General features: G+C 38.6%; 3 protein-coding genes and 1 long non-coding RNA gene across 20 annotated transcripts in view; 1 reads left to right on the forward strand and 3 right to left on the reverse strand.

Annotated features, from left to right (window-relative positions):
* Positions 1-8,261, reverse strand: part of SOX6 (SRY-box transcription factor 6) — a 374,241-nt gene extending 365,980 nt beyond the window's left edge. For 2 of the 3 annotated variants that reach the window (XM_054827505.1, XM_054827506.1), the window contains exon 1: positions 7,705-8,261. The gene's annotated coding sequence lies outside the window, so the exon portion shown is untranslated. The remainder of the gene's footprint in view (positions 1-7,704) is intronic. The other variant, XM_054827508.1, reaches the window with a different exon arrangement.
* A 37,801-nt stretch (positions 8,262-46,062) lies between these two features.
* Positions 46,063-52,725, forward strand: C5H11orf58 (chromosome 5 C11orf58 homolog). The gene is made up of 5 exons (XM_054827510.1): positions 46,063-46,237; positions 46,534-46,614; positions 48,018-48,078; positions 49,853-49,962; positions 51,164-52,725. Exons 1-5 carry the CDS (start codon positions 46,178-46,180, stop codon positions 51,371-51,373), a joined length of 522 nt encoding a protein of 173 aa, XP_054683485.1. The 5' UTR covers positions 46,063-46,177; the 3' UTR covers positions 51,374-52,725.
* An 8,181-nt stretch (positions 52,726-60,906) lies between these two features.
* Positions 60,907-225,458, reverse strand: PLEKHA7 (pleckstrin homology domain containing A7). 14 transcript variants are annotated; one of them, XM_054827153.1, is made up of 28 exons: positions 225,205-225,458; positions 224,964-225,040; positions 224,723-224,780; positions 131,816-131,899; positions 123,227-123,338; positions 118,170-118,274; positions 116,316-116,388; positions 115,022-115,122; positions 107,748-107,926; positions 105,263-105,748; positions 99,423-99,942; positions 95,327-95,413; positions 92,977-93,030; positions 86,831-86,899; positions 86,588-86,668; positions 85,099-85,248; positions 83,164-83,265; positions 79,563-79,671; positions 78,099-78,334; positions 77,476-77,664; positions 77,085-77,202; positions 76,164-76,243; positions 75,571-75,771; positions 72,318-72,470; positions 69,582-69,715; positions 68,606-68,748; positions 64,236-64,344; positions 60,907-62,468 (listed from the first exon to the last, which is right to left on the reverse strand). In XM_054827153.1, exons 1-27 carry the CDS (start codon positions 225,285-225,287, stop codon positions 64,247-64,249), a joined length of 3,882 nt encoding a protein of 1,293 aa, XP_054683128.1. In that variant the 5' UTR covers positions 225,288-225,458; the 3' UTR covers positions 60,907-62,468; positions 64,236-64,246. The 14 variants fall into 14 exon arrangements, with proteins under 14 accessions (XP_054683128.1, XP_054683129.1, XP_054683127.1 ...); XM_054827154.1 differs by having other exon boundaries at positions 78,096-78,334; positions 107,748-107,866; positions 225,205-225,456; XM_054827152.1 differs by having other exon boundaries at positions 78,096-78,334; positions 225,205-225,456.
* Positions 225,459-230,113: 4,655 nt separating this feature from the next.
* LOC129207512 (uncharacterized) lies at positions 230,114-241,991 on the reverse strand. 2 transcript variants are annotated; one of them, XR_008577465.1, is made up of 5 exons: positions 241,673-241,991; positions 240,260-240,429; positions 236,358-238,770; positions 233,264-233,468; positions 230,114-231,614 (listed from the first exon to the last, which is right to left on the reverse strand). It is a non-coding gene; the product is annotated as an uncharacterized LOC129207512 (long non-coding RNA). The 2 variants fall into 2 exon arrangements; XR_008577466.1 differs by having other exon boundaries at positions 234,865-238,770.
* Positions 241,992-262,269: the final 20,278 nt, after the last annotated feature.

Consider the following 262,269-nt stretch of genomic DNA (forward strand, 5'->3'; position numbering starts at 1 on the left):
AAAATATTATGTTCCAGCATATGCATTTAATTTGCCATAAATTATGGTATGTAAGAAATCACACCATCTTCAATAAATCTTAAAAGATATTAGCATTCTTGTTTCTAATACAAGATGTTTCAAGCAAGTAGTAAAATTTCAGTGGTATATGAAAGGGGTCTTAGAGAAACACACAAAAAAATACAACTATAAACAAGCCATCATTCTGGTAAGAGGAAATACAAACAACCAGAATAAAAATAGTTGATGCACAAAAGCCATAATGAGGGGGTTGCTCAAAAAATAACTTCTACTTTGAATGGTTTGGATGAAATACAAATTATCCACAGAAAAGTGTGGACTGGCATAAATGTTTGTACAAAATTATAAGTATATTTCTAGAAGTCTGCAAGAGACAACCGCCTGCATGCTGCACAAGGTCCCAACAACGCTCTGCATAAGTGCTAGTGCACAGAGTCCAAACCACTGCATTTTAATTACTATGCAGCCTCAGATATATTGCCTTTGATATGGAAATGTTCTTGTTCTCTCATCTTCACATACGGTCTCATGCACAGAAATCTTTATCTGATTCATAAAAAATAAACTAGAATCCAATCTCAACACCTGACCTCAGTGCTTAGAAGTTTTTTACTAAGCATGGTGTCACTATAAAAAGAATGGGTAATATTGGTGTAAAGTTAGATATTTGGAGCAATGATATGAAGGATTTGCAGTTAGGAATCAAATCAATACTGCACCTCTGAGGTTTTAGAGTTTCCTGTTGCCTTATGTCAGTCTACCAGTGACTGGAGAAACAACTGGCTGTACACCCTTCTGTCTAGCTCAAGAAGACAGAAAAAATATTTAAATGACGTGCTGTCTTACCACCGATAAAAGATGCAACTTAGCCACTTGCTGTATGAAATCAGTTATGAAATCTAATAAATCACTTCAAACTTTTTTTTTTAATTTGTATGTAACGTTTTTGTGCATATTTCAGAGGTATGCACTAGAAAGTTCACAAAGGAAGAAACAAAATGTTTCCCAAGCCTTACTTTATCAAACAGGTAAAATAAACATAAAGAATACTTAAAATACAAACCCAGTACTTTTCTATATCTTACATTAATATGCTGCCTGTAACAAGGCTAAAAAAATTTTGCTTTGACAAATTCTACCACTTGGAAAAAACATTAAATATTCAGACCTAGATAATTCTCCTAGCTCTATAGAATTACATTCTCTTTTTATAAAGAATATGATCTGTGTAACCTCTCTATAGAAGATAATGACCCATCTGTAAATCATTTTGTTGCAGGTTATCTGTTTTTTATCACTTCTAGTACCTGTCTGTGCCTGATATGATACCCTTAAACACATTAACTTGATGGAATGTTTCGCCTGACTTCAAAAAAACATCAACTGATAGATATTTATTCTCCACTATAAATGAATTACTCTGATTAACCTAGTTTACCAATATATCTAATTTTATATTACTCTTTCCAATTCAGAAGGCTCAAGAAATATTTGATTAAACTAATTTCCAAGCAATGATTTTAAAACTTGGAATACTGTTTTCTTTCTTCTTACGGAGACAAAACAGTAAATATAAAACTGATATGACTATTTTAAAATATACAAGAGGAGGAAAGAAATGTCTATGTACTGATTCTTGTTTCTTTAAGAGAAAATCCATTTTTCAGGTTCCTGTTGTACTAATTGAAAGAGAATTATTTAAAACTTCAGTGAATACTTGAATATACGATGGGTATGTGTAGCAGTTTCACCAGTGCCAAAGAACTCTAGACTTTCTGAAAGACAGCAAACTAAAAATTGGCAGGAAATTTCTTGCAATGATGTCACAAATATTTGTTGTTGCCACAGAATAATGTTTTAAAAGAACACCTACTTCTGTGCTGAAAAGGCTTTGGGAACATGTAATTATCCAGTTTTATCACTGTAGAAATCGGCTGCTTTCCAACAAATACGTCTATCAGATCTCTCTCTTCTGTGCAGAACTACATCTAAATAAATACACACATATTTCATATAGACATCACACCAGCCCAGTACACCACCTTGCTAATGACAACATTTTACCATATTTTGTTGTTTTCACAATATGATGTCATGGCCTGTAATGACACATGAATAAATACTGTGGGAGAATCCTGTGCCTAAAAAATTCTGCATAGCTCATATAAAATAAAAGGAAATTCAGTTTCTGTGTTTTGGTAACAAGTCCCCCAAAGTTCCCATTCTTGCTGTTCTACCTAAGGAAAAAATAGAAAATGGTGTAAATAAAAATTACACAAAGAGACACTGAAAGAGATTACTAGAAATCAGCTTACTAATGCACAAACTTGAAACGTGCACCTTTGTTTTGCTGCTACTTGACGAATAAGTTATATATGAACTACCGAATACATCATAAAGCAGTAGTTCTCTTGCAGCTTCTGACATCATGCAGAAATGTTGCAAAGCTCTGTCTCTGTAATTTACTGTATTAACCGAAATGTTTTAAAAATATGCCGTTGTATCACTTCAGCTGACATAGCTTGTATATACACAAACACCCCTATTTACATAACTTTTAAAACCTTAGTCGTTGCACACAACCTTTGCCAAACCAGCCTGCTGATCTTTAAAGTCACACTATGGAAAAAGAAATATACATCACCCCATTGTATGGGGTATAAAGAAAAGTGCATCACGGCTTCTCTTTCCTAAGTAATTTTTGTCCAGTGAAATAAATAAATAATAAATAAATAGTCATAAGCCTTTTAAGTGTGATCTATACACTTTTAAGGGGGAAATTCAACCAAGTGTAAAAGATTAATGGATATGCTTCCTGAAGTGATATCTCCCAAGGTGATTACAGTGTTTAGCAGATATAAGGTCATGACTAAAGAAACTTTCTAATGCCCACTGAGAAAAAATGCATTTGTTTTTGCTATCATCATGCAAAGCTCTGGCCTTTATTACAAGATATTCCAAGGCCTCTAAGAACTGTGGACATACATGGATACTTTTGACTAAAAATACAATCAAAGATGCAAAAAACATGTCCAAAGGGATTATTTTTTTTTCCCCATTGAGCAAAAGAAGTTCAGCTGGAAGTGACCACTAACAATTGTTGGCCACATGTTAAAAACCACTGGCTAGGGAACAAGTACTGTCAGTTCCCACTTGTGAACAAAATCAAATTGACAAGTGAAAGCGACTAACTCTGGACATCCGTTATTATTTTCTACCAGTCAGGCACTAGTGGCCTTACAAAGGAAACTGATGGGCTCCACTTTGTTTCTCTTCTCACTTTCACCAGCATGTAAACGTTAAGAAGGCAAAAATGAAGCTGAGTTACATAAGTTCAGCAAAGAATCAGTAATGTGCAGGGAGAGACAGCCATCTGTCTCACTCCCCTTATGCTATGTTATACACATAGCACTAGTTTGCACCCTACGATCTATCAGAAAAGGCAACTAAGTGAGCTTTGAAGCAGCCCAGCTAAGTCTCCCAGCAGTACTGAAACAGAGTCCTGAACTGCAAGGAAGAGAGAGGAAATAATGCATTTAGCAGAGGATGCGAGATTGCAGACCAAAGGGCCTCTTACATTCTCATCGCTGAATGAATTAAAGTTGTAGGGGAAGAGGCCGGAGAAATCAGAGTGAGCGAAACAAAAAGTACGACAGGAGAAAAACAGTCAGGAACCGTAAGTCCGGGGACAACGCGGGGAAGACGCCAGCAGCCGGAGCCCGCGGCCCGGCGTCCCTGGGAGGTGCGGAGTCCCCCGGCAGCGGCCGCTCCTTCGCCGCGGGGCTCCGGCTGCCCCCGCCCGCCACGGGGGCGGGAGCCCTTCCAAGAGCCGCCACAGCTCCGCGGGGCGCGCAGGGCCAGCCCCCCCACACCTCCCGGGGAGGGAGCTGCTGCCGGCGGCGCGGCGCGGCTCGAGTCGCTCCGGGGGCCGGGGCGCTGCAGCGGAGCAGCCCGGGGGCCCCCGACCGCTGCGCAGCCCCAGTCGGCGGCAGCAGAGCACTCGCTCCGGCCCGTAGCGCAGTCGGGGTAGGGCTGTGCCCCGCCGGGCCCGCCGCCGCCGGGCCCCGGCCCCCGCGCCTCCCCGGCCGCGGGAGTCCGGCGGCGGCGGCCAGGGAGGCGGCCTGGAGAGCGGCGCTCGGAGCGATGCCCAGGGCTCACCTTCCCCTCCCCCCGGAGAAGTGCGCTTCAAAATGGTTTTGCAGGCGAGGCTGGCCAGGCTGGGCTTGGTGCATTGATTCCAACTGCAGTGCCTGGTTTGGTTTCCGTATATTCTTTGGCTTTTAATAGCTAGCTGAGGAAAAAAGAAAGCATTATTGTTTTCTTTCTTTCCTTCTCTCATTGCCTATTCTAAATTTGACTCCAAAGTTTAAGCAGTTGAATTGGCTAATTCTGAATACAGTCTATTGAGAGACCAGACACAGCAGTATATCCCTGTATAGCAATAGATACAATGTGCTGAATTGGCAGTCTAATTATAAATGTGGCATTTGGACCTCCTTTCAGACCCAGTGCCACCTTACCTTATGAGGGAACTTCAACTACAGCAACTGTTCAAAACAAAATGCCATTACAGGATCAGCTTCACCCAACACTGGAACCAGCCAGGGGATTGTTTTACAAACAGCCTTTCTCACTTAACACAAGAATGTATTATAAGGAAAAGTTATGGATAGTGCAGAGTCTGAAGAAAACGCGTATGTAGTTTCTGCCAGGTGTCGAGCTACTTCAAACTGCAGCATACTCCAAATGACCTCATTATTTTCTTTTAAATGTACTCACTATAAATAGATTATTTCTTAGTTTTACTAGAATGAGCTGCTAGGTACGCTTGCTGTTTATATTCTGAGTGTAGTGTGCAAATAGCGTTGTGAGCACAGAAACACACGAAATATCCTGGCTGAAAACAAAACGCAGCAATAAGACCTTGCCAAAGAATCATGGTGTGCTGAAAAAAAGTTTTTTTAAGCGTCTTTTCCAGGGAAATATTTGTATATAATGGCAGACTACATGTACATATCTCACATTCATTCTCATTATTTACTTTATGGTATAATGGCTTAATTAAATGAGTGGGCACAAGCACGTCAATAAAACAAGTCAAGTCAAGTCAAAGTCTCAAAACAGGTTTCAAAATTACTCCATTACACGAATACAGAAATGGAAATTCGTTGATTTTTGGACTTGAAACCCTGTTTGGGGACTGGATAAAACTGTTCTTCTGCCTTCATGATCATCACTGAAGATGGAAATACCAAAAATGTTAAAATGAGGGTAAAAGAAAACAGTAGGAACAAAGTGCCGCTCGTATGCCGAAGGCTATTTAAATTAGCTTAATAAACATATACCTTATCTACAAACAGCAGGCGAAGATATATTACTTTATCACAGAAAGTTTCACCGTCTACGTTTTTGGGAAACACCCCTAGGACAGAACTAATCTGTCGTCCCCAGGCTCCCACAGGCTGACTTTCCCTGCAGCCCCCCCGCCACTCAGACACAACAGTAATTGTCTTTTCACGTCGCCACTTCCACTCCTTCCCGTCCTTTAAAAAAAAAAAAAAGGCAAACAAAAAACAAAACAAACCCAAACAAAACAAAAAACACCACCACCAAACACCACCGTGAAACGGTCCGCAGAAAGCAAAGACAGCAATCAAATCGATATGATCAGTGCCTCTGATTGACCTCAAGGCCCTGCTCTGCTAAAGCACACAGCCCCTGCTGCAAAGCGGGTTAACTGCTCAGCGCTGTTCAACACGACTCGGAAAGGCAGCTGGGAAGCTCTCTCGGCAGAGGAGCAACTCTCTGGCAGCTCAATTATTAATGCACGCGTGGAAGTACCTGCTCACATCACGCCTATATGTTCTCTCTCACGTATCTACACACAGCCGCGCTCACGCAGGGGCGACCCCGCCGCCGGTACACGCGTGCATGCATTACACGAGCGGGCTCGGCGGCAGCGCCGGTGCCCGCTCCTCCCCGGAGCAGGGCAAGCCGCAGAGGCACACTCATTAGCTCCCACTGATGATTCCTTTCAGGATCATGAATGGAACAATTGTCAAAAACTGCGGGAAAAAAAAACCAAGCCCCAAGACTATTATATACAGACACAGCTTGTGTGCGCGCATGTGACATTTGCAGGCAACCCAGATTTGCTCATAAACTCTTCAGCATTATCCAAGATAAAACATTAAATTGCTTATACGGTTACAGAGGCTTCTTATCCCCAACCAAAAAAACAAACAGCTTCGAAGGTAGTGAAAGCCAGGAAAAGAACAAGCTCTCCACCAGACACACCTTGCCTTACTCGTATCCTACAGCACCGTCTGTAAACAGCTACGCTAGCTTGTTGCAGCTGCCACTATTTTATTTTAAAAGAATAATTAATAATAATAATAGTAGTAGTAGTAGTAGTAGTAAGTGAAATACTTCCTGAAAACTTACTTTGCATTTAGTTTAGGCACTATTCTTTTTTTCAGCTCGCAAAGGAAGCCGTTTTGTCCAGGTTAGGTATTGTCTACTTATGGATCAGCCCCTGGCTAAGGGTTTATTTTAATTTATGGCTTATGCATTCTTTTAAGGTCGATTTGCATGACCTCCGGCAAAGAGCTAAGGCAGCAAGAAATCCCAAGTCGAATGTTGCCACAAAGCGGCACACATCTCCCCTTCCCCGGGTGTAAACAGAGCTCTCTGATGATGGACTGCTTTCTTCCCCCCTCCTTGTGTATCACAAATTAGGGTGCGATATCAATTTTAAAGTTTTCAGTATAACTTTATCCAAACCCTCTGCTTGGAGAGATAAGGCGCCGCCACAGAACTGCAAATCCTCGGGACAGTGCCCCGGTGTGGCCAAACCCAACATTACCACCTCCACTCCAGTAGCTTTGTATTATTCCATGCTCCGTGGATAGCACTCATTTGTGGCGAACTTCAAAGCAGTTACCCACCTCAAACTTAACGGAGTATTTAAAAGCACCACTAAACTCCCTTCACCTTTCTCCATCCCGTGTCTTTTGGGGTTATCCGTGAAGAGAAACCCACGCTAGCACTTCGGAGTAATGACAGCAGCGCTCTGCTCTCAAAGATTTATTTCGGATTTTATTTTTCCTCCCTCTCTCTTTCTCCCTCTCGTGTTAGTTCCTTACGTACAATATCTTCCCAGCACCATGTGTTCGCCTGCCGTGGGTGATCTTAAAATACAACGCTGATCTGTCACTACATTTTAAAATAAACTCTACTCGGGAAGGATGAGAAAGTGTTGTAATTTCAAGGTATTGGGGGTCCCTTAACGTCTCGGAAACCTCGGGATTCAAACAGCCCCGGAAACTCGCAGGGGGACGAGACTATAACTACTTTTCCCTAAAGAAAAAAAAAAGAAAACAAAAACAACACCCTCGTGGTATAAAAGTAAATAATCGTGCAAGGGGAGGCGGGGGGAAGGGGTGAATTCAGCAATGTTAAAAGCTAAACAACAGATCTACCTCCGGACGCTGCTGCTTCACTCAATTGCAACTAACAACCCATTAAAGACAGCGCAGGGGGAACCGGATTCTCTCCTGCAAAGCGACATAAATCCAGCGAAAACCCATTACACCACCACCACCACCACCAAGCCACGCAGCACTACACACCACAGCAAACAACAGGTATACAACACAATAGGGCTTTTTTTTTCCTGGTTACCTCCTCGGGATCCAGTGTGGCACAAAGCACTGGGAGAGCCTCCTTTTTTTTTTTTTTTGCAACGCGCTTCGGTAATTTTCATTAAAAAAAAAAAAAAAGAAAAAAGAGAGGAAAGGAGGTGAAAGGGGAGAGAGAAAGAGGAATAAATGGATGGTAATTCGGTAAAATAAAATAAATGAACTAGAGTCTGCTGGTGTTTCTCCGGGCCATGGATGTGCAGGATCCCGATCGTTAGAAGTTTGCGGATGGGTTGCCTGGAGATTTGGTTACAATCAGGTTCATTATTATTATTTTTTTTTTCCTCCTGAAACAAGTGAAGGCGATGGTTACTGCTGTCAATCTTGGCAATCAATGTGAGCGGCCATGTCGTAAGTATTCAAAGCATTTCCCGTCGTGCAACATCAGAAAGTGAGTGGCCAGGGCATTGATCTGAGGAAGGCAAAAGGAGGCAGGGCTCCCCCGCCCAGACAGCACAGGCAAGATGAGACAACACAGAGAGAGAGAGGGAGAGGGGAAGAGAGAGAGAGGGAGACAGCGAGCGAGCGGGGAAAGCAACAACTGCAGAGAAAGTGAGCACAAAACAGAAAGTGAAATCACCCTAGGCTGCCAGCCGCATCCCCGAGAAGCTATCACCACTCACATTGCTATTAGACAAATGAAACCTTAAACCTCTCTCCTCTAATGACCACTGATTGCCCGGAGTGGTGAGGAAAGGTACTAGAAAGTTACCGGGGAGGGGTGCGAGGGCGGGGAGGGGGTGCGAGGGCGGGCGGGGGCCGGAAAAGGAGGAGGGGGAGCGGGGGGGTCCCGGGAGAGCCGGCTCGCGGGGCCGGGGCTGCGCGGGGGGAGCGGCGTGTTGCACGCCGGCCCTCCCCCGCCCGGCACGGCACTTCTCGGGGAGTGCGTGGGGAGGCACACACCAAAAAAGTCCTACCGGGCTCCTGCTCGCAAATTTAAAAAAAAAAAAAAAAAAAGCGGGAGAGACGATCTGCAGGACATGGGAAGGACTGGTGGGGAAGCGGCGACGAGAAGGAAAGCACTCAGCAAGCGAGCGCCTACTGACAGTTGATAAATGGGGCTCTGAGGAGCCCGATCGGGGTAAAAAACAGATGAAATATAAAGTATAAATTACACTAGAGATGGGAGTCCAGCTACAGGGACCCAGGGGAGAGGAAGGGGCAGGAGGAAGGAGAAGGCGCTCCGAGTCAACAGACTATTTAGTGATGCGTTCAACAGAAAGGTAAAACGTGAGCACAGTTAAAAGGGAAAGACAGGTATGACCCGAGAAGAAAAACTGATTTAGGATGGACTCGAGCTGAATTTGGGATTCTCGTGGCGACGACGACAGATTTTAGCAGCGGCAATATATAAATATCTCTTTCTCTGCCTACCAAAAGGCAACAGATAGGGACTTGAATATCAGCTTGAATACCAATTTAGGAACTCACGCTCCCTTGGAAGTGCTAATTTGGCGGGGGGGGGGGGGGGATGATATCTGGGAGAAAGAAGGGAAAACTATAAGGAGCTGACGAGAAAATCAACCAGTGGCACAGAGTACTGCAAAACCAAGAAAGTATCTCTGCTGTATTTTTACATGCCAAAGGTAAACATAAAAGAGTCTTTCAAACTGTCAGGGGCCCGCAGATCAGGTGAGCAAACAGCGCTGCAAAGCTAACGTCTCCCTCTTGATATTATTCGCACCTAGGCTAAACTGTTGTTAAGATGGGAGTGCGGAAAGCAACCTCAAGCCCACAAAATGAGAGAGAGAGAGAGAAGTTGTTGATTCATCTCTGTATTTTTGGCACTTTCTCCCCATTTTCCAGAAGGCGCCTGGAACAGTTAGTAACAGAGAAACTTTTTAATTTTAAAATAGCTTCATAACTTATAGAGGCCAAAAAGACGAGGAGAAAGCCTGATTTCGCTTTCCTCCTCTCTCAAGTAGAAATTTGCAGAATAGGTTAGATCCAGAAGCACACTCAGCCCCGCTGCGAATGAACCTTGCTTCATAAGGACATGATGAAAATTGAGCATTAACGTGATGGCACAGGACTGATCTGATCTGGCTCTATTTCATTTTGTTAACAAGCTGTAAAACTCAACACGCTACTGGAATCGCGCACATTGCATCCTCTACCTTGCTATCCGAGGTGCTATCATCCCTCTCGAGTCGAGTCCAGGGAAAATGAGTTTTAAGTCAGAACCTCTTGGAAGAGCGGAACTATTTTATACAGTATTTTTGGCAATTCCAGTACAATAAAAGGTGCGATCAAGTCCTATTCGGCAAGCAACAAACACCTTGAAACAGAACTTAAAAATTATCTAGTAAAGCTTTATCATCAAATTAGCTGGCTGAGGGCATAGTAGCTAATTCCCATGCATTCTTTCATTTTTAAGAAAGGATACTAAAAAACTGAAATTCGGAGACAGGGGGTAAATCGTGAGATTGTAAATACTGAGTTTGTATTCACCTGCGTTCAGCTAATTCAAAGTATTCACCTTGCTGCAGTTATCAGGGCTATAGATTTAACAACAGAAAAGAGCTGCCTTTGCAGATATTGCTATGTCCTTTTTAATCTTTAATTATAAGAATTCCCGTGATTGGTCACTAACACTTTCCTTGTAACACACTTAAACCTGCTGCAAGCAAAGGAAACACCTTGACTTTTTGCATAACTAGTAGCTTTGGCGCGCGAAAAAATGAGCTCTATAAAAGAGATGTAATCAGAATACAAAGATGAACTATCCTGCCCGAGTTTGCAACCCCATCAATTTGTTACTGGAAGTTTTTTTTCTTTCAAGAAATAAACAGAAGGGGAAAAAAACAAACCCTACTCCTCAAATGTAGCGTCCTCCTTATTAAGTACGAGGCGGTAATGGGACAAGAGATAATTAAGGCATCAGATAAATCTAACCGCCCACCTAGCTTCAAATCGGGGGAGCATCTCGCTGCACTCCCGAAAATCCTATGCAGAGAATGACACTCGGCTGGGGCAGGACACCGCAGAGATGCGTCCACATTCCCAGGCGGAGCGCAAGTAGTACTCTCTAGCTTGTTGCTTCCCCTGTGTGATCAATTAAGTTACAGATGTAACACACGGTGCCAGAGAGCTACAACTTCTCCGCGGTTGAAAAAGAGAACTCCTTGGGCATTGTATGCAAATATGCGTGTATGTGCAATGCACAGGAATAATTGTGGTTCCCTCTTTGTTTGCATAAGTGAACACCCGCCGTGTAGATACGTATACACGTGCCGAGAAACAAGAAAACGCTTTTACTTTTAGCGTTACCATACGTTTAGAGACCGCGTTTTAAATTACTTCCCTTGCTTTTGCTTCATTAAGGCTAAAACCAGCCAGAGCAGCCAGCGCAGGCAGATGTTGAGGAGGGATGCTGAACTGCTGTGGGTCCTTGCACAGGGAAGGGATCGGAGGCGCTCAGTTCACGTCGGGGCACTTACCTGTTCACAGCTGTCATTGCATTTTGCGCCGTCTCTCTCATTGAATACGTTAAAGTAAAACAATATTCAACAAGCGAAGCAACCTGTATGTTAAGTTTCACGTACCGTATCTTTAATATGATGAGCAAACATACAACTCCTACAGAGTTGGTGGAACAGTCTCAGAAGTTTTGATTCAAAGGGCAGGAAATTCCACCTTAAAAGTCATTCACCCAATTCTAAACTCCCCTCTCTCTCCAATTAATGCCGGACAATTAGCAGGCATATTTATAAAGTCCCTCTGCTGACACTCTCCGACAATGAAGACTTTTTATAGGCTTGTTAAAGATGTTCAGGGAAACTTTTGCAAAATAATCAACAGCATCTGACAGAAAGCTAAAGGAAAAGAAGTTAAAGCCTGATCATCCGATTGGGAGAAAGTTTTGTTAGACTAGATAGAAACATATTACTCCACGTTTCTTCATAAGCAAACCCATCAGCTGATACGACTTCCCCTAGAACAAGAACCTCTGGCGATCTCCTCAAAATTTAGGGGACGTTTGCATTTTATAATGCCCAAAGCTAAAGATATGACTGAAAACAAAACCTCTGAATTCCTTACAGTGTCATCTGCCAACACAATGTACTGTCCTGGCGGAAAGAGGATCAAGCAGATTTTAATTTCATTTGAAACTGTGCATCATCTTGATAGTGAAGCAAAAAGCCGCAGCAACAATCTCCCCACTCCACCCCCCTGTTCAAAAAAAAAAAAAAAAGGGGGGGGGTAGACACGGGACGGGACTGGAAAAACCACATAAACTTTTACAAAGAAAATAAAAGCAAGTTTGACATGAAAACCCCTTCCTGTCTCGGAAAGTTCATTCTAAAGGTCCCCTCTGTAAATCTAAAGTGCAAACACCAGGCTAAGGTAGTGAGTGGCTGGAATTTGCATGCTGATAAGAGAAGGCTGTTGTACTTACAGTGACAGAGGGCAGGCTGCGGAAGAAAAGCTGTTTGTGTTAGCCTGAGAGTCACCCAGGGCTGCAATGAGAGGAGAAGAGAGGAGTGGGAGTGCCAAGCTGGATACACCTTCACCGCATCTCATCACATCTGCCAGCCTCTCTCTCCCTCTCTCTTTCATTTCCACATTCCCTTTGTTCCTGAAAAAAAAAATCTACACGTCACATCAGTCCCCAGATGCAGTCTACACCAAAGAAAAAAAATGAATAATTCAATCAAACTGTGCGTAGTCTCTAAGGCAATAAATCTATTGCACTTAAAGAAACGAAGGGTAATTACCGCTATAGAATTAGAATAAGGCCAGAGCGCGCAGGGATCCCAGGGTCTGTAAACTCCACGGTCAAATAAAGTTTCATTTATTTAATCCTTTGACAACCCCAATGTAAACTAAAGGGGAGGATCGGAACTTATTCCGGTTGGGCTTGAGAATGCTTGAAGTGAATGTTATAAAAGGAGAACGCCCGTGATCTCTAACAAACACAATGCAAGGAAGTAGAAGTGTTTCACTGCATCACCTCCAGGGTCCGTTCCCCCCTCCCTAATGAAGAGCAGACCACACTCCCACTTCCACCGGCTTCTGCTGCTCTCTGCAAGTGCAACGGGAATCGCTGGCAGCCGGCAGCCGCCTTACCTGCTCCTAGATTGCCAATAAAGCCTGACAAAAACTCAGGGTAACCGGCAATTTTGTTCCACGCTCTGGCGGAGAGAAGCCATGGGGGATTTGCGCCGGCACGGATTGACTCGAAACGCTGCCCTTGACTCCTGGATTTGTTCTGGGCTGAGTTTGGGGACTGCCTGCCGGGGGGCGGGGGGAGTACGCTGGGGAGCGGATCCCAGCTGGGCAGGCGGCAGCAGCGCTGCCGGAGCCCTGCGACAGACCGGCCGAGGTAGGATGGAGGAGAGCCACACTTTGCCCTCTCCTACCTCTAACGTTGCTCTCTCGGCTCGGAGGTAAGATGACTCTATATTGTGTTTATTCTCTCCGGGTAACTCAGGTCCCAGGGGCATGCTTCTGTATTAATGAGGGCGGCGGCTCAGGGCTGGGTCTCAGATCGTTCCACTCAAATCGAGCTGGAGTTTAATGTCGGCATCTGCTGCTTTACACTTTCAATCACATTCTTTGTAAACTTCTCCTGGGGGGGGGGGGGGAGCTGGAGGAGGAGAAAGACAAGGAGGGGAAAAAAAAACAACCCCAGGTGAGACCGTGCTGTTCAGATGACACAGACTCTCGCTCTAATTCATCCGGGCTTTGTGCCGGCCGGGAAGATTAAAACACCTTCCACTGACGTAGAGCGTCGCGCATCTCCTGTACTTGAACGGCTTTAATAGACAGTCTTGATTTATCCAAAACATTAACGGAACTGTTATTCTAATAAGGATAAACTAGAAAACACACTTGCCTCTCCGCTAACTTGGGCTTTGTTTATGTGCTTAAAACGCCACCGTGAGGCGAGTGCAAAGAAAGCAGCGAGAGCAACTGCCTGCCAAGGAGCTCTCGGATTAGCACTTCGCAAAGCAAAACAAACAGCGTTAGCGGCAGCGCGAAAGTCATCGAAGAATCCGCTGCCGGCGGGCGCGGGGTCGGTGGCTCCGCCGCGGGGGCGCCGCCCGGCAGTGTTCTCCGCCCCGGGGGCTCCGGGCCGAGCACACGCACACTCTCTTTCACTCGTTGTCATGGGCGAAAGAAGGGTAGAATTTAAGGCGAATTTAGGGAGATGAAAATACACAAAGAAAAAATACAACAGTGTTTTCCTTAACCATCTGCCCCGAGTCCCTCTTATCCCTTTGCCTTTCTCACCAGCGCTGAGCGCACCCTGCTCGTTCCCGCAGAGGGACCTGGCGAGGTGAGCAAAGCGCACCTCGGCCCCTCTCCTCCCGCCGGCACCGCGCTCTGCAAAACGCCTCCGACCTCCCTGCTCAAAGGCAGTTTCCTCCCGGAGGGTGTGCCAGGGAGTACTTCTAACTCCTCTGCCCATCTTCTTCCTACTTCCTTCCCCGGTCAAAATCAGACCAGTTGCACTGCCCAGGCTTTCCTGGGGGATTTTGCTTCTCAAGTCTTTTAGGTGACTTCAAGTCAGAGGCTGGGTTTATAGTTTATAATTTACACTTTTTTTTTTTTTTAATGGAAGGGGAATGGGAATGGAAAAGAAAAAAAAAAAATAAGACTAGGCTGTTACGACCCATGAACAGGACCTGGGGTGACACTGCTAAAAGTTGTGGGCAAGACTTAGCACAGTGAGTTTCTTAGGCATGCTCCAGGCACAACAAAGCTCTAGGAATGGATCAGCTTTAGATCCTGTTATATAGGGGCACAATACACCACAATACATTGCAGTTCTTAGCCCTACTCCTATGAAAAGCCTTAAACCAGGAAGGGGTCCTGTCGTGGGACTTTTAGCAGCGGATGGGATTGATGCTCTCCCCCCAGCACCGGAAAGCATTCATCACAGCAGGGCATCCTGGCACCCAGAAAAGCACTAACTGCACCGGCAAAGTCGAAGTATCCAAACTCTTGGCTACAAGTTGCACTGGCAGAGTAAGCTCTACAAATGAATCATGAGAACACTAATAACAAGTTCCCAAAAAAAGGCAATTACTTTCAGCTGTGATTAGAAATTACATTGAGATTGAATACCTGATACTCTGCAGATACAGAGTAAAAAAAGAAAAACAGTAGCGTGACTGTGGAAGGTCCAAATATTTCCACTGTTCCGCTCCTCCTATTCTGGGTATTTCACCTAACAGCTGGATTTGCCTACTTGTCATCCTTATAATTTTTCTACTCCCATCTCTGTATAATAGGAACACCATAAAACACAGTTAACATAAAAAAGCAGTTCAAGATTAACAATTATTTTAAATGTACTTTTTCAGAAGCAACCCAAAGCCATGCAAGAGTCACTTACAGCAATCATCACCATCATACTAAGGCATCTCTTCCTTGAGCATACACCTGTGTGGCCTCACATACTACACTGATATTCCCAGCTTCAGCTGGGAATAGCTGAGCATGTCTTGTGAATGAGGAAGGACGGAAAGACACACTGGCATATCTATACCCGTACGCACATTTGAGAAGCTGGGAGGAGACACATGCTAGAAGACCCCCTTACAGTCCGTCGTAGTCCTATTTCGTATTATAATCCAGAGTAAATCGTAGGTCAGCGATATAGACAGGAAAGTTGCTGAATATTTTTCCCTAGAAACTCAATCACAGAAAAACCTTTGCTAAACATGATTACTACAAACCCCTATGAACCATTGTAAGGGTTTATCAGCACATCACAGTGCTTTTCTTCTTTCACTGGCAATGTCCCATTTTGACAGCACATGCTGGAATTCAACAGAATATGTATAGACTTTATATTATAACACTGTATTTATTCCATCAGTTTATTTTTGTTTCATACCTCCCCCCCCTCAAAAAAACCCCGACAACACAAACCAGCAACCAACAACCCAAACATAATCCCATCAACAAAGCACAATTTTTAAAGTTCCTGACCGAACTACCATGCTACAAACAAGATACTATGTACAAAACCAAAAACCCCGAGGGCTAGAATAAATATACAAAGCTGTCTTTGACCTGAGGACTGGCCCACATTGCAAATAAATGCATTGCCACTAAGCCACATATATATGCCACATGAGCAGAAATAAAAGGAATCCTCGAGATAGGTCAAAGTTTTTGTATTTTATATTATTACCACTGCGCACTTATAAACTGCATTGGTTTTAAGATGTTCCTGTGGATTTGTGATAATACGGCCTAATCTTGTAGGCTCGTGTCCTTGTCAATTGTTTCACCCAGAAGCTCAAGTCCTGTGCACATAAAGTGCATGCTTCTTATTAAGAGGATCAAAATGATGATGCTGGTAAGGATAAGCTATTTAGAAAATATAAAGAAAAAGGTGAAAATGTCTACAAAGAAATTTAGGGGTACAAAGTTGTTTCAGATTGTCCCATTTTGCCTGGAGCACAGCATATTGAATGGGTAGGTATGGCTCTCTCCTGTCTTTGATCGCCTCTTAGAACACTTTATATTTTCTAACCAAAATACGCAGTAGTAACTTCTTGCAACAAAGTTGACTAAGAAGCAAATCACTGTATAAATCTTACAAAACATGTTTAAATATAGCTTACTAAACCAAGGACATTGGGTAGAAACTGCTGAAAGTATTCAGACTGTTAAAAACTAAAATGCGACATGATCTCAACGTATTTGAACACTCAATTCTATGAAATGTTTTTCCAACATAATATCCAATTTAAGCCTGAAGTAAAGTACATGTGATTTGACTGCTTTGGAATCTTCCTAAGACAAATGACTGAAAGATGAAGGTGTTTTATTTCCTATTTGAATCAATGATCAATAAGTCTTATACACAAGGATCATGCATTTTGAATATAAAACACACTTTTTTAATAAGTGCAAGTTAGACCAAATAAAATATCTATGTTTTGAGAGCAAAACTCACTATTTTTTAAGCCATTGCAATCTATGTAATTATGAAGTAACTTGAATAAGGCATCTTACATTGGTCCTAAATTTTTTACTCAAGTAAAACACTCATTGATTCCAATGTGAGTGTTGCCTGAGTAATAGAGTTCCCTGTCAAACTGTTAAAATCAGCTAACTTCTAAAAGCCCGCAGATTGATGGAATAACATGATTATACTAAAGGTATGTATTTAATATGGAAAAAAAAATTAAAGTTACCAGGCAAAGCTTTTTAATGTTTACAATAAAAAAAAGGCAGTAATGTAAGTAGATATTTTTAGGCGGTTTATAATTCTGTGGCTGGTCATGCAGACACTTATGTTTGTGACTTTATTTATGTAAATCATGCCAGTGAATCAGTACTGTCATGTCATAAGCATTTGAGGTTTAGCATCTAGGACAATAGATATAGGAATAAATTGGCTTTAAACATTCCACCAGCAAAACAAGACTATTTGTAAGTCAATTGCAGTAGGTTACACTGTAAGAGTTGTTTTGGAACGTCGTATTTAAAAGTTTGTGACCGATGATACACATTTTCTTTGTTTTGAGTGAATAAGCTCTTCATCAACATTACATAGCAGAGTTAGATTTTAAAAATGTTCTCATGAAAATTAGAACTCCTTTACAAAAATGCCAACATCAAACTAATGAAAAACACTGAACTGACATGCACCTTTTTCTGATTTTTTTTTAAATGAAGTTTGAAAGCTTAATTCTAATAAGAATATTAAGTAAATAAATATTAACTCTACTCAGTGGTATTAGCATAGTTGAAATTGTAGTTTATAAATTTTTGAGAGCATCGGCATCATGATATGGTTGTCATAGAAACTGCAACAATATGTCATTTCAATTAATTTTACATGCCAGTGATGCTGAGGTCCGTGTAACAATTCTTTTTAATAAGTTCTAGAAGTAAATATTGAAAAGCAGGAATAAAAATATGAATAGGCAACAGTACCCTTCAATTATTATCTAGTTAACAAAACAGGGAGAATTCTAAATTATTTTAAAACTATAACCGAGCTGGAGAAACTAGTTAAGCAGACTTTGACTTCAAGAACACTGAAATTAAAAGACGAAAGCTACGGAAATGTTCAGACAGTAACTGAAAAAAATTATCTTTTCCCAATAAAGTAGATTTGGAAAAATATATAAAAAAATATTTATTCCTGTTCAAGGAATATAAAACATGAAATAGTTTTAAATCTTGATTGTTCCTTTTTTGTGTGCAAGAAGCAAAAAGTCAAATGTTACAAATCCAGGACCATAATACAAGATTTTTTAAAAAAAAAAAAAAAAGCTTTAAAGGTAGGAAATGTAACATGAATAGATTTATTTTTCCTGTATAATGCAGCTACTGTGTGTTATGAATGCTACCTTAAGTAAATCATTGCCAGACACACTCAACTGACATTAATGACTTGATTATTAGAACAGAAAAGCTAACCAAAATAAAGGCAGTGTTTTTTAAAAAAATAATAATTGTATTGTAGCAGTATAAAATTTATTTCTTTATTATTTTTGCTGGTTTAGGACAGTATGAACATATACTCTTGCTTTCTTATTGCATCTGTATGATACAACACCTGATCCAATAGTTCATACATGAAAGAAAATACAGAGCAGAACCTAATGAGAAAAAAATGTAGATTTTCAACACATTTTACACAGTAATCAATAATTACATAGTATATTTTGCTTAAATTTACTGAGTTGCCACACAGACTAGAATATGCAAGACCTTTCAAACTGAGACATGAAACAAGCTGTTCGTAAGTAAATAAAAACTATCAATATTAATAACAAAACAAAAAAGAAAAGGAAAAAAAAGAAAAAAACACAGCCTAGAGAAGCTATCTGCAGTGAGAAAGGAGAAGCATCTAGAGCTATCCTTTCTGATAGGATTAAGGAAAGCTACAAAAGAAGCATTTAAATCTCTAGTTTTCCCTGACAATTAACAATGAAAAGCAGATGTTTACAAAGCTATTTTACATGCTCGTTTATAAGATGCTAAAAGATGGTTTGTGGATGGTAAGAAGGAAGAGCTGGATAACTGCTTGTCTGGTGTATATTTAAAAGCATTTTCATTGGCTCAGTTATTGTTAATAATGAAAGAAACACTTTGTGCTGTATGGCTGTGACTACAGAAAACTGCCGTCATAAAGTCCTCAACAAACTCTTAAGATGCAATTTACAAAGATAATAATAACACAGAATTATTTCACTTCTCTGAATGCTACACATTTGCATACCAGGACTGTGTACAATATACTCATAATGTACATTCATAACAACAAGGACTTCTTAACATTGCAACAGCACAAGATCTGTGCATTAAAAATCTACGGTTCCAAGTTTTCCTTTTTGGTGGGAAACCATTTGTATAAACCAGATGCTCTGCATCTACACAGGGTAAGCCCACATTCAGTTCTACACCTTTATTGAATGGGATCACATCAAGAAAATTATGAAACTCTGTAAGGTAGCTACAATATTAATAAATTCCCTCTCAAATAGAAACACAGCAAATTAACTTCTCACACAAATTTAAGAAGAAGTCTGGTCTATAACTGTGAGTCAGGAGATGTGGGTTCTATTCCTGGCTGTGCTACAAACCTACAGAGTGTTTTTGAACAAGTCACTTACACCAAGTCACTTGAGTAGAAAAAATTCAAAGAATGCATGCCTCGAGCTTAATTTAGACAGATCCGTATCTGCTTATATTGGATGCATGCGAATGTAGGCATATGTCTCTGTAAAGCTGGGGCCTACCCTTTTTGGACTTTTCATCTTCTTATCCTATTTCTCTACATGGAGAGAAAGTGTTGGGAGACTTAATTCATAAAAGACTCCTCACATATCGATTATATTTATGCATAACAAGATTACCATTAAAAGTCCCAGCCCTGCAAAGACTCATATGCACGTTTCACTTCACACATTTGTAGTAGTCCAATTTACTCTAATAGAATTATTCACTCTGTATAATTCTAGGCATATAAACTTCTGCAGTATCAGGAACTAAGTTAATGGAATAGATAATGTGTAAAAATACCCATACAAGTTAGTAATGAGGTTCAGGCTTCACATTCTTAAAGTCCTATGTCATATTCAATAGAAGGATTTTTTAAAATATTGCTGTTATACTGCTCTGGTACAAGTAAGAGGATGCATAGCTGACTTGACATTAAAAAATTTTGCTATCTTATCATATCTACGTTGTCAAAACAAACAAAAACCTCTTTGTGACGTGTAAAATAATTCCAAAAACTTCAGTTGTAATCATAAAAGATACTCATAAATCACCTGTGTGTTGCCACCATCCAAGCTGGTTTTGGTTTTTACCTCAAACACTGAATAAATTCTAATTTCTGTTAATGCTTATGCTATTCCTACTACTTATTCAGTTGTGAATGAATATATTACACTAAAGTACAAAAAATATTTAATTCATATTAGTTGGCTAGATTTCATTTCTTCGATGGACTCTTCCGCAACTCAGACTTCCCATCTACAGGCTACTCTCTTGGACTAAAATTATGCTACATACTAATGACATGCAAAGTAGGTCAAGTTTCCAACTTGCAGTTACAGCCATACTTAACTTCACCTAAATGGATACTGCTCACATGGTGAAAACTAAACATGCATATAAATGTTTATAGAATTGGGGCTGAAAGTAGCAAACAGTCTTCCTGATTTGGATGGATTTTTACCATAACACAAATTATTTACACAGAAATCTAACAGCAAGGCATAATTGAAAATATTTTGTATACCTTTCAAAAAACACCATGGGGAAAATACCGTCCCAGCAGCTGTTATTGGTAGAGCAGATAGGGACAAAAGAAGGAAACAACTTCTCCCTCAGTCTGTACTAATCTGCACTGGTATTGCACTAATGCCAAATATCAAACCAGCTAATACAATGCAGCTCCTACTTTTTCTGGGACCACGTTCCCCAGCCGAGAGACACAAAAGGTATCACCCCTTCTCCCTCTCCTTCTTCCCACAGAAATTATGCTCCTGGCTGGGTCCTTGAATGCTGGCCTGCCACAACCACAGAGGAGGGGACACAATTTGCCTCTGTCTCAGTATTTTGCCGTTATTTTAATTTGACGGCATTTTAATAATATGGAATGGTTAGCTTTCTCAGACTACCATCTGAAATGTCTGTGACTAAGATTTCTGTTCCGTGGCTTTTTCTTTTTTTCAATTTTTCTTGTTTTCTGTTTTGAACATGTCTTTCAATTAGCTTTCTAATTTATGCAATAGAAAGGCACGCCCAAGGTAAGCATTATAGTTTGGGGTTTTTCTAATTAACTTAGGAAATATTCACAGTGTTCAGCAAAGGAGCCCATGCTCGTGGAAGTTGGAATTAAAAAGAAAAATACACTAAGCAAAAGGAGAGCACTTTAGAATCAATATGGTCACACATACCCCAAATACCCAACTCTTATGATCAGCAAGTAATAATTTCTTTAGTGTGGTAATTTTCCACTTAAGGACTGAAACCTAAACCTAGAATGTAGAGCAATATTCAAGGAGTCATAGCTTCTGCCTTTAAGAAAATTTGTCATGTTATCGTTTTTAATGTACAAAAGTAGGGAGAGGTGATTGTGGAATTAGCAATGTATTAGATTTGAATGCATGCATCCATTGTAGCTGCACATGACAAACGTTTTATAAAATATCCTCCATAATCATTGTGTTCAGCACAGGTAGCAATTGCTAAAAAACAACACGAAATACTCTGACATACTTTCTAAGGTTCTGGGTCAAAGGAGGTGAAACAAGGATTTGTTAAGGCCTGTTTAATGCAAGACTGAGATAGGAAAAGACTAAACTCTGTGCTTTAAATGTAATACACCATACCGAATCCTTTTTCAACTCTAAAAACCCCAACCCTCTCCTATACAGTATTTGGCACACTTGTTTTCTAAGAGTGAGATTCAAACTTTTCAAAGCCCTTACATGAGGAACTTGTTTCTTTTTTCTCCAAAAAATTAATGAAAGATACAAATCCTTTGATTTAGAGAGAAGCTTTATTTTGTGGAGAATATTAAGGGATTTTACTGTTGATATTTTCACATTAATATACATTATTTATCTCCACAGGGTGGCAAAAAAGAGAAAATTGCAAAGACTTACTGGGTGGCAGGAAGTGGGATTCACTATAATCAACAGCAGCAGGGGACTCTTTGAGGTTGTGTTGCAAGATATATTCAAGATTTTAGCAGAAAGAAAATAATTGCATTTAATATTGTGCGGGTGGGAAATAACACATGTTCAATCTTTTCCAGCTTTTATACTTACATTCAGATATAGACTCTCATCCTTTAGATGCAGAGATACTACTCTTTAAGATCTGGATTTTTTTTTTGTTTTGTTTTGTTTTTAGTACACTTATGCAGAGGATGTCCTATTATTAGCCAGCTAGAAATTTACGCTACTTGCAAATTTTACTTCAAAAATTTACTAAGGTTTCATGAACACACTCACTGGACAAAATAAACAGCTCTATGTTCAATAAGCAAGCTATTATTAAAACATAATTAAATTTCCAGCATTATTTTATTTTTTTAGATTTTTCTCTGAAAAACCTCAAAAATTATATGCTTTCTCAGATGTTTGCTTAAAATTTCTTTCTGGGTCAAATCACTATACTTCTTACAAGTTCAGAACTTCTTTAAAATGGATGTAGTTCTGTCTGTGCAAAGAGTAACTGATAAGTTGATGAAATAATTGAAGTTTGTTAATACAAAAAAGCTGCCAGTCATATAAAGGTTTTCCACACTTAAAGGGGATAAAAATTTGTGGATATGATAAACTAAGATTGAGGCTCAATTATATCTCTTATAAGTTCAGGAAATTAAAAGTAGCTGTCTAGTTAAGCTAATTGTGTAGAATTCCTTTATAATCAAATACATACACACAGAGAGGTATCTCCATAGCATATTTCAATATTGCCCTGTTCTGCCCATGAATAACTGAAGTACAAGAGACAAACTGGCCACTGGAGGAGTCTGTCCCTTCCTCCTGACTTAAAAAGGACCTAGAAACAATTAATTTAGGCTAGATACCTATCCTTTAGTGACTAAAGCAAGTGAGATTAATTCTATCTTGCATGACTATTGCAACCCTATTATTATTTTTCTTAAACCTATTGTTTTTTAAATTTCTATGTAAGTACAAATGGGAGTATATGTATATATGTATAAAAACACATCATAAACTTCTGGAATATGAAAGATAGCAGATCTGGGCTTTATACTGACATAGACTTACAGGAATCTGCAAAAAGACTTATATTGGGAGTCGTGTGTTGGATGAGGTGGGGGGAAACAATCTTCCATTCAAGAACAGTCTTCTTAAAAGTCATATTAAGGCTAAACAGATTGGTTTCATTTGTAAAATGTAATATATATACTTCAGAAGCTGCAATTCCATGGGTACTTTACATGGCTTAATGGCTGGCATCGCAGAATTTACTTTTCTTGCTTGCTCCATTCTCACTGCCAGCAGTTACGTTAAGCGGCTACATATTCAGTCAGTTGAAGAAACTGCTCTGCATTTGGGGGGGCAGGAGAGGGGGTCTGTGGTGGAATAGTGCAGCTACACAAAACCTAGTGCTGGCACAAGAGGGGATAGCAGTGGGTGCTGGTACGGAGATCATACCAGCTTAAAGAAAGAACGGAAGGGCAGCCTGCGGGTGGGATCCTACGGCACCTTAAACCAACACACGTTCAGGTTGACAGAGCCTTGCCTCTCATCCTTTCTCCACCAACTAAGCATTTCTATTCTTTCCCTTGCATCAGCACTAACACCCACGTAAGTGTGCAGGAGCCAACTCAGGGAGGTGACTTGTCTGGAAGTTAACCCCACAAAAGCAAAAAAAAAAAAAAAAAAAAAAGAACAACCAAACAAAAAAACTTTTCAGTCAGATCTGCTCCAAGGAGCAATTCACAGAATGATCAGACAAGAGCTAGTGCCAACACAGCGCAGAAGGTGGAAACACAGAGCCAGAGGCAATAGAGGAGAGGACAAGGCAGCCCAAACTTAGATCAACTCCAGCTGTGATGGACCCAGAGCTGGAGCCAGCCTGACCGCTTACAAGCTTCCTCTAAAACCTCTGCACTTTCTTTGAAAACACTACGATAGAATGAGTAAGTATACAGAATTGAAACTACCAAGATGCCAAAGAAATAAAATCAGGACGCTTACTTATACACTGAACGAGACAAGAAGCAAGAAAAACCCCCATGGTCTTAAAGCTATCTAGCAGAGTTTCTGTAGAATGTAACAGGCTAGTACAAATCATTCATGACTGGAGTACTGGAGCTATACAGACCACACTTTTGAGTAAATTTCTACTTTCTGAGCCTTCATTGTATAGTTTTGGGCTGACAGGAAGACATTAACAGTGGCTTCAGAAAGCATTACTCATAGTAATAGTTTACAGGACTGCATATCATCATCATTATAAAACACATTATTCTACATATTATTTTTTGCAATGCAATCATCATGGAGATGAGAAGATAAGGTAGAGACAGCTTGAGAAGGGTTGGAAAAGACTGAAATCGAGAAAACTAGGAGCTTGCATTTGGAAAATTAATAGTGTGGCAGACTGGACTTCTTTTCTCTATGCAAATATCTAAATTCTGCCATCCCACATCCACGAAAACATGAATCTTTTGTTACCTGAGGATATATAAGTTTTTAGAACAAATAGATTTACCCTAGCTCAAGTTTCTAAGGGCAACTATGCAGACATGTTCGACTCAGTGTTGGAAAACTGAATTTAAAAGAAAGGAGAAAAATCTTTATTCAAGGAGAAATAAAATCAAGAACAAAAAGATCTCTAATATTGCAGTCACGCTATAAATAAAAGAAACAAAGTCTAATATGGTGACTACAGTAACAATATTAAGAAAAAAAATCTCTGCAAAAGATAGATTTTCTTAAAGCTTTGGGAATTGCAGACAAAAGCTGAAGGGAAGCTATAAAGGATTGGCATGTTAATTCCTGAAAGAGAATAGGCTACTTGCAAGTAACTTTGATTACATCAGTAAGCCAGCTACATGGAGACTGACTCAGACCACTGAGATATTTGATTAGTTTACATATGCAAAGTACATAAATAAATAAATAGATTTTAGTTAGTAGGTTTAGATTTCCCATCCGCAGCCTGTACTAGTTGGAAGGAAGATAAAAACTGATTTAGGGGAAAACATCTAAGAAAAGATCAGCAAGTTTGATATTGACCACCTGATTTGCCAAGAAGGCCCAGAATGAAGGACTCTAACAGGAAGCAAAGTGACATGTGGACTGTGAAACCTCTGTTCCCATGAATATACACTGACTAGCAGACAGGTCTTTGAATCTAACTAGGATAAACCAGTATTTACAGATACATTTGTGCTCCCACTGTTGTAGTATCTTCCTGCACTGAATTACAAATGTTCTAGGGTCCTCTGCTGATAACTTAGGAAATTAGTATACATTATACGAAGACATAAAAAGATTTCCAAAAGTTAAGTAGCATTAATGGTCAAGGTATGTTAAAGGTTAACACAAACATTTGAAAACATGACGGGATAAAAATGCCTGCTTCCGGAGGATAGCAGTGGAGAGCAGCAAGGAAAGAGCGTAAAAGATACTTCTAGTGGAAAATGCTAGAAAACAGCTGTCAAAGGAATTCAAAGAAGAGAAAAGCGAGCAGAAGTAATTCACATGCCATCAATCCATTTTCAGATTTGGAGAATTATTGGATGACAGTTTTCTAGAAATAAAGGTTTCTCAGAAGTAAAAGTTTCCTATATGACTGTCCCCTGGCCCTATGTACAGACATGGAGGAGAGGGAAGGTAAGGAATTAGATTTCTGAAGCTTTGATTACTAACCTGCCCTGGTTGAGATAATAAAAGCAAGTATAGTTGTGTTAATCCAATTTGGATGTATATTGATTGTTGTTGTTGTTAGCAGTATCACTATGGTGTACTTTCTGTCTTCTTGGGCAAGAAGAAAGCATTCTGGGAAGGGAAAGATATATGGCAAGGGGAAGAATACGATGGCATCTCTGAGGCTGGGAAAAGGAAACATGGATGATACAACTGTAAAAACACCTGTTAACCCCATGTCTTTCTGGTCTGCTTTGATTTGGTAGCAGTCCTCAAACCTGACTTCTCATTAGTCCAGATCAAGTCAGTTGAACTCAAACTGCCTGTAGGAGCACAGCTCAAGGATTCAAGCACACCTAGTGGCTAGACTTATCAGATTCAACATCTGAACGTATTTCCCTACGGAATTTGTCACAGAGACAAGACAGTCTTTCTATTTATATTAAAACAAAACAATAAACACCCAAAAAACCAAGCACAGTTTCATGTTAACAGCAGAAACATAGTAAAACATATGAATAAGAACATAAGGACCACAGAATGTCTTTCCCATCTACAGTATTTTAACCTAGGAACTACAACTTTTGTCTAAGTCATCACAGAGCAGAGTGTCCAGATTTTAACTGATAGTATTTCTAATCAGTATGTTTTGGTATACAACTGTGTACCTTTGAGTGAAGCCTGGAACTACTGTCTTCAGAGCAGATGATTCAGGCAATGTTTTGCAATTACTCCGTACTGTGTACCACGGGATTGTTCAATCCAGCATGCTTCTTATAGTCCTATCATCACAATAAATCATGATATGCATACAAAAACATTACAATAATACAATTATGAAGTAACCACCCTAATTTACCAGATCATATATAGTACTAGATCACATATAGTATTCCAAAACAATGACACATTTCTTACCTAAAATGTAAAAGATTGCTACTAGTGGGGGGAGATCATTGGTTTCCTTTTGTAATGAGTTAATGATATCAAATGTCCTCTTTATTGGATGTTGGTCATTGGTAGAATTCATGGGTAATTAGTGATCTTTTAAAATCTGCTGGACTGTCACTTCCTGTAATACTCTAAGAAATACATCCTTTCCTGATTAGATGTTTTGGTACCAAAAAAAAGGCAATTCATAAAAAAAACCAAACCACACTGAATGTAAGGTTCACAAATGCATATCAGTGCAGCAAGTATAAATTGCCTTATAAAAACTGTGAAGTAGATAATCAGCATGCCAGGACACTAGAAACTAAGGTTGCTTTTTTTTTTTTTTTTTTTTTAAAAACAGACTGAAGTCATGTCCACCTCAAAATCTTAGCTCTCCTGTGGAAAGACATATAAAAGGTTAAATCCCTAGACGACAAAGAGAAATCCAAACAAATTCCTCCATCCTAAGTTGTCACCAGGATTACAAATCAACTAATTACAATGCAAGAATATGAATTAGGTAGCTTATAGGCAGTGTGTAAACTTAAATCTGTTCTATGCTGAAGGTTCACTTTTCATGCATGCTGCCTGTACTAGGCATAAATGTCTTTTCCTGCCCAAATTTCAAGTACTTTCAAGCACTTTCAAGCATACATACACTCTGCATGTTTCTCAGGAATTATAAGTTTGAACATTTGAAGTTGAGAATTCTTAATTAAATTACACATAGTTACACACTGTCTTCTGGTGTCTTACAATTTTAAAGTAAATTTTAAAATACAGTTGTTGCCTATTTACATGTTGAAAAGTTGTACTTTAAAATGGAAACAGTTATGGTTCTAATCTGCTACTCAAAACAAAAAAATAACAGATATAAATAATTCCAGTAGTCACTGTACTTTATTATACTAGCCTTTACCAAGAAAAACATTTTCATGTAATTTTTGTGACCAGAGGTTTATGAACTAAAGTTGGAAAGGTAGTCTATAAATCAAGTAAACAATTTCACTATCAATGACTTTCTCCCTTGCTTCCAAGTATCTATTGCACAGAGAGACTTCATTAAAGTGGATTGCAAAAAAATTATACAAAAATTTGCCTTTCATGTTGCAGCTTTAATTTACTTCAATATATTATCACACATTTTCAAATCAGTAACCTTAAATTCCTTACCCTTTTCACCAACAATAAATACAAAGTACTTAAAAATAATTGTTCTTTTAATAATACTGTGAATATTGGTTTCACTGAAAACAAAATGAAATTAGATTGCTATCCAAGAACAACAAAGTTACAAACAACAAAACCACCATTGAAAATAAAAAGCCTTTGCCTCTATGTTAATTTCATTATGTATTTAAAAAGTTATGTTATCTCTGTTGAATTGTCAACAATTAAATATTCAGAATCCATTTTTATGGCCCAAACATAATAAATGTAGTCATTTTTAGCTGTGTTACAAAATGACCAAAGATTAGAAACCCCAACCCACAACTGCATTCCATTACCAGGTACTACTCATACAGACAGAAGATCACAGTAAAAGGCAGGTTCTGTCCTGAATAATCTGAAGCTTAACAGACAAGAGAAACAGAAGGTGCGAGGAAAGAATGTAACACCTAAATAAAAGTATGGAATGTGGGGCAAAGAGAAAGTAACCAAATGGCTCATGTTCACAGAGGAAGACCACGGCAGAGCCAGAAATTATGCCAGATCTCACATTGTCCTCTAACACAAAAAAAATTCCTGTCTGCATACAAATGGCTTTTCTTGCCTTTCTGCAGGCCTTAGGCCTTGTTAAAACTCAGAGTGAGACAAACAAGATCTTTAGGACCTTCACCCCCTTCTTCAAACTAAAATCTGATCATTAATAGCCTAAGCAGGAAGTCCCAAGCATCATCTTTCAAGACAACAATGTGAGCTTGTCTTTTACTTGTTACTAATAGCTTTCTTTCACTCAGTGTGTATGAAAGTAAACTTCAAGTAACAGATTTTCATCCAGTGAGTAAAGGAAGAAAATATAATCTGAAAGTTTCCTTTGACGTCTTAAAATGGGAATCACATATTCTGACAAGGAAAATTAACTGCTAGCATTAATCCCATGTCCTCATTGCATTCCTAATTCTTAGTTCACATATTCCCCTAACAAGAAATACATAGCAAACAATATATATAATCCCACTGCATTATAATAATTGTATTAGAGTACACACACATTTGCATTCTTGACTGGTGTTATATATATGTATATATGTATATTTATATGCATGGAGACACAGGAAGACAAATTTCATATATAGCATATAGACACATTGATATGTACACTTCCTGAAGAAATAAAAACATTTTGAAAAAAGAAAAAAAATACCTTGCTTGATCACACTCATTACCTGTTAGTGAGCTGTTAATTCAGACTTTTTTCTAGAAAATGCAGTCATCAGTTTTACTATAGTTTTTTTTTAAAAGAAAAACCTTTGTTCAGCAGATTTCCAATAATATAAACTAAACATTTTCCTTCTAACTGAATAATAGATATATCTTTTTGTTTAAGTGTCTTAACATTTATAATCTCAACAATAATAACTGCATAAACAAAAACAATTCACAGCATTCTAACACTTATGAGTGAAATTAGCACCTGTTATAAAATGAGCTAACAGGGGCCAGCACAGCCAAAAAAAAAAAAAAAAAAAAAAAAGTCGGGTTCTTTATGTTCTTTCCGACACACCTCTTCCTATGTCAGACTGTGCAATGCTCTCTTTCATTTGCCGTTTCTCTAATCCTAATCCTTGCCTCCATAACAGAAACTACTAGTTTTGTGGCAGTCAAAGCAAAACCAATCAGTAGTACAGATGTATTCTCAGAGAAGGTCAAAACACTCATGGAAATAAGGAAATCAAAGCCCACTCCAAGATCCAGCACTGTGCTTTAACACGACTTCAGACAAAGCTTCCCTTCTCGGCTCTGTGTTGTAATATTTGACCAACATTGTTCTGCTTCAAATATGTACAGGTATCACCATTACAGTCATCAAACTTCTGTTAAGGCCAGGTATTCACAAACTGATAGTTTAAAATAATGGCAATACTGTTTAACAGACATGCTAAACAAGATAAACTATTTATTCTGTTAAGCTCCACATAGTACTACAGCCACTGAAGCCCTGAAAAAATTCTGCAGCACTGTACCTACTTTCCCTGACAGGTAAGTTCAGAACAACCTTTCAACCAAAGGTAAGATTTTATTTTAGATATAACCTATCCTTATTCTTCTGCTGCATTTCTGCAGGCATACTTACCCGCTGTTGTAATTTATCTATCACTAAATTGTATGTTTTCTTCTTTGCTTTGTCCGGCAGAGATTTTGGTGTTGCTTTTGTTGTTGCCTAAGGGTAGAACAATAAACAATTCCAAACAAGTTCCCCTTATACAGCCTTGAACATGCTAAAAATTTACCTGCTAAAGCCTAAAATATTTCACTAAATACAAGTGAAATGTATTTGAACGTTACCAGTCCTTAAACCAGAAAGATTTCATTTATCTTGACATAAACATGATGAAATCTAGATCTAAAACTTTAAAAAAAAAAAAAAAGAAGTCCCATCACTGTAAAACAGAACTAAATGTCCTGTTTCTCAGTGATGCTCAAGGACAATCCTCTGAATGTTCATTTAAAAACAGAAAGTACGTATATGAAATAAAATACACAGGCTTGTCAAATAGAAGCAATATTATAACAGCAGATCCAGTGCTGTTCCTTCTTACTTTCACTAGTTTACAGTTCTCCTGATTTGTATTAACTGGATGGCTGCCACTGATAAATCTCTTTGCTACTGCATTTGACAGGAAAATTAACAGAAGACTAACTTTAGGAATATTATAAGCATGCTTCCAGAAGTATATCACACAGGTTTTTTTCTAATAGACAAAGCATTTTTCTCCTAAATATCAAGGAGATAATAGACATTTATTATCTAAATTCCCTTTTACAAGTCCAGGTCCCCCACATTTCTCCATGTTTAAGGACAGCTGGCCATCAGTAGGGAACAGAGGGTTGAAACTGTTAAAATAATTGTGAGGACTCTGTGCAGACTCCAAAAGGCTTTCTTGAAAGGGTGTCTCCTAAATCAAACATTATAGCCTTTCCCTGAGTTTATAACATGTGAGATATAGTCCAATGGTTTGTTCATTACAGTAATTTTCCTTCCCTTCCGTGTACATCGTTTTTGGTGGTTTTTTGGATTTGTTTGTTTTTTTGGGGTGGTTTTTTTTTTTCTTTAGTACATATTTGGATCTATTCCCTTTCTTAAATCTCAGAATATATGATAAGAGCTTATACAATAAACACTTTTCCAAATGTCCTAAAATATGCTACATAACTCACAAAAGACCCAAATAAATGGCTATTGCATTGAAGTGTTCAGCATCTTTAACACTCTTCACAGCAAACCAAATTTGTTTAAACAGTTTAAAATGCAGATACCAGCCTATACTGGTACATCTAAAATACAACTACTTAGGCAGCATGACATCAGTGTGGTTTTCAGACTCACTCAGCATAGATTACTGAAAGATACCTCCTTTTTGGAAGAGTGGCATTGTCGATTATGAAACATTTTTCAAATCCCAACACCTAAAGCAGCCATATTGTATCTTTTAAAGTAATTGCATGCACCTTTCAAAAAAAAATAAAACAAATCTTGTAATATCCCATCAAGTGCTGCCAGTATACCATCTCCGCTGTACCTACAGAGAAAAAGAAATGTAGAACGAGGACTTGATTTACCCCATTCACAAAGAATGTCTGTAGCAAAACTGCAAGGAAAACTGACCTCTTGAGTCCTTATGCCTTAACCACTTGACCAACACAAACATGCCACTGCTCCTTAATAATTATTTCCTAAGAAATAAACGTAGCATACTTGCAAAACTGTAGCATAGATAGACCGAAACAACTCTTCAGCTGCTTATACTTACAGATATAAACAGTACACAGTTCATAATCCACCTGGAGTTTTCAGAAGGTTTTGATGTCAATGCTGTTCAAACACATCCTCTAAAATGTTGAGTCTATAATCCCTCAATATGTGTCAGATAAAGGATTTCTTATTGATTTGAGGTCAGGATTTCAGCATAGTGTAACTCATGCAAACTTAGGGCTTTTTATGTTGTTTCTTTTCCTTTGTCTGGCTACTCCCTTTTCACTTTTAAACACGCAATCTGTGATCCATGAGACTTAGGAAAAAATCCAAAACTGTTTTCCTTGTAATTCAGTACATCCAGATAAAACCATGCTAGAAGGTTATTATTGATGCCTTGTTTGCTCATGCTATATGCACAATCTATTATATGTAATCCCTGGATGTTCTGAAGAATCATTGCTAAAATTAAAGAACCTTTGTTTGAACTTAAAGTTTCATTGAGTGAAAGGCACCTGCTAATAGAAGAAAAGCTTAGAAAAAACTGCAGAAAACTGCACTTCCTTACTGTTACTACTTTTGCAAACTAGCCACAAAAAAATCATGCTAGGTAACCTCAACAAATTGGTTCAGGTGCCTAAGATTAACATTCACAGTGCTTTCCTGGGACACATCTTGCCCTCCTTAACACATACAGAGTTGCATCATTAACTCATTAAGTTTATTTTAAAATTGTTCTCCCTGTTCACATGATAGGCTGTAACTAACAGTCTGTTTTGTAAACTAAGCAAGTTTATTCTTGGTCTGTGTTCATGCAATGCTTAAGATTTGTCTACAAACAAAAGTTATGCTTAATTACACTGATTTAATTTAATCAGCTCAAGCCCTATACTGTGATGAGATCACAAGGTTGCCTTCCATGTGTGAAGTTCCTCTTGTTAGGGAAGACAGACATGGCCCTTTTATACTATTACAGTTGCAGCCACATCCAGGTTACACCTGCACAGTTATTTCATTAAAACATAATGCATAGCCAAAGTCCTTACACTGCTCTAGAACCCATGTTTAGAATAGAATACACATCTGAAAGAGTAGATGGTCCTTAGAAATGCTGGGAAGTGATTTCATTAAGAATTACAATACTCCTATTTTTTATGTGTACTGTTTTGGAGTTGATGGAAAGTTCCAGATATAATAGTCAGTCTCTACCAGAAGAGAAAATGTCATGAGTATTGGCAGAACCAGCTTCCTGAGGTTCTGTGGCATCCCAATAGCTGACAGGGTGTTTCAATTTTTACAGCAAACAATCCCTGACTTTGGATGCTTTTAAATAGCATTCAGGATATATTTATATTTGTTGTTAAGAAAATTGAAAGACTGAAGATGCAAGGTCACCTGAGCCAACAAATCCTAGTAAATATCTGAAATTTCAGCAAGTGTTGAAAATGTCCCAGAATTTCTTTCAACTTAGGATGACGTTTTTTAGTATTTTGCAAAATATAATGGCTCTTTGCCACATGGTAGTACTGGCACTGAACTATAAAAACAATGTGAAACATTAATAATTTGAAATTTTCTTAATGGAAATATCTAATAAGAAACTTTAATCATTGTTGACATTGCTATTTTTATAATTGAGCAAGGATCTCCATTCTAGGGCACTAAGACCAGAGGAAAAATAAAATTAAGGTATTACAAAGCCCTAGAATATGTAGTCTCATTAATGGAATTTCAACAGATATAAATAATTTTAATGAACAAATTGCTCTGTAAGCAATGGCAATGTTCATAGTGTGGCTACCACTTGATTTGTGCTACGTCACACGTGGATCCAACCGCAATACTTGCCATTTGCTGCATGTACGTCCTGTAGCCTCTCCCTCCACTTTCCCCTGACCACGGATAACAGCACGAGCTCTGGTTCCCTTTAGCGCTTCACCAGGGAACGCAGCTGGGTGCTCAGCTAGGAGCTGGGCAAGATGCAACACATGATTCATACAGAAATGAAGGCAAGCTGCCTGGTTGGCTATAGATACCGCTGCATTCCCTCTGCAGTATTAGCTGCACAGAGGAACACTTTGGATCACTCTCCTTCCCTATCTAGTTACCAGTTTTTCCAAAGCTCATAAAAACTTGAAACATTACAGACACTGCCCCACTGTCAAATGCTATTGAAATCAGCCAATATTTTCTGAGATACAGACATTGCAGATGTGTTTCTGTCAGAAATTGAAATACATTTGATAATGAACATAAATATATCTATTTCTTCTGGAGGTAAGTGTCTGGCTTTTCTGCTACCAGATTCCTAAACTTTGTCCCTCTACGTCTGGATAAGCAGTCTCACATTGCACAATCACAATAGGTGATAGTAGAATGCTATATCCACAGATTTGTTAAATTCCACCACCATCAATATTTCTAAGCAAACCTCTACTTCAGTAGCATAAAAACATTATTAACTACATGGATATAATGACAGAAACATTTTAAATGCTATCAGACAGTAAAAGCAGTATGTTATGGACTCCTGGAATACTGGGCAACAGGTTATGGAATATCCTATATGACTTTTCAATTTTGGATAAATAACTTTGCATATGGAAATTTTTAGGTATATTATTTCCTCACCAAATGCCTGTAGATTCAGCAAAAAAAAAACCCTCAAAACACAAAACCCAAAGTGTAAGGGTGAGGTATACATGCCAATGACAGAGTGTGTGCAAAAGATCGTGTGCTGTTACTCATGTATTATAGAGAGAGTATATATGCATACTCATGTATGAATTGAATATCTTATGAAATTCAATGTAAATTAATGAAAATACAGATAGACTTACAGATGAGCATTTAGGCTTCTCACTCTGTTATCCACTGTAAAGCAAAAATAGTCTGAAATGGCCAAACCTGTCTTCAACAGACACATCTTTTTTAACTAGATATATGAATGTTACATACGGTCCAAAAACTTTCATGCTATAAATCACTTCGGAAATAACAATGGATTTATAACTCCCTCTCAACAGTGCAGACGAGTGCTACTTTAATCCACACCACTGGGATCAGGCAGGTTGCAGGACATACCCTCACTCAGGACTGTTTAGATCCACCTAAACGGCAGCACTGAAAGTTATTAGCAAGGCATAAAGCATTTGGAACTGTAGTATATTTACTATTGTTCATATTTAAAATCTCCTTTTAAATATTTTGTAACCTTCTGAAGTTTTATTAAGGGACATTTATTGGTTATTAAATCACTCCCCACCCTGTTGCTCTGCAGGACAACACTGCATGCTCTTAAAGGCCTGGGTGGCCTAACAGAGTCTGTGGCTGCTCTCAGACTTCACTTGCTAGATATATTTACCTTACTTCTACCATTTCATATGGAATTATTTGTCGGTTTCAGTGCCATTCCTTCCTCTGAGCCAGCACTTTCATTTTATTTAATTTTTATCTTTTAGATTCATTTTGCCTCTTCAAGGGATAAAGAAATTGAGGAACTAACTCAATGTAATTTCACATGGCTTCCATCTCTTTATGATAACCCTATAGATTAGCAGGCATTTTCTGAAAAGCACAATGACAGATTCCTTTGTATAGTGGTCTCTCTTCAGATCCCACAAATAAGCACCAAAAAAATTCTTAACTAATATGGAATTTCAGCTTAGATGGTCACAAATTAACCAGAGAAGGGTATATGTTAGTTTAAACAAATTACTCACGTTTTCCATTTTTGGTCCATAGCATAAGAAATTAGATAGTTAATTTTAAATGCAAAACTTTGTGCGGCGTGCAAATCATGTCTGTATGTCAAAGTAAAATAACAAACCTAATGAGGAATGCTAAAAAAGCAAGACCCATTAGTTTAAAGATACATGGAAGCAGCCAAAGATGACAAACATGCATAAAATTCAAAACATGATGGAAAAGGGAACAGGCACTGAACCACATAAATCAGTGTTTTGAATTCTATTTCTCTGTGGGTATAATTGTACCTTAGTTTCTTATAATGATTTATTGAGGTAAATAGTCTGTATGGTTTAACAGCTACAGCTTCAAAGTGTCAGGCACAGACTCTCCTTTATTCATGAGGCAGCTGAGTATTGGGATGTGAATTAGCTTCTGTATTCTGGGACTTGGCAAAGTTTGTTTTTAAGGTCCTTATAAAGGATTCATGTTGATGCAGCTATTCAAATGTGAAAAACACTGTGCTGTAATGGATGAAATAGAAAAGCTTTACAGTAATTCTGGAGGAAAAAAAAGTAAAAACACTGAAATAAACCATTCAGAATTACCTTCAGCAAAAGAAAGGAATGCCCCAGAGTTAATTTTAATACGTTGTATCATTTTGGGGAACACAGAAAAAACTTAATTTCTTGATGAAGTACAAAAGTGCGATGGGATTCCAGAATTTACTTTTAAGTTAAAATAATATAAAGTACGAAAAAGAAATGGTAGAAGTTTAAGCTGTGATATTCACATTTTGGGTTGATTGCCAAACCACACGTTCTATTGCTCTCAGACCAGGATAAACCAGCCATTAACTAATCAAAAGAATCATCATCCATGAAAGCTATGATGGCATTTTAACACTTCTTAATCTATTAATAAGAAAGAATAATTTGCAAAATATATTCCCTCTTCTGTTTATATTCATAGGGCCATTCTTAGCAGAAATTATATGTAGGCTCCCATGGTGTAGAAGCCCTATGAAAGCCATGAAAATTCACTAAGCTTCCTTACGTACTGTGCCAAGATATTCAGCAGGAACTTTGGTCGTTGCCAAGAAACACGTGTGCCTCAGATACAGAAGCTCTGCATGTACCGGTATTTCAACATTCCTGGAGAGAAATGTGACCCCTTGATGCATACACTGGTTTGCTGGCATGCTTGCATTCCTCCCCATCTGTCAGAGTGGCATTCTGCCTTCTCACAAGGTGGGATGCCAGTTTTGGAGCACAGGTGCCAACCAAATATAGGTTCAGACTAATACTCTGCAAAATGTGGCAAACGACATTTCACCTGCAAGAAAATCATCCTACCTCTGACCCATGCCAAATTAGGATTGCATGCTTCATTAGCAAAGGGGGTCATCAGCTGAAAATCATAGGCAGCACCAGAAATTCTGGTTTTCTGTATAACGTCTCCTAGCTGAGAGTCTTCAGCACTGAGGCTTAATTTACAATACGCCGAATTTTCCTAACATTGCAGACATACAGCCCTTTTGAGAAAGCTGCAACAGACCATGGACAGAGATCTGTTGAATTCATCCTCCCAGACTCATTTCTGACAAATTCCAAGATTCTTAAAAAGGGCAAATGAATTAACAGTGAGGGAAAGACATAAGTAAAGATTTGTGTTACCTCTAAGGGGGTTTGCTAACAACGCAAAGAAAACTACCTTCATTATGACTGTCAAAAAACCCAAACTAAACCCACTTGTTATCAATCACCAAAGTGTTCAAATAATTCTAAAATTCTTAAGTTATAATAAAAGATTTTATTATAAAAATTGACACATGATAGAAAAAGTTAAGTTAGCTTTTAGTTTGAGAATTTATGTACACATGAAAGCACACTATTCACGAACAACCATTATACAAAACCCATTCAACATACAATGGCAACACTGGATATTAAATGGTGCTTCAATATCCTTAGAATAAAGTATAATTTGAACTCTTTCTTTAATGAAAATATTCCACACTAAATTAATCTAACAAGAAGAGTTAAATATTCAGTTGATCAATAAACAAAATAACCACAAAGTAGTGTTGGTTTTGCTTTCAAATTAGCATAGCCTACTTTATTTATAAATGTACAAACCAAAAATGAAGCACAGCTAGTCTAAAAAATTATCTGCTTTCAGGAAACAATTCACTATCCCTTCTTTGGCAATTTACTATGATTTCTGTAATTTATTTATCCCAGGATGCACCTCATATATCATCAGCTTTAGGTGATTTTGTTAAACTGACTATCCAAAAATGAGAGTCACATTATGCATAATTCTGCATTATTTAGGCTATTCAGAAGGCATGCCACTGCTATTCCCAAATGACAAACTCAAAGCTATTAATTCTTACTAGCACAAAATTATAACTCAATACATTGAATTCTATAATTATAATTCAATACATTAAGATGCAGAGTCCTGCATCTGAGATGGAATAACCCCATGCCACAGTACAGGCTGGGGGCCAACTGGCTAGAAAGCCTATTTGCAAGAAAAAAAATGGAGGTCCCTGTGGACAGCAAGCTGATCATGAGCCAGCAGTGTGCCCTGGCAGCAAAGGCGGCCAACAGCATCCTGGGCTGTTTTAACAGGAGCGTTGCCGGCAGATTGAGGGACCTGATAATTTCCCTCTTTCTGGCACTTGTGAGGCTGCATCAGAAGCAATGTTTCCAGCCCTGGTCTTCCCAGTACAAGACAGATATTGAAACAGTAGAGCAAGTCCGGCAGAGACACCAAGACAACTAGGAGGCTGCAGCATGATACACAAGAAGTTGAGAGAACTGGATTTGCGCATCCTGGGAAACAGCAGGTGAAGGTGAGAGCTTATTGCTGCCTGCAGCTGCCCAGTGAGAGGGTGTAGGGAACATGGAATAAGGCTCCTCACAGAGGTGTGCAGTGACATAAGAGGCAATGGACACAAGCTGAAATATGGGAAATTCCAATTCAATATAAAGAAAAAAAAATACCTTGAGGGTGGTCAAACACTGGGCCAGGTTGCCAAGAAACACTGTGGCATCAGCATCCTTGGAGATATTCCAACTTGACTGGAGATGGCCCTGTGCAACCTGCTCTAATTGGACCTGCATCGAGCAAGAAGTAGGACTAGATGACCCCTGGCGGTCCTTTCCAATCCACATAATTCTATGTTTCTATGATACGCATTATATGATTTTGTGTGATACACATACCACTTTTAACACATACAGGAGCATTTATGTGTAGTGCACTCTAGGCACTCGCTGAACTATTTAGACACAGCATACAGCCTTACATTTGCTTTTCTCAGCTTTTCGTTCAAAGGTTTCACTCTTTTGTATAGAACTTACTTCTAGTAAATTAACAGCATTATACATGGCATTTATACTAAGCCTTCCCACTTTGGATCCCAAATGCTTTAGAAATAATCCATTACTTAAAACAGAAAAAGGCACCTGTTATGCCCCCAGAAAAACTAGGAAGGTGGCATAAAGTCAGTAGAACAACATATTTTTCTTCCTGACACACTGTGCCTGTATGTCACAACCACTGTCCTAATGTAAAGGACACTGTACTGCCTCTAGGCAGGATACCACAAATCCATGACAGTCTCAGACCTATCATAAATACGATACTAAGGGGACATGATCTTTCATGCCTAGATTAAATTATTTAAAATTCATCATTTCAGACTATTAAAAATATCCTGATGCTTGGGCTACAAATTTCTGTGCTCAAAGTCAAAATGTACATAAATCGCTGTAGTACTGCACCTGCAAATTAATGTCATTTATTGTAAGAGAATGAATATCAAAATGGTAAAGTCAACTTCAGTATAGGCAGAGTGCACAGTAGGTTCTTAGCAAAGTTGCCAGATAGTTTACAGTTTATTAATACAGTGTATAGCTTGAAAAGATCACTACATTAATTTTAAAGACCTGATGCAAGAAATAAGTTGTTGGTGTTAAACAGGTAAAAGAGGGTAATGAATTTCCCTTTTATTTTTGTGTTTATTGCAGTCACTCAAAGCCAATAGGCTGTGACTGATACACAATTAATAATCCATGAGCCCAGTACACGGACAAAGCAAATATGTAGTTGTATGTCCTTTTCTACAGTAAAGACCTTCCAGTAGCTAAAATGAGCAAAAATCAGCATTGCCAAGGAGACATGCTGCTTACGTTTTAAGTAAAACAAGTCACCAGAACACACACAAACTGGCTACAATGGGCCTGATTCATCTTCTTATAGGCTCCTGTAAATAGGAGGGGTAATGAATGATCACATATTTGAAACATATACTGTCAGGACACAAACTAATGAAAATGTTTTTGCAGGAGGAAAAATCTTTCTTACACAGTGGCAGCAGACAGTATTGTGATATAGCTCTATCACGGACATGCAGATGTTGTCAGAAAAGAAAAATCTTCAGAGTTTATTTGGACATCGGGTGCATATGAAAAGTCTATGTGCTCCACTGATGATGAAAGTTAAGCAGAAACATTTCTTTTCAAAAAGGACTCTGACTTGGGAGCTATGCACATATATCAGCATTTTAACACACCCATTTTTATCACACCTTTAAAATCTTTCCCAATTCATTTTAGATCAAGGGAAAACCAGCAGTATAAAGATACCTGGTGTTATTTCTTATTTGTTTCCACTGACCACTTCCACAAATGTTACTGAAGTCCCTAGGGAGGAGCAACTACTACAATTGTACAAGGTTAGGAAAGAGAACATACAGAGCCACTGTTTTTCCTATTCCAATCACATTTCCTTCTAATTTCTCTTTGCCCATACAGTAAAAGATTCAAAGGTGTTAGGAACAGGAATAATTATATGAAGAGACAAATTCTATGTACAGACAACTTTCAACTGACTTCAGAGACTTTGGCTTTCACAGCACCACATGACTCAAAAAAGGACAATGTTAATTTTGTTCAATCTTTTTCAGCAAAGTGTTAGTCACTGAAATAGATTAAGGAGTGGCTTTTCCATGCCATTTTCAAATTACCTGATAACTTACTTAAATTCCCTAAGAGAAACAGATGGAAATGTTAGATTCCCTTTCCTTAAAGTATTCTGCTTTACTACAGATGGATGAAACAGAAGATATACCAAAGAAAGGAACTAGTGAGTTTTCACTCTACACAAACCCAATTCATTTTGATAATACTGAAGATTTTGCCTCATCATTCAGACTCACAGTAGAATTGAATTTGGCAGATACTTTCTGTGAAATGTCTTGTCTTTATTGGTGCTTTTATGCGTTAGCAAGCACAAAAGAAAAAGAAGGAAAAGAAGTGAGACATATAAAGCTGTATCTTCATTGCAATAAAAATAATTTTTACTCAGGTACAACATTCTAGCACTGTACATGAAGAGGCCTAGTCAGCCTAATATGATCTAAAATCTTAGAGGAAGCAAAAAACTATATTTCCTTATTTTGATGTAGCTGGTTCACATCAACTCCAAGTAAGAGATATACGGTTGGCCTTGACTGGCTATACTGATACAAAAACTACCTGGTTCCTGTCTCCACTAGAACTGTACCTAGAGAAAGGTGTCCTAACGTACCTTTTATGATATTAAAAAAATTGGCATTTTTTTTTTAAATCTTTGTATTGAGGACAAAGCCTAATACATGCAATGGTACTGGAAGCCTGCACAGTGCTAGGTTCAAGGACATCACTTCTCCATTCTTTGTTTTCTTCATTTGTTAAACCAGGGTAACAATTCTTTTTTCTGTGATATTGAATAATGGCCTGTTCTGCTAGCCCAGAAATAAAAGTGAAGATAGTCTTTCTATTGATGTGCTGCCTGTCTTGTTTATGATAGAAACTATTTTGGTTTTAGAAGGGAAGTGTTCTAAGAAAAGCTTTTATAACAGGTTCAGAAATATAAAAGCCATTTCAGGATGAGGACATCTCTATCCTTTATTTTGTTAGTCCTTGAAAGGGCTTTTTAAATGTTAACAGCTATGACTACCTTCCCTCAACTGATGCTCCCTTCTCAGCAATCCTTCTGTTGACATCTCTTTGTTTGCTCTTAGCTTGTGTCTCCTTCTTCCAACGCCTGAAAACAAAACTTAGCAAGAGCTTAGAATTGAACTTTTGGGAGATATCAGGCCACTAAAACACACTGCGTAAGTATGTTGCATAAGTCAGATTTCAATAAAAAAATTTCTTTCCCCACCTCCAGTGATATACAGAATATTTTCCACTCTTCTCAGTAGCAACCTCTATGTATTGCAGTGACAACTACTAAGCAAAGCTGGTCAGAAAACAGGAAGCATTTTCAGCTTCAAATATGCTGAAAGAGATAAAACAGTTTTGAAATGCTAGGGTAATGTCCTGTTTCCATTTAAAAAGAAATAAAGCTTTCTGCCTAAACCAAATTTAATTTAAACTGTGCACTTTAAGTAAGCGTATGTGTACACACATACTGTTTTTTTCATTTCAAGCTAAAAAAATCAGTAGTTTCCTTGTTAAGCTTTCCAGATACTGGCAGCATTCCGTCTCACAGCGATAGTTACTTTGAGTATCAGAAGTTCATTAGTAACAATTAAAAATTATACAGCACTTGAGAAGAGGTTGATCCTATTTTATACGCCAATGTCAGTTAGCATATTATAAATTACAGTAGTCCAATTACATTACAACTAATATTTAGCACTTATACATTGCTATGAACACACACTGTGCAACCCTTAATTAATTCTTAACACTGGCATGTAGATATATTACCCTAATTTCACAGATAAAGCAGAAAGGTGAGATAATTTGCAAAAGGCCACTTAGTCTTGGGTGGAGCCAGAACTGTAACAGGGGAAGATTCAATTCTGAATCCATGGCTTCCAAGCCAGGGCTGTCCAATATCTTGGTCACCGTGTGATAGTTTTATTACTGCAGCTTAGTCAGTCATTGCGTGGCAAAGACATCCTTATCACATTCCACAATGAAAAAATTCATTTGGCTGTCAGACCTAGTTCTACTTTAATCTACCCTACCTCTACACAGAGAGCTACCTACTGTTCCATTTATATTCTAAAACAGTCTCAGAGATTGGAGAAGACAGGTTTCTTCTTACAAACCCAATGTCTTGTTCTCCTGAGAATCATTATATTTCTCAGTTGTTCAAAAGAATACAGCAAATATAACATTGAATCCTAGCATGACCAGACTTTCAGAACTCCTGTCTTATCATTTACTAGTGTTACTGGAATTATGTAAAACTCACGAGTCGCACATCTTCAGAATTATCTGTAGTATCTCCATAAAGATAAGTGAAACCTTTACATAACCAGTCTGCTACTGAGAGAAGCCACATTTTTGTTAGCAGTCAGATCACTACATTTTTAAATTACCCCATAAGTAGATGGATGCCATTTAATGCTAGGGATGTATTTGTTTATTAAGGTACTTCTTTTCTGCAAAAAAACCCAGAGCATTTTTATCCCAAGTGAGCAATAAACTAAGGGAAAAAAAAGTGTAAAAGCCTCTCACTAAAATATCATCAGCACATCATTATTCAAAATGTAAACACCACCAAAATTATCAAACCATTAGTCAGCCATATAAATATTAGTACATTTCAGTTGTCTTAAAAAAGACTTTAATTTAACAGTAAGCCACAACTAAGACCCAATTATCATAGCTGATTTAGAGCCTAACAGTCTCATTTTCCTGCACTTTTTTTTTCTCTAAAGGCAAACCTTCTCAATTTGTCCCATAAGGGAACCATAGCCATGAAACTAAAATTTCACACTTGTTTTTATTAAGGAACAGGTCTTTAGGCATAACAGTACAGAAACTGTAATAAAAGCTTAACTTAGAAAAACAGAAAAGGTACAATTTCGCTGGTATTAGATTACCACAATTCCTATTAAGTTAACAGACCAAAAATGCGGCTAGATACTCCTCGAAAAATTGAGTTTTTTAATTTAAAAAAAAAAGTGATGTTATTTTTACATTTTTTGCATTTTTATTCTCCTTCTGTTAGAAATAAATTTTTTAATACTGAAATTTAATTTAATCCACTATTACAGTCATTATATAATATTCTATACATTTAAATACATTAAGATGAGGTTAAATTTGTAAGTACAACATGCTTTCATATTAATGCTCCCTTCTGCTCTTCATCATTGTCAAACAATAACTACAGGAGTTGCAGATAGCAGGTGTAACATCTGTGCCTTTCTGTTTGATTTTGCACACTCGAGCAGTGCAATATATGTGAACATGAATTTAAACTTCACTATCTTAGTGCTGTTCTGTATAAATAATAATTTAAAATAATTATATTCTACATATGTCTTTAACTCTGAATCTACCTACCCAGGAGTGAAAGGGCTATACCAGCACATCTCTACATCATTAGATTTGCTGAATTTTTGTGCTCCATCTTCCAGAATATTGTTTTATCAACTCTTCTTTCACTGTATTTCAGTCCTACAAAAGAACGATGGGTGACATCTGAATAACAAGGCTCAGGGAAAATGTTTAGAAGTATCAAAGTGCCTGAAGAGCTTAATTGCCATACTCACAAAAAACATTGTAATGACACATTTTTAGATCTGTAAGGAGGAAATTCATAAAGACAAACTTAGCTAGGAGCACTTCAGTCCCCAAGCACAAAGATTCCTCTCAAATATAGTTCAGAGAAGCCCTATAGGTACTTTTCATTCACTACAGGGAAAGCACAGGAAAACTACATGCAGAAACCAAAGGTAGCCACTGCAGGATCTTCCCCAAACTGTTTGAAAGCCAGACCCAGCTGTGACCAACAGGCTGATCACCTCAGCTAAAAGTGAGTTAATGGACCAGGACTCACCAGCACCACCACCACCACCAAGCTGCTTCAGCATAAAGAGAAGTTACTTGCAAGGAACTGAACACGCTTCCTTTATGTGTTGTCCATCAGCATCTTTACACTGTGTGTAGACCTATGTACTGTTTTCAATATTATGTTTGCCCCTAATCACTCTTTGAAGAGTGTAGTCTTCTTGCCTTGCAGATGACTACTGGCATTAGCAGGCATAGCCTACCTTGTCCTTCCTTCCCTCTAACCTTCAAAATCCAAAAATTTCCTTGATGGAACACACAGCTAGACAGGTGGGTGGATAGACTTACTGGCTCAAATCCAAAATGTTTAATAGTTGTAGTGACAAAAAAACCCTCCCCAAAACTAGTGATTAGAAGAAAGCCAAACCACTAAAGATAAGTAGATGCAAAGAAATGCAGCTTAGATCACTGCAAGTGCAAAGAAAGTTCAGGTTCAAGCCAGCTATTGAGAACTAAAGATTTGGGGCATATTCTGACCACCTATGCTGTACATGCAAAGCACACCAGAAGATTGAGAGAACAAGCACACGTAACTTATGGGTACTGCTGGAGATGAAAAGTCCATGGCTGAGGTGACTGCCTTTATGCACATGGACATCATGAATGTACAGACTGACAACCACTCCAAAAAGATATCATTAAGTCACTAACTTTAACTCTTTGACTAAAAGAAAAAAATTGCAATAATTTGTTTTAAAGTAGTTGTTAAGGAAGTTTCAATATGACTATATACACTTATGCGTGCTCATACCTGTTTTCATCTCAAGTAGTTCACCTCATTTTAATTTCAAAAATGCTTAAGAAACCAACTTTAACCTTAAGCTAGTCAGGTTTAAGCTGCAATATGAATTGGCCAACACCATTTGCACATTTCAGCTTGCACATCTTAACCTCCTGGCATTAATTGGACTGCTACAACTTTATCATGGGGACAAAGTCACTATGTAATTGAGGAATTAAAACAGAAGGGATTTTTCTTAACATTAAGGTGAGAAGACCTAACGATGTGATTGTGCATCTTGCCATCCAATAAATCAAAGCAAAAACTCCAGAATATTAACATTCAATGGCAACCCATTCCGATTAAGCTAACTCTGAGGCAGACGTGTGAGAAAACACAACTTGGGGGTAGTAAGTGAAATTCTGTTTTGTACACAGCATACATGCGGAGGAGATGGGACTGCAGGAAGGACAGTGATAGCAAACGGCCAGAGCAACTGTAGGGTTAACTGGGAACATGCGGAGCTCCAAACATTGCATTCGGCACAGGTCACAAACTGCCGTTCTCCACACGAGAAGTGCCAGTACCGGCGGGCGGGAGGGGAGCCCCCCGCGTTACTTGGGTGCGGCGGTGAGAGGGATTTGGGGTCAGGCTAGAGCTGACGGGACACGGCCGGTGACCAAGAGGACAAGCGGGAGAGACGCCTCATCTCCCTCCCGATTCCCCAGCGCCGGGAGATGAGGAAAGTGGCGGGAACCTCGCGGTGCCCTCGCGACTACGGCCGCTACCTGAGGGGCGAGGAGCAGGGGGCGGGGGGCGCTACCGCCGCCCTCAGGCGACCGTCACCCGACCTGAGGCGCCGGCAGCAGCACACCCCGGAGGGGACTGTCGCCGCCTCCACGCCGGCGGCTCGCACGCTCGACTGCGCCCAGAGCTCGCCTTCCCTCAGCGGGCATTACCTCACGCTCCGAGCAAGCCGCCGCCCGGCCGCGCTCACACGACGGCAGAAGCGCAGCCCCGGGGCCGCGAGCCCCTCACCCCCCACGCTACCCCAGCGGCAATTCACGCCTGCCCGGTAGCTGCGCCGCGCCTGACGCCACACCGAGGCGAAGCCTCGATCACCGGCTGCGACGCCGCCTCAGCCACGGACACGCAGCAACAAGCCCCGCCCACCTCCCCCGCTGCTGCGCGCGAGCGAGCGAGAACACCCAGCCGCCCGCCTCTCCCGCCCCTTCCGGAGGCGGAGCCCGGCACCGCCCCCGCCCCTGCCAATCAGCGGGCAGAGACGCCCCTCGCCGCCGCGGAGGCCTGTGGGACGGGTAGTCCTTGCCTGCCGCGCCGCGCCGCCACGGGCCGGGCGAGAACTACCGGTTCCGGCGCGCCTCGCGGCCGACCCGGGGCTGTGACCCGCCGCTGGCCGAGGGAGAGGCTTCGGCAGGAAGGCGGCAGAGGGGCCCGGTCACTCAGCCGCAGCGATGAGCTCGGCCAGGGAGTCTCAGGGCCACCACGGCCTCAAGCGAGCGGCCTCCCCCGATGTAAATGGGCGCGGGGTCTGAGGGTGGCCGCGCGGCGGGGGGGGGGGGGGGAGGAGGAGGCCGGGAGGGAGGCGGCGGTGAGGCCCCGGTACGCCCCCGGTACGCCGCCCGAGCCCCGCGGCGAAACGCAGAGAAGGCCGCGGCCTTCCCGGCCGCCCCGTTCCTCGCTCTGACGGCCGTCAGGGGGGCAACGGCCGGCGGAGGCGGCACGGGGGAGGCTGTGGCGGGCGGTGGGGGGCGGCGGGCCTGCCCCGGCGGAGGGGACGGGCCGGCGCAGTGAGCGTGTGCTCCCGCAGGGCTCCAGTAGCTGGGAAGCGGCGGACCTCGGCAACGAGGAGCGGAAGCAGAAGTTCCTGCGGCTGATGGGCGCTGGGAAGGTGAGGCCGCCCCCCTCCCTCCACCCCCGGCGGGCACACGGGGACCCGAGCGAGAGGAATCTCCTCTCCCCCCCCCCCCCCCCCCCCGCCCCGGGGAGCGGCTGCGTGGGGTTTTCTATTTACGATGCAACGAAACGGTCCCCCAGGGGGTTTGCCGCAGGCCGCGGTGCTCCCTGAGGAACAAGACAATTTCGCTTTGGGACTGTCCTTTAAGGAAGATTTGGGTTTCACATACACAGCTGTTATGTCAGCGGCAGTGTAACGCAAAGCATCGGTCTGAAATTGTCAAGTCTCTGCTCTGCAACTTCCTCCCCACCCCACAGCTTTATACTTTCAGACCAGCTAATAAAATTATTTGTGGACACTTCAGAGAGAGGCCTTGTTACAAAGTAACAAACCTGTGCACCAGGTCTACAACAGTCCCTCTCATTAGAACAAAAAAAATTTAAAAAATTAGCTGACAGACTAAAACAGCAAAATACTACACCTAATTAAATAATCCAGGAAATATTTTTAAAGAGAAAAATGCTCTAAAGCAATATTTCTACTGTGCTTTTTTGCAAAAAATGCTGCAAAACTTGTAAAATATAATCGTGCTTTTTCTATGTACAAACTGTTTTAGTATTGCAATTCTACTTAACTTCAAGAAAAAGAATTTCACTTGTACTAGCTTATTTTGCTTAAATACAGTATTTTTGTAAGATAAAATATTTTACTGTAGTAGAGAGGTGAAATTTTGTATTTCCTAGTGGATAGGAATACAACAGCCTATTAAAACATCCCACTACCACTAATCTTATTGTCTACTTGGATGTTTAATGCTGCTTTCTATGTAATGCCAGTTCTTGCCTATAGGGATACATATGTTAATGAGCAACTACTGAGCCAAGAAATTAATGAGCACTGTGAAGGCCTTACCTGATACTGTGGCCAGTTTAGAAGTGGGATCATCATAAGATGCACAGACTGAACTATTGTATAGTGCCAGAGAAAGAGACCCAAAGAGTAAATTGTCAGAACCTAAATTCACGCTTGTCCAGCATTGTAGTTTATTGTATAGTGTAGTTTTCTTACCAGATGATCACCATTCCTCCTTGTTTAGCTGACATACTAGCATGGTTTGTCTTCATCTTTGGAGTGGCAAAAACTGGAATGAAATAGAACCAGCTTTGGGGTGTGGGAAGAGCAAAGAGTAGTTGTTGGGGTATCTTTTTCAGAAAATTCAATGAAACAAAGATGAAACAAGTTTGTCAATAGGCAGTACTTGTTAGCTAGTGAAATTTACAGTTTTACAGTTGGTTGTCAAGGTTTGACAGCAAACCTTTTCCATTTGAGATTTCCAGAATGTTGGCAGAGCTGTCAGTGCACCCTAAAGCTCCAAAACAAACTGCCTTTTCTTTTAGAAAGAACATACTGGCCGCCTTGTTATCGGAGACCACAGATCAACCTCTCACTTCAGGACAGGTCAGTTTATCCAACAGCTGATACAAAGTTGGAAATCGAAAACTTATTTAGGAACATCCCAGTATTTTGAGCTTCCTAGATGTTGCAGGGAGGGATTTCAGATTTCGTGGCTGAAATTGGAGACAGGTCAGGCTGTGGAGTTGTAGAAGTTGCTAATTTCTCTAGTTAGATTATTGACAAACAGTTTCTCTGACTGCATGTACTTGCCTTCAGAAGTCCAAGTTCAGCAAAGTACTTGACGGTCAGTTACACTTGTGTACAAATGCCCTGGAAATCAGGGCATATAGGTTCTCAGTCTTATTTTGCTATCAAAATAAGAAAGTAAAGTTTTAGTGCTATTGGTACCTAGCAGTATTATACTTCTTCCTTGCTGCCAGGTATGGATATCCAAACCTCTAAATCATTGTGCATGGAAAGGAACAGAGTTGATTTCTCCCCCCCCCCCCAATTACCTGTTGAAAGATCTCTGCCTTAAAGCAATGGGGCAGAAGCTGAAAAGATCTGCAAGGTCACGTTGGCAATTGGTAGTAATTTGATGTCATGTAACGTATGACCACGGTAACTTCTTATCAGGCTTGCTCAGGTAGTAAGTCAAAGTACATTGAAACCGAGCTGGGCTTGACTGTCTGAGAGAAGCTTTGACAAAGCTGTCTAGAACAGCAACTGTCAGAGTTCCAGGAAACTTCTTTCCCCGATAGGCTCCAGTAGTAATTTTTCAGTTGATGAAAAATTATCTATGGACCAAAACACCAAAAGAAGCCTGAGTATTGGTTCCAGGTTCTGCTGGTATCTTGCAGAGTGACTGAGAATCACTTCCTTAAATCTGAATTTCCTAGAAAGGAGAGGATGCTTCCCCAAAGGAGTCATTAAGAATCAGTAACACTTTGTTACTAGCAAAATGTTAGGATGCTGTTTTTTCACAAAAAAAATCAGAAGAGCTATTTTCTTAACACTTCAATTCATTGTGCAACATACAGTTATTGTCCTTTTATAATAACTTACAGCTCTAACTTCCAGATAAGGAAACTTTTTTTTGCAATTTGCAATACAAGCTTTTAATTCTACAGAGATGCAAATTAAAAACTAGAGTGTTGTAGGCCTGTCAGGGCAGAATTAGAGATTCCTACCTTTTACAAGAACAGAGGAGTCTTAAGTATTTTAGACCATATTTTCTCTCAGTAAAACTGATTATTTACTTAGTCAAACAAGTAAGTAAAGGGCATGTAGAAGTAGCTCATGACAATTAGCTTTTCTGCTAATTCCTCAAGATGGAAAAATGTAGAGCTGTAGTAACTGCTCCTGATCATTCATCAGGATGCATGTAATAGTTTCAGATACAGCTCTACAAACAAGAGCGGTAGTATTGTCCTGACTTCTGCTGCTATATATTAATCCTGGTTTAATCATAGGAATCACGTTATGAAGGTCAGAAACTTTCTCCTTGCTGTGACATGTTGCAGTATTGGCAGGAAGCACAGAGAAGTTGTACTCGTTACGTTTCCCGTGTTTAGCAGAACATGCACCGCGTATAGTACAACTCTCTGAATGCATCAGGTCTTAAGAACTTACCAACCCATCTTTGTATCAAAGCAATTTTGCTTGCACACTTGATAAGATTGCTTTGTATGCAGTAATACTCAATCTGGTAGTTTAAGATGGCTAAATTTAAATTTTTTCGCATATATATTGATAAACTTTGAAAATGTGACTTCATGTAATTTGATGTCTTTGTTAATTTGAATGAACCATAACCAAAGTACACTGGACAATGCAGGGGAAGAAGACAAGAAAATGAACGAAGAATTGGAGTCTCAGTACCAACAAAGCATGGACAGCACGATGTCTGGACGAAACCGGCGCCATTGCGGACTTGGTTTCAGTGAGGTAGTAAGTTGTTTATTTCTATAATGATTTGGCTTTCACTTCGCTAAGCCAAGGCGATACACAGTTTAAAAATCCAATTACTACAACTAGTGGCAAGCTTCGGCAGTTTGGGTTAAAGAACAGACTTACTGCAGGTGCTTGACGTCTGTTTGTGTACACTGTCGGGGCTGTTTAGATGCCTGGAAGTGATTGATGCTTCTCATTGTTCTGAAAAGTGATATGACATACTTAATGCTCCATAGCAGTCAAGACTGATTAGGACAGAAAGTAACAATTACATTAAATCAGGATGTTGCCAAGGAATACATAAGAAGGCAAGATAATCGTCTGCATTGCTGCTGAGAGCTAATTAATCATAACTTCTTGTTGCAGTGAGGCACATACCTCTCTGTGGTCCTGAAAAGTAAGTGGCTGTAGAGGGCTCAGAAAAGGGAAATTTGCTGCACGGGGTCCTCCAGTGAGCTGGCACCTGACTCGTCTTGTACTCGCAAGGAATTCCATAGGGATGAGCAGGGAGAGAAGCATGACAAAACCCCAGAGAATTAGGTTATTAGGAACATGTCTTCATCTGCCAATTGAAAGGTGCAATAATTAGTTTTGTGCTACCTTTAGCACCAATTACTAACCAGAGCAAGTAAAACCACTTGTGCGGAGCTGGGAATTCTTAATATTACAGCCATGGAGGCTTTGCTCTTTAGGACCATGAGCAAAGTGCTATTTTGGGGTGGTGGTTAGTGGTATCTTTGGATTACTTAAGCATTCCTCACGCTGCACTGCGCTAAACTTATTTTCAAAGATCAGTCATGAATGTGCATTCTTGGTGTTCTAGCTGTTAGTTTCATTATGTTTCACTCCATGGCAAATACTCAGGTGTCTTTATGTGCGCTGTACACCAAAGTAAGAAATTACTAAACCGATGTGATCTGAAAGTTTTCAAACTCATTTAATGGTGTCTTTAGGATTTCTGCTGTAACTAAATAAGAACCACGTACGTCACGGTTGGTACGGTTAACCACTTCAGTGGAGTGGCTTCCTGTCTAATAATTTGTATATTAAAGACCTGTATTTAGCAACATTGCCCAGTTTAGTACTAAAATGAAAGGAGCTGTTAAGCGAAACATTCTCACTTAGAAATTGTAAAAGCTGCAATGGAGTTACCAGGAAATAATGGTTTAATCTGTCTCATAATCTGAACTTGTAGTTTCAGGAAAGTGAAGACCAAGACGACGTTGCTGGACACTCCTCTGAAGAGAGTTCAGAGGACTCTGAAAGTGGCTCTGAGTCAGAGCAAGAGGAGTCTGCAGAGGAGCTACAAGCTGCTGAAAAACATGATGAAGCTGAGGTTCCAGAAAACAAAAAAGAGGCAAAAAGCAACTATAAAATGATGTTTGTTAAAGCCAGTGGTTCATAACTGCAGATGTAACAGCTTTGTATTTAAAGTACAGTAAGCCTTATTGTTACCGTGCAAAGTGGAGGACTGCTACAGCACAAATCTTTGTATTATGATTTTAAAAAGACCCCGTTAGATGACAAAAAGTAGTATTTGCTTTCCGTTGCCATGGATAACATTTTTATGGGCACAGTGGTATTACTGGTTTTTGTAAAGTGTATAAAATTCTGGATGGAAAAATAAATTCTTTTTGTTCTTGCCCAATCTCTAGAATGTTATCTAAACTATCCCTCCCCTTGTTCCATGCCAGATAAGGAAACTTCATGTTAGTTGGTTTCTTTAGTTAGTACCCCAGTCTTGAATTTTTAACTATTAAGATTACATGTGAATTACTGGATGTTGCATTAGTTGTGAAATACCAATAGCAGCACTATTCTGTGATGTACTAGAGCTTTAAACAATGATTTTTGTCTATAGATGCTAGTGTTGACAGGGCTAAGAGGAGAAATCACTCATTTTTGTGACAGTATTAATCACTGTAGCCAGCTGAAGTCCTACAGCAGTTGCACAGGAGAAGATGGTTTAGAAACATGTAACACAGCAGAAGGCTCCACTTCCTTCTTTGGCTTTATGAGGGAGATAAGCTGTAGTTCTTTGTACCTTTCAGCAGAAAAGAGTGATTTTTTGAATTACTGGCTCCTGGTTATAGCACTGAGCTGTTATTAAAAATAACTCCTCCCGAAGAAACCAGTTTACTTTGAAAGAGAAAATATACTTTGATAATGAAAAGGATATACAAATCATTTAGCTTTTTTAAATATAGAATACAGAGTTAAGTATGCAAGCCCTTCTTCCTTTTCTCCCCATACATGCATCACTTGGAGGTCTAAGTCAATTATCACAAAAAGGTTGTACCTCTCAAGTAAAGTCAATACGCTTAAAGTGTCAGGAGTTCCAGTAACTCCTTCCAGCAAGAATTCAGCACATCCATGCCTCTGCAAATTTATTGTATTCAAGTAATTACCAAAATATCAGAACTTTTTAGACTTTGTTTCCTCTTACTACGTCAGACAGATCAACTGCCTCTCCTTGCTGGGAGAACAGAACCTCTGACCTGTATCTCTAGTACAGCCTCATTCTGCCACAACGGTGTTTCAAGAAACACTCCAGATGCTTGTGGAGAATCTTCCCTTTCTGCGTACAATTTATGACAGGCAGATGTTTGCAAGCCAGTTGGCTTAGGTGAAAGCAGCAGTATGTACTATCATTGTATAGGGTTATTGAATGTAAACATTGCAGCAGCAGTTATTGGGGGAGGACTTGGAATAAGTTACCTTATGGAAAAAATAAAAGTAATATGATTGTAAATAAAAGCTGAGTGTAGATTTTGATTAATCTGGTTTACTGTATTTGCATTTAACACAAAATTTTTCAAAAAGTCATTCAGTTTCAAGAACAACATTATAGCAGCCACTAACGGTCAGTGATTTGCACTGGATTTGTAGGGATTTTTATGTTTTCCCAATACCACAAGCTTCTAATACATAGACAAAAATTAAAGTTCCTTGCACATTGTGAAGAAAGAAAACCTCACCATGACTTAGGAAAGCTGTTCTATCTCTTGGGAGAGACAGAGGTTTTCCTGAAAAATAAACTGGTTAACTTTGCTCATACACTAATACCAGGGGTTTTTTCCTATTTAGACACTCAAGCTTCACTTAAGCCAGCACATCACTGTTAAATTCTTTTAGCCTGCTTATTGCCTTCAGTGCAATTACAAAATTAAGATGCAGGCTGCAAAATGCTGCATAGACACCAACCGCTCTGCTTTCCTGTCCTGGTGCCGAAGCTAGTGCTGCTCTCACAACCTTCCCTTCCGTGGCTGCTCACCATCCCTGCAGCTGTCTGGACGTGCTCGTCAGTGTTGTGGCTCCACAGACTCGCTGTCAGAAGGGGACAGAATCCGTTGCCAAGACCCACCCTGCCAGGCAGAGCGCCCTGCTGCTGTCCCGGTAGCCTCGAAGGGCGCACGTGGTAAAAGCTCACCTGAGGGCTTTTCTCTGCAGTGCAACCAGCCTGGAAAGACCCAGGAGAAGCAGATCCAGCTGGCAGGCTCTGCGTGGGTCGCTGCCAACGGAACAGGCTGCCACAGCGAGCACCATCAGGGGCCTCGACCGCTCAGCTCTGCCCCGAATTGATTACAGCCTCCTGCCTTGTAAAACAGATTTGGCCATCAGTTCCAAATATAAATAAAATAGACCACACAAAGGTAAAAAAATAAACTAAAAATATGCTGTTCTAGTAACAGCTCTGACCTGAAAAAAAAACCAAACACAAAAACAAAAACCCCAAACCCAAAAACCAAGCCCACATTCCCCAAAAGCATGACACGTAATATTGCGAACATCTGATAAGGTTTGGTGCAACTTACTCATGATGCTGCCCTAAGATTCATCTGCTCAAAATAGGAAGAGTACTACACAATCCTGTCTCTTTTCTGTGTAACATTTGTAAACATTAAGAACTTGCAGATTCATCTATGAAGCGGCCTGAGAAGCTCCTCCATTTGTACTGAGTAAGGCTGATTTAGTTCAGGGTAGACTGTGCAGTAAATGGTTTAATTCAGGAGTCTGTTTTAGCCACATTTGATATAAAAGCATCAGCAGCAGTGGCATGGATAGTAGAATGGTTTCAGCGCTCACACTTACTGGAGACAGAGAGCACATGAAAAATAAAGGTTGGTCTCTTGACTCTAGGCAGAGCTTTGCTTTTTCAGATTGGCATGGAAGGAGCTCCCAGAGATGATAGCAGACACTGAATCATAAAGAAGGCAACTGCATTTATCTTTTCAAACAAGATTTGGGCACTGAAATTCCTCAATTCAAAGACCAGCTTATTTCCATCTCAACAGAAAGGCCTGTACAGTCTGCCCGTACTCCTACGTGTCTCAGGAAACAGCTGCTGAAAGTTAGATCTGTCACGGAACAACCATCGTGTCTGGTAACACTTTTCGTCCGTTTCTAAACCCCACTGAATATTTACCTACGTGAAGGTCAATGCAGGTGCATGATCAGCATTTGGCTTTGGGAGACTGAAGACATTTGAACAGGTGGAAAGCCCCAGTGTGCCTGTTCCCCTTCCATTTACCCTGGAATAGGGAACCCCTCAAGATGAGTTCCATCACAGCCCCACTGCCCACAAGGTCCTGCAGTCCAAAAAGACTATCTAGGCCAGGTAAAAAGGGATCGGTCTCTTGCTCAACATTGTACAGGAATTCTTTGAGGCCAAGAAAACCGGATCTATAAGTTACCCTGTAGCTTTATGCAACTGCTTTACAGTTTACTCTCCCTTTCTTCCTGAAGAAGAGGCTGACAACTTGATTCCTGAAAGCACAATTTATAGGCCAGCTTCAAAGCTACAGGTCCTTCTAAGGCTCTGGTTGGGGAATTCACATCAAAGAAGATGTGCACATGTTGTTCTGATGCCAGAGAGGACGGTTGGTAGAAATCTCTGTGGATTTGCTACAGTCCCCAGAACAGGGATTAAATTATGCACTGAAGCTGCCTCTGTAAACTGCAGGAGACAAAGAGAATAAGCGGCAGTGCAATATCTCATAATCAAAGCCTGGCACAGTTATTTGCATCAGTCTCTTGGAAGCCATCAGGGGATTCGGAGAAGGGACATGTGTCAAGGTACCCTCACCAAAGGGACAAAGCAGAAGTTGGTTTTGTTTGCTTTTAAGACTGCCACTTCAACCGCACTTTTCCTCAGAAAAATATCTGAGTAGTACACAGGTGTGCAGCCTCACGATGGGTAGATAAAAGTTTCCTTAGTTTTTACACAGCATTAGGGAAACAAAATGCTTAGTGGTTTAATCTCATTTGATTTGATTTTGATGTGCAGGTGCAGAATGAGAGCACACTGACAGTTTGTGCTATTATCTATCCAAATCCAGTGCCATTTATGGTGTCCATAGCTCAGGAAGATCTGAAAAGTAACATATGTTAGAAGAGGGGTTTTGTATCATCACTCAAGCAATGTGGGGGCTCAGCTAAAAACAAGTTCCTTGCTTTGAACTTTTCCACAACTGCCCACCTTGACCTGCAGGGAAATTCTCTCAAACCATTGCCATAAGCCAATGTTCCTAACACAAAGTGTATCAAGCTACGTTAAAGACTGCAGAAGGTTTGACAATCTGTACTGGCTCCTTTTCACCCTCATATTTATTGCTAAAGCTTTAAAACAAATGCAGGTGAAGCGTTTGATCCTTAACTGATTGAGGCCAAGTCTTCTCCTTTCCATTACAGCCACTAAATTCTACTAATTGTCACCCGTTTGTAAGGATGCAGTAACAGAACATCTCTTTCCAAATTTTTTTTCTTTTTTTTGTCAAAAAGAGTTCTTAACATAAGAAATCGATACTGGACATAAAAAAAAAAAAAAAAAGGATAACAAATTTGCTCAGCAGACAACTGATGGATCCACTACCCAGATCCTGAATATAATCCGTGTATAAAATCATTTGCCAAGTCACTTTTAAGCTGGATTCAGTGAAGACAACTGAAGAGTCCTCAGGCATACAGAAGGCTTTGAGGGAGCCAGGGGACACAGGTACACTCCCGAGATGCTGCTCCCTTCCCTCTCAGCCTCTCATCCAGGTTAGGACATGGAAAAAGAGCAGAGCAGCCAGTTCTAGTACTCGTCTTGGCAGCGGTCCCTCAGATTCTGTGGCTTAGCACCAAATGAAAGGAGAATGGGATCAACAAGTGTGCGTGTGTACGTGTTCACACCCCCCCGCCGCACGCATGCGGACGCACTACAACCCTGCCGGGCAGAAGCCAAAATCCTGTTCCGTACTAGGAGAAGAAGATGCTCAAAGGCACAAAACGGAAGCAGCAGAGCAGAGACGCAGCAGAACTCTTTAGGCTGAACTAAGCGGTAAGCAGTCAGAAAAGCCAACAATACAGACAATACAAGCGACAAACAGAATTAGCAGTGATTTCTCTGATGTCAACTTTTTCCCCCCGAGTGGTTCAACTCACTGTAACCAAACGTCACCAGCTACTTCCTTTCATTAGAGTTACATCTTGCATAAGCCATCAGCCAGGGTTTCAAAAGCCTCCCAAACACCTCCTGTGTGTCAAGAGATGAACCCAAAGATGACATTAAAGCTTTTCTCAATCCTGGCTCTAGAGACAAAATCAAGCCAGCCCCGACCCCCGTCAATGCAAGAGAACAGAGACTACAGCAGGCCCCGCAACACTCCGTCTTGCGACAGCACGTCACAACCCCTGCGAGAGAGGCGCTCGCTCAGGACCGGCTCTGCAAGCAGCGAGGACCAACCTTTTCCACCCCTGGCTCTGGGGCGAGCTGCTTCTATGGGGAAAAGGAGAGTTTCACTCATAGCAGCCATTCTTAACTGCAATTTGGCATGAAAGAACAGAGCACAGCAGCTGCCAGTAGAAAAGACAATTGTCCTGTTACCAACACGCTATTTTAAAGTCATCAGCGATTCTCTCCTTCATCCATTGCCACCATCAACACTCCCTCGTTTATCCTGTTCACAAGGGATTTTTTTGTCCTAGGACACTGGACTTACCTTCTCATTCGCCAGCTATTCCTTCTTCTCACCTCCCCCTCTACAATTTAGGCTGAGTCCCATTTCTTAAGGCATTTTGCTTCTGAGTCCATGTATTCCAGTTCCTTCAATCTTTTTGCTACCGCTCACTTCAAACCGCTCTCACCTTCAGCCTTTCTTAGTCTTGTTTGCAGATGCATCTCTGCCATTATTTCCTACAAACTCACTACTTACCTTTCAGTTCTTAATCTCTTCCTTCCTTTAGTGCTTTCTTACGCTCCTGCTAAAAGGCTTCTTCTAGTGGGCAACAAGAAAACTTCATTGTGCTTCAAGTGTACATCTTGTAACACTATTTCATCAACAACTGCTCCAAAAATGCTAATTCTGTTAGCGTTTTCTTTGGAAGCTGTGCTGGTTTTGGCTGGGATAGAGTTCATTTTCTTCATAGCAGCTGGTATGGGGCTGTTATTTGGATTTGTGCTGGAAACAGTGTTGATAACACAGGGATGTTTTCGTTCCTGCTGAGCAGTGCTGACACAGAGCCGAGGCCTTTGCTGCTCCTCACACCACCCCACCAGCGAGTGGGCTGGGGGTGCACAAGGAGCTGGGAGGGGACACAGCCGGGACAGCTGACCACAGGGATATTCCATACCATATGACGTCATGCTCAGCATATGAAGCTGCAGGAAGAAGGAAGGGGGGGGATGTTCGGTGTGATGGCATTTGTTTTCCCAGGTCACAGTTACGCGTGATGGAGCCCTGCTTTTCTGGAAATGGCTGAACACCTGCCTGCCCATGGGAAGTGGTGAAGGTGTTCCTTGTTTTGCTTTGCTTGCGCGCAAGGCTCTTGCTTTATCTATTAAACTGTCTTTATCTCAACCCATGGGTTTTCTCACTTTTACCCTTCCGCTTCTCTCCCCCATCCCCTCGAGGGGGGCAGTGAGCAAGCAGCTGTGTGGGACTCGGTTGCCGGCTGGGGTAAAACCACGACAGAGGCCGTTTTACGCTCTCCGTAAGGCAACCAGGAGCACTGACGAGTAAATAACAAGTAAACAGTGCACAAATGTGCACATACGCAATACCTTCTGGTTTTATTTACTTTTATAATTAGCACTCAAAGTTATTCTGCCATCTCCCAGTAATTTCATGGTAGGCTTTATAATTTTACCTTCCTCTTCGGTTTACCTGTAGTTTAACATTCAAAGTATGGTTGTTGCACAGAATACCTCAACAGACTTGTATTAGAAATGCTCTTTAAAATTACAAAGCTTTGAACTAAAGAAATATCTCGGGAAGTTTTCATGGAAAGTTCATCTCTGTTGGTTCAATTCAGCTACAGTTAGATGCACCTTTTCAAATAATGGGGGGAAAAAAAACCTGTAAAGAGGTCAGGCTCAATCAATACAGATGTTCAAACAGAATTTCAGGCACTGTGATGTGTGTATTTTTTGTGCTCTTTCTTTGTAGTCTGCACTCTGAAGAAAGGTTGCTTTTGCTGGTAGAGCACTAAGTCTTAGCCTTTTGAATACAGCTAAATAACCACCGGGAATGTTTACTAGGTGTGGAAAGTATAGCGGGTTTTCATGTTCTTCTCATGCATGGCTTTGTTCTTTTTATAACTACGCAATACATAGACACACGTGCGGCACAACCAACACTTTAAAACACCCAAAGACAGACATAAATCAGAGGGGTAACATCAGATCACATCTTCTGTATCTTCCAAGTTTTGACACTAAGTAAATCTGGTCTTTCCTCCGTAAAACACCCAAAAGTTGATTGCTAAGACACGTGGGAAATGTGTGGGTTTACAGAGGGGAACAGACGCCGGTATAAAATACGTACGCATATATTTGAAGATCTGGAAATCAGATGGGTAAATGGCGCAGGTGGAAAAACAATGGTGTAAACAATACCAGAACACGTCGGGAGTGCTCTGCTTTCTCCCCCTCCCTCCAAAGGCTACGGGGCACCTGACACCACCTCACTTGACCTTTCATAATTTTGTTGAAATAGCCAGTTTAGCGGTCTCTTTCAGCAGCTTTGAGTTCCACACATAAGCAACTGTCCAGAATAGAATCCCTTAACACAGTTGCTTCCTGAAAAACCTTTCTATCTAGGGTTTTTTTCCAACTGTTCCAAAACAGTCCGGATGGCTCAAACTGCTGCTACTTCTCCAGTCCTTCAAAATAAATAGCTTTATATAGATGCACAAAGTGTTCCCCAAACAAAATAACAAACTCAAAATAACAGTAATGAAAAAAAAAAGGGGGGTGGGGGCTGTTACGCAAGTTCAAAGAGGTGAAACCAGTGCTACTTACGGCTCTCAGGCTGCAGTTTTAGAAATTCAGCTGTGTAATAAAACGTTAATAACTTTAGTTGAAGAAACAGAAAACCGATGCGTAAGGGAAGGCAGTCTGCATAGTTTTTGCTTGCTGTAACATTACAAAACACTAATTAGAAAACAGCCCCTTTGCAAGAAGAACTAATACTGCTTTCTAATGAGTTTCTGTTTCTTTAATTATAATTAATCCCAAACACTTAAGCAAGCTGCTTAATAGGCGGGGGGGGGGGGGGGGGAAGCCACTTTCTGACCAAAATGATATTGATATCCTTGTTTTTCTAGTCTCAGTATTAGAGATTAGTAGGTAACACCTACAAAACAGCATTTTGATTAAAAGAAACAGAACTGAAAAAGGAAGTCGACCCAAACCAAACACTACATGCATATGAAAATTAGCCCTAATTATTTAAAAACTACACCCATCCCTGCAAAAAAGATGGTCACCGGAGAACAGCATTTCACATATTCAGCAACATGTTTTGGAAGAAAAATTATCTGGATAATTTTTTCACAAATAGGGGATTAACTATGGACACAGACCAAAATCTTTAGATAGACTAGTTTTGTTAAAACCGTTAATGGTATAACAATTTAGGGCAAAATCCTTCTCTCTCATGCAAGCTTGAATGAGCAGATTTTGTGTGTGTGATGAAAGGAAAGAAAATTAACATCTCCCACAACCTGCTGAGCCAAAGTGCCTGCACCCCTTTCCCCGGAATGCGGAGCCGATGGCGCTGCAGCCCAGGATCCCATGCGTTGTGCTCTTCACCCGCCAATTAAGGCCACATTCTCTTCCCTCCTGCATCACAAAGCTTCTGGAGAAAGAATGCAGTTTCACTGAACCACGAAACGTGTGGTCAAAGGCTCCTTTGTGTGCCTGAGAAACAGGACGAGCATGTCATAAGCAGCTCAGCTCTGAATTTCTGCTGCACGCATCTGAAGGTCAAGTGCTCACATTCCCAAATATTCGCTCTCAAGTTCACAGAGTCAACGCTAAGCCACGGAAATACTTCTAACTGCTGCCTTACATTTTGTTCTAGAGATTAAGTTTCAGAAGAATTAAACATTTCCACTGGTCTCCACCAAACTGACGTCACTGGAGGGCACAGCTGTAGTGTAAATCACTGCTGGTTACCCGCTACTGAAATCTGCTCATGCCAGTTGCCCACCAGCCCTCTCTCTGGGCAACACTCGATTCACACACGGCACGGACGGTACTATGTGACGCCTCCTGGTTCCAGGTGGTTGGGTTTGTATTGAAGCAACTTTTGATACTTTATTCCACCAGAAACTAAAGGGCTAAGACTGGATCAGACAAACATACTGTCCTTTCTCGCTCGTAGATACGTAGCGTAGGTCATTGTGTTTAGGGGACAATGCTGAAAAATCTTTCTAGTCAAGAACAAAGATTTAATCAAATGCTAAGAAACATTTCTTAAAAAAAAAAAAGAGAAAAGAAAAATAAAGCTTTGGTGTTGAGGGAACCGGATCCAAATCCCAGCAAAATAAGCACAAGACTGAGGGACTTCAGTGGGATTTGAACCAAAGAAGAGCAAAATGTGATAACGGCACAAACGGCTCTGGATTTTCAACCGTATGGACGCTGATAAGAGAGCAGGCAAGACAGAGGCAATAGGAGGCAGTTATGTTAATATTTTAATCTGTACATACACCATTTTCCAAACCGTTACATTTTATTTAAATTAATGTTTTCTTGCAAAATATTCATTTATGCTTTCAAAACTTTTTATAAAGGCAAAAATAAATCATTATTTTGGCAAAAGGTTTTGAAGTTGATACTGGCAGTATTGAGGTAAAATAGATTGTATTAGCTAAATATATACTTTTAAGAATGTCTGAGTATAGTGTTAATATAATATAATTTGTCTTAAAGTCTGAAACTTGAAGGTCAATAAATTTCAAGAGTTTTGTAGCTATTACGTGAATACAGCAAATGAAGAAGTTAGTGGTTTCATAAAATACTGCAGAAGTATTTCTCATCCAGAGCTGAACTCAACTAATAATTACAGAATATTGGAAAATTTTTATGCGTCTTGCATTCAATGTGTACACAGGTTTTTTCAAGTAAAGCAGTTGCAACAATTCATTTAATCTTAGTTTCTCCTTATGTAACTACCTCACCCTTTGCCCTATACATAAGTAAAACACTGAGTTTCAAAGTTTGGCAAAGTTAAGCACCAGGTGAACATAGATACGAAATTAGCAGGTGCCACATTACATTAGCTTTGCTGTTTCCAGGATAAATACTAGTCAATACATCATATTGTAATGTTTATTGAAAAAATCAAAAGAAAAATACGTATTTACTAGTAAAACTACACATCCTATTATATTTTTTTATTGCTTACTTCACATATTTTAATTAAAAGTTTTCTTCTTTCACATTTCAACTTTCAAAAAAATAAAATTTGTTAGCTTTTGGTTACTGAGGGGCAGCACTACCATCAAGAGCAACCTAGCATACCGTGTACTGATACCAGCAAGTTAATCATAGGGGATCAAAAAAGGAAATGGGAGTTAAAACTGGCTTTCATTATGGCTTTCGTGGGAAATTTCAGCTATGCTGTGGTTACTGGTATTTAGAAATTTAAGCTAAAAGTTCCTTGCAGTGTATTATTTAATGGGCAAAAGGGTGGGTGATTAACTCTACAAAAAAATTTAATCCAAAACACCCTTTTGGCAAACCTCTCACTTGCATTAGATCTACCCATACCCTGTGAATGTGCTTCTAGATTTGTTCAAATTCACTTTTTTTTCCATGAAACTTTACATTGTGCATCTCAGCCTGAGGGGGAAGTAACAGCATTTTTTAACATCTATGCAAGTAGTTTCTCTTAAAATGAATTCAGCCCTTGATTTAAAAAAAAAAAATCTAAAATACATTGTTCTAAAAATACATTGTCAGTATTTTACAGTCAGTATTTTAATAAAAGTGCCGTTTATTCATATAAAAAGTCTGAACTAAACTGAAGTTAAAATAAAATGATTTGCAATTCTCTTCATTTTCATAGAAAATCCCCCTGTTATTCTCTGAATGTATTTCCAGAAGAACATGTCATCAGCTGATGAATACCTTCACAGAAAGCTGGTAATGAATCTCCTTTTTCTTCCACGCGGCGTCACTAGGTGGGATTTGCTTTGAGTCTTACGTCAGTGTTCACTTACTGCTTTGGCTAGCATGAAGTAAAATAAAACATGGTTAAATATTAAAGTGAGTACACTACTGCCAAGCAGTAAGCACTTCCAGGAAACTTTTTTTTTTTTATTAAAGCCTTCTGCAGTTTGACGGAATGAACAATTCATATAGACACAAGCAGCGAACAATTATCTCATGATGCCACTCATGCTCAACCTCCTGTGTCCCCTGCATGTTGATGCTCAACCTCCTGTGTCCCCTGCATGTTGCTGGTTGTTGCAATTATTTTCTTGATAGTTTTCCTAAATAAGATGTAGGGGGTGTGTGTATTTTTATATATATGTATGTATGTAAATATATATCTATACATACACATGTATGCGTATTTATATAGACATGTGATACACGTCTTTACGTCAGTCTGGAATCACAGAATAATTGGGGTAGGAAGGGACCTCTGAAGGTTGTCTAGTCCAAGGCCCCTGCTCAAGTCTAATACTCGGGGACCGTATGATTATTTTTCTGGATTCTTGAGGCCACACATGCGTACCCCATTCACAGGCAAAGATCGCAAGTGGCAGTGATCATCAACTAGCATATCCCTGAATATCACAGTAGAATTAAGGGCTATTCAGACACAGCAAAGATGGTAGAATCCAGTTCTCAGGAAAATAACGTGAACCAGAAAAGCAAATACCTATTTCCAACAAGCTCTGTAGAGGCTCCTAATGTCTATATACCTCTCAATGTAAATTTGTCATTTTTCACAGGCCTTGTTGAAGGCGAGTCACTGCCTGTTTGGGCCTTTCTGGTATATGCTCATTTTTATTTAATTTTTTATTTTTTGCACAGATATTTGACTCAGATTAGTACAATGAAAACAAAAGTATCTAAAAATCAACGCTATTTGAGGTATTCATTCTATCAACGCTCTTTACTACTTCCTCTGTGTTTTATCTTTTTGTCCTACATCTAGCAACAAAATTAGGCCAAAGGAAATCAGAAAGGTGAGAATAATTTTAAAAGAAACTATGGAAACATAGGGAGTGTCTTAACTAGTGGCACACTTAACAGTTAAGTATCATCATATTTACAGGTTTTCCTATTTCAAATAGAGAAAACTCTGAAAATACTACTGGGAAAAGATACACATTTCTTTATAAGGACAATGAAATTATTGTAATTTTAATACTTGAAATGGCAAAATAACCTAATCAGAGACAAAAATCAAGTCTTCTGTTAACACGATTCAATGAAAAACACAACAAGGGCAGGAAAAAGTCAAACACAATATTGTAGAATTAGTTATAAAGGGCCAAATTTTCAGGTCACCTCAATTAAGACTCCGATGTTAGTTCACGTATAAGATACCAGCCCATAAACAACCCCTCTGCTTATACGACTTTGATTGCACTTTGGATTCTCTTGTGCGGCAACTGCACGTGCCATGCGCAGGCAAAAATACCTGTGCATCCCTATGGTAGCCACAGGAGAACACAATACTAGCCACCGGAGTACAAGCCGTTGCTGAAAATCTGGCCCCATACTACCGAGAGTACAGATGTCTGTTTTCCTTCACCACAGTGAGATTATGGAAGTCTCTTTTCTGCAGAGCGACAGCAGTTGTTATTAGCCCACATGTTAGCTCATTAGAAGCAATATTTACAAGAATAAAAGGTTTCTGAAAAATAGATGCATGCGTTCATTTGGATCCAATTTAGCTTTAGTAAAAATGTTAAAAATCAGCAAGCCGCAGCAAAGGTACAATGGCAAATCAGACGTGCCAAGAGCAGTTAGTTCTTACTTTTAAGGTGTTTAAACAAATGTGTAGTGAAATCCATTGCCTAAGGGGGAGTGAGGTGGCTGTGGTACAGAAGGTGAGGGTGCTTTAGATGGGTAGGTCACCTGCTGAGCTAGAAGGGATCACATACAGGAATTAGGCTGCATAATCAAACATTCATATTATAAACGGAGCGACCTTAACTTTCTACCACATGAATAGGAAACCTGATTAGTAATGCAATGAGGTGTTACACTATTTTAGTGACACGGAACACAATTTAAACAACAACATTTCTACCTGCTGTTTTTTTCTATTAGTTGCATAAGTTATGCAAATAAACATTCCTGTTGCGATGAGAATATGGACAATCTATCTGAAGATGAAATTTCACTGGAACATACTAAGGCACACAATGCCGATATACCCTAATCCAGCCCTGCTTTTAAAACTGCAGTTCTGGAATAGCACCTATATTTGCTAATGTGATTTCAAGATTTCAGTGAGGTTGTACAGGTTTTCAACATCCCTTTGGTATATGCCAATGAGCAAAACCAAAAATATTACATAGTAAAATCACCAAAAAAATTACATATGCATATAACATTTTGCTTAGTACAGTGCATGATACGGTAAATACATTTTCAGATCTCAGGTTGAAACTTCAGGATAAAGAACACAATGATTAAAACTATGCTTGTTTATAAAATGGAGTAATTGTATAACATTAGAAGACAATAATCATAAAACTAAAAGAGATCTAAACTCAGTCTTAAATTCTACTTTTACATTTTGGAAGGCCAAAGGTAGACCTATTTCCAAAACACAGGATTTAGAAAATGACTTCTTGATACTCCTACATTTGATTTTAATCTTTCACGTTCTTGGCATGATTTCAATTTAGAAGCCTGGTTTCTTACTAGAAACAGAGGAACTCTGAAATGCTACTTTACAAGGATTAAAATAAATTGCACATTTATCTAAAAAGAGATTTATATTATCATAGCATCTTAACATAACTGCTTCCCCCCACAAAAAATGGGAAAAGTTAAGCTTCAGTCTTTTTCATAAGCAAATCTGTGTAAAAAAAATCCAGACATTTAAGTTTTGGATTTTCAGACATGGTCTGCTTGGTCAACAAGAACCTAGTGACAACCCATACTTTAAAAATCAAACTACAAAAATAAGAATGTTAAAGAATCTGTAAAATTAGACTAAATGCAAATGTACAATCAGCTGTGCAAGCCATCAAATGATTTTCTTTTTAATCACTTTAGATCAACAGAAAATAGGCCATAAGTAAAAAACCTGAACTCCTTTTACGGTTTGTATATTTTCTATCAGAACCATACTACTCTGGCTTTTTTTAGAATTCCTCGAAAGGTGTTTGTTTTGAAAGAAGTAACAATTGAAATCAAAGCAAGACATGTTACAAGAAATGAGTACCTGAGATACAAATGCGGCAAGAAAACTGTGCATGGACATAAAGGTTTGGGCTTCCTTAAAGAATCAAGGACTTGGCTACTATGTTAGGGTTTTTTAAGTGGCTGAAAGACAAAAGAGCTAGCTGCTATACTTCACAAAGAAAATTAAATTAAAACTCATCTCGCAACTGACTGCAATTTTTTTCAAGCAGCACTTAAACATTTCAGTGCTGATACACATTTTAATTGTCTCTTTGGGGAGAACTAAAGAATTAAGAAGATTTCTGTGGTTACATATACCGAAGAATACGTGGTGATCACAGATTTGAAATAATTACAATAAAAAAAATATAAACAAAAAAGTAGTAATGAAAACATAGCTACTACCTTCACTATATAACCTAAAAAGATCAAACATCTTTCAGTACTGTACAGTTACTGCAACTTGACGCACACCCAGAAGTTAGTTAACTGGCCACATGAAGACTGTTTAGTATGGCAGGCACTCTGCTCTTGTACTAACAGAGGAATAATTTCAAGTACAGGCTGAGTTCATCTTGGTTGAGCTTAGCTTCGGTGCTAAATTTTCCCAGAAGGATCTAGAAATCACGTGGTGAAATGCTGTGTTGGTTCATACCTCCTGAAAGACAAAGTCCCTCTCCATAACTAAAGCACATGAGTCCCTGTTACAAGGACCTGGTCACCAGAACTGGGACCAGACTGCCTGCGGAGAAGCCATTTTGACCCACAGGTGCCTGAAGTTCCAGAAAGTTATTCCTGAAACACTCCCAAGATTTTACAGTTCTGGGGTTTTTTTTGTTTGCTTTGTTTTTCATAATGTCTAGCTTCCTCAGTGAATCATTTTACCCCTTCCAGTCAGTTAAATTACCCACAGAACCTCTCCAAAGTCTCAAGATTTGTATCTTGAAAATGTATTCCATCCCCTCAAAATCCCATTCCCCTCAGGTTTAGCTGCCACTGCATTTGTGAGCATACAGCCACATTCACTCAACAGTCTGTTACTATAGATGCATGTTACGCATCTGGATATTGGAATAATCTGTCTTTAATGGGAAGGTCTTAAGGGCTTCTGTGGCAAGTGCCATAACTTTAATCTGACAACTTCAGATGAGAAATGCGCATATTTTTTCTCCATCATAGTTGAGGTTTCCATTATTTCCATTCTCCACTGGAACAGTGAACTGTGGCAGTTATAAATGGCCAGTCAGATACTTGCTAGAATAGCTACTGCATGTATTACTGTGCGATACAAATCTCTTGACGTTTCTTACTTATTTCAACTATAAAGCAATCAAGAGTGAAATTATCACTTTTAGCAATGTCTTGCAAAGGATCTATTAATTTCCAGGCATCAAGCAGAATTCATGCATGGCTGTCTTGCTCTGACCTCTAATCTTGGTCACCGGACAGAAACGTGCCAATACTCATTTTACGTCTTTTTCAGCCTGTTGTCGTACAGCTCAAGCTGCAAATGATTGTACTCTAATTTCAATCACCGGACCAGGGAATTTTTCTGTTAAAAAAAAATTTTAAAATCCCTTTGTCTTGATTTTTTTAAGTCTCAGATCAATTCACTTTTTAAAAATGAATATAGAAATACCTCATTTAATATAATTATAGGGAATTCAATGAATATGTTAAATTTTTAGTACTTTTCGTAAGAGCAAGTTTCCAAGCTGTGAACTTACTATTTTGTCCCCTTCACCCTGTCCATTGAACGCCAAATACTCAACGTAAACCTTTAGTCTCTCTAAATTTGTTATCACAGAATCATAGAATGGTTTGGGTTGGAAGGGACCTCAAAGATCATCTAGTTCCAAACCCCCTGCCATGGGCAGGGACACCCTCCACTAGACCACCTTGCCCAAAGCCTCATCCAACCTCATCTTAAACACTTCCAGGGATGGGGCATCCACAACCTCTCTGGGCAAACTGTTCCAGGGCCTCTTAACAGTAAAGAATTTCCTTCTAACATCTCGTCTAAATCGACCCTCCTTCAGCTTAAACCCATTACCCCTTGTCCTGTCACTACACTCCCTCATAAACAGTCCCTCACCAGCTCTCCTGTAGGCCCCCTTCAGGTACTGGTAAGCCCCAATTAGATCTCCCCAGAGCTGCCTTTTCTCCAGGCTGAACAATCCCAACTCCCTCAACCTGTCCTTGTAGGAGAGGTGCTCCAGCCCTCTGATCAGCTTCGTGGCCCTCCTCTGGACTCCCTCCAACAGCTCCATGTCTCTCCTGTACTGGGGCCCCCAGAGCTGGACGCAGTACTCCAGGTGGGGTCTCACAAGAATAGAGTAGAGGGGCAGGATCACCTCCCTCGACCTGCTGGTCACACCTCTTTTGATGCAGCCCAGGACACGGTTGGCTTTCTGGGCTGCAAGCGCACACTGCCGGCTCATGTTGAGCTTCTCATCAATCAATACCCCCAAGTCCTTCTCCTCGGGGCTGCTTTCAATCCATTCCTCGCCCAGCCTATAGTTCTGCTTGGGATTGCCCCAACCCACGTGCAGGACCTTGTGCTTGGCCTTGTTGAACTTCATGCAGTTTGCACAGGCCCACCTCTCCAGCCTGTCAAGGTCCCTCTGGATGGCATCCCTTCCCTCCAGCGTGTTGACCACACCACACAGCTTGGTGTCGTTGGCAAACTTGCTGAGGGTGCACTCGATCCCACTGTCCATGTCGCTGACAAAGATGTTGAACAGCGCCGGTCCCAGTACCGACCCCTGAGGAATGCCACGCGTCACCATTCTCCACTTAGACATGGAGCCGTTGACCACAACTCTTTGAGTGGGATCATCCAGCCAATTTCTTATCTATACACACTTTTCACTATTTTGAATCTGAACGTCTAAAACTCTCTCTTATGCCAGGAGTTCAGCAACAACCCCACACAACTTTAGAAGCTGGTAAGAAATAGCTGTTATTTTGTAAATAACTAAGTATTACCTGCTACCTCCTTGCTCCTCTGAGAGGCTTCAGAAGCCAAAGCGTATGATATGGTAATGATGCGCTCCTGCTCTTGTAGCTGTGAATCTAAATCAACCGAGTTGTGTTTGTCCTGGGCAACAGTAGGCTGTAGATTGTGCATACTAGCAGGAAAGTGCAAAACAACATTAACATTTACAAACATGAAGAAGAATCCACCATGCAGATGAGAACAAGCTTGAATTCATACAGCAGTTTTCAGACCTCATCTACCAAGCTCCGTATTTTATCGAAGTTCTTTAAAGTAACGTTAGATATAGTATGTAAATGACTACAGCATACAAAGGCAAATGATGCAGCCGTCACATATTCAATCACAAATTCTGTATAGCCTTAAGTATATCTGAAAGTCCTTTGTTGTAAATATGCTGTTTACATGAAAGCACTACCAAAAAATGTTATTTATTTGAAGTTGTTAATAAATTTTCTTGTTATGGCCTGGAGGAAAAGGAATAACATATTAGTCCTCAGGCACAGCCTCTTTAATTGTCTTCCAAGAGACAGCAGATACTTGAGGCAATCAAATTCTTGAAACAGAATGTTTCAGCTGACTCTGCATGAGGTTCAAGTAGCCAAAAGTGTTCTTTTGGAACTCCAGCTCTTTGGAGACAACGGAAACTTCCTCTCACACTGACTTTTCTTCTGCTTCTGGCTAGATTTGTGCCTTTCCTTCCTCCTCACTCTCATCTACAAGTTGCTTGGTAAGGACTCGCTACTATCTTAGGATGCTCTGAACAAGAGAAGACATACACAAAATTTGTCATTATCTCTTCTACTCTGTTTTAAGAAGGAGCTTCAAGTATACTACATAAATTGTGTGCATTTTCTAAAAGCCAGAAGTTACACCTAGATAATTTAACAGGAATAAGACTGTTGTATGAAGTTAGTTCCCAACATTTAACACCAGCCCCTATGTAAGATCTGAAAAAACCCCGACCTTGATTTTGTAAGGATATTCTTTATCTTTTCTGCTTTACGCTGCCTTGCTGCCAGTTCTTCTGTAGAAAGAGGCTCTTCTGGCTCCAGTTCAACATAGCGTTCTGGAATTGCAACTTTCTCAGGTTTTGACAACTGTGGAAAGATAGCAAGCATCCAGTTTTTAATAACAAAGACTTAAAAAAAAATTGAGATAAATTCTCCTCAATGGGAGAGCACAATGAAAAGAATAAAGCATGGGTTTTCACAGTCAATACATGTACCTGATGCTAAACACTCCCTCTGGATATGAGCTGATGCCCTTTTAACAGTGTCTTTTCCCTCTGATTCATTTTGCTTTAGAAGACAGATCGAACAAACATTAAAGGGGATTACAAAAGAAATCAAAATCAACAGGGAACTTTTCTTCAGCTCAGGCTTAGAGCCCAAAGTAGGACACTGCCTAAAGCTGGTACAGAAGAAAGAAGCAACCACTACAAGACTGCCTAGACAACCTGAGATTTCCATGTCATGATATTTATGTCATGCCAATGAGGACTTCCTACAACTGAAAGGAAATATAAAGTTTTAATCTAGGGTGGCACCTAGGGACATTGTTTAGTGGTGGACTTGCAGTGTTAGGTTTACAGTTAGTCTCAATGATACTGAAAGTCTTTTCCAAACTAAATGATTCTGTGATTCTGCATAATCTTCTGTGAGCAGCAGAGGGGGGAAAGAAAAAGAAAAAAAAGAAAAGAAAAAGAAAGCCAGCAGTTTGTAATCATCTTAGGAAATTCTTGGACTATAAAATCTGAAATCCTGGGTGTTCAAAAGTTGTCTAGGGAAGTGACCTAGAAATACACTAACATTATGCAATTGTAACAACATGTCGCATATGCATAATTCTGTAGACTGAAAATTTTATTATGATTGCACAAAAGCTAACAACGTTTTTTTTTGAGATCGGTTTCTTTGTGGGAAATTTTTGCTCCTCATTAGAGACCTAAATCACCCAATGAACATTCAGTTTACAAATGGACTTTGCAAACCAATGCTTATTATACAGAACTGACTGCTTTTGAAAAGCACAAATAGAGGATGTGTGAATAAATAAGTAAAGGGTTCTATTTTTTCTTCTCCTCTTTGGATTTTTTTTCTAACACACTCATGAGTTTTCAAAATTCAAAGTTTTAAACAAACAGAATCCTAAATGTTTCACCACTGAACTTAATCCACGCTAATTCAATGGCATACGTAAAGCGGCCTAACCTAACCCCCAGCAATTAGGCTCAGTAATTCGCAGGCAATCATAGGCCCAAAGCATACAATACAGTCATTGGCACTCAAAACCACATTAAAATCACAGCCTCAAATTTTTGTACTTCCTTCTCAGTAAACTCAAGGCCAACGCTTCCTGAAAAATCCTCATTTTCCACTATACTTCCTTACCTTCAAATCCAACTCCTCTCTGGAGCTCTGTATCCACATTTTTTTTTCATTTTTATATATACCTCCATACTGTAACTAATCTAGACCAGCTCATCCTGCCACTTCCACAATAACAAACTCAGTTACCACGTGAACAGCAGATTTATTTGCCTTAGAGACACAACTGAGTATATTTCCTTATGAGGTACAGAAATGCCTGCCAGGTGAAGAGGATGGGTACATGAAATGGAAAAGGACAACCTGGGTAACCTGAGAAAGAAGCTTTACATTCAGAGCTTCAGACCTGCTTCAGTTACTCTGAAGTAGAAGAGAAATGCCTATAAGCAAAAATGTTTCCTATCCTAGGCTGAAGGTGCTAATTTGGAGGTCTGAAGTGATTTATGTAGCCCTGGAGACCTTCTGGAAAAGATTTTCATAGTAGAGTGCAATAAGGAAAGGCAATATAATGAAAGTACGTTTTTCTGTTTCTGAAGTTTACAGGAGCACTGCATTTTCTGTAGACATATACAAAGATTATGAATGAATGTACCTTTCAATTAGAGATCAAGAGATAATGGCTCACAGATTCAATCTCTTACAACTATCTGTCTATATAAAATGATACATTGCCAACAGCTTTCAGAAGAGGTGCTTACTAGTCTAATTATCATTAATAATTTTACCGATTTTCCATCTCCATGGCATTTTACACAATGCAGAATACCTACTGAAATCTTTCCACTTGCTATATTCTTTCTTTTCCACCAGATGGCTCAATCGCATTTCAAACAAATACTTCACTGAGTTACTAGAGCTGAAAAAAAGATCTAGCACCCAGAACACCAATCAAGTCACTTGAAAAGGCAGTAGAAAGATGTTTTCTGTTCCGATCAGGATAAAGCAGTGCTCCCTCTTCTATACCATGTTGTGCCAGTCAAAATGAAGAGCAAGGTAGCTCTGGGGAACTAACTTTTACTTCATTGCTGTTTCTTATTTCCAAATACTCTTGATGTTGTCTTCTCATCTTTTTTTCCCCTATGTATACAACATTGCCTAACTTCATCACTTTTTCCTCTATAAGGCCTGAGATGTACATTTCAAACAGTAGAGCCAACCTTTCAATTTCTTCTCTCCTTTAAAACACAATACGAACATGAACCTTACAGAGATTCTAAGTGCCAGACCATAAATTTTCAATACTCGGAGGACTCCTTTTAGTTCAAACTTCCAGCTAACTTTTGAAAGAAAAGATGAAAATTCACTACCTAAAATGTAGAAATGTTAGTATTTCGGGGCACACAATAGGAGGCAAAAAAATTATGAGTGTTACCTCTCTGCTGATATCTAAATCATAGTCTTGAGGCTCCAGGTCTGTCTCTGTCACTGCTACCGGCTGAACTTTCCACCATTCATTTTCATCCTTGTCTTCTCCACGAATTGCCCTCTCAAGTAACTGCAAATCAAATTCTTGCTCTCGTTTCCACTGGTAATAGATACAAAACAATTAACAGCATTCAGCCATACTGCCAAATTCATCGTTTAGCAATGTATATTTCAACTGCTGCAAATGCTATATTGCTGAAAGAATCCACAGAGCAAACCCCTTAACTGACAAGAAGAAGGAAATGCAACTGCATTTCTTGGAACATATGGTTGGGAGATTTGACGTCTAGCTGTGCTGCACGGATTTTGGAGCATTGTTTAATGTTACAGGAAACGTTCAGCAGTATTAAATTCTAACAAAGATATTAATCACAATTTCACATATAACATGGAACTAGCTACAGACAAACATCTTTGGAAGCACAGATGTCAATACAAGAGAGTCTACGGACTGACGCACTAGTCCTAGGCATTCTAACCAGGCAGTCCTGTGTGATTTTGAATCACTACGCAGAAAGGGTATTTATATTGCAGGCTGAGAATTGCAACTCGAAAATTTTCTGTTATCTTTCTAGAATAATACCTAGCGATTAAAGCTGATAATATTTTATGTACTAGCACTAACTTGTCTTGAATTAAAAAATAATAATTTAGTTACTTCTAAGCTCTTCTGACTTTACTGAAAGCAGTATCTAGCTACCTGCAAAGATAAAAATCTTTGACATTCTGTCTTTAGAAGGTAAATATTTAGCAATAGCAAATTCAGAACGTATTTAAATTAAGCAGCATGATTTTAGAGTTCCCAAATCATTGCCTAATAGCTCCTTCACAACTACACAGAATACAGCTGCACAAAGTCACGTTTAAGAACACTACCAATGCTTTTTTGTTCAAAAAATTAAGTTCAGTTGCAGCCTCATTCCATCCAGCGGATCTCAGCAACTTTACCATACAGTGTTGAAACATGATATTAAAAGCAGTGGGAAAGAGAAGGAACAAAAAGAACAACAACAACAAAAAATCTCCTAAGGCATTTCAGGGTATCAATAGGAGAACGTGCCATTCTATCTTTCTTAAAAATATCTCTAGTATTTCTGTTACAAATCTTTGGCTTGTTTTGGTTGAAGTCTGAGCTCCATATGAAGTCCTTAGACTACATTATGCTACTTGCATTAATAAATCTAATTGAAACCTATTCATGCACAAGCTCTCAATATTCACTCAGAAGATACGTATCTTCCATGTATATCAAAAAAGTTAAATAGCTAAAAGGGAATTATATCTCAAAAATTAAGATGTTTCTTTACAGAATTCAAAAGAGAAAAAAAATGTTTTCTCATACGACTACTCCAAACACATTCTTCTACTCATATTCGAACCAGGCCTGATTGACATAGTATATTTTAAATACACAGTATCATTTTCAAGTTATTATATAGGTAAGAAAAACATCAAACCATTATTACGAAGCAGTACTTTTATTGGCTTTGATGTTGCGACTTTTACATTAAAAAGGCATTGTATATAACAAATGAATTCATGTACTGTGATCAATACTTAAAATGTCATACTACACTGGAGAGTTGACCGATTAAAAATTAGAGTTACACATACAAGGTATGTTTAAAGCAAATGTTACATACTAAGCAGCACTTCAATTACACGTTTAACTGTTCACCATTTTGGCTGCTAAATAATTGTAATGCTGTAAGTAATTGTGCTATCAAACATGCTTTTTGCGTATCAAAGCCCTATAGGTACAAGAGATGACTTCTACAAAACATTGCTAGGGCTGAAAGATTCTATTTTAATTCTTTACAGCAAGAAAAAGACCAAGATGGCATCCAAATTTATAGATAAAGCATTTGCCACAAATGTTAATAAGGAGTGTTACGAAAATGTTTAAATTCAACTTGTGTATGTTATGAGAGTCAGGAAACATGAAGCTCAGATTTAGTTCTTCTAATTAAAATATGAAATTAACAGTGATACTATACTTCTACAGTTCCCAAAATATTATGCACTATCTTTAATAAATTTGTGATTGCAAAACAGAAGACAAAAACAGATGAATGTCTCCAAGTAGTGCACTCGTATTTACTGGGAAAGTAAATACAAATAACTTGCTGTAAATTAGTGCTACTGAACAGTGGGAATGAAAGGCTGAATATTATAGGGGTTTTTTAATGCTAGCAATTGACACACACGTACTAAATGCAATTAAGCCTGGTAAAAATTGAGTAGTCCAGTTAGAAGTTTTAAAATAACTACAAAATTCAGCAAATTAAAAACAAGCAAACAAAAAAAGAGGCATTAGGTATGATGAGTGACGAATCTAAAAGCGAGAGATCTTGTGCAATGAATTAGGTAAAACAAGGTGATCATTCTAAAGCTCTAGTGGACCAAATAAAAAATAAATTAAAAGACCACAGCAGAAGTGCAATTACAGTACAATCTTGGTTTAGCACCAAGTGAGTGACTGAGTAACTTCACCAATTAGAATTGCTTCGGTTAGTATCCAAAATGTATCATTACAAACTTATTGTCTGTACAGCATTTAATCTCAGAATGCAACAAAAATCCTTTTCTTCAGCAGCTTAAACTTGAGCCTTATTAGAATATTCTACATTTTGAGCTTTAAAGAAGAATTTGTATCAATTAAAACACATTAGCTCTTACATAAATTTCTCATCAGCATGATTAGATTTTAAAACTGATTATCCATTTATCATTTCTAAAAAAACCCAAACACCACCTTGGTCTGATATTACCACGACTATCTTGCAGCCTAATTTATGAATTAAAAAAAAAAATACCTATGGTAAATAAGAACATTCTAAAAGGCCCATTCCATTATGGAGCAGTTTTAAAACTGTACAAGCTTCTTACACTTTCTAAATACAATTCTAATCAAAACCAATCACGTCTCTGAAATCACTCCAATATACTCACATCTCCACTCAGCACACCAGCCTCTGACCAACTTACCTGCAGAACCTGCTACATTCTATATACCGTAACTACTAGTAAAAAAAAGATCATCTGTTACTCACACTCTCTGAACTCATTTTATACTGTATAACACTAATTTAATTAGACTAGAAGCTTCACACACACTCAAGTGAAAGTGCTTGCTAGGAAAAAAAAAAATATCCAAAGATTTTTTTTACTTTAGTCCTTTTAAGGCATATCTAACATACTGAGCCTATGTCTGCAGAAATGGGCCTGATGAAAGACCGAGATGAAACAGACTGCCTTTCTCCTTGGCTAAGAGTTCTCTTGCGTTCACGAACTAATGCCTTCTGATGTCGCTTCATTCTTTCTAGTTGTTCCTCTGCACTCATCCTGCCTCTTTGGTGGTCTCCAGAGTATAAACGTTCCAAGGCACTCTTTGGTCTCTCCTGTAGAAGTCACAAGGCACACAAAACACATGTTGTAATTAATACTTTATAAGAAGTATACAAAAAAGTTAACTCTTTCTCCTATCTTATTACTAAATTAACATGATTTTGTTCTACTATTTTTTGCATTATTTTGCATATTTCAAATCTATATTTTCTATCAGTACTGATTTTTGGTTCTAAACCTTGTTTTATAAATCTCTTTCAAATGCAGTAAGCTGCCTGCCTGATTCATTTAAGAAAGTGAAAAATTGGAGATTTTATTAGATCAGAGGTGTTGGGTCCTCTCCCATACTACTACAATCCCACCTCCTGCTATGTGAAATATATTCTGGGCTTAACTATTTTGAATGGTTCAGACATTTGCTTTCAGATGTTCATTCGAAACTTACCTTGGACCTATCCCTTCGAAGTGTTGCATATGTTGAAATGGTAGATGATTGGTGCAATCTGGAAGTTGATCCAGATAAACCTTTATAAGGAAAAGACAATGCGTTAAAACCAAACGACAGACAAAATGAAGACAAGCGTTAGATATTTTTTAAATTATCATGCTTTTTCTATGATATTCTGGCTACTATTTTAGCTCACGTTTCATATTTTGAGGTTCAGAAGATCATGAGAGGCAAGAAATTTTATTTCAGCCAAAAGTAATGCATTTGAGGTCGCTATTAATCAAAATACAAAAAGATCTACAATAATTTACAAGCTTATATTAAATGAGGTATGGGTTGAAGTCAGCTGTACAACAGTAGATAAGCTGTACAAATCTACGAAGAAAATCAAACCTTAACATTCCCAGTTAGAAAGGAAAGAAAAAAAAGAAAAAAAGAGAATGACTAAGAAATTAATTGCTCTTCCCAAAATACCTTCTCTACCCTCATTTGTGAAACAGGACTGTAGCACAGTGGGGATGGATTGTCAAGTCACATGTACTGTCTGGGGACATTATATTCTTATTCTTTATTGCTTTCATTTCAATGGCAATATAAGTGTTTAAAAAATAGTTGAGTTTGTAAAAGATCACAGAAAAATTACGAGGAAAAATAATTCAGAATATAGGAGACATTCTAACAGCTAATTCCACGTTTTTCTATGCCTTTTTTTTAAGCATTATATACTAAGTTGCTTTGCAAAAGGCCGGTTGTCTGTAACAGCAACATTAAAATGCACAAAATTTCTAGACTTTCACAGCATTGTATAGTTAATCTAAAAATCATGATCTGATGATAAAGACCATCTCCAAAAAATCCTAGAAAAGCACCTATACAGACAGTACTGTTACAAATCAATGACATAAATTCCTGGCTTACCACGGGTAGGTAATGTCTGGTATCCACTGTCAGAGCTTATTAAACCACTGGAAGGTTGGCTGAGGTCACCACCTATCATTGCTAGTTCTGGTTCACTCATGTATGAACGCAGTTCCACCTATATAGAAAACTACTCATCAGCTCAAATGAAGTCACAGACAGCAAGTCTTAATAATCTTAAAACAAGTCCTAAAGCTTTGTTTCTGGATTACGAAATCTCTCTCTGCCATTATTATACGGCATAGATCTCTCCCTGCCATTACTATCTCTCTGCCATTAGCTTGCTCTCCTTATTACAAGACCTAGAGGTCCACGTGTTTTACAGACAGTATCTTTTATTATAGATTCACATATCTTTAAAGTGCAGGTGTATAGGTGTACAAATGCTCACCCTGTAATCTCCATTTACATATTGTCCGAGTTCTCTGTCTCTCTTTCTTTCATCTGACTGACGTTTCAGGCCACGCACTGATGTGTGTCTGATGACAGTGGCTTCTCTTGGGAGAGGTGGAACAGCTGGTGGCTGATCATCAGGACTGTACAACTGAGGGAGAGGAGGTCTGGGCGGTGCTTCATCTTCCTGGTAACAGGAAAGTACAGGTATTTGGCAAACAGTCTGAAAACAGTCTGGCATAAACTGCCTGAAAGTTCATTACATTATATGAGGTATTTGTGACTTCTTTAGCATGCTCTCCTCTGTCCACATCAGGAGCTTGAGGCTTTAAAAATCAAACAAGACCCAAGAAAACAACTAATCAACCACAAAGCATTACCAAGGAAGGCTTTGCATCAGTATGTTCTAAACCAGTATATGGCTACTGTACATAGAGCTCCGGGTTACACACATATATTCTCCTGTAAGTGCTATTGCTCAGCTTCGATACAACCACCTGAAGTGTCTCCCTGTTGTGCCTCCACACTGTGTGCGCTTTGTAACCATGAAACTTTCACTGTTTCTGCCAGAAGTAAATGGAAACATTGGTGGATGAATCTCACAAGAGCACTACTTACAACCTTTGGCTTTAGCTTAATTGGTGACTGAAGAGGCGGCTCGATTTTTTTCAGCTGCTGTGCTTGGGGCTGCATCCTGGCCTGGAAATAAGGCTGTGGATACAGCCTAACCTCCAGAGAGGATTTAACTGGACTGGGTGGAGGGCTTTGCGGAACTGAAAGTTTGCTCTCTGCAGTTGCGAGGGAAGCTGGTAAGGAAGGCACTGAAGACTGAGAAAATGAAGGCACTATTTTTCTCTCTAGGGGAGAAATATACAAATGTGTTAGGTAGTGTTTCTTATCAATAACATTCATAAGAATAGCAATTAGCATCCTTAGACTTCATAAAACAGCCCTAACACTCTGCATGTTGCTTTGAACACAAATGGGGTTTTTTTGGACATAAGAATGTTTGACTGTTCCATTAGGTGGAAAACATTTTCTTGATGAGGATCAAGCAAGCCTTTCAGGCCAAAAATAAAAAACCACACACTTTAATATCATCCAGTAAAATTCCTTGGAGGGGGCAGTGGGAGGGAAGGAGGGAAGGAGGGAAGGAGGGAAGGAGGGAAGGAGGGAAGGAGGGAAGGAGGGAAGGAGGGAAGGAGGGAAGGAGGGAAGGAGGGAAGGAGGGAAGGAGGGAAGGAGGGAAGGAGGGAAGGAGGGAAGGAGGGAAGGAGGGAAAAAAAGCCATAGTCGCACAAAATCAGTTCATAGGCTGTATCTGGCCCCATGCCACAGATTGCTTAAGATGCCTACAGATCTAGACAAAGCTAAGCACTCACAGACATACCTTAAATAAAATAAGATTTCACCACCTCAGAACTACTTTATCTCTGTATGTAAAAGGTAAGAAAGATACTTTAACATAAAGTGAAATTACAGGAGGTGTTAAGAGTCTCTTGCTATCCCAATGCCTTAGGTCTTTTCTTTGAAACATAATAAAGCAATTGAAATGCAGACCACACACACTTTCCCTTCCTCTTTTCCATAGCTGATAATGTTGCTCTGCACCCCAAACGCCTGGCTGAGAGAGAGGGGGAAGGCAACTGCAGCAAGGGCAGCTGGGCAGCATCCACAGGGGAAAAAAACCAAAACAAAACAAAAAAGCAGAGAAGAACACAGAGAGGAGTTCCTGGACAGAATGCAGAATAGATACTATGCTGGTATGAGCCTGGCATGTGACAAACTCTATCTGCAACTTGCAGAATTTACATCATCATCATCATTATTATTGTTCCCTTTATTATGGCTTGTTACATTTTAGCGCCATCAGTATGTGAAAACAAACAACAACAAAAAACTTTCTGCCACCTCAACCAAAGAAATGCCAAGTTGATGTGCTCAATCAACAGAGATTTCTGATGCAACCAATAGCCAAATAAACTAGATTTCCTGCAGTAGAACAAGCTTCTAGACTATTTGCACAAACCCAAAGATTCAGCTGCATTTGTATATTTTTTAATGTTTTAATTATGTTCTCCTTACCTGGATTCTTTATAGAGTCTACTATGGTTTTGTAGTTTGTTTTATTTGCACTCAAGCCAGCTATAACGTCTTCAATTCTCCACAAGTCTTTTTGTATTTGTGTTTTCTCCTGATGTTTGTAGCAGAAGAAAAAGAGAAAAAAAATTATATCTTTTTTTAATTTATTATGGGCTTATCCTTGTTTTGATACCAAAACCAAACTAATGTTTCAGAACTTACATGAAACCTTAGGAGTCTAGAAATGAGTTAAATAATTATTTTAAAATTTTAGAAAAAACCCCTACCAACACAAACCAACATATCTTGTCCATTAAATTTATTACAGTGTTTCCTGAGTCTTGCAAGACTTCCTACAGAAGACCGGGGGAAAGAGACACATCTACATTTTTCTCTACAATATTATTCAGGCTACAAAAACCTAGTTTAATGTTCTACATAAAATGAGCTTACAGAACGTTTTCATTTAAACTTTGTTCTTAAATCCTATACTAACACACTTAAGACTGCTAAGGCAGCCTTAAGAAATTCATCTTGTATATTTAGGGGAAATGTACAATATTAAAAAAAGTAAAAAATTAGTATAGTCTCCCTGAATACTGCTGTGAACTTCCTCATGGCTTTTAATGGATGAAATACAAAACCAAAACTAACTCAGAAGGGCTGACAAACTTAATTTCTGCTTATATTTGGGTTGTTAGGCCTAATGGACATGATGTGTTATAGCCTGAAACAATATATTGCTGCTGTTCAGGATTTGGTCTCATCTTGCATCCTATTTGCTTTACTGAGTCTTTCCAGGAAGAAAGAAAGGGAAGCTTCGTCTGCAGTCTGGTCTCTGCCTTTGAAGGCATCCTGCAGCCAGAGGCCTCGTCTGCTGAAGCCACCACTTCAGTCAGATGTTCATTGCAATCACCCTAAATAGCTATTCTCATCTACTTAATCAAAGCCTGGTAATTCTGCCTTGAAAAATTTGCATTAAGAATAAACTTAGTAAAACCAAGGAAAAACCCAATATTATTAAAGAAAGCAGAAGGCAGTGAAACACTTTAGTTAAGAATCGCTTACAAACTGTTCAAGAACTCTAGAAATTCATCACTTGCCATGAGCTGCAAAATAACCGCTAATTAATCCTATAAGCCTGAAAGAGAAAAACTTTAGTGAAAGCTCTTACACTTCATAGAGCTAAGGCAGGCATATAAATTGCTTACCACTTTCTGTCTTAGATCAGAAAATATGTTCAGTCAGGTTATAGATCAGCAAACAGGGTGCCAAGAACACAAACATTTAAATGATGGAGAATGTTGTTTGCCTGTAGTAAACTCACTCAATTGATGTGACATATCTTGAAAGATTGTCAGGATATAAACTATAAATTTGCACGTTTCATTTCATTTTCCTAAGATTAATCATACCACAAGGAACCAAATGATGGATTTACAATAATCAAGCCTCAGAACTAGTTAAAAACCCCTCACATGTACCAAAAAATCCTGCTTCTGAAACCACTCAGAAAATGTTCGATCAGTAATGTACAAAACCCAGAAGATCTTTTAATATTATTTCTTCCCATTACTTAAATATTGATGTGAAGAGAGTATTTTAGATCAAAAATGGACTAGATCTAAAAGATAAACAGATGAATTTATTTTTAAATTATGAAAGCCGAGATAGCTGTTCACGAAAGGGCATAAATATACTTTATGAGCAAGCATGAAAAGGTAACTTGGAGAGATAAATCAATTTCTCTAACTTCCTTCGCACAGAAACATCATTTAGAATGATTTATAAAACCAGAGGAGAAATGTTTACCAACTAAAAAGTTATCACTGACAAAATACCACATCTCAGTTAATTTCAGCATGCCCAGATCTCCCCAAACCTTAAGCAAAAGACAATGAAGCTACACTCTTAAAAGCAAGATTTACTCTGACCGAGTTGCTTGAACCATTTAGTTTTTTAGCCTCTTAATTAATGCTATATAGAAACATCATTAGCTGTTTCCTACAGCAACTTGAGCCTGCAAATTTATTGAATTTTTAATAATATTCCATGAAAAACTGCATTTTTTAAAATACAGTGTGTCTTAATTTAGTGCTATTGGAAAATACTAGATAAGCAACCTTGAATGTTCATACCCTTGGCAGAGATCAAAACCTCTGTATTATGGGTACTTCAAGTGAGACTTCTTTGAAGGAATATGGTTTTAAGAACATTCAGTACTTTCTGAAAAAAATCAGCTCCCCTTAGTATCTCCAAAATAGGTATACAGAAACATTTTTAAAAATCTTAGCCAAAGACAAACCTATCTATGCATACATATGTAAGTAAGTATACATACACAAAACACATAACATGCATATGTTTGTGTGTGCGCATGTGTATTTTTTTATAATTATGCACATATGTGATATAAGATGATAATAAAACTGAATTAACATTTTTTCTGTGCAAACCACATTGCCTTCTATATGTTTTGCTAAATCACATGTCACACATCCAGTATTTTAAGCATGCTCAATGCACAACTGGAAATTTTTTGTTAAAGTATTTTAACAAAGTATATTTTGTTTAAACCTGTAATTAACCTTTGTTAAAAAAATAACTTCATACAGGGACGATTTTATTCTAAAATCTCCCTGGGATTTTTTGGAGGGATGTATTCTACAGCTGAGAAATTGAATCACTCCCCCAGCCCTCAAAACTAAAAGTAAATGAAAATGAACTTTGAAGATTGATGCAATCTAAAAAAGTTTTACCACTCTAGTGAAAATAAAGAGACTTCAATTCATATCTGATCAGATATTCGTTGCAAATAAATACATTTAAAAATTTAACTAGTGAGCTCTTTTGGTCCAGGATATTTGGAAAAGTAGGCTAAGATTTACGCAAAATGTATACATTAGCTTCATTCCTTGTATTTTGTCTTTTAAATAAAACTATTCTGCTTAAACACGGGAAAAACAATCCGGACTGTATTCCTTGCTCTAAGAATAAAATCACCAGTTGTAAGGAGCTATGTAGAAATAATCTGGTATGCCACATCCAGTTCAGCAAACAGAATAACTTAGCTTCAAACAAAGCTTTCAAAACTGAATAATTGACTTAAAATCAAGATGTCTTTCAATTACCGATGGCTGTTAAACACTTATTCCACTTCACAAAACAATCTGCAGAGATAAATCTTCCATAAATAGAAGAATATGATAAAGAACAAGTAATGACAATAACAAGCTATTGACTGATGTTCTTAAAAATGGATAAAGAAGCCAACAATGTCAGATCAAATAAATGGAAGACTAAGAAGTCCTGCATAGTCTTATAAATTAAATACGTTATCAGTGTCAAGATGTCAGCATGTAATAAAAACATAATAAAATAATGACAAATTTGCATAGACAACTTAGGAGAAACTACTACGCATGCTGCAAGATAGCTAGTTACTGCACAGCTATGCTGTTACAATGTCTGAACTTTGCAAACTAAGCTGCGTGACAGCTGAATGCAGTGCAAAAATTGTGGAGAATTTCTCTTAGGAGATGATAGCTTTCAAGTTCAGACAAAATCATCTCATAAGTAAACGAGTGTCTGGAAATGGACTCACCTGAGATACCAATGAACTATTCATCTGTTCCTGTAAGGCTTTTTTCAGCTGGCTCACATCCTTTTCTAATTTCAGATATTCATTCCAAGCATTTTCCATTTCCTATTAACAGAAGGAATACTCTAATAAAATGTTACAATAAACTTTGAAATCACTCTATCCATTCCCTAACTGAGCACCAAAGTGTTTTTAAGATGGTGGTGTTCTATTATAAAAAGAAGCAAAAAATCCATTTTAGTGTCTGTATTTTTGCTTAGAGTTGACGATAAACTTCAAAATGCTTTATAGCTTGCAAGATCAAATCAAGAATCCCTAGTTAAAAAATTCTGGCCAGCTTCCTCACACAAAATAATTTCTTAAGCATAAAACTGGCATTTAATAGAATCTGAACGATGACTAATATGCTATGAAGGAATCAAGTCTATTCCAGTACCATTTCCTTTTACTTTACTCCACTATTTAAAACAAGTTTGCAACTAAAATCCAAATAGTTACCTAAACCAGAACTCATGTTTTGAAACACAAAGCAGATTATTCTTTAAAAGTTCTACAACCTGTGTTGTAATGACATTAGAAGTGAATAAAGCAGACACCTGAAAAATAAGGCTATCCAATCACCCTTACTTTACTTAGATTATTTCCAGCATCCATGGTACTGTAGCCTGCCTTGTGACCCAGAAAAATCAAGTGTCTGGAGCAATTTTTATGTAAGGAATGATGACGTAGGCTTTTTCTCTGAAGTCCGGAAAAGAGATCACTTGGGAGTTGAGGGAAAGAAATTGTGGAGGTCTATGAAACCATGAGTGGCATGGAGAGATTGGATAATGACTGACCATTCCCCATCTTTCATCATACAAGAACAAGGGTCTATCACATGAAACATGTACAAGTCAGGCTCAAAACAAATAAGAGAGAGTGGCTGTCCACGCAGTGGGGAAAAGATCTGTGCAATACCTTGCCAAATGATGTTTTGGATGCAAAAGGTTGACAGAATTTAATGGGTGACTGTACAGATTCTTGGAAATGAGATCTACTGAGGATTACTAAACAGACAAAAAACCCACCAGCCTCAGGAATTCTTTGAGCAGAAAATAGTTAGAAGCTGGACTGGTTATGACAGGAAATACTACCCACCTCTGCTATCCTTACTCTTCCCTAAGCACCTGCTTATGCCCACTGCTGAAGCCAGAACCCTGGCCTAGGAGCCTTGGACTAGACCAGTACAGCCATTCTTACAATTACTTGCTATTTATGCCCCCAATTAAATTTTAAATGCTGTCTGTGAAAGTTATACATTTTCTACAGGCGCAAACCACTGCATATACGCATTTAAACAATACCAGCATTTTAATGATCAGATCTTAATACAGGAAAGGTGTTCATGCAATTCTAGAAACAATCCTATGAAGAGCTGGTCCCATATTTATTAAGAGGTAGCATTAATATAGTGAGTACGTAACACCCAGGTTTAATATACCCTCTTTCGTGGTCAATTCTTAGAAATATTTTTATTAATAAAAATGCAACATTAAATTGCATTTGAATTTCATTAAATCATAATACAAACAGTAAATTTTGACCAAAATATCAAACTTTCCCAATTCCTTTTCCCCTGGAAAAATATCACGAAATCACATTTGTATTTTCAAAGGACTAGCTGAAATATTTGCAATTTAAGCCCCATACATGAATGAAAAAGGTATAAAAAAATTTTTTTTTAGCTTTGGGGGGGGGTTTGGGGGGGTGGATAGAAAGGAGGCATTGAAAAGGAAAACTAGAGAGATTGTTTAAATTTTTTTTATTCTGGTTTAGTATCCTGTACCTTAACCACATCAGTTCAGAATAGGACTTAACTCCCCTATCCAATGAACAATACAGTTTTACTCTAACTAGTATTCTAATTATCATTTTCTTGAAACAACCAAAACCACATACCGTTGAAACTTTGGATATTTCAGCCCGAATATGTATAAGATCCTCTTGCAACAGTCTCTGCTGGTAAGAAATTTTTTCTATGTGTTGTGGTTGGTCTTTGTACTGTTCCATCTGCCTGTGTAAAACCTCCAAAACAGACTCCAGCTGATCCTAACAAGGAAGATGATGGCAGTAAGCTTACAATATTTACATGGAATTTTATGAATGTACCTGCAGGAAAATAAAAGTTGTTTTCCAGAGCCTCAGCCTTTCCTATAAGCCACTAGAGGTTAGGAGTGGCATCCTGTTGAAGAGACTAAGATGTAAACGAAAAAGTGCAAGAGCCTTAATTAACTATTATAACCAACATTATCTGATATTTGCCATTAAATCTTTCCATTAAGTAGCCAAAACTGTGGAAAACACAAAGCAGCGAGAGGTGAATTTTTCTATTTACAGTCTGTAAAAACCCATAATTTACAGTTTCAGAAAAATTCCTTTAAGCACTATAGAATCATGACAGCCTTACCACAGCACAGCATTAGCTATTTAAGAATAGGTTCTCATTCCCTGCTGTAGTTAAATTAGCCATGTGAGGGATTAAAATATTGTGTAAAACACTAAGTAGGTCTGATTCATTCCGTCAGGACTAAATAACACAATCATTTTTGCACAGTAGCTCTTCTGAAGGATCCATCTGGACAGTACTTTCATAGATTTTTTTTCTGAACCGCTTCAATTTATTGACAGCTATAGTTCATAGGCAGTGGAGCAGATAAAGATACATAGAGGCAAGGAAAGACAAGGAAAGGCAAACCATTTTGGTTTTGTTTACTATTTGAACTCTGACTTGAATATGCACAGAAGAAAGGAGGTGGGTTCCAACTACGAACTTGTCACAGAAGATATTCCAGCATTTCAGTCATAACCCTCAGAACTAAATCCACAGTACTATATATATATACTCGCATAGGTTGCTGAAATGACTACAAATTTGAATCTCTCTCCCTTCTCTCACTCCCCTTTTAAAAAAAAAAAAAAAAAAGAAAACACTCAACCCCCCCAAAAAAACCTAACACAAAATCAACAAACCACAGCACGAGTTAAAGTGAGAGCTCAATATGGTAGCACTCTGCTATTTATGCAAACAATGATTATGCAGGTGAGAAGAACTGCAAATGAAATGTGACTCTGCCTCACACCATATACATATAAAGACATAAAGCAAAACTACACAGAAAAGTGTATGTATCCAAATTTGTAATAAATGCCAGAAAATTAAATGTATGTGGGTTTAAAACATTCATTTTCAAAAACATATTTTCTAAAAGTGGATACTCAATCCTAAAATAAAAACCAATTCTTATTTCTTAAGTTTATATGCATGTCCAAAGAGAACTACTACAATGCAAACAGCATCCAGTAATTTGATTTGCTGTTTGGAATTTTATATTTTATGATTAAGGAAAGTCATTATTTTATTTTATAAAAAACTTTACAATCTACTTACTTTATTCTCTTTAAGGGCTCTTATTTTGTCCTCCAAGTCCTGCAGAATTCTGTCCTGCTCGCAGAAAACGCTTAGCTTGACCTGAAAATAAAATCATATATGATGTTAGATTTTAAAAACCAAGCAGAAAAGTCTCCATGAGCAGTATTTTACCCCAAAGAGCACAATAAAGTGAACACAAAACAGGACAAGATAAATAGCCAAAACAATGGAAGAGGTTCTGAAGTGGTGTTTGATACTTACATCAATATCACTTTCTGCAATCTTGACAGGTTTTGTACTTCGTTCTTTTAACGTGTCACGCCCTGTCACCTAAGAGGAATAGGTTTTAAAGATCTGAGAAAATTGTTGCAAACCAAAACCTAATTATGGTTCAACAATGAAAAGTTAAATTTTGTTAAAAATTCTTAGTTATTAACAAAGATGAATAAAATTTTGGATACAAGTTTTTTCAAATATGGCTTTAGTTTTTAAAAAATGTTATCAGGAAGGATTACTAGTTATATTAGGCTATTTAATAACTCTTACAGTAGCTTAAGATTCTGCACAGAAAAGCATAATCCCACTTGTCTATGGTTACAAAGGTCCTGTTCCTGCAAAACCTAGTCTCAACAGTTCGCCTTTAATAGCTTTCTTGAAGCCAAAGGATTTGAATAATTCCTTTATATGCACAGTTGCAAGAACAGCAGCATTAATTAATGACTAAATATACAACTTTTTGGCAACTATTTCATTCTACGAAGGACAGTCTCTTCCACAGTACAGAGTGAATTTCACAGTACAGCGTGAATTTTATTAAAAACAGACCACTATAAAACTGCTATAGTGGAATTAAATGTAATTAATCTACTTTGACATATTTATAATATTACAAATCTCTCATTCCATAAATCACTTGTTTCATATTCAATTTCTGGTGAGAAGATTATCTTCTCACATAACTCAGTTTTTAAATCAGTACAGAAACTATATTATACTTCCTTCATGGGAATCTTAAAATGAAGGCATGTCTATCTCTGTAGAAAAGTTTATTATTTCCCCTGTCTATATGGGACCCTTTTTGTGAATAAATGGAGTTAAGAGAATAGCAATACAATACAGCTCGTTAATCATACAGGTTTTAAAAGCCTTAAAATCTAATGACTTAATATTACTAGATTAGAACATTTTTAAAGATTCATTAAAGCAAATACTATCTTACCAAAGAAACACCTAATGTTTAGAATTATAGTACTCACATATAGTATATTTCTATTCAAATACAGGCAAGAGTTTATGAAGAAAAATTCACCTAAATATTGTCTTTAATAATATAAGAGCAGAAGTTGTTAGTTTTTTTGGTGGGGTTGAAACAGTAGTTTGCTTTTTTATTGACTCTGGCAATCTCCAGACTTGAAGCTACATAGTTTACTTATTAACCTAACAGCACCTACAGGATCATGCTAGCTTTCTTAAAGTCATTAAATTTTACTGTAAGTGGAGATAAATCTTGTATACAACCTCAGTTTCTCATTTAACACGTTATATGAAGTTAGTCATCTACATATAGTATTTTCAAATAACAAAAGTAGGTTTAAGACAGATGAGCATGGTCATCATTTATGTTTACTGTCTTCTCTCATCCAAGGGCAAACTCCATTCAAAGACTTACCATGTGTTTTCATGCGGTGAAATGTTACTTCCCCACCACCAAAATCAAAAGCATTTACTGCCTCTTAAAACTTCCAGTTTTCACATATGTTCATTTTCAACAATGATGTGTTTTGTAGAAGAAAAATTCTTTATTTCAAAAGTATTAATGGAATTATTTAAATGTTAAATCCTATGTATGATAGTAATGAATAATTAAATATAGGCATAAATACTAGCATGTCAAAGTAATTCTTTTGCATATTTAATTACCTGCAAGCTAAAAGAATACAAAAGCCTTTTTCAAAGCAATGGAATGAACATAAAACCCAGAGTCTACAGATTTTGGGGGTGTTTTAAATTACATACTCAGAACTGTAAAGTGAACATGAGAACATAATGAAGATTTAGCATGCTTTCACATTTTCAAAATTATACATAGGAGTCACTACTTGCCACAATCATTTTCAAAACATGATAAAATGAAACCAAACACTGAGGTCAGCCATAATTTTGCATACAGACTCCAAAAGGGGAAAAAAAAAAGGGGGGGGGGGGGAAGAAAAAATCTTACAGAAAGCTTTACTGTTTACTATAAGACACCTGTAAAAGCCAGAATATGTAAACATTGACTGCTATTTTAAAAAAGCAATGGGATGAGCACATTTCAGATGCAAGCAGTCTTACATGTATACTGGATAGTAACCCTTGTGCTGAGTTCTTTAGCACTTTGTATATCATGTTGATCAGAGGTCCATTATTTTCTATCTGTTTCAAACAAAAGTTTAGCAATAGCTTGTTATAGATGTAAAAATTAAAACCCCCAAACATTACAACTCAAAACTCCATCAGCAGCAGTTATCACATGCTCTTATGTCACACCAATCCTTGAGGTTTATAGTCTATATAATTCCACATTACAGAAGATACAGCTGGATATCTACCTATCTTTTTATTTTGTGGGTAGATTGTTCATCCAACCGTAAGACTTTTTTACCTTTGCAAAACACACTTACAAACACACAACACAAAATAGGATTTGCACAGGCTTGCCCAACTGCAGTTTCAAAAGCGTTGGGAATTACAGCAAGATATTTTCTGTCATGTAATACATAGTAACACTTGCACCAAGAGTTCTATATTGATAATTTGAGCAACCTAGTTAAAACCTCAGCGAAAAAAGTTATGTCGATCACACTTACCCTTCCTCCCATAACAAATACCTGCCATGCCCTATTTCCTTCATTATCTATGTGGCACAAGCTTGCACTAGCAAACTCTTTCAACTGCAGTAGAAACTGAACAGCTTCAGATATTACAGTATGACTGCAGAAGAATGAAGCAGGACTACTGCTAAACCACTGAGAGGGCCTCAGATTTGCTTCAACTCGTTGCACAATTTATACTTAGTGACACAAACTCTCCTAGACTTCCTCATCTGTATTCTGTATAACCAGCTTGGGAATGTTTGTAAACTATTCTGAAGTGAGGCTGCCCATCCATCCCTCCTGTAGCTTGCTCAAACTCGATTTCATAGTCAAGAAAAGGGAAGCTTCCTTCACCACTTGTGTTTCACCTTATTCACAAAGTCATCTTAGAAGCTTGTGGGGAAAATCAAGTTTTTCTTTCCTTGCTCTTCCTTTCTGCCTTTCTAATACAGGGTCTATCCACTTTAGAGATAAAAAAACCCAACTCTGGAAGTCTGTTTGCAGAAGAGGCATGGTTATGCTACAGCGTACAGATACACCATTTCTTTCATGCTCCACGTACCTCTAGTTCATGATTGAAAAAACAATGCAGAGTCATTGAAACAATTTGTTTTTTGGGGGGTGGGGGGGAGTGGGGAGGAAGAGTTTATAATCTAAGGGCAATATTGCTAAAGGAAACCACAACACATGGTATTTGACAAGCTCAAAATTATCAATAATCATTTCTCATAGTGTGAATAAACAGCCTTTAGACTATTTTTATGTCAGAACTAGCTTGCATTCAGGAGAAAACTACTGAAATGGATGCTCTCTAGAGCTTTTTTATTTAATTTACTTATGTTACAAAAATACACTATAATGTTTAACAATATCATCATCATCTTGGTATTAACATCAAGAATTATTTCTTAGAGAATATTTTTAAACTCCCTAATAATAAAAAATAAGCTAGTATAAAAGGATAAGAGCAAGGGGGGGACAAAACATGTCATGACAAATTACTAAATGCTGTGTAACCAGTTACTGTAATCAGTTTCAGTACTATGGCATACATTATGCAGTTAATTGCTTAATCACTATTCCATATTGAAAAGTTACACTTCAAAGCCTCTAGGAAGAGAGATCTTCAGAAATAATGGATTTAGTGAAAAGAAAAAAAGTTTAACTCCAGTTCCAAAATCTTCAGTCCTATCTGAAATTGTTCAGAGTGGGTCTGACTGAAAGCCCAGTGAAGTCAAAAGAGAGATATGGATTAAATGGCTTGCTATCTAAGACTTCAGTGTCTTAAATGAAAGGTACTACGTATATTAACTGTGAATTTGCCATTTTCCACCATTATCAAATCAATACATAATTTGCTTAGTTTCATCCAGCACTCTACTCTTTTCTCCTCTCACTGCAAAACTAAGCATCTCTTCAGTTAATTTATATTTAGTGGCAAAGACAAATTAAATTAATACAAAGACACCTTCTCAAGTTTCACATGAGGAAGTTGATCCTGCCCTCTACTCTGCTCTGGTGAGACCCCACCTGGAGTACTGTGATCAGCTCTGGGGCCCCAGTACAAGACAGACATGGACCTGTTGGAGCAGGTCCAGAGGAGGGCCACAAACATGATCAGGGGGATGGAGCACCTCTCCTGTGAGGATGGACTGAGGGAGTTGGGCTTGTTCAGCCTGGAGAAGAGAAGGCTCTGGGGAGACCTTATTGTGGCCTCTCAATACGACAGACGGGGAGAGACTTTTTAGCAGGGCCTGTTGTGATAGGACAAACAGTAACAGTTCTAAACTGAAAGAGGGTAGATTCAGACTAGATATAAGGAAGAAATGTTTTACGATGATGGTGGTGAGACACTGGAACAGGTTTCCCTGAGAAGTTGTGGATGCCTCCCCCTTGTAAGTGTTCAAGGCCAGGCTGGATAGAGTTTTGGGCAATCTGGTGTAGTAGAGAGTGTGCCCGTCCATGGCAGGGGGGTTGGAACTAGATGATCTTTGGGGTTCCTTCCAACCCAAACCATTCTATGATTAACTTTCTTTTCATAGAAAGATCAGGAGCCCCCATACATTCCTCTTTCTGGCTCCTTCTGTCAGGTGCTATATAGGCTGCAGGAAGGCACAAGGGGAGCTCCTGGGAGACCAAACAGCTCTTCATGTCCCGGACTGCAACAAATCAATCCAGATGGAATCCACTAACAAGTTAAAAACCCATCCTAAACCCATAACACGTTCAGAGGCTTAAAATGTGGCCATTTTTAAAATTATTGTGGTTTATAATGGACAAAGCACTGTGTTTATCAAAAACTTCTCAAGTTGTAGGACTTTTTACATTGAAATTTGCACAAAATTCAGCCAATGGCTTGGGATGCAGTTACGTTTGGCAAAGTCATGAACAAACCAAGAAAACAGCCTAAAACGAAATGCGTCCAACCAATTTTAAGGTCATAGATTAATGATTACATCGGTTTACATATTTGATCATTTAGACTATATATACCACATATATTATGTGATAAATATTATATATATATGACACTATACATATGTGTAATATGTATTACTAGTATTTTCCATTGATATATTTGATTATATATTCAGCCATTAAAACATCAGATAAAATGGAAATACACATACTAATAGGTCCAGTCAGTTCATTAGGTGCACATACACAATGCCCCATGGCATCAGTCAGAACTACGTACACACAAACAACGAGATTAACAAGGTGTGAAACTTCATTGTACTTTGATTTTCAGAAACACCACATGATTTATATATGGTGAGACATCCTACACATCATAGAAAGTGGTAGACTGCTTTGCTAAGCAAAATAATTATACATTTTTGGGTTTTTTTTTTTTCCTTCTAAACCTGCTATTAATAAGTCTAGATTTGCTTTCAAATTGCAAACTATCAGGTGCACCAGAAGTAATTTAGTTTAGACAGATGCTTTGACGCCCAAGATCATTTTTTTTTTTTTCCAAAGGAAATATCAGGTAACATTATTTGGGCAGATTGTATCTACGGATGGATGAATGGGTGCCTTTGAAATCTCTTAGCTGTAATAATATGAAAACAATGACAGGTGCTAATTAATCACCACTTTTTTTACAAGAAAGCAAGACATTATAAATACAGCATATTATAAAAATAAGGAAAAAGTCAGCTCAAGAAGATTTAAAGGGAAAAAGCTGGATTAAAGGAACACCATATTAACATAGAAGAGTTGACTTCATATTGGTTCTAACGCTACAGCAGACAGATTTTGAATCAGGTTTTTTTATCTGATTTCACACATTATACCATTCATCTGGAGTACCAATAACACAAGTTCTTCCTACAAACTGAAGCAACTACATTTTCTGAGTTTGCACTGTAATTGTACGGTCACTACTATAAAGACACTCAATATTCTAATCACAACAGTGATGGCAAAAGACACGGAGTTTCCATCTCTGAACAGAAGGTGATTTGAAAACCTGCGTATACCAAGATGATACGCAGAAGACCACTGGGTTAAAAACCGTAATGGAAGTAGACTCCTGTAAAATCTTACCTTTAGATCCAAATACTCCAAATCCTTTTTCAACTGGATATAAGTGTCATCCGCCTTCAGGTAAGTACATAGGGTAAAAAAAATGCAGTGTATTTGAATGTTTGAAACAATTTCAAAATACTTGGATTGGTTATATATAAGAAAATGGATGAAAGAGAAAACAAAATAACAGAGTGGGAAGTACATAAAAAAGCACATTTGCTCCACCAGCATATTGCTATTTACAGATGAAAAATGGGCAAAATATTTCCCAAGAATATTACTACCTCATGCCCACCCTCCAAACACACAGATTTGCATTTTCCACCTTGAATGAGACACATAACTACCTGAAACAATAGATTTTCAAAGTTATTTTTTTCAAGACTGATTTATACTGACTGTCCCTTCACTGAAAATGTTATGGTGTTGTCCTCCAGCATAACATGTCCTTTTGGGAGAACAGAGAAGACTTGTACCTAACTGAACGTCAGATGTAACTAGAAGCCATTATATAGCAAATCAGAATACTTTTGATCACATTTCATACACATTTCAAGATATGAATTCCTTTATACAGGAAAAGTACAAAATACGTTTTGTGAATAAAATACTGAAAAAGATCTCACTTATATGATTAGAGAATCCATTTTCCCTTTTAAGTAATAGCAATTAACTTGACCCTTGTTTTTCATTGGCTCACCTGTAATTGCTATCAGCTTAATTTTATAGTTACATTCATCTAGCAACATCGTCATTACAGTCGCTTCAAGAAAAGCATGTACAGAAGTCATAACGAAGTTATTTGTCCTTTTTTCAAGAGAGACATTTGCAATACGCAACAAAACAAAGCTTAACTGTTGCAAATGTGCTTTGTAATCAGCCAAAATGCCCCAAAATTCCTAGAATTTTTACTGCTATTTTGACAGGATTTTATATCCTGGGTACATTAAACTTCAGAATAAAAGAAAAACACAACTATACCTTTTCTCAAGTTTTGAGCCAATGAGAATGTGTAGTTAAAAAAAAAGAAAAGAAAAATCCTTTATGCCATCAAATCAATACATCACTCTTGCATTTCTTTAGAGGTGTTCACTTACAATTCTTGTCTGATCAGCTTGTAAGTCTGGCTGAGGACTTGACTAAAAAGTCTGTCCATTTTTGGAGAAATCCCTGTTACTATTACCCATCTTAGTGCAATTGTTCTGTAGGTGAGGTAGTTTGAGGCATATATGAAGCCTTCACCAATTTCAAGAAGTCACTGCATTTTATTCCCAGATGGCTCCATTTTTGAGGCTCTAATATGAACCAAAGAGCTCTAAGTACATTTCCGTTTGATCTCACATTTACAAGTTTCACACATCAGTGCACTCAAGAGCACTGTTGATGATCCAAGATGCCCATGAGCTTTTATGAACCAACATTCACCTGCAGAACCAACAAAGTTACAAGCTCATATGGATGTACAATCTGGCTGATGCATTTCAATTTGCAGGTGACGCAGCATGTGGACAGGGAGCCAATCCCATTACGAAAGCAGCACAAAGAAATGGTTTTGCATTAGAATGAACATTATCTAATATGGTTTTGCGTTATCTAATATTTTAACTTTCATTTCTGAAGATGCAGCATTTTCAGAAATAGTATAAAAAGAAATTATACTTAACACTTCGAAACATAGGCACTGGTGTCCTATAACTTAAAACGCTCATCTTCTATAGCAAATACAGTAGCAAAGAAAAACTGCAAATGACCTGGGAACTACAGAATACCAAAGAATGGGCAAGAAAGCACAGACTCAAGCATGCCACTAATGAAGCATTTGCAGAGTCACAAAATGTCATACGGCACAGATGAGCCAAGCAGCAGCTGACCTGATAGGTGGAATTAGTTGGCAAGTGCTGCAGTAATTGTGCGATTGTGTAATTTCGTATACTAGCCAACTTAGCCTGATGTCTCCTTAATCGAATGAGAAGCAATGTTAGCTCTTCAGGCTGCAGGTATTTAGACACATTGTAAAGAGGAAATTAGCAGTCTTCAGGGAGAGTAACTGTAATTACATTTTTCACCTCAGTGCCCAGAAAGCAGTTACTTGACATGATTAAGCAATTATTTAATTAACTGCGTTTTGTCAAATAAACATAATAAAAGTTGAATCCTGTAATAATAGACAGCTCACCCCTGTTCACGTTGCAGGTAACAGCAAAATTCCTACAGGCTTTACTGGGAGCTAGTTAAGATTAAGTTCTCATTCAAGTTCTTCATGTTTCAACTAATAAAAATACAACTACTATGGAATGAGCAGGATTTTAAAACTTAACTGCAATACTACGATGACACAAAAGGAAAAGTAACTGCTCTCTCAACTTACCGACTTGCCGTGCAAACTGGGTGCACTCACAGTATGTGTCATGTAGCCCATAGCAGGCATAGAGCGTCGATCAATGTGAGTTGAGCTCTGTAAGAAGCCACAGGCAGAATTGTAAGGATTGTGTCAAGCAAGAGGTATGTTGTACTTGTGGGAAAATTCAGAAGATATGCACCTCTGCCACAAATTTTGTATTTGAATTCATGGCATGCTTAGATCAGGGCAACACTCATGGGCCAGCCAGATCCTTTGATGATTAAGTACAACTTACGAATGAACAAATGCAAATTTAGCACCTGTGACGCTGGGCAGATCAGTGGATTCTGGCAGCACAAGATGCACAGCAGAACATGCACAGTGGCTTCCAGCAAATAAAAAAAGTTCCCCCCTACCTAAACATCTCCCAGAGAAAGGCTGGTTGGCTTATGCCCTCCAACAGCAGGCTAGTAGTCCATACAGTGACAAGTGTGAATGCCCTCTTTCAGCCAGGGAACACTAAGCTACTGACATGAGTGACACCTTGTGGCAATAGGTTCCATTAATACCAGGGGTTTTTTTAAGTAATATTTGATCTGCCCTTTTCTGCTTATAATATGAAAACCTACTGCACATCCATTCTTTCATCCTTCTCTTAAACAGAAGAGGAAAACTCTGGTTCCCTATATTGATAAAACCAATATGCATAAACAGAGTTTTATTTTAGGAGTAAAATTTATGCAGCTATATTGCACAGGAAGGGAAAAGACTGCTGTACATTCCTTCGTAAGGGATGTAATGCTCCTTCAACTTACACATGGAGAAACCAATGTCTGGTACAATATAATCAAGAGTTAAAAATATTAATTTCTAGTGCTGCATATCACTAGACTATTTCATCATCTGACAGAATATTATAAACCTATAAATCATAGAATGGTTTGGGTTGGAAGGGACCTCAAAGATCATCTAGTTCCGACCCCCCTGCCATGGGCAGGGACACCCTCCACTAGACCACCTTGCCCAAAGCCTCATCCAACCCGGTCTTAAACACTTCCAGGGATGGGGCCTCCACAACCTCTCTGGGCAACCTGTTCCAGGGCCTCACCACCCTCACAGTAAAGAATTTCTTTCTAACATCTCATCTAAATCGACCCTCCTTCAGCTTAAACCCATTACCCCTTGTCCTGTCACTACACTCCCTCATAAACAGTCCCTCACCATCTCTCCTGTAGGCCCCCTTCAGGTACTGGTAAGCCCCAATTAGATCTCCCCAGAGCTGCCTTTTTTCCAGGCTGAACAATCCCAACTCCTTCAACCTGTCCTCATAGGAGAGATGCTCCAGCCCTCTGATCAGCTTCGTGGACTCCCTCCAACAGCTCCATGTCTCTCCCATACTGGGGCCCCCAGAGCTGGACGCAGTACTCCAGGTGGGTCTCACAAGAGTAGAGTAGAGGGGCAGGATCACCTCCCTTGACCTGCTGGTCACACCTCTTTTGATGCGGCCCAGGACACGGTTGGCTTTCTGGGCTGCAAGTGCACACTACTGGCTCATGTTGAGCTTCTCATCAATCAATACCCCCAAGTCCTTCTCCTCGGGGCTGCTTTCAATCCATTCCTTGCCCAGCCTATAGTCACGCTTGGGATTGACCCAACCCATGTGCAGGACCTCGCACTTGGCCTTGTTGAACTTCATGCGGTTCGCACGGGCCCACCTCTCCAGCCTGTTGAGGTCCCTCTGGATGGCATCCCTTCCCTCCAGCATGTCGACCACACCACACAGCTTGGTGTCGTTGGCAAACTTGCTGAGGGTGCACTTGATCCTACTGTCCATGTCGCTGACAAAGATGTTGAACAGTGACGGTCCCAGTACCGACCCCTGAGGAACACCACTCATCACTGGTCTCCACTTGGACATTGAGCCATTGACCGCAACTCTTTGAGTGGGACCATCCAGCCAATTCCTTATCCATCGAGTGGTCCACCCATCGAATCCATGTCTCTCCAATTTAGAGACAAGGATGTCGTGCAGGACAGTGTCAAATGCCTTGCACAAGTCCAGGTAGATGATGTCTGTCACTCTTCCCTTGTCCGCCAACACTGTAACCCCATCATAGAAGGCCACCGAATTTGTCAGGCACGATTTGCCCTTAGTGAAGCCGTGTTGGCTGTCACCAATCACCTCCTTATTTTCCATGTGCCTGAGCATAGTCTCCAGGAGGGTCTGCTCCATAATCTTGCCAGGCACGGAGGTGAGACTGATCGGCCTGTAGTTCCCTGGGTCTTCCTTTTTACCCTTCTTAAAAATGGGGGTTATGTTCCCCCTTTTCCAGTTGGCGGGAACTTCACCAGACTGCCAGGACTTCTCAAATATGATAGTGAGTGGCCTGGCCACTTCATCCACCAGTTCCCTCAAGACCCGCAGATGCATCTCATCAGGTCCCATGGACTTGTGCACCTTCAGGTTCCTTAGATATTCTCGAACCTGATCTTCTCCTACAGTGGGCGGTTCTGCATTCTCCCAGTCCCTGCCTTTGCCTTCTGTGACCTGGGCAGTGTGGCTCAAGCACTTGCCAGTGAAGACTGAGGCAAAGAAGTCGCTGAGTACCTCAGCCTTCTCCATATCCTGGGTAACCAGGTCGCCTGTTTCATTCCGGAGGGGACCCACATTTTCCCTCGTCCTCCTCTTATCACTGACATACCTATAGAAGCTTTTCTTCTTGTCCTTAACATGCCTGGCCAGATTTAATTCTGTCAGGGCTTTGGCTTTCCTAACCTGATCCCTGGCTGCTCAGACAGTTTCTCTGTATTTCTCCCAGGCTACCTGCCCTTGCTTCCACCCTCTGTAGGCTTCCTTTTTTTGGTTGACTTTGCCCAGGAGCTCCTTGTTCATCCATGGGAGCCTCTTGGTGCCTGACTTCCTCTTTTTTGGGATGCATTGCTCCTGAGCTTGGAGGAGGTGACCCTTGAATATTAGCCAGCTGTCTTGTGCCCCTCTTCCTTCCAGGGCTTTGTCCCATGGTACTCTACCAAGCAGATCCCTGAAGAGGCCAAAGTCTGCTCTCCTGAAGTCCAGGGTGGTGAGCTTGCTGTGTGCCCTTCTCGCTGCCCTGAGGATCCTGAATTCCACCATTTTGTGGTCACTGCAGCCAAGGCTGCCCTTGAGCTTAGCATTGAAACGCTGAAAGACATCTGATAGCTACACTGCATATACACTAGGAAAAAAAATCTAAACCGTGCATGAAGCTGGTATGCAACCTGAAGTCATGATTCTGAACCCACGCTGTGTATCTGAATTTACAAGTCTCTCTCTTTGGCAAATACGTTCCCCATCAGAGCCTGCGGCTGAGGTCAAAGAATTAGGTGAGTACAGAGGCTTTCATTTCCACTTATTCCAGTGTAAGAGCTACCAAGACAAGTAAATTCTACATTGATTCAATCCTGAATTTCCCTGATTTCCTTAGGCAAGGAGAGGCATGTGGAGTACCGAATAGGGAAACCTCTGTCACCTCTGGATAAGAGGGTACAACAATGCCTACAAACAAACCACACTGAAATTCTGCAGAAAGTTAAAATTTCAGATCAACACCATTTGATTTTGGTTAGCCCAATGGCAATGACTCTGCAAAGGGCTTAAACTATCAAATGCATGAAAAATTATGTTTTTAGCCATAACTAGAAACTTAATCAGCTATAGGACTAATTACAATAGCAAAACATGTAGTGAAAGCAGATACAGCAAACACTGAAGACTACAAGCATAAGTAAATAATCAAGAGTTCATCCTGCTGAGTTTTATATTCTTGCCTACTACTCTATATATTTAAATACTAAAATTTGTATATTTTATAGATATAAACATATGCCTTCCAGGTTTTAGTAAAAATATTCCAAACCGATGTGATTTGCCACCAATTTTCCTTTCCTAACCAACAAAATGTAATAAATCCAAAATGATGAGAAATATAAGAATTTGAGGAGAAAATTATTCATTGTATTAACTTTTACAACTTGCATGATCTTTCATACACAAGGAAGGATGCAATGAAAATGACCAAATTAAATTATCAATGTATGACACCACATGTATAATAGTTTGAAATCAGTTACACTGCATACAAACCTTTACAGCATGATTTCGTATCTTCCTGGGTGATCCAGCAAAAGGAACGTCTACAGTCTGTCTCTCATCAGATGGTTTGACTGTAAGCCTTTCTGCAGGAGTATGTGGTCTTCTCAAGGGAAAACTTTTTGGAGGTCCAGGTGGAGGAATATCAGATGGAGAGGGCGGAACAGATATTGATCGTGGAACATCCAATGAACTTTTAGACTTACCACGATCAATAAAGTCTGAAGAACCCACATAAAGCGGGGCAGTGGGGCTGCCGTGTTTAAATTGCTGTCTCTGCTGCCACTCATATAACTGCCAAACAGTTCCATCCTTATTTGCTTTTCTTTCCTCCTGGGACATCTTCAAGTGGCTAACGCGATCTTGCGCGTATTTGTAGTCACTCGGCAAATTGCGGTTTGGCGGAGGTGGTGAGTTCCCTGAAGGCTGCCTGGTATTCTTTGGCAAAGTGTGATAGTTTTCAGGAAAAGGTGGATTGGGACCCTGACGTGTAAGAGTCTGATCAGAAGTCAGGCTGTAAAGAAGGTGGGGGGAAAAAAAGAAAAAAATTTAGCATACATTAATGAGTAGGAGTGAGAGATCTAAAAAAAAAAATCTCTAATGACATTAGCATAGGAGCTACCAGATATAACATACAAGAGTAATTTAAAAACAATTTTAAAAATATTAACGAAGTAATATTAATGAAATCTACCCCACGCAAAAACATTACACTGTATTCATGAAGAGATGCTAACAGTATAAATACAGGCTTTTTAATTTAGCGTCTAACCTAGGATGACCTACTAGAAATAATACTTAGACAAAAAAGAACGTCAAGAACATGAATAAAGGAATTATGTTTAAAGAGCAAATCAGTAAATTAAAATATTTTTCACCGAAAGCCTGCTCACCACTAGGTGGTGCAGTTTACGAACAACAAATGCATGCTCATTATAAAAAAATTACCTTAAAGTGCAAGATGAAATCTCACCAATCACAGAAGGAGTATCTTAGATAATTTTTGTTCATGTGAATGAAGCAAAAAAAAAAAAAAAAAAAAAAAAAAAGGGAGGAAACTGCTCAAAGTCCCCAAGTCTGTATGATTTACTTTCATCTGACCTAACACTACTGGTTCTACTGTTTTAAGTAATACAAGGCTTTTTGCAACAAAGCTCATTGACGAACTAGAATATAAAAAGAGGCATTACATCCTGGCTTTAGCACTGCATCCATAATTTACTTAAACTGTAGATATTAAATCTTTTAGTAGATAGAGAGTTAAGACAGAATTGGCAAAAGCTTTGCCAAAGCGTAGTTAGCTCCCTCTCCTACTTGGAAGTCAAAATCTTTCCATAGCCTCATGTGTAAGAAATTGCCTGTTTAATTGCTGAGTCTCCAGTTAAACATCCAGGGATTTTGCACCTGCAGTCACTTGCCCATTGATCCAGGATCTCCAGACAGAAAACCATTCTGCTAGACTTGCCACAGAGCAACAATACAAAAAAAATAAATAAAACCACACACACCCCCACACACCCCCAAATCAAGAAACTCAGAGCATGGAGCACATTCATCACTCCACTCAGTAGGCTCCACTCTCTGCATGAAAAGGAGACCTAATGGTGTTGGAACTGCAGGAACTCCACATGAAACGAAGGGCAGGATGGAAAGGAACATCTTTGCTCCTCATCCAAGAATAAGAGCAGCAGGGGGAAAAGAATTGCTACCAGTAACTGCTGCTCAGTAGTTGCCTCCATCTATTTCTACTTGCAGGATTTGGCATTGTTGGACTGTCTTGAAATATGGGTGCTCTTGAGAGCATACGTAACTCCTCATGTCAGAAAGCAGAATAACTGCCCTGTGCTGCATGGAGGATTACAAATTCATAAAAGCTCTGCTCTCTCAAAGCACAGAACCTTGGTGTTACCTTAAATTTCACAATAAAGGTTAAAGCAGGCAGGTAGTATGAACAGAGGCGACTCAAAGATCAGCATTTAGTGGTCAAGTAACCTCTTTTATTTGTCTAGCTCATTACATCACGTGTACTCTGTATGTTCTGTACTGCCAATTCTTTCCACATGAAAATCAAAGCAGTTGGTAGAAATGTGACAGGAATGAAAACTCAGAAAGCCTGAGGCAGGTAATGCTTCGAAAGGACATCTGAGACCGGCATGAAGCTAGGACTAGATCCTTTTGGTGATTTTTCTGTGAAAAAAAGGGGAAGGGGGCTTGACCATTCCTATACTCCAGCCTGCTAGAGCCCTAGTGAAAGTATCAGCAAACTACTCAATGCTGCAAACCATCTGTGTGTGGTTATTTTCTAATTGGACGTAAACGGTGAAGAGATCAGCGGGAATTAACGGTAGTCAATGAAATCATCAGGGCTCACAGCTTTAGGAGCAAAAGCAGTCTGAAAACAGAGACTCCATGAGTTTTGGGGGAGGGGGATGGAATATCACACCTTTCTTCTAGAAAAGGATGCATTTGTCTGAGAGGAACTAAGAACTGTTTGGATGAAAACAGTACTTTGAGTAGCTGGGAGGTGCCAGCTTCATGCAATCTTCAGCCTGCTAGAAAAAAGAACAAAGTTGCATGTGCGTTACATTGCATAGGGAAAGTCAGGTTCAAAGCTGAACTTTAGAGGAAACTGCCTATGTATGGGCAGGTTGCAATTTCCCAGTATATGAAGTAGGGAGAAAACTCCAGCTACGCTTTAAGCAGGTGGCATCTCTACCACACAAGGTTTCAGACCCTTAAAAATAACTTGCATTATATAAAAATAGGCACTAAGATGACATAGTAATTGCTATAACAGGAAAGGAACAATGTCCTGAATGACTCAAATCAGTCCACAATGGACTGTGGACAATTGCTTTCTCAAGGATCAAGAGTAAAAATGAGCAAAAGCAAATGTTTTTGAGAATCTCCCTCTTTCAAATGCTGAGGTATAAAGAATATAAAAAGGAAAGCAGACATTGAAGAGTGAAAAAATGGCCTGATACCATATTATATGATTATTGGCCATGAAAATCATTCAGGGTCTAGCAATGGCAAGCAACCACATAGCAGATATTGTAAAAAGAGAAGTGTTCAAAAGAAAACAAATACAATTATTGCAAACACTATGCCCATTCATGGGAATGCACAGAAGCTAACAAAGACAAGTAATGTTTCTTCCTTAAGCAAATCAGGAAGGAATGGAAAGTTCTGCATAACAAGAAATATTTAACACTGTATTTGCAAGGAAGGAAATTCTTCAACATGACTGCATTTAGATTGGAAAATATTAAGATTACATTTATCAGATTTATATATTTTAAGTGCAAATAAACTGTTAGAAATAGTGAATGCATAATCGTCAAGAATCTGCTATGTCTATTCAGGCACTGGAATCAGATCAGAGACTAATAATTTCTGGACAGCTGCTGTCTGATGGTCCTGACCTTTGATTACTTAAAACCCAAAATCTCCTGAAAGCCTCCTTTCAAACCTCCTCCCAATTCTCTTGATCCCTCTCAAAGGCTGGCATGAACCTTACTAAAGCAGGTATTCCCCCTTTGCTGAGAACAGAGTGGGGTTAGATGACTACATTGGACATAACTGTAGTGCAGCTAACTGTTCATGGTCTAAGAGAGATGAATCTCCAAAGTGAAAGCTAACATTTACTAGTTAGCAAACAGTTCTGAGTGTTTTATAAAAGGAGGAAGTAAAATATCTATTTGAGAGATCTAAATATCTATATAAAAGGTGCAATCCCTGCAAATAATTATATAAACAACTGCTGTATTTGTGTGAAGACTCTAAGCTGAAAGAGTTCTTTCTTGTTGTAATCGACTTGCTGGCAAGCAATGCATCTTCATACACCTGAGCCAGGAAACAAATAAAACTGTACTCATTCTGTGTTCAAAAATTATAAGGGCTTCTAAATCCTCAGAGGTTCTTTATTTGTAACATTTCAGGTGGAATAACATCAAACATGGAGCATTAAGAAATTAAGTGGTCCACTCATACTTACTAAAATCAAAATGAAATGTCAATCAATCTTAAATTTCTACATCCTGAAATCAAGAAGTCATTTGACAACTAACAGGCCACTTTTATCCACCAGTTAAGTGCACTGCAACAACCTCAGCAGGCTGACAGAAAGTGCCTTTTAAAAAAAAAAAAAATCAATCCATTAATCTTTGGGAAGGTGACATGCAATGTATTCTGAATGCAGAGAATATACAGCATTTGTCAGGCAAAGACAAAGAAAACAAGGTCAAGTGAGCTAAAATAGAACATAAAGAATGTTTTTTAATCTTCATATATATATATATATATATATGAAGTAAGATTTTGGTTACATCACAGCAGTTACCTTTTGTGAGGTTTCACTGAATGCTTAACAGCTCCAGCTGAAGTAGCTGGCTTTATCTAGAGCAAACGCTGGCACCTGCAACAGCACTATCTTAACACCACACCTGATACACACCTAAAGTTGATTTACTGGAAAGAGTAATTAGGAAGAAAACAGTACTTATTTAGCTATCAGTCAAGCCTGTTCACTGTCTATACTTTCAATGTGAAAAACAGCAACAGATGATTTCTTAAGCACTGGCTAATTAGTTCAAGAGTTTTCTGTATTATTTTAGACTAATACATCTTTGCGTGTAAGAAGAACACACACGCATACTTTTTTTCATTATAGTCATATTCTCTCAGGAAGCATTGATTGATATCCAAGCAAAAAAGATGCAAGTAAACTGCCTCTAGCATACTAGAAGAACGTTAAATAAAACCAAAAAGTATGAAAGCTTCTTTAAGGGTAATTCCAAAGATAAGAGAGCAGAAGAATGGACTTCCAAACAGAATTAGCAAGCCTTAAATATCCTACTGGATCCAAAATGACAAATAACTTCAATAAGCATTAAAAAAAAAAAAAAAGCCTAAATGTTTTCTCCCTCCGAAGAACCACATACTAATGTCTCCTATTATTCCATATTATAATTAGATTTTAGCAAATTTATAAGGTTACCCATATTTGAAAAATCCTCACATACAGCATAAAACCCAAGTGTCTTTCCCACCACTTGACACAAGGTGACATTCTAAACAGATGCATATATACATCACTTCATTTTTTCAACTGGTACCTAATCTGACTGCACACTTTGAAAGTAAAACAATTACGATATTTTCAAATTACAAAAGCATTCCAGCATGCATTCTACGTCTTGGTGCAATTCATGCAATTTTCAGGGACCAAAAAGGAAAAATAGAATCCTGGAGACCATGGGAACATCGTAAGACCTCTTCATTAACAAAACGAATATATGGAGACCTTTCGATACGTGATGCACACACTGTGACTTTGAGTGCACTAATCCAATATAGAGCAGTGAATGGATGTTTGGAACAGGAACACAAGGGAGAAAAAAAAAAATCAGTATTCTTTACTTTTAGTGGAAAAAAAAATTATTATCTGTAATTTATATTGTGTAGTTGTTCATGAATTAGGTAACTGAGGGCTGTACTTCACTTTCTGGCTCTTCAATTATAGCAAATTTAAAGAACTTTTAAGCATCCACAGTGATTAAAAACTAAAAAAAAAGCACTCTAATCTCACTTTCTATTTGCAATATAGTGACAACATTAAAGGGATTTGATTAGCCAATCCCATATTGACTTTCCCATGAGATAAACAGCTGAAAAAAACCCATTCTGCGCTAAAGAAGAAAGTAAGTTTTGTTACATATTATCTCTGTAAAATATCACTCTGATTTGCACTAAACATATTACTAATACATATTTTCCTTTAATTTAAGAAAATGCCATTTGGCAGTCTATTTAAAGATGGGCCTATTACTAACCTTTTTGTATCTCCTTTTTGGACTTTCACCCAGTGCTCCACTTGAGCCATGTTACTTTTTCTTTGAATCTGTTTATCTGGATTTGTTCTGGGAACAAACCCTCTTTTATATGAGCTGGTACCATTCTGCTCCACTAGGCCAGCACTCATACTTAATGAACTAGGAAGCGTTCCATTCTTCTCAGCTGGCTGAGGCTGAGCTACTTGGGACCGTGATGCATTCGTTAAGTCTGGAAATAATGAATCAGCTTCTGTTAACGCATGCTTAGCCTTTCCCTTCTTAGTTTCCAGAGTTTCTTTTCTGTGGATATAACGCTCCTCCTCCTCTTTTTCTCTTCTTATCTCTTCACGCTTATCATATCCAAGCATTTCAGCTGATTTTTGATAGCTTTCTTTTGTATCTGTAATGTCTGCCTTCATACACTCTTTACAGGCATCCACATGATTGACTTGGGGAACAGCTTGCTGATCCACTTTTTCTGTTTCTCTGAAAAGAAAATACATGTCAGTAATGCACCCTGCTTAATTGTGAAAAGTTGATGTGGTCTTGTTACTATTTTAGAAAGGATACCCACAAAAACACCTTCTCCAGGCTGTGATAAATTTGACAGAAGTATGTCAAGATATGCGCAGCAAAACTCAGTTGTTATCCCAGTTAGACAAAAGTTCCCTTTACAGTGCTATTAAAGAAGCAGAAATTTATACGCATCTGTAAAAATGACTGAAAATAGTAATACTGTATGAAAGAACTGTTCAACTTGTGTAATATTATGTACAAACAACTGTAAAAAAGAAAGTCTTCCTATCCTGGGAAACACTGAAAGCCAAAAAACCAAAACCAAGCTGCCAAATGCTCATTTCAAAGTCAAAAAAGTCTTTCATATCTTTGTAGATGGCTTAGGGCCTATTCATTTCTGGCCAAGAGGACAGAACAATATCTACATTTGAGTCAGTACTATCATTGTCCAGAGAATTTGTAACCTGGCGGCTATCCCTGTAAAAAATAAAATAAAAAAAACAATCTCAATTGTTCTTAACACATGCTGCAATGCACACTAGTTTACTTATTTACCTTATTGCCTAAATATTAAAAAAACTCTGCACCAGAAATCTTGATATTATACAACACAATATAAAAAGTCTATGGATCCTAAAAGTTTTATGTTACTTTTGACACATAACATTATATGCAATTTTCTTCATCTCCTTACAGTGATAAACTTCTCAACATTTTTTTCTCTTGCAATTCAATGGAGTATCATTGATCTCACAGTAGCACCTCATCTTCTCTGAACTAAGTTCAGCTTCTTTAAAGCTTTATCGAAGGTGAATTCTAAGTAAGTGCCATGAAACAATTGTTTTCACTTCAGTCTACTTAGTGTCTCAAAATGCATAGTCTACTAGGAGGAAGGTCACTCGATCAATACTTCTAACATACCAGACTTTCCCAATTGTTATTTCAATTATTCCTATTCTTATAAAGAAAAAAAAAAAAAAGAGGTAACAGGTTACATGTTATTTGAAATTTAAATTAAATCCAGAAAATCTTAACACAAAATCAAATAGGATGCAAAACTCTGGAAGAGATGTTGATCCACTGCTTATATTTGATTTGCCAAAAGCGAGCAGTAGTGAGAAACTGCACCATGACATTTTAATCCTCACAGCCCCAAGGGTTAAAAGCAGGGCTGTCTCACAGTATAGTCGTCTTTCACAGGAAAGAATCACATTCCCAAAGTCAGAACATCAAGCAGGATGCACCAATTTTAAGAAAACACTGGAAGCACATGAAGGCACAGCTGAATTCATTTGCCTCTAGCACTAATTAAGAACAATGAAACAAAGCACATCCTCCTTTTGTCACAGTGCTTTTTTTGTACACCAAGAAAAACATGAAAAGGTCTTACAAGTACTAAAGGCTACCAAAGCAAGTAAAAACCCAAGCAATTAATACCTGCATAAATTACTTAACATCTATAACTCTATGCACTTATGATTTACCCATCGTTAACATTCTTTTCCCTCTTAACAGCATTTTAATCCTAGTTCTAAACACTCGTTTGAAACAAGCCATTACTCTTCTTTTCTCTTTTCCCCATCTCTCCTCAAGGCTGCCAACTGGCTGTTGCAGGTGTATGAACTTGCTCCCAAAACCTGTAACTTTTTAACTGAAGTTCCCTAAAAAGTTATACATATAGAGAAATTAATCCACGTCACTAAATGTGGCACACTATTTGTGTGTAGGCACAAATACTGAACACTAGGTTTTCTTAATTAAGGTTAGTTAACTGATTCGCAACAACGTAAATTAAGAAGAATTATTTCTTCAAAATGGGAGGGAGTTTCGTGCACACATTTACAAATATCACTTTCAGAAATCACCACCAATCTGATTTTTTTTATCCATACATATATATATTTATATATGTGTGTGTGTGTATATAAAATATATTTTTACAAGCTAACAGTTTGTATATTGAACTTGCCTCTTCAGTGAAGAGCGTGTTTGCATAAGAGCAGCTTGATTCATAGCCCGGATCCAGCCATTCATATCCTCTTGGGTATCTGCACTGAAGTAGTACGTCCGCATCCCTGAATGCTCTGCCTGAGAGCCAATAACAGAATTCTTATTATAAATATAAGCCCGCATACCTGTATGAACAGCCTGCAAGGAGAAGGGGGAGGAAAAAAAAAAAAGTTAGGCAGTGCTTTCATTTTTCCCCCCAGAAAATTTACTGTAACTTTTCCTGATATCTTTAATTAACTTTCCAGATTATTTGACTTTTTCTTGTATTTTGGGTAAAATTACTGGACTGCCACAACAGGCTGCAGTGCAGCAAACTCAGATGGTACTCTCTGATTTTTAATGAAATTCCTCTACCTCTTTTTCACGCTATTAAGCTAAAAGTGCGGCGCTTCTGTTTTTCATGGTAGGAAATTTCTGCTTTTCACTTTCTCTTAATGGATACATTTCATTTGCCATAAATACCATACAAAACAAATTAAAGAAATTCTCACTGAGACATGCGTAAGCAAGCCAATTTTCCCAGCTCATTTAATAAAGCAATTTATTCAGACACAACACAGACAAAAATCTTACATTTCAAGCAATTAAACTGCTTACTTAAGAGCTTATTATAATGCATGTTAAGATCTTTTGGTTAAAGCGTGCACTTGAACCTCTGTATTAGCTGCAAAATCACTAGAGTTACTGATAAAATTAGTAATAGATGGAATTATCACAGCACATAAAATATTGACAAGTGTATCTGCACACCAAAATACCCCATGAAATTCCACCGCAAGCTAGAGGTATTTGGAAATTCCTCTACAAATATATTCAATATTCAAATGTATTCAATATGGAATGTCTTTGTAACTCTAGGCTACTTGAATTTAATCAAATCTCATCCATGTTTGTATAAGTGATAGTATAGATATTACTAAGTAATATCAGTCCTGAAACACTTAACTATATTTCTTCAAAGTTACTTTACAGATGTGCTTGAGACTCACAGGGAGAGATTCATTTCCTTACTTTCAAAAAAACCCCTGAAGACAGTATACTTGGCTTAAAAGCTCTTGTAATGGTATTAAAACAAAACTAGTAATTTAAATGGCTTTTTATAAAAAGAAACCTGCTATCACACACAAAAGCTAATGGCATGGAACACTGCTGAGACAGGGTTTTTTAAAAAGGAAAAAAATTATCTCAACTTTTTAATTTGTTTACATCTTCTTTTAAAGGTTAAACATATGTAATAAATTTTCCCTAAATGACTGGTGGTCTTATTTTGATGAAATCCTCTCCCCCTCATTATTCCAAATACAAAAACCCCAACACCCTACAAATCACAGATGGCTTCAGAAACACAACAATAGTTCTGACAAAACCCAGGCTCTTTAATCCAGTGCAGCCCTCCCTAAATGTTGTAATTTCAGTTGTTTACCCTGATTTTCCCAAATTACCATAGTCTTAAGAGACTCATATCAACAACTTCAAAGAGCAAAATATTTGCTTGCTATTACAGTGCGTTAAGTTTTGTGGAAAATTTACTCCCTTTCTATTGCAGCCTGTTCTTATAAAGGTGCAAAATGTGGCCTTTCCCTTCCACGCCAGAAGCAAGGAAGCCTCAGTTTGTTTTGAAAATTGTGGTAAGAGAGTCCCCACAGGGGTCAGTCCCTGGCCTGCCATCACACCCGCGGTGGAAAGGATGAGACAGCCAGCTAGAAGAAGGAGGAGGAGAAGGAAGAGGAGGAAAGGGTGACATAGAGAAGTCCAAGACTCTCCAACTGGAAAGAGTCTCTGCTTCTCAACAGCGTTGGCCGGTAAGGGAATACAAGGTGCGTTCTCCTTCCTCACCATTACCTGCCTACCTTAAGACAGGAAAACAGGACTTGCATACGTGAAACAGTAGCTCTGATCAATTAGGTATTTAGGAATCAAAGGAGTTTTGTGATGTTTGCCTTGTTGAGTTCTTTGGGTTTTCTTTGTTGCTACTGGGATCTTTTTTTTTTCCTCCCCCATTTTGACACTATTACAAATGGTCAAATCAAATATGATTTAGAAGCAGTCAATTCATTGCAATTTATGGTTAGCATCCAGTGCAAGAACAGACCACAAACTGGCAGCTCCAGATGTAAAGGAAATCAGTGATTTTAACGCTAGACCTTATGACTACAGGGTTCCTTCACAGAGCACATTGAGCCCATAGAATAAGATGCTAGAATTCAGAAGTGAAGCAATTCCTGCAGAAAAGCAGACTACATAAGGCCCACTGCAGATGACACAGTAGGACCCTACCATTCATGATTATATACTTGCTGAAAAAAACGAGAACCTTGGGCAACAGACACTGCGTATCACATCAATAAATGGATATAAGAGCTGCCTGTCTTAATTGACCTGTACGTTCTGATCAACATAACTGGTTTGCTTTTCAGGTTCTCTTTCAGCGGTGCATGACAAACACAGCTGAAAGCATTGCCTAAGAGGCTGTAGGTGAAAATGGTATAAAAATGCAAAGTATGTTGCAACGTTTTCCCTTGAGAGACTGAAGCTGTCACAGCCATAAACATTCACAGCTTCAGAAGGGATAATGGAGATGGCGTGTTACTATCAACAAACACGACATTCTGAAGTTCTTAATATATAAAACTGGTTAAAGGAAAATTCAAATGTATTTCAGTTATTTATTAGTAGTGTGGTTTATATGCAAGAAAGCCACTTTGTGCCAATGTCCTGTAGCTGTCACTGCTAGCAGACACAGAAGCTAGCAGTTGGGTTTGGTTGGTGTTTTTTTTTAAAGCAATAGGTATTAGGATCACTATAGCATACTAAAAAGCCTAAAACACAGCACATGCGCGCACGTACACCATACACACAACAGGGAAAAAATAATATTGGTACCTATTCATGCATTCAGATGCCTTAACGTGGATAGACTGAGAAGAAAAGCAGTCTCTCTCCCATAATGCACAGAAGGAGAAATGGACAGTAAACCCCAAGGGCATATCAATAAGACAAGACAAGGACAAAAAGTTAAACAAGTTAAAATCATGAAAAGATTCATGCTTCCAAAGAAAATACTTAATAAAAGACTATATGAAAAGTAACTAATGTCTAGAGCTGTTATGTTCACCTCCAATAATTCAAAATTCCTAGGAGAGAAAAGGCCACAGTTCATAGGACAGAGGGATGAGGAGGGAAACAGTTTTCTAATAATTGTAATCTTTCAAAGTTAGTCCTCTCAATAAGCTATAAAATACAGGCAATTCTCTCTTCTCCTGAAGCTTGATATTTATGAAACATTTATGAGCAAAAACTGAAGTAATACTCTGAGCCTTCACTATAAACACAACAGCAGCACACTACAATCTTTCACCCTCAAATCAACAGTGAGCTGTTTCAGGACTTCTAGAAGCTAGAGCCTTCCCTTTTCCAAATTCTAAAATGGTACCTCTCCAATGTATAGCCCTTGGCATTTCTTCACCTGACTCCCCAGACTCAGAGAACCTTTATAAAGCCTAAGGAAGCAACAATGAGCCAGAGAACATAAAGTTCAAAAGAACAAACTATGTCAAAATTTTTTAGGAAAACCAGTGAGATCAAAGAAGCAAATAAGAAGTTTGCCCTGATCCCAGGAGGTCTAAGCAATGAACATATACTTCCATTAGGAAGTCTTAGAGTGTCAATAATGAAAAGATGTTTAAAACCAAGCTGCAGTAGCATCTTCTGGAAGTAATGATTTGGCCTGGCTTATCTGAATGCCCTCACGCTGAAAGGGTCAATCTCTGAAAAAATGTAAAAAGTAGTATCAAAATAAAAAGAAATAATTTGTATCTCCAACCCTAGTTCCTACCTCTTCCAGGAACATTAGAGCATCCTTGATTGACTTTCTTTGGTAGCAAGATATGTACCTAAATACAAACACATACTTGCATACGTTGCCTTTGCATGAAGTTTTGTTGTTTTCTTTACAGCATACGTTGGTAGGCCTTCCAAGTGTCTCCATTTGTATGACTGTCAGATTCATATAAATGAGTTTACATTCAGTATCCCCTCATATATTTTAACACATATAAGACCAATTAAAAATAGTTTCCACGATTGAGGGCAATGAGATTTCTAAAGAGACTGTGATGACATTAACCTTTGTAAATTGATACTACTAATGTTTAAAATTGTTATATTACTAAAAAGTACAGTTAATTCTCTGTTAATCAAAGAAAGCTTTTCTGGCTATATATTAATGTTGTGTAAACGTTTTCACATTAAAAATCTATATATTGTATTTGTGCTCCCTCACATTTGTAGCAGCAAAAAATTACTGTATTAAAAACTACAGCGCTTAGATTAATTAAATATTTTTAAGATGTTAGCTGCTGAACTAAATATGCAGTGAGGATCTTGAGTTCTAAAAGGCTGTCACACAACTTAATGGCAGCAGCTTACAGCTAGTCACAGCGTTACTTGGGACAAATAATGTGAAAAATTAATCAAGGTAAATACTTAAAAGCAGAGTTTCTAAACAAAACAGTTTAACATACATCAATACCACACTTCAAAGTAGGTTTTTGATTGCATATGAACAGCCTGTATGCAGTTCTACAGGCCTATAATTGTTAAACACCCAAAGAGACACAAAAGCTTAAAGCTGGGCCTTAGGAGATGATGAAAGGAAAAAAATTCTGAGAACTCCTACAGTGTACTTTTAAACAGTTAGCAGAGTTTAACATATATTCTAGTGAGTGTATATTTTAGTAACCTTCTTCTAACCGATTCTATACAAAAAGCATCCACGTATTTGCTAAGTAAATTTCTTTCCTTTAGTTTAACAAACCAAAATGTTGGATTTTTTCACAGTTTGACTGCTTCCCTAGCTTCAGAAACCTCATTGTTACTTAAAACAGCCATTTGAAATGAGAGCCAATACCTCTATTGTAACAAAGGATTTACAACAATCTGAATAAATGGCAAGCCAAATGTAGTAAGTGACATGGCATATTCTCCCACTCATTCAGGTCCTATCTTTATTTTGGGATTAATCTGCTTGTGTTTTCTATTTCTGGCTGTACTACGTCGTGAGACAGAATGTCCGTCTGCGCTCTGGATATCGAAGTGTACTGAAGAGATTAGATAAAGGTAATGGCTAGTGAGTGATGGAATGCCAGTACGGCTGTGCTCCTGCTGCCGTGCACCCACAGCCAACACCATGACCACTGAACGTCAGTGTTGGAAGGCATCCATGCAACAGGAATCTTACAAAATCCTCCTACTGCCCTAGGAGTTGGTTCTAAATAAAATGAAACTGCAGCATCAAGTCTGCAGTCAGTCATCAAATACCTAAAGCAGAGTTAAGATTGGCCCAGCAAACTAATACATGAAACGTGTGTTGTGGATTTTTTCATATAGATTTCTAGCATAAAGTTTCTTTTGCTATCAACTTCCTATTTCTATATCAACTTTTCAGTAATGACCCTATGCTGAAAGTCTCAGGTTACTGGCTCATGCTGATTTTCAGAAAAAGGCTCACATTAAAGACTTAGTAGAGCTCATAGGGGTACGATATCCTAAAAGGAACAGGGGAGGCCTGCAATTACTTCTGAAAACATTTAACCATGATCACAACCATGGACTCTACTCCGCAGGAAAGGAAAGGCACAACTTGGCAGTGGTGATCTGAGAGCTTGCCCACAGAACATACTGCTTGGAAACTACGTGTGTGTTATATACACACACAGACAGGATTTTTTCCCTTTATCACCGATAGTGTTAAACTGATTAATAATCCCAATATATATTCGATTAACATTTACAAAGATCCTTTCAATAAAACAGAAAGCAGATTTTACTTTTTTAAACTCTAAAGCAACTAGATACTATCACTACTTTCTTGATCTCCTTCCCAGTCGGCACGAATAGTTTTTCATGAGAAGTAGAAGCCTAGAAGTACATTGGGTCCTCCTCTTTCAGTATGAGTTTCTTCCTAGGAAAAGGCTCTAGAACAGGAGAGCTTGATGAATTACACTCATTAAATACTGGAGTGGATTTTTTTTCTTAAACAAAGGTTCCTTTGTAGCTTGTCCTGCTATCTCATGTTCAATGCATTTGAAAAAGTACAATAAACATTTCTGCAAAGTGCACTGGGTGTTGGGTTTTTTTGGTGTGGGTTTTTTTTTTTCTTTTTTAAACACACATTTCCCAGGTTAATACTTGCTTAATAAATTTCAAACTGTTATCCACTGGAAAATAGAACCCAAAGCAACAAAAGGCAGTCTACAATTTTAAAACACCCCGAAAATCAAAATGCAAGCTGAGCATGCGTTCTTTCTAATTTCAGCACAGAAAAGATTTAAACAGAAAGTTTCCGTCTAGATCTCCTCAAGTATACCTGATCAAAACCCGATTTCTAAATTTATTTCTTTTAAAGTACATAGCTCATTTGCTTGACAGAAAACCAGGTTCTGCTCCAGGTATCATTAGAATTTAAATCTGCAACATACACTAAAGTTTCCAAACTTTGCCTTAGTGCTGCAGCTCAGACAATCAATTGGAGTCAGGCTTCTCCACTGTCAACAAGGATGTATGTTTTATTTCATTTTCACAGGTTTTTATAACAAAGAATAGAACTGTAAATTATACATTTAAATTAAAAAAAAAAAAAAAAGAAAAAACACAAAACCAACCACAAACTATATCGAAACAAGAGTATTTTTCTTTAACAAACTTCACGCCACTTAGGATGACTATTGCTCCCGCAGACAAAAAAAGAAAAAAAATAATCACTTTTTTCCCCCTTGAAATGAGGAAATTATACATCAAAAGCTGCAGTGTTGTCATTTTATAGCTACAAGAACTGAATTATTTTATTTAAAACATAACACAACAAACCTGAAAGACCATCCATCCACTATGAGATCAAATACTCTATAAAGAAAAAATGACGACTTTTCTTTCTAATTTGTAAACATTACTGGAACAACTTATCAATACTAATTTCCAATTTTAGAAAGAGTATCTTTACTCACAGACATTATTAAGCTCTAAAGACACTTACATAGTAACATACACATGAATGTCAATTCATAAGCAACAAAAAAGTGCTATGTCACATTTGAACAGGTAGTCAATACACCTGTGTGCTTTAAAAAATAATAATATAGGAAAGTCGATGATATTTCTTTTTTTCAACAGCATCTTTTCTAATGCAAATAAACATTTAAAAATATGATTAGCTAATAAGCTTTGTAACTGTACCTTAAAAGAAAATTTGCGATTTATGCGATCTTCAGGTCCAACTGGAGATATTACGTAACTAGGCAATGGTATGCTACCCAAAACAGATTCTTCTCTGCTGTCTGTTGAATAAAAAGAATAGAATCTCATTCACTGCACTTTTCAGTGGGGTAACAATACATTCTCCTTTATGGACACACAGACAACAGCCATTAAGTAAAAAGAACAGTGGTTCAGACTGGATATAAGGAAAAGAATTTCTCCTATGAGGACAGAGCAGCAGCGGAACAGGCTGACTAGGGAGGTTGTGCCATCTCCATCCCTGGAGTTTTTCAAGGCCTGACTGGATTAAGCCCTGAGCAACCTGGGCTGACTTCTTTCCTGACTCTGCTGTCACCACGCAGTTGGACTAGACACTTCCTGAAATCCCTTCTGACTTAAATTTTCTAATGACTCCACACCAATAATACCTGGAGAAAAATGTTTTATTTTTAAAGAAACAAGATTGAATTTTTTTGAAAAAGATCAGTTTGGGGTTTTGTTGAGGTTTTTTGGGGGGGTGATTTTTTAGGTTCAGACAGAAGAATACCCTTTGAGAATAAAGCTTATTGTGACAAACGAACTCTGACAGGCTGCATAATGTGACGGACCTTCCATTTAGTATTCTACATCTAGGCTAATTGCTATAATTAGGAAACCTCTATTACTGCTGGCTCTAAAGTGATCAGCAGCAGAAACAGAGTGCCTAGAAATAGGAATTTGAGTTTCATATTCTGTAATGCTTTCCAAAAATTGTAATATACTATACAATATTCAAAACTTCAAAATAACCTTATGTAAAACCATTATTTCTAGTTCAGGCCAAGAACACATCTAACCTTTTTTGGTAGAAATACTGGATTCGGAACGTCACAGTCTTACACAATCCTTTGGATTAAAGCTGAATCAATGTCCTGATCTGGCCATAGTGCATTCTCAAAAGATCAGCTGTCCAAGTGCAAGCAAGTAGGTAACACAACACAGACCAGAGATGAGATAAATCTTAAATTGGTATTGCTGCCAAATGTTTTCCAATGGAAACCTTGGCATATATCAAAGATAAGTTATGTGACAAAAGATCATACAGCACCCTCTTGTTCCCCAACCCTGGCCTGAAATTTGCTGTGCATTAAAGACATGGATAAGTAATTGTTTCACTATGCATCTTCTCAGAATACCTAACTATATGTGAAGAGTTCAATTAGTTTATGCCTGCAATGTGATCTGAAGAGGTGAACTATTACAGACTAACTCAAAGGAGCTAGTAGCTACTCACCTTTGTAGTAAAACAAACAATAATCAGCAAGCACAAACCATCGCCTTTTCCATAATCGCATTCCAGAGCTATCCTGAAATGCAAGAAACATGATACACTTTTCATTTAAGAAAAGTTAACAGCTTACCATACGATGCTGTGCCAGCAAGTAGTTTACCAGAAGTTTACCTAAGTATGGTATTAATTGCAAAACCAAGTTGTTTATATTTTAGCAAAATATTATGTACCAAGAAAGATAAGAGGCAAAACATCCATCTTTAAATTAATCAGGGTAGAATATTCAAACTGCTAATTTTCATTAAGTAATTAAACTTGCATCCCAAACAGCATTCAGATTAACCTAAGACACAACGGATGCATATTTTGTATAGATAGATTTATCCTGCAACAAAGAAACAAAGCATGCATCTGGATGGCATAGACTCCTACAACGATTGCCTGTAGACCAAGATGAAAATCACTACACAGCTGGGAAGTATGACCTCACATTTCAGGCAAAGAACCCCTATAATTATACATTCAATCTCCCATATGTTACCCATGCCTAAAATGTAATTTAATCAAGTATTCCTTACGAAATAAAACAGGGTGCATAACGTGCAAATTTTAATGAAGTATAACATGCCTGTATACAGTAATAAGTATAATATTATCTGTATATAATACATATCACCTTGTCAAAATTATTAATATTTACATTGACATTAATTTTAGAAGCTTTTAAATCGCCAGACTGTAACCTAAGCAAGTACGACTTATTCAGCTGAGGTAATCTTTGATGAGACCAACAGACAGAAAGCATCTTCAGGCTTTAAGTACTCGCAAGCAGAGGAAAGGGAACAGAAGGAAATAGCTAGAACAATGTTGTATATAGTATTTCCCATCTTCTTTCTGCAGTCATATTAAGTATGCAAGGACTTTCTTCCCTTTCCTTTTTCATGCTATAATGCTGTCAACACACTCTGCGTCTGAGTTCTGATTCTGTCCTGAAAACAAATGGACTTGGGTAGTGGATGTCAACAGAGTAGATAGCAGAACACAGCTCTCCATGCAGGAGGCAGCGGATGGCTGTCAGCAATTTTCCTTTCCTGTATATTTAGAATCATAATTGTAAGCCTTAGATTTCAGCCTTGTCCTACTCATCCCTAAACCTAGCTGCTGGATGTCTGGTGATAATCTGATGGACGCCGACTGCCAAATTATAAGCAGGGAAGTATTCTCATACAACAAAGAGCTTGCTTTACTTTTTGCATTCAAGGATGTGCTTCTCTGTCAGCTTAAGAGTTCAAGATGCAGCAGCTGTAAAATTCTGTTTGTTGGATAAAATCCTATAATCCAGCCTTTGCATGGACACTGGTCTTGGTGACAGCAATGTGTGGTGAACGGGTCCCTGTCTCCCTTAATTTTCTCCCTCCTGCTTCTGGAGAACAAAAGGCATATGGGTTGGAATTAAGCCTTTGATCAGGGTATAAGGATGTAAGCAGATGGAATAAGCCAACCTCAGGTTTATAGTGTGTTCTGAGGGAGACTGAGATCAGCATGGCAGTAAGTCAGCCGGATAAAACAGGAAAAATAATCAGATTTAGACAACAAAGTTATAGCCTCAACATTTAACCACGATGGCAATGTTCATTTATCCTTGTTTCCACTTCTGAATCAAACCTGTACGTAAAACTTGTTTTTCACACTTGCTGAGTGCAAGCTCCTCATCACAGAAGCTTGTGGGAGTACCCAGCACTACCCTGCACCACCACCATTTGAGCTTCTATTTTTTTCAGTTACTTGGAAGGCACTTACTTTTGCTTGTTGATGGTACTGAAGCATATGAACAGAAACAGACGATTACATGCATACCTGTTTGTGTAGCCAGCCTCTTACTATAACAGGAACATTGGGATTCCTCCTGATAGCTTGTTCCCTCTTTCCAAAGCTATGAACTTTGTTTCCAGCCTTCACAACCTGTAAAGAAGTATGATGTAGCAGTGATTTTTCAACTGTACTGAGACTCATTTCATATTACAAATAACCTCACTGCAATAATTCATACTTCATTACACAGTAACAAAGTATTTATAGCATTTTCAAGGGCAAGTAAATAGACAATGATATTTACAACGTAGTAAAGTTAATCTCCCACTAGCATCAACATATCAGTGCCAGGATGGTCTGCCAACTCTCAGCTGAACGGCAGCAGCACTGGTGACTGAAGTCTGAAAGGCAGAACTGCTGAAATTTTAGTGTGCTTGGGAAGTATTTTTGAGTGCACTACAAGAGCTGCAACATGGTACAAGTCTCTTACACACACAGGACTTTGTCCGCATGAATCCTACTCTTCCTGGTTTTTGGTTGGGGTGTTTTTTTGTTGTTGGTTTTGGTTTTCTTTCCTGTTTCAATTCAAACAGCATTGATAGCTTAATAAAATGCTTGGACTTTGACCCTGCAAACAAAAGGAGAAGACGTAGAGTTATGCTGCTAAGAGACCTAGACAGCAGTAAGTGGAAATCACAAGGTCTGGGTAAGGGTTTGTGTTTTACTGCAACCTCAGTTTTGACTCACATGGGCAAAACTATTTCAAAAACAAACAAAGAAAACCTATCAGTCTGTGAAAAAGACAGCAAGAATCTCTGGATGAATATTCTGCCTATTCTTTTCCAATCTTAGCACAGTTTGCTACTGCAATTGCTTTAGGAACCTGAGGTGCACAAACCACCCTTACAATTGGCTCCCGACTTCTCCAAGGAAAGAGCTGTCCAGATTCACTCTCTGTCTCCTTCCTACAATGTCTCCTTTGTTTGAACCTCCCTTCTCAGCTGGCCAGGCTACTGATGCTCCGTCAGCAGCAGACAAACAGTAGCTCTGGAAACAAGCACATTTGTCATACACAAGGGATGATATCATAAAAATATCTCAGCGTACTGCTTTGGCCAGTCAGGTAACATCTGGACTAGAAGACAGCATATATAATAATGAAAATATTGTAGTAATATATGGTAACATTAAATGGATTCTGTTAATTTTAAGGCCCTTCTTTACCAACCTGCACTAAATTTCACACATTTCAGTAGATATAAGCACACAATCTTAATGCAGGATTAAGATAGTAGCAATAATCAGTACGAAAAAAAAAATCCATTTCTTCTTTGGTGCTCTAGCATATAAAACAGCAATGTAGATTTAACACACATAAGGAGATCTCAAAGGGCACATTTTTACTAGGTAGTGTCCCCAAGGTCTGTTTACCAGGAAGCAGCATACTGCTTTCAGCTCTGCTGAGAAGTCAGGTGAGCTGCATGTCACGGTCATTTCGGTGACGCGCCCTGACACTTAGGAGACAGGAAGAATGCCAAGTACCGGCTTTTCCCTATGAGTGACACCTCACTGAGAGTCTGCACAAGATTAACCCGGCCCAGGGCAGCACTAGGGCTACCTACCACAAACCTAACAGGCCAGGTTGTAAACAGCAACAGGTTCCTGAGCAGGTGCCCCTGCCATTCAGCTGGCAATAACCAGTTCACAGTAAAATCCAGGTGAGGATGGTATCACTGAGATCTCCCAGCCCATTTCTCTGCCACGCTCAGCTAACAGGCTGCAGAGCACTAGCTTTGTGCAAACACAGCGTGTCAATCACGACCACAAAATCCCTCTCGGTACTCACTCACAGACCTACAAGCAGCAAATCTGAGACTAAAGGAAAAAAATAAGATGTAGTATTTGCTACTAAAAATATTTCAAAAGATAACTTCTGAACCTGTGTACAAATATCACTTTAAACGAACACACAAAGATGTATCATGAGGTCAGCCAAGCTCTGGATGATCATACGATCATCAGGCCAAGCCATATATATTTTCTGTTAAGAAAAACGAGAAGTAATCAATTCAGCCAAAATTTTAAAAACCTGTTGCCAAAGGTTAGATACAACAGCTACATTACAAGAGTGATGAAAAATAATGAGGCCTAAACTGTTTAAAGACTCTGAAAGTCAAAAATTTATGCTCCGCACTGGAATAGAAATCAATTTACAAATGTACAGAATTTAGTTTCCTAATTTTTCTCTCTCATATTTATCCTAGGACGAGTGGATGAACAGAGGAACAGTTAAAGTATAGCTGATCTAGCCTGAGAGCAGGGTTTAAATTTGATTTTCTTCATCGGATCCCCTGTCAGTGATCAAGCACTTTGATTCTCTGACCTTATTTAATTGGAGGAAAAAAAAAAAATGCAGACCACAATGTAGAAAAGTCATCCTTGGACTTGGTCAAAAGGCCAAACAGTTTCTATTACATGGCAGCAGGAAAAGTTTTCCTAAGGCTGTGTATTGTATATCAATACAATACCGATAATAGAAACCAAAAAAATCATTTTATAGTGCTTTATGTAATGAACATTTTCGTTATCATCTGTAGTATTAATCATCTCATTCCATTCTGGAATAAAACAAAGCATAACAGATACTGAATGTCAGGCTTTGCTTCCACTAGCTAAAATAAAAAGTTAGTTTAAAAGAAAAGGCATATTATTTAAAACTATTTGTCTCTACTGCAGTAGTCTTTTCCTAACTTAAAATATTCTGCTATCATTGTCATGTGTTGAAAAATGCAGGTCAGAGCAGCTGCCTGTGTCACTGAAGACAAAGAAGTTCCTTTTGACTCCAGTACATTTGTTATGCTGGCTTGTTTGTGAATGACTCGTAAGTTTTGGCAATAAAACAAAATGTCAAGAGCCAAAATTTTCAAATCCCTTTCCATCACTGCGTCATCTTCTTCCTTACAGTAGTCTCTAGCTGAGAAGAAAAGTTGCTAACTTAATTATAAAATGTATTTTTTTTTCTAAAACTGAACAGTCAAAAATAATGTAAACAGCCTTTCATTTGGAACAGATTTTCTAAACAGCAAACAAAAAAACCCAGCCCACAAAAAATTTTGTATAAGTCAAACTCTTCCGTTCAAAAAATCTCAATGCTAATGAATTAGCTAACAAACTAACAAATGAATTCATGAATCCTTTCAGTATCTCTAAGTAAATTAGACAAAATCCTTATTTTCAGGTAAGAAAACCTGAAACTCTCAGAAATTCCTGCTCTTAACATTGAGCATTCATCTACAGCGGCCCTGAACTAATCCCTGTGTCCTACACTCCAGCTCCAGACAGCCCCGCAGAGCTGGCACCATTGCATACCTGTCACCATCGCCTGGTTCTCTCAACTGCTAGACACATTCTTTATTTACTTTTTGTAATCCTTACCAGTTCATCTTGGAAAAATACCAGCAACTATTGTGTCATCAACAATTCAATCACTTCTCTTATGCAGAATCCATCCAAAACACACTCTCAAACCACAGGTATAATAAATACATTGCACTACTATTCTTTAAGCTTCCGACTTGCCCGAAGTGCCAGTAACAATTACAAGCTTCCATTCACACCATTAGATGCTATAACAGATTAAATTCCAAATGTACTTTACTCTCAAATTGAAGCAGATCTTTATTCTTCCATATCCTTCATTTGTAATCAATATAAATGGCTTTTAATATGGTTAATAATGTAATTGAATTGGCTATGAACAAGCAGATCTCTGGAACAGATAACAATTGTGGTTTATCAGCATGCCTTTTTGCTTTTTATTCTGTCAACTCCATACCCCTCAAATTCCAAAACGAAGGGTAGAGTGCGTTGGTCTAAAGTCCTCAGACGACTTATTCAGACGGTGCCAGCATCAAATGGTGGGGCCCACCCCAAAGATCTATGTGCATTTCTGGAAAAACTGCTTATACCTCAGGTGTCTTACAAAATGAAGCCTTATATATTTATATGCATATCAATAAAACATAATGACATTTTGATAAGTATAAGCCTCATTTTGGCTTTTTCTTTTTCATCTTTCCAACATGCTCCTCTTGTTGTACACTGTACAACTGACATTGTTGGACAGAACATGCAAAATTCACTTTCCACACAATTACTTTTTATTTCAGAAGTTTTATGCAATCCAAGTTCAGACTTAAACACTGCAACCAGCAAGCCAGAAGTCTTCATCTCTTTCATCTTGAACTGAGAATGACAAATCTGCTGTACAGTTGGCAGCTTAACTTCCCCCTCAACCCCAAATGTAGCAATTCTTAGCTGTCAACTTTCTGCAGAAGAGTCAAGTGAAAAGCCATGTACCTGTTCCTGCACTTTCTGATTTGGTACTACTTCAATGCGCTTGCTATATAAAAAAAATCAGTTTAAATATGGCCAGGATTCCAACACTACACCTACACAGTTCTGTGATGGCATTTGCAGGACAAAATTATGAAAGCATTTCATAAAAGATAATAATTAGCTATGAGTAGCTAGAGACCTTTGCCATGACAAACAGAACATGTCTCTGGCTTCCTGATTGTGTCTCAAGTCTGTGTCTGGGAACTCACTCTTTGAAAGAATGATTATGGAACTCACGGAAGAAAACATTTAGAAAAAGATAAAAGGATCTTAAAATCTACTCTCAATGTGCCAAAAGTCAACCTCAAAATGGAGGACACCCTTTACAGCCTTTGTTCTCATTGCTAGTTCACTTGAATTACCACTGTGTCAGACTCTACAGAACGAGAGGAGTGATTTCAAGCCTGGAAATGCATGCAATGATCAAACAAAGCATTTAAGTTCTCTGTCTTAATTAAAACTCCAGTAAAGTATTTTTCACTATTTTTCGAATTATCATTCAATACTGTCATGTGGGTATACTGTGCTCTTATGTTGTAAAGAGGTTTTTGCTTGGGTAGAAGATGGTACCGCTTCTTTGAGGTAAGTTATTAAACTTCTAGGCTAAACCTATGGCCCTATTAAAATCAGCATTAAAAGAGTATTGGTTTTGAAGCCAGTAACATTCTACTCATCAAGCTGAAACAATAGCCTTTTTCCTTTACCTTAGAGCCAGGTTTTGTATCAATAGCAGATGTAGTTACTGCAGTGGACGTTTCACTGACCATGCTTGAAGGTCTTTGGTTTATTTGTTGCTTGGACATAGATGAATTCTGTCTAGAAAACAAACAAAAACAAATAATCTAAAGCACGTTGTTTCAAACAGTCAGCTTTGCCTCTTTATATTTAAGATTCACAGCGAGCAAATGAATGACAGGCTAGTCAAACGTTTCCCATGCATCTGCAACTTCCTTTGCACCACCCCTATTATTTTGATTTCAGGTATTTCTCAAGCAGACGCTGCCTGTGACATCTGATGATTGGTATTTGTCCATGTATCAGGAGGAAGAAACCTGCCAAATTGTCTGCAAATCCAACAGAGAATCAAGTTATAACAAAGAGCACTCAGAGAAGATAAGGCTAATGCAGAGAAACTAAACTGTGTCCAATTTAGAGGCTTGGCTGCAAACATGCGGAAGAGCCAGCACTGGGGAGAGAAGGATAGGAGTCGGCACTTTGCAGTAACAGGGTTCTTACTTAAAAATCAAAGTGAGACTAGCCTACTGTTAGATCTTTCACTAACTTAACGTTAGATCTTTGAATCTGCCCAAAATATGATTCATACTAGAATATGAATTATTAAAATACCTTTTAAGTGAAATGGTGCAATTCATGGCAGATATTGTTAGAAATAAATAACTTCTGAGTCATACTAAGATTCAAGAAATCTTGGTAACTAGCTCAGATGCAGACACCCATTTAAAGCATAGGTGAGATCAATCCTACCATAAGAACCTGTTCAACAAGTAAGAATTCAGTACAGTTGCCCAGATGAAGAAATGGGAGGATAAATGGAAATGCAAAATCTTGTGGAATCCCATATACAGGTTGTGAAGAGAAGCCTCAGCAGCCAAGCTCAACACCAACTTGTGAATTAAACCCATAGGTGGCATTTTCAAAAATCATTAACAACAGTTTAGCAAATTGTATTTTAGGAACAAGTAGCAACACGGTCAGATCAGAAAAAACCCACAATAAAACAAACGATTAACAACTTACAATTTTCTTTTTCCCATGTCAGTAAGTCACCAAAGCCATTTATTTAAAAAAAAAAAAAAAAAAAAAAAAAAAAGACACACAAACCACGCCAAACATTACTTTTGCTACCACTGAAATCCAGGCCAATTCTGAACACAACAGAGAATGGAGTCATTCTGAGTGGTATCACTCAGAAGAACAGAGAGGAAGAGTTTGTGATTGTAGTAGCTCAACACAGGGTTTAACTGAGGACAAGGTTGTTTGCCACCATTGCTCTTCCTTACAACCTGAACAATTACCTGTCCAAAAGCTTTTATAGTTGATGCGGTGTCAGGGAAAGCACATTTTTCCATTTGTGACGACACAGTTTAATCATAGAATGGTTTGGGTTGGAAGGGACCTCAAAGCCCATCTAGTTCCAACCCCCGCGCTGTGGGCAGGGACACCCTCCACTAGACCACCTTGCCCAAAGCCTCATCCAACCTGGTCTTAAACACTTCCAGGGATGGGGCCTCCACAACCTCTCTGGGCAACCTGTTCCAGTGCCTCACCACTCTAACAGTAAAGAATTTCTTTAAATTTCAATTAAGTTTCAATTAAGTTTGCAAGGAAGTAGCACAACTTTGATCTCATTTCCTTTATACCTTGCTTATCTGGCATAAATCCCTTCTTTCTAGCTTCTATATGTAAGTTCAGGTCCAAGAAATGAGAACAAACTACAGCAAGTCCCTAAAATCCCTGGTCAGCCTTTAATGCACGAGAGCTTCATCACATCAGTTTGAGTCAATTTGCCTTACCTCTTATGGACCAGGTATCCTACTTCAGCATTTAATCAGCTTTAGGAATACCCAGTTTCACGAAGAGCAGATTAAGACATTTCCCGTATATAACGCTGCCTGCCTAAGCTATTTCTGTTGATCAGCCAGTCTCATCTGCTTTTGACTCTGTTCTCACTTGTTCCCTTTCTACTCTATAAACTTTAAAAACAGAAAATGCAGACTTACAATGTGCCTGCATTTTACTTGCAAAACCATCTTACTTGACTTTTCCTAATATTTACTTATTAAAAAAGTTCTATTTCCCTGCTTAAGGCAACTAAATATTAGAGAGTAGGTATTTCAAGGAGGGAGGAATACTAACAGAGATGTGACAGTCTTCTACATCGCCTCCTCAAAATGAATCTAAAGTATTAGATTTTATATCATTAAGAGGGCCACTAGAAATGAGTTGCAAAAATATGAAAATAAAACCCATCCAAGGAAAATGTTTGGCCTTAGAAGACACAAACTTTCACTTCTTCCCTTGAGGTTTAGATTCTTTACAATGTCCACATCACAATATTGAGTTTTATATGGTAGGACAGTTGCACAATACATGTTATTTTCCAGATACTCATTGGAGCAAGGAAGGGGAAAGGAACAAGTAGAGGGAAGAGCATAGAGCACATAACATCCGTATTCAGAAAATCTGTAGGCTTTCCAAGCTATAGATAATCTGATTAGATTATGTTTATGCATTTTATAGAGTACCTATTTCATAGAGACCTAACTTTCTCAGGAAAGACAGAAATGAAAAATAAAAATTAAGTTTCAAAAAATTGGAATTAATTTTTCTAACAAAAGCATTAATATAGAAAGAGAAATAACCCCAGAGGAATGGCTTTAATCTACCAATCAGGGTAGGCAAACTCAGATTGAACAGACTTCCGCTACTGCACAAGATACTGTTTCACAGTAGGTTAAACATACTGTAGTTTAAAAAAAATAAAAAATTAGAAGAACTACAAAGGAAGATAGGCTTTATATGTTTAACAAGACCATCACTATGACAAAATCATAATGCAATACAGAACAATAAATGCATAATTTCTAAGCATTTATAATTTGGTCATTCAACGATTTCTCTTCCACTTGCTATTGAAAATGATCACTGACAATAAATCAAGCTTTCCTTTTCTAGTAGTACCAAGATTAATGACAAACTTCAATTGGGAAAAGAACAAATTCACTATGAGAAAAATGTTTTCTAAAAAACGTGAGGTTGCTGCCATGTGGAAGAACTCACATAGCCAGCAGGAGAGACAGTAAATCCACCAAAAGAGAAAATACATCATTATTCTCCTAAAAAGTCTTTGGCAGCAAACACTGGTGATCCAAGCTTTCTGTACGTGAGATGTAACAGAAAACACCAAACAATACTGAAAATTCATTTAAAAATTAAAGTACTTGTATATAGTATTTCAAGGATAAAATAGATTTGCATGAAATCAGAACGTAATGAAACTCAAGTATTCAAGTCTCTTAATGGCTAATTAATATTCTCAGTCTGTTTTTAAAAGCAAATAAAAATATGCAGAATATGCAGAATTACCTGAAACATCCCAGCATGTTAATGGAGTTAACACTGTCCTAATAGTGTTTACAGATTAATCTTTAAAAGTAAGTGACTATAGCATTAACTACGTGCATTAAGAAACATTAGTTCAGTATCACTATTACCAAAGATGTTTGGTAATATCTGTTATGCAAGACATCCCGTTCTGTCTTCATAGTGCTGGGTTTTGTCTGTTTTCATGATAGCTTTCTTACTGCCTCGCCCAGGTGTGTGCATACACACGCAGAATGGCAGTAGGTACATTTGGAGCTCCGGTGCCTTGTAAATCTCTAAAATACTGGAAAATAACACTCTATATATTATCTCCTGTCAAGCAACTCCCTGCTCTACTTAAACAGTGCCAGTATGTCTACAGAAATCACATTTAGCAGCTAAAAGAATTACATGACCGATATTTGGTTTATTAAAAAAACCCACCACCAAACACTGAACAACACAAAAACATATTACACCAGTAGCCCATATTGAAAATGCAGTACTCACGAGAGAACACATTCCTTTTCTCTAAAGGATCATAATGATTAGTTGACTTAGAAGATCCACATTCATACCAGCAACTTAAAAAGTTTATTTTGTTGAAACTAAATACGACATAATAACATCATGTCAATCGAGTTTTAATACTAATAAATCTCCTATTCGGTGAGATATGAAATTAACTGTCCTTGTATTTCTATAGGTGTAAACATGGCAGATGTTTATTTTCAGGCTGTTTGGGTTTCCTCCTTTCTCTCCACTTGATATTTTTGCTGCTATAGTAACCAAATGCAATAGACAAAGTAAGATGGCTCTCTCCCCAGAGGTGATACACAGGATTTATCAGTTGACCAAAAACCAGGCAAAAAAGAGGGTAACACTCATTGGATTAAGCTCCCAATATATACATATACATTTTCTATATTTCCACATTTATGTTGAAGTCTTATCTTTTTCAACTTTAAAGTACTATCTTTTCATTTGCAAACATAATACAATCAATCAGAAATACATTGTAAAACCTCTGATACACAACTACCAGTGTTTAGCAACAGAGGCAATTCAATATACGGTTGTCAGTTATTTGAAGAATTGTTATTTAAAGAAAGATGAGAGAAGAAATCTAAACATTATGTACATCTATCCTAAGTAATTCTATCATAGATTTTTCAGAGAAATGCGCATATAACAATATGGTTGAACTAGATTTAACGCTTGTCCAGCAGTCTTATCTTAACGTTCATTTTTTCACTGGCTATTTATGAAAAATCCCCTTGTGAAATAAGGGTTCATTAAAAACGTGAAAGCAAGTACAGAAATTAAGATACAGTTGTTAAATAGAGGGAGGCTACCAGAGGGACTTCCGATACAGCCAAAGCGTTCATATTATTTAGAGGTGATCCTGAAAACTGTGAGGTGAGCAAGGCAATAGAGGACAAAAATGCATCTGGACAAAAACTGAAATGCTGACAGGAATAGATAGCAAATAATGATGTGATAAGATGCCAAACTGAATTCAGTGTCAACAACAGAAAACTAATTCAAAGGCAGAAATTAAAAACATCTCTGCAGCTTTTATCACTCAAAACAACAATAGCAATCTGAGAAAAGGATATTTTTCAATGTTAACAGAATAACTAGCAGCAAAGCACGTTAAGAATTATTAGGAAAGGAATAGAGAAGGAAAAGTATAATAAAAAACAATGGGCTCACACACTGAATTCACCTATAATCAAGCGCTCCATCAGATAAGAGACAAATCTAAAAGCCTCATGCCAAAAAGCTAGTACTCAAGCAGGGCTAGTGAAAGGTACAGAACACACGTCCCACACACTAACTGACCAAAGTTTCTGAGCTTGGAAAACAGAATGAGAGGTGGGGATTTGACAGTGGTCTCAGCTAAGAATGGGTTAGGAAATAAGGAATTATTATCACTGCTTCTCAAAAAAGTCTAAATAAGAACACCTTTAGGAAGAAGGAATAGCATAAGGATCAAAAGATAATGTAATTTACAAGTTACAGGTTCCAGGCAATACTCTCTGTTTTTATCTGCCAGTTACAACGGAGTTGAAGAAATTCAATTTTGGCTTAAAAAGCGAGATTGATGTGATATTGTTTAAAAGGGGAAATGCCTTGGGAAAAGACTAGTGAAATACAGTCTCAGCCTAAAAGTATCCAGTTGTCATTTGATCAAGTGAGGCAAGGGCACCTGGTTCATAACTGACTCATAATCAAGCTAGGATTACATCATTTATTGACATCATTTTCCAAAACGTCTTTTTAAATCATCTTGCCAGAATATTGTTTCCTGGATGAGAAAAGGCCAGAGCAGTCTGTACATTCATCATTTCTACAATACTGTAAATTACTTTTCTGATGTTAAACATGTCATTTTAATAGATACGTTTGTTGCAGCCTCAATGAGTTTGTACTTGCATCTCTCCACTAGCTCCCAGTCAACCTCTGGTGACAACTCCTGGCTTTGGCCCTAATCTTAAATTAAAATCAACCCGTAAGTAATAAATCACATCACAAAAGCACTGAAGAACAAATTGCCGTTTATGAAACCCTTAAGAGTGTTGCTACTTCAGACAGGATTCCTCAGCTACAGAAAAAAGTACTCTTGGTCAAAAGGATACCATGACGGAAAGTTTCCACAGACCATGCAAATCCAGAGACTATCTTTCCGACTTCATCCTGTTTGTGAAAGTCATTTCATCACAAGATACGATCTTCAACGCTGATTGCAAACTAATACACGATCAACAACACGGATTCCAAACAAATCCCTGATGCCTGAGGGTAAAGAACTGAAAACGCCAGCTAGCCCCATTATAATTCCTAGGCCTAAAGACAGGGAGGTGCTAACAGGTACTTTGATTTCAGCAGACACGTTCACATACGTCAACAGCGTTCGACAAGAATTTGGATATGAGCATGATGAGCAGCATCTGTGTAACACCTACACTGTCACATAGAAGCAGTACAAAACTAAGGAAACCAGAGCATCCCATGCACACGAAAATGACATCTTTAAAGTAATTTCAACTGACATATTAAAACCATCTAATTTTAAAAACAACCTGTATGTACTTCAGGCCAATAATAAAGCTTAGAAAAATGTGCTCGCAAAGACTGCTTCCTCAGTAGTCACTACAAACACGTACTCCTCTCTATATCCCTCCAGCCATTTCCTCTTCTTTTAGAATAAAAACCAGCAGTCTCTATTAATTCTGCTACATTGTAAGATCTTTTTCCCTGCTTTTGATACCATCTCGGTGTGAGTAATGGAAATCACAAGACGACAAGTTATGCCTGTTCATCTGATTGCCCTCCAAATAAACCCCTTCATTTCTCTTCCAAAAAAGTTTCTAACACACACAAAAGATCACTAAAACCATGTGCCACCAGCAAGTTGTTCTTTCAATTCTGCTTTTAATACTTTATCTGCTACCATGATTAACAAGACCAGAAACAGACCAGGGAAGCGTGACTAACCCAGCGATGCCCTCCAAGGAGTTCTATCCAAACACCTATTTTCCCTTACACATGTACAAATTTTCTTTCTATAAAATTTGATTGAACCTTTACAACAGATTAAATAAAAATCAATTAACGGATGGAAGTTGGAACACAGATGCACAGTGACTGTTGTCTATACCATCTTTGAGATTTACTCCATTGCAAGACACCTGTTCTCCTCACTAAATGACCTGGAGCAGCTTGTTTGCATACTTGTATCGAGCCAAACTCCTCCTGAGCAGCAAGCCACCCGCATACCAGGTAACACCTGGGGTGAGCTCCAGCTCAGCAGCTATCCCACAGTCTTTGTGCCTAATTACAGGCCTCTCACACACTGCAAAGTGTGTTCAACCTTCTAGTTCACGCTGGTTCTCAGCATGGGCCAGAACATAGGATTGGCCCTTGGATTTGCTTTGGGCTTGGGGTGGCAGCTGTTTACTTGTATTTTTGTTGAGGTTTTGTTGGTATTGTTGGTTTTGGTTGGTTGGTTTGTTTTTTAAACCATACGAGAAGCTTTTCTCAGGGCTGTACCAGGAGCTCTGAGCAGAGGGCTGCACAGGCATGCTCTGCTTCTCCTTTCCTCTCCACAATAGAAGACATTGCCAGAAAAGCATCTCCTGGGAGTCTTGCGTGGCCCTTCTCTGGGCCTCATTTTTCTTAATCTTATACTGCTTTAAATTAAATGTAAAGCAAATCGAATGTCACATAATTTGAAACAAAGCGTTCAGAATCATGTGGGCAGCCATACAAACCACCACGTGCAGGCCATGACAGCATGATGCCCAACCTCTGTGATGCATGAAGGGCTAGAGGCTGCTTAAACAGTGTTGGAAGACCAGGCTGGGAAAGGAAAAGCTATCTGGTGGTGTCCCATTCCTCTTGCCCTTTGGAGTGGTTTTAGAAGTGATGTAGAAGTTTCTTCTAGACTCTGTCTAGGCAAGATATCCAGTCATCCCATTACAAAAGGGATTCCGAGAGCAACCTAGCATGCAGCAAGGATGACAGGAGTAGTTAAACCCTATGGTGAAGCAGGGAGAGATGCAAACCAACGCTAAAGACATGCCCAGATACACCAGTTTGAACACATACATTTCTTCTTTTCTTTTTTCTTTTTTTTTAATCAGACAATCAAGATAAAATATGCTGAAAACTAATATATATGATTCTATTTATCTAGAATAAATTGAAGAATGCCTAATCAATTTTTTTTTTAATGAATACCAGCCCAAGACAGGGAATGTAGAAAATCTAAAATACAAGAAAACCAAGAAATTACAATAGAAACTTGTAATATTTTGTGTATTTCAATTTCAGTACGAAACTCCCAGTTTGCTCTAAAGACATTTTACATTTATCTTCTGTATATTTGATATTGATATAAGGCTAAGGTATTATTATTTAAGAATCCTATTTATATTGCCTTTTTTGTCTATTTTTGAGGGGTTTCGTTTGCTTATTTTTTTAAGATTTGGTAAAGATTTTCTCTCAAGCCCTAACCTGGAACAGTGCTAGAATGAAAAAACATACTATCACAATGAGAAGTAAATTTTTAAGCATAAACCATCTCTATGACATTTTTGCTACAGAACTGTCAAACTACTAAACTACTGCAGATAAACGTGTTACTATTTTAGATCTCTTGACATGGGTATAAAACTACTTACTGTTCTCGCAAAATAAATTCAATATTTTCTGGAGAAACCTGTCCTGTCACAGGATGTCTAAATGATGTGGTCTGCTGATTATGGCTGAAAGGAAAAAAACAAAAGAAAAAAGAAAAAAGAAATTAACATTGCTAAACTCAGTAAAATGTATCTATTATCTCTAAAAGGCTGAACTGTTTATATCAATGCTTTGCTACTGCTACTCCAAAAATGAAACATATTTCCTTGGTACTTTTGAGGCCAGAAATGTTTTCAGCTCCTTCCTGCATTCTTGTTGACTTTGCCAATGGCACACTGTACCATTTAATTATTAAACAGGTTAATATTTTAAAAGTAAACTAGTTGCAATCCTTAGTTATGGAGACGCACTTGAATTTATGATTATTTACACCTGACTTACCAGATTATTTAAACATAACATAGAAATTACACAATATAAAGTACTGATTTGCATTTCTGTAAATTTCACAGAATAGAACCAGTAGAATAATTTAAAATATTACACAATTTGTAATATTTAATGCGATTACAGAAAGAGATTTTGTGGAAGCCATTTGTTGCACGCTTTTTTTCCCCTCTAGTATGGTATTTCTTCAATGATTTTTCTTTATTCCTTCATGCAGGAGATTATATATAACCTCAGTTATTCAGTTGCATGGTCTACATAAAACAACATAATTTAGTATTTCATCTGAGTTGAATTAAAATTAGGATTTTCTATCAACTTTCCCCTTAGAGTACTATCTAGATGCTTTGCTACCCTCTGTGAAATTTTGCTGTCCATTAAAGACAATTATTTTATCTGCAACTGTACTCGTACAACGCAAAAATAGATAAACTGGTAGTCTTCCCTTCACCCCAAAGCAAATAATTTGAATTGATTGTATAGAAAACACAAGACAGTTTCTAGAGAGTCTCATACCTACTAAGCCGCTTATTCTGCAGCCCTATCCAAAGAAGCAATCTATAAAAATCACAAATTTTAAAGAAATAAGAAATTGAAGATCTTATTTCAGAATTAGAAAGGTTGTGGCTGAGATGCTGTTGGGGAGCCTTAGAATTAGAGAGAGAAATGAACCAAGGGCTCACTTATGTAGGGTTCTGAATTTTTTGGGGTTTAGTTAACAATATTAAGGAAACAATATTCAAAACTAGAATTCCCATCAAATGCAGCAAAATGTTAACACACTGTGAGTATATTCAGGGAAAAAAAAAAGGCTGTTAAATGAATTATATGTCAAAGAGCCAAAAATGAATACTTCATCCATTTTTTGTTTGTTTGTTTTAAAGAAGATTTGGGGGGTTTTCTCCATAAAGTCCAGTGATTTCAGGTCTTACAGACTTGACCCAATTGTATAGCATAGCAGGATGTCCCCCCAGAAACAGAATAAGGCATAAAGAAATATTTTGGCATAAAGAAATACTTTGAAAAGTAATGAAATTCCAAAGAGGTAACAGCCTTTCTGTAGCGTAAAGGACAGCTAACAATCAAATGGCTCATGTGCCCCTAATGTTCAGATGTAAATAGCTCAGGACATGCCTTGGTTTAAAAAACAAAAGCCCCTCCCAAAAATCAAATAAGAAACACCACCAAAAAAATATAACAAAACCAAAAAATGATCTCCAAAACCCCCAATAACAACAACAAAACCCACAACCAAAACCAGAGATTGCTGACACCAAGTCCCACTTGGACCATGAATGGCAGAGGATGTTTTCTGTGTTATAAACTTTTCACCCCTTTTTCAACATGCCTCGCTACAGGAAGTCATATATAGGGGACCAATACAATGAACATTTTCAATAATAAGCTGAAAGCTCTGCCAACTTATGTTACACCAAAAGGATTTTTTCCAGCCTCGCCTATTACAAAAAGTCTAGCCCTACAGCCATTAAAAACTGTGAACAACATATTAGGCCATCAGCTACCCCACAGCACCAGCATTTATTTCCTACAGTGGTGAGAACTGACCTCTGCTGCAGAGAGTTACCCTCTACAGGGACCCTGCTACAGGGTTAATGAAGTAGCTTTGCAGCTTCTAACTCTTCAATTTTCCCATGAAATTAGAGATCAGGAGAAAGTATTTCCAGTAAGCCTGCAGTGCTAACATCTACAAAGCAACCAAGATTTTTTTTCTCACAAAAGGACTGAGGAATATTGTTTTCTGAAGAAGCACTTTTACTTCAGTCCGTATTCTAATTTTGAGTATACATCCAAAGAAAGAATAGGAACTTGCCGATGTCAAAGAAAATAATAAATAAATAAATTTTAACGGTAACAATTAAACATCATTTTTGCCACACAGGTCAAATGGATTTAAGCTAAAAGTCTTTTCTTTTAAATCAGGACCGAAGCAGTCTGTTCAACCTTTGATACTCAGCCTAGGACTACTAGCAAAAGTGCAAAAATACAGTTAGCTTTAAAAATGAAAGTACATTGTCAGCTTTATTCTCCAGAGGCAGACAAACTGTCAGCAACCTCTCATCTGCAGGCTTTTAGTCATTAATAACTCACTCTACAATTAAGACTAAGAAAAAGGACTATATTCCAGAAGTGCTCTAAGATTATTTAGGAAATTAAGTTCCCCTTTATACCATGCTAGCACTTTTACAAATATTTTATTATTTCCCATGAAATAAATTCACCAGGCCTTCCGAAGATGAATTAGTCCTCTTGCTGTAATTAAAGAGCAAGTCCATTACTAATAGACTAAATATTACTTGCTAATAATAAAAAGTTTCAACTAGAAAGTAAACGCTTAAATATCTGAGCAATTACATTTTGGGACAAGTTTTGCACTTTGAATAGGAAGAGCAGAGCAACAGAAGCATAGTTCCATTACTACATAAAATGAGATAGTAATTTCACAGACAAGAGGAAGCCATACAAAACCAAAACATTCTGCAAATCTGCAGCTTCAATCCTTGGGACTTGCCTGGGAAGAGAGAAATGAAACCACTGCCACTAACAATTAGTTTCACAGAACACAGTGGTTTATTTGAATTTGAAAAGTGAGAGTTTAAGTGTTTTGCCTTATAGGACTCATTAGGAATAAGCAATACTATTCAAAACAACCTATACAACAGATGGCTAATGCCTTGCAACAAGGAATTAGATAGCAGGGAGATTTTTGTCCACAATGAGAGCAGTCAAACACCGGAAAGGTTGCCTAGCAAGGCTGTGGAATCTCCATCCTTGGAAACATCCATAACGTGGCTGGATAAGGCCTTTAGCAACCAAATCGAACTTTCTAAGTTGGTTCCAACTTTGAAGCTGACCTGGCTCTGGAAGAGGAGGGGCTGGATCTGATGGGGTTCAGAGGTTCCATCCAACCTATATTATTCTGTTCTGTCATTCCCTGCTGCTCCCTCCCATCTTTCTCTGCAAATACCTTTTAATTCTTACAATCCCTTTGAAACTTTCCCAGTATTTAAACAGATGTATTCCAAAAATATTAGCAGTACCTTGTTTTGATTAGAACGAGAGAAATTGTAACGTTAGATTTTTAGATTTAGATCATGATTTTTTTGTTGTTCTATTCATGTCCTTTAAAGATTTACTTAACAGTAATACCTGTTTACACAACAATGATAACAATAACATCTGCAGTGAGAGTGATCTAGTAAACTTGTTGCAGCAAAAGTTCTCCTTTCTTTCCAAGCACAGACTAAGAAAAGATCTGGCACAGTTGTTCTCCAGACACATCAGCTAATCAAGCCTCCAAGTAGTTAATCACCTGCATTTCCTCCAAATAGCAGCTGCTGAATGTGTTTCTATTGGCCAGAAATCTACCATGGGTAACAGGCACAACAAATGAACTTTAATATACTGCTCCGCTCTTCGTGCCCCTTTTATTCTTTTTCCACTAGAGAAAGACTTCATACCTCCAGCAAAACCAGGAAAGGCTTGTGATGTTTCACCACATGAATTCTGAATGCCATGTAACCTGTATTAGTACACCACACGTTTGAAATGGCAAGCTAACTCTTCTAGTAACATTACAAATTTCCCATGTGATCAATTATGGCATTTTTTCTAGCAATCATCTTTTAATTTTAACAGTTTTGTATTATTCAGATTTTGTATAATTACTAATCAACAGAACCACCAAGCCAAAGCACATAAGGAAACATGAAAAATCCACACTCTCCCACTACTATCATTACTAAATTACACTATAAGACTGCTAAAAGTAATTCTGAATTTCAAAGTTACAGAATACTATTTTCCAAGGCTTGCTGTTGGTTTGTAAGAGTTGAGACCCAGACTTCTCATAACAGAATATGCAGTTCAAACACCGGTTCTTTCAAATTAGATACCGCAACACAAATTCTACCACGTCACAGCATGTGTACACATTTACAAACGTAAGAATTGAGTCACCCACTGTCTTAAGGCCAATGTACTATAGCAGTTTAGAAAGACTCAAGACCTTCAAGACGTAAACAATGTTAATACACCTGACTAATATTGGCCACATGCAAAAGCATGCTGCTTGAGCATCTCATGTAACTTCTAAGTTGGCCATGGGTTCAGGTGTGGGGGGATGGAACCATATAACCTTACACTGGATGTTGTTTATGATCCTACTGAGTGGGTGGGAGTGCAGACAGACAGACACTTATATCCTTTGATAACTCTTTGATTACTGCTCGCCATCAGAATGCAGCCTAAAACATTTCTCAGGTACTGATTAAGCAAGTCTGCAAATTTAACATTGCCTATAATTTGTTTGCATAAACCTAACCTATAGTATGATGAAACGTAACTGACTTAAACACAGGAAAACCACAGAATTACAATCCAGTCTCCAATCCTATAGTATAATAGACACAAGCAGGCACTTTTGCCTGCATGGATCCTTTTGCAGAACTCAATTAACATTACTTCACCTATTTATTTTTTTTTCTTCACAGTTCATTTTGTATTCGGGTCAAAGCCAAGTTTTAATAATTAACTTTTGGACACGACTGATGCTGACGACCTTTCATTTGAAGTCAAGCAAGTTTATAGATTGCCTCTAGAGTAATTTAAATGCCCAGACGGATGAATCTTGAAACGTGTGAATCAACTACTGATTGAGTCTACATCACATTCACAACAAATTTATAAGTTGCAAGAAAAATTCATTTTGTCATTGGACAGACTGTCCTATAAATTCTTATGAGTAATTTCTACAGTATTTATTTTCCATGTAATTTGACTCCTTTACACTTACCTGCAAGAGTAGATAAGCATGAACATCTTTATGTTGAACTGCCCCCCCAAATGGTGGTGCAAGTTACAGGAGAGCACCCACACTTCTATGGGAATGACTGATGTGGGTACAGCCGACAGAAGAACTCATGCAGTGAAGAACTGCAGTTCAGCCAGCAAGCTGTCACTCCAAACAGGAGAAAGTGCTTGTATGTAATCAGGCAAACAGCCTGGCACAGTCTGCTTTATTTCATAACATATTTCTGAAATACATCAATAGCTTCGAAATAGTTTCAGCATCGCCTTCTGTGTATTTTTTTAGATATTAGTTTGTAGAATTCATTGGAAAGAGTATCAATGAGTAGTCCAAGAAAATCAGTGTCATCAAAGTTCTGCAAAGAATATTACTGGAAGAAAAATTTGGTGTAATACAGACATAGTTTGGAAGAATTTGGAACAATACCAACTAATTGTATTACACAAGCAATAGCACCCACTACAAGCTGGACGCACATAAAACCCCATCTTTTCAAGATACTGAACATTATGCATGATTTAAAATAGTTGGGTGTCTCCTCAGAGTAGTGGTAAAATCCTTGCTCCACTGTAATCACTGTATGGGAAACTTTCACAAGGTCAAAATTTCACGCTCTCCTACAGTTTAATTAGCATCTTAACCTACGAACTATTACATAAGAATCACAAAGTAAAAGTGATTCTCTCAAATCTCATATCCTCCTTAGACTATTGCCTTGAGAATTCATAGAATCATAGAATGGTTTGGGTTGGAAGGGACTTAAAGCCCATCTAGTCACTCCAATGTAATAATCACAAACCCACAGAATGGTTTGGGTTGGAAGGGACCTCAAAGATCATCTAGTTCCAACCCCCCTGCCATGGGCAGGGACACTTTCCACTAGACCAAGTTGCCCAAAGCCCCATCCAACCTGGCCTTGAACACTTCCAGGGAGGGGGCAGCCACAACTTCTCTGGGCAACCTGTTCCAGGGCCTCACCACCCTCACAGTGAAGAATTTCTTCCTAATATCTAATCTAAATCTTCCCTCTTTCAGTTTAAAGCCATTATCCCTTGTCCTATCACTACTTGCCCTTGTAAACAGTCCCTCTCCAGCTTTCTTGTAGGCCCCCTCGAGGTACTGGAAGGCTGCTATAAGGTCTCCCCAGAGCCTTCTCTTCTCCACGCTGAACAAGCGTTTAGTTATTTAGTCAGAATACCATTCAGTAACTGTCTTGAGCAGCTACATCTGTGACTACAATCAGTCAACACAAGAGCCTGTGCTCATAAAGACAGCTAATGGGACAGCTGGCATGACTTCTATTTTCACTTTTCCTTGTAAAAGCCTGCAGATAAGAAAAGTTTGAAACTAACAGTTAAATGGTCAGTAAACCAACTGACATGCTCTCACATAGTGTCCTTCCTTCTACCTAGCTCACTAATGATGAGGTTAAAAGGGGACGGCAACTTTCTTTGGAACTGAGTCAGTATTTTTTTTTTTTTCTGTCTTAATGAACTACCAAAGGTAATTTATACTATCCAATAGTAATATTGTCAGCAAAGAGTTTGTTGTTAATGAACATCCTTTTTAAGAACAGATCTAATAAATCAGTGGTAAGCTAATATTGAAAATGCCACAGAATCACTACAGATATTTTCAGTCATTAAAAGAACAGATAAAAGGATGAATATACTATCAAATCACGGGATCAACACAGATTTCCCTAAGTAATGCAGGTTAAAGTCACCTGCTGATTCACAAATCCTTTTGATGCGTGTCGTGAGACACCATCAGGATTTTATTGACTCACAAAACTCACATTCAAGTAACTTCATATCAAGGGAAAAAAGCATGATAAAGTTTTGAAGACAAGGAAATTCTTAGAAGAGAGGACATTCCTGAAAAGTGAAATTTGATTCTATTTCCTTACTTTTGCAACTTTAGAAAAGTTACAGTCCCTGCCTTCAAAAGTGAAAATTAAATTAAAAAATTCTCTGATCACAGAAAAATAAAATTAGAAAGGTAAAATATCACATTATTGTATCACATCTTCTTAATTCAGGCTTGGAACTCACTTAAGATCTTTCCTTTCTTTCCTACTAAAGTATTTGAGGATAGATCATTCTCCATAAACCTCCAAAATAAAATGCAGTACCTTCAAAACTATCTCTCTAAATTAATTTGGAACTTTGCTACCTAATAAAAATAATCTTGACTTCTACTGACAATGAAACATCGCTAATGTCACAATGTGAACAGCAGACTCATTCAATTATGTATTTCTTACAGATACCCAGTGAACATCTAAGCCAAATCCTGAAAGTTTGAATTGGAAGCAGGAGTAGATCCAATAGTTAAATACATGTATTGGTGATATACACATATATATGTTTGTATGCATATATAGTTATACATGTGTGTATATATGGATGTATATTTGGGATATATACACATACACACATCTCCAATGCTGGCAGAGATATTTCTACAATGATGTAAGTAACTCTGGCTCCTATAGGATTAAATGGTTGGGACAAATAGTCCCAACCCAATCAGATGCAGAAACTCCAAAGACAGGTGCTTACATAGAAAGCAAGTATATTTTTAATCAAAGATCTTGGGAAGCGTGGAGGTAGTTTTCTTTCTTTGTTTCTTTTTCCATTGGGGGTCATTGGTGTGACAGAAAAGCAGCAACTTAACTTTCTTCACTACTCAATTCTGTACAACACAGAGAGCAGCATTTGCCATATAGCCTTTGACACAAAAGAAAACTATGCAGACCTGATGTAACCATATTACAGTAGCAGAGTTGCAGAAGTGTTATATGTGAAATGCTGCTATAAACCAATCCTGCCACAAGAAAATAACATGTAGAGAGTGACGTGTGATATTGTTTATTTCTTCTGGATCTGATACATAAACTAAATTAATAAATGTATTCTCTAATTAAAAAAAAAAGTGGTAATCTCACTAAGTAATATGATTAAAACACCCTGCGTAAAAGCAGCATACCCTTAAACTCCAACGTCAATCACAATTTAAAGAGTCTAGTGAGGAAGCCATCCAATAAGCATTGTCATGTAAGTATACTATTTTGGAAAAATGTATTTAAGGGAAGCTTTACACAAAAGTATTATATATCTCAGTTCTTAAGCCATAAAAAACTGGCTAAAATAAAAGATACGTTCATATACATAGCATCTAATTTTACCAATGAAGGCTGAAAACCCTCACACCAGTCCTATTTGAACATATTTTACTTTGATGCAAAGACTAACACAATAACAGACACAACAATGATCCACACTGTTCTAAATATGAAAGCAAACACAAGATTTCCAGCATCCAGCTTTCATCTAAGCAGCAAAGTCATACAGTGTAGAAAGCTGGAATTATTTGATACAACAGCAACAAAACCTGAATAGAACAGCTTTCAAAAACTTTATTCCTCTGCCATGTAAGACATAATCTCAAAACATTTTCTCTTCATTGGCTTTTTAATGTTGAAGACAGATTTCAACTTCTTAAGACAAATGCACTTCTGATTTATTATTTATTGCATTTAATGCATAATACAAAAAAGTGATTATCAGAGGACAATACTGCAGACTGAGACCTTTCTGGGCTGCTGTGTGTGCCCTTGGACAGTGTGGAAACACATTGCCCATTCCCCTTTTCAAGAAAACGGAAATGCTTTTATCTACTACCTATACCATGGGAATAAAGTTTTAATCAAATACTGTTTTCTTACAAAATCACAAGTGTCCACAACAGAATTAAAGAATTGTAGCTGGTATCCATCACGTTCTCTCAGGGCTACAGTCTGGAACACTGCATCCAATTTTGGACCTCCTCATACAGGAAAGGCATCAACAAACCAAAGTAGAGTTCAGCAGAGGGGCACCAAGATGGTCAGGAGCACCTGTTCTGCACAGGGAGGCTGTGGGAGCTGGCCTTTTTCAGCCTGGAGAAATGACAGTTTCAGGGTGACCTGCCAGCAGCCTCCTGCAAGGAGGTAATCAAGAAGGCTCTTCACAATGGTGCATGACAGGAGGACAAGAGACAGCAGGCATAAATTGAAACAAGAGAGCTTCAGACTGTATGCAGGAGAAGCTTTTTCACCTTAAGGATACCAAAGGTGTATCATGAGGATGGTAAAGCACTGGAACAGGCTGCCCAGAGAGGTTGTAGTCTTCATCCTTGGAGGTGTTCAGCACCACAGTGGAGGAAGACCTGAGCAACCCTGTCTGATCTCACCACTGATCCTGCTTTGAGCAGGAGGTTACACTAGAAATCTCCTGAGGTCTCACCCAACCCAAATTGTCCTACCATCATAAGGTTGGGTATAGTTCTTATTTCTACCACAAAGCCAAAAAACACAACTAAAACCCCAAACAACCAAAAAAGTCTTGCAGAACAGATCTTGCTAACAGAATAATGTAAAAACTCCCCATCAGTTAGGAAATAAAAACTCAGATTTGCGTTAAAACCTGGTTTCTTCCTTCAACCTTCAATAATACCATTAACTCCTTCACCAAATAATTAAATCCAAAGTTCATTTACATTCTAGTAATAAATATTACATGAAAGAGAGAATTTACACAGCCTGGGTTCCTGTGGTTACGTGCTTTTTATCTAACAGGACTCACGTTCCAACCAAAGCCTTTCCTGTAGTTAAGGACATTCCAAACGTGCATGGGTCTCAGTCCCTCTCTGGCCCCACCCACGTCCTCCACTGCTTCACAATGCTGTTGAGGTACTGACTGTAATCCTACAAACCTCATCCCCTTCAGACACCAGGCTAAAGAATAAACAAGGATATTAGCATCACATTTGCTGAAGTACTGTTTAATATGAAGAAACCACAATTCCCACAGTGCGCAACTATTCTTGTGGGTTGGCTGTTCATGTTTACTGGCATATTTATTAATAAAAGTTCCTTCATTAGTAACAAACTGTTCCAGCCTATCTTGTGGTAAATTCTGAAACACTTCAAACTCTGTTCATATACAGCTTAAGCCAAAAATAAAAAATTACAGCAACAAAATTACTTCCTTTGGGTTGTGTGATTCTTGACTGTTTTAGAGGAGTTCCTCCTTCCCCAACTTCATTCAACTCACTGTGTTGGATAAAATATGATGCATCTCCTCCAAATCCAAATGCATTTGTAAAAGGTATTTTTTTCCTATCAAATCTTAAGGATAAAGTGCATTACAGTACTCCTGAAAGGCACAGACCATCAAGCTTTTGCTTGAGAGAAGACTAGTAATACAAGACCATCTTGCCTAGAGCAACAAGTGTAAATTAAAGCTCTGAAGAGTTGGCCTGATAGACTCTGTTGAGTTCCACAGCTACTGGTTACTTTCCTTTCCAAGGGGGCCCAGCACCTACAGCACTGAAATACTGACACATACAAAAGCCATAACGTTAGTCACACACAAATCCACAGTCAAATTTAAACTCCACAATTCAAACCAACAGAATGCCCATTAACCAAGGGCTAGCTCTTACCCTGGGACAGTGGGAACCATTCCTAGCAGAACTTCATCATCCCCTCTTTCTGAACCTTTCTTCCCTCCTGCACGTGGTGCAGACCTCAGACCCACAGGCACAAAGCCTGGCCCTGCAGCACACCTGCGCAGGAAGTGCACTGTACCTGCATCCACTGCACGCGGGGAGGACTAGTCCACTAGTTAGAGAAAAAAAAAACCCAACACCTTATAGCCACCACTACCATTAAACAAAACTTCAAAAATTACAGAAAGGGGTAATTAGCACTGTCAAAGACTAGTATCTCTTAAAAAAAAATAAAAATCACATCAATAGGTATTATGAGTTAGTGTATTAATCACACTCTTTCATACCTCATATTAAATGGTTCTGATTGGAACTGTAAAACAGACATGGAAGATTCTCTTTTTAGATTATGCACAGAGTTTACAAATTATCCAGAGATATCTTTTTAATGCAACAAAAAGGTCTTCAGCATAAAAACAATAAAGGGAGTGGGGAAGGAATTTACATGTGTATCAGTTGTCGATGACTTCAGTCAGACTTGCTCAAAGGAATAACCTCGAGCCAACTTGTCCTTACAGAGATGTAGAAATACTCAGTGGCCCCAGGTCAGACAAGCGGAGAAACTCCTATGACATTTCCAAACAATCACAGAAATATTGCTGTAGAATTAATTTCAAGTATTCTCTTTGGCATCTATAGAATGGAAAATATGCTAAAATATACATAACACTACTATACAAGCTTTATACAACTGAACAAAAAAAAATTAAGATATTAAGAATTTCAACATTGTACTAAACAATTCTGATCTCTAAAACATTTCTACTTTTAAGACTCATTATTTTATTCAATGCAGAAACACAAACAAGCTGTTTTGAAAAGGAACTATTTTGGTGTGTGTAATGCCAGAATTTTCTTTGCTAAACATAAACCAATGAACTAATTCTGCAGAAAGAAGGCAATTATTTTCAGTCATCCAGTGTCTCTTCCCTAACTCCACCACTATGTAATCACAGCATGTCAAGTCAGAATATAACCTATAACAACAGGTTAATAATAATTTACATTATGGGAATAAATTACGCCAAGTTTACTGTATTGAATGTCTAAGTATGTGAACCAAACATAAATCAGATTTAAGAAAACTCATATAATCACATTCTCTGTTTAATTTCTTGAATCAACATTGCATTATCAGAAGGTGAAAATTTGAAAATATAATATTAACATGAAATACAATCAGACAGCTGCAAGAGGAGTGGCACTGAAAACAACCCAACCATAGAAGAAACATTTGCGTTGTCTTAATGTCACTAAGTACGCACATTGACAGTGCCCAAACAGCCAGCTCAGGAAAAGCCCAGAGTACACACAGGTGATGACGATATGAAGATCTAGTGGCAAAGGAAAGTAGCACAAGGAAGGTATTAGGGAACACATTTTCACTCTTTCGGTCTCAAAAATAGCTTTAGCTAGCAAAGATATTTTTAAAAAACTTTGTTGGTTTTCTATGAAGTGGTCCGGAGGTTTCATTTATATCAAACATCAATATTCATTACCAGATAGCATGCAGTCATTTGGGGACAGCATGCATCTTCAAAAATCAGCTCTGAATTAGACTCTATGTGAAACCACATTATGCCATTGGGAAAGATGAAAACTTCTTCCTTAAGCACATAAAGAGTGCTATTATATTTCAAAGTAATTGGAAGGATGAAGCAAATACCACATTTCACAATAAGCCTGGAAGTCAACAGCCAAATATAACAGCAAAAATATCAACAGCCAAAACAGATGAAATCAGGCTCCTTAAGCTTAGTTCAGGGAGCAAGGCTGCAGCAAAATCCAGCCGAAAGATAGCTCTTAGTACATCACTATATATAGTGGAGCTATCAGCTACATTCCTCCTGCACCACTTGAGCAGCACGCTACAGCCGCTTTGTCTGGTTCTTGTCCTGTAGCTCGACTGCACTGAAGGCACCACCAGAGCACTCCATTCTCACCAATATGAAGCCGGCACGGATAACACCTCCAAGAGTACAACGGCGCTGCTCTGCTGCTGCTTTAGTGCCAGGGTTTTCACAGCCCATGTGGCTCCACAACACAGCTCACAGCTGCACATCAGCAAAATGTGCCCTTAAATAAGACCTCGGCCAGAGGATCTACAGCATTACTCACCTCTCACGTTTGTAATTCAAGGACTAGTTCTCTGCCATCTCCTCAAACTGGCCAGCGACCTGGGAGGAAAGTCCCATGCCAGTTCACTTTCTGACCTCAAACCACGACCACTGTTTGATGCTATCAAATAACACGGCCAGAGCAGAGCGCAAGCACCGCTCGGGGAGCGCTCCAGTTCGCATGTCTTGCTGCTCGGCTGGCTTTCCTCCAGTCAGCGGATGCACAGGCCAGGGCAACGCTGAAGCAAGAGAATCTGGCAGCAGGCGAGCTCTCACATTGCTGACGAGGCCTGAGATGAGGACAGGGAGCGCTGGCAGGATTAGAGATTGAAAGAAATTCCAAAAATTTCTTCAGATCCTGCATTAACTCCTTTCTATGCCGAGCAAGTCTCTATCAAGCATGTGACTGAAACTTGGCAGCTATGAAGGTGAAGTAACTTCACGTGAAATTTTATTTGCTCTTTAGGTAATTATTTAACAATACATACAATGACAGAATGCCTCCAGAAGAATATGCATCTTCCACTCACAGAAAACTTTGTAATCTCTTGAAAATACAGGTATTAAATAGTCCTTCACTATTCAGGGTATTAAAAGGTTTTTTCCCCTTCAGATGCAGCAAGATCAAAAATAAAGTGCACCAAAGCACATGGGTGAGAAGAGTCAAACTAAGAGCTAGACACTCCAAGTAAGTTCAGACCAGCACTACAGTAAAAATGGTTTTATTCAATGGTAACTTTTAAAATGCAATAAACCCCAAGTGCAAGATGATAAATACTGTCTGCATATGCATTTGATCAAGAGGACTACAAGAAGTACAATACTTTTTCATGCTTTCAGTGCTTCAGTTGCATTTTCATTTACTAATTAAATAAAATGCAAAACTGTTTTAAAAACCTCTTAGATAAATGTATAATCTAGCAATTTAATTATTTGCAAAAGAAGATTCAGTTGCTTCGGGGTTTTTTGTGTGTTTAGTTTGGTTTTGTTTTACATATTGGCTGTTCTGTCAATTAAACCAGCACTAGACATGAACATTACAAGGATTTTCTCAAGAACTCTTGGGATCTTCCCTTTCTCTCCAAATCTACATTTGGCATTACAGCAACCAAAACCAAAGCTATGATTTATTTCTACTTTCTTGGACAATGTGCTACACTACATTAAAAATTTTTAGCTTTAACTTCATGAAGTGTACTTAAGTTTATTTGCTTTCACTTTGCACAACCATAAAATACATTAACTACTTTTTCAAGCGTCCTATCTGCTCTCCTAAGTAGAATAATTTGCCTGCACAGCTACTCACTTGGTCTCTCATTCTTCCGCATGAATTCTGCAGGCTCTTGAAAAATCTGTAGCTTCTAACAAGAAACTCCACAAAAGGGGAAAAAGCTCCAGATCTGTTGTTTGGAAGTTGCTTAGCTCTGACTGCTGGATTCACTTTCTCTGGGACTTTACCTGATTACAGAAAGTCAAAATGTCTAAACTCCTCTTAAAGCACAGTAAGTAACTGGACAAACCCTGTATTATTTCCTCCTAAGGACTTAATTTCAGATTAATTTCTATTTTAATTTCTCCCAATCAGCCACTGGAACTAATCAAGGTCACGAATCATTACTCTGAACATTTGCTACCCATACTTATTTAATTCTAACAAAGTGACCAACAAATGATTCTTATTCCTAAAGTGTAACTTAACAGACACCGCAATTACAATGTTTTAAAAAAATAATAAATCTGTAAGTAGTACAGAAAAGAATGAGACTTCAGAGTGACTGATTTTTGCCGAATAAGTCATCACTGACTCACAGAGTGATTCTGCTTCAAGGTTAAATTAATCAGTTTTGCAATATAAAGTTGAAACAATATGAATTCATTGAGTGATGACATTTCAGATATTTCAGATACTGGATCAGGACTTGAAAATGTGTCTTTATAGAGAAACTGGGTTCTCCCACAAGAAAAGATAAAGAAGTGGCTAAACTTGTAAAACTTGAAGTGCCGTAAGTTTTTCTGCATCATTAACAGATAAAAGAAGTTAATAGTTTTGGCATTACTACACTGGGATTTGGGAGATCGGGATTCAGATCTTAGCTCTGAAGCAGATTTCTCGTATGACCTTGTCAAGTAATCCTCTTTTTGTAAGATCACCATTTTATCAACATTTAAGACTTTAAAAAGAGAGAAATGGTGCCTACCAATTGAGAGTCTTTACCTCATTTGCAGCTTTCATGGTTCTACTGCAGTACGTACAAGCAAAAACATTCATTGTTTTTCAACAGTAGAAAGGCCTGCCTTGACCTTCCCAAAGAATTCCAGCAAACCTCAGAGGCAAGAACGGCCTGGAATTCCTGAATCTAGCTAAACAAGATACATTGCTGCCTTCCACGTTTAATTGTTTACAGATTTACAGAAAATCTCTTCCAATGCATGGAAGTTTATTCTTTATAATATTTATATCCAACAGAAAATCTTTTTTATTCTGAAGACAACGTTTTGGCTACGTCGATTATTCTTTTCACTTCAAGTACTAAGTGTATGGATGTGGGAAGAAGGTGGCTGCCTTTTTTACTAGTGTACTTGTTCACAGCTGTGAGGTAACCAACTGGAAACCAGGATACAATTCTGTACAAACTTAATAAAGCCACATGCATTACAATAACGAGAAAGCAAGTTTAGCAAAATTATTTGGCAAGATTAAATTGCCAGTGCAATTCTTCAAAAATGAACCAATCAACATCATTTGACGGCTTGCATCTCCAAATGTAAGTCTCAAACTAAATTCACTCTGAGATTAACTTTCCTATACTACTTAATTAAAATCCTCCTCAATTACTTATTTCCTATTTGCTATCAACTTAATTCACCCACGTACTATTTATAAATAACTGCACCGAAACATCAAGTTCAGCCTAACATGCCTCAGAATATGTTTGCTTTTGTGGTATCACATATTGTCATCTTATTACTGTTCTTTGAAAACAATCTAAGAATCTAAATCCAAATTAGTGATGCTAATGCAATAGATTAAATTCCAGAAGCAATGAGTGGCAATATTCATTCATCTCAAAGTACAACACTAGAAAGACATAACTACATTGTAACGCAAATTACTATCAAATCAGAACAAAAGGAGGGAAAATGCCCTGTTTCTGAATAATAAGATCCTCTCTAGGGAAAAGAAAATAAATTAATTATTCTTATCTTGTATGACACAGACTTTGTTTCATATCCAACATTCTGGGACTTGCATGTTACACACCATGACCTTAAGTTTTAATACCTCTGACAGCTCACAAATTCTGCAAATACCACATGCATATTCTACATTCTTCTGACATGAACAGTTTGCAGACTAAGACACTGTATTCTTAGAGACATTAAGAAAAACCAGCTCAAACTTTTTGACACCTTGAAATGTCCGGTCCTACATATCTTACATACCTACATACCTGATTGAGCTCTCAAATATTTCTATTGACATCAATATAAATTTTATCTGCATGACAACTAGAAAATAGACACAAAAGCTATTTTGTTGATACCTCAGAAAATGACAATTGAGAATTACTGTTGGCAGAAAAAAAACCACTAGAGTTCTATTTGGATTAATCAGTTATATTTTAGGGACAGAAACCAGAAGGCCTAAATATTTTCATTTTAAATATTCTAAAGATCTAAAGAAAAATAAACTAATATTTTATTAGTCAGCATGCCCTGACAACAAGGACAACAAAAATAAGAAAATAAACAAAAACAAACCAACCTCTCCACCACACTTTCCTATTTCCATAAAGATTAAGTTCCGTTCAGTTTCTTTAACAGATATTTTACTGAAACCAGATTTCAATGACTTAAATATAAATATTTCACTTTTATTTGTTGTAAGTAATAGCGTTAGAGTATTTCTCTTCAACTGAGGGAGCCCAAAATCTGCATCGGAGGAACAACCCCTAACTGAAACAGCAGAGCCACTGTACAGCAGAGACCAGTCATGTTTTGCTGTGAATTGTCAGACCAGCTCCCTGCATTTTATAGTGAAGAGTCATTGGAGAAAACAAACAAAAAGACCCCAACAACCTTGACAGCAGGACCAAGAATTATGTTACTTTCCTTAATAGTCTTCCCCAAAAGTTTATCTGAAGGAAGAAAAAAGACAGGTGTTCCATTTTTATGAAGTGGTCCTACCCTACCCAGAAAATCACACACGTAAGAACCATGGTCCCATTTTAAAGATATTTCCTGCTACGGTTAAGAGCAGATTCTTAAGAAGAGAAAAAAACATAAATCCATATATATTACATGTAACACCAACTATTTTTGGAAGCAAGGAACCTTCATCTAATGCCAAGTGCCATGTACCAAAGACACAGGCAAGATGCCAGTTTTCTAACTGCTTACCAACAGAAGACAAAACAAACTTAAAAACTTACTTTCATGAAATCATTAATAAGCCAATCAACAAATAAATACAAGAGAATAACTGAACTTTTTCAAGGACTGTCCTTTAAGTTGCTTTAATATTTTATACAACCTGACCTTCTTACATGCTTGTTGAATTGATATGTCTGTATTTGGTAAAAAAGGTAAAGAGGGCACTTAAAGTATCAGAAATATATATTATCTCTATCGTCATCTTACACAATTATTAAAAAGTTATTGTAGACCACAAACTACCTCACTTCATCAGATAATTACAGCATTACATCATTCCAGCACCAGTGCAGCTCCACAATCAGTGTATTGATAAGGTAGAGGTGACACATTTCACCTCTTTTCATCTGGATTCTATTAAAATTGCATTCAGTCAAAATAATAGGACACATATACAGGAACTAACATCACTCCAATGTAATTATCACAAACTCACAGAATGGTTTGGGTTGGAAGGGACCTTAAAGATCATCTAGTTCCAACCCCCCTGCCATGGGCAGGGACACCCTCCACTAGACCAGGTTGCCCAAAGCCTCATCCAGCCTGGCCTTGAACACTTCCAGGGACAGGGCCCCCACAACCTCTCTGGGCAACCTGTTCCAGGGCCTCACCACCATCACAGTAAAGAATTGCTTCCTAATATCTAATCTAAATCTTCCCTCTTTCAGTTTAAAACAATTAGCCCTCATCCTATCATTGTACTCCCTGATAAAGAATCCCTCCCCATCTTTCCCATAGGCCCCTTGAGGTACTGGAAGGCTGCTATAAGGTCTCCCTGAAGCCTTCTCTTCTCCAGGCTGAACAGCCCCAACTCTCTCAGCCTGTCTTCACAGGAAAGGTGCTCCATCCCTCGACAGTCTTTGTAGCCCTCCTCTGGACTCACTCCAACAGCTCCATGTCCTTCTTACGTTGGAGGCCCCAGAGCTGGACACAGTACTCCAGGTGGGGTCTCACGAGAGCAGAGTAGAGGGCAGAATCACCTCCCGTGAGCTGCTAACCACAATTTGCCCATTGAAATTTCACAAAGTTCATTTAAAAATGTATTTTGACCAGTGTTCACTTATCATAGATTGTCTGCATGTATTGTTATCAGTGACAACTGTATTCTAGATTGCTCAAGATTTTCTATACTTGATAGAAGTATACATGCATCACGAATAGTTCATAAACTAGGTGTTCCACAAATTATTCTCACAACATTTTCAAGGCAGCTAGAGATTTTAAATTGTATCTGCTCTTTGTGTTATGCTATCTGGCAGTGACAACAGTTGAGTAAAGAAGCTAGAGCGAAGATGCAGGAGCAATAAGGAACAGTACTTGCAAGGAAACAGGGAAAGGATGCATGCAAAATGCCAAATGCCCACCACAAAATTAATTCCATGCAGTTGCCATTGAGGAAGAAAAAGGTTCATGAGAGTTCTGGTTCAGCAAAATTATCTTACAGCTCAGAAACCAACTAATACCTAAAACAACCATATGAGGGACTGGACCAACAAGAAATTTTATGTCCTTCGATAGGCAAGCAGCACTGAATACACACAGCCCAGGTCACCAGCTTTTCACAGGACTTTCCCTTAGGCAAACCAAATTCCAGCAACTAAAGAAAGTCATGTAAGCACTACAGGGATTTTCCTTGCTTCCTAATCCTCTACAACTGAGATGTTCTCTTCTGTTCCTTGAGCTCCCAACTGTTTCCTGGGGCTGGAAGTACAGGTAATTCCAGATCTCCAAAGAAATATCCTGTCCTCTTCTTCACACAATAGCCAACGTATAACCATGTTATATTTGTATTATAACCATATATGTTATATTCATATATAATTATACAACTTTTACAATTAAGATCACTATATATTCATAGATTCAAGAATCAAAACTGAAGTATTAATTGACCTATGAGATTTCAAATGGAGCAGACTTTAAAATGCAGATATTCAGAATGCTGAATGTGGGGCATTAGGAGCAGTAGTAGTATCAATTAGCAGATTTCTCAGAAAAAACTGAAATGAGATTCTCAATTCAGCCTTCACAACACCACTTCTACTGCAACCTCCGTAATACAACAGACTTTTAGAAAACTTTTCATCTTAAATTTTCACAAAGTCTGTATATACAATATTATTTTGTAAATAAGAAGTTTCAGACACTCTTACCTCTAAATATTATAACAATGCTGTGCACATATTGCTCGAGGCTCTCCCACTCCCATTCTCTCTAAACTATTCACCTCCAAGCAAGATTTTCACTTTGCACTACTTTTAGTCCAACCAGCCTGTCATACTACTGTGGTCACTATAGAAATCCTGAATTAGAAGCAGAGAGGCAGACTTCAGAGACATATTTCATCTTCCAAAAAACCAGCTGAAGTTCAAGATGCATCCATCTCAACCTTTCTTAAAATACTTTCTACTAACTTTTCACACTCTTCATTCATGGAAAACTATCAGGCATCTGCAACAAGCTGGCACCGAAACGTACAGAGAGAAACAGAATGGAAGCCCTTGAGTTAGAGAATAACATTGCTCTGGCACACTTTCTCTTCCTTATTCTGTTTTATTCATCTCTGTCATTTTAAATATTGAGCTGGTTTTGTTCACAAACATTTTCTTGTCACTGAAAGATCAGAATGACCAAAGAGGGAAAACTGTACTTACAGCATCTCAGTATTTCCATTGTGGAGTTTCCAAGAACAAATTTTAACAGCTAATACTTCTAAAAAGCATGAATAAAATTTATTACCACTAAACCCATAGAATTTACTTAAATATCCTCAAAACCCTGAATTAAAGCATGTAACGCTTCCTGATCATAAATTAAGAATTTCTAGAATGCAGGCAGCAAAGTACAGATTAAGGTAGAATTGCAAGATGCCAATTTTTCTTGGCTCGTGTATGCTTTTGTCCATCTAATATTTCGTAGTTAAATGTCTAATCACATTATTTTAACTGGCAAGCAGCAAAGTTCCTACAGAGGACTAAGGAAGTAGGGTTATAGGCCCTTATTAGCATTATCCAATGGTAAATATGGTTATTTTACACAAAAGGCAAAGATCACATCATTTGCTGAAAGGATCACAAGACAGGTTTGCTTCATATTGACATATTCATCATATTAAAATAAACTTTGTTTAAAATACTTCCATTTATTTTTCTTTAAACGACAATCTTCTGTGCACATTCTCTTCTTCTCTGTATCCAAGACAAGACTGGAATCAGCCATTGTATTTTCTGAATCAGTACTCTGTACAGTATTTGAATTAAAATGCCTTGAAGTGACTCATCACACTAAAAACTCTATTAATGTAAACTAATTATAATGGGCACTATGATTATAGTACCGGAAGCAATTTTGCTAGTAAGAAAATAAAACAAACAGTTTAAAAACAAAACAAACAAACAAAAGTTTACATGACTAACCAGAAAGTGTATTACCTTCATCAGCAAGGAAAAATTTATGCCGTGACAGAAGCCGTAAGTTGCAAGGAACAGCAAGACTTTCACAACATAGTGCAATAATGCCCTTTGCATAGCTGAGACCTATCAAAAGTATCACCTGAAAGTCTAAATGACAGCACTGATACTATTTAAATTACTTACTAGACAAACAGATCAGTAAAAATGAAATCTGAAAAAAGCTGAATGTCATTTATCTAATACAATATAAAAACCGATTAAAGATATGCTTAATTTACATTAAAACTGATTAAAGACATGTTTAATTTACAAACACTTCAAATGGGACAACTCACATTTGTCAGTGTTTGCAGAATTAAGGTCAATGGACACCAAGCAGTATGTCTCCTTTTCTCAGTCTGTAATACTCATGGGATGAGTTAAAACATACAGAGGTAATCTTAGAAAGTGTAAGTCTGTTTATAAAACCTATAGAAAACAATGATATTTAAAGCTTACAACGCAGGGAAAAAATACTTCACTGTTCTTAATGTCATGTATTCAACTTCATTTTAAACAGTGCTTTTCATGTATGAATATGTTCTAAACTACTGAGCTCATAAAATTATGAACCAGAAAAAAACGGAGAAATACTTTGAACAAATACTTTGTTCACCCATTCCATGGCAAACAAAACCAAAACCTGTCAGGGTTTACCAAGCATAGAATGATAGTTCACAATCTGACCAAATCTGGTCAAATTCACGGTTATGGAGAGAATTTCATTGCCTAGTCTCAACAGAGTTTGCCCCAACACAGCAGTCCTTCAGCTCTCCAATTGTTCCAGTCACAGCCTGCAGAAAGTAAGGCTAACGAGTTTCCCGAACAACCATGTGGCCAAAACCAAAATTAAAATTATTCTCTTCTGCTGTTGCTTTTGGCTAAGAACAAAAGTAAAACAAACAACTTTACGTTTACTAGTACATTTACTTGTACTTTTTTTTTAATGTACACACACATAAAATGTGTGCATGTATGTGCACATGTGCATACTTGAGGTTTTCGTTTTGAGGTTCTAGACACATCACAAGTTGATCTTTTGCATATTTAGGAACAGCATGTAGGTTTCAATTATAATGTGCTCATGTAATTAGTTACAATGCCTTTTAGAATAAAAGGTATCAAAGCACACATATCTAAGAAGCACTACAAAGGATGGAATGAAGCCATTAAAATCCAAGAGAAACCTTCCATTCAGCTTATTAACAGAAAGCTGATATATGAGTAAGCTACTATAAATTAATTCGTGTTTACCAGTGGTAAGAAGAACACAAACTCAGGCAGCCAGCTTAACACACCACAATGATCTTAAGGAAACTTCTTCCATGAGCATTTCAAGGGATCTTGAAGTAAACTGATATCAGTATATTATATACATTTAAAGCAAAAGCTAACTTTAAAATATTTTTCCTAAACAACTCTCAGGACTTAAGCAAGCAGCTTAGATTTGAAGAAAAACAAGTATGTGGTAACAAGGATGCATATGACTGGATTACTGTTGCATACAGTGTTTTGAGACAAACGCACACTTTAATGTAGTGCAATCTAATGCAAATCACAATTTACAAACACCCTTATAGCTTGTAAGTCTCGCTTCCCTTGTCAGTCTTAAAATCATGAAATTGATAGAAGTAAAAATACTGTGGAGACTGTAAAATCAAGAATACAGAACTTCCCCTGCTAGGTGTATAACTTCCACTAATCAGAAATGGGATTCACAGCAACTTTTTAGGCTCTAAACTGACTTTTCCAATAATGTCTTCCAAAAATGAATTTATAAAACTTTTGTACACATAAGAAAATCTTTATAATCCAATGCTATTCTTTTCACAAATGATCCATTAAAACTTGTCACCTGAAACACATTACAAATCATCAAAAGGCAATAAATACAGCATTATATATACAGACAGTACATGCACACACACAAGATGCACCTTGTAGGATGAAATGCAGAGGATGAAAACCCCTGCCATAAAAAGGAAGAGTGTTAGAGACCCATTCAATATACAGGACCTGCAGCGCACTGTGAATTCTAACCGACTGCATCAGCTAATAGTTCTGTGAATGCGGCCCTTCTCATCAGAGCAGGCCAAGAAAAAGCAATTAGCAGTGACATTTCACTGAAACAAAGTCACCAAGACACTATTTCTTTATACAAAACCATCAGGTTAAAAAAAAAAAATGTTTTGAAAACCCAGTAAAGAAATCCTACTTCATCCTGAAATCCTTTCTGCAACATTGTAAATGTTCATAATGGCGCTCTCAGTAGCACTCACTCACTTTGAAGCTGTCACTCAACTGTCACCATGACAACAACAAAAACCTTTTCACGCCTAGAGAAGACAATGGGAATTTTTAATTACTGCCATTCATTCTGCTGACAGTTTCAGCTAAACTAAATTCTACTCTAAAAAAAAATACAAATACCAATTTAAGATTTCAAGAATAACGATCCCCCCCCCCCCCCGAACATCCTGCTCTTTATCATTTTTTCCCCATGTTCAGATTTCACATTTGCTATTTACCAAATACTTTAGTGAATATGAATTTTAGGGTGGCTGGCAGAATTTTTTTCATGTCAATGCAGAGGAATTTTTTAAGTCACCTCAGTAGCAAATCTCATGTTTATCAGAGACTGACTTGACTAAGTCCCTATCATCACAGGCTGGGTAACTGCAAAAGACTGGAGGCAAAGCTGTGGGCAAAGCATCTCATGGCTCTTCCAGTTGTTCCCAACAGACTGCAAGATTTTAGTCTTAAGGAAAAACAAAGACAATTCTTCTCAGTGCTGTTGTGAGTTTTTTAAAAATAATATTCTAGATACTGGGGGGGGGGGGGGGGGGGGGGGGGGGGAGGGAATTAAAAACCATCCTGGTTTGGATCCTTCAGATTCTTAACATAAATCCCTGACTTGACAGGGCTACTCATTAGTCACAGTGTGCATAAACAATCCTGGAGATGAGAAAATATTTTCAGTTCCCTGATAAAAATATACCAGGAGATAAAAAGCAGAGCACTTGGTGGTAATTTTTCTCCGTGCTACCACAAAACACAAACTACAGGAGTTATTTTGTATAACCACATTGCAATGTTTTTCTCTAACAAGGTGGCAAATTGGTACAGCCTGATAGTCTCAGTAGTTGTTCATACAGTATAGCTTATCATCAGACAATAATATTCAAAGTACATTTGGAACATCAGGTTAGATCATGGAACAAAAAAAATACTTCTTGGCCTAAATCCACCATGACATGTCCTATCAGGAAATGAAATAAAAAGAAACTCATATGATGCAAGAATATATAAATGAAGACAAAAATGCAAAATGGCAGAAAAACTAGTATTTATACAGGTTTCAGAGTAATCACTTTGCTTAGAAATTTTATGGTATACAAATAAGGGGTATGAATCAATTGAAAATGTAATTAGATTGACCAGGCAAAAAAAAAAAAAAAAAAAAAATTACTTTATCTTCTGATATTAAGGACATTTGTTTACACCACAAAAAAACCCCCAAACAAACCAACAACAGTTGTTTACAAAAAAATAACAAAAAAACAGATGAAGAGTAAGGCACAATGTATGAGAATGAATTCAAATTCTCCAGGACATGAAGCCTAAATGAACATTTCAAGCACAGGCTCTAGCCAACATGATGAACTGCAAAAGAAAGACCAAAACAAAATAACAGAAGAAAAGCACAAAGGAACAAAAGTTACTTATTCTGATATTACAGGATGTCCTGAATAGGAAATATGGATCCAATCTAGAAAAGCACTTCTGGTGAAAGAGTTCTAAAACAAATATTCTAGAAGGACACTTGGAAAGTATTAATACTGAAAAGTTTCAAGGTTAATGGGGAGAACAAGGACACATGTTCAATACAGTGAGAAAGATTAGGTTTTTATTGATCAGTAAGATCTTCACATCAATGAGAAGGCATTGTTACATAGGGAAGTGTGAATTAATTATTGATCTCTTGAAAGCAAAAGAGATGATGGGAAACTCAAAATTTTGGGAGGAAGCATGAAATTGAGCATTTGAGGAATTAAAGCCTGAACCAAACATACAGTTTCCCTAATATCACAAATACTTAGTGAGCCTGATCAAAAATACCCAATGCCCATCACTGAAGCAAAGTACTTCACAAGTACTGCAGAAGCCTCAAATCTATCTAGAGAGAACAAACCAAGAACTTTTTCCCAGGAAGTGATCTAAACCACTGTTAAGTCATTAAAAGAATGCAGATGGATAAAAAGAACAGTGTGTGTCCACTGCTGTTAGATAAAGCACGTAAAATTTTTTTTTGTCTCAGTATTCAATTTCCTACACAGCTGAATGGTTTGGTTTGTTATGTTTTCTAAATAAAGGGCGTCATTTCTTATTGTCATCCAGAATTCATTAAGGCACTCAATCAAGTAGCAAAGGACAAAAAGTAGAGTTGACTATTCTCAGAAAATACGTACATATTTTTCTACAAAAGAAAAAAAATTGTCCTTCTAGAAAAGTTAGTGTTGAATTACCTATTACTGCAAGGGCAAGAAGCCCTTTATTTCTGCATATTGTTACAAATCATGACCAAGCAACTCCAAGTGCTGATTGCCTTTCTAAAATGCACCATTTAACAACAGCAGGCTTATTCACACAACTTAGCAAGTTCTACAGGCAGAATGTTCTAAATTAGCACAAAAAAAGATTCTGGCATGTATACTGATTAGAAAAAGCAACTAAATGAAAATCTATAGCATTAATAACCTGTATTTACTTTGTTTAAACCATCACTCTATACAAGTTAATGATCAAAACCCATAGAAGCTTTTTCACCAACACTGATTTAAGTCAAATTTCCTCAGGGACCAAATGACTCAGGGGGACTAATGGAATTATTTACATCAATATGTTGAATCCAGACTGGGTTGGCAAAGACAGTAAATCACTAAGATATAGTGCCTGAATAGAGGTTGTTATGAAATATTAATGTAATCAATCCTTATCACAAAAGCCTCAAGTGATATCAATTGCCAGTATCACTTGAGGCTTCCAAGCCTTTTTAAGAAGTGTCAGAACGAGCTATTTGTTTTACAGTTGATCGCTCATAGCTGTGCTTATTAGGAAGAAATACAGAGACGTATAAATTACTCGTGTTATGGTATACATGATCTGCTGAGATTCAGTGGATTTCACTTCCACAATGGATAAGATTTTCTAGTGCAGCAAAATTAAAAAAAAGATCAGAATTCGAGATGAACAATCCACATTGTGATAGTGGTTATAGAGTTATATCTTTAGATATAACCATTAAACCAGAAATAAAAAATAACAAAATTTATATACACACATGCACACTTGTATCTCACAGCTGTATTTTCCTTTTGGTACTAAAATTTGTTCCTACATTATTTAAAGCTTAACCAGTATTACAAGCCAGGTGAGAAAGAAGTGATCTTAGCTCTATGGAGATTTACTATACCTTTAGTTAACTGAAAATGAAGCATTCCTGAAATCTCACTTAAAATAAAGGAATAAACTTTCATCCTGCCAACTACCTAATTATTAGCCTAAATCATTCTAAACATTTTGCTGGCTATCTTTAGCACTTTGACTTGCACCTTAATCATACGCTGTCTACATAAAAGGAATAAGAAGAATGATTCCGTTACTTCAGTCTTCGGCTTTCCTCTGTTCTGGGAAACAGACCTCATCTACTAGCAATATCTAATTACATTTGTGCTCTACAGCACTTTTATGTTGGATTCTTTATATTTTAAAGTTTACTGATAAAATTATAAAGTGATGGAAGCCAGTATCAACTATCAACATCCACTTATTATATTAAACAAAAAACCAAAAAAAGCGCCAGTAAGTAAATCCAATTTTATCTGTTGAATTATAAAGCCCTCATATTTGGCAATTCATCGCATCCTATAAATGCTGCAATTTGTACTATGTATAGAAGCATTTAACTTCCGTTGTATCAGAACACTAGTTTTACTAGCAGAAAGGAGCAGTGACTCGGAAACAATAGCTTCCAGATACCAGTAATATTAATCATATTAATCAGGCCACCTACTTCTAGCCCAAGGGCTACTGAAATTATTTCAATCATTATCTTGTTTTCCTGAAAGATCTTAAATGTAAAGAACTTTCAAACTCACAAACATCAGAATACGTGTTATACAAGGCAAGCAGCATATTAGGAGCAAAATACAAATATTAGATTTTAAAGGGTGTAAAATTTCAGCATGCATCGTAATTTTAGGGAAAGCAAGTTCCAAGTTAGAATTAGAACCACCTCTTTCAAAGTAGCAAACAGAAAAATAGTACATTTTAAGTTGTACTGTATACTTAGTACTTCTAATATTTAGAGAAAAAGCTCTTCAGTTGTTTACACCAAAAAATTATTTGCCTCAAAAGTGTATTCAGCCATACTATCTGTTGCTTCTCATGTAGAAGTCCTTTTGGCTCTACATTCACAATAAACCATACTTAAATTTTTTTTACTCTTCACTAATCAAACAACAAAATAAATCCTCAAGGAATTAATCTGAAGATACCCTCAATAAGAGAATTCCTAGGGATTACCCAGTGACCCCACATACATTTACTGTCAGATTAGAATCCCATGTAACTTCAGGTACTAGCACCAAAACTCAGTGATCCAAATAGGCAGTAAACAGACTACACATTCTTTGAAACATACTTACAGAGCATTGGTACTTTGCAAAATAAAGGTGTGTTACACGTAACAAAAATAAGACTGAATTATTGCCATTGTCATTTAAAAAACAAACAACCCAAACCACATTAAATCCTAAGAGCAACAGAAGAGCAAATTGGATGGATTGGATGGGAAGCATGATGGTAGAGAGATTCAGGACACAGGGAAACAACCTTCATTTCTTCTTCAAACACCATTTGTGTTATTGCTTCTGCTCTCAGTACTGTGGCCGCATTTCTCCAGAAGAGTGCAAGAGGATGCCTGCTTAGGCAAAGACTAAATTACCAATCACATCTGACCAAGGTAATAGAATTATGAGGATTTTGTGAAAATATTAACTGAAGTCCATGCAGCAGCTTTACAGTTGTCTGATATGAAGATTGCAAAGTCACCTCTGTCCTAGAGGCATCTCCTACTTGAGCTTTCTGCCCTTTATCACCAAACAAAACTTCCTCAGCTTCTGCGTATGTGAGAATTCTCCACGCAAGAACACAGCAATATGCGCAAATGAATGTATCGTGACCTGAGCCCTAACATGACAACTTTGAATCCAGAATAAATCAACAGCTGAAAGGAAGCAACAGATATCAATGGGAAACAAATGATGATGTTTTAAGCTCAAAAGGATGGCCTTAGTACAGTACTGAGTACCCATGGTTGTTTGCATAGATCTGACCTCCAAGTTTTAAAGATACATATTGTCACGTATCAGAAGGCTGACAGTAGTGTAATGGCCCAGTAAAAGCAACCCTTACAATTCAAACTATTTTCTGCAGATTCATATAGGACAATTCATGCCACATGAGTTTATGAGTTTGGTCTAAAGCAGTTTCTTTCCACTGCCCAGAAAGGGAATCTTACTTTGAAAAAACTAATGCAACCATCTGAGTTACATTTCTAAACTTGAACCACAAAAGCTTGCACAATATATGGTGCCTCTAGCTGGGTTCCAGTGAAGGTTGCCAATATTTCATCAGATTTCTATGAAGAATATAAACATTTACGGCTTGGATCCGAGACGCATGTCCTAACACTTACAGATCTACACTTCCAAATCAGTGCACTTAATGATCAGCAGATTAACAATGATCACTCGACCAAAAAAGTTCTGGCTAGCATTCAAGCTGGGCTTAATATGTTATATGCGATGCAATGAGAAGCTGAATAAACTGTCAAGAAAAACCAACTGCATGAGGATATTCACAACTGGAAAAACAACCAATGAAGAGGCAATAGTTTAAAAGTAACAGAGCAGAGAAGGGATTTGTGTATCGGAACACAACCACTTAACAGAACTAACGAGGCAACAGCATTGCTTCAAAGAACCTAAGCCATTACACTTATTGCAGTTCCTGACCCGTCCAGTGCTGAAGTAGAAAGTAATAAATGCTGCAACTTACTACATATCTGTAACGCTTCCAACTTCTAAAAAAAATCACAATCATAATACAAAAAAAATAGAGATGATGGGAGTATGCTTGTGAATTTTGATAAATCGTACTCTACCCAAGTTTAAGTTGCACCTAGAAAGAGTAAAGAATATTTTTGAAGAATATTTTCATATACGTTAATATTAGTAAACTACACAGAAAGTTTCTTTCAAATCACTCCAGTAACTAGACTATGCAAACTTACTAAGTACAAACATTCAATAGCTTAGTTAGGAAAATGTGGGTTTTAAAACATGTAAAATTATGACATTTAAGCAACTGAGGTTTTCAGAACAGCTTGTTCTTAAAAATAAGGGGCTTATCTTTAGAGCTTTTAGCATCTGAAATACAGCAAATCATGACCCAGCAGGGTAAGAGTGGGCAGAAAAGAATATAGGGAGAAAGCACAATGGAGAGAAATCACGGCCTGTGGTGCATAGCAATAGAAAAGTTTACATCAGCAAATCCACTGCAGATTTGCCTAATGTTTTCAGCACATGGAAATAAGGCAGGCCCGGCAGACAACAGCAATAAATCCATAAAAGAAAAACATTCTGCCAGTGAAGGAACATAAAGACTTTTAGTAGGCATTAATAGATCGGTGCTGCTTTTCCTCAATTGGAACAATTCTGAATTGTGAACTGAGATTTTAGTATTACAAGTTGACACAGGCCATGGACTAAATATTCTACATTTTATCCATCTATGGTAACATAGTGCGGGGGGGGGGGGAAAATAAACCTGCCTGTAGGGTTTCCACATGAATAGCCAGAATTAGAACAAAAACTCATTTGCATCTTTCCCCATCCAAAAGCTGTATCAACACTTGCTACTGTTCTTCAGACATCACAGGACAGCCCACAAAAGCTGGAATTAACAGAATCTTGTTGTATCTTGTGGATATATCTGAAAATCTTTCTAATTAAAACCCAGTTGACCTGCAAGACAATATACATAGATTTCTCTAATCAATATACACATTCTGCCTTTTCATTAGTGTGAACAATTTACAACAGAGAAACTCTTGTGAACAACGTTTCTGTATCTCTGACAACACCTGGAACCCACTTTCCCTCACATCACACCAACAGAAGACAAAGACACAATTAAAAGAATCCACAATTATGGGTAATGCTCCAACTTTGTCTTTTACTTCCCTTCAGGCAACTTTTAAAGCAATGGAAAAGACAGAATGGCTGCAGGAAAATGAAAGGAGTCAGTCTAGCTTTTACCTGAAAGGGCACAGGAGGAGAGGAAGAAAATCAGTAAAAGCCAAAATAGGCTGCGAAACACAAGACAGTAAGTTTTCAGAACAGTAATCAGTGATTAGTAACTCTTACACACCAAGAGTTACAAATTATGTAAACCAGGACATATTTCAAATCTAGAAATCTTACCTAGTCAACAGCAGACAAGCGTAAAACAAGTCATTTTTACTGCAGCCACATTTGAATAGACTTAAACAGAGGGAGTAACCTGGAAAGAAACCAGAGTGGGGACAGAGCTAATGACACGTCTTAAAGCAAGAAAGACAAGCTTGAACTTGATGCAGTTTAACAGGAGAGCCAAGAAACGGATTTTTTAAATGGATGATGTAGTTAAAGCAGTAGGTAAAATGCGGATTACTTACATGGGAATAAGGAGGAGGAGGCAAAGTGCTACAGAGCTCTAAGTTACAATAACCCTGCAGAGAGACAAGGCCTCTTAACAAGAGGCTCTGTAAAATCCTAAGGGAAAAGGGACAGGTCTTCAACATTTTAGGGAAAGGTCAGCAAAGTGCAGGCACAGTTGGAATTTGGAGAGTAAAAGAAAAGAGCAGAGATGCTGTCCCACCTCAGGAGAAGGCAGTAGACATGGGAAAGACAGAACTAACGTCAGTAACGTCACAGCAGGCAAAACTTAATAGTGCAACATGCAAGAGTTTCCAAGGAAAGAGACTAACACGCAGCAATGTCTGAAAATTACTCAGGTCTTAATTTCTGAGAAAGCGCTCTGTGCCATCTGATTTGCCACTTGGGGCAAATCATATCCGAGACAGACGTGCCGGGAAAGCAGTGTGGTTATGTAGTGGCCTGGCACCCTCCTCATATGAGGTCACAGTCTCGGCCATTACAGTCTTCTCCACTGAAATTGTTTGTCTTCAGGAGATGATTATTCCTTACCTAAAGTTATGAGTAAATGAAACCTCTTACAGGAGCGGAAAACCTGACATAAATTTTGAGAAGGCTAGCACCATCTGCATTATCTGCATTGCAGTCATCTCAGCACTGTACAGAGGAATGTACACATCAACAGGATGACCCTCTGCTTCAAAAAAGTGTCTTAAATTAAAAGATGGCTCTCCTCAGCATGTGAGAAAAGTAGTCTATTTTTTGCAAAAAATCTAAAAATGGAATATATAAGTATCCATTTATTAAGTGCTCAAATTTATGCTCATTTTGTGCAGGAAGTTGTCCTTCAAATGAATTGCAGGACTCATGAAACTGGATTAGCAATATCATAAATCATACACCTGCCAAAATAACAGCATAAAAAGTGAGACTAAATATAATCTACATCTGATTTGAATAGATACTATCTATATTTAACAATTTGTTATAATTCAAATATTAGCTGACACTTATTCAGATTTTAACATAAATCACTGTATTGGTTATAATTTTCCTATAGTTAATTGCTTTAAAAATAACTTTAAGCTCTTGCAATGCCCTCATTTCTGAATTAGTAAGTTTTGAATTTGCATAAAGAAGAAACTTGCAAATTTATGCCTTACAAATTTTCTGCCAGTGCTTCAACTTTTTTTCTCCAAACCAAATTGTAACAAATTCTTAATTTATGTTTCTCAAATTATCAACTAAATGCTGCGCAAACCAAGACCATTTCTAGGACTATCCTTTAAACCGCAGGATTTAAAACATGTCAATGTTTTCTTTATGTATCCTAGAATGAACGATATTTCTCTCTAGGCTCAATTTCTAAGACACAAAGTTAGTTTCCATATTTAATTTCAAAATCAATGTATTAAGAGCATAAACTTTCAGCATTATAGGATGGTTCTTTGATGTACATTTTGCTGCATAACCTGGACCCTCAAACACACCAAGTAAATCTCAGAAAACCTCCAGACACATCCCTGTAAGGATTTTAAAAGGATCCAAGAGGTACCTGGGCAGCTTCAGCTCTAAGAGAAGCAATCACAGTGTAAATCTTGGGAAGCACACTACTGTACTAAGAACTATGATAATTTGTTAACTTAATTCCGTAAGTAGATTAGTCAACTGCTGAGGCAGAAGTGGTAACAGACAAAAGAGAGTAACTGACCAGAATCCCGAACAGCCGTCATCTTTCAGGAAACCAAGTTAGTGTATATTTATAACAACAAAGTAATTTTGTTTTGGAACACACACATACACAAATTCCTCCAAAGCAACAGAAATAATGCATCATGTTCCAAAAACAAACAAACTGCCCTTTCATGCTGAAATCCTCAGAATAATGAAAGTACAAAAGATTTTACATCTGAATCTCTGTTTATGCTAGACACTGTCCCTTTTTTTGTTTAATAAGAATATGTTAGAAAATAGCTGTTAAGAAAAAAGTAATGCAGAACTTGTTATAACTGGTTCTGCTAGCCAAATATCAATGTCATTAGAAGAACAACTACAATTACATTTCTGTGAATAAGAGCCTGAAATACCAGATATCATAAAACAAACAAAAAGAAATATTCAAAGTTTCAGTCAGAATTAATTAGAAAAGTAAGTAATCCACATCAGAGCTATTGCTTTGCATCATATGCTGTTTATACTTCTGTCTCCTTTTAAGGACACTTACTAGATAACATGATCATAATGCTCACATTTGTCCTCAGAGTTTCCTCTTTTCTGACAGAATGATTTATAATGAATTGTTGCAATCTGCCACGCATTCATCTGATTACAGCCTTACCACCAAGCGTAACGCGAGCCACGCTAGGAATGTGGAAAGAGACCTGAGGAGCCAGAAGGTAAGGTGCATTAAGCAAGCCAGAAGTGACACACCCGCCTAAAGAAGGCAATACTCAATATAGCTCAACGCAGGCAAAACTAGCAACGTACCATGGCCAACAGTTTCACAAGTGCTCAGTTTAACACTGGGACACCATCAGGACATTTGCAGTTTCACAGTTGGTCCTGTAGATCACAAGGGAGCCACATGTGGGATTGTGTCGATCTACCAGCCACTCGCACAGAGCTGAGGCTTTTCATTTCCAGTTCAGATATGACAGAATAAGAAAGATTTATTCTTTTTTTTAAAAGGCGAAGAGAGTGAGGAAAAAAGGGGTGGGGAGGGAGAGGTAGGAGATAGGGCAGAGAGAAGAGACTTCCCATACTAGAGGCATTTTGTGAGAAAAGCATTCTTACCCAGCTCCACTTTTCCAAGGAAGCAACTGAGGAAAGTCGCGCAGGAACCGCAACACCAGTCCGCACCTTCACCAACATCTCTCACTCACAATTTTGTGTAGCTATCTTCTGGACAAGATTTAGAGATGGTGATCTTGCAACCTGCCTCGTCTTTAACAGTTTTCCTATCATTTTGTCTTCTCAGAGAGCAGCCTGTACTTAAGATTTATTCCCTGCAAGCAAAACTCTTTTTTCAAGTTCAATCTTGCTTAATGAGTTACTTTTTATTACGTGAAGCTTTTTAATGCGTTGTTTGTTCTGTCAAGCCCAAATAACTGCTGACATTCTAATCATGAGGCTCCTTGGAGAAAAAAAAGGTTGGGGTTTTTTTGTTTTGTTTAAAAGCAATCTCTACAGTTACCTGTAAAGCAATTATATAATGTTTAAACCATTTTAATATAAAAATAGCCCACCTACATTTTAAATATTGCAGAGGATAAAAATATATAAAACTGAACTGTCTCCTTCAGATTTTGATCTTTCCCTCTCTTACTTAAATCTGAACATAATATATTCCTTTTTAGATATAGAAGAGAGAGCTAGTGATAGCAGCACCAGCTTTCTTCACTAGTTCTTCCCAAGTCCTGAAAAAGGAATTATCCATCTAAAAAGCAGAGACTGATCTCCCTCTCCCAGTATGAAAGCTACGTTTTACTGTAGGCATATATAAAAATCCAATTCTACGGGGAAACAGCTTCTAAGGCCAGCTTGAATTTAGCACACCATGTTATTGCATATACATTGTCAATTTTGTCAAAAAAACTGCCCTCCCCTTTCTCCTCCTCTTCTCCCTACAGGGGAAAGGGAACAGCTCTGAACCAAAGAACAAAAAATACAGGAAGTTTTGCTCAGGTGATTTAGTTATTCCAAGAAAAATGCAACTGTAAATCCCTGTCATACACATGCATATTGCTAAGCATTCAGAACAGCAACATTAAATAGTTACCCAGGAGTTTGGGTAATGCTACCAAACCAGCAAATATTTTAATATATTTTTTGTTATTCTTGATTGCTATTTGCCTGACCTCATTATTTCTCAAAGATTTTAGTTTAAACTTGTCAGATTATGCTACAACCTCGTCAGATTATGCCACAAAGAAAACTCAGTAATTGTTTTGTTTCTTTGAAAGCACTCACTTTCTCCTTATGCTTTACAACATGGAGGTGATCAAGATTTATTGCTCTAAAATACAGCAGCATTTTTGTTTTTTTTTAATTTAAGAAATGGATGCTAATTAAAGACCAACATTTGAAGTGGGCAGTGGCTCCCTCCTCAAAGGAAAAGCAGTAGCTTAATACTGCAAGATCTCTTCCCTTTCCACAGTCAAGCACTGTCAGTGTGTTGCTTAGTTTCAATTATAATAGCTTATTTACGATATTGCTACGACTGGATGGAATCTGCATTACTGCATTTGCAATCAGCTGCACAGATGCAATTGACTCATCTTGAATTTACAAAATTACAAGTTTTCACTCCCCCCCACCGAATTCCTTCCCCCTCCTCCCTTTTCTTTTTTAGCAGACAGAAAAAGTATAATAGCATGCACAATTGCAAGGAAGTCTTGATCTGAACAGCAGTCTTTTGTTGTGAACATGGCTTCCATCAACTTCCCTAGAAGATGAAATTCCAGTATTACAAAGGGCTGCAGAAGGTTCTGATACTGGTTAGGCCAATGGGCTATGGTAGCCCTGATAAACCCCAAGAACTGTTTTGCTACTTTGAATGTGTCTACTGAAAATGATAACATCTCTGAACTATGCAGAACACCCAGGTCTTGACCTCTATGCTTTTGTGTCAAAAATAAGAAGATCCCTTCTAAAGAGGAGTCTTCTTATGAAGACTATCACAGTCCACCAGAACTCCAACTACATTACAGAAACACTAGTAATTGCTCCATAGCTGAGACAGGGTTGGCTTTTGTATTATCTCACATTTCTGTGTGAGGAAAGAGATGTAACTCCTCCTACTCAGAAAAGTCCTCCTACTCAAAATTGGTTTTGAATGTGCATTTTTGAGGCAAACATAAAAACAATGACCATTTTCTAAAATGGCTACAACCTACTAATATCCCAGTGGAGCTGAAAGCTTTGTCTTCTCTTGTCAAGTATGGCTAGGACACTAGATATCTTCCTTTTCTCTTTGCCAAAGAAAAACTCACAAGGCTACTGTCTTCTCTAGCAGCCTAAAGCAGTGAGAGATGGGAAACATCCCTACACACAAGGTCTCTTGCCATACCAGGGTAAGTGGGAAAATGACATGAGCACAGCCTTTGCAAACTCTGCCAGAGAAAGCTTTGTTCTTAATCTCTACTGATGAGGCTTATGAAAATCAGAGCATTGTAAGCATATTTTCAAAGACTTTTGAACAGACTTCCTTCTACACTATACAATATATGAAAGAAAATTAACATTACAACATTAAGCAGGTGAAAAAATGCAAGCTACGTGGCTAATGCCATTCCAGCCACTGTAAGATGGCACATAACAGGATTACTTGCATGCATTGACTACCGTTTAAAGTTTAGCCACCAATACTAATTGTACATTTGCTGCTACTTATCTTAAAATACAGGAATCTTAGATGGTAATATTTTCTTTGAATTTCCATATTAAATATCAAATCTGTAAAAAACAAAGACTGTATGTTACTTAGTGTTTTTCAATCACATGGAGTATTTCCTACAACTAATCACCTAGATCAGATCTCTTATGTTGTGCCATAAAAGAAACAGGAAATTTGTTATCAATCAATAAATTCTATTAATCTGTATTTTTTTCCCAAATATGGCAAAGCTCCCAAGAAACTCCAATTCTGCATTACACAGATACATAAATGAGTTACAATATGGCTCAGAAATACAGTACCCAAGATGAACTCCTGATTTACGCAATTCCATAATTTACAGCCAAGAGACCATGCCACTCCAATTCATCTAGTTTTGGAGACTGTATCTTGGTCATCTCCAAGTATAAACAATGTCATAGAATAGCAGAATGGTTTGGGTTGGAAGGAACCTTCAAGATCATCTAGTTCCAACCCCCCTGCCATGGGCAGGGACACCTTCCACTAGACCAGGGTGCTCACAGCGCCATCCAACCTGGCCTTGAACACTTCCAGGGAGGGAGCAACCACAACTTCTCTGGGCAACCTGTTCCTGTGTCTCACCACCCTCACAGTAAAGAATTTCTTCCTAATATCTAATCTAAATCTACCCTCCTTCCATTGAAAACTGTTACCCCTTGTCCTGTCACTACACTCCCTGATAAACAGTCCCTCACCATCTTTCCCGTAGGCCCCCTTTAAAGTACTGGAAGGCTGCTGTAAGGCCTCCCTGAAGCCTTCTCTTCTCCAGGCTGAACAACCCCAACTGCCTCAGCCTGTTCACATAGGAGAGGTGCTCCAGCCCTCTGATCGTCTTTGTAGCCCTCCTCTGGACTCCCTCCAACAGCTCCATGTCCTCCTTATGTTGGGGGCCCCAGAGCTGACCACAGTACTCCAGGTGGGGTCTCACCAGAGTGGAGCAGAGTGGGAGAATCACCTCCCTCAACCTGCTCATGCTTCTTTTGATGCAGCCCAGGATACAGTTGGCTTTCTGGGCTGCAAGCACACATTGCTGGCTAAAGTTGATGCTTTCATCAAGCAACACCTCCAAGTCCTTCTCCTCAGGGCTGCTCTCAATCCATTCTCCACCCAGCCTGTAGCTGCGCTTGGGATTGCGCTGACCCACGTGCAGGACCTTGCACTTGGCGCTGTTGAACTTCATGCAGTTTGCACAGGCCCACTTCTCAAGCCTGTCAAGGTCCCTCTGGATGGCATCCCTTCCCCTCAGTATGTCAAACACACCACAGACCTTGATGCCATCGGCAAACTTGCTGAGGGTGCACTCAATCCCACTGACTGTATTACCAACAAAGATGTCTCAAGCAATCTTTAGAAAACCATAAATGAACAAAACACTGATTGCACACTCCTCCAGAACAGGCTATCATCAATACTCTGGACCACACTTCCACACAAATATCATGCCAAAATTATTACTCCTTATGTGTAACTGAAAACACAATCCATTCCAAACACCATGCAATTCCAATGATAATTCTGATCTCTAGAAAATTAACCTTGCCTACACAAAAGGCAAAGTTTCCTGAAGACAGAGCTTCTCCAGAACTCTGTTCAAGATTTGATGCCATCCCAGATGCAAGTCACATTAGATTAATGTCTCTGCCAACATACAAATTTAGCATAATGTATACTAACCTTCCCCACTTCATAGAGATCACAAATCAATTATGATAAACAGTAGTCTCGCTGCCTATTTATTTTATTGGAAAATGTGCACTCACCAGAATATGACAACTAGAGTGGAATAAAAATCCTAATTCAGTCCTGTCTCTGTAAGCTATATTACTCCCCAGACAATCAGATGTACGTTACTATTCTGAAGGAAAATTCTGCACTGATGATGAGCTCTAAAATGACTGCTCCATAGTTGGAGCAAGTTATCAGTGGTTGTACACAATGTAAAGAATTTCTTTTTATACCTACCAGAACAAAAACAGAGTTGCAAAGCCAGGATGACTTAGTGATGAAAGGAAATAAGTCCACCCAATTCTACATACATAAAATAGGATTTAATGATCTCAGTTGCATACCACAGAAACTAATTATCTTATCTGAAAATTATTAAACACAGGCTTCATTGAAAGGCAGAATAACTATTTAAAAACAGGTAAGAAACAGAGAGGAGAGAATTAAAAACAAAATGCAGTTAAACAACTGAGATCCAGAAGTTCAGGAACTTCAATCTATCTCTTCTCACAACAGAAAGGTGAGGATTTAGAACTCACTCACGAGACCTTCATTCAGTCCAGAAGGTCACTGTGGAAATCAGGGAGATGGGTGTTAGGCTCTGATTATTTTGATTTTAGGGAGCAGGAGTAAAAAGGTGTGTGATTGACTAAGCACCTAGCATACTTTTAGGCAGAGAAGGCTTTTACATCAACTGTCATTTACTGAATTTCTGTCATCTTTAATTTCCAGCTTATTCATGCCTATTAACACAAAAAAGGCCAGAAAAGAGAAGAAAAGCTACCAGACTTCAGCATCTTCCAAAGTTAGGTCAAAGGACAACAATCATGAGCAATCATTGTGGCTGACCTCTAAACAGCTAACTCTGGTTTCAATAAAACCCTACTGGTATACCTTTGACCAGACGGCCTGGTAGCGCTACAGAGATACAAATATGCAAAGAAGTGCAGAGATTTATTTCAAGAAACACACAGAAAAGTGATTAAGTGAACACTGTGCAGAACCACTTTTGTTTCTATTCACAAATGACTATCACTGCAGCCTTACAAAACTAACCCATAGCACTGTATATGCTGCAGTTTACAAAGATTATTTGTCAGGTTCATTCTCTAGATATGAACATGTTAATAATTAACTTCTTCTCTTATCCTACTCTTCAAACGTGTTACAGAAAGATGAGTAATAGTACAAAACTCCTGTTCCAACTCCGATTGTCCCCTCCCTCTGTTATTGTTGCAGCATGAGAGGCAGGGACTTCAGATTTAGACACAATAAACACAGGTTACATTCCTTTATTAAGGTGTGCCAGAAACCTGAGATCTTTCAGCCAAAGAAGTATTGTAACACATTCCCTCTAATTATTGCACAATATTACAGTCTTCCACAGCAGGAACAGTAATTTCATGGTTAGAATCCAACCCATTCACTAGAAAACTGTTACACAGCACCCTCAGAAAGAAGGATTTTTATTAAAACAAGACTGTGAATCAAAAAGATAAAACAATATGAAGCTTGTATGATTAAGCTTTATCATAATGCTATCATTCATCACCTTTCTACACGTGCACACTTTTTGTGAATTGTCTCAAAAGCATAATGACAATAAGTACTTTTGTTTATTTACCTTATGCAATTCTGCATGAAAAGACTTAAAATTATTCATGTTTCCAGAAATCTGTGTAATTTCCAATTCTCCACACTGTAGATATCTGGTTCCTAGAAAATGACTGAAATACCTGAATACATAACTCACTTAAAAAATCTCCAGGGTTACAACTTCATTTTTCCAGTTAGAAAAAACTCTCAAAACATTTAGTATCTTTAGAGATAAAAAAAATATTTTTATTTAAATAAATGCAAACCTAATTATAAAGTCAGGCACAAAGCATTCAAAAATGTATTTATGTTTTCCGGCTTCATAATTTCTGATTTCATAATTTTTTTCAGAGAACAAAGAAATGGAAACAAAATTCTTATCACAAGCATCATGCTACAGCTCTACATGTCAGTGCATTAAAAGATAAAACTTAAAACACGATATACCTGCATGACACCTGGAAGAATGGATATCCCGGCAGAGGAACAGAGTTTGAAAATCCAGACTGACTCGACATTGCCGTCAGGTATTGTATCCAATTAAATCGCTTCTATATTCCATATGTTAATTCCTTACCAAAAAAAAAAAAAAAGACTACGTATGTAGCCATCTGTACGTTTGTTCAAAGCTAACTAAAAAGAAACCAAGTGCATATTCCAAGGTCTTGAAGATTCTGCCTGCATTTCAAACTGCTTCCTCAGTAGTGAAATTCCTAAAAGCCAACACCCTCATGACATCACATACTACAAAATCATAAACATGTAATTGTTTCAGTAAAGCAAGGACAGCCCGTCGGTTTTGACTCGACATAAAATCCTGCACCGCATTCTTCAAAGCACAGTGCCTTTCAGGCTGGCGAAAGGCAGAGACCTGCTGTCTTAAACAGCAGCCCTGCTTTGGCAGTCAGCCAGCAACCAGCAGAACTTATTGCCAATGCCGCAAATCCCTCCTATCAGCTAATGAAGAACCAGACTGCAGGTGAAACACGATTTTTAGCCCACGACAAGAATTTCCTTGAAAATGCATGAGATCCATGACCTTGAACTTAGTGACAAAGATTTCTTTTAAAAATTTCAGTGAAATGTATAATGCATACATGTTTTATAAGCAACATCAGATTGCATTGCACATTACAGTAGTGTGAAAAAATCATACTGAGTTCTTCCCTGCTAAAAAAGAATCCTATCACGCTACACTCTCAACTACGGGAAAGCAGGAGGGAAGGATAGAAGGTGGAATCTTAAACTACATTATTTAAGCTACTGAATATAGAAATAAAATTATGTGCATGCATTCCTATAGTATTTTACTACAGCTTAAATCAAAGAAATATCAAAAGCGAGGCTTCTTTTGATACACAGTACAGCTGTAAGTTACGTGAAAGTTTATTTGGGCATGCCTTGCTCAAGAGAGGAAAAGACAACTGGAAAGCAGGAAGACATGTGAGTAGCCACAGTATAGCCCAGTGGCATGACTAATGTCAAATAGACTTAAATGATTATCTACCTACACCAGCCTTAGAGTAAAGAAGGTGTATAGTGCCCTCACATGAAGACTTGCTTAGTTTAAGCAAGATAGTAAATAAAACAGATTTTAAAATTATTTCATTATCTGTGCTAGCTGCACTGGAAAACATGAAAATGTTGAATTTAATACCTCTATCCCATGACATATAATTTACATAATATTTTATTGTCTCTCAGTGTTGCAAAAAAGACTGAATTGGTTTCACTTGGTTTATCACAAGTTTATAATCAACATCCTAGTCATTAGGAAAATGGTACAAAACTTTGTCACTATTCTAGGAACCTTTTAAACTCTGATTGAAAGGAATGGGAGCTTGTTCTTCTACCTTAAATGTATCTGAAATCTAAAACTAAAATCTCATCTCAGTGAAATGTTTCATTTCTTTTTCATATAACTGTTTTTATAGTGTTTTAACAGCATTGTGATGTTTTGCATTGCCTCACTATTATTTGTGAAGGTGTAAAAAAAGAAAAAAAAGGCGGTTTATTTGTGAAACACAATAAGAACATTTCAAATGGAGATAAAACAGTAGGGGAAAAAACCCAAAATGATCAACACTGAAGAATAAGGGCTTGGTCCTCAAAAAAAATGGGAATGCTTATTAATTAGCTCTGCACACTGTCACACATAGAGCTCAGTCAAGTAATTGACTGTTCCCACCAGCTACAACTTGGGGAATCACAAGCCGTTTTACACAATAAATACAACGTACACTTGCACACAGAGTAATATGCAGATACCATACAGCACTGCACACAGCACCAATTTCTGAAGTCCTATAAAAATGCCAGGACAATACAAAGAGAGTACAGTTTGCCCAGAGAAGTAATTTTTTTTTTTTTTTTTTTTTTATTAGCCCAACTGATATGTCTGGAAAAAAACAAGCAAGCTTCTGGGCACATCATTTTGCAGAAATCTTTATACCTCTCCCGGCTGTAAAGAAAAAGCTTGAAAAGGCAATTCAGGCACGAATGATGCTGTGGTATCAGCTGAATTTTTACAAACATAATCTCTCTCGTGTCTAGCACAGAGCATTAATTCTAAACCCCGCAACTCTCAAAAACCACACAGGTAACAGCATGTGAGAGGCAGAGAAAACTCTACCAGGCCTGTCCAAGTCACCTTTCCCTGCCACCTCATCAGAGATGTGCGGATAGGTAGTTAGCTTTCATCCCTACTGCCACAGCCGTTGAGGGCCATGTAAGTCATTCTGCTACACTGCTGCGGTTGGACCTGAGTCAGCTTGCATGTGCATCCCCAAAGCACTTACATTTCTATCCTGTATATTTACTCATTTTTTATTTGGTACCTCCTTGACACTGATAATCACAGCATTAACACATTTATCCAGTAATGCTCATATCTGAATAATTCTTCTTAGTCCCAACCAGGATTTAGGGTGTTTCCATTTGATTTGCCAGCTGAAAAGAATGTTAGTGTCAAGTCAGCAGATTACAGGCTTATATACCAAGAGTCTTGAAGGCTGCCAGTGGCTCACCGTGCCATTTTGCAAAAAAAATCACTTATTCCCTTAATGCCTAGCTTATCCACATAATAAGGAAAATACTGGCTGACAGCAAAAGAATGATGTGAGGTTACATTTTTTTTTGTAATTAAGTATTGAAATCCTCTGATTAAAGATTTATAAAGGCATAAAACAGCTATAGCATTTGAGGGAAAAGATGTGTGGGAATATTCAGAATACAGCTTTCTTTTTGTCTCCTGCTCCTAGCTCTAACACAACTGAAGCATTATTGCTCTGAAATTTCAATTTAAATATAAAAGCCATTTAAATTTTAAAATGTGGTGGAAACTATGCAGTTTTTTAACAGGTGGACAACATTACATAGCATTTATAGATGGGGATAAGTGAGATGACAATAGGCAGACAAAAACTGAATTTAAGATGATCTTTACAGAAGCAGAGTCTTTCATTGGTAATCATCATACCAGTTCAGTGATTTAGAAACAGGAAGAAAAAGTGTGGCATAAGAAGGGAGAAAGGGGGAAGAGAAAATCTGATAAGGACCAAAAAAAAAAAATTCCGCACAAAAATACCCAAGATTTACCAAGTGCCCCTTTAATTTCTTTCCTCATGCACACTCGATTACAGAACAGAACTACTTCTGGGATCCACACCTACTTGCCAAACAACACCTCCAATAAAAGAGACAAGTGGGTTTCATTCCAAATGCAGTCATGTTTGTTTGCATTTCACTTCCCTGTTTTAGTGCCAACAAACTTACTTAAAAATAACCACATCAGTATTGTTTCGCATAGCGTGCCATGGAGTACTTATTACTTTTCTGGAACAAAATTAAACAAAGAAAATAAGTTTGAGGCACTAATACTGTGTGTTCCATAATTTACAGTGACCTTAATACTGAAGTACCTGAACTGTTAGCTGTTACAGCATTTAATGCTGCTAGTTGAAAAGGTATACAATACTTAACTGAGGCGTAACTGCACTTCAAAAAGCAAGGATAAGCTGAAAGACTGGAAAAGAGCAAGTGCATGACTGCTTTCAGGTATTTCAAACAAGTACTATCCTTGGTAAACAAATGAAAATTGGTTTAAACAAAAAAGGCAGACTGAAGGAGAAATAGAAACGAATCTCATTACTGGAATCTAAATCAACTTCTTCAAGTTTAGAAGTGAAAGCAGGCACACTGTAGACAGTTATGTGATGATATATGAAAATGCATATAAAATGTTTAGCATTCATAAAAACAGAATGGTGTCATGCAGAAATTATTGTAACATCAATACCATTAATCAGTAATTTACTCTTATACAAGATGTTATATTTGATATTTTCCCTGCCTGCTAAGAAATATATTACAGATACTAAAACAGAAGGAAAAATATAGATAAAGTAGGAAAAAAATCATTACATGGAGTTTGAAAATAACAGTATTACATACAAAGAAAACATTACAAAGATATTCAATATAATGAGCAATACTTAGAAGACATAACGGAAAGTCTTTTTTTCCTTTCTGTACAAAACACAAGAATAGGGAAATATTAGACAACGCTGAAGAATAATGGGAAATTTGAAACTGAAGGACACTATCACTGAAAACCCAAAACTCATCCAGAGTTAGAGACTAACTGAATATTTATATAGGGAAAAATAAAAACAGAACCAAACCAAAACAAAACCACAAAAAAACCCCAAACAAACCCAGAAGTGATAAAAGAAAAGCCCTGGAAGGAAAGAGGACTTGAAAACAACACCAGAACTTGGGAGAAACCATCCCAAGCATTATTTAACCTAACTGCCACAGGACATGTTTCGCTCTTTTCTGAGGCAGACTAGTGGGTTCAGTGATAATGCATAATCTCTGCTGCACTCCTAAACTGTTGGTCAAACTACTTAACTAAGATTATTCTTTGTTCAGCCTAGTTTCCTAAGAAAACTGAAGCGATCATTGCCACATAAACAGATACAGAATAGACAGGTTAGCTGTTGTTTTCAGGTAGGCTACCTAATGAAAAATAAAGTGTGCAACCTGTGAAAGAAAAGAGGCAGCATGTGAAGTTGTTTGTATTCTGACTTCATTCTGCTCTGTTCACCTTTTGGTAGCTTTCAATTTCTCCAACCCCTCTCTCCCTCCTGCTGCTAAGGGAGCTTTCTTGCCATATGCATGGCATTATCCAGGTAGGCCTATTGCAAGCTTGTTCAGCTTGATAGCCCATTTATCCAGCCTAGAGACAGCTGACTGTTACCCATCCTCATCCTCACATCATTCCCAGTAAGATCTCTGAAAAGAAGTAAACATCCCACAGAGCAAGCAACAGTTGATTAAACAACTAAGTGTTGCACACTTCACAAAGACATTGACATTTCCCCACATTTTCTCCATATACTCCCTGTCTATATACTGTTGTTCTGAAATATGTCTAGTGATGCTGGCACAAAACTGATTCAAAAGTCAAGATTCCCAAGAAAAGCAAGACTCTCCACTTAGCTGCTCAAGCTTGTCTGTTTCTTATTTATTTTTAGAAGGAAACAGCGGGTATAAAGCTACCCTCGCAAACTGAATATTGGAATACAAAGTTAGCATCCCTCATGATACAAAAATAAATGAAATCTCCTATGGAAGGAGCTTTAAATTTGTAGTTGGGCCCCATGTTAGCCATTGAAATACTGGGTAGGCCAAATGAAAAAGTAGTGGGGGGGGTGAGGGGAAAGAGACACAGATCTACTTACTCCTTCCTTGGTATCCAGGTGTGAGATTTGAACTCCACTGGCTATTACCAAATACTAGTATCAAAAACAACATACAGGTTTTAAGACTTTTCAAGCACTATTCAATCCTCCATCATCTGTCTCCTTAAGTCTGTCTTTGTTCTTCTCAACCAGGCATCAGAGGTGGATCTTGGCACCCTCCACAGAAAAGAGCCATCGCCCAGCCATCCTGTACAGCAGTTAAGAGTCCACTCTGGGATGCAAACCAGAGCACAGAAATGTAAAACCCAGCTATTCTAGGTCATTCTTTCACTTCACTTTAGGGAAGACTCTCAGTGGCAAAATGCCTGCATTTTCCCTTGCGTACACTTTAAAGAGGGAAAAATGTCTTCCCAAACCTAATTTTACAGGTATGAAAATATGTAAGAATTATGTACAACCTGGCTTTCAGCTGCTTCTGCAACACTCAAGTTGCAAAAAGGTTCCTTTGAAGCAACTTGCGTACCATGTGAAATTCTTGAGAAAGGCATCTTTTGCAAGACAAAATGTCAATGCACTCCTCTCTGTGACCATGCAGGCTTGTAAGAGTGATGGAACTCCATAAAGTAGAAATAAAGAGGGCCTTGAAGTGTAAAGTATCTGAAATTTAACATATTTATTTCCATTAGAGATTTGTCCTTCAAAGAATAAATAAGTAAAACTAACTGCAAGATATAGCAGTAGGTTTTATTTTAGATATAGACACATTTCTGCACCCAAAAGCTTAATCTTAAAATGCCACATATGAAAGCAAACAATTCTGATTCACTCCATGCTCCTCTTCAGAGACACAGAAGTCATACAGAGACATCAGCAGCACTGGCTTAAAACTAGTTGTCCTCTAGACAGACATCAGCTTCCATGTGTTCTGAACGTCATTCCAGGAATCAGTCGTTAAAAATACACAGTAAAAAAAGCTAAATACTACTTGACAAAATGAACTTCAGAAGACAGTGGGTTTGGAAGAATTCAATAATGAATACTTCATTTGGTAGATTTTTAAAAAATAGTAAGTCTGGCTTGAGCCTTTCTGTCAGAGTCTGAAGCTAGATTTTAAAAATTCCTACACCTGAAACAAAGCCTCAAATTTACTCTATAAACATCTGAGAATTCATAGAGGAGTTACTAGGACTGATACATCTGCTTGCTACCTTAGTCCTTCCAGATATTCTTAACTGGATTAAGAAATAATATTTTTAATGTCTTTGTTCCAATCTGGAACAAAAAAGTAAGTTATTAAATTCTCATCTAAACTAGAATTTTGTTTTTCACCCAAACATAAAACTGCTCTTAGCTACTTGACAACTAGACAGACTGTGAAGATGCTGAAAAGTCCAACACCAGGGTCCTGACTTGCAAGGCCATCTAAACAGCATTACCCAAAAGCCATTCCAGCTACAAGCAGCTACGGTGCAGCCTGCACAGCCTCCATTGGCCTGACACATTCTAATTCTACACCATGTAAAAAACCCACAGCTTAAGTACTAATGACACATCACCATTAGTACTTGAAAGCACATCTTCCTGGCCTTTGTGCCCAAACTGGAGGTGGCACACCTCCCTCTCTTGCATCTTCCACTCTTCCTGGAAGTTGCCACTCCTCATTTATAAGTAGCTTAAGGCTCCATTCCTTCTAGTCTCCTCTGGGTGCTCAAGAGACAGGATCCTTCTTTGGGCTTCACATATTCATACTGCTATCATCCCTCTACCGTAACGTCCCATGGCACCTACAGACACAACGTTTTAGCACCCGAATCTGTAACAATCAACAATACAGAATGGCTGGAGGGCCACATGGAGTATGTACCAGCAGCAACTTAGCCCTGTTCACAAAAGGGCTCTTTATGGCAAAATATCTGTTCAGGGAGTTAGCTTGAACAATGCTGTTTACTACCGTACCTCAAAGCAAAAGGAGGTACGCTGTTGCATGTAAAACCTGCATCACTAAAAAGCCAAAACAGAAGCTCTCATGCCCAGAAACAATCACCACCCGTGCAACTCCTGTGCAATACTGTGTTTTACACTGCTGCTTCCCCACTCCTCGCACATTGCACCTTCAGAGATTTTTAAACAAAAACAGAACTCAGTTTCTGTTTTCAGTTACAGCACTTATTTTTTATGGTTTTATTCTGAACGTAGAAGGTGGGATGGGTAACTAAGCAATTGCAAGCAGAAACCTAAAGCTCCTAGACCAAAAAAAGCCATTTCAGGAGCCTGGAGCCGTAACAGCCAAATTTTATTTGACATAATTATTTCACTTATTCCACATCTCAGGTAACTTGTACCACCATATGTTTCAACAGTCAGCCATGATTTCTCAATGGCTCTCACAAATATTGCGTGATAGCAAATATGGGAAGAAAGCATGCACTAGAATTGAGATTAATAAACTGCAACCTTGATCTAGATGTCAGATAACCAATGCACGTTTCTTTACTGTTTAGCAAACGTTCAGGCAGAAGCTAAACAACTTTTTATTGTGGCCAAAGGTTCTCAATTGATTCATGAACAACCAAACAGTTGGCATCCTGCCTGCCAGAGAGATAACCCTGTCCTGTTGAACTACAGCAGTGAATCCTCCTGCCTGCAAACCTAAAACCACAATGAAGTGGCTATATAACCAGGTACCGTGTTCTCAACCAGGCCCTTCAGCCGGCTAAATTAGTCTACAACAATTTGCAGAATGAGCAAGAAAAATTCTTCTCAACAATAAAACACGAGGATATCTTCTGGGGCAGAAGAAGAATATCTGGGCTGTAAATCAACATAGTGCATTAATGTCATGAAACCTCAGAGATAGAAAGGCATTGACCATGACATAGACTGGAAGGGAGAAGTATCCTCCTTACGACCTTGCCTTCCTCTCTCAACTGCAATTCCAGCTGAAACAATCAGCCACAAGTAACCTGCAATTGGAAACTAACTTCCAGGATTCACCTGATCGTTACTGATGGTCAGAGGTACACAGATGTTACTTATTCTGTACCTGTGCACATAAACAGACTATATTCAACATCTTTGAATTCCAACCTATGTAAACTTTGGGGGATGATCTCATCCTCAATGTTAGAGGAAACGTTACCCTCCACCATCAGGGTCACTCTGTATGATCCCCATGACCTTTACCAGAAAACAAAGTAAATGTATCACCTGGCCACACACATACCTATTACCAGCAATCCATCACCTGCCAGTAGACCGGAAGAGGGAGACTGCTCTTTTTGGAAAGCAAGAAGGTTCCCAGGCCACAGCACAGGGTGCAGTAGCGAGCATTGATGACACAGCATTTCATCATTGGAGTCTGGTTGGCCTGGCACTGCCCTCGCAGTGGCTTTGGAAGGAGGTGGCTAAAGGACTAAACACCTCTTCCCCCAAGCTTTACAGCATATGCAAATTATAAGGGCTGCTACCTGCAGTACGTTGAGGAAGCTCAGGTTGGTTATACCAGTCTGGTGGAGAAAGGCTGAATTCCAAAACAAATCAAGCAAAAAAAAACCCCAAAAAGCTAAAGAAGCCCAAACCGAACCAGAATCCCACTCAGTTCCTCATAAAAGTAAGTTCATTAACTATACAAGACTTTTCCAAACAGTTCTACAGAGCAAAGATTTTTAAGGCCCATACCAGGTATTGACTATTTTCAAAGACCATTTGGGAGTGATCATTCCATTTTCTGCTTACTGCATTTGTAAACACAAGAGTAAAATCTCATGTGCTGTTGTATCAGCAGGTATTCCACATTTCAGGTCAAAGAAAAATTAGAGAATCAAATTATATTCTCTCACTGTATGAAATAATTCCATCTTCTTAAATCTGAAATAACTCTTCCAAACAAAAAAAAAAAAAGCATGCATGAAGACATGACATTTTTATATAAAAAAATATGCAGAGCCTGAAATGGGATTAAACTACTTTATCCTCCTTAAAAATGAATTATACTGGATAGAGACAAATGTCTACTGCCAAGTGACAATGAAAATACTGAACTGAAAATCAACCAAAATTATTGAATAAAAGAAAAAGTCAGCCCAATAAACTTAAAAGAATAAACTTTTGCTAAAAATAAACAGGAAATCTAGTATTTCACTGAGTACGGATGCATGTAAACTGGACTGAAGTGATTTGATAAAAACAGTCACTACAAACATATGTAGAAGTCAGAATGCTGATGATATAAGCAATTTTTAAATTACTTTGAATTTAGAAGGCAAGTTCCTCTCTACTGTGATCCAAATAAATCTTAATTTACTTGAGCTACCAGAACATAGTAAGTTTCTCTCTCCAACAGACACGACTCATTAACACAAACTAAACAGATGCTTATTTAATGGCATCCCAACTTCAGCTTGCTGGTTCTTGATGAAGCTCCAGAGTGTATCATATACATCTCATAGGACTGCAAATAAGGAAGGCTGAGTCTATTTTTGATCTTCAGGATAAACCAAAGTCTTCTACATAAGAGGACTGTCAAACAGTGTCCTTTTTAACTCAGGCATATTTTACGTTAACAGCCCTGATAAATTCTTATCTATAAGAATAACCTATTCAGAATTCTTACTAGCAAATAAACCGTAACTACAATGCCTTATAAATTGTGCAAATCACGTATCAGATTACAGAAAAGCGTTACAATTAGAGGCAAATGAAAGACTGTTATTTCACTTCAAAGTTGGCAGTTTGTATAATTCAACATGCCTCAAACAAACAAAAGTAAAAAGAAACTGTAGAGTGTACAAACTCCTGAGGTCAGGGTGATAAATGAAACCACTCCCAAAATAAGCTTTCCTAATTAAGGCTTCTAAACCAGAGCTGGCTTGCATTCAGTTAATATCACTGTTACAAGTAATCTGAAATATTCTTGATAAAATATTTTTAGTATCAACTCCAGCATATTAAAACCAGTTGAAGGTCATTATGAAGATGAAAAAAAATAAAGTTCAGTCACAGGAAAGATAACAAATTCATCGCTAAAACTACAGAAAATATTTTGAAAACTCCTTACTTAAATCAGGTCAAGATTGTTTGTTTATAACTATCATCTTTATGTATTATAATCTGAGCATTAAAAAGAGGAATAATGTATCCATCTATTCCTGGATTACATCGACTGAACTCAAGTGTTTGTCCCCACAGGCACACCTGCACGACTAAAAGCAGGGTGAATCGCTTTTAGTTACAAGACAGAAACATGTATACATTCTTTTAGTCAATTTTATGTCATCCCAGCCTCCCTGAAGAAACATTTAATTTGCTTAATTAGACAGATGGCACTTTTTATTATACTGGTATTTGCTCACTGGACTTAAGAAATTTAATTTGCATAGCATCACTTTTTCATTTGCTAGGTCAATTCATGCACCACTGTCAATTCAGCACTACAAACTAAAGTAGAGATAAATCTATCCTATTCTCTGAAACTTAAATATTTCTTACTAGTCTTTTTAAACAATCCACTGTTTAAACTCGTCATTCTGTGTTGATATAAGAACTTATTTTGTTTCATTTTAGCATGTTCTTTGGTATGTCACTTTAATCTCAGAAGAAAATAATGCTAAAGAATCCTTTATATTCTGTTACATTCTTCTGATTGCCATTATCATACATGACTTTAGAAGAAATTAAACCATGAAATTAGACAATATAGAACAATTATCTGAGTAACAGTCACACTGTTAAGAACTGAACAGACTGCATAGAATTCTAAAAGAACAATGAGATTTATGGAAACAAAAAATTAAAAACCTAAAAGCACTATGAATGGCAGTGTGCAAGGTAACAGGGGCCACACGCTTTTCAAGGGCGTGGGATGCATTTCTATGCAAAACAGAGTAGACAAACAGGTTAAAATGTACACTGACTTATGCACACAAATAAAAATCACTAATTATATTTTGATTAATCTTCTGAAGCCTGTGAAGTGATTCATGTTTACAACACCAGACTAACCTTAGGTGCTTTGCCAAAAGGGAAGAGCTTTTTTTTTTTCCCCCTTCTCCTCGCTCCCCCTCCCCCCCCCCCCGAACAAGGATAAAAATGCAAAGGATATAGACTCAAACTTGGACAATAATACCTATGACTTACCATTATAAGAAATAGCTAGATGTTTTCCAAGGTAAGGCATAATTTCATTCACAACTGAGCTTCTGATTGCTAGAGAAATTTCATTATTGCAGAAGGCATTACAAATACTTCCACTCTTCATCCCTCATAATAAAATCCATTTTGAAATAATGCAAATATTTATTCTCTTTAATAAGAATTAATCACAAATTTGAAGGCAAAGTCCACAATGACTAAGAAACAATCCTACCCTTCTCATCAGGACCTTTCACAAGCGTGGAATGTAAGTACTGAGAGAGACCCAGTGTTAACAGTATGAGCCAGGAATATTCAACATTCATTGCCCTAATTATTTAAGATAACAGTACTCAACTTTCAGGCAGGTATTCTAATCGCAAAGCAAACTTTGAAAAACATGGTGCTAAATAAACACTGCACATTTAAAGTTACAGGATGGAAAACTCAAAAGGGTTAGCAAGAGATCAGAACAAAATCCTTATATTATCTCAGGCATTTAGTACGCGAAACACAGAAAAAAAAATACAGGGTTTCAAATGAAACACCACAATCTTTTTGCAAGGATTGAACACTGATACCTACCTAAGATAATACTTTTTCATAGCACTGTATACAGACCATCAGCTTCAGTCAGTCATTAACCGTTCTCATGATTAAGCCTGAAGCATTCCTAGGCATTCAAAAGTGAAGCACAGTCATTAAAAAGGATCACGCTTGCCCTCTCCCCATTTGCTGAAAAAAATCATTAACGCCTTCACTCCTCTCTTTCTGCCTAGGGAAAGAAAGAAAGGGGAGGGAAGAAGATTAGAGCAGAAGACCGCCTACCTCCCTGCCATCATTTCCTCCATCCACACATAGAAAAAGGACTCAAACTAGACTGAAACTAGTGGTTTCAGTGCTTCAGACTTAAGAGACACAAATCATAATTAGCTTGTTTTATGTAACTGACATAAGTTTGAACATTTAATGATAGTTGATTTTACACTGATTTTAAAACCACTCACTCCTGGAGACGCCCTAACATGACCACATCCACTTAGTGCCATCATTCTTTCACGTTTGAAGATAAAGGCAATGCATTTAAATATCAGATATCAAGAAACTGTAATTATATTATATCCCAGATAATTCCTAAACAGGAAATTGATGTTTTAATAGAGTTGCATTATTTTATTTACCTCTCAACATTAGTCCTTGGCCACACAACTTCTGCGGTCAAGATGACGGCAGTTTTGCATAATTACATTTGCAGACAATCACCTTCTGGGTTTCCTCCCATCTAGAACAAGTTAATCATCTTGATATAAAAAGCCAAATTAAATATAATCTTTCAAGAAAATATCCCTCCTCTTTGGAGCAAAGAGGAAACAGTTATTTCAAGCATGATTTTAATGGAAATTCTCATAAAATTGGAGCACTTTTAGGATGGGTGGATTAAATCTGTGAATTTCTCCTCAGAGGTATGAATTAAAAATCTCTGCAGGTTTGTAAGATATTAAATTTATTAAAAGAGCCTTGATGTGTTCCATGACTCCTACTTCAAAGTAACTAAATTATAGGGAATTATTATGTTTTATTTTAAAACTGCCTTCAAAATATTGCCTATCACAAAATGACTTCTGGTCCAATTGCTTCAGTAAGTTTAAAAATTTTCTGTGAAAAACTTCCACACAAACCAATTGGAATACTCACTGTAACTGCTCTTGGTAACTAAATTTTGCTTAACAATGTGTTAAAACAATTATCTAACATATTATGCTAATGTAAGTAGGTCACACTGTTTCTATTAGATTTGCCTTAAAGCTCTTCCTAATAAATCTAGTTGCAAGAGGTGTTTGCCTTTTTTTCTCTAAAAAGTTGTTCATTTAAAATTATTTATTAGGCAACCCACAGTCTTTAAGAGACTCAACATATTCTCTGCCAGTTATATCAAAGTACAGAAGATGTATTTTATATTAATTTTGTCATGCTGCAAACACACAGAGAAGTCTGTGTGAAAAACCATCATGTACAAATACACAACTGAAATTCTTTCCATATTTGGGAGGAGAAGCGGGCTGAAGGGAAGTGTTATTTATCATGAAGCTGCTACAACTTTACTCTCGTGGTTGAAAAGCTCTTCACAGCTCCCATGATCTTTGCTGTTATCTGTATTTGTATTATAGCTGTGCTCAAAAAAGGAAAATGCAAGGCATGACAAAATCAGAAGAGGTCCACCTTTATAGCTTAAGCATATAATAGCTATATTTACACATGGTATTGACTTAAAAATAAATATGTTTTGACTGAAATAAAATGCAAGGCAAACAATAAAAGGCAAAAGTATCATGCTCTTTTTATTAAGGGATATAATTTTTAAAGTAAGTTAAATAAATTAAAAATCTGTAAGACTACAAGCCTTCTGTTTCCTTTCCAGTTCACCAAATGTACATGTGAGATATTAAACTTTTTCCTAAGCTTTTATTTTACTCATCACCACAGGATCAAAAACTTCAAAGTTTGGAAATACCCCCATTACTCCTCATTTACCTTATAAATGAGATATGAAAATACATGCAAAGAAGTGGTTCTAGGAGTAAATGTTGTACAAGTACCTCCATTAAAACCTAACAGAAGATGAGATCTAGCGAGTAAGTGACAATCCATCCTAACTCAACATCTGGTTTTAATTACTTTACATTTTATTGCAGATGCACAGAAAGTTTTAAAAAAAAAAAAAAACACACCACCACTGATCTCTGCTTACTAGAAAATATTTTAAGCTGGAATCATAATGTTAATTCATCAGCAGTAACTTATTTTTGCTTTGAAATAATATTTACATAATGTTCCATCAGCGACCACGTCCCAGACAGTACTTCCTAAGGGTACATTAAAACCAGAAACAAGCACATACAAGGTTTAGGGCAACACCAGGAAGAAGCTGTTGTATACCAGCTGCACCATGCTGACAAAGTTTCACTCTTCCACTTTATACAAATGTAACAGTAATTACTGGCATAACCTGACACCAGTTCCCACATTGTTCATTCCCACAAACTACATGAGGCAGAAGGGGATGAATTTCTTCCTGCAGTGCTACACGTAATTGCTGAAATCCCAGTGTTCAGAATTGCCCGTAAATGCCTTCTCCACATTGAGCTACCAGTAAAATCAATTCTTACAACAACCCTGGCTGCAAGAGGTTTTTTGCCTATAGAAATTTTCAATCAACATGTCTGTTAAGTAATGTTTTTTAGATCGTTCTATCCAATTATTTTGGATATTTAAGCAACCACTTCTCTTCCCAGATTCTCCCAGTTCTCTCTATCACAACTTCACCATCCTGGTGACTCATTTTTTTCCTGCTCTGTTTTCAGAGGCACCTTGTGATCTCCCCAATACTCCAGCTGCTGCTTCTGCCCCAGACACCTTCTGAATTTAGGTACTGTCTATAACATGAAATCTTCTTATCGTATTCAGGCATTTGCAAAAAACAGCGTTGTTTTTTTTTTTTTTTATACAAGACTAAGAAATCCTGGCCGTTCCTAATGGAAGTATCTCTTCTCAACATGTTTCAAGTTTTATTTTGGCTTTATGGAAAAAACTGTTTCATATCTTTACCATTCATTCAAAAATTGGAATGGTCTCATTACCAAGAAGTACACAACATTTTACATGCTGATTTCAAATTCTAAAAGGGAATAGTTGATAAATATACTAAAAAAAAAAAAAAAAAACCAAAAAACCAAACAAACAATAAAAACCCAAACAAACCACAAGAAACAGGACCACCTCTTTTCCCCCAGCATTTAGATTCAACAAGCTAAAGATCTCAAACTTACTTCACAGTTACTCCATTACACCTAATGGGTTTTCTCACTTAAAAAAGGAGAAAGGAGAGACAGTCTTTAGAGAGACAGTCTTTAGTCTTTAGACTAACAATGAAAAAGGAAATATTAAGCATAAAATGAGGTTCAATTTTCAAATTTCCTAAGGGCTACTATAATAGAAGGGAATCTTAAACTATTGGATCTATGTTATTGATGTCCTTTAAAGAGAAAAGAATAAGATCACACATAAGATGCCTGTGACAATTTGTGGACCTGTTCTCCAGTTTTGTTATGTCATCTAAAATGGAACAGACCCAAAGAAGTATCAATATGCCAAACAGCTTTTCTGCACAGAGAAATACTTTGAAGCCATGTGAAGCTGTGTGAAGAGCTTTCATAAGTTTTAAGCTTTTGGCACAGGAAAAGTAATTTTCTAACAAGCTCAAATTAAAATTATAATGGCTCTAGAAATATTTCAAGACACAAAACAACCTCCAGTGGACTTCTCATAATCACAAAAACATTTCCCCTCATGTATGACACGTTTGGCACTATAAAGAAATTACAGCTGGAATACCAGAGACTGTGTGAAACAACTACTCTCTAAAACCATACACGATACTTGAAATTCTGATTTAACATCCTAAAATGTCAAAGCCATTCCCAGTTTACTTGTGTTCCAACAGATTAATTTTGGCATTTAAGATAGAGAAAAGCATTGCAATTCCATTTCAGAAGCTTCCAGGTGTTTGTTCAGCCTAAACGATAAATGATTGTTATTCTAGAAGATATTTCCTTCTGCATCGCAGACTAAAAACAGTATAATAAGAAGGATCTAGAAGACTACGGAAGATGTCCTGTGTTTTTTAATTCAAAATGTCAGAAGGTAAGCATACTGTAGGCTTCACTGGATTTTTTTAATAAAATAAAAATCTGCAAAAGCAGAGAAATCTGAACACCAGACCTACCCAGATTCACTTTTACACTTCAACTTATTTCCAAATCCATGTGCTTGGAAGATTTTTAAAGATTTACTAGTTTTTAATTAATTTAATTATCCAAAATATGCTATTCATTTTGTAGGCATACTCAAGGAAATTTAAAAGGAGCTTCAACAGTCTTAACTCAGATTTGTTTAAATGATGAACAAGTACCACAGTGTAGGAGCAGCTACTTGTAATAAACTTTCCTCATGATGGCAGCATAAACCATTCCGATGAAGTGCTAAATGACAATACACATTCCTACCCATACAGTACAGTGAGATCTGAACTGCTCCAGAAATAGTGTTCACTACTTTTAATTTTTTCCCTCCTAACATTGCCATTTCTACACTACTTTACAGTCCTATTTAGTCCCCAGAATTCCATAGGAGGAGTATTCTACTTCACACACATCATTTAGCAAGAAAGAAGAGGTACTACCCTACAGAGTATTTTCACAAGTGATATATAATTTTATGCATCTACCCTATACGCTCCGTTAGATTTTGTATCATTTGTATATTCTACTTTGAAAAGTCTATGACAACTGCACAATCTATGCATTTGCATGAATCACTAGATTGAGGCTTCAATCAAGATCTATGAAGTTCTTCTGAAGAATGATCTTCCATCAAGTTCTGTTTGTTTTTAATGTTTCTGCATTTCAAAGAGGACAATACCGTGACTTTGAGGATCCCATTATTTTTTTGGAAGTAACAGCAATTTCAAAACTGGCCAGAAGGATAGTGAAAATCTTGCATTTTATCTTCTTGAACTTCCACAATATATAAATTACAAAGATTTATAGCCAGTTGCATACTTTTATGAGGTATGAAATTCATTGAGTTCAAAATCTGCAAGGGTTTCAGCTGATAAATAGATTATATCAATTAACTCTGTGTTGATTAAGAATAGATTTGAGATTTAAAAGTTCATCATGCTTTGAAAGATTTTGTTTAAAGGCTATTATTAGCACAAGCCGCTCTTTTCAGATTATGCTGCAAGCAAGGCATTGCTGAGGCTACTACCTCCAAAATCACCTTATCACCTCACACTTTGAAAGGTCAATGTCCCCCTTGGATCAGCCACTGCATCTGTACACATAGTTGTTCCTTAACCCAGTTCTATCAAAATAATCTTAGTTTTTGAAAACCATGCAGTAGAGTATAAAATAACCGAGATCACTGAGACACCAGGTTAGGAAGAGTTATGCTGGCTGATCCAATGGGACAGTAAACTCCTGGAGGAGAAGAGACGGACAAGTAAGAATGGGCGAACACCTCAATCTCCTACTCAGCTGCAAATTTCCTATCTGTCTACAGCCTTTAGAAGTGTACTAAGCCCCCACTTGTTTCTCTCTCAGAACACCCACGCAGTTTAAGCATCAGAAGTGCCTTTTTATTTATTTCATCTTCATATTACTGACTAGTCATGCTTAAAAATACCTGAAAATGTTACCAATTTGAAGTTTTACACCATCTCTGATTAATCACCAACTGCTTAAAGAAAACAATTTTGAGACTCCATCAAACTGAAGATAAACTGCCACTCACCCTATTTCTAGATGTTAATAAAGACTGAAAGAACAAACATTCAGAAGGAAAAGAAAAAGAAAACAAATCAGTCTGTTTTAGATAAAATAGAAACTAGAAGAAACATAAATGAAAATTTCTAACCCATGAAACGCAGAAGGGATATACCTCTTCTAGAAGTTTAACTCACAGCACATGTTGCAATACTACAGCCTGTATGACTTGGCAGTTCATATTACTTGGCATTCCTGGACAGAGCAAACAAACATGCTTGCACACAGATGTAACAGCCAAAAGTAGGAGTGAAGATTTTTTTGGCTGTAGTTAAGCTTTTCCTTAACTATCTTTTTTTCATGTCTGGCAGTTTTATCTCCACTACAGTAAGGAGAGTGGTTAACACCAATTTTCTCAAATCAGACTCTGATTACAGTGACTAAAAAGACGGACCATATCTTAATTTGAGGGTTTACAATGAGAAGATTAAAACAAACCAGCAGCATCTTTGGTTTTGAGCAGTATACTCACTGCATAGCAAACAGACGGTTACCACATCAAAGGAAAAGTAGCTTTATAATGAAAGCCCATCTCCCAAACCTTTATGGTTTTTAACAGAATTATTATTCCTCCAGAAACCTCCCATTTTCATCTCCATTCACCCCTACAGTACACCTATTTTGACCAAGACAGAAGCAGAGCTTTACCACTTTTCCTCTGCTAACAGGATATTTCATATGAGCAACAAAGATTGGGAACAGCTGGAGCTTCAGAAGAGGATTGCCTCATTACCAGTACCAATAAACAGAATAGACCAAGCAGAGGAAAAAGCCAAGTTCTCCATCTAAAAGAGAAGTTACTAGGTTTAAAAATCACAGCCTAAAATTAAGACTCTGCTGCTGGTATGTCCATTTGTGTGTATTACTATAACAACAACAATGTAATAATAGGAGTCCTATATGAATTTAGAGCTTTTTGTTTCTTCAAGTAATGTTAGTGTAATTCAAGAAACGTGATGAGGTCAATTGAGTTATGTGAAAGAACTACCCAGACGTAATTAGAAACCACGACTCCTACCATTTTCAGCAAGGCACTTCTTCAAATATATAATGAAATATTCATGTCCATATTGTGACAGAAGAGCCTACAACCAACTTAAAAGAAGCAAGAGGAATTACATGACAGCCTGTCAATTAAAAAAGAAACAAGATCCAATAAAAAGGTGTATTTTGCAAGACAAACTTTCACTCCCAAATTATTTTTCCTCTAGTCTTGTCTCTCATTGTTAGACACTAGCAGAAAATACAAATTTTTATAGAGATGTAACTGTGCAATAAACATATCATGAAGACATTTTTTCCAATTATCAGAGATAAGGTTTCATATGTAGATCATTAGTCAAACACAAGTTTAAGTAAAAAAAAAAATAATTTCAGTTTTAAAAAGCAAGGGAAATAGAACATTCAAAATCAGATCCAAAGCATGACCTAACAACTGAAAGTACAGAAATGCAGAGATAATGCATAATGTATGTCTGACAGTAAACTGATCAGGAAGCAGGAGATACCCTAGCATGAGCCACCATTGTAACGTGGCAGTGAAGAACACAAAATTCAATGCCAGGATACATCATGACAGGTATTTCCAGAAGAGACAAGGAACTATTTTAAGCAGTCTTTAACTGTAAGTGTTTCAGCAAGACTATCAAGAATATCATGCACCATTCTAGATAATCCAGATTTAGAAAACATCAAATAGGTGCATGTAAAAAGGATACTTTCTGTATCTGGGGAATCAAGTACTCTGTCATTTCCAACAAGCTAGGGCACATCTACTTTGTAAAACATAGCACAAGGCAGAGAAACTTGAGCTAAAGCAAGCCAAGCTAGTGTCTGAACCAGACTGACTGAAGATGGAGCACTACAAGACATCTGATAGCCCAGACACATCATCATGCAGACATGACTACACTGCTTTTGGCTGAAAACTAATGCCTCTGACTTGCATTGTGCTACGCAGATGTATGAGCTGGGCCTCGTGTTCAATCCACCGCACAGTGTGGACACGCATCAACATGTAGCTTATTCAACCCCTTATTTTATAGGGTGTAGGACTGCTCTGTTTAAAAACAAGCCAACCAACCAATAACACAAATACCAGAAAAGGAAAAGTCGCCTTCATCAAACAACAGTAATGGCAAGAGACCAACAGATACCAGATTGCCACTAGTTAATAGAAGTCAGAACTTAAAACAGAGCTCCCAAAAATTCTTTATTTCTAACACAATGTGGTAGGTACAGGAAAAAGGAAAAAACCCTCACAGACAAACATAAAAAACCAGATGCGGATTAATCGGCCCATAAGATAATTTAAATGAAGTGGTGAAAAATCAGAAGACATGACTGAGTTAATACCTGCTTGCAGACACCAGCCTATTGTCTGCAAAAATTAGAAATAAAAGTTAATTCATATATTTACTAGTATTTCATAACACTGTTCATGCAAAGAATTAATGGTTGTTTATAAATATCAATAAATATTTCGGATTCTACTATGTCTCTGAAGCCATGAAACGTCTCCAATTGTGCAACACCTACTTGTGAACTTCAAAACTTCTGAATCAAGAATATTCAAAAGAAGTCTTTGATCTGTAGCATACCAGAAGATAATCTGTTATGAGTTTACCATGCTAAGCTACTATGCAAACCAAGATTTAACTCTACTTTTTTTTTTTCTTTTTTCTTAAACTGTCCTTCAAATAAGCAGTGACAGCTAACAAGCATTATTGTAGAGCAGAGGTCAGCAAATTCTTAAAACTTCAAGTCACATTTTAGTTTGCTGAAAAAAAAAGTATAGTTTTCCCATGTCACGAAGGTATTACATTATATAATACTTAAAAACTGCTTAGATTCTGAAAACAATTACTTTACACCCACAATAGTCTACTTACACACATGGGGCTTTGTTCCACTACTTCAAACTTCCCACAAAGCTCTAACTGGGCAATGCGTGTTTCTTGAATCAAGAGAGTTCAACATCTGTCCAGTTGGATGTCCCAGACAAACAATTATGTCTCTCTCACCTAGGAAATAACTTTTTTTACTTTTTTTTTTTTAAAAAAAACATACATGGAATCATCTAGTAAAAACTCCCCAAGCACTAACCATTTCCCCTCTGTGGTCTCTTCAGTTGAGCAAAGGAATCTGACCTGACTTCCTGCCTCCATCAATCTGGTTCCAGCAATGGAACTAGAATCTCCTCCTTCCTCCCCTCCAAACAGGTGAATGACAAGGGCATCAGAAGTCAGGTATTTTCTTCTTACTGGCAAAGTAGGGCCTCAACTATCATACACAATTTCATTAAGAATATACCTTTTTCTGATATGATCCTAAATCCAGAATCTTAGGAATCCCAGCTTCCTCTGGAATCATTAGATTATCCCAAAAGCATAAAACACATTTTGTTGCAGTTTAACCCATACAGCCGGGATGCCTGATCTCCTGAGAGAAGGATGTTAAAAGCTTCAAATGATCAAACTAAATCTAGAGAAAGCAAGAAATCCCTGCTTCATCCATAAAAGGACAACTAGCAATACCCAAAATCTTGCCCCAAACTAACCTGAGGAAGACTTTGATGTATAAGCCTTACCCTTTCCCAGTGAAGAGTCACAGAGACATAGAAAAGCCCAGACTGGAAGGTGTTTCGGGCAATCATGTGGTCCAACCAAGGCCTTAGATTAGATGATCCAGTCATCCAAACTGAGTCTTGAATACTTCCAGCAAGGGAGATTCCACCCCTCCTCTAGGCAACCTACTCCCATGCTTAATTGTTCTCATAATGAAGAATCACCTTCAGGGATGATGGTGAAGGTTTGTGAATGCTGTACTGGAATGGAAGAGAGTAGTGCTTATACAGCCCCTTCAAGCCCCAAAAGCATCTAAGCACAATCCTTAACACGCACAGGTTTTCTTATGAGTGCATTTGTCAAAAGCGGGAGGAAAAGAGGATAGATTTGCTAAGCTCTTACCTATGCCAGAAATAAACATTATGTTAAATGAAACATTAATATAGTTTTAACCAATCAAACATAAGAACCAGACTTGGCCTTAGAACAGCTGACAAAAACAATCACACTAGAATATATTTGGCTAAGAGGCACTCACTCATTAGTGCTTCAGCAAGAAGAGTAATGTATAATAGCATTAGTCAGGGAGATACACATTTCCAGTATTTTGGGCCAGTCTTGCCTTTAATCCAACTGAAAGGTTTTGGCAGGCAGTTAAGAGCTGCCATTTGCAAACAGAGATGATATTTAACATACTTATTAAGACCTCAGGTCCTGCAATCATGTAATGACTTAAGAACGCCCGCTTCCATCTTATAAAGATCTTCCTAATATTCATAGTTCAAGAGAGAAAAAATAGGGCCTGAAGAGGCTCAGGAAACAAATATAAATAAGCAGGTATAAAGAGTAAGAGCCCAGTAAATCTAGAAATCATTAAGCAATTCTACATGAAAAGTATAGATACCGGGCATTCCACTGTACTCAATACATAAATTATAATAAGGTCCATAAATACACTAAAAATCTTTTTTACTCAGAAGATTTTCAAAACTCTTAAACCCTAATCATTTCCTTTGTGTGTTTTTATCGTCCTCAACAACAAAAATTCAAAATTTGACCTTGTAGAGACTATAGCTCAAAATGAGTTTAAATACAGTAAGAACAAGTAAAATTCTTTGTTTTTGCTGTTTCTCAACTGCCCAATCTATCCCCCATTTCCATTCCTCTAATGTACTATATATATCCTCACAAAAATAAGCAAGCCATCTAAACTGTAGACACAAGCAGTTCAAAAACTTCCATTCAAGTTCTATATAGCTTATAAACAGATACTTAATAGCACATCTATAAAAAGTCCAGTTGCCGCCATACAAAAAGTTTCATCTAACAAGTATGAACAAACAAAGGCTATTCGGTGATTTTCTCACAAAGCTGGCACAGTCCTTCACAATGAAGATCAACACACACACACACAACTAACCAGTTTAGCCAAGTACAGTAAAGTCTTGAAGAAGAATTAGAGCAAGACAATCATAGATGCTTGCACCGGCATTTCTAATTTGAGTGTAACTTGGCTTGAAGTTTTGCTATCGCATCACTGACACTAACGGAGTTCTTCAGTAACAGCAGTTTGATTGAAAAAACAAAACAGTTTTTTTTGAAAGCTTAAATATGTTCTTACAAATAATTTGTATTGTACACAGAAAAGCACAATAAACAATGAACAACAAACATCTTTTACAGAGCTCTCTACCATTCTTTGAACACACGCACACAAAAAAATCCTGTACACCAAGCATTCATCTTCTACCTTTGTCAAATTTACAAAGTTCCATACCTGTACTATATTACATAAGCAAACTGAGACAGAATAGATGAGCACTTTGTGCACTAGTGCAATGAGATGCTAAAATTCAGACTTGCCCCTAAGGCTGCTGATTTACCATACTTCCTTATAGCCGTGCTTCATAACCTAGAACTAAAGAGGAAACCAACGCAAATGCTGACCAAAAGCCATGCTTAATAAACCTTCTAAATTTACTACAAAAGACAGTTTCAAACAACACTAAATTGGAGAGCAGAGCTGCCATTTGGAGGGCTCTTGACAGGCTGAAGAAATATGCTGACGGAAACCTCCTGACAAAGACAGACGCAGGCTCATGCACCTGGGATGGAATAAGCCCATACAGCAGTAAAGGTTGGAGGCCAACTGCCTAGAAAGCAGCTTTGTACAAATGGACCTAGGGGTGTTGGTGAAGAAGTTGAACACAACTTATTTATTACACAATTTTTGTTCTAGATCTTGACCTCTCCACTACATTACGACAAGGAAATGCAGAAAACAAACAAAAAAGAATCTATACCAAGAGATTATGACACACCTTTAAGTTTTCTAGAACAAGCAATACCAGGAAAGCAGGGGAAAGGACCAGATAGCCCCTGTCTCAAAACCATGAACTAGTATATCAAAATAAGCTGGTTCACTGATAAGGACTGACATACTCTTGCAGAAAAGCACAGGCTCACAAAAACAATTATGGAAACCTCGACATACTTTGCCGACTACAAGTTCCTTGTCCCCATCACCTGGGAACAGGTCTGACAAAAATCAGTTTCAACAAGGTTCAGCTTCTGTGAAAAAGCCCTTCTTCCAAAAAGGCCCTCCTCACAGAGCTCCTTTGGTACTTCAGCTGCACTCTCCAGAAGAACAGCACATTTCCATTATTTTCAAGAAGCTGAGTGTTCACATTCAGAATAAAGATGAAGCTTTAGCAAAGGCAGTAACGCAAAAGTAAAATTACACTATTGATGCTCGTTGCCTATCTGAGGGAGGTACAAACATTGAGCTCTTTGAAGTATGAAGATTTATAAGTTGTTTCTACTTTCAAAATCTATTACGTTCCTCTAAAATAGGCTTGGGAAAGAACTCTTTAAATTACATTTTATTTCCATACTGATGTTCTCCCAATGTCTCAGGAATACTTATGAACCCTAGATATAACCATACACAATCGTATTCTACAGATTCATCTAGAAATTTTCTTGACTTAAACCTGTATTCTTTAAAACACACTTCTAAACATTGATTTTTATACTCTTCCTGACTGTCATTTCTGAAGAGAGATTTTGTCTAAATTTTATTATCTTGTTTGCTTCTGCAATTCTGTTAAATTCTTGCTGAACTGTTTTTGTAATATTGAAAATTCTAGCCCCTCATCAAAATAGAGACACTTAAAATAAATGTCATCTTGCATTAATAACCATCTGATATTTCCAGTGAGGAAGAAATGCAGAGAATAGAGTACGTGACAGGCAGATCTTTAGGAAATCCATCAGTCCTACAAAAAGTTTTTACTTTTACATTAGCTAGTATTCTATTATTTAGAAATCCTCACAGCTGATACACTGGAGCTTAAATATGTAATTATCTCTCACTGATTGCATGCCATAATCACAACCACATTTTACCCATATAGTTTCCTTCTGGAGATAAAATTACTGTTACCAACTCTCTCCCTCCCAAAACCACAAAAATAGACACACTTTGTCAAATACAACTCTTGGGGCTTAACAAATACTTTGCTAAGGTTTGCTATAAAACAAACAAAAAAACCCACCACAAAAAAACCCCACAAAAACCAAGTCTCAATTCCTATGCTCTTTGTTGGGTTTCATTAAGGAATAGAAATAGGGCAACAGTCAAATTTACCACCTTAAGTTAGAAGTATGAGTTTGTTTTGCCATCTATGGAAACTATTTTGCAGCTAGTCAATACCACAAAGATCAATAAACCCAGTAACAGGCTTCCTTCCTAGACCTTTGCAAATAACACCATATTAACATAAAAAGGAGACAGTAGAAGATTGCACATTAGCTGCAGTTTTCAACATGACTACATAAACATTTGAGGAACAATAAACAATTCATCTTACTTATTCAAATTAATCACTTCAATTTGCTCACCAGGAACTATATATGGTCAGGTAATCCTTCTGCTTTCCAGGATACATAGAAGCATGCCTCCTGTAATTTGGTTTAAGCCACAAATACTTCAAGAACACTCTTCAGCAGCACTATCCCATTCTCTACCTTGTCAATAAATGTCTTCTCTTGAACTGTAGGAAAGGCATGCCATCTTGCAGGAAGGGCTCCCATTGCATACATCTTTACAATTAAGCTGGTCTTTCTCGAAGCTGTTAAGCAACACATTTTGTTAAATGTCATACCAAATGCATTCCATCAGATGGAATGTACGTGGTGTCCCTGAAGAAACCACATCCTCCCACCACAGCTGTAGAGTTGAATGTTCCTTTGTATTACTTGTTTGGAAAAAAGGACAAAAATATCTATTTTTTTTACAAAAGTAACTCTCCATGCACCAAAACAATGGCTTGGTATTTTGCAAAGTTCGTGAAAAGGAAATTTACTCAGTTTCCCGATCTCCAAGGGCTGCAAAACAAATCAAGTGACAAGCACTATCACATCTCCCCAGGAAAGTCTATGTACCATAAATACATATCAGAACGTATCAGGGATCTAGCCTGGGTGTCTGTGTATCCTTGTATAACACTCAGACTCCACAAATGGTACTTTAAAGCCTAAACTATGTTAAAAGCGTGCATATCTGTATTCAAAACTCCACAAAGCATCCATTGACTATAAGCGTTTGTAAAGTGCCCATTTTTTAAAACAAAAGCTTAATGCTCTTCCAATGAAGCTTAAATATAGAGGTCATTTAGAGCAAATTGTTAATTTTTCCTATCTCTGTCAAAGGATTTTTGGCATAGTAACTTCATTGCAAAGTTCACATGAAGTCTAAAGTAAACTTTCACATGTGAAATTATTTCATTTTAATTATACTTTGCCTTTATTTAACTGGAGATATTTTAGTTCTGCTCAGTGATGTGACAGGTGTAAAAAGCAAAGGTTAGGTAAGAGGTATTTAGGAAAATGAATGTAAAAAAAAAAAAGAGTAAAATAAAATTAATTATTTCAGATGGGAAGTGTATAAACCAAACTGTTTGAGGACAACTGCCAAATCTCAAGGAATATCTAGTCTCTTGGGAGGTCTAAATCTCTAAGATGTGCTTTACTTAACTCTCATCTGCCATGCAGTTCCACTCTTTTCTAAAGAGCTTAAGTCCAACTAAAATCCCATTGCTACCAAAAGGAACAGTTCCACCTCCTGCCTTCCCAATGCTTCCTCTGCACCAGCCCTGGTGCTTGTGCAGCCATGCAGCAAAGCGAAGGGAGAGTTATTCAGCTGAAATCAGTCTCTCATAGGATGTGTTTTTCAGCTACATCAAAGTAGTGAGCTGGAGCATCAGGCTGCTAAACAAGTATTCCAGGAGTGGTCAGGAAAGGGTTGCAAAGGAAAGACATAGTGGAAATGTTAGTATCCCTTTCATTGACAGCTCATTTTTAGATTAATTTAAGCCCCTCATGAAACTCATTAGCTAGTCAATTTGTGTTGTTCTCATCCACACCAATCAGGATAGGACTTCGCACCTTTTTCTTCTAATGAAAGTGAAGAAGTTGAATTAATTGGCCTCTAACTCAGTCATGCTTACCAAAAGCTTACCAAAATCAGCAAGCTTCAGATTAGACCTGTAATGACCTAGAGTGGTGAAAGCACATAATTTACTTTTCTCATCCTTTGTTTTACAGAAATGCTCAGAAACAGGGGCATGTTAATTCCTTTGACTCTTCCACTGCCACACACTGGATATAAGTAGCCCACTGTCTGGTGGCAACAGCTACTTCAACCAAGTACATAATACCCCCCTAATAAAAACAGTAACCTAAGAAAGAAATTCCTGCCAAGTCTTAAGAAGCAACAAGAACCTTTTCAGGGCACCATTTAAAACTTCTCCGAATACACAATGCATATGCTTATGATGGGGTGTGGGGAGCGGACTTGTGAAATGGTACCAAACAGAAGAAAAAAGTACAAAACTACCCAAAGTCAGTTGTTTTCAAAAGTCTTGGCTCTTCTCCCCATACATTTTATAACCTGAAAAAAGGTAAACAAAGATGCCTATTGAAGTGAAGGGAAAAATGGAGAAGAGTTTTTTAAATAATATAACTTTGAAAATAGGTACTGCAGTCCCCTTAATGCTTTATTCATCTATTTTCTGACTTTAATCATTCTAGTTCTTTGTCTTTCACTTAGATACTCCTGCTGACAGTATTTTGTTAGCTGTTTGGAATTCGAAAGCTCACAACAGCTATTGTCACAAATGAGAAGCAAAACTAGGGACTTTGTTGAACAGCTTAATTGTATGCAGGCAGAATAAATTTCAGAACCAAATTGAACACTGACAAACAGCAAGATATCTGAACCTGTGTTCAGACTCTATTTAGAATCAAAACTTCGATTAATCCCAGAGACTATCTCAACTTAGTAAGAAAAATCCAGGAAATACTACAACACAGAAGCAACTATCCACTTTGAAATAACAACATCAATTTTAAGACAGACAACACTATTGTTTTCTTTTATAAATACTTGTTATTCCAGACTAGTAGAAAGCTGAAAACACTGCCTAACAAGGATAACTTCTCCTCTCTGAACCCAAATTGACAAGCCCAGAAATTGGCAAGTAGGTATTAATTTTAGGATCTCTACTGAAAGCATTTAAGAAAAGTTCTTTACCCAGAACAGCTACAGAGGTAAGCAACTTTCCTAGTCCTGTACCAAAAAACCTACCATCAACCAGGTACTAGCTGCAGAAGTTAGTAAAAAGCAGCTGTACAGTAAGTCTCCACATAAGACATGGTGTGGGATTTACTTCTTGAATCTCTAAACATCAACAGCTGAGCTAGTCATTGCATTGCAATCCACTGCATTTCACAGCAGAAAGGGAATTTGGGGGCACAACTCATCTGATCTATTTTAGATGTCAACTTTAAAACAGATGAAGTTGCCCTAGAAATGCCTTTCTTCTGCTACCTATAAATGAACCTGAAAGTGACTTTCTCAGGTATCATCTCTGTTACAGATATCTACAGCTGGACAAAAGGTAAATCTGTGTATGATTTCTAGCTAATGGCTTCAAGATCATAACAAATGCACAAGACATGCATGAAAGTACCAAAGAAAAGCCATGGGTGAGCACATCACATCACGGATTTGGCTGAGCTTGCTAACTGGGCAATCATAAAATAACTGAGTCCCCACAAGACCAAAGGTGGTTCTACAGATGGCATGGCTTTCAGAGTAGAGATATTTTGTTTTACACACTTATCCTTTTGGCAGCTGAAATCTCATGGGCGTATCAGGACACACAGCTTCTGGACACCCTTAGCACAATCTCTCTTTCTCCTCTTATGGGGTAAGAAAACCCATAAAGAATAAGAACATGTTTTCAATATTCTTGGTAAAGACATCTCTAGGAACTATCCACTGTCAAAATGTAGAGCAGTCCTAAACCACAATCTTAGTGAATAAAATTGCATAAAGAATGAATGATGCTAAAAGGTAGTACCAAAACTATACTTCTACTAAAGTAACATTCAACAGTTAAGAAGCGTGGTTAAAACTGATGCCACTTATTCTTTACAAACGCTCTGCTTCTTTATGTTAAACAAATTGCAGTACAATTAAAAAGCGTTTGAGTTACCTGTATTTATGAATTCTAGTGTAAAAATATGTCTCTACACGTAAAACTTGGTAATGGATAGGACAAAAAATAAAACGTGGGATTAATATTTTCCATTTACATTTTTAATATAACTGTATTGTCTGGATTTTTATATATATGTACATATGTATACTTGTATTTATATACATATTATATATATCTATGTATATAAGTATTCTGCCAAAGCTGTTTATTCTCAGACTGTACTGAAAAGATATATAAGCTAAAATATTAATTACCAAACTAATTTATTAAATCAATAGCTATTCAGCCAAGATCGGCATACTGTTGAATACCTTCAAATCACACAGTATTTATTCTGATACATATACACAACTACACAAACTTCACTGAATACCTGGAAGTTTCTCTCTCATAAAACTTGCATATATAGTACAAAAAATTAAATATATATGCAGATATATAAAATGCCATTGAGGAAGTGCTATGGCAGCATATTTCGCAAACAAAATTGTGCCAGGGAAGAGGTTTATAAAAATAGGAATACAGAGACACTGAAGAAAATAACTTTTAGATTAGAGCCTTCAGGATCAGATTATGTTAGGAATATCCAAGAACATAAAAGGAAGTTCTCACCAGTAGAACTAATCTATGCTAAATCTGAAAACTCATTTAAACAGTTAAGTTGGTATCACAAGGAAGTCTAGCCAAGGAGCATTTGTCCATTTTCTAAGGCAGGACTGCAGCTTGTGCTAAATCAGCAGGGAGTACAGTAGTCCTGTATAGCAGGACTCCAATTTGGAAAGGATTTAAAAAAGGAAGGCATTACTCATTGTGTAACTTCCAAATACACATGGGAAGAGTACATTGAATCATAATTTGACTATTTGATTTATCTGTAAGAAAGTCACCTAGAATATTTAAAGGAGTTGGTTCAAAGTTAAAAAAAAAAAATCACACTGAAGGAAAAAAAGATAACTAAACATAACTACTTTGGAATGACATTTTTTAAAACATTATTCATCAAACAATTTGGGGGTGAGATAGAGAAGAGGAATCTGAAAGTAGTTAGAGAGAGAAAAAAAAACCAGCAAGAAACAAATAGAGAATAACAAATACTCTGCATGGTAAGTCTTACTTTATATACCTCCCACTTCCACTTTATTTTTCCAACGGAGAGATGCATACAAGCATGAATAAAAACTGCCCAAAACTTAGCTAAAAATAGAAGAATCTTGGTTTTAAGGCAGTTCCCCAAACACCCTTCTGTCCCCTATTCCACTTATAGTGGACCTTTACAAAAATCTAGAACTACACTGGCAACCACAGGCTTTGCTACAATTCCCACATAGCCTGAAAGCTTAACTCTTTATCAAAATGTTTGGCTATGTTAAAGTATGATATCTTCTATATAGACAGATATTATGATTCCTTTATAAAAATATCCTGTTTTAAAATGCAGAACTCTCAACATCCAAGTTTTCCCAGTTTTAATATATTCCTTAGCATACTTGAGAAAAAGTTGAACTGCAGGAAAAATGCATATCAAGAATGTAACAACATAAAAAAATGAATCTGTAACAAGCCCAGGTTTTATGAAAGTGTAACTACATGAATTTTCAAGACATTCAAGCTTTTTCTGTAGATTTGAGTGACTCATTATTTAGCAGTCCTCATTTTTCATCCATTAAAATTTCACTTATGAATACTGCTCACAACCGTCAGCAGACTGAGCTTACTTGAAAGGCTATTGTTAAAAGCTCATATAAAAAGAAAAGTTAGGGACAGATACTGTGGGTTTACCTCAGAGAACAGAAACAGTTTCTGGAAAAAGTCAAGGCATGAGTTTTAAAGATGACAGAACAAAACCTTTAATTATTGTTCAGCAGACCATCTAAATATGCTAATTCATTAGTGTGCAAGTAAACATTTGGATCTTCAAAGTTTTCCCCTATTTCCCCCACAATTTTTGCCTCCTATCTTTACATATACTTGCTAATACTCACTATTTATGGGTAATTTGGTAGAAAACCCATCACAATGGATGACGCACGTTCTAGCAAAACATCACATGCAAGGAGGACTCACTGGAAGGAAGGGTGGTGGGATCTCAAAAGTGTAGTTTGAAATTCAGTACCTTGGTTACGAGCAAGATATGAGGTTCTCAAACTGTCAACTTGGACTTTTAGTTAAAGAGATGAGTACTTCAGCAATTATTTTAGGAGAGCAATGGGCACATCCATAGCTACAGAATTAACAGGAAAAAATGCTATAAAACATTCTACTCCTTTACATTGTAGCATTTTCCTACATGATTCCTTCTATGCATAGTCTCAGACAATACTGTTCTGACTTACCAAAACCTTTTCCTTCTCTGCTAGATTCTCGGCTTTCTTGTCCTGGAGGGCTACTCGATGCTGGCAACTGAGGTCCAGCACTTCCCAACACAAAATCAGACCACTGTTTACACACTGCTGAATACAGTATCTCCGCTACTTTTTCAGCTGATTACAACTCAGATAACTGAATGGATAATGAGACTTAATTATAGTCACATGATGCAACTGAATTTATGGTCACACAAAATCTCAGCTACAGTAACAATTACGCAGACCTAGTAAATCCTCGTGCACAAAGCAACAAGTATACTACAATGACATTAAAAGATGTAAGACAGGACAAACATGCACATCTGTACTACTGTAAGGCATGCTGATCTACAGCATGGCAAGATAGTTTACCCAAGTCTTCTACATAAAATTAAATGCATGTATACAAAACCAACGTATCATCTTTCTACAGAGTTTTAGGCTAAGGTCTAATTACATAAGAAACATATATGATTATTATATTCTTCAGAAATAAACAATAATAAGTATTTTCTTACTTTGAGTAGTAGAAGCCCAACTCTAGTAAGATTCAAAATTGTGAATACACTATCATCTAATTTCATTATTTAGCTTAAAAACAAAAGGCCTAAACAAATGCCTCAAAATGGATGACAAGCTTGAACATTACTGCTAAAGAAATTTCATTTTCTAAAAAGGTAGTCTCAAGGTCACCAGCTGAATCTTCACCAAATAATGTTTATATTAACCAACCCAGACATACGCTGTTATATTTCAAGATTCCCCTACCCATAATAACCATGAGGGAAACAGGTCATTAAACACAATTGCCCCATCTACAACAATGTATATAGCTAGTGTATAGACAGTACAGACACCTTATTTTGTGCCAAATACAATAAATAATGTGAAGATAAAGTAGAAAAAAACAAATACATGTGCTAAGTAATAGGAAAAACAACTTTTCTTGGTTTTAACAACTTCATTATTCTCCTATTTATTACATATTTGTAGGAGAGACTTTTATAAACAAGTAAAGACTTGATATATATGCTGTTATTAAATGTTCTGGTTTTGTTCTAGTACTTTAAAGTGCAGAAATTGCAACCCATTCCTATATTTAAGGAATACACATAAAGATATTTAGTTCCAGTCAAATGGATATTGTCTCCAGGTTAAATAAAACTGTCCTCCCTTTCTTTCTCCTTTTCAAAACCCTGGAATGTCACACAAAGAGGATTTTACAAAAGTACGATGCCTATGGCAAGGTACTATAGTCTCTACACCAAAGAATTTTGCCTGCAATGGAATGGCAGCATATGATATATTCAAAACCACTGCAAGTAAGAACACGTGCATCATGGCCAAATTAACATTCCTAGGATTTGGCCCTGGCTTTAAACCACAAAGCAGACATGCTCTAGTTATATCCTGTAATGCTATATTGTTTGTTTTGATCACTACTGTATTTCTCCCACACCAAGTAATACAGTAATCACAGAAGTAAAGCGGGGACCAATGTTTACTCATTTATAGACCAGTATACAGCTGAAGAATCTCCTAACAATTTCTTGGAAAAGCTCACATTCAAACATGATATGTTTAGGAACAGTGAGTCACATTCTGAACACATCCCTCCACTAATTCTTTCCCTCTCCTGTTATGAATCGCAAAAAAGTAAAAATTTCTTGGGCAGCACATGAACACACCATGCACTGTTCTACTAGTTCAAAAACGTACAAAGCGGGTATGATTTAAAATGTTTCAAACCTGTTTTTCTAAAGAAGTTATAGTGTTAAATTAGGAAACTATTATGAAAAATATCCAGCCTATAAAGTACAATCTATTCAATAATCAATCATCTTAGCTGAAGATATTATTTTCCAAAGCCATTCTGAAGGCACCAGAAGTTAAACATCATTACTTGAAAAGTGCCATTTACATTACACATAAGAACAAAAGCAATCATTGTCTTGTCTGAATAAGGCTGACTGCAAATACTTTACACTACAACAGGCCCTTTATTGTACTGTGCAAGAGCTTTACCAACTTGAAGTAACAATGAAATTTTAATGGAACTTCCATGGAATTTACTGCTTGATTGGTTGGATAGGTCTCCACTGGAAATATTTACTACTAGCAGCATCTTTGTAAAACCTTACCATCCAAAACATGACTTCTGACAAGACATTTAATGTCTTATTTTCCACAAATCCAAAGTGTTTTTTTCCTCACACGTATGGATACAAGTTCTATAGTTCTATGCTGATGCAAATGTTAAGTCCTGTCATTTCTACACATGCATGTGTGGGAAGAGGGAGGGTATGTTTGTTTTTAAATACAGCTAGCACAACTTGTCATATTTCCCAGACTCTAGATTTAGAACAGAAGGGTTTTTGAAAAGTGATTTATTGGCAGTATGAGCTCCAAGTCATGTATGTATCTGCAGGCAAGTACATCTGTTGCATAGGTGTATATCTTTGGACTTCTACCAGCTTCCCTTGCAGATTAACATCAATTTATAGCAGAATTTACAGAGGAAAACAACAGAGATTCCATGAGTAAGCCAAGCCAAGCCTCAATTAAGACTTTCAAAACAATAATTACTTGGTGCCAATTATGACAGTACTTCTTATACGAACACGCTATAAGAATCCAAGAAGGGCTAGCCAAAGACTGCAAATACTTAGCCTTTATTCATTTTTATTCAACAGAGACTCTCTAAAAGCACATATAAACCCAAATCTCCAGCAGCTTTCTACATTTTTGATTGCCACCCCTAACACTGTGAAGAGAATAGAGCTTTAGTTTGGAACTGGGTTTTTTTGCATTTCTATGCAAAAACAAGCTAAAAAGGTTTAAAAATAAAAATAGGTAAAGTGGTTTTAATTGCCATCCTAGTGTTAATAAACTCTTTCTAATGACAAAGCACTGTTCCTTAAGGGTAAGCAATAGGAGTTACCAGCACATGCACTTCCTCATTGCAAAAAGATAAAAATTCTGTAACAGTCTCAAAACAAAATTGTTGGAAGACACAGGAGCACTGCAGAATCCAGTTTAAAAAAAAAAATATTAAATCTGCTAAGGTTATCCTTTCAGCATGCATTCAGTTCGCTATTTCTTCTTTCACAGCACATGCACTACAACAGTGTTTCCACATACTTCTTTTTTATTATTATTTTTTTTAAAAAAAGCCAATAAAGCAGATTTTCTTTTAAGGAAAAAAACCCCTAAACACCCAAACCAAGCAATGAAGTAATCTGATTATTGGCAAGCAAGCCACAAAAACAGGCACATCACGTACAAGAGCACATCAATTTCAGGAAAAATATACATCACAATAAAAAAAATTCCCAAGAGAAAACTACATTAGCAAAAGAATTAATGTTTGTTTAATAAAGAACCATGCCAAATCTAACTGAACAGCATTATTATAAATAAGCTTCCACATTATTTAACTGATGTACAAAAAATATTAGTGCCTCCATACCCCTCCATATGAAGTATTCATAAGGCTTCAACCATCCTTTGAATAATCACGCAGAGATGCTGCAGAACTGAATGACAAAACCACAGTTGCCTGTTTTCCTGATACAGAGTATACAGCTGACTTTCAAAGACACAATTCAGTTCAATTTTCATTTATGAACTGGAGTATTTTAGAACATAAACACAACAGCAAAAAATGCCAAGTGACTGAAGTAAATAAAGCTAACAGTATTTCCATAACTTAAGTTTTTATGGACAGAGACCTGATATTACCTTTGAAGCTAATAATGTATGGATTGGTTATTAAAGAAATGTGGTGGTATTTTTTTAATGTGAATTTGGTGCAGCAAAAATTACATTAAAACAATCTAGCGAAATTTTGCTGCAGATAGAATTTTTGTGTCAACTTTCCAAATTCTCATTGTTGTTTTTCTAGTATTTGCTAATGTCTTCACCTAAGCTTGGCCCACCAACCTGAGAACATGAACAATGGTTTGCAAGTCTTACAATGCCACATTTTAGAAAACAAAGAAACAAACAAACTAAATCCCGCCACAGTTATGTTTTGAGTTTAGTGAGATCGGAAAGCCCCTGAAGATTAGTTGAGCTGGCGTAACAAACCTGCCAGAACAATTCATTTGGCTTATATGCCGTTCCTTGCAGCCATATTTCCTGAGGAATGCTCAAAACCAAACATATTTCAAGCTGGATAAACATTTCTGGCATTCTGCTCCTGCAACTCTCTTTGATAAGTAAAGAGCCCCCTTATCACATGACAAGTTTGAGAATCAAGATAAACAACTGAAGTGCATGAATGTATCCTCTCACCTGAGAAAAGCACACGCCGGAGGATGCCTCCGTGTTCTTAAAAGGATATGCACTCACAGGTAACAGGCACACGCACGTCCCAAGCACATGATGAAGAAATCGCACACAGACATCCTCACGCACAAGGAGGAAGCAGCAGGCAAAGGTGTTCTAGGGCTTACCAAAAGAAACTGTGGCTCGTTCCACTACAAAGGGTTAGCATCTCTGAAATAAACGGCAAGTCGAACTTACTATGCACATTTTTTTCTCCCATTTACTATATTACTGATCTTCTGTGACAAAATGCAAACTCTATAAAACGTTAGCATGATGATATCTTGCATTATTTAAAGTACTTTATGTTGCTGTATTGATAGTACATTTCCTCTTGTGTTATTAGTCTGGTATTCCATATAAACAGAACAAAAGGAGACATTGTTCTTATGATCACAATCTTCCACATTGAAACACATTAGTTTAAGCTACAGGTCCTAAAAGGAAAACAGTTCTAGCATCATATTTTCTTTAATGTTCAACTTAATTCCTTGTAATCAATACTAGACAGATCATTTAAATAAACTTCACCAGGTACAAAATTCTGAATCTAATACAATTCTACTTTGAATTCTCAGGCTTTATATAATTACAAAAATCATTCAACAATTCCATGTTCCCTAGGAAAACAAAGATCTCAAAGTGTTCTTTCTTAGTTATGAAACTAAGGAGCTTGTATAAAAGATGCATCATTTCAACGCTATTTTTCAAGATGAATTCATCCTAATTGAGACATTTAAAAGCACTTTTATTCCATAATAGTTGCAGAGTTGGCACCAAAAATGCCCTCTCGTGGCACAGCAGAACCCTGCAGAGCCTGCCCTCAGTTCTTTCAACTTAAATTTTAAAAATAAAAATGTATCACTCGGCACTTATTTTGAAACTAAAAAGAGATAGGAAAGTGCATAATAAGGTAAACTAGAACTGCAAACATTGTCCAGAGTTTGAATGAATGCTTGAACCCAGTTTCTCTACATGGTTCTTTCATTTTCCTTTTTTTGAGTGTTAGTGTAAGTAGTCAGAACATCTGAGCCCTCCTGTAAATCTAAGCATAACCAAATTCCTGGGGAAAGCTGTTCTGGGAACAGAGCACCTTCACTTCGGCAGATTCCTGAAAGGGAAATCTTTGTGCTGTTTCAAATCTTTTATTAAAGAATGTGTGTAAAAACAGTGTGTATCACTGGGAAAGCATCTATGCACTTCATCTCCAACAATAGGCAACAACTCGCAAGGCTGTCTCACTCTCATCCCCACAGACTACTAATTTTCAGAGGTGTAATCCTGAACTTCGGAGGAACAATCAACAGACAACTACGCGGCAGATTTGCTTTCCCATGGAGCAAAGCTAACACACTACATATTTTTCTGTTAATAAAAACGTGACTGTGATGGCTTCAATTCCCTTATCTGAAAGCAGCATCTCTCACACAGGTTTTATTTTTGCTACTTTTTAACTCTCAGTCTGCCAATATGACATTAAGGTAGCAGTTCATTTGCAAACAAACAAACAAAAAAAAAAAACAAACCCAAAAAACCCCACCCCAACCAAAAAACTCTAAGAAAGCCTTTCAACTGAAGCCAAACCTCAACAGGCACCGAAATCCTGATGCCCAGCGAGGGAGTCTCCCCTCTTGCCTCTACAATACAGCACAGTTAAGAAGAGCACATTCTTGAACAGATCACTCTCCGTTGCATTTTCCCAACCGATGGCAATTCAGGATGCTTGGCAGCCTGCCAGATTATTCATGAGGAGAGAGTCACTAGCAGCTTGTTTCCCTTGTCCTGCTCCAGTGTAAACAGTCTGCTGTGAAAGGTGTTACCCTGCAGGTTTTTTTTCAAAACACTGTTCAAGTAGGAAACAATTGTTTGTAAGCATGGGAATACCATATTTCAGCTGCCAGTTAATCTGCAACAACCCAGAGGATGGTCATATTTCACTACTGCACGCTCATTACAAGCGCTCAGACCAAGGTGGTAATGGCATGCGCTGCGCAGTGGAACAGAAGAGAAAGCAGGCAAGTTTGAAAGTGTTAAGTCTGACAGCAAAAAAAAAAACCACCAAAAACATTTTGGTCAAACATGAAAATATTCAACCGATATTCTTACCTCAGTGGAATAATTAAAAGCAAGAAAAAAAACCCACAGCACTTTCACAACTTATTATAAACCCTCAGTCAAGCCCAAACTTTCGGTTGGAATATTCAGACAACCTTAGAAACCAACAAAACATTTTAATTACTTGAGTATCTGAAACTTTCTCTTTTCAGACAGAAACCATCCATGCTTAGTTTATACCAATGCATTTTGAAAGTTTTCAATTGAAGTTTCAAGTTCTGAGAAAATACCTGTTACAAAAACAATGTCTCTTAAAATAAAGTTATCGTTTAATCCTTAGTGAAATGACTTAGTGATTTCATCTGTAAGACCACAGAAGTAAATTTCAAAATAAAATTAATCCTTTTTGACAAGCGTCACTGAGTTTTTTCTCAAAATTTGGTTTGTATGTAGCGGAGATGCAGGTCTTCCTGTGAAGAGTGAGATAGAGACAGTGCGCTTATTCGCATCCATTTTTGTAGCAGTCTGGGCCCCCCACGTTTCACACAATAGTCATGGAAACACAAACATCACTGACGAACATAACCTGTTAGCCATGCTGCAAAGCTACTCAGACAGTTCAGAAACCACACAGGATTATGGCAAGAGAGTTTACCAACCCAGCATGACAAAATGGGAAATCGGAGGATTTCAGATATTTTTGATCTTTTTGCTCATGCAGCCTTTCCAGTAAAGATCCTCAAAGAGAAGAGAATTGAGTCATTAAGCTGCATTCTTCCAGGTCTAACAGTCCAACAGCCTTTTTCTTTCTAACTACAACCAACTTTCTCATCCTTTTTGAAACCAATAAATCAATATTTTCTTTCAGAGTTATCCTAGCTAGTGTCTATTTTCTACACCCTGGTCTTGCTACCTAAAACAAAAAGTTAACTATCAGACACTAAGTAAAACCAAGCCATAGGTAGATCTACAAAACCAGTTATCTGGTCAAAATCCCAACCTATCAAAGCTGCAGTCTTTCATATAGTTGTATGTTGTTCTACTCCACTGCCTGCAGAAGATAAGAAAAACATCTATGTGTGTACACACCTGTATAAAAGGAGCAGTATGGGTTGGTGAAGAAGAGAAAAAGAAATCACCATGTTTCCTTATTAGCTTAGAACAGCTGTTAAGCCACACCTAAGGCTGGGAGAGGTCTCCAATCAGTAATATGAAGAGGAAGCCTTGCAAGGCTGCAACCAGCCTTCCTCAGGCATATTTTAAGAAAAATTCCTCTCTCCGTAATTTAGCCCAGATCACTAACCTGTGCTGTCCCCAGGATGTCTGCAGCTCTCTATTAGCCTCTGTCTTTGTCCTCTGATCCTGGAAGGAAATTCTCAATCTCTGTACCCACCCACCTTGACTCAGCAAGTCTCCTCTCCAGAGCACCAGCCTACCCATTCAGGCGGGGAACACCATTTCCCAACCCTTACAGGAAATAACTCCTCATAATCCTTGAGCAGTTGAATGTTAAGAAGGTCTGTCATTTACAGTTTCACTTCAGTGTATGTAAATGGTATTGATTACATATGTCACAAGTATATCAGTTTTCTTGAAACTAGGAGCATTTTCCCATCAGTTACAGTATCTACACCATCACTAATACCAATTGTGTAAAGGCAAGTACTCTGTTCTCTATCGTAGGTTCTTTAGTCGTTTGCAGCTACTCTGAGCAATTAAGACAGCATACTATACACGACATCCTTATACAAGTCAGCTTTAAAAAGGCAGCTATGACATTTAAGATAAACTTCTTCAGCAGGCAATCTAAGGAGAAGCCTATACTGATAAAAAAAAGAAAATCCACCTTATTAAGTACATACTAAGCAGTAGCCCATTTCAGTGGGTTGGTCTGCCTTTCTTCCAAGCAAACCGATGTTTTCCAAAATAGAACATCTCTAAAAACTGTTTTTATTGTAGTCTTCTTACAGTTTACTTCCAGAGAAGCATTACCTAACTATAAACCTGTTTTTCATGCCCTATAGAAACTGTTTTCAACACCGGAGGGGTGGGGGGGAGGTATCAACCTAAGAGCTAAAAACCTTTAAAGGACATTCCTCTCCTGATGCATTTCAGATTAAGTACAAACTCCTTCCTCTAATTGCTAGACCTGTTGACAAGAAAGTAGGCATCCTCATGACAAGCCACCTTAAAAAAATTTTAAAAAAATTAATTAAAAGCTTTACTGTAAATTATCCTAGTCTATTTGAATATCAAGTTAGTGAAAAGCGTCTTTACCCCAAACAATGGTAATGGCCTGCACTTTAAAAAAGAAGGAAAATTAACAGAACAACATCTACAAGTTAAAAGTTTACTGCAAATCTCTGACCTTTTAACAGCTGAAATGGCATAAATTCCAGGAAAGACTTACAACAGAATTGCTCCTATCATTTTCCAAAGCTTTTGAAAAAGATACAACGTTTCCTAGCATCAAGAAAAATACCCAATACAGAACTATTTCCTCAAAGCCATTTGTCTCAGTAAGCAGCATATTTATAATGTTGTCTTATAAAGATGGCAAGTGCTCACCTCCCAGATTGATTTATTCAGCATGAGATAAAAAAAAAAAACTTCAACTAGACAGTCTTTGACCTGCTTGAGCTTCAAGAATACTTTTTGCAGGGGGAGGGGAGGAGCTGTTAGCTATGTCATTATAAATGTATTTTAACATACATGAATTTTGACACAAACTGATTAGGTAGATGGAGTAACTTCATTGTCCAAATCTTCCAAGACTAGAGCTCTGCATCTTTCTTAAAGAACGGAAGCCATTAATAAAGCAATTGCTATCTTAGATGGCATGACACAAAGAAAAAAATGTCACTGCTTTCAAAAGTCTGTTTAATGCTTTAGCTTCTGGGCAGGCACAGAGAAAATATTTCTTCCTCCTATTCAGCCAATTCAGTTAACAACTATGTCAGAAGCTGAGAAAAACTAACAGGAACACACTTAAGCTTCTTTTTCGTTTTGCAATTTATAACCCACTAGGAACAGAAGAACAAATTTACGTGGTTCTAGATTAAAACCAGTATTTGAAAATAGAAAATGAAATCAAGATTCACTATTCAAAATTATGTGAAGCACTCAAAAAAATTCTATCATGAAATTTAAAAAATTCTTTATCACATACTAATAAGAGACATTTTATTTTAGCTCGCTTCAGAAGTGAAATGCAAGTGGGACCCACATATTTACTGCCACAATTTAAGTCGCTTTGTGACCTCTACTCCAAATCACCAAATACTTATTTCTGGAAACATTGGTGCAGCATGAAATACCCACTGAAGAATTTCTTACAACAATTTCAGAAAAATCCAAAACATTACACAAACAACTACAAGTAAGCAAAACTATTTTAATTGTTAAAGTGGGTATATTTCATAGATAAAAGTAATTTTGTTTATGAAGACAGCAGTTCCAACTAATGCTAACTTCTACTGCAAAAGTACTAGTCTCTACTTCTCTGCAAAAAGTAATTTCTTTGATTATTAGACAGAAATTGGTTTTGTCTACCTCACAAATAGCTAAAAGCTTCCAAGAAGGTTGTTTTTTCTTACAATAATCCATTCCTACGTGGCAGGTTCAGATGTTTCCTAAGCATTTTTCATAGTTTTTGAACTAGAGATCAACCTAAAGAAAGCCACAATGCAGCTCAGAAACAAGCACACTACTTTCAAATCAGCTGAAAACATTGGGGCTTTCCTAATACTACTACTCCACTCTAATTCTTCACCTGGGCACTCCTCACAGACCACAGCACTCCAAATTCATACTTTCTGGGGAAAACAAAAATTGTTAATGCTGAGCTTTATTCTTAAGCTGACTGCATCTGCATTACCTCATTTGGAATTATCACAGTTTATTCAGCTACTAAATAGAATTTCTTATTGTGCTTCTGATCATAGAAATTTTAAAAATTCATCAGAAAAGAACAATTTGACATTTTCTTTCTAAAGGAAGCAAACATAATATTCACTAACAGATCATCATCTATAAAAATTCACTTTTTTTCCTATTCCCACACAAAATTAAAAAAAGTAACAGGCCTATTTACAATGTACCTCACCATAGTTAATAGAAACCATTCAGGAAATAGCCATATGACAGTCTAAACATAAATTTGCAAGTCTTCTCATCTCCCTACACAAACAAAATTCTTTTCTGTACATTAATAATTCAAAAAATCTTGTAGCTTTACTACTCACATTACTTACAGCTCCTTCTTTTTAAGATTTCAAGCAACACTTAGTCTGACTTCCACAAACCACAGTTTACTTGAGCTTCTGCTGTCTGCCTGCCACAGTGGCGCAGAATCAGCACAATGGTAATCAGAGACACCCCTCAAATTACTTACTGTAGTTCCCCTATTAGATCCATCAAGGAAGATGAGCTGTAAAAAACGGAACTCCTGTAGCTCCCTTCTCTCAGACTGCTACTTTTATGGTGAGGGAAGAGAAAAAGTCACATTATCCACACACAGAAGCTTCAGTTTTCCTCCTTGTTTTCTTTCTTTAGCCCATCTTATTTATCAGTACCACTCAATAGTTTATTTGCAACTAGTTTAAACCAATGCTTTCCAACCCTTCCAGATCACTAAGTTTTACATACTGTCCATGGCTCACTCAAGAATTTATTCTCCCCAGAGATGGCTGATATATATAATTACATTGTTTCCTGAGCCTTGCCTGGTTGTCGTTTTCTGCAGCTTTCCAATCACCTCATCACCCAGCTACCCCACGCTACCAGAACCACAGGTTTGACCAGTGACAAGGACAGAGACTTCAGGCATGACAGCTGACTGTTGCATCTGGTCAATGGGAAAAATAAAAAACTGTGAGCTTCCTTATAAGCAACGCTGATACAGCAAAAGTTGCAGAAAGAGGACATCGATTTGTGGGGGGCTATTTTAAATCCCCCAGAAATGGTATTTGGAATGGTCTGTAGTGTCTAAGATGAACATTGCTTCTGGCCTTTTCAAGTCCACACTGCTGACTGTTCAAAATGCTTCATCTCTCTTCTAATTTGTGAACATATAGACACATCCAAAAATCCATGTCAAAAGGCTTTCAATTCACTACTTGTGTGCATTTCCAAAATTACTTCCCACCTTTCCTTCCCTTCTGCTGACCTTGATTATCTTATTAATGCAAACTCAGTTTAAACTGTTTTCACAAACTTCCAATGTTTGGGGCATATTTTTTACTATTATTATTAGAACCATGGAACCATGACAGCAGACTCTGCCTGCCCAGTATGAGAAGCCAGCTACCCACAGCCAAGCTGCTGGGCCTGGCACGTACCACACCTTGCCCCCCAGCCCCTCACTGACAACTGGCGTTCAGCACTGGTGTGCAGCAAGCACAGCAAGCCTCCTAGGAGCCACCAGTTTGGACACTACCCCTGCAGTTCAGCTGCCATCTGACTCTGCAGCCATCCCACGGGAAAGTCACAACCGAGATCCCATCTTCCGTGTTCAAAGAGCAATGAAGCTGGTGAAGGGTCTAGAGAGCAAGTCTTACGAGGAGCAGCTGAGGGAACTGGGGTTGATTTGACTGGAGAAAGGGAGGCTGAGGGGAGACCTTCACGCTCTCTACAACTACCTGAAAGGAGGCTGTAGTGAGGTGGGTGCTGGCAATAGGCCAAGAGGAAATAGCCTCAGGTTGTGCCAGAGGAGGTTTAGACTGGATATTAGGAAATTTTTTTTCACTGAAAGGGTTATCAAGGACTGGAACAGGCTGCCCAGGGAAGCAGTTGAGTCACTATCCCTGGAGGTATTTAAAAGATGTGTAGATCTGGCGCTTAGGGACATGGTTTAGTGGTGGCATCGTTAGAATAACAGTTGGACTTGATGATCTTAAGTACCCTTTCCAACCTAAATGATTCTGTGATTCCTCACTGTATCAGTATACAGGAGTGAGGAAAGAGGTCAGGCTTTTTAAAGTTGAATACTGGGAGTAATAACATACAGTGTTGAAGGAATAAATTTTATCGCCATCTGAAATAGTTTTAGGTATTCAAGTATTTCTGTGCTAAAAAAGTAAAGCACAAAAGTGGCATTTAAAGAACAGCATCAATCTGTGATTTGCAAGGAAGGAAATAAAAACATTTTCTCAAGCCCCTTGACAATAGCATTTTCTTAACTGAAAACCAAGCAACATTTTCACATTAAAAAAATGGCAGGTTCTAAATGACTCTCTTCAAATAAAAAATAAAAGAAATGAGGGCTGATATCCTGAGATGGTTAACAATTAATATCAAGTGTTTGATAACTGTCATCTAAGAAAAATGGTTTTCACCATTTTGCAGCTTTTATTAATTTAATTTTAATTTCAACATGGTTTTGAACCATCATGTCCTCTGTGGAACAACTACCTACATCTAGATTTTTGTCAGTCTTATCTCACCGTGCAAACAGCTAATGTTATAACTCCTGATCTTCAGAAAAATATGAAGAAAATATTACTAACGCTGCTTTCCCAACCAGTGAAAATTGTGTATGGTGAATCACACCCATAGTGTGCATAATTCTGTCTGCAGATGTGTTTAAACATTCTACTGAAATAGATCTAACAGATTTACTATTCTAGATATTAGGATAAACCCCATTTCTTTCCCTTTGATCTAAAGCAGGCATTGAACTTAAGCACTAAGAGGTTAACCTGCAGAGTACACATTTAAAACACCTAGAAATTGGCCTTAAAAGACACCTATTTAGAAAAAAAAATTAATTTGCCTTTTGCCCTCTGATTTATGCTGCTTGATAAACAAACAGTGCCTCTAGTTTTTCATTGCTCTCCATTATATTAATACTAATATCCTAAGTCAATCAAAATGAGTCTTTCTTCCGTCTAGAAAAAGGAGAGAAATAACTGCAAAAAGTGAAGAACCGAGTAATTGTGAAAGTTGCTGCTCTAGCATTTTGCAAGTTTGAAGATGACTCAAACTATGACATTTTAAAACAAATAATGCAGCTTGCAAAAAGCCAGTAATGTTACACTTTTTCAGACAAAATAAAGCAGAAAATTAACAGCAGCTTTTCTGCTTAGTCATATTTGACAATCGTAGTCTATACAGAGCTCCTGGAAAAAATCACCTGCAAGCTGCAGGATCAACACGTATTTTCAAAATGCTCAGTACTCTGCTCTCAGTTCAGGATATTTGGCTTCTATAAAGTAAATAAAAACATAATAAAAGTTCTCACTTGACAAAACATTGTAAATAAAACCCAGTATTACTCAAATGCTTCATTTCAGCAGTGTATCCAAATGTCATTTTAAGAGTTTTGGTGGTTTTGATTATACTTTTTATTAAACTAAAGATAAAAACTTTAAAGATACAGATAAGCTATAAGGAAAACAAGGGTTTAAACAGAAAACTTCAGGCAGAAAAGCACATACCTACTATGTATTGGTAACAAGCTTTTGTACCTGTCTAGACAAGTCAGTGACGTTCTGCCAAGTACTACGTGGAAACAATCAAAAAGAAAAGGGTTGGGCGCTTAAACAGATTCTTCTTGGATTTTAACATTTTTAATTACAAATCTGCTTTTAAATTAAAAGTTCTGCTTTTAAGAACAATATCTCAGAGCAGACCTTGTAAAATTGTCTAATAATGCTGCAGGAAAAGACAATTAAACTACAAATAAAATGAGGCTTTTAGCCCCATCCTTTACCATTATCGAAGCCAAGGTCATAAAAAAAACCAAAACATTTTTTAAAAAGCACATCTAGGAGGCAAAGACAAAACAAATTAGATATAACAGGAAATTAGAATGTATAGTCATACCAGATAGAATCAGATGTGATATTAAGTAAATGTGACACCACATTATTCAAGTTGGTCTTTGCAGGGATGCGATACTGAAGCAGTACACTTAATCTGTGCCAATGAAACGTAAATATTTGAGATGATGGCAAACTTTGATCAGTAGTGAGGTGAAAACTCATTTTAGTATAATCCATCTGCAGCAAACGGAATGATGGGAAAACGCAGGGCATAGAAGTCGAAAGAAAAACCTACACCCATGAACTTCACAGCATGCTCTTCTCTCTTCACCAAAGCAATTGCTAAGATTGTTTAGTACTGCCAGACTCACCTGGAAAAGGTACTTTTTTGTTTCCTCCATTATAAAACACAAAAACATCTTGCATGATATATTTGCCTGCAGGTAGGTAATCCTTTTAACTAGGTCCAATTGCTAGCGAGTTTAACGGTTACTGATCGATTGAAGAAACAACAAAACGTGTACTATTAATATTAAGATTCTGCTGCCCCAAATATTTGAGATTCTCTCTTTTCTGGTAGATAATGGGTAACAAATAAAACAAAATTTAACATGTTGAATAGATTATCTATTTCCTCATCTGATGTGGAAGACATATCGCACACTTCTAAAAGCCCTCACTGCAATATGCAGCTTCCTAAAACATATGCACGTGTTCACCTGCACACAGATTCAACAAATGCCGAAATGGATGCTACTTCAGGAAAGAGGCTGAACGAATGAAGTTTTTCTGACAGACTCATGTTAGAGAAGCTCGAATGTGTACTGAACAAAACGTGGATGCTGCCAGCTCTGGAGAACCAGTTGGTACCCTTGTTTCTGAGCTACAACATAAGTAAGTCTTATAACCCCAACCAGAACAAAAGAATGTTCCTCGGTTTCCCAGGCAACTTTGATTTTCAGAAGTGTTCAACACCCAAAACAATGTTTCAAGTTAACGGGAACTATGCTTTAAGCGTACGTTATCCTTGCTGGCCTCCTCAGGTAGTCAAAATTCAGTTTTCCAATGCTTGAATATTTTGGAAGAAAGGCAAAAAAGGATTGACAAACCAAGCTAAGTACTTTTTGGTGCAGCCTTGCTTTAAAAACAAACAAAACACCAGCACCTCCCCTTATATGCTCCTCCCCCCCGCAAGGAATGCACACAATGCTCCTCTTCAGTCATATACATCACTGAACCAAACTGCACACAGCATTTTCCTTATGCACAGTTCCAAGCTTGCTCTTCCAGAGGGCACTCTGCAATTCAGGCAGCGTGAACGTACCCTCTTCCTGCTTTCTGGGAGCTAAACTACAAAGTACTTCTTTTGCTGGCTGCAATCATCAGCAATCTCTGCCTGAGTACGAATCTATCAGCATTTACTTCGCTCTCTAATGAGTGATCTCTCATTTTAACTGTCATCAAAAAGGACACTTAATTGTTTCCCCAACTTGAAGGAAACATCGCCACTGTATCTACCCAGCAGCTCCAATATCCCCAGCTCAGTTCTGTTCACAATCCAGGAGAACAAAAATTATTGAACAGGCTGTCTGCTCAAGCCCAGAGCTGGAGAACAAAGGACAAGAGGAGGGATACAGAGAAATGCATACAAGCAATACTATTTACTTTTACTGTATATAGTTCTTTTTTCCCATTGCCCAAATGGAACCCTTTCTTACAAGAAGTTAAAAAAATAATAGTAATAAAAAAACGCCAACACAGATTGACCCCAAACCTGGCAGCTTTTCTCTTGCTGCCTAATTTCCTGCCGGTGAACCAGTAGAGGCCGCTCAAGACCGTCTATCGCCTCTGCAGAGCTGCAGGATGGGACAGCTTCCCTGCCCTGGTATTTCAACACAAAATCCAGTTTGAGCATTTTCCTTCCACTTCTCAATTTCATATCCGTTTTTCCACACGTACAAATTACCTCAATGAAGTCTGGTCCCCTCAAGGGCAACTTGTGATTGAATTCTAGTAAGCAGTCATAACTTACAGATTGCTACATATGGTGCCTCTCAAGATTTATCCAAACTAGAGCTTTACCCATTGCTGTGGAACCAGTTCAGGTTGCTTTCCCTACAAGTTTCTCCATGACATTTTACAGCACACAAAGTCCTTTCACTCTGCCGGAGACTATCCTCAAATTTGTTAGTGATGGTGTTAACATCTTCACTTTTGGTTGGTGAAGTGTTCATGTGTTCCAGCTACATAATTTTTATTCCACTTCAGGAACTCCACACAACTCAAACTGCTTATATACAGCAATGAGAAAGTGAAGTACTTCATAGGCCAGGTCCTCACAGGGGGATTTCATATGGGTTTATATACTTACTTATACTCTAATTGAGACCTTTCATCTAAGCAAGGGTTCAAGAACCACAAAGGACATAATCTGTATTGACGATCTCATTATGAGGGACAGCACTATTCCTTACTCACAGTAGTTAAGTGCTCCACTATCTTTTGCTTCTACAGCAATAACCATCCTAGAAAACTGAACAAAAGTAATAATAATTTGTATTTACAGCAGGCCATGAAACACATACAGTAACTAGTGCTTTAGCCCACCTAAACAGCCTCTAAAAAGAAACAGACTTCAAGATCCTACTAGGAGCAGGGAAGACAGGAATTTCTGCAGGGCAGAACCACCTGTTGATTAAATTTATTAATGAGATCATAAACCAATCTTCTCAGATAATCAAAAGGACTGAACTCAATAATCTCTTCCCCTTTAGGCTTCTGTGATTAAATAATCATTAACTGGGTATCTGAGCTCTTGTATGGTTTTCAGTGACATGGTATCTAAATGTACACGTTTCGCACAGCAGAATCAAAGTTACAAAGGCAGTCTTCAATTTGGGGTTCACCAACTTCTGTGTTCTTTGCTTGTTCGCTGTTTCCAAATACTTGAAACACATATCATGTGTATTTCCTACAAACAGTAAAAGCTAAATAAAAGAATTAAAGAATAACAGTTGCAAACAGACTACTGCCATGAACAATGGCGATTTCATAAAAACTTTTGTTTCTTGTACATCCACTGTTACCTGAAGAAGAGGCCAAGTTGGACTAAAAATTGATTTCAGAAATAAACGAACAAAGAGTTAACTTCAGCTATTCAAGTCCTGATTTCCACTTTTTTGGTCTTAATTTTAGGCTAGAATTGAAATGCAATATTACCTTCGAGATGTGCAATCTTATTGCAGCATTCTAAAACAACCTCTATAGCAACAGCATACTTATTTTAATACACCTTAATACAAGCCAGTTAGGTATCTAATACTGGAAAAACAGATCCTTTCACATAAATACTCAATCTTTAAAAGCTATAAGAAGGTAACGAAAAAAGCATTCCAGACTTTCAAAGCTTTCCAATTTCCCTAAGCCTTCCAGATCAGAAAAAGATAATAAGCAAATGGAAACAAAAGCCTGAACTATAATGCATACAGGTACTGTTTTTCCATCAATCGCTATTTTCCCCTACATGTCACATCTCCTTCCCCAAAAAGAGTGTGCCAACCACACTTACCGCTTCACATCAGCAACCCAACTGCTAGAAACAAACCAGAGCAGATGTTGTTAAGTCCTCATTCAATTCCAGGTATGCTCAGCAACAACATCCTTTCTGCAGTGACTCTAACATAAAGCAGTTGCCCAACAAACGCAACCTATTTCAAAAATATCAGCAGGAAAAAAAAAACCCAAACAAACCAAGAAATGGAAAAAATGGAAAAGAGTAGTGCAAGCTGTCCATTGCTCTCAAAGTCAGAAAATGCAACATCCATAATACTTTTAGACAAAGAAACATCCAGTCCTGTGATTACGCCTAAATCAATACTCCTCTTAAAATAGAACAAAGGTTGGCATACCAAGCAAATTGAACACACTATTTTTGGTTGTTTTTTTTTTTTAAAAGTTAAATTGCTGTTTTTACACATTTTTGTCACTCAAAGAAAAGAGGAAATAAGTCACATTGATGAAAAAAGTCTATGGTCAATGGTGACCAAATTGCAACCTTTCATAATTGGTATCTATATTCAGTATAGCTGATTATGCCATGTCTTTATTTGAGTAAGAGTTACAAAGATGCTGAGGCTATGTATGTGGAAAGACAAAAAATGGTATAAAAGGCATCCCATTTTCTCCTTAGGACAAGCTATTTAACTTGCAAATAAGCCACAAAACAAACAGCAGGATTTTACCAAAACCACCAAATGGATAAAAAAAAATGCCTTTTAGGATAAGAGGCAGGCCTGCATTAATAGGGTTTGCAGCTATCAAGAAAACCTGAAGAACAATCAGAACAGAGAAAATCATTCAGGAAGATGTGAATGTGCACAAATAGGAAGAACTAGAATGTAGCTTTATACACAGGTTCTTAATATAAATTACAATCTTAGAAGTTAATGCAGTAATGGGAAAGAAAGATCTATATGTATCAGGCAATTTGGAGCATTTGCATGTGCTGTCAGTGTGGGTGTCTTCCCCAAATAGGCAAACAAGCTAAAATGCAGAAAGCTGAGAAATTTTTAGAGCCAAGAAAGCACTTTTGTTGTTTGAGAGTCTCACAAAAGCTCATTCCAGCATACGATTCTGTTCACTCACATGCAACGAAGATGACTTCATATTGCAAGAGGTGCAAAGAAGAACTACAGGACAATCAAACAGATGGAGAGCCCTTTTTAAAAGGCTGGACAAAGAACCCAGCTTATTTAGTTGAGCAAAACAAGACTAAGAGGGGATGTGATTTCATACAAACATCTCAAGTAAATAACTGAAGGGAAAACAGTCCCTCTTAACCTATAGAATAGCACTGACACACAAACACACCCCACCACCCCCCCAAAAAAAAACCACCCAACATTATAAACCAGAGCACATAAATTTAGAAAGCTTCCATCCATCACAAGGGAATTCTGGAAATTTTCAAACTCCCAGTAAGTGGAAAGGGGAGAAAAGCTTACCTGGTTTTGATATTAAGCTTGACCAGCTTATAAACCTTTGTTTTACTATATGATGTTTCAAGGTTGTCCACAATATTGAAGGAAGTAATAAAGACATGGAAGTAAAAAAATTAATTAATCCTGTGCCCATTTAAGTCAGCTCACATCCAATGTTCTATCTAACATTTTGATTACTGCTGTACCGGAAATCAGTTGTGTAAGTGCAGTTAGCCAGTATACATTTAAATAAAATGTTTGATACTGTCCCCTACATGAAATTATTTAAAATAGAAATAATCTTTAGTAATACTTTAATTTCATTAAAGAAATAATACTTAAATAATATTTCAAATAGAAATAAGACTTACAAGATACATACAGAAATTGGCCAAAGAGGAAAAACTACAACAGATTGTATTAAAAGTGGAAATTATCACAAGAGAGAAGGGTAACCTGCAGCATTCATACTGACAACCTTCAATAACTTCATAGTCAAGGAGTGAGAATGTGTGCATGAAATTTCTGTAGATGACACCACACTGGAAACTATCACCAGTACAGAGGACTGGATAGTTATACAGAAGAGCTCGTGGTTTTTGTGAGATGGAATGGCAGAAAATGGAATTGAGTAGTACAACATGTGAAACATGCATTTAGGAACCAGTAACCTTTCCTGTAAGCTGAGAACTCATCATGTGGAAGCAACATAGGAGGAATGAACGGAGCAGTGAGCTATGGAAATCTTTGTCTAAGGATGCTGATGTTTAAATGAGCACAAGAGGAGCTCAATATATTCATGGAAGAAAAACTGAGAAATTCCACTTGGCTCAGGAAGCCTCTGAGTTGAAAACAGAGAGGCTAGAGCAGTGCTAGAGGAAGTATCGCTACTGAAAAGGATACTATATCAGGTGAATCTTTGGTGTGAAGCAGTACAGCTGAACTGATTTACGTCAAAAAATTGCTGTTGCTCCTCACAAATCTTTGCTTGCCTAAAGATCATGAAGTTTATCCAATTGTTCTGTAAAATACACACTCCGTTGCGTATTTCACTTCCTGCAGTAATTCCAGTTCAAGCTAAAGAATGCTATTAGCACAAGTTACGACGATGCACTACACGCAACTATAATTTAATGGATCAAAAATTAAAAGTTTTGTAATTGCCCAACAAACAAGACACGAGAATGGTCTTCCATGTGGAGCAGCTGGGAAAAGGAATCTAAGCTGTTCCAAAATTGCACCAGTAAGCTTCTGGAAAGGACAGAAAAACAAATTGATGTATTCCTACAAAGAAGAAAGAAGTTTGTGTTGATGTATCTGTGTAAAGGATCTGTTTACATTACATTTACAGACTGTACAGTTATCAAATTTAGAGTTCCACCAGTCACCTATGTAACCAGAAGAACTTTTATTCCTTTCTTTCAACACACTGCCGACAGTTAAAGGGTGGCTGCTGTAAGCGGTATTCAGCTGCTCTCCAATGCCTTGCTGCTACATTCTGTTCACGAGTTGAGGGCCGAACCAACTGCCCAGTCCAGCACTGTAATTCTCTGGCTCAGCCAAACAGGGACTGACAGGCCTTTTCCCTCTCCTTTGTAGGGAAAAAAAGGACATTTTAGGATCATCTGGAATTTTATTTAACAAAATCCTACCGTGCGAGGTATTTATGATGTCTTCAGTCAATCTCTTGTTCATCTAACCCTGTATGGTTCTGAAGATTGATCTTTACTAAAAACCTCAAGTTTGTCAAAGGTTTTGGGGTATGCTCTGCAGGCATTTCAAAACTAGACATCTATGACACAGTTGTCAGCAGTTACAGGGGACTGTACTTAATGACCTGCGTTAACCATTCCTGTCCAGCACTGAAGCAATAGGTAGCCCGAGTGTTTTCCAATCCTTTTCTGTTTGTTTCACTGAATTTCTCACACACGCAAATTTCCAAAGGAAAATGCAAAGACATCGTAAGTGACACACAACTCCATATCCAGGGTGAACACCAGAGTTTTACTGATTTGATTAAATCTCTACATTTACATCAGTGTTTACATTTGTAAAAGCCTTATATACCTAATGTTTGAAAGAAGCTCTTTTAATTATCCCATTTTGCTGCAACATGCTTGCATCTCATAGAATAAAAGACCCTTAACAAGCAGCACATCTCATGCTTTTAGCTGTTCGCTGAATAAGATACACTACATAAAAGATACAACAGCCACCGCCAGCCTAGGCAAGGCAAGTTCAACTGTTCAGCCCTGTCTCTGGGAAGAAACACTGAAAGCCTTTCGCTTGCAAAACTTCCCAGTGCTGCATCCACTGCCACAAGTCATTTAAAATAAAAACCCCAAACCATCCACCTTCAACCAATGCAACGCTCCACCTGCCACAAACCGCACTTTATACACCGGGGGGGGCGGGGGAAGGGGAACCAAAAACAACAAACCAACAAAAACTGAAGAGCCGCCTCCGGGAAAACCTGTTGCTAGCCACCGAGAAAGCGCGGCAGGCAGGGGGATCCCCGCATCCCGCCGCGCCTGGCAGCCAGCTTTCCCCATCCGCTGCCGAAACCGCACACCCCGTTGTCACTTTCCCTCGCGTTGATCATTAATTAAATCGGCGGACGTGCCGGGTTGGTGAGGGGAGGAGGGGAGGAGGAGAGGAGGTGGAAGCGGCCCGGCGCCCCTTCACCCCCCCCTCCCTCCCGCCTGAGGCGTCCCCGCGGGCGGGCCGGGGCCGCGCCGCCAACGCCCCCCGCGAAAGGCCGCCCGAGGGCGGCGCGGGGCAGGGGAGTACTCACTCGATGAAGTAGCTGGCGCCCTCCTCCGAGAACCCTTCCTCCCATCCGCGGGGCAGGTCTGCCAGGGAGGGGGAGAGAGAGAAAGAAAGCGGGGGAGGAGAGGTGAGAACTTCGTCCTCGCCCCCGAGGTGACTCCCTGGCCGCGGGTGTGGGGGTGAGGAGGGGGAGCGGAGCGGCCGTTAACGGTGCGCGGCGCGAAGGCAGGTCGGGGGCAGCCTTCCCGCCGTCTCCGGGCACCCACCTGAGCGGATCATGTGGCCGGAGTTGACGGGCTCCCCGGTGCGAGGATGCAGCCAAGTGGTGGTGCGGGTCAGGTCGCTGGGAGGGAGAAGCGGAAAACATGCACCTGTTAGAGACTGCGTGCGGCCGCCCAGCCGGGTGGGGAGGGAAAGAGGGAGGCGGGCGGGCAGCGGCGGGAGCGGGGCTACCCTCTACCCCCGCGCCCCTTCCCCCAGCGCCTCCGCCCGCCGGCGCCCCCTTACTCGATGAAGAAGACTCGCCCGTCCTTGCAGACGCCGTAGGACCAGTGCTCAGGTAGAGTGTCCCGCCCCACCGCCGCCGCCATGTTCGTCGTGCACGCAGCCAGCCAGCCAGCCGGCCGGGGAGGGGGTGCGGGCGGGCGGGCGGCCGGTGCTCGGCGCCCAGCGCCCAGCTCTGCTCGGCAGCGCCACCGCGGCCGCCGGAGGCGCGGCGCCCTGGCGCGGGCGAGGGGCGACACCTCCCGCCCGTCAGGAAGCAGGCGCCTGCCCCGGGGAAGCCACGGAGAAGCCCGCGGGGGAAGGGGGCGGGAGCCTGAGGTGGCGCTGGCTGGCTTTGTCCGCCGCTGCCCGCACCCGCCCTCCCCACCCGCCAAGTCCCGCGTGGGCTGGTGGCCTCGTCCCCTCACGCCCCGGGGAGGCGCAGCAGCCCCCCCGCGGTCAACCTCGACTCGCAGGGCACCGAGCGGGACGCCGCCTCGGAAGCGAGCGGAGTACCGCGGGGGCAAGAGCGGCTCCAGGGTCTGACAGGGAAGGTGCACATCCTTAAAGACGCTCTTGGCTCCATGAAGAAGCAGGATGAATCTCCCGCTCCAGTCTCAGAGTCCAGAACACATCAAAAGGGAGGATAAGTACAGGTGCGATACAACTTGATTTCCACCACGTCCCGGAGTACCGTCTCGCCAATGGTGGAAGATGAGGAAAAGTCGTAAGGACTTTGAACCTCAGGTACAGGGGACGATCGCTGCAAGGTTAAAAGATAGTAGAGAGTTAATAGTAGGGAGTCAATAACAGTCAGTTGACAAAGTAGAGCTGTCACCAGTACCACAAAAGACCTGTGCCAATCCTATATTCATCAATGACCTAGAAAAGGAGGGAGTGGTAACATGAGAGCGCCTGCTGGGTAAATTTAAGTTACACGTTGCTAGCTCCCAGCTCAGACCTGTGACATTGAGATCTCTACTGGTACTGGTGCACAGAGAAGATACAGCTAAGGACAGAGTTAAGTGCTCCAGAAAAAGCTGCAGTCACTTGAGAGTATGGTTTAGGGGCAGAGCAGATGGGACAGGCAAGGGGGTGCTGTGGCTGGGCTGCTACACAGCAGGGCCCTTAAGCTTCTTCGTCTGGTCCTCTACGCCAGCCAGCAGAGCTATGATGGGTCCCAGGTGAGGAGTCCCAGCACCAGCAATAGGAAGACAGAGGACTTTGCTCTATTTCACAGGAGTTTCAGACAACATGCAGGTGTGGTTCATCAGGGTGGCACTGTGTGGGGCTCCCTTTTTGGCTACTGTTGGAGAAGATGACACTATACTAGACCAAGAACGGTCATTACTGTGGGACACGTTACAGGCTAAGTGTTGGAAAGTGGTTTGATATCAGTTGCACATGAGAACATTGGCTTGAAATCAAGAGTTTGGTGGGAGTTTTGTGAAAGTCTAGCAGTCTTACACCTGCAGAACTATTGCTAGCTTCTATAGACTAATTTCCCTGACATTACACCATCAAAAAAATCTTCCTCAATATTGTCATCTACCAACAATTCACAGCATTTTAGTTTATCCACAATTAAAAAGCAGGAGAGAGTATCTTCTAGCCCTTTATTAGTTAGAATTTTGATTAAAACTTCTAAAACTAAAACTTGTGTACTGCTTTTCTTTGAAACCCTAATAATTTTGAGTCATTCTGGTAATGTTGTGATTAGATGTGAGTTATCACAGAACCAGCAATAAGGTCAGTTCTCATGCAATTACAAAGTAAATCAAATACAAGTTGTTTAGTGTCATTGCATGTTTAGATCTGTGCGGAAGAGGTAAGACAAAGTCTTGCTCTGGAGAGATAAACTTACCTTGATGCTATGAAGCAAGTCTTTCATGCTCTGTTAGCTGGATGAACTCATTGAAGTTAGCTTGTAACTCCACCACGCGTTGGCCACTAGACCAACATGACAAGATAGGCTTCTCCACTTATAGTGATTAATAACTTAATTGAATGAACGTTATTGTGTTGTGGATTTCAGGTCCTAAAAGCATCTGTACTGGGTCAAACTAAATGTCTGCTTAGCCTACTATTCTGTCTCAGATCTCAACAAGAGCAGGTGCCAGGAAAGAGTGCAAGGGCCAGACAATCATAGGCAACACACCAGCTTCTTCCCTTAACTCTAGTATCTACATCTAGATCTGAGCTGTGAGCTCAGAAGGCTCTTGAGCAAGATATTGTTTCCATATGTAACTCCTAACGGATCTCTTCTCTGAACCTGTCCAAACTAGAGCCCACGTAACTTCTATCATCCAAAACAGCCAGCAGCAAAGTGTTCCCAATGCTCATCTTACCTGAGCTGTTTATGAAGAGTCACCTCCTTTTGTTTGTTTTGAACCCAGTTCCTGTTTCACTGATTCTCCTCAGTTCTTGCAATGAAAGAGACAGTGGTCATCTAGTGCAACCTCCTGCAGGGTCAGCATTGAATTTAGACTAGGTGGCTTAGGCCTTTGTCCAGATAAGGAGCTGAAAACCTCTAAGGATGGAAATTCCACAGCCTGTCTTAGCAACTCGTTACCATGTTCTTGTGGTGAAATTACTTTCATTACCTCAACTTAGAAGCTCCCTGTTTCAATTTATCACCCTTGTCATATGACCAAATCTTGAGTTGATGCATCATGGAGCCTGCAGCATTGGCACATTATCACATACACCTGCTAATTTCAGATAAATGCATTATTGAAAAAACATGTTTTATTACAGTAACTTGCAGAGCTCTATTCTAAAATTAAGATCAAGATGAAAACTTACACTAAATTCATAAAAGTTCACAAGCTGACTTGTGTTGTGCTTATCAGGAGGTAGGTTTGTGATTTAGAGCCCTGGAGGAAGAATGCCTCCAGGCATAATTCATTAATAAGATTACCAGATTCTTCGCTTTATCTTTTTTTTTTTCTTTTTTTTTTTTTCCCCCTGCATACAGCTGGTGCTCAAGCTCTTGTTCCAGTCCTCCCTGGCTGATCTCAGCCACTTTTGTTTTCTATTACATATCATTCATTGCTCTCAAGAGGCACTATCTGGAAGAAGCTATTTGGGGTTAAATTGGGAGTTTCAGGCTACAATATCAGAAACTCAGCTAAAGGAAGTGAAATATGCTATTCATCAAGATTAAGGGTCTAATAAAAGCTAGGAGATTCCAGGTTCCCTTTGTTGATAACTGGGTAATTCAAGGAGACATGCTGAGGCCCCTGAATACTGCAAGTTTGAACCCACATTTGGCAGCTTTATATGAATGCTTTACTAGTGTTACCTGCTCCATCTGCATCCCCTGGGAGCACTTTTTTGGGTGACTTTGTTAAGTTTCTTCTGCCTTGGGAGAACAGTGATATATTTTAAAGTATGCTAAAATCTGTATCTACACTTTGCTATTTCCAGAATAAAATCAAACAACTGAATATGAACATCCTTTCTATCTCATCCCTTCCCGTTCTTTTCAGCCCTTGCCCTTACAACCCAGCTTCACCCTGTCAGCGCCAACATCCAAATCTCGTTTCCTTTTTTCCACTTTCATTACACACACCACCACCCCCTGCCCCATTCAGGTCTGCATGCTTCCCTGCACTTTTTCAACCCTTCACATGCTGTAACTTTTCAACAAAACATGGAGTAGGAAACTGGAAATAATACTGGAGACATGATGTAAGAATCTCCAACCAAAAAAAATTATAGTTTCCATCAGTCACAATTAGATCCAGTGTCTAGGAGGTTACAGCATCGCAGCTGGATTTCAGGCTGCTGCATACTCTAATGATCTATTTCCTATTTTTCTAAGAGTTGAATGTAATTGAATTTGATGGTCTTAGAGGTCAAAAGCTGGTGCTGTTTCAGGAAACTTAACTGAACTGAGATACAATGCATAGAAAAGGCTGTTAGTTATGACTTTTTCATCATGGCCTGTACATTTTTTAAAGGACAAGCATAACCTATAAAAGGTGTGAGGCCAGACAGAAGCAGAGCATTTGAGGAACAACGAATCTGAATTATTAAATCCTGGTTAAGAAAGCTCATAAGCTATAATGCAAAACATGTAATATGCCTTTTAGCATGATTTACCAGCTCTGCTCAGAAGAGCTGAGAATTAAAAGCACAAAAGGCTTCACGGTGAGACAGATTAATTTGCAAGACAATTTCAGAGCAGCTTGCCCAATTCTTTTTCTGATGACACTCAAATATAGGTTGTGCAATCAAATTGTTCTTCAAGATTGTGCAGTGAGATTCCCATCTAGCAGTGGCAAGTGCTTAAGAGACCAGAAATCAAACCACTATTTCTTATAGGTAGAAGAATATGTTAATGAGACAAGAGGGGAAATATGAAGGAGATCTTGGAGAAATTGGGCAAATCCACATTCCAGGAAAATTTCTGATGCCGTTTCTCCAAAACTGCAACACTTTTTCAGATGATGTAGGAACTTCACTAAGAAATAGCTATGGTGTATTTGTTCAAATTAGGGAAAACAACTTTCACTGTTGAACTCTCAAACAGCATGGCAAAAAGCCATCTCAAGATGGTATTAATGATTCCAGAAATAGCACAATAAGAATTCCTTTGTCCTGGGTAACTCAAGGAGACATGCTGAGGTCCTCAATTGCTGCAAGTTTAAACCTGCAAAAAAGGTAAACTTCAGACACTTAGGACACTTCTGGGTAGCTTCTCTTCAAAAGGAATTACAAAGAAAAAAAAGAGAATATATGTAATTGATTGCCTAATGTCAGTATCTCAGTGCAGAATAAAAATATTAGAGACATCAACAGGACTCTTCAATAACCTGAAAAACAAAAATGGCCATGCACAGCTAGAGCCAGTGTCATGCTCTCGGATAAAGGAACACTATAAGAAATAGATCAAACATGCTGAAAGGTTTTATTATTTTTTTTAAGTCTGAGGTCCAAAAATTGTTTACAACAAGAAAAGGACAAATTAAAAATATTCAAGTCAAGGAAAGACCAAATATTACCTTACTGTGTAGGGAAAGCAAACAGCATAGCAAAAAGATCGTTATTGTATTGTTTCAAAATGAAAATATAGTTGATAGTTTTTAATACATGCTAATTCATTTTATTCCGTGTTCATCCATTTCAAGGTGAGTAGAAATCAGCTTGATTTATGCCAAGATAGATTTGAAGATAGATACTACATAGAAATTTTCCCAAATTTAATTAGCAGTAAAGCAGACTAAGTAGGAATGTCATGGTATTCCCTTCATCACCAATTTCTAAAGGCTGGTCCAGACAAAACTTGTGGCAGGGGGATTCTAAGTATACTTATTTTGTCTCAGATCAGGAGCTATGAACAGATGATCTCACAAGATCCCTTTTAGCCTAGATTTCTGTGAAAACAGAAGCTGCTTCAAAACGATAAGATTTTTAGAAATAGGTGGATATCAAAAATTGTCATCATCTGATATCTACTAAAGAGCACCGTTATCGAGTGGCTATCTAGCTCACAGAAAAAGTACGTGGCAACCATTTCAATTTAAAGATCTCTGTTATTTACCAGAAGAGGAAGGACAATCCCTGATGTAGTTAAGAAAGATAAGCAACTTGCACAATGGTACTACTGATGACATGACTAAATATAGAGCACATGCTCATTCCAGGTCTGGAATGTTTTCAGTTGAACCACACAATCCACAGAAGTCAGGAGAGCTAGACACAAGGAAGGGTGGCAAGAGTCGCAAGACATGTACAAAAATTAGGCAAACCATCCGCAAGGTACCACCTATTTCCAGCCTCAGTACTTTCCAGGACAGGATTAATGCATATTGCTTACAATGCCAAATAAATCTTGACTAGAACAGGAAAGGTATTGTCACCAGTAGATTGTGTTTTATCTTTTTATAAGCATTGACATTAAATGAAACGTCTTTTGGATTTTGTGCACAGGGCAGTTTATACTGTGGGGGACGTGATGGCAACCTTTAGACAAAGGAAGATTTTTAGAGCCTGTTTCCCTTGCAATAGATCATTTCCTTAAATTTCCATGGAACTAGTGTCAGGCAATAGAATTCTATGAGTATCAGAAGATAAATATAGCTTATAAAGTAAGATGGATTAAATAATGGTAAATCTATTGTTGAGGGAATTCCAAATAAGGAAAAAGGAATTCTTCATTTTTCTGGTCAGTGGAAAGAATATAAACAAATTCAAATTGTATCCACAGTTCCTCTGAGGAAGATACGGCGCGTGACAGACATTGTACAAGAATAATTTTCAGGCTCACTGTATCACTGTGCAGTATGATCTGACTGATGACTGCACACATGGATCAGCTGAGGCTGCAACATTGCTGAGCAAGACAGATGGGAAAATGACATTGAGAAGGCAACACTCATGCTGCATAACAAATCCAAACTTCTCATCCCAAAACATGCTGAACTCTCCTAGGAGTAAGAAAAATGGTAATTATCTCTTGTTAAAAGGTTTTCTTTTCTAAACCACTGTCAGTATGTAAAAGTGTGTTCATGCTGAAAGTACCTTCTGTGGAATCCAGAAAATATCTTCAAAACAATTCTATTTTCCTTACAAATCTCCTTCATTTTCAAAGGCATCCTACTGATTTACCTTTTAGATGCTAATATCTGAATATATCCCATTACCTCTCTCACCTGAATATCCTATTGCCCAAAAGATTTATATTTCAGGAATCGAGTTAAGCTTGTCCCCTGAAATGCACAAAAATGCACGCAAAAGCAAAAATGAATGAATACATTTCCTAATGACTACATCAATTTACAATTTTCTGTCACACAAGCTTTTATGATTACTATATTTAACACAGCCCTATTGCTTCTTCTCTTCATTTTCTCTCTTTCGCATTTCGCAAACTCCCAATAATTTACATACCTAACACCTAAAATCTTTGTACTAAGATATACATTTGGTAATCAATAATTAAACTAAATAACAAATAGTGGTAATTTCATTATGACACGTCTTATCATTCTAAACACAAGTAGCAATAGTTAAATGGCTGCACAGTGTTCAAGTTATTTGTAGAAGGGAGAAATACAAAAGAACAATTACTTGCCAGTCACTTACAAGATCATTTCCAGAAATTTAACTAAGCTTTTTATAATGAACAGTTGGTCTTTTTTCTTACTTTTTTGGCAAAGGACACTGTAGGCCTGGCAGCACTGAGAAACCCTTAGTTCTTCAACATTAATGTATCTGTGACTATCAACATTCAGTTTGTTTTAAAGCAAACACTTGAAGTCAATTCATGTGTATAAACACAAATAGGCTCACTGTAATCCCATAGCCACGGGCACCTGAGTATGAAGAGGAGATCTTTTTGTAAGAAACGGGACAAACGGAAATATGGACATCTCTGACCTTTAAGACTAAAAGCTTTAAAATTTTAAACCAGACTCTTGAATTCTCTGAGGTTTCCTCATGGATTATGCTCTTTACTCCTTTCCCCAGCATGAGATACCTCACTTCAGTGTTCCCATCAAAGCTTTTTTCCCAGCTTTGTGTCCGCTGTCCTGTGTGATAACCCATGAGTGGTATTACCCTTTTGCAGCACCTCTGGCAACTGCCGTTACAATATTTGCCTTTTTTTGGCAACTACATACTGCACTTGGGGGAAGCAGAATGTCACATATTCCCAGTAATCTTCACTAACACAATTTTTCTGAAGAAATGAAAGACCCCTCAATTCACTATCCAGGTTCCTCCTGAAGTTTGTTCCACGTTTGCTTTGCAAGACCCAAAACTTCACCCTGGAGGACCCTTAATAACAATCCCCATACAAAACTCCAGACAAGATTCAATTTTAACATCTTCTGCCCTGTCTTTCCAGAGATGTTATTTTCTCAGAAGGCTTATAACTCACTGAGGTCTCAGCCCTCTTTCTAAATAAGCTTTTGCCAGGTAGAGCAGTCTCTTCCCACTGTGGTCTCCCAGTTCTTCTTTCAAGGACTACTTTGCAGGAGAATTTAAGATTTTGGTTATCTGCTTGTCTCTAGAAGGAGATAACTGAGGGTTAACCATGGTCCTTGATTTTTGTGGTAACATGAAGTGTACATACCTCATTGCAGGTTTTTCAATATCCTGTTTCTTCCTGCTTTCTGTTACAACCCTAGCAAGTGTGCCGCCTTGCCGATCCTCCACATCTGGTTTTGCCTCTTCCTATGCTGGACTCGGGTCCTTCTGTGGTTTTCTGGTCTCCAGCTACACATCTGTATCCCCTCCACTCCTGGCTTCAATAGTTTGCAACAGCGGTCAGTCAGTTTCTAAAGACAATGTGATAAAGCATCTGTATGTGAGCATGACACAGCCAGTAGCTATAGTAACAGAAAAGCATACTTTAAACAAAAAACAAAAAAAACCCAAATCTGAGAGATATCTCATCTTTTCCCCATCCCCAAATATTGCAGGAGGATAGTGATGGAACCCTGCATATCTTCACCTAACTGTATCTCCCCCTAGCCCAAAACAGGGTGAGATAGAAATAAAAGTTTCTTTTGCCTCATTTAAAGAGGAAAATAAATAAATAATCATACACAACAAAACTAGAAAAAGATCGTCTCTTTCCCGGAAAAACAAAAATCTGTAAGTTGCAAATCCAGGATAGGCAAAATGGTCACTATCCCAGTTCTGCTTTGATTTCTGATACAGGTTCAGTCATAGGACCCTTGTGGGCTGTGAAATTATTTTCCACTGTATCCTTTTTATTGTCTCGTTCTCTTGGTAATCTTCCCTTCCCGCAATAAAGCATCAGCATGACCAGTGCCTCTCAGTTTGCAAGTCAGTTCAACCTCAGATGTAGCAGGGCTGAATAGTTACTCTTATTTCTCAAAAAGACAGATGGGATGCAGATGTGTGGCTATTCATTTTGGGTTACAAATCGGTCTTAAGGGTGGCACCACCCAAAGGCTTCACCCAGGGCTGAGGCTGGCATCATTGCCTGGCTGCACAGTCCTGCACCTGCAGTCCCCAAATCCCGGCATGCAGGTGGGTCCACAGGGCCGTGGCGCCCAGCACGGGAGCCAGCCCTGCGGATGAGAATTACTGCTGAGCCTCCCTGGGCGCACACACAACCACACACAACCTGGGCGCTCCTGTAGTGCGGCTCCCCACCTCAGGCTGCCCCGTGGGAATTACCGGGGTGCGGATCCCCAGGGAGTCCCAGGAGCAGTTAGGCAGTTAGGTTAGCAAGGCTTTGAGAGAGGACATTTTCCCCCTGTGCAGTGCTGTGCTGTCTAAAGACGTCTGTTCAGGTCCCAATAAGGCTTCTGATGCTTGTGTGCCTTCTGCAAATTCTTAAGAAGAGCTCTTGAATCTGACTGGACCGAATCAAGGTATTAAAGAAAAGATGCTCTTTTTAACCCTCATATATTCTTCATTCCTCTAGAGCCTGTGTAGGTGGACTTCCACAGAAAAGACCAAAATAGACTCGGTGCCTCAGCTTACTTTACCACTAAAAAGGTCAGCAGGGTGCAAAACATTGTTCAGTAATTTAATGCACTTATACGTGTGTCACACCTTCTCATTCTTGCTTTTTAAAATATGCATGTACAAACAGATAAACAATACAGACACAATTCATACAAAAAAGATGTCTAGTGAACTTCATTATTTTATGTAAATTAAAAGAAATGAAACCTTCTTCATTTACTGCAGTATTACCTTTCAAAAATTATTCTTTCTTATTTGACACTTCCTTTCTTGAGGGAGTAGGACTATTCCATAGATCTTTTAAATATATAGAAATTTGTTACTACTCACAATAAACCCCACCTGAAATAGATTTCCTTTTAATCAGTGAGGTAAATAACCATGCAATTAAGGAGAGAGGATTATATATTTCAGCAAATTATATCCTGATATTTATCAGACTGGAATATTGTTTTACCTGATTCAGTTTTATACATTGACATCTCTCCATTGTTACTGATTAATGGTTAAAACTCTCTAAGGTTGTTATAAAACACTGTTATAAATAACTTTTATTATTTAGATGCCTAATGGATGTGATCTCCGCAAATGATGAATTATATCCCACTTCTTAATTATAGAGTCCTCTGAAATCTAATTTAAATAGTAGCTAAACAGATGAAATACAAAAAAGAACAAAAGCAAGGCAGTTTGCAAAATGATAAATTTATGGTTTTTTCTCAGCACTATATGGTTTTTCCACAGACTGTTTTGTAAAGTATCATCTTTCTCAATATCTTATTAGATCACTGTAATCTGAATTTACATATTGATTCATTCAGTTTCAATGTCAATCATAATGTGAAAATTTAATAAAAACCAACTCTAATTGTTCTTCAGAGACTGAGCGATAATTACTCCCGTATCAGCTCAGTCAAGGAGATGTCTTTCACATGTTCAGTTTTTCAAGCATAACAATTGTGTGTTTCTTTTGGGCACTGCATACTTCTCAAATTAGTATTTCATTCACTGAGATGTTGATGGCTTCCTTAACAACATATCACATAGGGGTTACACTTGATAAAATTGGAACTGTATTCTGTCAACAATAATTATGTGGGTGTTTTGCTCATTTCCTGCCATAGCTGTCCCATGGCAACAGTGTAAAAGCAGTACTCATTTTTTAAATACCGAAATGACTCCTTAGATGACACGTTTCTGGCTCAGGTTTGGCAAAGGCATGGTGAAAACAAAGACTTTTTTGAGAAACTATCACAACTACTTCCATTATATGCAAATCTGTAGGGAATGTGCTAATTCCCGAGCAGAGGGTGCAGCTTTGCTGCAGTGGTAGCCTGAGGCAGTTCCAGAGATTGGTAACAAGCTGGCATTTTCACTTCGGGCCATTCTCTCCACTTTCTGGCGGATGTCCCAAGAAATGCCTCAACTGTAGGTTATTCCAATTAACCCTGCTAAACTGTTGCTGCTAAAGCAAATCAGATAAAATCACGTTAAAAATTCCACTTTTTATCAGCATTACATTATACATTACGCTTCTGGAGCGCTGAAAAAGAAGCTGATGGTATTGATGATGTTATTGTCATATAAACTGGAAAACAATTAGTTTGGTACATGGGAAATCAGCTTTGCAATTTTCGGTTGTAGCTGCGTGGGGAATATTTACTTCTCTCAGATTATTTTGTTGCTCGTGAGTCAAGATGAAGATAAGCAGGGATTGTACTTACAGTTCATAAAGCAGTTGCACAATGAGTTAGGATACCGCAGGCTTTTACCGTCGGCTCCGTGAACACCTAAGTTCCAAAGTAATAAGACCTGTTGGCAGGATCAAGTGCACCTGCAACTCCAACCATTCAAATATTAAGCTTCACTGAGAAAATTAGCAAAAATTATACCATCATAGCTATTTTTTTCTTAATATGAGCACCCCAACTAAACTTGTTTCATTTAAGCTGGTACTGATGTAATGAGAATCATCTGGAGATTAACTAAATGAATCAGATTCAGGCTAGATTTTTAGAAGAAACCATTCGATAACCCACCATATGTCCTTGGCAGCATCCTTTCTTTTGGTTTTAACATTCTAGAGGGATTTTAAGAACGAAACGGAGATATAGGTAAGATATGTATTTGAGATATATCTATAATAGAATTCAGTGCACAAGTTTTTTTCACCAGGGGAAAGAAACACAACTCAGAGTAAGGGGACATAAAATGACAAGCAGTATCTTGGTATACTGACAAAGCTCAATGTGCCTGGAATGGTGAGTGTGAATCTTATGCTAACCACATACCAATTGTCTTTTGTATTGTCACATGGATGTAAAGGAAACCGTGAGTGTTTGCTATCAGCATCTCATTAACCACTGAATTCTAACCATAGTTTTGGAACAAAGAACAATTTCATTTGATGCCAACCATTGTCTGTAAAGGTGAAACAGCACAGTTTCCATTAGAAGAGGATGAATTTTAATTCTGATAAAATGTGGGGATGAAATGTTAACTTAAGCCAAATGAATATTCATATAGGAAAGTGAAAATAGGTGTCAAGGACTTGCTGCGCTTAAGTCCTTGGTTACATGAAAACTGTACACCATTCGACAAAACAACACGGTTTCTAATGATTACTTTCCCCATATAATTTATTCATCTATTCCAGAGCAGTGTTTGGGGGTTTAATGAGTATTTGTAAAGCTCTGGCTGAAATGCACTCTCTAAATGCAAAACATTATACCATTTACAATGAACGAAGTAGTGTAGATTACTGGTTCAAAAAAGCCACTAAAGCTCATCAACATGTGCATTTGAAGGGTGTATTACTTCACCAGCTAGGAAAGCCCCCTGTTAACGTCCTATCCAGTTGAAAGGCTAAGCGTGCTTCCTTCCCACTGAAGCCACTCTGAAGTGCAGCGAGAAAGGAAAAGCCGCGTAACTTACATTCATCCTAGTTCACCCGTATTTTCCCCATATGGGACAATCCTGTATCACATCTCAAAGAACTTCTCAGAGAATGAACAAACAAGATTAAGTAGCAATAGCGTTCCCTTTGGAAACAGCTTTTCTTCATTTCTAAAAAATGATAGTTGTCTTACTGACGTGGTCCAGATCTCTTCTCTGTGTCCTATGAGTTCAAGCACTTCTATGACTATCACTAACATCAGGAAGGGAGTGCTGGAACACCAGGAGAGTTGAGCTCTTCCAGCGCATCTTTACCATCTTGGCACCCTATTGAAGTTAACTGTTGTTGACTTGCCACGTTTCTCCTTGGAAGATCAGCTCTCTAAAATACAGATTTCTGAAAGTGTATGACATACGATGGACTTCTATCAGAAGTGGCAAACAAGATGATCTCATACTTCCATGTGCTATCTGCTTGATGATGTGATTCTCTTGCCCATTGCTGCAATACCATTGCATCCATTAAAGAAGCTGTATGCCTTTTTAACTAGTTTAATGTCTGTTTGAAAAAATTAGATTTCCAAAATGGTAATTTTCTTAAACTCCAAATCTTATTCATTCTTTGTACACTATGATAATTGCAGTATCACTAATGATAACAACTGATAGAACACTAGTGATGGTGAAGAATAGTTCCACTAATTCTAGAGGAAATCCAAGACTTTATAAGACCAGGTTTTAGTGTGAAAAAGAGAAACTTTGGGCACAATAAAGATGGTGGAATTAAGTAGTCCTTCTTCCCATGTGAACTAACTGTTGCCCAAACACTTTATCTCTACATCTTGCCGTGCACAATACATGAGAAGTCAGGAAAGGCAAAACCTTGGCTTTTAACATCTTGCACCTTTATGCCCATTAGTTCGTCTCTCCCACACCTGTAAATGGTGAATATTTCTACAGTGGCTCTTCCATCCCTTATACATGGCTGCTACTGCACCTTGGCACACCAGAGAGGGTACAGTTTATATTATACGCACCAATGCCAATGTACCCACGAAAAATAAAGCTGTCAATGGTTCATGACAGCCTCACGGACAGAGAAGGATACAAATTATTGTTATGTTCTTTTTATTAAATAGCCAGCTTCGAAGTTAAATGTCATTTTTCCTCATTAGCCAGGCATAGTAACTAGTTTAGCTAAAATACAATCTAATAACCAGGGGTCAGCGTGGAGACGGTATTCTGTTGGGAAGGAAAAAGAAAAAATAGCAAAAAAATTGCCCAGGAGAAACATGACTGGAATTCACGATTATACCAATTTACTTTGCAATACTGTATATGCAGTTAGTATTTATAGAATCTAGCATCTATCAGAAAGAGGCATTAAGTTAATTAAAATGTGTTGTAGCCTAAGATTACATTTTTATTAATTCCTGTTTGCAAGAAGGTCGTGTCTAATGATTTCCTCTTGGAGTTACTGGGTTTTGCAATTGGACCATTAAAGATTTCGATTCTTTCTCTACTTATGAAGATACGCAGATCCTTGCAAACACGAGTGCCAATTCCCTGACCTTTCAGCGTTCTTTTTAAGTTTTTGCCCCGACGGGATTCTTTTTTTCTCAAGGGAAAACAGCTACACATACAACATCAGGAATTGTAATTAATTTTGCATCAGTCCAGAATAAAAGCCAGTATACTCCAGCATTCCAAATACACAGGATAAATTACTGTAACAGCCCAATACTGTTCTGAATTGCATCATTGCTGCTTTACCACAGCTGTGGCAAATATACAGTTTCTTGTGAATACTTAATGTTGAATCACACTGTCAATGCATATTAAAGTATGTATGACATTTTACAGAAAATCAAGTATTCAAAGTACTCTAGACGAATGAGATGTGAATGAAAAAATAACCACCTTCACGTTAATTCCTTGGGGGGGGGGGGGAACGTCCTGACCACTGTCGAGAAAGTGTATTAAAATCTCATCTTTTAAAATATTTTGGAAGCATGCAGATGCTCTGTGGAGAACATCAGAGGGGTCAGGTGGATAGGCAGAGACACAAAGACATGCGACCAATTTACCTGGTTAAATAAAAGGCAATGGTTTGTCATGAATCTGTTCAGAATACGTCGGTGTCTAATATTACTAGTAGCAGTAGCGCATAACACACAGCACATTCCACCCTTCTAAGTAATATTAGTAAGTCTCAAACCAATTAATCACATTACTGACCTGAGTTCACAGAGGGATCGAACCGAAGGGAGTTAACCAGTTAAACACAAGTCAGTGCTGGGGGGTGGCGGGGGGGGAAATCCAAGTTTGCCTGATATTCTTTTCATCCTGACTTAAACAAGTCCTGGAGACACTTAAGCGCATGCTTAACTTTACATAGATTCGGCCTTCGAAGTCAATGAGGATGTTCTCCCAGGTAAACACAAGGTATACATACAGATGCCTATCGCATCGGGGTCTCACAGTCTCAACTCTCTCCCTAGTGAAGACATATAAAAGGACTCTATGACTTATTTCTGTTCTCCTGCAAGAAAATCTGTGCTGTGCCTCTTGCAAAACATTTGGCCATGGCTGGCAGAGGTATCAGGTGCACGGGGGAGGAATTTTGGAACTTCACACCTGTTTTGCACACCTTAAAGACTACCCAGTTAAATTCCTCTGTGTAGTTTGGGCACCCCTAGCACCTATGGTGGTTGAAAGCATCTTGTGGTACCAGCATGCGCTGTGGTTCTGCGTCCAGGTTCATTCTTGTGGGTGCTTCCAAAGATGCGGTCTCCTCGAATTCTGGCAGAAGCTTAGCTGTCCCTAGCGATCAATGCAATATATGTTGGCACAACAAGTGCAAATATTTGTAGTCATGTCTCACAAGGGGTGCCTCGTGACCTGAGAGCAAAGAGCAGGTACAAAGTGAAAAGCAAGGAAAGCGCTTTCAGACAGGTAAGGGGGAGCAGAACGAGAAACGCAGCTTCTCCCTAACACAAGGGGGATTCAGGCAGATTTTCGACGTTCTTTGAATTTTGTTAGTTTTACATGTCCTGAATTTGTTCTACAGTTTGAAAATCCTTTTGTTTTGAAATTTGCCTAAGCAGGAATGTCTCTCCTAGCACCTGCCTTTGAGCTCCTGCAGGAAAGCCTCTTAGTGAAAGTAGCTGTCATCTGAAGAGGCAGCAAATCAATGTCGGAAAACTGTTGCTGATCAACTTCCTGCGTTCCCACTCCCCGAAGCAGAGAGCTCTGAAAGGTTTCTTCAAGGAACAAGAAAAATCAGATGGATACCAAAGGGCACGGTCAAAGTTTTCTAGACAATTTTAAGCTTAAGCATCTATTAAGGCTTTGTCCACATAAAGAAATATCAATGTAACTAAATTCGTTCAGCAACTTATTTGGTGAAGTGCTATCCTCCTCCTGTGAGGGCATGTCAGATAATATTTAAGACACTCTGAAAAACCAGATGTATTGTTTTTACCAAGAGCAAAGGCACACGACTGAGGAGGATCCGGTTATGACAGCAAAGCAACCTACAGCTGAGGCAAGCTAAGGGCACAGTTAGAGCTTCTTACCAGTCCCATTTGGTCAGTGCGCCGGTGCCAGCAGCATAGCAACAGGGAAAAGATTTGGGGAGGAGTGGGGGGGGCTAAACAGCATCTCTACTTTAACTGCAAGTGAAAAACTTGCTGTTTTTTCCCCAGGCCCCTTGTGTGGCATTTCTCAGTCCTTGCAGGCAACCTGAGGCACTCAATCGTTTCTCTCTCTTTCCCCCTGCCAGTGCCCTAAATTATCATAGAATCGTAGAATGGTTTGGGTTGGAAAGGACTTCAAAGATCATCTAGTTCCAACCCCCCTGCCATGGGCAGGGACACCCTCCACTAAATTCTCTCCTCCCTTATCCCCTTCCTTCCCACAACTGACCTGAAGTAAGTCCTGCCTTCAGACTTGACCCATACCTTGAAGCAGCTTCCAAAAACAATGCAGTTTCAAAATGGTACAATTGTTACCAGCAAATAAGGCTCAGTCTATTCTACAAAGCTTCAATGATACAGTATGTCAGCTAAGAATGTGAAAAAAAATCCACACTTTATTTTATATGGCTACATTGGCAAAATTACAGAATATTTTGCTGGCTTACTTTATGGCTTTCGGGAAAGTGGGGAAATAAGCCCAGCAGAAAAACTTCCTTCTGTCACATGCTGCATCTTCAGTACGGCCCTCTGCTATCCTGGCCGCACCTGCACAGGCAAACTCTAATAATACAACTGTGAGATATGCAGGTTTTCTAACAGCATTCCAGTGGGAGTAATTGTAACCGGTTTTCAGACAGAACTTGGCAGGTTTAGGGAAGAGACCGAATGCTGTTGTACCTGTGATAGCAGTAGGCTGGATGCAATGATCCAAGAGGTCCTATATTTCAAAGTAAAAAAAAAAGAAAACGAAAGCACTGAAGTCCTGCAGAAAAAGGGCCGAGCCTCAGAAAGAACAGCAGCAGAAAGAAGGCAGTTACACATTAGCCAACACACGTGCTCCTGCGTGGCTTCCGTGGCTGGATCGCTGAAGCTCACAGAGAGCAGCACGTGATCCAGCAGGGCTGGCGCAGTCACTGCCACGTCATGTCTCCTTTGCCACGCGGAATAAGAAAATACTACCAAGCAAGAAGGAAAAAATGAAAAAGATAAAAAAACCACAAACCCCAATCCTTCTCCATCCCCACGCCGTTTCCCAGACACATAGCAATCTTGGAAAAAGAGGGAGAAGGGAGATAATATTTTCAGGGACAGCGAAGCATCCAAATTCCTGGCAGCAGGGAGATGGAGCCAGCTATTACCTGTGGCACTGTGGTGACTAGAGACCTTAATTGCCATCGGGATGCCATGGAAAACATGCGCTGAGAGATCATTCCTATTTGGAAGAGTATGTGCCTTTAAAAAGACAGGATAGACAAAAAGCAAGAAGAGAGGGAAAAGAACTTTATCCAAAGGGTGAGTTACCATTCAGAGGTAAATGCAGCCTCCTGAACGTACCTAAAGCCAGTGCCCCATCTACTCACTAACCCTTTTGTCTCACCTCCCTTCCTTCCACCTCCAGTTCTTCAAACCAAAACCCATTCAGTGGAAGTCCATTCCAACCGGATTTTGGTGAGTACCTTGACCCAGGGCTAGATACAGAACAATGCAGAAGTTCTGAACCAAGAAGCAACATGGGGATTGTGCTGCAGAGGGTATAACATCAACCCAGCCTTGACAGGACGGCAGATTCCCAGGGAAGAGTTGCACCATATTTGCTGAGCTCTAACTGTATTCCACAGCCCTGGAGGCAGAAGAGGGAAGAAAATAAGAGAATAATAGATCCATTCTGAGAAACAACAGTTTCCCACATCCTAAGAATCTGCTTGGAGATTTGGGAAATTCGGCAATGTGGGGAGAAGTTTCCCACTGCGGAACAAGCAATATTTCTGCTGTTTCCACTGAAAAGGGAACCCACCTCCTTGTTGGCCTTCTGCAACTTGCCCTATCGTTTCTGCTGAACAATATTTCAAATTGCGAGTTGAAAAGAATGAGATGCAACTTCTATAGCTGCATTAAGGCCACCTACAATCGCTAGTATCTCTGAAGTGGGATAACACTATTCCTATGTGGGTAGGAGAGAAATTTAGCTATACAAGAATGGTACACTGTGGATTATTTGTGAAGTTTGTTTGTGCTTTACTAAAATCGCTTCGCAAAACACTTTGATTTACATTTGGTGACATTTTTCATCTAACAGTTTCATTGACATAAATATTTGGTGTACCCCTCCTGCCAAAAAAACCACGACAGAAAATTAACATGCGAGGCAAACAGCAAAGGACCAGTTCAAATCCCCTTGGAATTTCCTTAGGACTCAAAAGCCACTTGGAGTAAACATTTGCCAGCTCAACAATTTGAAATGTCCTATACACATCTCTCTAACAGCCTCTGTAATAACTGACAGAGCACAATATGTAGAAAAGATGCCAGCACATCACAAATATGAGGCTGTTGAGAGGATTAAGCATAATCCCGTCTCACCAATGAATAAAGAAAATAAGAAATGGAACTGTGTTGTGTTGAATAGCACCGAGTCAAAGATACACTTATGACAAGCTTTTGGGGTTTGGGGTTTTTTTTTTTTGCTCCACAGAGCTTCACTGAGAAGGTCACGCATGAATTCTGAAAAAAATGGCATTATTACTGAGGAATGCCAGGCAAAGCAGGAAATAATCTTTAATTAATTTGTGAGGAACTTTCATTTGGCAGACACAGTCTGCCAAATAAAGACAGAACAGTAGCTTTCTTATTAAGCTGATAAAATTGACCAAAAGTGAAGAAATCCCATAGTTAAAAAGCATTAGAACAATGGATTTTTACTAGGAGACGTAATAGAAATCCACAGGGAATCCTGGCAACACTCATCAGGTTTTTTGTCCTGAAATCAAAGGTATTTCTGACAGACATGTAAAGGGAGAATCTTAACATTTTCTGCTCCTCTAAACTTTGACTCAGTATTTGATCTCAGGCACTGTAAAACGCAAGTAGATTTAAACTTATTCATTAATTCGAACAATTCAAAGTACCATACTTTGGTTTTTCCTATCAGTATTATTGTCTTTGTAATTCCATTCCCAGTTGTCACCTCCAACTCCCACCAGCTTGTACAGGCATTCAGGGACATCTTTGTCATTTGTAAAATGCTGCAAGAACTTGAGATAATAGAAACTTCATAAATGTACCGTGTTATTTTAGTGAAACTGGGACAAACCGCTAGTTTCAAACATAATTGGCTACAATGGAAAAACTGGAGCATCCGTAGAAAACTGGGACATGGTACGTGTGAGGTGCTAATATTTATCCTAATGTGGCAGATCTGTCTCTGTTCATAGGAGCTCGCCCCTATATTTAGGGGTGTGAGCAAAAGAGCGTTAAAAGAATTTCATCTTTCTTTGAAAAGGTTTCCTGGGAACAGGAAGCAATTCAGCAAATCAACGTGTTTGTTTTGCACATCCACAAGCCAAAATTTAAATCTAGTTTAAGCCTAAAGGGAAACAAGTTGGGCAATTTCAGCATAATCCCTTCAGAAATGTATTCTCTTCACATGAACGCTGCTCAGCACAGTAGCAGCTCTGTGCAGGAGAAGCCTCACGCTGAAACATAAGAACTGCTACTGTTTAGGTTAAGAAGGAGAGTCTTTATTGGGAGCCTTTATAATATTATCCTATACAAATTCATAAATAATCTTAGCATATTGACATCCTGTAAAGGAAATGTGGAAAACTTGCCTAGGAGCTGCCTGCATTAATCTTCATTCTATCCTGTACTGGCGTTTTTCCCAGTTTCCTATGCCTGAAGTTCACAATATCTGTTTTTAAAGGAACACACTGACCCTTATAAAGCAGAGCCCAGAAAGCCTGGTTTCTTACTAGTTTCAATTTTTACATCCTCTTTCCCTGTAACAAGCGGGTTTTGAAGTGCGGCTTCTAACGAGCCAATGGAAAATGGTCTTTATGTGAAAAAACTTGGCGTGCAAATCAGATGACTAAAGAATGTGGATTTATTGCACCACTGGGCCTTACGGAGAGAGAATAATATCAAGGAGCGGTATGCAATGAAGCTGAAGCTTATGGTCCAGCCTCACTAATATGTATCAACACCAGTCAAGAGGTTTTTATCATGACCTTTAAGCAGCTACCCAGGAGCAAGTGTCCTAGTTAAAGTCACAAGACTGCTTTCAGCCACACTCTGCAAACTCCTTGCCACAACCAACAGTAATTTTGCCTCCGCGAAGCAGATTTGATGCGGATGGAAGGTGCCTAGCACCTCCTCTGACTGAGAAAGGGAGAGGTGAGATCAGAGCCGGGCAGCTGATAGCTGCTGTGCAGACATGCTCATAACGAAGTTCCTGGAAAAATAAAATATTGCATGCTGTGAGACAAGGAGGTTCAAGGCTTTCTGTACAACAGAACCGCTTTGCTCATCCAGGAAACTGTCACAGCAGAACACTTCTAATGTACATGCAGATCTACTGGCAAAATGAAGCTCGGGTTATCATCAGAAAACCACCCTCCCTCTCAGTGAAACAAGCTGTCTAGGTAACAGTTCAATTTCCCAGTGTGCCCGTTTCACACGTGGACCTCTGCCATCACTTTAGGAGCCCATCAAAGTTCATCCTTCTCCACAGCACACCACAAACACACCATCAAAGCTCATTATATAGGTCTGACTTGCCTGAATCTATGAACCCTGGCACCTGGATTTGGGAGGAGACTGCTCTGGGGTAGCTGTCCTGATGCCACCGAGTATGAAGTGCCAGTTCCCTCTGCTGAAGTCTTCCACCCACGCAGGGCTGAGCTTTCTGCCAGCATGTGCACCCCTCGCAAAGCTTAGCGCATCACATTTAAAAAGACACTAGTGGGCTTGGAGCATCGCTGGCTCCTCCAGTAAGTGCTGTGGAAGGCAGGCAGGCAGGCAGACTGCATCTCCTTGAAATCCCTGGCAAAGGGAACAGAGCTTGCTGAGGGGTCCTGTTCAGAAGATGTCACTGTAACTGAAAAGACCATGTCACCAAGTCAGAGGAAAAGGCGATACGGAGTTTGGTTTTGGTGTATGTATGTAAAACTAGGAGGACACTCAACAGTACGTCTGAGTAATCCTACCTGTAACTACCCTAGAATGTCTCTCCAAGATCTTACTTTCTACTTAGTGGTGACGGTGTGAATTCATTTTAGGTTATCAGGCACCTTCTGAGATGAACACGTAGTCTCCATACTAATGAGCTCCAAGGTTAGCAAAGGATACTGCCTGCTGTTCTTGCTTATCCAAGCCAAGTTATTGAAATTAAGTCAGCTCACCTGCTGGCCTACATGAGATGCCTTCGGTGTATTCTCTAACAGCCCGTGCTACCGGCCCCCGGGAAAGGCTTAGCAGGAGAAAGGACTAGTACTTTCTAAAGCTTTTCTAAGCAAAGTTTCCCCATTGCAAGGCTGTTACCCTGTAGCTCCTGTCATTTACTGCGTTCAGATTATACGCTGTGCTAATGGAGCCATGAGACTAGCAGATATTCTAGGTCAAGTTTCATACACAAGTTTGATAGCGCAGCTACTGTGGCTTTAGTCTGGTGAATGTGAAAGAAGAGTTTATCCCTCACTGATATTGTGAGGATGTGAGGACAACATGAGATGACCACGTAAGTGAAATGCAATGTAGCTTTTATGCATGAAGATCAAGAAAATCTCTGTCTCTAAGATTCTGAAGTTTTCCCTCTGATGCACGAGCATAATTCCTGCTGATATCTGTGATGTGATCCATGCCCCAATTCCCATAATCCTGGCACGCTGCTCTCAGTGACAGGGGACACAGAGGACAAAGACAACTATAAAAGAGACATCATTAAGGCAGGTAAAACTTCCCACCAGAGTAAGTCTTAAAATATATATGTTAGATGAATGGAAACAGAAACCATTTGCCTGTGGCTGCCTTTATTACTCAACTAAAAAGGCATCTAGGAAAAAAAAGATATTTCCATTGCCTTGGCAAGACACCCAGCCTGTGTTTGCTCCCTGAACGCGCTCATTCACAGCTTTCCCTCATTTTTATACAAACACTGCGGTTTGATCTAGACAAAAGTTTCACCCCCTACGACTGATGCGATTTGCGGTTTGGCTTTATCAGTTGTGCACAGGAAAGTCAAGATGCCACAGCTAGGCTGCTTCTTGCTCCTAACATCTCTCCTACTCCTTCTCCCACCTCGCCTGCGCTTGTTGCACGAAGGACGAGCTGCTAAAATGGGTTCAGCACCCGGTGTCAAGGGCATTGGCTAGCGAAGCCCAACGCCTGCTTCATGCCCCCGGCGTTATGATGAAATAAAGCGGTCACAGCCCAGCGCACATCATTATTTCGGGCGTTGCTTAGAGGCGGGACATACAACGCTGTATTACCAACCCTGCATACTCAAACTTGGGTCAGTCCCTAAAAGCAACAATAATAGTTTAGAAATCTTTTGATTAAAAAAAAAAATAAATCTGGGATTCTTTGTTTTCTGGGCTTTCTGTTTTCCAAGCCCCAGGGTTGCACTTTTGAGACCCCAGCCACCCTAGTGAGAATGGGAAGCATTTAATTTTCAGACAAAATCTGGCAGTCTGACCTAATCACACGACTCTAGGCCGCTAAGAAAAAAAAAAAGGGTGGAAAAAGAAAGCGGAGTATAAAATACACAATAAAGCATGAAAACTAGCAATATCCAATCCAGCACCTATTCCACAGAGCTACCAGCCCAAATTGTTCTATTTCTAAGAACTATTCTCACACTGCAGAATGCAAAGTTTAACGAAACCGCTCAGGTTTACGTTTTACTTGCAGACAAAAATGACAAATTCTGGCAGGGCAAAAGGCCAGGCAGACACCTTCATCTGTCACTTGTCCTTTTTCAGAACATCTTTGTTTGTTAGTGGAGCACTGAAATTTTGCAGCAGTGAAATTTCAATGTATGGGAACGGGGACCAAGGGCAAATAGAAACACGCCCAGAAGGAAGCTCACAGAAGAGCTGCCAAACACTCAAAGTAGCTTCAGAGTTTATTCTTTATTTATTCACTCTATTCTCATCCCAACCGTGCAGTAAATACAAAAAACAGAGGAAGGATATCTCCTGGTCGAACACTGGCCTGGGGACATCTGAGTTCAGTTCCCAACTATTTCATAAACTTTCAGACTCAGTTGTCATCTTACAAATATACAAAGAAAAATAATGTTTCCTTTCTTGCACTCTTGCTCTGTCCTTTTTCTTCATATTGTGAATCTGTCACTTCATTTATATGAAGTACTTAGCCGAAGGAAGCTCTGATCTCAGCAGGGGCCCATAGCTGCTGGAATAGCAAATAATAACTGGGGAGAAAGCTGAACCAGAGCCCGCCTCGAACCTTTGCAGGAGTTCAGATCTGGAGCTGCCTTTAGGAGCGGGAACAATTCTACTGTAAATGGACTGCTACATCTGAGCCAGTTGCGAGCAGACATCCCACGGTTCTTATTCTAGCAACCTCCAGCTTCTTGACTAAAATACTTAAAGAAATCTAAAAATACAGTAAGGGCTAAATCACACTGCCTGAAATTCTACCTTCCCTCCCCTCAAACCCTGTGCCTTTTATTCTGAAATGGGCAAATGGCAAAAACAACGAAAGGGTGATTATTAATCTTTGATCCTGAGTCACTTTCTCTTACAGAGCCCTATTCTTCATGTCAGGAAGTGCGATACAAGAGCACTCCCACGGCCTGATTAAAGGTCCAGGTATGGGGTCACACAATGCACAAAGAGAGCTGCAGAGTTTCAGAGCGCGACGTGTATTTAATGTCTGACTAAACGCAAATACGATAAAGAACGAAATAAGGAACGCTCCTAATGATTGCCATAACTGTGAAACTGCCACAGAACCGCTTGAGGTAATTGTGGTAGGAAATGGAGTTGCTTTTTAAGAAAGAAATGACCAAATCTGTTTTCCAGAGTGTTAGCCCGGGTGATTACAAAACAGAACTCGCTGAGAATGCCAAAGCGTTGGAAAATGGCAGCGTGCCCTTCTCAGCAGAAAACAGCAAAACGGACCTAGGTTTTACTGGGTCGCCTGAAAGCTAAGGAATTGGAATTGAAAACAACCTGAGCGAGGGAGCTAACAACTGGGATTTCAGGTTTGTCAGCAAAGAGATGCCTAGGAGAAGGGTCAGAGGTTACACCTGGAGATTTAGAGCATAATGACAAAGTTCAGATAGTCATCAAACCCATCTGGCCCCTCAGAAAGCAAATCATCATTAAAGCCAGTTTTGACGAGAGCAACTTGGCTTAAGAAGCAGAACTCATTACTTCCTAGGGAAGATGCTCAGTCCAGCTCTTCCTTTATTTCTTCTTATCCTAACTGAAAAAATAAGAAGAAATATTAAAAAAATTATATCAAAGTCTGAATTTTAAAAGGACTCCACAAACAAACCAGCTGTTGCAGGAGCCCCACACGATCCCGGCTGACGAAAACAGCAACCCGCCTGCCAGCTTTTACGACCGCTCCCTGTAAAATTGACTTTTACGAGAATGACTTTTCTACAAGGGATTTGCAGCTCTCTGAAAAGCACTGAAACTGCAGATGACAACAAAATTGTCTCTCTCCGAGAGCAGGCAGCACGGGGAAAGCAGCAGTCTCGCAGCCAGCCCGCTTTGGGAACGGCATGCGAGTCCCGCCGCCCCGCGTTGGGCAGGAGCCTCTCTTTTCACCGACACAAAGGAGGACGTGCGAGCATGAAATCCACTCTGAGCACTGCTCGGTCCACGTAGCCGAGTCTAAAGACTGCTCTGGCTTGGCCACCACAAGGAGCTGCATTTTGATGTTCAACCCATCAGAAAATACCTTTTTAAAAATTTTTTTCCCCTGTACCATTCATAGGATTTTTATGTCCTAAGTCACCCCAGGAGGAATCCAGCTTAAGAACTTGATTCTCACTATCAATAGAGTTTATAGAGTTTCCAAAAGGGAAACAGCTGTAAAGATTATAGGAAATCGGTAGCTTTACTGTTAATCTACAAGTCCCTCGAGATTTCTGCATCCTTGGTCAGACATGAAAAACCAACTTCTATAAACTCATTCTTTACGCTCATATATAATGCTACCAAATCTTTAAGGTGATAATCAAGAAAGAAACGGCAAAACGTTAGGACGATCTCAACATTTCATATGCATTTTACTAGATCTAACAGCAATTCAGGATGTATCAATAATTCCGCTCAGTTTACCAGCCGATGAGCAACCTTCTAACTAATCTAAACATAAAGGCTTAATCTAAACATAAAGGCTTACTCACCAATTCTGTCAATAGATATTTTTTTAATCTCTTAAAGAAATTTTGATTAGACGGAATACAAAGGAGGAGTTTACAACCATTTAATAACAGAAACTAATAAAATAGCATACACTTTTAATTTAAACCTGGACTTAGCCAAAGGTAGTCTGAGAAGTCCTAAAGTATGAAAATATATTGGCTATAGATACTATAGGGGCTGTTGTGCTGACAACTGCATATTAGTAGAAGAAAAAAGATTTTGTGACCTTGTTTCTGCATCTGCATGTGGGAAATAACCCAACGAACCACAACCAAATCCCAAACAATCTCTACTTGTGAGGTCTCATGAAAAGCCATAGCTGTATAAAGCTCTGGAAATCCTCGGTCTCATCTTGCTGCATATTAGGCACGTATTTCACATTCAGATCTGACTTACAGCGATAAGCAGCCTGACCTCTTACGCTGAGGTACAGTTTGACAGTCCGGTTCACGTCCTGCGTGACTCACGGACTATAGTCAAACACACCGGTTTACAAAAGGGGTGTCAAGGGCACTTGTCAGTACGCTAGAAAAAAGCAGAACCATCGCCAATAGTTGAGTCACTGTAAAATCCCTACACATTTTGTATAATTATTACTTCAAATAAGAACTGAACTGAAGATGGTAATAGCTGCCAAAGATTAAGCACAGTGTATTTCAGTATGGCAGCTCCGCATTATGTTATTCTTAACCTTTTCTATTTTTTTGTTTCTAAAAAAGCTGCTGCATCCATCTACTGTACTGGAAAATGCAGTAGGATGAATGGTTCTAAATTTAGGATGCAGGACACTGCAGCTGTGATAACATTTCGGAAGTGGAAGGCATAGTAGATCCATGACATATTTAGATAAGGCAACTATTCTTAGGCAAAACGAAGCTCGGTTTTGGCTGCTTTAGCAAGTGCACTAACTTGACTAATCAGTTCAGCTACACTTTATTCCAGCTCTCCTTCTCACCTGCAAGACACTGCATCCTGTGACCTCTTCTCCCTATTTCTCTTCTGAAAACCAACAGGTGAAGCAGGAGAAAAGTAATCAAAAACCTGTCGCGTAGCATTTCCGCTACCCCTTCCTAAGCAGCCGTTTGGAGACAGGCCAGCGACCCGTCTAGCCCACTACACCCTGACATAGTACAGCCCTGGTGTCCCAGAATTTTCTCTCTCCCAACTGCTTTTGTTGGTCTCCTCCGAATGGATCAAATTATCTGCTGATCTATTTCTGCTAAGTTCAGCATTTTATTGTACCGAGAGATAACGCGGTCTACTATATCTCTTCCACTTACGTCAAACTTCAAACGATGCTCCATGACTGGATCCTTTTTCATCGTTGGGGTTTTTTTCTTTTTTCCTAGCAACTTCTCCCCGTTTACATCCTTTTCCTCCTTTAAACACATCTTGTCTTCAAAGTAATCCGTCCTGCTTGCTCAGGCCTAAGCCTGGCTTCTGTTGGATCTCATTTTGACACATGCTTGCCTTGTCATTTTTAGATAGCAAGTTTCTGTCGCATGGAAACAGATCATTGACAGCACCAAGCGAAGTGGCAGTTTTAAAATCAGTCTCCAGGCTTTCAAGTCAGGAACTATCAGGCACACACTTTAAAAAAAACCAGTATCGAGTTTTGCTGATAGAAAGAGATTTTTAATAGAATTTCAGTGAAAATGAGTCATTTTGAGCAAGATCCGAAGGCAGGGGTTTTTGTAATATTGGGACAGATTTTCATTAAGAAACCACACACAAATTAAGGTTAATTACTTCCAAACTAATCCATACAAATTTCTCCTAATAAAAGTTTATTTTTTTTAGTTTTTAGTTTTTAAACGAGAAATTGGCAGTAATATGTTTCAAGTACTGCTGTAGCTCTGGTCTCCAGCCAGGAAAGGGTAGGGAGCAGTCCTGGTTGTTTCGTATAATTGGGATTTGGGCATCTGCAGCAGAGCAATAGTTTTGAGCTTCTCCAACAGCACGCGGTTCAGCAGATTGAGTTACGTGTTTAAAAAATTAAGCAAACTCTGGGTGCTAACGAGCCCGATCCAGCATACAACATATCCACAGAGAACTCCCAGCCTGCGACTCCACAAAGCTCAGACCCAGCTCAGAAAAGTCTGGAGCAACCTCACCTTCCAGTGCGCTCAGCGGAAGCGATGGTTTCTGCGGATCGGAGGAATGGGCTGTGCCACGCGCAAACGCGCGCCCATCGCCAGGGGTACCCTCTCAGGGGTACCAGTGAAACAGCACTGATTTCAACGGACTTATGCCAGCAAATATGGGAACAAACATCCTTAGATTATCAGCAGCGTGATGACATTTATATGAACTCCTTGAAATTTCGCAAAGATTCCACAGTCACATCAATTATGTCTCTAAGAAACTTAAAACTCGATACCTGAAATTAGGCACCATTCATTATTTTTACCCCTTAATCCTGCTGAGCTCTCAGAAGATTTGTTGTACTGTATTTGAATTTCTCTTGCAGTACTTCAGTCCACATTTTGATGGAAGAATTAAGCTACCGGCGGTGCACTCTCCTAGCTTATTACACCAACACTGCTCTCTTGTGGCAGACACTTCGAGTGAAATATTGATCTCCTGCGCTCTACGTACCACAACTTGGCTATAATACAATCCAGTTGGCAGAGGGGATATACAAAGCAAACCACCAATAAAAATGGATGCTCAGATTTTTGATAGATAAAAGAGACAAAAACCAACAACAGATCATTAGATTTTCCCTCTCAGATATAAATTATTCAGGTGCTCATCCTCATGCCCGTACGAATGCCAAGATTTTGCGCAGAAAGCACCGCGAATGCAATTCTCTCTCCCAACCTGTTCTGCTGAGATACATTCATCATACCAAACCTCACAACCATTCTGTGCATTTTCAAATGCCTTTCAGAAATTCAAATTTCGTTGCTCAAAATGAAACATCATTGTTTCTGTCTTTTAAGCCTCAGAGTTATCTGATGATTTGAATTCACTGTTTATTTTTAAGTCTGCCACTTCCTCGTTTTTTTCCTCTAAATCAGTAAAAATTATTGTTTCGCAGGCATGATTCATATTAGCAAGCGTAAACAACATGAAACATTAATTTTCTTGATTCGAAGAGTGCCGATGAGGACACAAATTCAATGAGCAGGAGAACTCTGTGGCCAAGTGACTAGAAAGTACGTGCCTACAATTGGGAAAGAGATTCCCAGGTTGCAGTTCATAGTTAGGTATCTAAAGCATCTAAGTCACCCCCAGTTTCTGTGGATTTTTCTCTGTGTGGGCTCTGCAACTACCACTGATGCCCTACTGGAGCAATTCTTCCCTGGATAAACATCGACCAGCAGGTTTGCTACTGTTTTTCTTTGCATATTAAAAATGCCCCAAATAATAATGTTGCTTTTTGCATCATGGTAGGAAAAGAATAAGGGTATTATTCGTAAAATTAAAAGGGCAAATATCCCTTGAACAGGCATGCACAAGCACACACAGCGTAAGAGTCTGACACGTTCATACAGATGTAATCACAAGCCGTTCTCTTAAAACGGACAGACAGCGTTAGTAACACTTCACCACAACAGACTTGTGGCACTAAAATGAAGCAATAATAAAGGGCCACACTGATATCAGCAGAGTTGAGACAATCCACGGCGGAGAAAAAAGTCAGCTAAACATACGTACTCCGGTGTGATAAACCATTGGATCAGTATTGGGGTTTTTGGGGGAATATAATTCAATACGTTCATGTACTGATCAGAACTGGGTAGGTGGGATCAGCAGTGAAAGCAGGTGTTGGATTTTCACGGAGTGATGACTTGCCCTTCCCATCCTCTGCCTTTTCCTTCCTCGATGCACAATTTGACTTGCAGAACTCAAAGCTGCTTTACATTTGTTAATGGCAAACAGAGCCCTCTACATGCAAATCTCCCACTCCAGCCAAGAGGTATTTTGACACACGGACTGCTCTTCCAACTTTCACGTTTTACAATCGCGCCCTAGCCACGGAAAGGATTTGCATGTGCTGCACCTTTCGCAAGCAAATTACTTGAGCAGTTTCCCCAGGGCAGCCCCTGGGAATCGAACCTTTCTGTCCACCCAGCTTTTTCAGAAAGGTCACGACAGCAATGTCAATGCTTGTTTATCCTTCCTGTAACTTCTGCTCTGTAGGACACTGGACAAACAACGTCCCCTGCCAAGGCCGAGAATGGCCACCGAAGTACCCAGCCCCTAACAGCTACTGCAGGGGAACCCACTGGCCAGACACCCCCGTAACCCCCCGTGAGGAAAGACCAGCAGCACGGTCGTTGCTCTGAAGCTCCTGGAAGATGACCCAGAGTTGAAGGACAACATCTCTCATGGAAACCCTGCCCTGTTCAAGCACACGCAACTTTTTTAACTCACCACATAAAGATGCACATCCTTAAAAAAGGGTCCCAGGCTAAGACAGATTTTGCTTTGCCAGTGACAGCCCGCCATGCAACAGAACGCAGGCGTCCGATATTTCACTCAATTGTCATGTTTTGATTGCATCTGTCACACACTGGTAGATCTTTAGGTTGAGCGATATGATGAGCTTTTAGATTTCCTTTCTTACAGCTTCATACTGTATGTCTCTACAGGAACGAACTTGTCAACTCAGATGCAAAATGAATGAATGGCTTTTAATCACTTTGATAATGTTAACGTTATTGCTTTGACAGGATAGCAGCAGATACAGTTTGCTGATTCAGCCACTTGTATAACGATCTAATGGGCTTTTCTGACTAATGCCATGCTCTAAAAATATACACTGGACTAATAGATGAGCCTCTGCTATACTGAAAAGCAGGCTCATTAGGACAATTCCTCTGAAAAGTGGCATTTTCATTACAAGATACTGAAGCATTTAATTACCCTGTATCCTGACAGAGCTGAAAGAAATTAATTAAAGAGAAGAAAAAAAAAGTGCAGCAATGTAGCAGGTCTTGAGGTAGGAAGAGATGCCAATAGTCAGCAGAGTAAAGGGGAATTTGAGAACTGCAAGGCTGTTTTCCCAAAGGAAACGGTCTGTTGATAGGCTACAGATTGCCGTCCATGTACACGGAACAGAAGGCCAGTTTCTGAGAGGAGCCTTGTCATTACAGAGCAATTAATTTCCCCTGCTGTAGTCTGTGCCAGGAGAGTATCAGCTGCTGTTAAAGGACAGCAAAGTCAGAGGTTTGGGAGGGCAGAAGAATCTTTAGTGATATTTGAGGTAAGGGACTTGTTTTCACTGCAGTGTTAGCTTGGATTAGCCACCTTTAAGCTCATTCCCTGCTCTTCAGATGAGTACGTCAGGAGAGTGAGAAGCCCTGCTTGGGCTGCACCGTGCAGTGGGGCAGTTGGCAAGGAGGTTTTAGCAGCACCAGCGTACACGCCGCTTGTGCCGGGAAGCTGCTCCAAGTGACTCGGAGTGCAACCCTGCAGCCAGCTGCCGGGGCGTAACGGGGGTGATGGCACTGTAACGTACATGCAGATGGCATTAGCTCACCCTTGCTGCTGGCCCTGCCATCAAACGTGAAAACAAACCTTATGCAATCCCTGTCTCTTCTTGGGCGGAGATTCGCTCCTACCTTTGCTCCTCTCTCTTACATAGCTGTTTGCGCAGCGGCATGGTAAACCGCATCAGAGAAAAGATTTTTTTTAAAAAAAATAAAATCAACCAATTAAACCCCTAACTTGTTTGGTTTTGATTTTTTTTTTCCTTCTCAAACTCTATTGACTCTGACTCCAGCTTACCACCCTGCTGCATCAGTAACCTTGCCGCCACAACAGAAAAGGGAGTGGAAGGGTAGGATGAAGGGCCTGAGGAGGAGACTGCTAAATCCCGCTTAAGCAGGGCTGGCATCAAATGAGAAATCCACAGCCTGTGCTGTCCCCGCTGCAGCATTAAGCAAGCCTCAAGGCACGTTTCCTTACAAAGAGCTAACACTTAATCAGGCTAAAGACTTTTGCATGCGAATGCAGGCTACATTAGAGGCCAGGCGCGGAGCTGAACTTCAAAGTGGTGTAGTGGTGAAGACAGGCCCACAGCGATCAGGAGTGGAGCAGATGGATGTTTCCCCCCCCCCCCCCCCCCCGTGGAGAATAGCTTCACTGGACACTGACAATTCATCAGCTGTTCAGTACAGTGTGGTTTGGATTTTGCCTTCACAGCAAGTTTCAGCTTTAAAAGAACTATGGGGCCATGACCTGCGTGCTGTGCGTGGTTTGCCAGGGCAAAGCCTCCAGCCCACAGTCGTTTCTAGCAGCTCTCGTTCCATTTATATCCCAGACACATGTGGGTGACGCAGCGGGGAGAGGAATCTCACAGAATAGATGGCAACCTCAGTTGCTTGGACAGCCCGTGCCAGTTTGTCTAACAATGAACGATGGAACAGGGTTGATTTTTCTAACGCTTTTCCTTCTGTCATTTCACCGTTTGATCGCCGCTCAGAGTCAGCACCGTACCTACCTGTCTTCGAACCGCAGTGACACAGTGCAACAGTCTGTCGCACTTCAAAGCCAACTGAGAGGACAGAAGAGCGCACATCCTCCAGAGTTACAGGTTCACCCTATCGAAAGCAGCGAAGCATTTGTTATTATTTGCATTTAATGCTGTACGTGTGCGTAAAAACTGGCGCTTTTTTTTCGTTGTTGGCACAAAAGCACAGCCACGCACACCTGTTTATTTCAATTCTTTGGGAAATTTTCATTCTTTTAAACAACACGGTTCCGGCAAACATACAGATATCCAAGCACCCCTATAGTAGTTCTAAATAAAAGCAGAATCCCAGCCACAGCGTTAGGGAGCACACGTAGGTATTGGTATCAATGGGAGGCATGTGGGGTAACAGAACCCTGCAAATACTTCTACCAAGGCCACACCTGTGCTCCCTGCATCCCACCAGACGTACCTGATCCACACTCCCCGCTGCAGAGGCTCATCTCACCAGCGAGGAACTTAAAAACAGCCAACGAGGCATGGGGCACACGTCTGTGGCCAGCACACGCTGGGGAGACCTGTGAAGAACGAACGTATAATTGGCTGCATGGGAAAATACGCTGGCTAAAAAGATGGGGAAGCAATGAACTAGAAGGTCCCCCTAGTGCTTCCTTGCCTTTGACTGTCATTGGGAAGTCAGCACGAGAACGTCCCTGCTCGCTCTCATCCTGCTGTCAGCGGAGCGAAGTGGCCCCGCATCTGCTGCCGTTGCTGCCTGCCTGGGAAAGGTGACCCTTTTTGGCAGGGGAGAGACTGCCGCAGCTCCCCGTTTGCGAGAGCCACTCTTCACTAGCACGGACGACGCCTCTGTCCGAGATGTACAACATTTTTATCACCACAATTAACAAAAAGAAGCAGCTGTTTAAACACTATATAAGTGACAAGCGCTAATACTTTGAAGAAACATCTCCAACTACAAAATGTTGAGCGCATCTCTTCCCTCCGTCGTAGAGGATAAGAGAAGGACTGAAAACAGCTGAGTGGACATAAAGAGCTCGCAAATGCCTTATTAATAAGCGTGTTGGATCTAATGATCTGTGGAACTGAAATGAGATTATTTGGATTATCTCATTAAACAAGAATAATAGCAATAGTAACCGGGTAGTAATTAGGAGTAGACCAATCCAAGGACAAACTAAATAACAGGGCCAAAAGACTCTTAATTAATACTCTGCATTTTTGTGCCTGTACTCCTACGCCCAGAATTTATGAAGAAATCAAGAATTGTGGCTAACCAAACAGTCTGATTTCAACAACCAGAAATTAAGCCACTGGCTACCCACTCCTGTACGGATCATTCAGTCCAAAAACTAAACAATGATTAAACGGGGCTATTTTGGCAGAGCTGGCCTTCAGGAAACAAAAACACATAGCCAAAGTGTAAAATTGTTTTCAAAGGCTCCGCAATTAACAACCAGCTCCAGGCAAAGCTGCAAGGCAGGGGCGGAGGCAGAACAGAATCAATACCCAGTTTCAGCCCTTCTTTTTTACCGCTGGCCCTCGCAACCTCCCACCCAAAGCATGACTTTTCCTCAAAGTGTGAAAGTAATTCTTGAACGGGTTCAACGCATAATTCAAGACGAAGCAGCACGTGAATTTTATCTTTTAGATCTTGTTCGTATCTAAGTATCCAGAAGCTCTTTGGCTCAGGCCAAAGAACAGGACACCTCTGCGGCCTCCCTGGCATGGATGGATGGATGGAGCATGAAGGATCAGACATGACAGATTTGGCCTGAGTGGCAGTTAGGTCCAGAGGTCCCTGGCATTGAAGCCCAAAGTAATTACAGTTGTGCAAAACCTACTGCTCCCGTTGCCTTCCCTAAGCACTCTTTACTTAACAGAAAAAGCAGGCAATATAATGTACAGTGCAGTAGTACAAGGCTTTTCCAGGGGACTGGGTAAACGAACCTAAAAAGTTAAGACGCTGCTCAAAGATCTGGCACTTGACACAGAGCACTGGCCTCTCGTGAGTTTCCGAAGGCAGCACGATCCAGCTGCACTTCATGCTCCAGAGTTACTGAGGCCACGCCACAGCCCAACAACAAACCACGGACCGCATTTATCACAGGAATTTAGATTCAAAAACATCCACGTTACTGGTCAGGACACAAAGTGTTTACTTCTCTTTTAAGGCTTTGCTTCCACATACCGAATTATTAACATTAGGAAAAAAAAAGGGGGGGGAGAGGGTAACTGAAGGAAGCTACTTGGAAGAAAGATGTCTTTTTTACTAAAGTTATTTCATTAAGAACAGAAACTGCAGTCCTACCTAACACACTCATAATTCTCCATAGAGTACAGCGCAATTTGGATCTCGCTTTTGTAGCAAGTTTGAACTATAAAAGAACTATGGTTTCTAAAAATTAATTTGAAAGATGACAATGGCTTGGTAGACATTTGAAAGACAAAGAGGAGGGGAAAAAATAAAATAAAATGAATGACTGCTCAATTACCCTGAACAGTCATAAAAGGGGAAAAACCACTCTACTAAGACAACCCCAAACTACTTTGGGGTCCCTCTGAGAGGAACTATAACACATAAAACTAATTATCCTAATTTTCTGCATTTTGACTTGCCCCCCCAGGCCTGCTCAGGCTGTGGCCTGCATGCCACCCTGGGCACACCAGGGCCACGGCTCCGGGCCACGGCTCCTCTCTCTTGGCCTTTCCCCTTTTTCTCACAGGCCTGCGTGGGTGACGCAGCAGGGAGGGGAAGAGAGTCTCCCAGAAAAGACTTTGGTGGCAGCAGCCTCCCGCTACCGGGACCACAAGAACTCATCTTGCGTGCGGTTTCCCAGATTGGTTGGGTTGATGACACCAACCGAGCGTGGCCTGAAAGCCTGCTGACATGTCAGGCCTCCTCCAGCATGGAGCGAGCTGCGTGACCCGCACACCCACTCACTTCTGTGCTGCCTCACGCCAGCTGCCAGGCAAAGCTGAGCTCTGCAGCCGCCATGACAGTGAAGAGCATTTAACAGAGCTGCGTGCCGAAAGGGATCCTCTTCTGCCTCCCACTCCTTCACTACTTCTTCCCTTACGTCAGATCTCGTGCCTGCAGACTGAGCTGCAATAGTAGCTACGACGGGATTGCACTTTCAGCAGTAGCAGGCTAATACACAAACATCGCTCAAACAGTAAACTGCAGCCTACGTAGCTAATGAGGGAACTTTGCATCCTACTCGCAGGGTGGTAGCAAATGAGGGTGTCAAAGATGTCAGTGGCAGGAGGAGGGGAAGAGGATCAGTTAACAGAAAACATCGCTGCATCTGACGGACAGGGAGTGTATCCAAAGTGCACAGATAGAGAGACCTTCTTCACATGCTCTTCACCCCTAGAGCAAGTTGAAGCCTACATCAACGCGCAGAAGGTTTTGGCTCTTCTCAGGCTATGGAACCGGGGAAGGTTCCCATCCCCAGGAGCCAGTCTGGATGCAGATAGCTGGGAGGCAGCCTGTTCCCCTGTTTGGGAAATCGAGGCAAAAAATGAGGTGGCAGATCTGTTTCCCCTTCCTCCTCCAAAGAGAGAGATGCCTGCAATTTGTTGTGTCCTGCATCAAAATGGATAGCAGTTTTGTGTCTGAAAGCAGAGCAAACTTCCTGGCAATGACAAGTAAATGCCGGCATCTTGAATGGATGAAAGGTTTCTGTTTAAGCCAGCTCTTAACTTGTCTCGAATGGACTCTGGCAAGTGAAACCGCATTTAAACAGGATGCTGCATGTATCAACGATGCAGGGGTCAGCGTGTGCCCACCAGGCATGGGAGGTTCAGATGGGCCACCCTTATGCCCTTTGGGGAGAGGTAATACGGACTGAGGCACTGCTACTTCTGGCAAAGACTTTTAGCCTGGGAATGAAGTATCTTTAGCAGAACACCAGGATCTGTTGGCTTGGAAGGGAAGTGATGGAAGAGACAGCACTCAGACTACCCCAGCTGTCTATCTGGCACAGATCAGAGAAAGCTCCAACTAATGCACATCAGGACTCCAGGCACTGTAACACACTCCCTGATGAGTCTCGGCACTTTAATAAGTGCAGGAGTACTCAAGGACTAGGGAGCAGAAAAAAAAGCTGCTGCCTGAAATACCAAACGCAATCTAATCCACAGTCTGTCATTTTTTTTGTGGACATAAAAATGTGGAGCAATGCTAATGCTGCAGACCTCCAGGACAACAGTACACCTAGCACTTCTTCACAGCGGCCATATCTTCCCATCAAAAATACACAGCAGGAGGGAATTTCCTACTGTCTCCCAGCTCACATGAAAAGAAATATTAAGACTAAAAAATATACTGATGGCCAGCTCTTTTACACACATCAGGTGCTTGTACCTACTCCGTAGTCTGATGCTAACAGGGTTTGCTTTCTTTCACTGCTAACATCTTTTTAACTCAAATGCTTAAGGATTAAAAGTCAGGATGAATGGAGTAAGGCTTACCACTCAGGGTATTCTGACTAATAAAAGTTCTGCATTTTAAGACTGGCTGACACACATGCAATATGTTCTAGGTTTTTTAAACACGAATTCTTGCAAATTTGCATGAGTCCCGGAGATGGAGCTTTGTACAGTCCACAAAGTATTTCTTATGAAAGTTCCCATGCAGGCAAGTGAACCAAATCCAGCTATCTACCTCTCGAGTCTGTGCAAACACCCCTGTAATCAGTACTTCAGCACATCTGCTTTACTGTCAGTGTCGACTCTTGCATGACTCTCGCCACTGCAGCTTTCTGAAACTGCTGCTTCATTTCTCGTGCTTCCACAGAGCGAGCCATTGCAAAAAGCTCAGATGGGAGTTCAATGTATGTGCTGTTATAGCAAGTACCGTTGGGTAAACCTCAGGTTCACCATCCCAAATGCCATTTCACTTCACCTTCACTACACTGACGTGGGCAAAATACTCCAGTTAAACGTGGTTGTTGATCACGTGGCACACTAGAGCAAAAAAGAAAAATACGAGCATGTACGCAACAGTGAAAGGAATACTCTCAAACTAAACTGCAAGCTACATAAACAGTACTAAACTGCTGTATGCCATGGGATTATCCATCATCGTGATGAACTGAAGCCAAAGCTTGTGTTTTGTTAAACCATATCTATCATTGGTATCTGCTGCATGACATTTCTGATTACAGTTGCTTTCAGACGAGCTTTTCAATTTTGTTGGGGAGACAAATCTAATTGCAGTTTAATACCAAACAATACTGCAGCAGGACGTGATTGCTTTGCTTAAATAACATTGTTTTATTAAACTGCTCAGATTCGACCCCATTAGTTTGATCTTTGGATCAGACCAGAAGCAAGGCTGAGAGGAACCCTTATCTGAAACAGAATTTCTAACCAGACCAATTTGTGACCCTCAGAATTTTATTACACAGCTGTAGAA

The sequence above is a fragment of the Grus americana genome, chromosome 5 (assembly GCF_028858705.1).
Source record: "Grus americana isolate bGruAme1 chromosome 5, bGruAme1.mat, whole genome shotgun sequence".
Lineage (NCBI taxonomy): Eukaryota > Metazoa > Chordata > Aves > Gruiformes > Gruidae > Grus > Grus americana.

Excerpts from the sequence above, each read along its gene's own strand:
- C5H11orf58 (XM_054827510.1), top strand. The coding sequence starts at position 46,178 with ATGAGCTCGGCCAGGGAGTCTCAGGGCCACCACGGCCTCAAGCGAGCG. Across the intron at positions 48,079-49,852 it reads AACCTCTCACTTCAGGACAG|GGGAAGAAGACAAGAAAATG; the intron begins GTCAGTTTATCC and ends TGGACAATGCAG. Across the intron at positions 49,963-51,163 it reads GCGGACTTGGTTTCAGTGAG|TTTCAGGAAAGTGAAGACCA; the intron begins GTAGTAAGTTGT and ends CTGAACTTGTAG.
- PLEKHA7 (XM_054827152.1), bottom strand. The coding sequence starts at position 225,287 with ATGGCGGCGGCGGTGGGGCGGGACACTCTACCTGAGCACTGGTCCTAC. Across the intron at positions 76,244-77,084 it reads CCAGACATTACCTACCCGTG|GTTTATCTGGATCAACTTCC; the intron begins GTAAGCCAGGAA and ends TTCCTTATAAAG. Across the intron at positions 69,716-72,317 it reads ATTTAGATATCAGCAGAGAG|TTGTCAAAACCTGAGAAAGT; the intron begins GTAACACTCATA and ends ATCTTTCCACAG.